Raw genomic sequence first — 286592 nt, 5'->3', positions numbered from 1 at the left:
AGAGTCTAGAGAGTCAAATGTGAATTCACAAGCACCAGGGGTCATTATCACATTCTCAGGTAAGTATCGAGCAGTTCACTTCACACAAACACAACAAATCTTTCAGGGTTCTGTCAATTTTGAACTACTCATTTTTTCTTAATATCTAGATTTTGATGCCTTTCAATAGTTATCAGAAGTATAAATAGTAACTTATTTATAGATAAATATTAGTTCTAAGTTTACTTTGAAATTTCAGTTTAATACTAAATTTCAATTATAAAATGGTAACCTTAGCTTTATTTAATGTGTTCATTTAATAAGTATTTAGAGTGATTTATGTCAAGCATTCCTTTCAATGCCTTAAGGTACATGGGGTAGAATGTCATGTAAAATTAAATTTTATTTTATTTATTTCTTATTAAAAATTATTGGGGTGTCACTGACTAACAAAATCACATAAGTGTCAAGTGTATCACTCAACAGTAAGTCAAATATATTGCATTGTGTATTCACCATCCAAAATTAGATTTCCTTCTGTCACCAAATATTTGACCTCTTTTACCCCATCTGCCTCTCCCTTCCCCTCTTCCCTCTGGTATCCACTAATCCATTATCCATGTCCATGAGTCTCTGTTGGTTAGTCATGTTTGTTGGTTGCTTTCAGTTTTATATCTCACATGTGAGTGACATCATGTGGTTTTCAACTTTTTGTCTGACTTATTTTGCTTAGCATGATTTTCTCAATATTCATTCATTTATCACAAATGGCAGTATTACATCTTTTCTACGGCTAATATTCCATTGTATACATGTACCGCATCTTCTTTATCCAATCATATATCATAAGATACTTCAGTTGCTTCCATTTCCTGGACTCTGTGAATAATGCTGCTATGAACCTTGGGGTACATATACCTTTGTGGATAAATCTTTTCAGGTGTTTTGGGTAAATACCCAGAAGCGAGATTCCTAGATCATATGGTAATTCAAGTCTTAGTTTTTTGAGGAACCTTCATACTGTTTTCCATAGTGGCTGTGCCAATTTGCATTCCCACCATCAGAGTATGAGGGTTCCTTTTCCCCAAAAAACCCTCTAATACTTATTACTTGTCCTGTTGACGATAGCCATTCTCACAGGTGTGGGTCAAATTGTTACTCTTTGCAAATGACATGATTTGCAAAGAACTCCACTAAGACACCATTAAAAACAAGCAAATATAATATAATTTCAGGATCCAACATCAGTGTTCAAAAATCCATATGTTCCTATACTCTAATAATGATTTTTCAGAAAAGAAATAAACACACACACACACACAAACACACACACACACACACACGTGTTTTTGCAATTGCTACAAAAAGAATGAAATACCTAGGAATAAACTTAAAGCTTGTGAAGAATCATACACTGAAAATTATAAGACCCTATATAAAGAAATTTAAGAAGATACAAAGAAATGGAAAGATATTCCATGTTCTTGGATTGGAAGAATCAACACAGTTAAAATGACCTTCATACTTAAAGCATATAAAGATTTATATCCTCAAAAAATCCCAATGGCTTTTTTTTAAAGACGAAGAGCAAAAAAAGAATCATCATATTTGTATGAAAGCACAAAAAGATCCAAAATAACCAAAGCAATCCTGAAGGAAAAAAACAAGACTAGAGGTATCACTCTACCTGACTTCAAATTATACCATACAGTTGAATTTTAAATAACACAATTATTTAAGACATGTGTTTGCTCTTTTTTTTCTAGCAGAATGTATAAAACAAGTATCATTTAATCTGTAGATAGAGAATTGTTAAGTACAAGAGGTATGAATGAACTTAAGGGAAGTGTAGATGAACTCAGTGAGAATTTTAATGAGATAAAAAAAAACGAAAAATTAAAATGGAAATTTTAAAAGGGAACCAGTCAGAAATAAAAAAAACACATTATCTAAGATGAAGAGTATATTAGAGGGAATCAACAGAGTAGATGAAGTGGAGGATTGAATCACTGATATAGAGGAACTGGAAGGTACTCAATCAGAATGGCAAGAAATCTAAAAATATAATAATAATTTGAGTGTATGAGACAAAGTTAAATGTAACAATAACAGTCTCATAGGAGTACCTGAAAGAAAAGAGGGAAAACAAGAAGTTAAATCATATTTGAAGAAATAATGATGGAAAACTTCCCTAACCTGGTGAGAGAAATAGACATATAACCCCAGGAAGATCAGACAGCAACAAAAAAGATGAATGCAAAGAGGCCCACAACGACACATCATAATTAAAATGCCTGAAGTTAAATAAAATTAATCTTAAAAAGTGACATCAGAAGCACGGCGGAGTGAGAGATGTCCTCAGATCTCTCCCCATGAAATAACAATAATTTGAACATCTAAAACTCAACAAAAAAAAACCCAAGCTACATACCAGTATATCTGAGTGAAAGATCTGCACATAAACGCTACCAGAGGTAAGAACTGCATGATTCTGGCGGTAGACCAGGAAAACAAAGCAGGTGCCTCTCGAATCCAGAGCTCTTTGCAGGAAAAGAGAGAGGGGAGAAGGTGTGGCAGTTTCCCTGAATAGTCCTGCTGAGAGAGCTGTGAATTCCATGCAGCGGCAGTGTCCAGGGACCAGGGCAGAAAGCAGAGAAGTGGGGATGACAGATGAGCAACAGCTGATCATTAAAAGCCACAGCTGTGAGACACAAGCCACAGCCCCCATTCTCCACCCAGAGTGATCCTCCCCTCATGTTCTCTAAGACCGAATACTGTGGAGACCAAGGGGAATGAGGAAATGCTACAAAACTGTCGCTAACACTAACAGGGACTGAGACTGAGGGTTGCACGCATGATTGAATATTTATAAGGGAAAAAAGGTATTATTAAGGCTTGATATAAAGCAGGTATCCACGAGTCTTAGATGTCATCTACTAGAAACCAAAAGAAAAACTCCTTCGTAGGAACAGGCTAAAGTAAGACCTTTATATAATAAATCTTTCTGGAAAAAAAAGAATACATTCCATTAACGCCTAGGTGAAGAAACAGTCCATTAACACCATGAACAACCAAGGTGACAAGACAGCTCAGAAAGAGAAAAATCTCTAGAAAATAAGCTTAAAGACATAGAAATATGTGACTTAACTGACAGAGAATTCAGGGTGGTACTTCTGAAAAAACTCAAAGAGATCCAAAATAATTCATATTAATGATTCCATGAATTAAAACACAACTAGATCAGCAGAATGAGTTTTTTGTTGTTGTTGTTGTTAGCAAGAATATTGAAACCCTGAAAAAGAACTAAATAAAACTTCTAGAGGTGACATCAGAAACATGGTGGAGTGAGAGACATCCCCAGATCTCTTCCCTTGAAACGTCAATAAGCTGACCATCTAAAACACAACAAAAAACACCCAAACAACACACCAGCACATCTGAGCATGGGATCTGCACACAAGAGCCACCACAGGTGGAGAAACAGTCCATTAAACACCATGAACAACTAAGGTGACAAGGCATCTCAGAAAGAAAGAGAAAAATCTCCAGAAAATAAGCTTACAGACATAAAATATGCTACTTAAATGACAGAGAATTCAGTATGGTACCTCAGAAAAAAACTCAATGAGATCCAAAACAAATCACATCAACAATTTCAGAAATTGAGAAAACAACTAGATGAGCAGAATGAGTTCTTTAGCAAGGACATTGAAACTCTCAAAAAGAACAGTATAGATCTTCTGTAGATAAAGAACACACTGAAAGAGTTGAAAAATGAAATAACAAGCTTGGGAAACAGAGTTGACCAAATGGAGGAAAAGATCGGTGATATCAAAGACAGAAATTTAGAAATAAATCAGAAGGAAGAAGAGAGAAACTGAGGAATGAAAAATAATGAAAGAGAAATACAAGAACTAGCTGAAACCAACAGGAGAGGAAACATAAGAATAATGGGCATCATTGAAGGCAAGGAAAAAAACAGGGACTAGAAAGCATTTTCAGACAATTAGTAGATGAGAATTTCCCAAGTCTAAGGAATGAGCTAGAGCTTACAATTAAAGACGTCAACAGAACACCCAATTGTCTCAACCCAAAAAAGCCTTCACCAAGATACATTGTATTAAAATTATCAAAAATCAATGACAAGAGAATTCTCAGTGCAGTCAGGGAAAAGAAGATGGTAACCTATTAAGGAAAACCCATTAGATTATCCTCAGACTTCTCAAGCAAGAAAGCAGTGGAATGAAATATTCAAACCATTAAATGCAAGGAACTACCAACCAAGAATGATGTATCCAGGTAAGATCTCCTTTAAATATGAGGAAGAAATAAAGACCTTTCCAGACATACACAAATTGAAGGAATTCTACACTGTAACGCCTGAACTACAAGAAACATTAAAAGAGGTCAGCTCACCTAAATCAAAATGACCAAAAAATTTTACATAATTAGGAGTAATGTGACTAACAGGTAGATAAAAGCAGAGGAGTGTAACCCTTACTAAGAACAGGGTATTATAAGCTTAAAAATAAGAAGAGATTTGCTATAGAAAGATAGTAATGAATGCTCAGCATACATAGGGACAAACTGAGGTAACGAGGATTGAAAAGGGGAGGATTCAAAGATTCAAATTTGTAAAGGGGAATGGAGATAAAGCACGTGTAGAAGAAAATGGATGACTGAATATATGTTACTATCCTTTACATATTCATAATGATAACCACACGCCAAAGATTCAGAACTGAAGTATATAAGATAAAACAAGAAGAACCAGAGACAAAACCCACTAAAGCCAAACAAAATAAAGAAAACAGAAACACAAGGACAAGGAAGCAATGGAAACACTGAGCAACCAGAAAGCAAAAGATAAAATGGCTATAAGAAGACTTCATATTTCAATACTCACCCTAAATGTAAAAGGACTGAACTCACCAATAAAAAGGCACAGAGTTGCAGATTGGATCAAAAAAACAAAACCCAGTCATATGCTGCCTCCAGGAGACACATCTCGGCTCCAAAGACAAATACAGAAAGGGTGGAAAATGATATTTCAAGCAAATGATATTCAGAGAAAAGCCTTGATAAACTTCAAAAAATTTAAAATTAAAAAAAAGGAATCGTGCTAAGTGAAATGAGTCAGAGAGAAAAAGTTGATAACCATGTGATATCATTTATATGTGAGATAAAACCTAAAAGCAACATACTACTGCATTCTAGTGGTTATCTGTGAGAAATTGTATTTTATCTTCATAATAGAATATTTAATTAAAATGTTTTCTTTTTTGATATTTAACCTGTTGCTTATGTTGATGTTATTATAATAAATTCAACTATCAATATCCATCATAATCATCTCCTAATTTTAAAAACTACTGTTTTTCTCCTTGTTTCAACTATGTTCATATTAAATAAAAAGGAAAATGAGCAAAAACTTAGATAGAAACTATAAGTTTTCTTTAGTAAAACATGTTATTTACAGATACTGAGGAATCTCAATCATGAAACAGTTTAAAGAGTAAAAAGTGGTTATTGGGATTCATACTTTGGCTTTGTAAAGGGGAAATGCAACATTTTTTTTCTGAGAAATTTTAATCAAGTTAATACAATTATAAAAGCACTAAAAATAAGAAATATTAAATTATTTTAATAAACAACTTACTCAGCCTATTCTGTGGAAGGCTAAATGTTCATATAGGAAAATCAATTAGACAATTATTGCAGTGTAAGATGGCAAGAAGTGGACATGTGATGGGCATTAGGAGATAAGATCAACAGGAACTGGTCACACTGGTGGGCACATGAGAGTAGGTTAGGATCCTTAGAACTGACCTGGCGCTCAGGGCCAGAATGTAGGTCTAGACAGTTTTAGTGAATTAGGCAGTGTCGAGGGTGGAGAAAGGGAAATTGTATGTCAGAAACTAGTTGGGAACCAGTGGTCTTTATTGAGGCACTTAGGTCTTGAAATTAACTAGAAGACAGTAGTACTTAGGAGTATACATTCTAACATTTGATCTGACCTGAAGTTTAAAGCTGGATTGAATTATACCAGTTGAATACATTGGACAAATATCTTGAACTAAGCCTCAGTTCATTTGGTAAAATTAGTATAATGGGAATACTTATCTCACCAAATTATTGTGAGGATTAAATGGAAATACTAAGTTCTAAGGATCCTAACCTACTCTCGTGTGCCCACCAGTGTGACCAGTTCCTGTTGATATTATCTCCTAATGCCCATCACATGTCCACTTCTTGTCATCTTGACACTAAAATAATTGTCTAATTGATTTTCCTATATGTACATTTAGCCTTCCACAGAATAGGCTAAGTTGTTTATTAAGCACAGTACTTGGCTAAGAGTAAAGTGGATGAAAGTTGATTATTAGTATTAGTGAACTATTTTTCTTCCTTTTCTTTTTTTTTTTCGTCTTTTTTTAAAATCATGCAATTGGGATAATACTGGTTAATACAATAATATAATTTTCAGGTGTACATTATAATGTGACATCTGTATACTCTCTTATGTGTTTACCACCCAAAGTCCAGTTTCCTTCAGCTACCATATATTTGACCCCTTTACCTCATCGAGCTCCCCCCTCCTCCCACCCTACTAGTAACCACTAGTCTATAGTCATGTCCATGAGTCTCTGTTTGTTTGTCCTGCTCATTAGTTGCTTTTAGGTTTAGATCCCACATATAAGTGATATCATGTAATTTTCAACTTTTTCGGTATGGCTTATTTCACTTAGCATGATTATCTTGATGTCTATCCATGTTGTCACAAATGGTAGTATTTTATCTCTTCTTATGGTTGAGTAATATTCCATTATATTTATGTACCACAGCTTCTTTAGCTAATCATCTATCATAGGACACTTCAGTTGTTTCCATGTCCTCACCACTGTGAATAATGCTGCTATGAACATCGGTGTGCAAATATCTTTTTGGATATGGGTTTTCAAGTCTTTGGGGTAAATATCCAGTAGAGGGATTGCTGGATCATATGGTAGGTCAATTCTTAGATTTTTGAGGAACCTCTATACTCTTTTCCACAGTGGCTGTACCAATTTGCAGACCCACCAGCAATGTATGAGGGTTCCTTTTTCTCCACATCCTCTCCAACATTTGTTATTATTTATCCTGTTGATTATAGAGATGGTATCTCATTGTGGTTTTGATTTGCATTTCCCTAATAGCTAGTGATGTTGAGCATCTAATCATATATTTTTTAGCCATTTGTATGTCTCCTAGAGAGAAGTGTCTTTTCAGGTCCTCTGACTATTTTTTGATTGGATCGTTTTTTTTGTTGTTGTTGCTGTTGAGTTGTATGAGTTCTTTGTATATATTTTGGACATTAGGCCCTGATTGGAGGCATTGCTTACAAATATATTTTCCCACTCAGATGGCTGTCTGTTTACCTTGTTGATGATTTATTTTTCTTTTAGTTTGATGCAGTCCCATTCATTTATTCGTGCTTTCACTTCCCTTGCTCTTGAAGTCAAATTCATAAAATCCTCTTTAAGTCCAAGGTCCTTGAGTTTAGTTCCTATGTTTTCTTCCATGAATTTTATTGTTTCAGGTTTTCTATTCGGGTGTTTAATCCATTTTGAGTTCATTTTGGTGTGTGGTGATAGACAACAGTCTAGTTTCATTCTTTTGCAGGTGGCTGTCCAGTTTTCCCAGCACCATTTATTAGAGAGGCTTTATTTTCTCCGCTGTATGTCTTTGGCATTTTTGTCGAAAATTCTTTGCCCACATAAATATGGGTTCATTTCTAGACTCTCAATTCTTTTCCACTGGTCTATGTGTCTGTTTCACTGCCAATAACATGCCGTTTTGATAACTGTCACTTTGTAGTCAGGCTGCACGATGCCTCCAGCCTTGTTCTTTTTTCTCAGGATGGCTTTAGCAATTCAGGGTCTTTTGTGCTTCCATACAAATCTGATGATTTTTTATTTCTTAAAAAAAAAAAGCCAATAGGATTTTGATGGAGATTGCATTAAATGCTTTAGGTAATAAACTCATTTTAACTATGTTGATTCTTTCAATCTACAAATACAGAATATCTTTCCATTTCTTTGTATCTTCTTCGATTTCTTTTAATAGGGTCTTGTAGTTTTCATTATATTGGTCCTTCACATGTTTCATTAAAATTATTCCTAGGTATTGTATTCTTTTTGTTGCAATTGCAAACGGAATTACTTTTTCTACTTCTTTTTCTGACGCTTCAATATTAGAGTATAGGAACGCTATGGATTTTTGAACGTTGATTTTATATCTAGTGACTTTACTGTATTTGCTTATTGTTTCTAGTAGTGTTCTTGTGGAGTCTTTAGGGTTTTCTATAGAGAGAATCATGTCATCCACAAACAGTGACAGTTTGCTTTCTTCGTTTCCTATTTGGATGTCTTTTATATCTTTCTCTTGTGATTGTACTCAATAGGACCTCTAATGTCGTACTGAATAACAGTGATAGTGGACAGCCTTGCCTTGAGGGAAGGTTTTTAATTTTTCACCATTCAGAGTAATGTTGGCTAAGGGTTTGTCATAGATGGCCTTTATTATGTTAAGGTACTTTCCTTTTATATCAATTATGTGAAGTGTTTTGATCATAAATGGATGTCGTATCTTGTTGAAGGCTTTTCCTGCATCTATTGATATGATCATATGATTCTTATTTTTTAGTTTTGTTTATACAGTGTATCACGTTAATCGATTTGTATATGTTGAACCATCCCTGTGTCCCTGGGATGAAGCCCACTTGATTGTGGTGTATAATCTTTTCAATATGTTGCTGTATTTGATTCGCTAGTATCTTATTTAGGATTTTTGCATCTGTATTCATGAGAGATATAAGTCGTAGTTTTCTTTTTTTGTGTTATCCTTACAAGGTTTTGGTATCAGTATAATATTGACCTCATAAAATGAATTGGGAAATATTGCTTCCTCTTCAATGATTTGAAAGAGTTTGAGAACAGGTATTATATCTTCTTTGAATGTTAGGTAGAACTGCCTGGTTAATTTTCGGTCCTGGACTTTTACTTTTGGTAGGTTTTTGATGATTGTTTCAATTTACATACTGCTGATCAGTCTATTTAGATTTTCCAGATCTTCTTGATTCAGTCTAGCTAGGAAGGTTGTATTTTTCTAAGTCCTGGTCCATTTCTTCTAGGTTATTCTAGGTTATTGAATTTATTATATTCTTTTCCATAGTATTCTTGCATGATCTGTTGTATTTCTGTGATGTCAGTCATAATTTCCCCTATTTCATCCCTGATTTGTTTATTTGTATTCTTTCTATTTTTTCTTTAGTGAGTCTAGCCAATTTTATTAACCTTCAAGGTCAATTTTATTAACCTTCTCAAAGAACCAGCTCCTTGTTGTATTGTTGTATTGTTGTTGTTGTTGTTTTCAATTTCATTTCTGCTCTAATTTTGACAAATTCTTTCCTTCTGCTGACTTTAAGCCTCATTTGTTCTTCCTTTTCTAGCTTTTAGGTGAAGTGGTAGGTTTTTTATTTGGACTCATTTTTGTTTTTGGAGATAGGCCTGTAATGAAAAACTTTCCTCTTATGACTGCTTTTTCCATGTCCCAAAAGTTTTGATATGTTGTACTATCATTATCATTTGTTTCCATGTATCTCTTGATTTTTCTTTTTATTTCTTCTCTGACCCAGTTATTCTTCAGTAGCATGCTGTTTAATCTCCATGCATTTGTGTTTCTTCCTGATTTCTTTCTGCAGTGGATCTCTAGTTTCAAAGCATTATGATCAGAAAATATGATTGGTATGATTTCAACCCTCTTATACTTGTTAATGCTATGTCTATGTCCCAGTATGTGGTCAATTCTTGACAACATTCCATCTGCACTAGAGAAGAAGGTATAAGCAGCTGTTTGGAGATGCAAGGCTCCGTAAATGTCAATTATGTACAGCTGGACTAAAGTGTCATTTAAGGATGTTATTTCCTTATTGATTTTCTGTTTGGATGATCTGTCCATATTCGACAGTGGGGTATTTAGGTTCCCATACTATGATAGTGTTTTCATCTGTTTCTCCCTTTAGTTCTGTTATTAACTGCTTTACATATTTCGGGGCTCCTTGATTGGGAGCATAGATATTAATAAGTGTTATGTCTTCTTGGTGCATGATTCCCTTTATCATTATGAAGTGTCCCTCAGTATCTTTCTTTACCTTTTTTATTTGGAAGTCTATTTCATCTCATATTAGCACTGCTACTTCTGCCTTTCTCTGAATGCCATTTGCTTGAAATATTATTTTCCACCCTTTCCCTTTGAGTCTGTATTTGTCTCTGGAGCTGAGATGAGTCTCCTGGAGGCAGCATATGATTGTGTTTTGTTTTTTGATCCATTCTGCAACTCTGTGCCTTTTTATTGGTGAGTTCAGTCCTTTTACATTTTGGTTGATTATTGAAATATGAGGTCTTCTTATAGCCATTTTATCTTTTGCTTTCTGGTAGCTTGGTGTTTCCATGATTCCCTTGTCCTTGTGTTTCTGTTTTCTTTATTTTGGTTGGCCTTTGTGAGTTTTGTCTCAGGTTTTTCTTGTTTTATGTTATATACTTCAGTTCTGAATCTTTGGTAATTGGTTACCATTACAAGTGTATAAGGATAGTTATATATATACACAGTCATCCATTTTCTTCTGCACGTGACTTATCTCCATTCCTGTTTGCGAATTCGGATTTTTGAATCCTCCCACTTTTCGGTCATGGTTATCTCAATTTGTTCCTGTATATGCTGAATGTTCATTCCTATCTTGCTATAGCAATTCTCTTCTTAATGTTTAAGCTCATAATGCCCTGCTCTTAGTAAGGGTTGCACTCCTCTGCTTCTATCTGCCTGATAGTCACTTTACTCATAATTGTTTGTTTGTTTGTTTTCTTTTCATTGTGTTTAGCTGACCCCTTTCAGTATTTCCTGTAGTGCGGGCCTTGTGGAGAATTCCCTTAATTTTTGTAAGTCTGGAAAGGTCTTAATTTCTCCTTTGTATCTAAAGGAGAGCTTAGCTAAATGCATTATTCTAGGCTGGTAGTTTCACTTAATTGTTTAAATATTTGGTTCCATTCCTTTCTGGCTTGTATGATCTGCACTGAGAAGTCCAAGGATAATCTAATGGGTTTTCCTTAATAGGTTATCATCTTCTTTTCCCTGGCTGCCCTGAGAATTTTGTCTTTGTTGTTGATTTTTGATAATTTTAATACAATGGGTGTTGGTGAAGGCCTTTTGGGATTGAGATAATTAGGTGTTCTATTGACTTCTCGAATTCCAAGCTCCAGCTCATTCCTTAGATTTGGGAAATTCTTGTCCACTATTTGTCTGAAAATGCTTTCAAATCCCTGGTCATCTTCCTCGCTTTCAAGAATGTCCATTATTCTATGTTTACTCTTCTGATGGTATCAGCTACTTCTTGTATTTCTCTGTTATTATTTTTCATTCTCCCTTCTTCCTTCTGATTTACGTCTAGATTTCTGTCTTCGATATCACTGATTCTTTCCTCTATTTGGTTGACTCTGTTACCCAAGCTTGCTAATTCATTTTTATCTTAAAAAAAGCTAGAAAAGGAAAAAGAAATGAAGACAAAAGTCAGCAAAAGGAAAGAAATAATCAAAATTAGAGCAGAATTAAATAAAATTGAAAACAAAAGAACAGAAAAAATAAATACAACAAGGAGCTGTTTCTTTGAGAAGTTTCATAAAATTGAAAACCCTGGGCTAGACTCACTAAAGGAAAAAAGAGAAAGGACACAAATGAACAAAATCAGGGATGAAAGAGAAGAAATTACAACCCATATCGCAGAAATACAAAGGATCACACTAGAATACTGTGAAATAAATATATGATTAAAGTGTAATCTGCTTTAATCATTCTACTGATTTTGATGTTAATCACACCTAAAAATTACCTTTACAGTATAATCAATTCTGGTGTTTGAGCAAACAATTGGTCACCACAGCCTAGTCCACTTGACACACAAATTTAACTATCACATGAGTACTGCTGTAAAATAAATGTATAAGGCAGTAGCTTGAAATAGCAGTGCTAACAATGAATATGAAAATAAGTAGATCGGTATTAGCCTCAGAATGTTCAAGGCTGTGTGTAGAATGTAGGTGTGTGCGGGAAGAAAAGGAAATTCCTCAAGGGTTCAGAATCAATAAGTTGATTGAATATTGATACCTCCTACTGAGATATGGGTCACTGGATAGGAGCAGTTTGAGGTGGGAGGAGATGACTACTTTAGTTTTAGACAATTTGTGCTGGAAATTCAATAGACAAAAATAATATTGTCTAAAACATTAAGTAGAGGACAGGGAAAGAGAAAGAAATGTGGTGGCCATCAATATTAGAAGTAAGTTTGCTTCACAGGAAACACAATCCAGTTTCCTCAAGCTTCCTTAGCAGGAATGAAGCTGACCATGAACAAGTCACTTGAAGCTGCCTGGGAAGTTTATTTGAGTAGACCTGGTGTTCTGAGGAGATCAGGAGCTCTGCTCATTCTTAGAAAGAAGTCATTGCTTGGATCCAACAGAAGAATTCACAGGTTAGTCAGGGTCATCTCGTCCTGTTCTTCAATGTGCTCCTTTATGATTAGACTGGAGCCAGAGATCAGGAGCACAGATCGGAATTAACCCCAGTGGATAATCTTCCTGCTAGAAGAGTGTTTCCAGTAATTTTACTCTGTGGTTTTATTTGGTCATTTCCACTCAGAATATACTGTCATAGCTCTAATTATCATGCTCATTTCAGGAAAAGCTGCTAATGAAAGCAGACACGGTCTTAAAGGTTTGGAGGTACTGTAACTTTAACCTATGATAAAGAACAATTTTTGAAAATAAAATAAAATTTTCAGCAGATTAAGTATTTTTTTATGTTAACTAATTTATGTTCCTAATGATAAATTGAATTTAGTTAATAACTCAATATGGACCTCTGATTTTCAATTTGGTATCAGAAAATCTATCTCTTATCTTCACAGAAAAGTTTCAAAGAGACTAATGGCATATTGATAAATACATTAAACCACAAACAGACACGCAATTTACTTTTATTGTTATTTTATGCCATGTTATTATATCGAATCATACAAAATATCAAGCTTCACTTAGAAAATATTCTACCAAGCTCTCTCTTCAGAGCCCCTTTAATCTCATTGTTCCTGAGGCTGTAGATGATGGGGTTCAGCATGGGAATCACCACATTGTAGAACACAGATGCCACCTTGTTCTGGTCACTTGAGAAGGTGGACTTAGGCATCATGTAAACGAATGTGATGGTCCCAAAATACAAAGTGACTGCTGTGAGGTGGGTGGTGCAAGTGGAGAAGGCCTTGTGGTACCCCTCGGCGGAGCTCATCTTCAGAATGGTGATGAGTATGTAGATGTAGGAGATAACTATGACAAACACTGTGACCACAATGATGGAGCCAGCAACAAAGGAGGGGGCAACTGCAGGGATACTGCTGCTAGCAGAACAGGAGATTTCAACTAAAGGAGCAAAGTCACAGAAGAAATGGTTGACTAGATTTGGTCCGCAGAAGAGTAAAAAGTAAAAGGAAATAGTAAAAGAGCAAGAATTGAGAAAACCAGCCACGTAAGCCACTATGAGGAACTGAACACAAACTTGTGTGGACATTTTGGTGGAATAAAGCAATGGGTTACAGATTGCCACAAAGCGATCATATGCCACGATAGCCAGCAAGAAGCACTCGACTGCCCCAAAGAGAGCAATTGAACCAAGCTGTAGGCCACATCCATGATAGGAGACTGGATTTTTCTCCACCAGGAAATTTATAAGCATATTGGGTGTTACAGAAGTTGAAAGGCATATGTCTGCAAAAGCCAAGTGGCTCAGAAAGAAATACATAGGATGATGGAGCTGAGAAGAGATTCTGATAAGAGCGATTGTGCTGACATTTCCAAATATGGTCACCAGATAGATACACAGGATGATCATAAAGAGTATGACACGAAGAATTGGGTTATCAGTTAACCCCAATAAAATGAACCTTGTAACCACAGTGTGGTTCCCATCTCGTACGGAATCCATGACATAATTTTTCTGCTACCGAAGGAACCTGTGATGAAATATTACACGAAAGAAGTTAAATATTTTCATAGTTTCATTGTCATTAATACACAGATATTATTATGAAAAAATTACTTAAGTTTGAATTTTTTTAACTTTAGAGCCCAGAGTTTATGTTTACATGTAATAAGTCTTCTACATTCAAAAATTATTTTTAGTCCAAACACTAGTGAATGTGCTTCAAATAATGTAGATCTTTGTCTCCTTGTATTATCTATTTATAAAATACACTTAAAATAGCTTGTAATATAAACATTAAAAACAAGACTTCTGAGAATAGCAAAAGGAATGGTCAGTATAACCAAAAGATAAACATGTATAAATGCAAGTATGTAATAGAGACTTGAGTAATATTTAACACTTGGAAAGCTGACTAAATGGCAGCCACAAGGTTAAGAAGTTTAGATATATAGTTCTATTTTAATATCCATGAAATAATTTTAAGGACATTTATTTGTAGATGAAGAAACTTATTTTGACAATATGTGAGTGTTCCCTAAGTTTATCTAGCAAGTTGTAGAAACTAGTCGTGAATCTCAGATAGTCTGAATTCAGGCCATTCCTTTAGTAACTATTCTATAAATAAAATAAAATAATACTCATAATGAAGTCAAGTAGTTTTGAAATGGGTAGATAACAAATTATTATTTCTACTGTCTAATAGCTAATGTATAAAAGAAGTGCCTAACTAAGCAGAAACTTTACACTTTCTATCAGTAAGAGGAGAACATTTTAAAAGAATTATCATATTTTTTGACAGGACAGAAGAAAAAGAATTTTAATATTAAGAGTATAAATGAAGTCAACAACTTTATATTTATTATGTACAATTAACATTTACACGTGAAATATTGTTTTATCACATAGTTGGAAGTGTCAATCTAATCATCATGCAAACATTATATATTTAACATCTAGGATATAATTAAATATATTTATTCAAATAAATCATTTTTGACATAATGCTTTATAATTAAAGCATTATGGAATGAAACAATTTTAGTTTCTACATAATATACAGCTTATAAAGTTACAGCCTAAAAAGTTCAGAAGTTTACCCAGATTCATCCAGCTCATAGCCAAGTTGAATCTCGTCTCCAAGTTTTCTGTATGTATATTAACAGTAAATCTGCAAAGCATCTCAAAGCTAGCGAATTTGTTAGCATTTTAGTTGAGTGCCAAGTTTAGATAGCCTGAAAGACCATTGAGTTTCTGGTGTAATTGGTGAATCAACAAGAAATCCTGTTATCTTGAATTATGGCAGATGATCCCACGAAACAGACTTGAAACAGGTTAATTCAGTGAAGGTTATTGGTTGGATTACATTTACCCTGTTTCTCTACCATAGCCTGTGAGTACAATACATTAGAGAATAAAAGTATTCTCAAATAGTAAATGGAAATCATTGCATTAAGTTTCTCACAAAAGCCAAAATCTTACCTCTTGAAATAAGAATTCATTCATCTTACAGCAATAAATTCAGTCATTGTTATATAGTAGCCATGTTTTTATTATTGTTTCCTTTGGGTATAAATGTCTGGAGATTCTAGAGATTCGAATGTGAATTCAAAAGCACCAGGGATCACGATCACATTCTCAGGTGAGCATTGAGCAGTTCGATTCATACAAACACAACTAATTTTTCAGGTTTCTTCCAATTTTGAACTAATAATTTTTTCTTAGTTTCTAGATTTGATGCACTTTTAAGTAATAGTTATTGGGAGTATAAAAAATCAATTATTGCATAGATAAATATTGGTTTTAAGTTTGACTTGATACTTCGGATTAATAATACTAGACTTCGACTATAAAATGCTAACCTTCATTCATTCAGCATGTGTGTATTTTACGTGTTTTATCATAATATATGTAAGATACTCCGTTAGGTGTCTTGCAGAACATGAGTGGGATGCCACGTAAAGTAAATTTTAAATAATACAATTATTTGAGACATGTGTATGTTCTTTCCTAACAAAAAGCATAAAATATGTATCTTAAAGATGTAGATAGAGAACTGTGAAGTAAAAAGAGGTCTGAATGACTTCCAGATCAGACTTAGTCTACACTCCTTGAATGATGACTATTGATTAGTGTCTTATTTGAGTGGGTGGATGATAGTGGACACAGCTATCTTCGGCCTGAAGACTCAAGCTCATTCTCTTGCTAATTCCTATTTTAGAGTATCTTAAGTCACCTTGCTGATGTGCCGCTTAATGGATATTCCACTAATAATAGTAATTAGTTTTCATCAGACTTTACTTTTAGCCAAGTACTGTGCTTAACCCTTGACTTATGTATTTCCATTTAACCCTCACAATGATTTGTGAGATAAGTATTCCCATGACACTAATTTTGTGAAATGAACTGAGGCTCAGTTCGAGATATTTGTCCAGTGTATTTATTTAGTATAGTTCAGTCCAGCTTTAAACTTTGGGTCAGACCAAATGCTAGAATGTACACTCCTAAGTACTATCATCTTCTAGTCAATTTCAAGACTTAAGTGCCTCAGTGAAGACTACTGACTACTGGTTCCCAACTAGTTTCTGACATACAATTTCTCTCTCCCCACCCTCAACACTCTGCCTAATTCCCTAAAACTGTCTGGATCTACATTCTGACGCTGAGTACCAGGTCAGTTCTAAGGACCCTAACCTACTCTCATGTGCCCACTGGCGACCAGTTCCTGTTGATCTTACCTCCTAATGCCCATCATGTGTCCACTTCTTGCTATCTTGACACTAAAATCATTGTCTGACTGATTTTCCTACATGCACATTTAGCCTTCCACAGAACAACCTAAGTTCTTTATTCAAATAATTTAATAGCATTCATTTTTAGTGTTATTATAATTATATTCACTTGTTTAAAATTTCTCAGAAAAGAAAACTATGGTGAACTTCCCCTTTACAAATCCAAAGTATGACTTCCCGCAGGTAACCAATCTTGACTCTATAAACTATTTCATGACTGAGATTCCTCAGTATCTGTAAATAAAACGCTTTACTAAAGAAAACTTACAATTTCTATCTATGTTCCCGCTCGCTCTCCTTTTTATTTAACTTGAGCATAATTGATACAAGGAGAAAACCAGTGGTTTCTTCAAGTATGAGAGGTTTATTATGGATATTGTTTGTTGAATTTATTATAATAATAAACACTCAACAGGTTAAATATCAAAAGAGAAAACGTTTAAATTAAATATTCTACTGGGAAGATAAATTTCTCACAGATAAGCACTAGAATGCAGTGGTATCTACTTTTGAAAGATATATACCAATAAACAAGCAGAATTTCATAGGCAACGTTATTATAAATAAGCTACTCTAGTTTATTCCAGCTCACTAGAGAATAAATATAAACCTTACCCTCAAAAACTCCATGTTTTCAGTTCTTTAATTAATGACCATATATACTTTTCCAACATTTTATTCATGTCTACTTAACAAGATGTAATGAACTAGCTCAGTACATTGTCATTCTATATTACCTAAAAAATCAATTTTTTAATCTGTCAAGTTTCCACCTATTAATATATGTCCTCGAGCATAATTTAATTTTAATTAAGACTGAATTAAGAACTTGGAGTTTAAAATATGTACTTCCACTTCATATACCATTATATATCCAGGATTTTTACATATTCATCTATTCACATTCTGTACATCTCTACCATTCACATTAATATACGCAGACACACACATAAATTCATATCTTTCATTTCTTCCATCTATTAAATTATATTTTGGTGTTCCATTTTGTTAAACTCTGAAACTTTATGTAATATATATTCCACATTTAATTATTTTACTTTAATTATAGAAAATATTTCATTACTCTTATTTTATTAGAATAAAGATATCTGTACATCTATTCTCTTCAATTCTCTCCCCAAAATTGGGTCCTTATTTCAATCACGTTACCTTAGCACTGTGTGGTGCAATAGAGTTGTTTTAAAAATCAAATATGCTGGTTAAAAATATTAAAATGAATAAACTTTTTCAGTATTATTACTATATAAATAAGTCATTGAACAACCAGGACTTTGAAATTTCTCCTTGATTTGCTTTCCTCCCTTTTCCTGTTCTGCTTTAATTTATCCATTACCACTTGTTTTTGATACATGTTTTTTCTTCTTAAAAAAGTCCCTCTAACAGTTCCTGTAATACTGGCTTGTTGGTGATGAACTACTTAAGCATTTTTCTTATCTTGGAATCTCTTTATGTGACCTTCGTCTCTAAATGACAGCTTTGCTGGATAAAGTATCCTTGGTTGTACGTCATGGGTTTTCATCATTTGACTATTTTGTGTCAAGCTCTCTGTCTAGCAAAGTTTCCTTTGAGAAATCAGCTGCCAGTCTTATGGGTGCTCCCTTGTAGTTAACTAACTGCTTTTCTCTTCTCTTCAAGAAACCTTTCTTCCTTCCTTCCTTCCTTCCTTCCTTCCTTCCTTCCTTCCTTCCTTCCTTCCTTCCTTCCTTCCTTCCTCCTCTATTTTTTTCTTTTTTTTTCTCTCTCTATATAATATATATTATATATATAATATATATATATTTCATTATAGTGACAATGGTTAATGAAATCCAGTAAGTTTTAAGTTTACAATTCAATGGTAAGGCATATATATATAAACACACACATATACACATATATGCCCCCCCCCACCGCACACACAAATATTGCATTGCTTGTTCATCACTCATAGTTAGATTTCTTTCTGTTACCACATAATTGACCCCTTTATCCCATCTACTTCTCTTCTCTCTCCTCCTCACTCCCCTCTGGTAACCACTAGTCTATTGTCCATGTCCATGAGTCTCTGCTTCTTCGTATCGTTTGTTGTTTTTAGGTTTATATATCACCTGTAAGTGATACCATGTGGTTTTCGACTTTTTCTGTGTGGCTTATTTCACTTAGTATGATTACCTCAAGATTCATCCATGTTGTCACAAATTGTAGTATTTCATCTATTCTTATGACTAACATTCCATTGTATTTATGCACCGCAGCTTCTTTAGCCAATCATCTATTGTAAGATATTTTAGTAGCTTCTATGTCTTGGCCACCATGAATAATGTTGCTATGAACATAGGTGTGCAAATATTTTTTCGGATATGGTTTTTCAAATCTTTGAGGTAAATACCCAGTAGGGGGATTGCTGGAGCATAAGGTAGATCAATTCTTAGTTTTTTGAGGAACCTCTATACCGTTTTCCTTAGTGGCTGTACCAATTTGCAGTTCCACCAGCAATGTATGAAGGTTCCTATTCCTCCACATCCTCTCCAGCATTTGTTATTACTTGTCCTGTTGATTATAGCTATTCTAACGAGTGTGAGATGGTATCTCATTGTGGTTTTAATTTGCATTTTTCCCTAAAAGCTAGTGATGTTGAGCATCTTTTCATATATTTGTTGGCCATTTGTATGTCCTCTAGGGAGAAGATCTTCTGCCCATTTTTTGATTGGATCATTTGGTTTTTGTTGTTGCTGTTGTTGTTATTGAGTCATATGAGTTCTTTGTATATTTTGGATATTAGGCCCTTATTGGAGGTGCTTCTTTGAAATATATTTTCCCATTCAGATGGTTGTCTCATTACCTTGCTGTTTCTTTTGCTGTGCAGAAAATTTTTAATTTGATGTATTCCTATTCATTTACTTTTGTTTTTACTCCTCCTGTCTTTGAGGTCAAATTGATAAAATCTTTTTTAAGTCCAAGGTCTATGAGTTTAGTTCCTATGTTTTATTCTATGTAATTTATTGTTTCAAATCTTATATTCAGGTCCTTAATCCATTTTGAGTTAATTTTGGTGTGTGGCAACAGACAACAGTCTAGTTTCATTTTTTTGCAGGTGGCTTTCGCAGCACCATTTATTGAAGAGGCTTTCCCATCCCCACCGTATGCTCTTGGCTCTTTTATTGAGAATTATTGGCCCATCTAAACATGAGTTTACTTCTGGACTCTTGATTCTCTTCCGCTGCTCTGTTTTTCTGCCAATACCGTGCCGTTTTGATTATTGTTGCTTTGTAGTATAATTTGAAGTTGGGCAGTGTTGCCTCCAACCTTGTTCTTTTTTCTCAGGATGTCCTTGGTGATTTGAGGTCTTTTGTGCTTCCATACAAAACCGATGATTTTTTGTTCCATTTCTTTAAAAAAAAAAACACTGATGGGATTTTGATGAGAATTGCAATAAATCTGCATAGCGTTTTAGGTAATAAGGTCATTTTAACTATGTTGATTCTTCCAAACCAGAAACATGACATATCTTCCCATTTCTTTGTATCTTCTTCGATGTCTTTTAATGGGGTCTTATAGTTTTCATTATATATGTCCTTCACATGGTTTGTTAGATTTATTCCTAGGTATTTTATTCTTTTTGTTGCAATTGCGAAAGGATTTATTTTTTCTACTTCTTCTCATTAAAGTATAGTAAAGCTATGAATTTTTGATCATTTCGTATCCAGAAACTCTACTGTATTTGCTTATTGTTTCTAGTAGAGTTCTTATGGAGTCTTTAGGGCTTCCTATATAGAGAATCATGTCACCTGCAAATAGTGACAGTTTCATTTCTTCATTTCCTATTTGTATGGCATTATGTCTTTCTCTTACCTGAATGCACTCACTAGGACATTTAATGTTACACTGCATAGCAATAGCGATAGTGGACAGCCTTGTCTTGTTACTGATCTGAGAGGAAAGGTTTTTAGTGTTTCACCGTTAACTGTAATGTTGGCTGAGGGTTTGTCACATGTGGCCTTCATTATGTTAAGGTACGTTACTTCTGTATCGATTTTGTTACGTGTTTTGATCACGAATTAATGCTGTATCTTGTCGAAGGCTTTTTCTGCATCTTTGATATGATCATATGAGTCTTAGTTTTTAATTTCTTTACATGGTGTAGTGTATTAACTGATTTGTGTTAACCTGTGCTCCTGGGATGAAGCCCACTTGATCATTGGTGAATAATCCTTTTACTATGTTGCTGTATTCAATTCACTAATATGTTATTTATAATTTTTGCATCTGTGTTCATGAGAGATATCGATCTACGGTCTTCTTTTTTTGTGTTTCTTTACCAGGTTTTGGTATCAGAGTAATACTGGCCTCATAAAATGACTTAAGAAGTATTGTCTCCTCTTCAATTTTTGGAAGAGTTTGAGGAGAATAGGTATTAAGTCTTTTTTGAATGTTTGGTAGAACTCCCTGGTGAAGTCATCTGGCCCTAGACTTATACTTTTTGGTACGTTTTTGATAATTGGTTCAATTTTCACACTACTAATCAGTCTATTTAGATTCTCCAGTTCTTCATAATTCAGTCTCGGAAGATTATATCTTTATAAATACTGGTCCATTTCTTCTAGGTTATTTAATTTGGTGTTAAATACTTTTTCATAGTATTTTTGTATGATCCTTTGTATTTCTTCAATGTGTCATAATTTCCTTTCATCCCTGATTGTGTTTGTGCCCTTTCTCCTTTTTTATTAGTGAGTCTAGATAGAGCTTTGTCAATTTTATTAATCTTCTCAAAGAACTAGCTATTTGCTGCATTTATTTTTTCTACTATTTGTTTCTAATTTCATTTATTTCTGCTCTAATTTTGATTATTTCTTTCCTTCTGCTAATTTTAGGCTTCATTTCTTCTTCCTCTTCTAGTTTTTTAGATAAACGGTTAAATTGTTTATTTGGGCTCGTTATTGTTTTTGGAGATAGGCCTGTAATGCTATGAACTTTTCTCCTGTAATTGCTTTTGCCATGTATGAAAAGTTCTGATATGTTGTAGTATCATTATCATCCGTTTCTATGTATCTCTTAATCTCCCTTTTTATTTCTTCTCTGACCCAGTTATTCTTCAGGAGCATGTTGTTTAATCTCCATGTATTTGTGGTTCTTCTTACTTTCTTTTTACAGTTGATTTCAGCCTCAAACCATTATGATCAGAGAATATGGTTGGTATGATTTCAACTCTTTTATATTTGTTGAGACTATCTCTGTGTCCCAGTATGTGGTCAATCCTTGAGAATATTCATGTGTACTAGTGAAGAACATATAAGCAGCTGTTTGGGGACAAAATGTTCTGTAAATGTCAATTACGTCCAATTGGTCTAAGGTGTCATTTAACGATGTTATTTCCTTATTGATTTTCTGTTTGGATGTTCTGTCCATATCTGACAGTGGGGTATTTAGGTCCCCTACTATGACAGTGTTTTGGTCTGTTTCTCCCTTTAGTCTGTTAGTAATGGTTTTATATATTTTGGGGCTCCCTGATTGGGAGCATAGATATTAATAAGTATTATGTACCTTGATGTAGGATAATCTTTATCATTAAGAAGTGTCCCTCGGTATCTTTACCTTTTTTATTTTGAAATCTATTTTGTTGGATACTAGTACCACTCCTTCCCCTTTCCTCTAAATGCCATTTGCTTGAAATATCATTTTCTACCCTTTTACTTTGAGTGTATATATGTCTTTGGAATTGAGATGTGTCTCCTGGAGGCAGAATATGGTTGGGTTTTGTTTTTTGATCCAATCTGTAACTCTGTGCCGTTTCATTGGTGAGTTTAGTCCATTTTCATTTAGGATGATTACCGAAATATGAATTCTTCTTATACCCATTTTATCTTTTGCTTTCTGGTAGCTCGGTGTTTCCATTGCTTCCTTGTTCTTGTGTTTTTTTTTACTATTATTATTATTATTATTATTATTATTTTGATTGGATTTTCCTTCTGGTCCTTATTTTATGGATATAATTCAGTTCTGAATCTTGGCGTGTGGTAACCATTACAAATATATAAAAGATAGTTTTACACACACATACACACACACACACACACACACACACACATTCTTCTGCATGTGCTGTATATCTACATTCCGGTTTAGAAATTTGGGTCTCTGACTTTTTTCAGTTATTGTTGTCTCAATTTGTCCCTATGTATGCTGAACATTCATTACTATCTTGCTATAGCAATTCTCTTCTTAATGTTTAAGCTTATAACGTCCTGTTCTTAATAAGGATTGCACTCCTCTGCTTCTATCTGCCTCCTTACTCATAGTTATGCCTATGTTTTTGTTTTTGTCATTTTATTTTAGGTGAGCTGACCCCTTTCAGTAGTTCCTGTAATGCAGGCCTCATAGTAGAAAATACTCTCAATTTTTCTATGTCTGTAAATATATTTATTTCTCCTTCATATCTAAAGGTGAGCTTTGCAGGATATATTATTCTGGGCTGGTAATTTATTTCATTTAATAGTTTGACTATTTGATTCCAATTCTTTCTGGATTCTAAGGTTTTCACTCAGAAGTTCGACGATACTCTAACGAATTTTCCTTTATAGGTTACCATCTTCTTTTCCCTGGGTGCCCTGAGAATTCTATCTTGGTCATTGATTTTTGATTATTTTAATATGATGTTTCTTGGTGAAGGCCTTTTTGGGTTGAGATAATTGGGTGTTCTGTTGACTTCCTGAATTCCAAGCTCCAGCTCATTCCTTAGATTTGGGATATTCTCATTTGTTATTTGTCTGTAAATGCTTTATGATCCGTGCTTCTATTCTTCCCCTTTGATAATGCCCATTACTATTATGTTTCTTTTCCTGATGGTATCAGCTAGTTCTTGTATTTCTCTTTCATTATTTTCCATTCTTTGGATTATCTCTTTCCCTCTGATTTATTTCTAGTTTTCTGTCTTTGATATCACTCATTATTTCCTCCATTTGGTTGACTCTATTTCCCAAAGTTGCTATTCCCTTCTTCATCTCATTTACTGTGTTCTTGATCTCCAGAAGATCTACTTGGTTCTTTTTAAGGATTTCCATCTCCTTGCACAAGAACTCATTCTGCTGAACTAGTTGTTTTTTTAAATTCCTGAAATTACTGATATGAATTAGTTTGGATCTCACTGAGTTTCTTCAGAAGTACCATCATCTTGAATTCTCTGTCATTTAAGCCACATATTTCTACATCTTTAAGTTTATTTTCTGAAGATTTTTCTCTTTCTTTCTGAGCTGCCTTATCACCTTGATTGTCCATGGTGTTCAATAAACTACTTCTCTGCCTGGGCATTAATGGATGTGTATTCTGCTTCTTTTCCAGAAAGATATTTAGCCTATTGCTGAAATGACATTTTTCTTTTAGTTTCCAGTAGGTGGCATCTCAGCCTCTTACATACCTTCTTTATATAAAGCCTTAATAATGATAAATATAACTATTCAATCACACATGTACCGTCAGTCTCAGTCCCTGTCAGTGTTAGCGACAGTTTTGGTAATGTTTGATCTGATTCCTCTGAGACTCTGCAGTGTTTGATCTTGGACAATATGGGGGTAGGAACCCCATGAGTTGGAGAACGGGCTACGTTTTGTGAATGTGGCTGGTAATGATCAGTTATTGCTTCTCTGCCATCCCTGCTTCTCTACCATCCGTACTTCTCTGCTTTCTGCCCTGGTCCCTGGGCACTGCCACTGCATGGAGCTCACAGCTTTCCCAGGGAGGGCTGTCCGGGAACCCGCAGCACTTCTCCCCTAACGTCCTCATGCAAGGAGCTCTGTGTGCAAGAGGCAGCTCTTTTGTTTCTCTGGGTCTACCATTTGACTTCCACAGTTGTTACCTGTGGTGACTATTAAGTGCAGATCATACACGTAATGTGTAGGTTTTTTGTAGGTGTTTTTTTTGTTGAGTTTTAGATATTCATCTTATTGTTATTTCATGGGGAGAGATCTGAGGACATCTCTCGCATGCTAGTGTGTAGGTTTTTTGTAGGTGTTTTTTGTTGAGTTTTAGATATTCAGCTTATTGTTATTTCATGGGGAGAGATCTGAGGACATCTCTCACTCCACTGAGCTCCTGACTTCAGTCCTTAAGATTCTTTGTATTTAATGTCTGGCATTTTAATTATGATGTGTCTTGCTGTGGGCATCTCTGGGTTCATATTTTTGGTTCTCTCTGATCTTCCTGGAGTTATCTGTCTATTTCGCTCATCAGGTTAGGGAAGTTTTCCATCATTATTTCTTCAAATATGTTTTAACTTCTTGTTCTCCCTCTTTTCTTTGGGGCACCCCTATGATACAATTGTTGTTTTACATTTAACTCTGTCCTATAAGCTCCTAACTTATTATCATATATTTGAATTTCTTGCCATTCTGATTGGTTGCCTTCCACTACTCCATCTTCTATATCAGTGATTCGATCCTCTGCTTCATCCACTCTATTGATTCCTTCTAATATATTTTTCATTTCAGATACTGTGTTCTTCGTTTCTCACTGGTTTCCTATTAAAATTTCTACTTTTATTTTTATGGTTTTTATCTCTTTGTTAAAGTTCTCACTGAATGCACTATACTTCCCTTAAGCACACCGAGGATCTTTATAACCAGTGTTTTGAGCTCAGCATCTGGTAGATTGCTTGACTCCACTATTCTTGGAGCTCTACTCTGTTTCTCATAATGGTTTCTGCTTCTTTGTCTTTTTCTATGTATTAAGCAAAACTCCTATGTCTCCCGGTCGTATAAGTGTGGCTTTGTGTAGTAGGTGTCCAGTAGCACACTTCTGAGAGGGTTTCAGCTGCAAGCCAAGATTATCCCCAGCCTGTGCCCCTTTGGGGCCACCTGATAAGGTTCAGCAAGCAAGCCACAGATTCTGTACTCACAGTTGCCTCAAGAGGCCATGCCAGAAACTAGAGCCAGTTACCACCAATCTGGGGCTTGGCTGTTCAGCAAGGAGCTCAGTACACGCAGAGGACATCACTGAATGTGGCTTCAGTAGGGCCGTGAGTTGAGAGGGGTAGAGTTTCAGGGAATCCGCTGGGTGGAATGACCTCTGTTATCCAGTTTGATGATGTGTCAGCGATGGCAGCCCTGTGTCCACACACTGGGAAGTGGGAGGGCTCAACAGAGGAACAATAAATACCACCAGCATTTCAGACCAAGAGAAAGCCTCTCCTCTGACCCCTGCTACAAATGAGTGTCCTCTTATAACTTTCTAGTGCCCCCTGGGCAGCTGACCTGGAGGTAAGAAAGAGTGTGCCTGTCATTGTGAAAGTCCGGTCACGGATATGTCTCCTTTAAAGGGAACGTCTAATGCTGCCATAGTCTGTGTCCCACTCGACCGCTTGCGACTGGGCAAACTCCTGTTGGTGCCCCTTCCAAATCTCCTACCATTGCAGGGTGAATTCTTATTTCTCTCCCTAGTTGTGGGGCTTCTGTTCATCCAGACCCCAGGCAACTCTGCTTGCTGTTGGCTCTGTTTTTGTCACAACTTTGGTGTGGTCACAAGAGGAGATGTACGAAGCCTCTATCATCTACACCATTTTGCCCAGTATTATCAAAATCTATTTGAAGAAATAATAATTGGAGACTTCCCAAACCTGGCAAAGTAAATAGATATACAAGTCCATGAAGAGCAGAGAGTCCCCCAATAAAAACAAACCCAGAGGGGCTCACACCTAAACACGTTGTAATTAAAATCCCAAGGTTAAAGACAAAGACAGAATCTTAAAAGCAGAAAGAGAAAAGCACTTAGTGATGCTCAAGGGAGCTCTCAGAAGACTGTGAGCTGATTTCTTAACAGAAACTTTGCAGGCCAGAAGGGACTAGCACAAAATATTCAAAGTGTTAAAGAGCGGGAACTATGGCTGAGATTACTCGACCTGGAAAAGCTATCATTTACAATTAAAGGAGAATTAAAGAGAATAAGCTAAGGGAGTTCATCAACACCAAATCAATATTATAAGAAATGTCAAATGTACTTAAGAAGAAAAAATAAATATATATAAGTAATAAAGTGGCCATAACTACAAATCTATCAATACTTACTTTAAAAGTAAATGGATTAAACGGTTCCATCAAAAAACAGCCTGGCTGACTGGATAAGAAAATAAGATCCATGCATATGCTACTGAAAAGAGATTCACTTCAGGTTGAAAGATACACACGGACTTAAAGTAAATGGGTGGAAACAGCATTTTCATGAAAACAGAAATGCAAAAAAAGATGGCGTAGCAGTCCTCATACCTGACAGAGTTTAAAACAAAGGTGTAAGAAGAGACAAAGAAGGACCCAGTAATCTCCCTTTTGGGTATTTATCCAAAGACACCTAAAACACTACTTCAAAAGGACGTGTGAATCCATATGTTCATTGCAGCATTATTTACAATAGCCAAGATATGGAGGTAAACTGGGTGCCCATCGATGGATGAATGGATGAAGAAGAGGTGGTACATATATTCGATGGACTACTATGCAGACATAAACAATGAAATCTTGCCATTTACAACAACATGGATGGACCTAGAGGGTGTTATGTTGAATGAAGAAAGCCGAACAGAAAAAGACAAATGCCATATGATTTCACTTACATGTGGAACCTAAAGAACAAAAGCAACAAATAAACCATGGAAAAAAAGCACCTCAACAAACTGATAGTTGCCAGATGAAAGGAGGTTTCAGCATCTGGATAAAAAACTGGAAGGGATTAAGAAGTAAAAACTACAACTACAAAATAGTCACTGCTATAGCAACAGTGGCTTGATTCCATTGGGACATGTGAGGAACCCAAAGATTGCCTTCCAGATTTTTCACCTGAAGGAGGAAAAATATTTATGCACTGAATTCCAGCCTCTGTTGACTCGGGGTTTCCCCAGGAGCTTTGACTACTCCCCACATCTTATATGAGCTTCGAGGTGAACTTATCAGGTCTCTAGTAATTTCCCAAAGGTTTTAGGCTTCAGAACTGGACTAGAACATTAAGTGGAGACATTAATGGTTATGTCTGCAAGCAGGAAAGTGACATTGTGATGGAAATCAGGAGATAAGAGCAACAAGAGCTGGTCATTGGTGGGCACGTGGTAGTAAGTTAGGATCCTGGGTACTGACCTGGTGCTCAGGACCACAATGTAGGTCTAGCCAATTTTAGGGAATTAAGCAGAGTGTAGAGGGTTGGGAGAAAAGACAGTAAATCAGGGACTAGTCAGGAACCAGTGGTGATCACTTAGGCTCTTAAGTCTTAAAGTTGACTAGAAGACAGTAGTAGTTAGTATACACATTCTAGCACTCAGTCTGAACTGAATTGTAAACCAGGATTGAATTATACTAGTTGATAACATTGAACAAGTAGAATAAGCCTCGGTCTACTTTCTGTAAAATTAGGATAATTGTAGTACTTTGCTCACCAAAGTATTGCAGCAATGAAATGAGAAAATATATGTAAATGCGTTAAGTACAGTACTCAGCAAAGAGGAAAGTCTGAATGCACGTTGGTTACTATTATTAGTGGAATATCTATCAAGGGGCCCATCAGAAAAGTAAGACAGGACTTTATAAAATTAGAATTAGTAAGAGGATTAGCCTGTGTCTTCAGGTTGAAAGTAGGTGTTTCCGCCATCATTTATCTAGTTAAATAAGCCACTAATTAGCATTTGAGGCCTGTAGACTAAGTCTGATCTGGAAGTCATTCAGACCTCTTATACTTCACAATTCTCTATCTACAAATTAAATGATATGAGTTTTATACTTTCTGCTAGAAAAAAAAAGAGCAAACACATGTCTTAAATAATTGTGTTATTTAAAATTCAACTATATGGTATAGTTTGAAGTCAGGGAGAGTGATACCTCTGGTCTTGATTTTCTCCTTCAGGATTGCTTTGGTTATTTGGGACCTCTTTGTGCTTTCATACAAATGTGATGATTTTTTTTGTTCTATGTCTTTAAAAAATGCCGTTGGGATTGTTCACAGATATCAATCTTTATATGCTTTAAGTAATAAGGTCATGTTAACTATGTTGATTCTTCCGACCCGAGAACACGTAATATCTTTCCATTTCTTTGTATCTTCTTCAATTTCTTTATATAAGGTCTTACAGTTTTCAGTGCATGGGTTCTTCACATGCTTGAAGTTTATTCCTAAGTATTTCATTCTTTTTGTAGCAATTGCAAAAATAAGTGATTTTTTTCATTTCCTTTCTGAAAAATCATGTATAGGAACATATGGATTTTTGAACGCTGATTTTGGAACCCGAAATTTTACTGTAGTTGTTTGTTTCTAATGTGGTTTTAGTGGAGTCGTTAGGGTTTTCTCTATAAAGCAATCACCTTATCTGCAAAGAGTAACAATTTGACCACACCTGTGAGAATGGCTGTCAACAACGGGACAAGTAATAAATGTTAGAGAGTTTGTGGGGGAAAAAGGAACCCTCATACACTGCTGGTGGGAATGCAAATTGGCACAGCCACTATGGAAAACAGTATGAAGGTTCCTCAAAAAACTAAGACTTGCGTTACCATATGATCTAGGAATTCCTCTTCTGGGTATTTACCCAAAACACCTGAAAGCAAAGGTATATACATGTACCCTGAGGTTCATAGCAGCATTATTCACGGTGTCCAGGATACGGAAACAATTGAAGGGTCCTATGATAGATGATTGGATAAAGAAGATGTGGTACATATATACAATGGAATATTAGCCATAAAAAAGGTGGAAGACTGCCATTTGTGACAAGATGGATGGATCTTGAGATAATCATGCAAAGCAAAATAAGTAAGACAAAAAGTTAAAAACCACATGATGTCACTCACATGTAGGATATAAAACTGAAAGCAACAAAGAAACATGACTAACCAACAGAGACTCATGGACATGGACAGTGGATTAGTATTTTCCAGGGGGAAGGCGAGAAGGGAGAGGTAGATGGGGTAAAAGAGGTCAATGTTTGGTGATAAAAGGAAATCTAACTCTGGATGGTGAATATACAATGCAATATATGATTTACTGTTGAATGATACACTTGAAACTTAAGTGATTTTGTTAATCAATGATACCCCAATAATTTTTAATAACAAATAAACAATTTAAAATTTAACTTTACATGACATTCCACCCCATGCACCCTAAGGCATTGAAAGGAATGTTTTCCATAAATCACGATAAACACTTGTAAAATGAACACACACTGAATAAAGCTAAAGTTACCATTTTATAGTTGAAATATAGTATTACTTATACTGAAACTTCAAAGCAAACTTAGAACTAATACTTATAAGTTATTATTTATATTACCAATAACTATTGAAAAGGCATCAAAATCTAGATATTAAGAAAAAATGAGTAGTTCAAAATTGACAGAACTCTGAAAAATTTGTTGTGTTTATGTGAAGTGAACTGCTCGATACTCACCTGAGAATGTGATAATGACCCCTGGTGCTTGTGAATTCACATTTGACTCTCTAGACTCTTCAGAGATTTATCCTCAAAAGTAAACAATAATGAAAGACAGCATGGAAACTATATAACAACAATGACTTTGAATTAATTGCTGTAAGATGAATGAATTCTTATTTTCAAGGGGTAAGATTTTGGCTTGTGTGAATAATCTGATGTAATGATTTCTTACCATTTCAAAATAATGTATTTCTTATAACTGTAGTGTACTCATAAGCATTGTGGAGAAATGACAAAAGAATCCAACAGTCAGATAGCAAGTAATCTCAGCAGAATTAATCTAAATTTCTACAGCCTATTTAGTAGGATAAATAGGCATAATTTAAAGCTTCAGGGTTCTTTATTTATCCACCCGTAAGGCCAGAAAATCACATAGTCTTTCAGACTATCCAATCTTGCCACTCAACCATAATGCTAATATATTCAATAGTGATGCTTTGGAGACTTATTTTGGACATATTATTTTGCATGCTAAGTTTGCGAGCAAACCAGATACTTTTAACAAAGTCAAGGAAATATAGCCAGAACACATGGAGATGAAGTTCAACCTGGTGATAAGCTGTGTGAAGTTCTGAACATTTACTCCTTGTATTTGATGTAGAAACTAAAATTATTTCATTCTATAACACTCCAATTATGAAATATTGTTACATTAGCACATGATTTGAATTGTTTGACTAAATATACTTTAATAATGTTCTAGGTATTAAACATAGAATGTTTTATAGTATTTAGGTTTACATATCAGACTACTTGATAAATACTATTTTAATTATAAATGTTAAATATACATAGTAAATTTACAATAGGTATCTATTCATGATCTCAGTTTGAAATTCCTATTTCTTCTTTATCCTCTTAAGAAAATCATATTTCTCCTTTAAAAAAATGATCTTGTTTACTGATAGAAATTATAAACTTTCTAATTAAGTAGGAGCTTCTTTTATACACTAGGTAAATTGTTATCCACCCATTTCTGAGAGACTGAACTTCATCAAGAGTATTATGTAATTACATTTATAGTGTAGTTACTTAAAAAAAAATGAAATGAATTCAAAGTTCCTGATATTCACAACTCGATTACATCACTTGCTATGTAAATTTAGGTAAATTACTTAACAATGTCAAATCAGTTTCTTCATCTAAAGTCCTCAATATTATTTCATGGATATTAATACAGAACAATATGCCTAAAATTCTTAATCTTGTGCTTACTATTTAGTAAAGTTTCAATAACTGTTAGCTATTACTCAACTATCTGTTATATAATACAAAATTTATACATTTATCTTTTCTATTATAGTGTCCATTCCAATTTGGTATTCTCATAAATCATATGATTTAATGTTTAGATTTAAATCCGCTTCAAGTACATTTTATAAGTTGATAATATAGAGAAAAATATCTTCATTATTTGAAGCATGTCCTCTAGTGTTTCTGCTAAAAACAATTTTAAAAATATATGACTCATTATCCATAAATATAAACACTGGGATCTAAAGTGGAAATTTTTTCTTAACTTAGCTTGAATAATTATTTTGTTTACAATAACTTCTATGTGTATTAATAAAAATGAAACCATCGAATTTACAGCTCCTGTAATGTAATGTTTCACCACAGGTTCTCTGGTAGCAGCTACCTCATGGATTTCCCGAGGGATGGGAACCACACAGCAGTAAAAAGTTTCACTTTGCTTGGCTTAACTGACAACCTAATCCTTCAAGTCATACTCTTTACGATCATCCTATGTATCTACCTGGTGACCATATCTGGCAATCTCAGCACAATCATTCTTATCAGAATCTCTTCTCAGCTCCATCATCCTATGTATTTCTTTCTGAGCCACTTGGCTTTTGTGGACATATGTCTTTCAACTTCTGTCACACCCAATATGCTTAAAAACTTTCTAGTGGAGAGAAATACAATCTCCTATCATGGATGTGCCATCCAGCTGGGTTCAGCTGCGTTCTTTGGGCCAGTTGAGTGTTTCTTGCTGGCTATCATGGCATATGATCGCTTTGTGGCAATCTGCAACCCACTGCTTTATTCCACCAAAATGTCCACACAAGTGTGTGTTCAGCTTCTCATAGTGGCTTATGTAGGTGGTTTTCTTAATGCTTCATCTTTTACTATGTCCTTCTATTTTTTAATCTTTTGTGGGCCAAATCAAGTCAATCATTTTTTCTGTGATTTTGCTCCTTTACTTGAACTCTCCTGTTCTGATAGCCGTATCCCTGCAGTTCTCCCCTCACTTACAGCTGGATCCCTCATTGTGGTCACAGCGTTTGTCATAGCCACCTCCTACATCTACATCCTCACCACCGTCCTGAAGATGCACTCCAACAAAGGTTACCACAAGGCCTTCTCCACCTGCAGTGCCCACCTCACAGCAGTCACTCTGTATTATGGGACTATCACACTCATTTACATGATGCCAAAGTCCAGCTACTCAACTGACCAGAACAAGGTAGTATCTGTGTTCTACATGGTGGTGATTCCCATGCTGAACCCCATCATCTACAGCCTCAGGAACAATGAGATTAAGGGGGCTCTGAAGAGAGTGCTTGGCAAAAAAGTATTTTCTTAGTGAAACCTATTATTTTGTAGAAATTAATATGATACTATACCATAAATATAATAATAAAAGAAAATTGCCTGTGGTCAAAATATATCAGTAATTAACCAGTGTGGAGCTTTTAAGCAGTGGTAGAGGGTTGATTTTCTGATATCGAATAGTAAATCAGAGGCCCATCATCAGTTCCCACTAATAAAATTAACATGAGTTTATAATTAGAAACACAAATTACTTAACATAAAAAATACTTAATCTGAGGAAAATTTACTTACAATTTTATTTTTTTTCATATGTTCTTCACTATCATGAGTTAAGGTTATTGTACCTGCAAACTTTAATACTGCAGCTACCTTCAACAGCAGCAACTTATCTTAAATTGAGCATCATAATTATAGTTATGACAATACATTCTGAGCGAAATCACCCCTAAGAACCAGACAGTAAAATTACTAAAGATATTCTTCTTTCAATAAGGTTTTCTGCTGGGATTGGGCTTTGTGAACCCATAAACTCTGACCTGTGTGCCTGACATCTCTGGCTCCAGTCTAGTTATAGAAGACTACATTAAACAACAGGATGAGATGCCCTTGACTAATCTGTGAATTCTTCTGTCAGGTCAAAACAATGACTTCTCTATGGGAATAAGCATGGTTCTCACATCCTCAGAGACTGAGCAAACAAGCTCTTGGAGTGACTGGTTCATGGTCAGGTTCATATTCTGTTAAGCAAGCTGGAGGGAACAAGATTGTGTCTGTTTCCCCTTTGAAGTTGAATTTATTTCTATACACTGACGACTACCACATTTATGTCTCTTTCTTTATCTTATATTTAGTGTTTTAGATAAAAGTATTTTTTGTCTTGAATTTCCAGCATAAGTTGTTTAAAATTAAACTAATTACCTCTTTCAACTCCCACCTTCCTTTCCTCCAATGTTTCAACTCCAGTAAAAGGCACCATTACTCAATTTATTGATTCAGAATCCTGACAGTAATTTCTTTCATCTCTTCCACATGTCAACATTAAATAACAAAGTTCTGTACATTCTGAGTCAGATATTTATTCTCTACTTGCCTTCGTTTTAATTGTCAGCCATTCTATTTCAAGCTACTACCTCATACATTTATATTGCAGTAATACTCATGTGATAGCAAATTTTTGAGTAAAGTTGGCTAGCTAGACTATGGTGACTGGCTGTTTGGTCAAACACCAGTGTAGATTTTTCTCTGTGGGTATTTTCCAGCTGTGATTAACATTTACATCTGTAGGTTGAGTAAAGGGGAGTACTCTCCACGATGTGAGTGGCCCTCATTAAATCCGTTGAAACCCTTAAGGAAAAACACTGAGGTCTCCTGGAAAAGATTCTGTATCCTGGCAGTCTTAGAGGTCAACATTGCAACACCAGCTCTTACTTCAATCTTCATTCTGCTGAACTGCCTTTGGACTTCGGAATTGCCAGCTCTCACAACTATCTAAGCCAATTCCTAAACTCAATCAATCAATCAATCAATCTCCCTCTCCCCCGCCCAGGCTCTACCCCTTCCTGCTCCCCTCCCCCGCTCTCCTATTCATTCTGTTTCACTAGAGAATCCTAATACAATGTTAATTTCTTTTTTTTCTTCCCTTTTGTACTCTATTCCTATCGTTATCCATACATCAACCAAAACCATAAATCTAAATAGGTCAGTTTCTTCGTTATTATCCCTCCGACTATCTTAGAAGAAAGAAGTCCTATCATGGCTTACAAAGTCATGAACCTGGGCCCTGTTTCTTTTTGCCTCTCACCATTCTTCCTTCAATCTTTAACATACAAACTCTAGGAATAAATCATTTGGTCTTCTCTTAAATCCTTAAATAGATTCTGGGAAATCATGGCAGAGTGAGAGACATCCTTAGAACTCTCCCCTAGACACAACAATAAACTGACCTACTAAAACTGAACAAAAACACCCAAAATGCACACCAGCACATCTGAGTGTGAGATCTGCACATAAGAGCTACTGCGGGTCAGAACCTCGGGTGTCAGGCGGTGGACTGGGACAAATGAAGAAGCTGCCTCTAGCAGCCTCCGGAGTACTTTGCAGGAGGAGGGAGAGGGGTGAAGGCGCGGCAACTTCCCTGAACAGCCCTGCTTGGATGTGCTGGGACTTTTCCACACAGCAGGAAGCAGGACTCAGCCATTGGGACAGAAAGCAGAGAAGCGGGACGGGTCAGCAGAGGAACAACAGTTGATTTTTAGTGCCCGGGTTGCAAAACCAAGGCTGAGCTGCAGCCCCCAACCTCCAATCCAGAGGGCCCCTACCCCCATATCCTCCGAGACCAATCACCACACAGCCCTAGGAGAATCTAAGCAAATGCTACCTAAACTGTTGCTAACACTGACAGGAACTGAATGTGAGAGTAACGAGTGTGATTAAAATCTACAACAAAATAAAAACCCATAGGCTTATATAAAAGAGGGATCCAAGGGACTTAGATGCCACCCACTGGAAATCAAAAGAAAAGTGCCTTCTTTGCATCAGGCTAAAGAGAGACCTTTATATAATAAAACTTCTTTCCAGAAAAACAACAGAATACATTTCCATTAATGCCCAGGCGGAGAAATAGTCTATTAAACACCATGAATAACCAAAGTAATAATGCATCTAAGAAAGAAAGAGAAAATTCTCCAGAAAATGGCCTTACAGACATAGAAATATGTGACTTGAGTGACAGAGAATTTAGGATGGTACTTCTGAAAAAACTCAGTGAGTTCCAAAACAAATCATATCAACAATTTCAGAAACTGAGAAAACAGTTAGATGAGCAGAGCAAGGATATTGAAACTCTTAAAAAGAACCAAATAGAACTTCTAGAAGTTAAAAAAAAAAACACTGCAAGAGTTGAAAAATGAAATAGCAAGCTTGGGAAATAGAGTCAATCAAATGAAGGGAAGAATCAGTCATATCAAAGACAGAAATCGAGAAATAAATCAGAAGGAAGAAGAGAGAAACTGAAGAATGAAAAATAATGAAAGAAAATACAAGAACTAGCTGATACCATTAGGATAGGAAACATAAAAATAATGGGCATTACCAAAAACGAGGAAAAGGAGCAGGGACTAGAAAGCATTTTCAGACAAACAGTGAAAGAGAATTTCCCAAATCTAAGGAATGAGCTGGTACTCAGAATTCAAGAAGTCAACAGAATACCCAAATATCTCAACCAAAAAAGGCTTTCACCAAGACACATGGTATTAAAGTTATCAAAAATCAGTGACAAAGGTAGAATTCTCAGGGCAGCCAGAAAGAAGAAAACGGTAATACATTAGATGATCATCAGACTTCTCAGAGCAGTTCACACAAGCCAGAAAGGAATAGAATCAAATTTTAAAACTATTAAGTGAAAGAAACTACCAGCCTAGAATAATGTATCCACCTAAGCTCTCCTTTAAATACGAAGGAGAAATTAAGACCTTTTCAGATGCGCAACAATTGAGGGAATTCTCCACTATGAGGCCTGCACTACAGGAAATTCTGAAATGGGTCAGCTCACTTAAAACAAAATAACAACAACGAAAAAATACATAATTAGGAGAAAAGTGACTATCAGGCAAATAGAGGCAGTGGAGTGCAACCATTACTAAAAACAAGGCATAATAAGCTTAAATAATAAGAAGACAATTGCTATAGCAAGATAGTAATGGACATGCAGCATACATAGGAACAAACTGAGATAACGATGACTGAAAAGGGGAGGCTTCACAGGTCCAAATTCACAAACGGGAGAGGAGATTAGGCACACACACAGAAGAAAATGGTTGACTATATATATATATATATAACTATTTTTTTTCACATTTATAATGGTAACCACATACCACAGGGTCAGAACTGAAGTATATAACATAAAATGAGAAGAATCAGAAGCAAAACCCACAAAGGCCAACCAAAATAAAGAAAACAGAAATACAAGGACAAGGAAGAAATGGAAACATCAAGCTACCAAAGCAAAAGATAAAATGGCTATAAGAAGACCTCATATTTCGATAATCAACCTAAATGTAAATGGACTGAACTCACCAATAAAAAGACTCGGAGTTGCAGAATGGATCAAAAACCAAAACCCAACCATATGCTGTCTCCAAGAGACACATCTCAGCTCCAAAGACAAATATAGACTCAAAGTCAAAGGGTGAAAAATGGTATTTCAAGCAAATGACATTCAGAGAGAAGCAGAAGTAGCAATACTAATATCAGACGAAACAGACTTCAAAAAAAAATGTAAAGAAAGGTATCTCTTCATTATGAAATGAGAGAGACTTCATAATGATAAAGAGAATCATGCACCAAGAAGCCATAACACTTATTAATATCTATGCACCTAATCCAGGAGCCCAGAAATATGTAAAGCAATTACTAACAGAACTAAAGGGAGGAACAGACCAAAACACTATAGTAGTAGGGGACCCTAATATCCCACTTTCGAATATGGACAGATCATCCAAACAGAAAATCAATAAGGAAATAACATCCTTAAATGACACTTAGTCCAACTGTACATAATTGACATTTACAGAGCCTTCTATCCCCAAACAGCTGCTTATACATTCTTCTCTAGTGCACGTGGAACATTGTCAAGAATCGATCATATACTGAGACATAGAGACGGCCTTGACAAATATAAGAGGGTTGGCATCATACCAACCATATTCTCTGATCATACTGCTTTGAAACTAGAGATCAACCGCAAAAAGAAATCAGGAAGAAACAAAATACATGGAGATTAAACAATATGCTACTAAGAATAACTGCGTCAGGGAAGAAATAAAAAGAGAGATCAAGAGATACATGGAAATGAATGATAATGATAGTACAACATATCAAAACTTTTAGACATGGCATGGTCTTAAGTGGAAAGTTCATATCATTACAGGTCTATATGCAAAAACAAGAATGAGCCCAAATAACTGAATGCTTCATCTTAAAGAACTAGAAAATGAAGAACAAATGAGGCCAAAGTCAGCAGAAGGAAAGAAATAATCAAAATCAGAGCATAAATAAATGAAATTGAAAACAAAAAAAATAGAAAAAATAAATACAACAAAGAGCTAGTTCTTTGAAAAGGTTAATAAAATTGACAACCCCCTGGCTAGACTTACTAAAGAGAAAATAGAAAGGATACAAATAAACAAAATCAGAGATGAAAGAGGGGAAATTACAACTGACATAGTAGAAATAAAATGGATCATGCAAGAACACTATCAAAAAGTATAGAACATCAAATGTAAAAACCTAGAAGAAATGGACCAGTACTTAGAAAAATACAACCTTCGTAGACTGAATCAAGAAGATCTGGAAAATCTTAATAGACCTATCAGCAGTATGGAAATTGAAACAGTCATCAAAAACCTACCAAAAAGTAAAAGTCCAGAACCAGATGGCTTCACTGATGAATTCTACTTAACATTCAAAGAAGATTTAATATCTATTCTCCTCAAACTCTTTCAAGAAATCAAGGAGTAAGCAGTACTTCCCAACTCATTTTATGAGGCCAATATTACTCTGATACCAAAACCTGGTAAAGATAACACACACACACAAAAGAAAACTACAGACCAATATCTCTCATGAACACAGATGCAAAAATCCTAAATAAGATACTGGTGAACCGAATAAACCAACAGACTGAAAAGATTATACCCCATAATCACGTGGGCTTCATCCCAGGGGCTCAGGCATGGTTTGACTTATGTAAATCAATTAATGTGATATACCACATTAACAAATTAAAAAATAAGAATCATATGATCATATCAATAGATGCAGAAAAAGCCTTCGACAAGATACAGCACCCATTTATGGTCAAAACACTTAATAAAATCGGTATAGAAGGAAAGAAGATTAATATAATAAAGGCCACCTACTACAAACACTCAGCCAACATTATGCTTAAAGGTGAAAAACTAAAACCCTTCCCTCTAAGGTCAAGGACAATCAAGCAAGAGAATGATATAAAAGGCATTCAAAGAGGAAACGAAGAAGTCAAACTGTCACTATTTGCAGATGACACGACTCTCTAGATAGAAAACCCTAAAGACTCCACAAGAGCACTGCTAGAAACAATAAGCAAATACAGTAAAGTCTCTGGATACAAAATCAATGTCCAAAAATCCACAGCATTCCTATGCTCTAATAATAAGGTATAAGAAAAAGAAGTGGAAAAATAATTCCTTTTGCAATTGCTACAAAAAGAATAAAATACCTAAGAATAAATTTTACAAAACATGTGAAGGACCTATATAATGAAAACTACAAGATTCTAAAAGAAATCAAAGAAGGTACAAAGAAATGGAAAGATATTCCATGTTCTTGGAGTAGAAGAATCAACATACTTAAAATGACCACATTACCTAAAGCATTATACAGATTTAATGCAATCCCCATTAAAATCCCATCGACATTTTTTTAAGAAATAGAACAAAAAAACTTCAGATTTGTATGGAAGCACAAAAGACCACGAACGGCCAAAGCTATCCTGAAAAAAAAAAAAAAAGAAGAATGAAACTAGAGGCGTCACTCTGCCTGACTTCAAAATATACTACAAAGCAACTATAATTAAAATGGCAAGCTACCGGCAGAAAAACAGACACGTGGACCAGTAGAACAGAACTGAGAGTCTAGAAATAATTTTCGAGAAAAAAAGCCAAAAATATACAGTGGAGAAAGGAAAGCCTCTTCAATAAATGGTGCTGGGAAAACTGGAATGTTACCTGCAAAAGAACAAAACTAGACTGTTGTCTATCACAATATGCCAAAATTAACTCAGAATGGATTAAGGACCTGAATATAAGACCTGAAACAATAAAATGCATAGAATACAACATAGGAACTAAACTCAAGGACCTTGGACTTAAAGAGGATTTTATGAGTTTGACCTCAAAGGCAAGGGAAGTAAAAGCAAAAATAAATGAATGGGACTACATCAAACCAAAAAGCTTCTACTCAGCAAAAGAAACTGTCAACAAGGTAAAGAGACAACTATCCAAATGGGAAAATATACTTTCAAAGCAATGCCTCCGTTAAAGGCCTAATGTCCAAAATATACGGAGAACTCATATGACTCAAAAACAACAAAAAACAAATGAGCCAATCGAAAAATGGGCTGAGGACCTGAAGAGACACTTCTCCCTAGAGGACATACAAAAATGGCCAACAAATATATGAAAAGATGCTCAACATCTCTAGCTATTAGAAAAATGCAAATCAAAACCACAATGAGATATCACCTCACACCTGTTAGAATAGCTACAATCAACAGGACAAGTAAGAACAAATGTTGGAGAGGATGCAGAAAAAAGGAACCCTCATACACTGCTGGTGGGACTGCAAATTGGTACAGCCACTATGGAAAACAGTATGGATGTTCCTCAAAAAACTAAGAATTGATCTACCATATGATCCGGCAATCCCTCTACTGGGTATTTATCCCAAAGACTTGAAAACCTATATCTGAAAAGATATTTGCACATCGATGTTCATCGCAGCACTATTCACAGTGATGGGAACATGGAAGCAACTGGTGTCCTATGACAGATGATTGGCTAAAGAAGTTGTGGTACATATATACAATGGAATATTCCTTAGCCTTAAGGAAAGATGAAATACTGCCATTTGCGACGACATGGATGGACCTCATGACAACCATGCTAAGCGAAATAAGCCAGACTAAAAAAGTAGAAAATCACAAGATATCACTTATTTGTGGGATATAAACCTAAAAGCAACAAATGAACAGGACAAACAAACAGAGACTCAGGGACATGAACAATGGACTAGTGGTTACCAAAAGGTAGAGAGTACGGGAGGAGAGGGGAGGTAGATGGGGTAGGGTGAAGTGGGTAAAGGGGATCAATAGGAAACTGGACTTTGGGTGGTAATCTCACAATAGAATATGCAGATGACAAATTATAATGTACATCTGAAAATTATATAATTGTATTAACCAATATTACCCCAATAAACTTAATTTAAAAAATCCTTAAATATGTCCATATTCTTTACCAAATCAGGACATTCTCAGATGCGGTAACTCTTCCTGAAATGCATATTTCTGCTCACCTGAGTAATGCCTACTTATGGGAAGTCTTATTGAGGCTACGGACAAAATTAAGTACAACTGTTATCCCTCTGTAGAATCCTGTGTATTTTCTTCAAAATACTCAGTGAACTTGCATGTAAAGTTTCTGTATTTAACCCACAATGACAGAAGCTTCAGATAGATAGCTACGATGTCTTTCCTTTTTCTCCATACATCTATTTTCACACAGTTCCCAGAACATAGTAAGCATAAATGCTTAGTTGAAATGAATAAAAGAAACAATAAATAAATAAATGAATGGATGGCTGAATGAAGCTTTTGCTCTGACATGAACCAGTGATTCTGCTGGCTTTGAATCTTGGTCACTATCTGTTGAATGCTAATTCAAATGATTGAATGTTTGTGCCAGATATTGCTACTATAGTGACAGGCCATTACACAAACTCATGCTCACCACAATTATGCCCTTGTGTTTACATTGATGATGTCAGATTGGCAACAAGAATCCCAGCCTAGTTATTAAAAGTCGTTTAATCTCCCTCTGCTGAATGTCTTATATATTTGTATGGCTGAAGAATTAGAAGATATGCAAGTCAAATGTTAGTAAGGTTAAGAATAGCAGTAGTTAAAATGAGTATTTCAATAGAAGATAATGATGTGAGGTTGATCACTACATTTCAGGTCATGCTCTCAGAGACTAATCCTATGAAGTTTTATTTATCATACAGAAAATGTAACTGGGGCATATAAAGATTAAGCAAAAGCTCAAGGTCACAGATATCCTCTTAATAGTTTGCCTTCTTTTAGGCATATATCCTGTCAAGGGACAGACTGAGGGGCACTTTGAGAATATATCCCCCTTATAGGAATTTGTCTTAAACTCACTTTTTTCTAGCCGACCCTTTCTGTTCAGAGTAAGCATGGAGACTTCTACATTGGATACATCAGGATAACTTGTATTAGGCCAACTCATGGCACAAAAGAAATAAAAAGATACTTAAATATCTCTAAATATTTGAAGTATAGACTTCTTGTTTCACTAAAGATGTACTAGCCCCATTTCTCAAGGGTCCTCTCTCCAATTATTAAAAAAAAAACTCCTGTATGTAACATGACAAACGATTATAGGAAGCTCTGAAGGAGGAAGACAAAGGCAGATGCCTAGGGACTGGGGAACGGAGAAACATAACAGTGAGCCCCTGGGTTTCCTTATTCCTTCCATATATCCAGGACAAGGTTCTCTGCACAAGCTTCTAACCCAGAACTGCCAAGAGACACAGACAAAGAGAGCTCTATGAAAAGCCTGCTACTCTTATCCAAGAACCATAGGAAAGGTGGCCTTACAGAACAGGAAACGTTTTGGCAATATCTTCCCCACTCCAGACTAATACGAGTGAAAAGATCACACCTGTCTCCCACCCCATGCTTAGGTGAGGCCAAGCAGGGAGCTGATCTCACTCCACCCTCCCTCCGACTCCCCTGCCAAGATAGTGTCAGTGGGGTATAGTGAAGAAATGAGCCTCCACTCTCATCTGGTAGCAATGAGACAATAAAAGAAGGGCTAATGGCACTCTCTTCCTCCCAGCTTCAAAACTACTTGTAGGTGAGCCAGTGGAAATCTGACTTTCCACCTCTACCCTGCAACAATAAAGCAGTGTGAACCAGCTCTCCACTTCCCCCTTCCCGAGTCGCAGTGTGGCCCAACAAAGAGCTGAGCTTAGGTGGAAATATGCAAGGAAGCATAAAAGTCAGTGTCACAATGTCACTGAGATGAAGACAACAGGGAAGTGGGAGAAAATGGGCTTCTATCCCACTCTTCTGCAAGGGGACACTGTGAGTCAGCACTTTGTTTTTGCCAGAGTTGTGCTCAATAGTGCTCGGTAGGAAGTTAAACATTTACACTCAGATGGTGATTGCAGTGATACCTCAACAGGAGAACTTCCTCATAAAAAAAATTAAATATGACGCAGAGTTTCATAATATAATATCCTAAATATCTATGCTACATTAAAAATCACTTGTCATACTACACAGAAAAATAATCACAATTTCAATGTGAAAAGACAATATATGCCAACACCAAGATGAATCAAATATTGAAATCATCTAACAAAAAATTTTAAAGTAGCCATCAACCAAACATTTTCTCAATCAGGAACTTTCTCAACAAAATTTAAAAAAGAAAGGAAAGTTGAAGAAAGAAGTTATAAAAATAATTAACTGAAAATGATAGAATTGAAAAAAATGCAAATACTGAAGTCAAAAAATAAAACAGCTTCCTATCTGGTCTCAATAATAGGGGAAAATGACAGAGGACAGAATTAATGAACTGGAAGGAATATTAACAGAAATACCTGCTCTAAACATAAAAAATATAGAGCAGGAAAAGAATATAGCTACATGGATCTGTAGGACAATCAAAACAAGTTTACATTTATATGTTAGGAATCCCACAACGAGAGGAGAAAGAAAGGGGGACTGAGTAAGTAATTAAAGAAAGTCAGGCTGAAAGCTTCCTAAATTTGGTAAAAGACACAACCACAGATTTGGGAAGCGGAGCAAAACCCTAAAGAGTATAAATCCAAAAAAATCCATACCAAACACATATAATTAAAGTTCTGAAAAGTAAAACTAAAGAAAAATCTTGAAAATATGCAGAGAGAAAGAACTCATGACGTATAGCAAAAGCAATATGAAAACAATTTCTCATCCGAAACCATGAAGGCCATAAGAGAATGACACAATATTTTTCAAGTACTAAAATCAAAGAATTGTCAAAAGGAAACCTATATTTGGCAAAACAGCCTGTGCGAATGAAGAATAAAAGCATTTCTGATGAAGACATGCTAAGAGAATTTGTTCCTAACAAATATATATTGTTGTCTCTATCCAGAAAGTATGTGATAAAAAGAAACCTTGGAAGTCCAGTATTTAAAAAGAACATGGAACAGAATGATGTAACAAGGCAATATATCAAAACATGTGAGATTCAGTAAAGCAATGCTGAGAAGGAAACTTACAGCGCTAAATGCTAACATTACTAATGGGGAAAGGTTCCGGAATATATAAAACCATCTTGAATGTGAAGGCTAAAGTAGGAGAAATCACTGTATATTATATCAAAGCTTATTGTATAGCAGCGGTCATCAGGACAGTGTGGTACTAGTGGAAGAATAAACATATACATAAATGAAGCTGACTAGAGAACCCAAAAGAGAACTACACAAGTACCTCTGACCTATTTTTTAAAAAAAGCAATCCAATGAAAAAATGAAGTCTTTCATCAAAGGGTTCTGGAGCAAATGGACAATTAATAGAGTGAGGAACCACCATAACTTTAAACCTCACATCTATCTAATAGGAAAATTTACTTAAAATTCATCATGGATTTAAATGTAAAAGGTAGAACAATAAATTATGAACCTTTAGGAAAAAATAAGAGAACTTAGTCGAAATTTAGGGCTAGTTTTTAGAACAGACACTAAAATTACAGCCCATAAACAGAAAGAATTATGCTACTACTATCATGAAAATACTATTCCAAAACATGTTTTGATTCATTACTGCATGCATATTTGTGTATACACATACATGCATGCATACACACAACACACCCATATGTTTAAAAATATTTTAAAATGGTCACATTTTGTACTAGAAAAAATGGTGATAACAGGATATCAGGTGATTAGTTAATACTTTAATTGCATTGTACCCAAAGTGATGATTTTTTTGGAAGTTCTCTACTTTATCCATTTTTATATTATTGACAATCTATAATTTTTTAGATGTTCAAAGTTTCCTTTATTTAGCACCTGGAAGATAATCCTGCATTGTCTAGTACCATCCTTAGGAGTATCTGCATTTCGTTGTTTCTTAGACTGTAAACTATGGGCTTAAGCAGAAGTGCCAGCACTGTACATGGCACAGCCATCGGCATATCTTTAAGGGAAGAGTCACGGTTGTGACTCTTCAAAAAACCAGAGCAAGCAAATCAATAGTCTATGCACCACTATACTGAGATAAGCAGAGCAAGCTGAGGAGGCCTTATACCCCACCCCTTTGCAGAGAGTATTCTTATAACCATGGATGAAATAAGAAATTGGGAAGACAGGAAATCATACTGAAGATAAAGTTGCCCACCAACAGAAAGGCAGAGATCACAAAAGACAAAAAACAAACAAACAAAAAACCATTAGATGATGGAAAGAATGATCACAAGCAAGGCAGACCACAGGGGAAATGTCACAGAAGAAGCGATAGCTGCTGTTGAAACCACAGAAAACAATTTGAATACAATGAGGACGATGCACAGAGAATCCAGGAACCCAGCTTTCCCAATGGTCCTCCTGAGCTAAAAGCAGGGTCTGTGAGTCATGAGCATGGTTTACTTCAGTGGCTTGTGAATGGCAGTGTACTGGTCATAGGACATGGCAGCCATGATGAAGCAGTTATCACCTGCTAAGCCAAAGAAGAAAAACATCTGTGTGGCTCACTCAAGAAGAAAAATGTTCTTGCTGTCTGATAGCAAGTCTGCTAACATTCAGTGGTACAAGCTTCTGAAAAGGACAGGCTAGAGAGGAAAAAGTACATAGGGTATAAAGGTTGTGATTGAGCTCGTTGCCTATCATTACAGACATATTTGCAATTGGCATGGTCACTTTACAAAAAGGAGACTGCAGTTCTGAGAAACAGGAAAAACCCCACAGAAGGAATGTGCTCACCGTGGTATGATTGCCCATCTGCCTGATGCCTGCAGGAACTTTCTTTCAATGGTGCACGGGTTCTCGAGATTAAGACTGATATGATTATAAAAAGATCCTTATGCTCTGATATCACCTAGACTTTAACCAAGGAACCTGGGTAAGTTTAAAGCAACTCATCGGAAAGCAAATGCACCTGACTGAAGTCAAGTTCAGGAGTCAGAGTAAGGAAAAGGATTGTAGTATGAGAATCTACATAAATGACATAGAGTGGGCATAAACATCTTCTTGGATTATACTCACAAGAGAACTCTTAACTCTTTCTTTCCCAGTGAGGATCTTCACATAAGCAGGAAAATATGAATAAAACTGCTTTGTTCTGACCCACTGGATTTTGCAATGCTACGTATTTCAAATACTTTTGGAAATCTAATGGTACTATGGTACTCAGAAGTGCTTAATGCACTATTGATTGAATGATTAAATAATTTAATCATTTAAAATGAATATTTTTAAAATTTTAGGAAGATCCGTGAAATTTTCCAAAAGAACTTTGACTTTTTCAGCTCAATTCTTCTTTTCTCAGTGCATCATCCTGAAGTGGCTCCAATGGTGATAATTGTCACAATGACTAGATCCCATAAATGAATTTATAGGTCGTACTTTCTTCTGGGTTCCCAGCAACCGGGCTTGAGATATACAATATCATTAGGTGTTAAAATATATCAATAATTTTTAAGTTCTTGAGAACTTCTTTTGATGTTCTTTTCCAGATGTGTAACATAAGAAGTTACTGTCTCATTTTAAAATGGCATGTTCTGGTCATAATTTCTAATCCATCATGGGTTTGTTTGTTTTTTTTTTCAAAACCTTCAGGACATTTTCTAGCAGTTACACTTGTTATGTGGTTTGCTTTGAAATCCAGAACTGATCAATCCACAGTCATCAGGTCAACTTGGGAAATCATATTTCTATTCTGATTATTCATTAAACCAATAATGTAGGAAGTGAGGGCAGAAAAGTGATATGAAGATACTGCATAGAATATTAATCTTATACGGTCACTGTGTTAAAGGTGAAATGACAAAAAATAGTAAGGAATCTGTGGTGAAAAACAAAAGAGTATGCTAGAGAAAAGAGGGAAACGCTGGCTGGAAATTATTCTGAAGGATGCAGAAAGATCAAGACATAAAAAGACAAAAAGAAAACAAACATATTGTTAGTCGAAGAGCTGCTGTTTTCTATTTGCATGACAGTCAGGTGCCAAGAACACAAGAGGAGTTAGGCCAGGTAATTAGCACCTAAGTAATATCTATAATGTTCCTGACATATGTTGGAGTTTGACGGAGCTCTCTCATACAATCTTTATGAGTTGCGTATTAGGAATTTTCATTCTGAATTCTTAAAAGGTGAGCTATAGAAGGTTAAGTAATATAGAAGTCATGAATTTATTCAATACATGTTGACTAAATGTGTATGATATGCCAGGGTTCTTCAAACACGGGAAATATAACATGGAAGCAGACACATAAAATCTCTGTGATGTGATAGTAAATGAGTACTTACGTTTGCGGAGTCAGGGGCACCCTCTCTGAAGAGGTAACATATTTAAATGGAGAACAGAACAGCAATCAGCAACCATTAAGCACATAAAGGTTGGGGTAGAGAGCATTCCAGGCACAATTCTGTGCTAACACAAAGACCCTCAGGTAGGAAAAGTCATTTACCCAAGGAATCCTCAACCAGCACCCATATGGCTTATCTTTGGGATCACTCCACACTCGTTCTTCTGAATATTTTCTAGTCTATCTACTTCTAAAGGAAACATTTTCCCCCCATTTTTATTGCTTCAGCTACCAAGGATGACTTGTCCAATTCCTGTCTTGAACAACAACGAATCTCCAATTTCCTCTGAAACATTTCCAGTGCCAGAATGTCCTCCAAGTATTAAATTCAAGATTTTCAGAACAGAACCGGCAATATAGTTCCCCACATCATATTTTCCTCCTATGTAACTTACCTGAGTTTATTACAGACATTAGAGAGCTACCATCAGACCCCAATTTTGACAGTTTATTAATACCTCACGAATTTAAGTAACTCAAAAGTGATTTTCCTTCTGTAGAACGTGAAAATTTTAGTTTTCTCTCTACAATAAATATTCTATATCTTATGACAACCAACTACTTGTAGATAGTAATAACCTGTTGGAAAAATACTGAAAATGTGGGTATATATAAACTGGAAATTAAGAATTTCCTATTCCACATAGAGATGGAACTCAGTCAATGATATAAGGAAATCTTAAAGAACTGAAAACAGAAAACAAGATGGCAAATTAAAGGCAAAAGCCAGGTGAATAAAGAGCTTGGGAGAAATAAACGGAAGGGCTAAAAATCGTTCTAGGGATCCTGTTCTCCAGTGCACATCAGAGTCATTGGGAAGAACGGCAATAATATCATATTGACATAATCTCCTGTCAGTACTCTACTAGAATAGTTACATTAATATAACTCAAAAGGGAAAACACCACAAAAGTCAAAAGTTTCCAACCAAAATTAACGAGAAAGATTGAGCAAACTATACATGCTCTGATATCCTAGAGATTTCTCTCCTTATACAGGCTTGCCCAGAGCTTGTGGCAGGTATGGATGGAGATGTACTGTCTTCATAAACCTCCCTTGGAAATTCTGGTATGCCACTTATGTAGATCAAGTGTGATCTGATTCTACAATGAATAGGGGCAGTGTCTAGAATGTGAAAATGATAGTCTCTTCCTCTTAGATTTTAAGCAACCACTACTGGCATTTTCAAATATTTGTCAATTCACTATTCATAAATTGAATTAAGTGAATATGTAGAAAACTTCTACACACACATTCACTCACATTGCTCGGTGACAAGACTCTTAAATTTATTTAGAAAGGGACCTATTGTCTTTAGTACATGTCTAAAGAAATGAAATGCTAAATAGAGCCAAACCAAAATAGATTCAGAGAAATAAGTAGATAAATAAGCGTGGAAACCATGGAGTGCTTCCAATAAAAATCACAACTTTTTTGCAATGCAATTAAAGTATTATGTAATTACTTGAAGTGCAGGCATTATCTAGTACTAACAGGATTCATTTAAAAATATTTTAAAATATGTGGGCATGTATGCATGCATTTATGTGTGTGTGTATATATGTATATATATACATATATATGTATGTATATATATGTATATATGTGCTTTGGAACACAGTATTTTTGTTGCAGTTGGACAAATCTTTGTTATGGATAACAGTTTTAGTGTCTATTCTCAGAACTTTTTGACTAGCCCTAGATCCTGAATATTTTCTTCTATTTTTTCCTAAGGTTTAATAGTTAATAGTTCTACATTTTATATTTAAGTCCAGGATTTATGTAATAAATTCTTGTATAAGGTGGGAAGTTTAGATTGAGGTGTGTCAGCCCCTGCATGGAAGTCCAATTGCTCCAGCACCATTTGTTGAAAGCCCTCCTTCTTTCTTTGGATTACTTTTGCACCTTTCTAAAGAATCAGTTGGGCATATCTGTGTAGGTCTCATACCTAATTGGTTTCTCCAGTCATGTCATAGATCCACGTGTCTTGTTCTTTCACCAGTACCACACTGTCCTGATGACTGCAACCATATACTAAGCCTTAGTATGAGGTACAGAGATTCCTCCCACTTTATTCTTCTCTTTGAAAATGATTTTACATATTCTAGGGCATGCTCTTTAATAATACAAGCATTTAGTGCTACACATTTCCCACTCAGCACTCCTTTACCTGAATTTCACATGATTTGATATATTCCCCTTTATTTTCATTCTGTTCTACATTCTTTTTAAATACTAGGGTTTCAAGTTTTCTCTTTATTATCTACTTTCTGAATAGAGACCTTCCTTTGGTCATTTGTTAGAAACTAATTCTCTTTCCTTTGTCTAAAATGTCTTTATGTCCTTTTCATTCCTGAAGGCTATTTTTCTCAGATGTAGAATTACAGTTGACAATTCTCTGATTTTAGTACTTGAAAAATATTGTGCCACTTCCTTCTGGTCTTATGGTTTCATATGAGAAACATGTTGTCTTTCATATTGTTTTATCCAATGAGTAATGTGCCCTTTCTCCCTGAATACATTCAAGATTTTCTTGTTCTGTTTTTAATTTTCAGAACTTTAATTACATGTGTCTAGGTATCTTTTTCTTGGGGCTTATCCTGTTTGAGGTTTGCTCAGCTTTCTGCATTGGAAGCTCCATATCTTCTCCAAATTTGCGAAGTTTTCAGTCTTAATTTCCTTAAATACTTATTCAGTCCCCCTTTTCTTCTTTTCTTCATCTGGGATTCCAAAAATGTAAATGTTATCTTGCTTTTTTTGTCTCGCAGATCCATGTAGCTCTATTCATTTTCTGAGGCATATTCTTTTGTTTAGAACAAGTATTTCCGTTCATTTATTCCAGTTTACTAACTCTATCCTTTGTCATTTTGCTCTATTATTGAGCCCATATAAAAAGCTGTTTTATTTTATACTTCAGTAATTGTATTTCTTAGTTCTATCGTTTTTACTTATTTTTTATAACTTCTATTGGCTGAAATTTCCTATGTTTTTCATTTGTGTCAAGAAAATTAATGATTGCTTGATGAAGCATTTGTTTGATGGCTGCCTTAAAATCCTCGTCAGATGATTTCAATAAGTGATTCCTCTTGGTGCCGACATGTATTTTCTTTTCTCAATGAAGGTGTAATTTTTCTGGTGCTTGGTATGACGAGTGATTTTTAATTGCATCATAGACATTAAGGATACTATAAGACTCTGGATCATATTCAATCTTTTTTAGAACAAAGTTCCCCTGTTGAGGTGTTGCTGCAACCACCATTGAGTGTGTATGTTCAGCTTCCTGATGGGCACTACTGACACAACTCTGGCAAAAATGGAGTGCTGACTCACACTGCCTACTTGCAGACGAGTGAGACAGAATTTCAGCTTCCCTCACTACCCTGTTGTTTCCTCCTCAGTGACAGAGTGACACTGACTCCCTGCTTCCAAGTAAGCTCAGCTCCTTATTGGGCCCCACTGCAACTAGGGAAGAGGGAAGTAGAGAGCTGGTTCACACTGCTTTATTGTTATAGGGTTAAGGTGGAAGCTCAGCTCCTTACAGGGTCCCCCCCCCCCACACACACACACTCTAACAAATGTAGCTTTGGAAAGAGCAGAGTCTCATTAGCTCCACTTCTCTCCCTCATTATCTCATTGCTACCAGATGACAGTGGAAGATCATTTCCCCACTGGATTCCACTGACACTACCGTGGCAGGGGAACTGGAAGGTGGACAGGGTGAAGATCAGCTCCCTGCTTGGCCTCACTAAAATCTGGGAGTGGAGGACTGGTGCAATCTCTCCATTGGTGTTAGTGTTGAGTGGGGAAGATATTGTCAAAGTGTTTCCTGTTCTATTAAGGCCACCTTTGGCCCAGTTTATTGACTTGGAAATCAGGCTTTTCTTAGAACTCTTCGTCTCTCTGACACTTACAGTTTGGAAGCTTGTGTAGAACACGGTCCTGAATATATGGAAACAATAAGAAACCCAGGGACTCACTGATACGTTCCTTCTCAGGTCACTCAGTTGCTAAAAGTCTGCCTTTCTCTTTCCCCTTCAAACTTTTTCTATTGTTGTTTGTGGTGTTACATCTAGGAGGTTTTTTTTTTTCTTCTTTTTTAATAATAAGAGGGAGGACCTTAAAAGAATGGAGCTACTTCATCTTCAATGGAGTAAGAGGTCTATGCTTCAAACATTTAGAGATACTTATTTACCCCCTTATTTATTTTGGGCCAGACTGTTCTCCTAATACAAGTTTTCCTGATGTATCCAATGTAGAAGCCTCTGTACTTACTCTGAAGAGTAAGAGTTGGCTAAAAAAAATATATGTCTGAGAGAAGTAAAGTCTTCTAGTGTTGGGAGCCGTTCTGTTAGGAGCTGGGGCAGCATTGCAAGATAAGGAAGTTGGCCTTGACCGGCCGGCCAGAGAGTCCGGGAACAGGGAGTCTCTGGTACAGGGAGGTGGGCTGCTAGAGGTTATGGTAACACGCTGACTTGAACAAAGAGTGTATTGTGGCCAAGCAGTGGTTATGTAAGTCCTCTGTATATGAGCTGAGAAAAAATAAAGCTCAGGGTCGAGTCTTTGAGCTCGTCCCTCTCGACCCCATCTTTTGTATATGTCTCTTTTTTTCTTATCCCGTCCGTCACTCAGAAGGCCCTGGCTCGAAGGTCGCCTGGCTCCGACTTCTAGGGTTGAAGTACAGTTAACACAAGCACAAGGGCATAACTGTCGTGAGCATGAGTTTGTGTAATGGCCTGTCACTACAGTAGCAACATCTGACACAAACATTCTATCTGTCACATGGTTGAGACACATCAATAGCTTCGCTTAACTTTTCCACATAATTACACGCTATCCCATTTAAATCTTATCACCAGCCTTTGAGATAGGAGTTATTAACCTCATTTTAAAGTTCATGAAATTGGGTCTCAAAGAGGTTAAACAATGTTCCTGACTTCATACACCTCAAACTGAACCCAGGTCTCCTGGTTACAAAGGTCACGCCAAGAGTTTGCAAAATATTTAAATGACGGACAATATTCCCCCAAGCATACATGAATAAACGATTTTTAGAAACATAATAAAATTATATAAAAAACAAAAAAAAATAAACCCATTTTTTATTATTAGAATCGACACACTTAAAATTACTCTCTCAAACTGCAATAAAAGTATATAAATATATATATGGTTATCCTTATAGTGTCATGCAATAATAAATGATTTGCATACAACCACCAGTCCATGGTCTACATTTTTACATGTAGTAGACTATACTTTGTTTCTGCTTACCTACTCAGATTACAACATGGCTCTCTCCCCACCACCTGAAGTCCTCAGCTGAAGGAATTGTTTTTTTTCTAGAGATGAAATTAGAGTGCTGGCTGCAATTACTCATGTCCCTCTGTCCACTGAATGTTCTATACCAACAGGCCTTTTTCAGCATCTCTGGACAAAGCTTCCACCAAAATCCTTAAAAATATACCTGTCACAATCACCTAACTTTCTAATTATGCTACCTTCCCTGACCAGCTCCTTAGATGCAGAGTTAATTACACTTTCTCCTATATTTCTGAAGCAGCTTTGAAATGCTTTCATTGTACTACTGATGAGACTGTGTGAAACCTGGGCTGAAGTTTGCTTTGTTGTATGTTTTGGGGAACAAGGACTCAATTTAGTTTGGTTAATGGGTTGAAAAATATCAGTGCTTAAATGAACTATGGGTTTACCCTCAACTTCTCATGGCTTATGAAGTAATGGCCACTGCCACTGTTCAAAAGGTCCAGTAAGTCAATGTAATGTTAAAGGATTGAACAGGATACAGATCAACTGTCAAACATCTTCCTGAAGATTTGGGGCCAGCTCCTTCTTATTCTCATGTTGCAACTCACTCTGCTTCTTGATAACAATGTAAGTACTTTTGAATAGGACTGTGAAGTGAGGAGGCTTATATATTGTAGGAAAATATTTTGATGTTTTAGGTTGAAAGATATATTCTTATATAAGGTCAGACAATCCTGGAAGGAGCATGGGACGTATTAACAGTAAAAGAAATTAAGGAGTTCAGCCCTGAGTAGAATTTGCAGAGCAATAATGGTTGTGAATAGCAAATTGAATCAGTTTGAAATGCTTCTCCTTAACAGAATTTGTCAAAAAGGGCTGAATGGATGATGGATCCCAATGGTAACACTCAGAGACATGTAAAGGAAGTTGGGGTAGATAATGCACTTACTATTGCCTGCTGCCTCAATGGAATACAGGTTCTTAAATTCCTCAACAGAATTTCTTGGATTGTTATTTTGAGGGGCAGGGAAAAGAAAGAGTTCCAAGACACTTGAATAGGGGATTATACTGTGTATACTGAATTCCAGAAAGAACTGCTTAATTCTTTTCTATAGCTATATAGTCGCTAAGTTAAAATAATATTTTCCTTATTATTCCTACTTTCAAATCTAATGCTCCTTTTCTTTTTTATAATTTTTATTTATCAGAAAATATTATATTCATTTTACATGTACGACGTGGTGATTAGACATTTATGTAACTTGCAAAGTGATCACCTCAATAAGTCTAGTACCCAATTGAAACCATAGTTATTACAGTATTATTGACTATATTCCTTATGCTATATTTACATCCCCATGACTGTTTTGTAACTATCAATCAGTACTTCTTAATCCCTTAACTTCTTCCAAATCCTTGAACCCCTATCCCATCTTGCAACCATCAAAATATTCTCTTTATCTGAGTTTGTTTCTCTTTTGTTTGTTTGCTAATTTTGTTCTTTAGATTCCACATGTAAATGGCATTTGTCATTCTCTGTTTGACTTATGCCACTCAGTGCAATACCCTCTAGGTCCAACCATGTTGTTGCAGCTGGCAAGATTTCATTCTATTTTATGTTTGAGCAATATTCCATTGTACATATGTACCACCTCTTATTCATCTTTTCATCCACTGATGGACACCCAGGTTGCCTTCATATCTCAGCTATTGTAAACAATGCTGCAATGAACATATAGATTCACAGGTCCCTTCAAAGTAGTTTTTTGAGTTTCTTCAAATTAATACCCAGAACTAGAATTACTGTGTTTTTCTTTGTCTCTAGTTATGTCTTTGTTTTAAAGTTTATTAAAACAAAGTATAAGTATTACTATCCTAGCTTTTTAGTGTTTCCATATTCATAAAATATCTTTTTCGACCCTTTACTTTCAGTTTGTATCTTTCAATCTGAAGTTAGTCTCTTGTAGGCAGCATATGTAAGAGTCTTGCTTTCTTATCCATTCAGCCATCCTATTTTTTGACTGCAGTATTTAATACATTTATATTTAAAGTAATTAGTGAGAGATATCTAGTTATTGCATTTTTTATTCATATTCTTGATCTTTTTTTTCCTTTTTTCCCTCTAACATTTCTTGTAATACTGGTTTGGTGTTGATGAATTCCTTTAGGTTTTTCTTGACTGGGAAGCTTTTTATCTGTTCTTCGATTCTAAATGACAGCTTTGCTGGGTAGAGAATTCTTGGCTGTAGATACTCTCTTTTCATTATTTTGAATATTTACTGCCAATGTAAGTAAAGTTCCTCTGGCCTGCAAAGTTTCTGTTGAGAAATCAGCTGGCCTGCAAAGTTTCTGTTGAGAAATCAGCTGACAGTCTTATTGGAAGCTCCTCTGAGCATAACTAACTGCTTTTCTCTTGCTGCTTTTAAGATTCTCTTTGTCTTTAACTCTTGGCATTTTCATTATGATATGTCTTGGCGTGTTCCTCTTTGGGTTCTCTTGTTTGGGACTCTGTGCACTCATGGACTTCTATGTCTTTTTCCTTCATCAGGTTAGGGAGGTTTTTCATCATTATTTCTTAAACAGGTTTTCAATTTCTTTCTCTATCTTCTCCTTCTGGTATCCCTATGATACAAATATTGGTATGCCTGATGTTGTCTCAAAGTTCCCTTAAACTTTCCTCATTCTTTGGATTCTTTTTTCTTATTGTTGTTCTGATTGGGTGCTTTCTATTACCTTCTCTTCTAAATCGCTGATGCAGTCCTCTGCTTCATCTAATATACTGTTGATTCCCTCTAATGTATTCTTCATTTCAGTTATTGTATTCTTCATTTCTGATTGGTTCATTTTATGTTTCCTATCTCCATTTTTACATTTTCTATTTTTCTGGTAAGGTTCTCATTGAGTTAATCTATTTCTCCCCTAAGTTCATTGAGCATACTTATAACCAGTATTTTGAACTCTGCATCTGATAGATTGTTTGTCTCCATTTTGTTCAGTTCTTTTGCTGGAGCTTTGTTCCTGTACTTTCATCTGGAATGTATTTCTTTGTCTCCCAATTAAGGCTGCCTCCCTGTGCTTGTTTCTATGCATTAGGTAGGGCTTCTTTGTCTCCCTGCCTAATTTTCAGGATACAAAATCAATAGCCAGAGACCTGTCACATTTCTCTGCACCAACAAGAAACTATCAGAAGGAGGAATTAAAATAATCCCATTTACAGCTGCATCAAAAAGTATAAAATACTTAGGAATAAATTAAAACAGTGAAATACTTGAACCCCGAATACTGTAAGACACTGATGACATTGAAGAGGATACAAATAAATGGAAGGATATATCATGCTCGTCAATTGGAAGGATTAATATTGTTCAAACATCCTTACCACCCAAAGCGATATACAGATTCAGTGCTATTCCTCCAAAATAGCAATGGCCTTCCTCTCAGAACTAGAAGAACTAATCCTAAAATTTACGTGGAACCACAAAAGGCCCTGAATAGCTAAGGAAACCTCAAGAAAGAAAGAAAGAATGAGGTATCATACTCCCTAATTTCAAACTACACGACAAAACTACAATCATCGAAATAGTACAGTAATGCCATAAAAACAGATATATATCTATATATAGATATCTCAATGTAATAAAATAGCCCAAATTGCCCAGAATATCTCAATGTAATAAAATAGCCCAGAAAGAAACCCACACTTATATGGTCTATCAATCTGACAAAGGAGAGAGGAATATACAATGTATACTGTAAAGAGACGGTAAAGACAGCCTCTTTGATAAGAGATGCTGGGAAAATGGGACAGACACATGCAAAAAAATGAATAAATAAACCAACTTCTTATAGTATGTACAAAAATAAATTCCAAGTGGATTACAGACTTAAATTTAAGACCTGAAACCACAAAACTCCTGGAATAAAACACAGGCTGTAAACTCATTAGCATTAGTCTTACCAACATCTTTCTGGATATGTCTCTATGGGCAAAGGCAACAAAAGAAACAAAAGAAACATGGGACTCCATCAAACTAAAAAGCTCTACCCAGCGAAGAGACCATCCACAAAATGAAAGACAACCTGCCAACTGGGAGAAGACAGTCACGAATTACACATCTATTATGGGGTTAACTCCCAAAGTATAGAAAGAACACATAGCACTTAAGAGCAGAGAAACAAACAAGTTTAAAAGGGGCAGAGGACCTGAACAGACATTTGTCCAAAGAGGACATACAGATGGCCGACAGACATATGAAAAGATGCTCAAGGTCACCAATGAGACCAATGCAAATTAAAACCACAATGAGATATCATCTCACACCTGTCAGAAGGCTATCATCTATAAATCAACAAACAGCAAGTGTTGGCTTGGATGCAGAGAAAAGGGAACCCTCATGTTTCGTTGCTGGAAATGTAAATTGCTGCAGCCACTCAGGAAAATAGGTTGGAGGCTCCTTAAACAACTGAAAATAGAACTATCTTATGATCAGGCAATTCTACTTCTAGGTATTTATCCAAAGACATCCAAAACACTAATGCAAAAAGATATATGCACCCTTATGTTCACTGCAGCACTATCTATAATAGCCAAGACATGGAAGCAACCACAGTGGAAGTGTTTAAACAACTGGATAAAGATGACATGGAACATATGTACAATGGAATACTATTTGGCCATAAAATAGAACAAAATTTCACCATTTGCAACAACATGAGTGGATCTGGAGAGTATTATGCTAAATGGAATAAGTCAGACTGAGAAAGACAAATACTACATATGAGCTCACTTATTCTATGTCGGATCTAAAGAACAAAATAAATGAACAAAACAAGAAACAGACTCATAGATAACAGAGAACCAACTGATGGTTGCCAGAGAAGAAGGGGGCTCGGGGAATCCAGGTGAAAAAGGTGAAGGGATTAAGAAATACAAAGTGCTAATTCCAAAGTAATCATGGAGACATAAAGTTGACCTTAGAGAATACAGTCCATAATACTGTAACAACTATGTATAGTGCCAGCTGGGTACCAGACACATCATGGGAATGATTGCATAAATTTTATAAATGTCTAATTACTATGTTGTACATATAAAACTAATAGAAAAGAACACTGAATGTCAACTGTCATTTTTAAAAATAAGTTGGGGAGGAAAAAGAAAACAAGGGGATTATAATTCTTAACAAAAGAAACAAGACACGCGGCCTACTGGAAACTCAAGTCAGATTAGAAGACATGCATGGATGGAAAGTAAAGGGATGGAAAAAGGTATTTCATGAAAAGGGAAACAAAACAGCAGGGGTAGCAATATTTACATCGACAAAATAGACATTCAAACAAAGGCATTAAGAGACAAAAAAAAAAAAAGACATTGCATAATGATAAAGGGATCACACCAAAAAGATATCACCCTTGTAAACACTGAAGCACCCAACGTAGGAGGACCTAAATACAGCTACTATTGACCGACATACAGGGAGAGAGCAACCATAATACACTCACAGCGGGGGACTTTAACACTCTATTGACATCAATGGACTGGTCTTCCAGACCGAAAAGCAACTAGAAAACAGCAGTATTCAATGACAAACTAGACCAGATAGACTTAATTGATATTTTAGAGCATTTCACCCCAAAGCAGCAGAATATATATTCTTATCAAACAAACATGAAACATTTTCCAGAAAAGACTATACGTGAGACCACAAAAAAAGTCAATAAATTTAAGAATACTGAAATCACATCAGGAGTCTTCTCCAATTACAGTGGTATGAAACTAGAAATCAATACAAAAAAGAAAACAAACACACACAAACAAATGGATGCCAAAGAAGATCAAGGAAGAAATCAAAAGATACCTTGAGACAAATGAAAACGCGATGACCCCAAATCTGCGGAACATACTGAAAGCAGTTCGAAGAGGGAAACTCATAGCGATACAGGCTTACCTCAGGAAACAACAAATGTCTCAAAAACAGTGGAACCTTATACTTAAAGGAAAAGAAAAAGAAGAACAAAGAAGAACAGAGATACAACGAATCATTAATGAATACTTAGAACAATTATAGGCCAACACATTCAACAATCTATAAGAAATGGATCAGGTAAAGGGCTTGTTATGTCTACAGTGTTGGATTTAGAGCCCTGGTAGCACTGAGTCTTATCCCCATTTCTAGTCAGTCTTCTATTCCACCTAGTCTTTGTCCAGACCTCTGAAAAAAGCTTCTGTCAGGATCCTCAGAAATACATATTTTGATAACACATGGACCTTCTATATATGCCACTTTCCCTGACCAGCTCCTTAAACAAAAAGTTAATTATTCTTTCTCCCATAATTCTACATGCTTCATTGTATGATCCTGTGTGATAAATTCCATGTAGTTTGTAGTTTCTTTTGATTGTTTTGTGTTATAGAGAACAGAGATTCAGTTTAGTTTGGATGATGGGTTGAATAAATCAATGATTAAATAAACATTGAGTTTGCTGTCACCTTCTCAGGGTTTATGGAATATTGGCACATGCCACTGTCTAAAAAGACCAATAATTCAATTTATTGCTGAAGAATGACTGAGCAAGAGCAGATCTGCCAGAAAACACCATTTAAGATTTGGGATCTACTTCTTCTTATTCTCATGTTGCAATCCACTCTATTTCTTGACAATGATGTCAGTGCCTTGAATAGAAGTGTTAAGTGAGGAGTTTATGTATTGCAGGAAAATATTTTTATGGTTTTAGGTTGAAGGACATATTCTTATATGGGGTCAGACAATCCTGGAAGGAGCATAGGACAAGAAGTAAAGGAGTAAAGGAATTCACCTCTGAGTAGTACTTGAGGATGGAAAATGATGGCTGTGAACAGGAAAATAAATCCCTTTGAAATGCCTCTGCCTACCAGAACTTGTCAGAAAAGCTGTAGGAATGATGGACCACAATGATAACCTTCAGAGATATGTAAAGTAGGTTGAGGTATCTAATGTACTCATTGTCTGCTGCCACAATGGAATGTTGGTACTTAAATACATCAGAAGTTTTTTGAATTGTTCTGTTGAGAAGTAAAACTAGGGGACCATGCTGTGTAAACTGAATTTCAGAAAGAATCATCTTGTTTTCTACAGCTAAATAGTCACATGTCCAAGTAATAATTTTCTTCCTTACTATTCCCTACTTCAGTTCTAATACTCCTTTTCATATGACTCAAAGGTTATTTTATTGGGAAGGACACTGATATCATCCAACTAACCCTAACCAAGTAGTAAGCTAATGGTTTTGAATGTGTGACATACTCTGGGAAACATAAGAACTCTTGCCTTCATTTTCACTAAACAAGAAAGAAGTAATTCCAAAGGACACCATGGCGTATAGACGCCCCTTTGGGAAGGCAGCCGGGCCTTAATGCATCACCGGGCTCTACAAGCATTTCTGTGCAAGAGAATCTTTTTCTCAAGGGGGCAGGCAGGAACGGCCCTGAGAGATTTGTTGCCTTCCTTTTCCTCCCACCAGACACGCAGATACTCACTCTCATCCACACAGCATGTATGTAACTCTGTTCCTTGACCGAGGAGAGCATTCAGGGGTTTACACTGCCAAGCGTTCAGTCCACAGCTACTCGTAACACTAAGTGGAAAACACATGCTTCATAAAACTCTCTTTGGAGTTCAGCCTCAACAGTTCTGCCTCTGAAGGTGAGTGCGATATTCATAGGTTTTGTTTAAATAACTGAAATTTTTATTTCTTCAATAAGAAATTAAAAATAAAAGAAACTGTCTCATCAACTTAACTCTTGACCTCTGTGGACACTGTGGCCTCAGCAAGGGATGCACTGCAGAATGCTTTTTAGAACACCCAAACCAGGCCGCCTAGGAGTCCTCAGGGCAGTGTGGATGGTCTGCAGCAGCCAAAGCCACTGCCAAAACTGTGAAAGGAAATTGGGAAGAAACCACCAGGTATTCAGGTTAGATGACGCTCACAGTCCTATGACCATCAAAAGTGCCCCATGTGTTTAGGGAAAAGATAGTTGAGAGTCAGAGTCCCTGACCCAGGTGGGAAGCATGAATAGATGCCAAATTGAAAAGCTCTAGAAAGAGCCCTGGATGGCTAGTGGAAAGGAAGGGAAAAACAAGAATCAGCTGTTTGCATTGGAATAGTACATACTATAAGTATGAAGGCATCAGATACTGTACTTCCTGTCTCATTCTGGATTTGTGGTGAATAACTCCTGCCATGTTTCGAAAGAAAAACTATATGTACTTCTCATTAAAAAATCAAATACTGAAAATCTACCAACACTTCATTCCTACCTAATGAAATAGTTACTTAGCAATGATGTATGACCAAACACCTTTTGAGCCCTTTATAGATATTTCTTTTAGTCTCACAACACAGGTGCATTACAGGAACAGTTATTCCCATTTTTCAAATGAAAAAATTGAGATCAGAGAGATTAAGTGTCATGCACAAGTTAAAAGAGCTGGCCAGTGGGAGGGACCTGCATTTTCTCTCTCCATCTCTATGACTCTGCAGTCAGCAGAGACTGAAGCTCACACAGCACGAACAATGATGCAGGGGTGGCCTCACTGAACTGTGCTTGAGACAGAAGAGAAGTGCACAAATGCTTCTCAGTGCTTGGCACTGTTCCTCAGACCAGTATAAGTTCAGAGGGTGTGACAAGGAGCATTGTGAGGGATCTGAAAAGTGTGCCACAGGTAGAATGGCCAAAAGAACTATTTTCAATTTTTAAAAAGAAAAGGCAGTGGAGGTGTGCTAGTTTTACTCTAATATTTCAAAGTGTTTCCATGGAAACACTTTGTACCATTAAATTTCTGGGGATTATTGATAAGATTGTAAAACAGATTTTTTAATGATAGAGGTAACAGCAATGGCAGTAAGCTGCCTGTCACTGTGTAATTTCAATGCATGTAATGAAGATCAGTCAAAGAAGAGATAGAACACATTTCTTAATGAGTTGCAGATTCTCAACTGTTGGTTCACTATATCTCATAATTCGTTTAGTCAAAAAACTAAGTCCCACCAATAGAAATATTAAATGCTTTTGTATTCAAAAGTAAGACATTTTAAAGATATTTGGTACTATTATTTATCATTAATGGTGTTTAGAAATTTAAGAACTTAAATAATACTGCATGCATAAAATTGTGTTTCTATGATAATTAGAACCAATAACACTAAGTAGAAAATCTGTTTCATGGTAACATGATTCTTAAAACCACAAACTTTGCAAGGAAGCACAGATATGGAGATACATTTAGAAAAGTAATCAGAGCTAGATTAGGAAACTTCAAGGATTTTGACATATTTCCATTCAGCATTTTAGTTCTGAAGAGTATGCAAGAAAATGGGTACTAGTTTATTAATAAATAGTAAATGAAAAGGTAAATTACAAAAAAAAGAATATATAATATGAAAAAATATATAAATACTTATTTATGTGCCAATATTAAAATAAATCAAAATGGATTGTGCATTGTTAAAGACTTGCAGGTGAGTCTTTCTTTAGTTGTTAGCTATGTGTAAAGAAAATAAAAGAAAATGCATGTGAAAGGGATTTATAAATTTGTAATATTTACCTGCAGAAATTTTATTTAGTTGAAGTTAATGGTAAGAAAATATTTGCATAAGTGAAATTTGAAGATTATCAAGCCCAATTTAAAAATTTTTATTTAAAAATATTGACAAAAATATTTTAAAATTATTTTCATACTTTGATTTTCTCATTATGAGAAATACAATTTTCTCCCCTAATGTTCATTGAATTTCATATGCTCTGAAATAATTGCATTGGACTGCAATAATTTCTCTGTGTCTTCTCTTGTTAATCATCAGTTCTGCTTTCTCAAGACTACTTCAAAACACAGGCACTTTTTGCCTTTGACACAATACGGAGTGGCAAAATGTGTAGTAGGTACTAAGCTCTTTAATAAAAATGCAGTCAAGAACTGAGCAAAATAGTGAGCAACATGGAGCACTTTGGTTTAGTATTTTTGCTACTGCAAATTAAGATTGTCATTATACCAAAAAAAAAAAAAAAAACTTACTTTAGAACACATACTTTTTTTGAATTATTACCCTAAAAAAAATGACACTATTTTTAAAATTTATCATATTTTATTGTGTTATCCTCCTGATCCTGATCCAATTTGTGGCACTGCTAGTTCTGAAAACAAAAAGTTATAAACAATTAAATGTCTAAAATTAGTAGATGACTAATTAAGGTCTAGTTGCTCAACATACTATCATGCTGATCTTAAAAAATTATGTTTGTAAGGAATTACAATGCAATAAAATTCTAATATTGAAATGTAAAGTAAAAAATAGCAGTATTAAAATTTATCTACATCACAAAATAGCTATATAAAAATATGATATAAAATATATTTTTTTAAAAAAGACAAACATTCCCTAAAATAAGTGTACCAATTTATAATGGTTGACTTGTGTGACAATAGAAACATTTAAAAGGAATGTTCCTCTGAATTTTCAAGTGCTTTTCACCAACAAGGTCATATAATTTTTATTTTTAAAAAGAAAAAATAAGCCATTACTTTACTTATACTATGATTACAGACTTCAATGCATCAATAATATTTCCAATGTCTTCTCTACAAGGCCGGGGTTCTCTGGAGAAGGAAACTAAAAGTTATATTCATCCCTTGTTCCCCACAGCCTATTCATTACACTAATTATGCATTCATTCATTCAACAAGTTTTTCTTCAGCATATTTTATTCCCAAGTGCTAGTTATTTGTGATACAGGATAAAACACACAGTTATTGAAGAGAATACACATTAATTGGGGAGAGTGAAATGCAAACAAGCAAACAACAGCAAAAACATAACCCAGTAAAAACAATGGTAATCCAAACATCTTAAAAGTATGGTATCTGCACAAAGGAAAGTTATGTGATTAACCCAAAAAGCCAGAAAGCTTTGGAAAGAAATGAATGTTGAAAAAGGAATAGAAGTCACATAGGGTAATAATGGTAGAAGATGAAACCATCTAAGCAGGGGGAAAAAAGGAACAAAAGCTAGATTAGAAGGCATTGAGGGGATGCTAGATAGTTTAGGACAGTTGGAACAGTCCAAAAGCGTTGGATGGAAATATCCTGAGACAAGCAAAGAGTCACGGGAGGGGATATATCTGAAAGTATACAGTGTGCTGTGATAAAGAAGTTAGGTTTCATTATGAAGGTTTAAGGAAGCAATGAAGGACTTAGAAGATTCCTTTGGTATCACTGCTTTTTACTTTGGCAAGGGGTCACTTTGGCAGATGTATTGTGAGTTATAAGAGACAAGAATGAAAGTAACAACGAAAAGAGAAAAATAAAATGAGGAAAACCGACCAGACCCTCAATTAAAGTAGGTATACCAGGAATGGAAGCGAGATGAAGTAATATAATTGGGAACTAAATTGTAGACAGAATCAATAGAATTATACTAGATATGGCACAATGAGAGGGAAAGGCTAGGATGGCTCCCACGTTTCAGACATGAGAGATTGGGTAGATGGTGGTGTCATTCCACAGATTCAGAATGTAGAAAGAGTGGTCCTAGAAAAGGATGAGTTTAGTATTCAGGAGGCTTAGTCTGAGATATCTGTGGGGTTTCCAAATGACGACTCCAAAATTAACTGAAACTATAGATCTGAACCATGGGGGAGAGATCAAAGTAAGAGCCAAGGTCGAAAAGGTATTTTAAAATTAAAATTAGATAAATGAAAGATATAACTGAGATCCCAGAGAGTAAGGCTGAAATGCTCCTTTTTGAAGAGAGAAGAGACAAAATATATACATATACACATATACATACATATATATGTATATGTGTGTATGTATATGTATGTATATGTATATGTGTGTATATCTGTGTATACACATCTATATGTATATGTGTGTGCGCGTGTATAATCCTGTGGAACACCATATTTATAGGCTGGGGAGAGGAAGAAATCACTCTAAATGTGTCTGAGGAATAACCAAAGAAAATTGGGAATATGTGGAACAAAAGTATAAAACAAATGATTATTGACATTTCCCTCAACAGGAATAATTCAGAGGAAATGGAGGTTGGAAACCACACCAGCGTGACACAGTTCATCATTTTGGGGTTAACAGAGGATCCTACACTTAGTGTCATCTTCTTTGTGATATTTCTAGGAATATATGTTGTCACCATAGTAGGCAACATCAGTATAATCACTGTAATAAGAAGCTGCTCCAGGCTGCACACCCCAATGTACTTCTTCCTCAGCCATTTGGCTTTTGTGGACATTGGGTGTTCCACGTCAATCACACCTTTAATGCTTATAGGATTCCTTAGCCATGAAACAGTCCTCCCTGTCACTGGCTGTGAAGCCCAGCTCTGTTTTGTAGTCATATTTGGAACAGCTGAGTGCTTCCTGCTGGCTGTCATGGCCTATGATCGTTATGTGGCCATCTGCTCACCACTGCTCTACTCCACCCACATGTCCCCCAGAATCTGCATTCTCTTAGTGGGGATGTCCTACTTGGGTGGATGTGCGAATGGCTGGACATTTACTGGCTGTTTATTGAGTCTGTCTTTCTGTGGACCAAATCAGGTAGAACACTTTTTCTGTGATTTCTCCCCTTTGTTGAAACTTTCCTGCTCAGATATCTCCATTATTGAAATCATCCCTTCCATCTCTTCTGGATCCATCATTGTGGTCACAGTGTTTGTCATATCACTCTCTTACATCTGCATCCTCGTCACAGTCCTCAAGATGCGCTCCACTGAAGGGAGGCACAAGGCCTTCTCCACCTGCACCTCCCACCTCACTGCAGTTACTCTCTACTATGGAACAATCACCTTCATTTATGTGATGCCCAAATCCAGCTACTCGACTGACCAGAACAGAGTGGTATCTGTGTTCTACACAGTGGTGATCCCCATGTTGAACCCTCTCATCTATAGTCTGAGGAACAGAGAGGTAAAGGAGGCCCTGAGAAAGGCAACTGTCAGAATACATTCTTAGGATCCATTCCTGTCCGATGAATTATAAAGTTTTTATTTACCTGTATTACATTTAGCTCTACCAAATATGTAGACTGTGTAACTGATTGCTTAGATTAAATTCATGCCTCCTCTAACTCTCACTTTTATTCACTAGTAAACCAAATATTGTTACTGTAATTGTTACTATTCTTACAAGTACTTTTTCTCATTTAATTAATCTAGCAAACAATAATTTCACTTACTATGACATATATTAACTGGGTTATTCCTTACCAAAACCCTATGAAGCAGTACTATTATTTTTATTTTACACACACAAAAAAATCATTTGGGGCACAGAGACATTAATTACATTGCTGCAATCCATGCAGCTAGCATACTGTGGCACCAGCATCTGAATCCAGAAAATCTCGGTTTAAAACCACTAAACTTCTTCACTTATTATTCACAGCAATCCCATGATTATAAATTTCTCTCAATTTATAGATTAGAGTTCTGTGTCTTAAGAAGATAATAGTTTATCTGGAGAAATGTTTACTCAAGTCCTCTGATTCTAGGAATCAAGTTATTTGATTCCATGCACTTAATGTGTACTGTAATGTCTAAATTGGTCTGATGATTTTGGCAGTGCCACTCACCTAGTGTTTCAGCAGAGCAATCAAGCCTAAGCTGTTACTTTGTATCAGTCCCTTGAACAAAGTCTACCCCCAGGAAAATCTGGGCTGTTGCTGAGACCTACACGGCAAGAGGGTTAATATACCTGAGAGCGGGCGACGGAAGGATGGAGAAAAACACCAAGACAGTATACACAAAATGAGGGGCTAGGTGGGACACCGCAGTTTGCTTAGATGCAGTGATCCCAAGTCAAGCTCACTGTGTTTATTATATACTTTTGAAAGTCAAGGAGGGAGTAGAAGTTTTCTTCTCAAGACTTGCGCTTGCTGGCAGCAATAATTTCCCCAGTCCTGTCTGTACCTCATTATCAATGGTAAACTAGAAGCAGCTGAATGTTAAGTGTTTAGCTTCTCTGTTCTTAGCAGACTGCTACACAGCCGAGCATGGCTTTGCCAATGCTTCGGCTACATGATCTACAACACAGCCAAACATAGCTTTGCCAATGTTTCAGCCACAGGATCCACAACACATTGTGAAACATGGCTTTGTCAATGCTTCGATCAGGTCTGGCTCAGATCTGGCTCTCTACAGGCTTTGAAGACATGTCAAACGGGCATGAGGATGGGAAAACTGTGCTGATTCCCATCTCTTAGGATATCAGGTCTGGGCACCACAATCACGTGATTTGATAGAAGTCTATCCATATTTAAACAAATATTTTAAAAAACACTCTCATTTGGCATAATGTAACTTTATTTGTAAGAATCAAAGAGGGTATCTTTTAATTCTTAGCATTGAAATTAATCTGTTAACAATCATAGTTCTATAGTCTGCATTTACGAGAAAACTAGAACCCATTAAAACAATCAAAATGTTGTCAGAGATTGCATTAAATATATTTCTTGTATAACAATCTACCCTCATTTGCTTCCATGAGACCAGAAAATGTGCAGAGATTTTCCGTAGTCAGGCATTCCCAGACCAAAGCACAACTCTTGCGAGCAGCCGAAAGCAAGACTTAGATCATAGAAGTCCACATCTCAGTACAATGGGATGAAAGAAGTGATGATTGGGAGATATAAGAGATGATAAAATGGAAAATATTTATAATATGCTGCTAAGTTAAAATGCAGAGTACCTATAATAGTGTAAACTTTAAGAAGAAAATACATAGCAAAGACTAAAACATAACAGATAAATTTGAAAATATGAAATGATTTAAGTTATGGGTAAAAAAGAACTGTTTTTCTACTTACAACCAAATATGTGCTAATCTCCCACCACCAACAACCAATTGGAAAACCAATATTTTCAAAATATGTGAACACCGGTTTGATGCCCAATTTTAAAAATTCAATTGTGACGCTAACTACTTGGAGGTAGTGTCAGACTTCACAGGTTTAAGGGCCCAGTGCCACAAGACTGCCCTTACCTCAGACACCAATTGTAAGTAATGGGTCCCCAGGGTACTCAAACTTCTGTCCAGCCAGCTACAAAGTTGGGGATTAGCCCACAACCCTCTCCCAGGTTTGATAATTTGCTGCAATGGCTCAAAAAACTCATGGAAACATTTACTTATATTTACCAGGTTATCAGAAAGGATACAAATCAGTAGCCAAATGCAGAAACATAACTGAAGATCTGGAAGGGTTCCCAGGGCAGGAGCTTCTGTCACCATGTTACTGGAGTCACCATCCATCTGGCATGTGGATGTGTTCACCGACCTGGAAGCTCTCCACACCATTGTTTAAGGATTTTTATGGAAGCTACCTGACCAGCATTAATCAATTTCCAACCCTATCTTTTACTTGCAGAACAGGGGTCAGGCAGAAAGTTACCAGCTTCTAATCATGGCTTGGTCTTTCTGGTGACCAGCCCTCATCCTGAAGCTATCAAGGAACCTAACAGTTGCTTCATTAAAACAAAAGATGCTCTTGTTACTCAGGAAATTCCAGGGTATTTAGGAGCTCTGTGCCAGAAATGGGGTGGGGTGGGGGGGACGAGAACAAACATTGGAACAAAAGATGCTCCTAGAGCCCCTATTACTCAGGAGATTATAAGAGTTTTTAGGATGGCCGAATGAAACTTTTGCTTTCACATGAACCAGTGACTGCTGGTTTTGAATCCTGGCCACTATCTGTTGAATGCTGCATGCTAATTCAAGTGATTAAATGTTTGTGTCAGATGTTGCTACAACTGTGACAGGCCATTGCACGAACTCAGGCTCACCACATTTATGCCCTTGTGTTCACACTAATAAACTCAAATGGGCGATTCGAATCTGAGCCTATTTATTAAATGTTTTGGAAATGTCCTGAGACGAATGTCTTTCTTATATGTCTGCATGGCTAGGAAGTTCGAAGATCAAGAAGTCAAATGTTACTCCTAGTAGTGGTATCAGTAGTAACAGTATTGCAATATGAGCTAAGAATATGACGTTGTTTACAACTGTTCTCAGAGATTTGTAAGTATTAACCCCATTAATCCTAATAACCTTATGAAGCTCCTCCCCACAATTTGTATGTTAAAGAGGATGTAACTAACATATGTAAAAATTAAGCAAAATATAAAAGTTACAAATATCTTCTTAATAATTTAACTCTCTTCCAGGCATATCCTCTGTTGAGGGAAATACAGAGGGGCTCTTTGAAAATACAAGTGACCCTTGAACAATACAGGTTTGAACTGTGAGAGTCCACTTATTGCCAGATTTTTTTTTTCAACAAATACAGTTAATGTATTTGCTCTTACTTATGACTTTCCTAACAAAATTTTCTTTTCTCTAGCTTATTTTATTGTCAGCATTTTGTAGACAATACACATACAAAATATGTGTTAACTGACAGTTTATATTACTTGTAAAATTTGGTATCAACAGTAGACTATTAGTATTTAATTTTTGAAGGAGCCAAGGTTAGACACGGATTTTCTATTGTATGGGAGTTCTGGGCCCTTAAACCTGACATTGTTTAAAGGTCAATTGTATTTCATTCATGGAGGACTTTACTCATCTTGGACATATTTCTTTCTATCCAACTATTTCTATTAAGAATAAGTGCAGAGGCCTCTACATTAGATATCTCAGGCTAACTTGTAATAGAACATTCTGGCACAAAATATATAGGGATATAAATTAATATCTTTAATTTTGTTAAAGATAGACTTCGGGTTCCATTGAAAATTATGTAGCACTGTTCTTCTAGGGACTTCCATTTTATTAAAAAACAAACAAACAAACAAACAAAACCTAACTGTAACACAACAAAAAAGCATATGAAGATTTTGAAGGAAGAAGATAAAGGCAGATGTGTAGAGACTTAGAAACCTGAGAACTAACATGGTGGTGATCCTTGGGTTCCTTATCACTTCCACAGATCCAGGGCAGGGTTCTACCCTAAGCCTCCAACCTAGAACCACCGGAGACACAGATACAAAGAGCTCTCAGAAAAGCCTGATTTCCTAGGCAAAGAAATAGGGGAAAGGTGACCTTAACAGAACAGAAAATGTTTCAGCAATACCATCTCTACTCCAGACTAACCCAATGGAAAATCTGCACCTTACCACTCTCAGGTTTTAGTGAGGCCAAGCAGGGAGCAGATCTCCACCCCACCCATCCTTCAGTTCCCCTGCTAGAGTAGTGTCAGTGGAGTATAGTGAAGAATTGAGCTCCACTGTCATTTGATAGCAATGAAACAATGAAGTAGGGCTAATAGTGTTCTGCTCACACTGACACCAATCCTACTCCTGAGTGAGCCAGTGGTGAGCTGAGCTTCCACCTCAGCCCTGCAGCAACAAAACGGTATGAACCAGCTCTCCACTTCCCCCTTCAGCAGGGCCCAACTAGGAGCTAAGCTTATTTGGAAGGCAGGAGTCACGTAAGTCAGTCTCACACTGTCACTGAAGAGAAGACAAGGAAGATGGTTGAATTGAATGTCCACCTCACTCATCTGCAAGGAGGCAGTGTGAGTCAGCACTCCATTTCTGCCAGAGTTGTGTCAGTAGTGTCCAGCAGAAAGCCAAACATACACACTCGCATGGTTATTGCAGTGACACAACAGGAAAACATTCTTCTAAAAAAGATTAATTATGTTCCAGATTCTCACACTACATAATCCTGAATGCCTATGATATAATAAAAAAACTACTTGTCATACTACACAGGAAAATAATCACGACTTCAATGAGAGAAGACTACATATACCACCACCAAAACAAATAAGGTGTTGAAATCATCTGACAATAACTTTAAAGCAGTCATAAAACAAATGCTTCATCAAGCAATCATTAATTTTCTTGAAAAAAATGAAAAAGAAATGGGAAATCTCAGCAAGCAGAAGCTATAAAAATAACCAAGTGAAAATTGGTAGAACTGAAAAAAAAATCAGCAAAATTAAAAACAAAACAACTTGCTGGATGGGCTTTCCCTTCTTCCCTACCCCTGCCCTCTGGTAACCACTAGTCCATTGTCCATGTCCATGAGTTTCTGTTTTTCTGTCCTGCTCATTTGTTGCTTTTAGGTTTATATCCCATATATAAATGACATCATGTGATTTTCAACTTTTTCTGCCTGGATTATTTTGCTTAGCATGATTATCTCGAAGTCCATCCATGTTGTCACAAATGGCAGTATTTCATCTCTTCTTATGGCTGGGTAATATTCCATTGTATATATGTACCACAGCTTCTTTAGCCAATCGTCTATCATAGGACACTTCAGTTGCTTCCATGTCCTGGCCACTGTGTATAATGCTGCTGTGACCATTGGTGTGTAAATATCTTTTCAGATATGGGTTTTCAAGTCTTTGAGGTAAATACTCAGCAGAGGGATTGCTGGATCATATGGTAGATCAATTCTTCGGTTTTTGAAGAACCTCCATACTGTTTTCCATAGTGGCTGTACCAATTTGCAGTCCCACCAGCAGTGTATGAGGGTTCCTTTTATTCTGCAACCTCTCAAACATTTGATATTGTTTGTCCTGTTGATTACAGCTATTCTAACAGGTATAGATGGTATCTCATTGTGGTTTTGATTTACATTTCCCTAGTAACTAGCAATGTTGAGCATCTTTTTATATATTTGTTGGCCATTTCTATGTCTTCTAGAGAGAAGTGTCTGTTAAGGTCCTCTGCTCATTTTTTTGACTGGATCATTTGTTTTTTTGTTCTTATTGAGTAGTATGGATTCTTTGCATATTTTGGATATTGGGCCCTCATCAGAGGTTTTGCTTCCAAATATATTTTCCCATTCGGATGGTTCTCTCTTTACGTTGTTGATGATTTCTTTTGCTGAGCAGAGACTTGTTAGTTTGATGTAGTCCCATTTATTTATTTTTTCTTTTACTTCCCTTGTTTTTAAGGTCAAATTCATAAAATCCTCTTTAAGTCCAAGGTCCTTGAGTTTAGTTCCTATGTCTTCTTCTATGCATTTTATTGTTTCAGGTCTTATATTCAAGTCCTTAATCCATTTTGAGTTAATTTTGGCACGTGGTAATAGACAACAGTCAAGTTTCATTCTTTTGCAGGTAATTTTTCAATTTTCCCAGCACCATTTATTGAAGGGGCTTTCCTTTCTCCACTGTATGTTTTTGGCTTTTGGTCAAAAATTATTTGCCCATATTAATATGGGTTTGTTTCTGGACTCTCGATTCTATTCCATTGGTCTGTATGTCTATTTTGCTGCCAATACCATGCGGTTTTGATTACTGTCAGTTTCTAGTATAATTTGAAGTCAGGCAGAGTGATGCCTCCAGCCTCATTTTTTTTTTCCTCAAGATGGCTTTGGCAATTCAGGGTCTTTTTGTTTCCTTACGAATCTGATGATTTCTTGTTTTATTTCTTTAAAGAATGCCTATGAGATTTTAATGGGGATTGCATTAAATCTGTATAATTCTTCAGGTAATATGGTCATTTTAACTATGTTGATTCTTCCAATCCAAGAACACAAAATATCTTTCCATTTCTTTGTATCTTTTTTGATTTCTCTTAATATGGTCTTATAGTTTTTATTATATAGATCATTCACTTGTTTCATTATATTTATTCCTAGGTATTTTATTCTTTTTGTTGCAATGGCAAAAGGAATTATTTTTTCTACTTCTTTTTATGACACTTCATTATTAGAATATAGAAAAGCTATGAATTTTTGAACATTAATTTTGTATCCAGAAACTTTACTGTATTTGCTTATTGTTTCTAGTAGTGCTCTTGTGGAGCCTTTAGGGTTTTCTATATAGAGAATCATGTAATCCACATATAGTGACAGTTTGACTTGTTTCCTGTTTGGATGCCTTTTATATCTTTCTCTTGTCTGACTGCATTCACTAGGACTTCCAATGTTATGTTGAATAACAATGATGATAATGGATAGCCTTGCCTTGTTCCTGATCTTAGAGGGAAAGTTTTTAATTTTTCACCATTAAGTATAATGTTGGCTGAGGTTTGTCATAGATGGCCTTTATTATGTTAAGGTACTTTCCTTCTATACCAATTTTGTTCAGTGTTTTGATCGTCAATGGATGTTGTATCTTGTCAAAGGCTTTTTCTGCATCTATTGATATGATCTTATGATTCTTATTTTTAATTTATATGGTGTATCACATTAATTGATTTGCATATGTTGAACCATCCCTGTGCCTCTGGGATGAAGCCTACTTGATGTGATGTACCTTCTCTTTAATATGTTGCTTTATTTGGTTCGATAATATCTTATTTGGGATTTTTGCATCTGCGTTCATGAGAGAGATTGGTCTGTAGTTTACTTCCTTGTGTTATCTTTATCAGGTTTTGGTTTCAGAGTAATATTGGTCTCATAAAATGTGTGACCCAGTGGTATTTAAGTGTGTATTATTTATTTTTCATGTATTTGGAATTTTTTCCATTACTTACTGTCATTTATTTCAAGTGTCATTCCACTGTGGATGAGTGAGTACTCCTGTATTTGTCTGTCAGGTTCAATAATGGCTGAGTGTTCTAGCCATTATTGAAATTGCAGTATTGAAATCTACTATAATTACGTTGCTGTCATTCTCCTTTCAAATTTATCAATATTTGTTTCACATGTTTAGGTGCTCTGATGTTAAGTGCATATATATTTACAATAGTTATATTTTTTTGTTGAATTGACCCTCCTTCTTTGTTTCTAGAGACAGCTTTTATTAAAGTTGAGGGTAGGAGCCTAGGATTTTTGGAGCTCACTCTTTATTGCTAAATTTAAAATATAAGCGCAGGAATTTAAAGTATGAGAAAAGAAAATACAAACAGTCCAAGTGGTCAGTTATCTATGGATCCTGAGGGTGGAAGACAGCCTGGCTCTTTATCTACTCAAGCCACTGGTAATGTGTTTATACACATAGCCATTTTTGAACTTGATACCTCCACAATCAAAGCTTAAGTCAGGCACTTGAGCTACAAAAAAGAAGGGCTTACACAACACACCAAAGTAAAACAATGACAAAAGTGGTAAGAAACATTTTCTTGAGAGATATAAAGAATGGCAGGTACATTCCATGCTTGCATCAGCCTGAGTGTCTTAATTCGAAATTTTATTTCCTAGAAATACCAACTGGCTTGCTGATAGTTCTGCTCTGCTGTAGTGGAATTTTCTACCACCACTTTGCTGTAGCTTTTCCTACCATTCCAAAGCTTGTCTGCAAAGACTCAAAGACAAACCTTTGCAGACAAACCTTTCAGTAGTAGGAAAAACTTATAGGAACTCTCAGTGGCTAAGCCTTCAGACTGCCTTCATTGTTATCTAGATTGAGTCTCCTGATGTCAAATATGTGAAACAAATTTTGTCTAGCTTAGATTAAGTGGGAATGAAACTTTTCCAAGACTCTAGCATCACTACTTCCAAAAATTATGGCAACCCTGTATAAGAGAAGCTAAATCTTCCAGAGAAAGTGACCTGGACTGTCAGTACTACCATAAATTGCATTTTCATTGAGTACATGATGTCAACTTATAAAATGATACCCTTTAAATACGTAACTTACTAGAAAAAAAAGTTTTAATCATAGACTCTCTAAAATGAATAAGAGAAAGGTGAAACTATATTCTCCAGGTATCCTAACTCTAAAATATACATATTTAATTTGAATCCAGCAGGTTTTCATGAAAATGATATATCTGGTGACTCTAGAAAATTACAAATTAAAATTGTCATTAAGAAACATACTGGCATTTTATATTTGAGATATTTCTTCACATAAAAGAACAAGGCTAATGGATACCAGAAACATCCATCACACATTTTCCCAAACTATCATTTTGCAATCTCTGGAATCACAATGGATTTCTTTCAACATGACCAATGTGTTCTAGCCATCAATTTTTTCAAGGCCTCTTTCACCTCTTTATTCCTAAGACTATAGATCAGGGGGTTCAACATGGGGATCACCACCGTGTAAAACACAGACACTACTTTAATATGGTCAGGTGAGTGGCTGGACTTAGGTATGACATAAACAAATGTGACTGTCCCATAAAACAAAGTGACTGCAGTAAGGTGGGAAGTGCAAGTAGAGAAGGCCTTGTGCCTTCCTTCAGTAGAGTTCATCTTCAAGACTGACTGTAGGATGTACAGATATGAAACAACTATGATAAACAGTGTGATTACAATGATTGACCCAGCTGAGATGGCAGGAGATAATTCAGCAACATAAATATGGGTACAAGAAAGCTTCACTAGTGGTGGGAGGTCACAGAAGAAATGGTTGATTTTATTATGTCCACAGAAAGTCAGGCTCAATACACAGCCAGTAAATGATGACGCATTCACACATCCACCCAGATAAGAAACAACCAGTAGGATGATGCAGACCCTGGGAGACATTTGTGTAGGGTAGAGAAGTGGGGAGCAGATGGCCACATAGCGATCATAGCCCATGGCAGCCAGCAGGAAGCACTCAGCTGTTCCAAACATAACATCAGAGCCAAGCTGGGCTATGCAGCCAGCAATAGGGATAGTAGTTCTCTCTTTCAGGAAGCTCACAATCATGATAGGTGTGACTGATGTGGAATACCCAATATCCACAAAAGCCAAATGACTCAGGAAAAGGTACATTGGAGTGTGAAGCTGAGGGCTTCTTTGGATTAACATGATTATGCTGATATTGCCCAACATGGTAGCAACGTAGATTCCCAGGAAAACCACAAAGAAGACAGAACAAAGCGTAGGATCTTCTGTTAACCCCAAAATAATGAATTCTGTCACCACAGTGTGGTTTCTAGTCTCCATCTTATTTGGAATGATACCTGTTGAAATAAAAACTGGCGGATATTAGAATAAATTAAATGATCTCATAATTAATATATTTACTTTACCATTCAACTTACTAAAAAATCAAAACATTGATCTCACTTTTATCTAATGCTCTCACATTTGCATCATTTGATCAGACTGCTGAATGAACACCTACAGCGATGATGTCTTAAGAACCTAATGAGAACCAGGATGTTCAAAGTGATGGACCTTATACACTGTTTACCAATATCCAGCTTGCTTCTATTTCTTGATCACACTGGAGACCACACTTGCCAGCTCTCTCACAGTGAGATGAGACTGTGAACAGTACATGCCAATGAACTGTATCTCTTCTGGATTAAATTGCCAGTGGGCAACTCTCTCTTCCTTTTCCACAGTGACATATTCTACATGATACGATTGTAAAAAAAAATAGTACTTCCATCAGCCTGGAATATGAGGAAATGTTGATAACAGAATATACTGGAAGTATACTGGAAGTGAGAAATCTGTTGTGTTAGACCACACTGTTTCCAGGATTCATTACAGATTGGCTGTAAATGGAAGCTGCAAATAGAGGTTAATCCTGAGAGCAACACGAGAAATAAATCCACTTTGGGTCATTAATTGTACTTTAGATACTATAGGTACTAACAAAAGGATACATTTCATAATTACACATGAATAACATATATATTAGAATATGCTGACAAAATGCCCACATGCTTATATTAGGCTAGCCAGGTGAGACTACGAAAATAATATATAAATTAAAGGAATATCAAAAAGTCATTTCACCTAACATAAAATTAAGGTTTAATCAAAAGAATGAAAATATTAAAATTAAAGAAATATCCTAAAACATTTTTCAATAAAATACTTGGATAAACTACTAATTTAAATATTTTTTTAAGTTCAGAATGCAGAAATGAGCTTTCATATAATAATGGAAATCTCCACCAACCAGAAATGATGTAAGAGTTGGTAATTAGAAAAATAAGCTGAAGCAGAACTGCAATTGTCTAGAGACATTTGCCAGTCTCTACAACTAAGAACCTTGTGCCTTAATAGCTGTGCAGGCACTGGGGATAAGCGTCTGGGATCATGCAGCTTATAGAGTTAAAAATGAGACTCTCATGCCCTCTTTAACTTATCTACTCACAATTCAAGAAACCCTTGCCTTCAACCTCAGTGGAATGAGTCTTAAAAATATCCTTTAATTAGCCAACAGAGAAATGAGAAGGAGAATTTTCTGTCTCTGCCTAGTTCCTAAGAGAAAGAAACGACAACATAAATCTCCTGTTCTAAGAAGTAATTATAATTGGTTTATCCTGATAGAGAATTGGGATTTGAATTTGAACTCCTTGTTCAGTGTAAAACTCTAAACTCTGAATTATCATAAAATAGTCGTGCATTGGCAATAATACAAAACAGACATTATATATTAAAGGTACATCTGTGACAGCATAAAGATGAATGCAAATTTGTTGTACTATACTCCTACTGAGGGAGGAGTTCAAGTACCAACCACTTGATTCTAAGCAGGATTTAGTAACTTGCTTGACAAGCAGAAATAATGTTCTGGGACTTCTGATGCTAGATCCTAACAAGCTGTGAGGCTTCCTTTTAGGATTCTGGGAATATTCATCATTGAAACCATACCTCTGGGGACTTAAGTCCATGCTGTGAGAAGCCTAACCCACATGGAATGACAATATATAGTTGTCAGCTACAGTTGACAGCTATAGCTGAACTCCCAGCAGATAGCTAACATTAACAACTGGCCCATGCAGCCCAAGTATGTGAATGAAGACCCCATCTAGGAAGTGGATTCTGCAGTCACAGCTGTAACTGATGATGTTACATGGGTCACTGTCAAACAGCTTAGATGAGCCTTTCCCAATTCCTGATCCATAAATTTATGAGAAAAAATAAAATGGTTCTTGTAGACCATATTTTGGTATAGGTTATCAGCAATAGATAACTAAACATTGGCTCAAAGAGCCAATGCCAATATTATCTGGAGAGACAGATCTTCGTGACAAGTCCCAAAAATTCCCACAATGATAAAGACACACCAGTGATTAATGCAAAATTCAAAATTACCACACCTAAGAAGAAATGAGCTACCATAAGTAAGAATTAGCATAAGTAAGGAATAGTTTATACCCTAGGATTTCAGATGATAGAATTACCTTAAAAAGTATAAAAATAATTGTTTAAAATGTTTAAATATAATATATTAAAAATCTGAAAAGGCTCAATATACTACATAAAAATTTTTTAAAAATAATAAAAGTACTAGAAATGAAAAATGCTGTCATTTAATTAAAACTCAAGGAATAGTTTAAATAGAACATTAGACACAACTTAAAAATCTGTAACCTAGAAATAGATATGAAGGTATTGTTGAAAATACAGAGACCAAAAAAGTACAAATAAATGAAGATTTGTTAATTTAGAAGATAGAATAAGGCCTCATTTTCACATTCAATGCAAGTTCCAGAAGAAAGAAAAAATAGAATGGAGAGAAGTAGTTTTTAAAATAATGGCTGAGAATTTTTGAAAATGATGAAAAATATAAATTCTCATATTTAGCAAGCACAAATAGTGACAAATAAAATAAATGAAAATAAATCGTCTTATAGTAAAAATGAAAAATAACAAAGAAAAACATTTAAATTAGCCAATGATAAATAATTACCTATGAAGGCATGACATTTAAAGTAATAGCGTGCAAGACCTCCAGGGAAGAGGAAAGCGTGGGGGAAAGAAGAAACATCCCAGAGGTTAGGGTAAAGGCCACAGCTTCAGAAAATGGAAGGTGCCATGAGGTAGGAGAGGAAATTAAAAACTTTTTTAAAATACAAGAATGAAGACAGGGAAAAAAATGGCATAGACGATAGAGGCTCTGTTCATCCCTCCGGTGACCAAATCAAAGTAGTGATGGAAACAAAGAGCAGCAGCAAGGAAAAATCATCTGGGATCTAGAGGTACAAGCCATACAACCTGGAGAAGTCCAAGAAAGCACCCTACAATAGCAGAAGGTAGGACGGGGTGGAGACCCGGGGCTGCCCATCCCAAGCGACTGAGTGAGATGGAGGCAGCAGCAGCAGACACCTCTTAAAGGGGCCACATCCGCGAGCAGATTTTAATGGTGATAGACCTGCTCACTCTGAGCACCACTGCCCATTTGGCTGCATGCAGGGGGCACCAGGGACTTATAGGGAGACATTGTTGTAGTGAAGGCCAAAGCGAGACTCGTTCTGTACAGAAGTGCCGGCAGTATCCGCTATTCCCTGTTGAGCTCTCCCCGCTTCCTGTATGCTGACACAGCGCCACCATAGCCGTGAGGTCATCAGATTGGACAACAGAGGTCGCTCTGCACAGAGGATTCCCTGAAACCCTGCCTTCCCCCACTCACAGCCCCACCGAAGCCACACCCAGGTGCATCCTCAGCTAGTTGGGTGCTCCTTGCTGAGACTCACACTGGAGGAGGCAGCTGGCCTTGGTTTCTGGTGTGGCCTTTTGAGGCAACCATAGGCACAGCATCTGTGGATTCTTTTCTGAATCTTAACAGGTGGCCCCAAAGGGATAGAGGCTTGGGCTAAGTTTGGCCTACAGCTGAATCCCTCTCAGGACTGTGCCACTGGACACCTACTGCACAAATCCACACTAATGAGATCGGAAGACTTAGAAACAAACACGGAAAGGCAGTCAAAATGACAAGACAAAGAAGCAGAAACCATATGAGAGAATAGGACAAGTAATCTAACAAATGCAGAGTTCAAAACACTGGTTATAAAGATGCTCAATGAACTTTTGGGAAGTGTAGATAAATTCAGTGAGAACTTCAACAGAGATAAAAAAAAAAACCATAAAAATAGAAACGTAAATTATAAAAGGGAACCAGTCTGAAGTGAAGAACACATCATCTGAGATGAGAAGTATATTAAATGAAATAAACAAAGGAATAAACAAAGTGAATAAACAAGAGGATCAAATGCCCTATGTAGAGGACAGGAAAGCCAATCACGACACTCAATTGGAATGGCAAGAAAAAAAGATGGCAAAAATATAAAAACAATTTAAAGAAAATATAGGAAACTATTAAGACTCCAAATATTCATCTGATTAGCGTAACTGAAGGAAATCAAGATGTTAAACAGCTGTTTGAAGAAATAATGTTAGAAAACTTCTCTAACCTGGTGAAGGAAATGGACATAAAACCCCAGGTAGCTCAGAGAATTCCAAAAATCAGGGATTCAAAGAGGCCTACACTAAGACACATCATAATTAAAATGCCAAAGGTTAAATGCAAAAAAAAAAAAAGAATATTAAAAGTAGCAAGAGAAAAACAGATAGTTACTTACAAGGGAAAATCCATAATACTGGCAGCTGATTTCTCAAAAGAAAAAGGGCTTGGCAAAAATATTTGACAGGATGAAGACCCAGGATCTATGCCCAAGAATAATTTATCCAGCAAAGCTATCATTTAGAGTTGAAGGACAGATAAAGAGCTTCCCAGACAAAAATAAGCTAAAGGAATTTATTGCCACCAAGCCAATATTACAGGAAATGTTGGAAGGACTTCTTTAAGAAGAAAAAAACACGTATCAAAAACAGAAATAAAGAATGGTAACAATTACATCCTTATCAATAAGTACCTTAAATGGAACAGAATTAAGTGCTCCAACCAAAAGATAGAGTAGCTGAAAGGATAAGAAAACAAGACACCTACATATGAAAAAGAAGAGGATGGAAAAGATATTGCTTTGATGTACCTAGAAGGTATTTACGTCAGACAGAGAAAGATAAACATTATATAATTTCACTTACATGCAGAATCTAAGGAATAAGAAGAACAAACTAATCAAAACCAGACTCACAAATATAGTGGACAATTTGGTGATGGACAGAGGGGCGGGGGTTTGGGGAACTGGGAGAATAGGGTGAAGGGCTAAAGAAGTACAAATTAGTAGCTGATGGATGGTCACGGGGATGGGAAGCACAGCACAGGGAATGCCGTTAGCATTAATACATTGGCTAGGTAGAGGGTCGGGGGAGGGAGGGTACAACCGAGGAGATCATTTTATGGACTATGTAGATGTCTAACCAATGTACTATATACTTGAAATTAAATTTAAAAAATACAATAAATAAAGTAATAAACTCTTCATCAGTAACATTAGAAGCTAGAAGACACTTAAGTAAGGACTTCAAAGTCTTAAGAGAAGATAATGACCAGAAAGATAAGTTGAAGCAGAACTGCAATTGTTTGAAGACATCTGTGAATCTGTAATTCAACTAAAGATAGCATAAGGAGAATAAATCAAAAAAATTTTCCATATTTACCATAAACAGAACATCATTAAAAGAATTTATGTCAGTAAAAAGGAAGGAAAATGAACCAGAATAAGGTTTTTAAACACAGTAGAATGTCATGTAAATATATTAGCAAATATATAAGTAAGTATAAACACTGAGTATATACAACAATGATCAAACAATGATTAATTTGGGTGTAAATAAACTAGACTTCTGGATTCCAGTACAGCATGAAGTCATCACTCCATTTTAACAAGTAAAAGGTTGAACAGACTGAAAATCAATAACTCCTCTTAATCCTTCAGAGAAATTATGTCACAAGGAAAACCATTACCCCCAAATTGGAGAGAGAGAGATGGGCAGATACAGAGAATCACAGCTGACTAGAGCAGAAATCTCCACAGAAACCAGTACTGGGGTAGGAAAACCAGAACTGGCTAGAAAGCTGAGCCTTTCACCTCTGCCAGTCCCTCAAAGGCCAAACTGTGAGTGGAGACCATGTGAGGAACCTAGATTTCTATCCCTACCCAACTATAACAAAGCAGCATCTCCAACCCCTGCCTTCCCCCACCAGAGAAGAGTATAGAAGACCAACTAAAATAAAGTTTAAGGAAGATCCAGAGTCTTACTTATAGTATAAAACCAAATAGTCAAAGATTCAATAAAAAAATCACTCATCATAACAAGAACCAGGAGAATAGAAACTTGAATGAGAAAAAACAATTGACAGGCACCAAAGCTGAGATGAGAGATGTTGGAATTATCTGAAGAGAATTTTTAAGCAGCTGCCATAAAAATGCTTCAACAAGCAATCATAAATATAACTGAAATATTTTTTCTTAAAAAAATAGAAACATTCAGCAAAGAAAAAGAATAAAGAAGCAACAGATGGAAATCTTACAACTGAAAAATGTATACCCAATCGAAAACTCAACAAATAGGCCCAACAGCAGAATGGAGGTGACAGAAAAGAATCAGTAACCTTCTAGATACAACAAAGAAAAATTAATTCAGCAGTGAAAGAAAACTGACTTAAAAAACACACACAAGAACTCAGAGAACTGTGGAACTATAACAAAAGATCTAATATTTGTGGCTTCAGAATCATGAAAAGAAAAGAAAAAAAAGTAGGGCTGAAAAAATATTTGAAGGAATAATGATTTAAAATTTCAAAATTGGGTAAAGGACTCAAACCTACCTAGTCAAGAAGTGTTTCCATTACCATATGTACACAGATTTCAAATTATAATCTTGTACACCTGAAAAATGTTATTTACCGATGTTAATAACATTTAATTAAAAAAAAAAAAGAAATTGTTTCAGCAAACACCAAACAGAATAAACCTAGGGTTATCCATACCAAGACACATTGTAATCATAATCAAATTTCTGAAAACTAAGAATAAAGAAAAAATTACCATATAATTGTATAGAGAAGAAAATCTAATATCAGAATGTATACTTGATTCACCTGGGAAAATATATAAAATATATAAAAGGCACAAATTATTGTTTCATTTAAAAATACTTATCAAGCATTTTCTATTTACCATACACTCTGCAAGGTACTTGGGAGTTTCTACTTAATAAGACAAGAATACTACCCTCGTGTGTCATACAATCTATTGTGGAGGGAAGACCATTCAAAAAGAAAGAAAAAAGAAAAGTAAATTAGCAAGAAAGCTTTAGACAATATGTGCTATGTAGAGAATTAAAATAAGGTGATTTGACAGTATCTTGGCTAATTTTAAATTGGTCTGAAGAAACCTCGCTGTGGGTGGGGCATTTAAAATAAAGCATAAATGACACAGACAAACCATCCTAAGAAAGAGGGGAACAGCATTACAATGTAAGCAGCCATTGCAAGGACTCTGGAGTGATAGCTTTGTACCTCTGAAGAACAGCAAGCCAGTGTGGACAGATACTGGTAACACATGATTAACTCAAGAACGAGGCAGAAGCCAGATCATTTATGGCTTTGTAAAACATGGTGAGAATTTAAGCAGTGCTCAAAGTGAAATGGGAAGTCTGTAAAGTTTTAAACAAACCTCACGATCTAATTTACATAAAAGGTAACTCTGGCTACTCTAAGGGGACTAAATTGCAATGGAGTAAGAGAATTAACAGTAAGACCTGTTAGAATGTTGCTATAGTCCAGATGCAATATGGTGCTGGTTTGGCAATAAAATAAAGACTGAAAATAGTGGAAAGATCAGAGAAATATCTGATGTGCTAGAGGGGAATCTGTAGCTGAGTCAAGAGAAATGTGATGACAATGCCAACATAAGATTTTTAAAAGGAGGAAGCATTTAAGATCTTGCTCCCTGGCATATGTCATCAGTTTGGCTCAAATAAACTCTTACAAAAATCTAAAAAAAAAAAAAATTATTTAAATAGAAGCAGCTCAAATAAACTGCAACTACCTATAGTTTTGAGGTCATCCCAACATCTCAGTAAACGGCAAGCCAGACCACTAAATATGCAAGTACCAAACAATGAAAAGAATCAGTAAGTACTATCAAATAAAAGAATACTATCGAATATCAAATAATATCTTGGAAGTACTACTATAAAATATCATATGCCTGCTACTTGAGAGAGAAGAAATATCATTGTGTTTTAAAGAAACTGAGTTGACTGTTGACTCTTGAATTGCCAAATGGAATACTTGCTTTTTAGATCTCAACATAAAAAAATTTTTTTACAGTATTTACATGTAAATAACTATCATAACCCTATTATTCATCATTACGATGATGAAAACCTTGTATTCTATGCAATGATCATTAAACCAATGTATTAAATCAGTTTTTCATGATGAATTAACTTGATACGATAATGTAAGAATCCCTGGTTTCATTAGTCCTAGCATTGTGTCAGAGGCTGAAAAGACAAACTGGAAATAAACCTTTTATTTTATATGAAAATATACATATGAAAGACTCAAATGATTTGAAACATGATATGAGTGCCAGCATGACATGGAAGGCATAACATACAGTGCTATAATAAAAATAAAATTTCAGAGCCAAAACCTCTGAGGGAAAAATTCCAGATCTGCCACTTGATAGCTAGGCAATCTTGGAAAAATTATATCGCCCCTGAGACTCAATTTCCTTATTTTTAAAAATGATATAATATTTCCCTCTCACAGTCACTGTGTTAAATGAGATATGTTAAAACACCAAAATGGATATCAATAAATGAATAATCCATAAATGAGAATATACTTCAAATAAGCAATTATTAGCTTCTACTGAAAATGCAAAGGACATTTAAAAATCAATAGCAAAGAATGAATGTTACTTGCTGGTCAAATATTATAATGAAGAGAGATTCCAGGAATCATCTCTGTGAAGCAGGGTTTACTTACACAGGTTTTAGAACCATTTGGAATATAAGACCTTAAGTACTTCAGGATTAGTTATGCACAGGTTTGCTGATATCCTACTGAAAATCCAATGGGAAGAAATCCAATGAGGTTAAGAAAATTAGGTGTGTTTACACATACCTACACCATTATGGTGCCTGAGATATTAAAGTCTCAGGGGCTTCATTTATTTTCTTCATTACTTGTGTATAGGTATTACAATGGCACAGATGTAATTAGGTTTGAAACTTGACTTGGACCAACGTAATTAATGTGTGATATTTCTGAGAAGCAGCCAGGACCAGGTACCTGGAACTATTTTCTTGAGCACTGTCCTGTGGTTCACATTTAGTCACACTTTAGGAAACTGCCAGAAAAGCCGCATTGTTTTTCTCTGTGTGAAAGTGACCCACAATTTAATTCAACCTTGGCATTTCCCACTTAACAAACCCCACCCCCAATGCCAGACTCTCAATAGACAGAGATGTAGTGATTGAAGACACATCTTTCTTGCCCCGCCCCACATTTATCTCTGCTCCACTCTCCCTTTCTACATAAGCCAAGGATCTCTTCCCTGTTCCTGATTTCCGTGTGCTTTTTCATAAGTGATGTTACTGTTGAACTGTTCTGAACTTGTTTTTACTCAAAAAGTTTTTTAGATAATTCCATGTATGTATTAATTTCCTTCATTCTTTGTAATACTACATAGTATTCCAAAGTATTTATTTAACTGTATCCCTGCTAATAATTCACTGTGCTTGTACACCACTTAGTTCTTTTGGATGTACCCTAAGAAGTACAATTACTGGGTCAAAAGGTTTGCATAATTTAAATTCTAATAGATACTGCCAAATTACACTGAAAGAAAACTAGCATCATTTTTAAAATGTTTGTTATAAAGCCTTAAAAAAAGGTTTCAATTTACTTCTCACCAGTAGTATCTGAGAGTATACATTCTCTCACTCTTTAACTGTTGATATTATCAAATCTGTTAATTTGCAATGAACAATGTGATCTAATATGATATAATCTTACTCAAGTTTTCTATTTACCAGGTTTTTTGCTGGTTTTTTTTGTTGCTGTTTTCCTATCATTTGATTTAGTTACATCGAATTAGTTTTCTTTGTACTGTTTTTTAATCTAATAATAGAGTTTATGCATCTTATTTCTATTCCTCCAATAGTTATAACTCTTCAAGTTTTAACACTTTGTTTACATTTTCTACCAATTTTGGAATTAATGTGTTTCTATAGCCTATTATCAAATTAGACAAGAATCTGAGCATGCTCTTACCTCACTCCTTTCCCTCTCTCACCATTTCCCAACTTGCTTGTTAAATCATTAGGAAATTTAGATACAAATTATTTTTTGATGCATAACTGTTTAAACTAAGAAATTACTTTTATCTGTTCCTTTGCTCACCCTTGTTTGTGTTTCATATGTTCCTTTAGGTTCTCTCTCTCTTCACTCACAAAGATATGGCTTGTGCATAGTAACATCTGAGTCCTTCTATGATATGAAAATGTCTATATTCCCTCCCACTTGAATCATATATTATTTAAGTATAGAATTAAATATACTTAATACTTTTCCATCTTACAACTTAAGAGTTGCTTCCTTATCTTCCTGCCTCCCATATTGATGATGAAAACTTTGATGTCATGTTTTATCTTCTGTACAAGTTGTTACTACTTATAGAAACTCAAGATATTCTCTATATTTCACCACACAATTTTGAAGATAGTGCTTTCTTGTCATTCTTTGTGCTTGGTATTTAAGAAGACACATCTCACTCTCACGCTCACTCGCTCTCTCTCTCTCGCTTCTCTCTCTCTCTCTCTCTCTCTCTCTCTCTCTCTCTCCCCTATCTCTGTTTAGCACTGAAATATTTTCTTCAATTATTTCATTAAATATTGCTTCTCTACTTGGACTCAACCATTCTGACTCTCTTCTGCTACTCCCACTAGACAGATGTTGAAATTTCTTGATCGATCTTCTATATCTCTTTTCCTTTAGTTTTTCATCTCTTTAACCTTTGGTGCTGGATCTTGGGCATATTCCTCAGTTTTGTTTTCCATCTCACTAATAATATCCTCCTTGTGTCCATTTTGATGTTCAACCCATCTGTTGAGGGCTCGTTTATTATTCCAACAATAAATTTTTATTTTCTACTATCTCATATTCCTCTGAGTATATTACTTACACTTATTCTAAAGTCCTTATTCTAGTTATTTTATTAACATCTCTTTTGTAGTTGGATCTTCTGATGATTACATTTGGTGTCTCTCTTTCATATTGCTTTTTTCTCAATGATTAGCTCTGCTATTGTTTGCTCAACTTTGTACCTCTATTAGCCTTTATATGAATGCCATAAACATGATCAGAGCCACCTAAGTGCCCTGAGATAAAGACAGGATGTACTATCAGGAAAGGACTCTCAGGGGCTGGATAACTGGAGCTGTCTGCCCTCCTTCTTCCTGGATGCTGTCAGACACCTGGAATGCTGCCTTGCCTCCTGGATAAAAATATTCCCTCACATCTCCTTACCAAGGGGAAACACTGAAATTGATTCCTGCTTGGAATAAACTGGAGTGGAATGGGTTAAAACGTCCAACTTTTTCAAGTGGGAAATCCCACACAATGACCCTGCTCAGTGTCTAGATTTCCCCTTTTCTGCTGTCTCCAAAGTTGTATCACAAAGTTTTATCACATAACTCGTTCAGAAGTTTCTCCTAGTACGTATCTTTCCTTTAATTGGATTTTATCTGCTTTTTATCTTTCTAGGAATATTAAGGATTTGTGGCCATTAAAAATACCCTCACCTTTTCTGGTTTTACAGCACTGCTACAAGTCTATTTGATATACATTTCCTATCATGAATTTGGAACAGGAACAGGCTGCCAGTTTAACCCAATTCCTTAATGAGAGTCACTGACTCTGTCTTTATAGACACTTGTTTATTCCCTGTTGTGACAGTAGAGGACACACTTGAAACTGAAGGTGAAGTGGAAAGTGGAGATTGTGAATTTAATTGTAAAATGATTAAGAGAAATCAGAGAATAACATGAGGGAAATCAAAAACAATGAGGGCACTATTAAAAATAAAGGGTAACAGAGGGAAACTGAAAAGGAAGGAGTACTTCTCCTTTCCTCACCTTAAAAGTCTCAGAATGGAAATGGGAGGATTTTAGGGAAGAGAAGAGGTATAGTTATGTCCAGGAATTTTAGAAATATTGGGGAGAGGTAGAGTGGGAAGGGTGTTCCCAGAAGTAGCAGACACAGGGGATGGAGAATACCTCAAAAATGAGCAGGTCAGGAACAAGAGAAGAAAAAGGAAATAGTATATGGAAGGACCTGAGGCAGAACTCTGCAAAGGAAAAAAAATTTCACACACTGGAATAAAATTAAACGGGAGATGTATTTGCAAATGAAAGAGACGTAACTAGCCCCAAAATTCTAGGTGAAAACTTTGTGTTGTGCTTCAACCTTTATAGGCTTTCTCCTCGACACTAGTTTTTATGAAGATCAAACTTCAGTGATATGATGGAGAAAGGGGTCAGGGAAGATGTAAGTTAGTAAGGAAGCCAGAAAAATAAAAAAGGAGTAGTTAAGACAATAAAAAAAAAATCTTTCGCAAAGGTAAGTCATAGAAGTCAATATATATTCCTTTCTGCAAGTAACTACAAACTATAATTTTTATCATCCCTAGAACTCTGGGAGGTTTGTGTAGTTGGCCTTATGGAAACTTAGTATCCCAGAATCTAGTACATTTTCCTTAAAGATAAAATATTTAACAGCAAGGAGATAACAGTTTATACTCCCAAGAGATAAGAGTAAGAGTACCAATCTTTAACTAGCAGCTTCATGTTGTTAATGAATATGTTGATATACTGATACTGTGTTGTGAGATGTGTTGAATGTGTTGATATAAGAATTTAAATGTCTTCTCTTAAATAAAGGAATAAGCATGATTGCATCACATTTCTATGTGGCAGCCAATAAAAATGCCCCACTCTCACATGATAATGGAAAACTCATAATTTTTTTTCATTTTAGAGTCAAATTTCTTTATTCTATATTTGAAACCTACAGTAAGTCAAAAGCTCAAAAGGCTGTGCTTTAAAAGGAGTCTCTATGCTTAACCTTATTTAGACTTGTCAATCCTGGCACATCTCAGGCCCATGCTAACTAAGTCTTCCTGCAATTTTTACATTAGTAGCACACACATCATCTAGACAGAATGTAGTGAATTTGGAGTCAGAAGGGCCATATTTGTAGCCAAATGGCTCTGGAAAGTGATTAATGAAATAATAGAAACTTCAAGATCTCTTGTCAAAGGAGGACTGAGATTTTCATTATAGTTTAGACTTTGATTACCTCTTAAGGCTGCTACCAATCCTCATATCAACAGCCAAAATTTTTCAGCTTTGGGATTAAAGTATTTATGGATAATGCTTCAACTTGGGTTTTGAGTGTCCTTTACATAAGGATGCAGTTTTAACTGTCTCTTAAGTTTGCAGTTCTCACAAATTTTAGGTTTAAAACTTCTTTTCTTATGTTTACGTTATTTTATGTGTTGTGTTTTTATAGATTTATTTTGTACAAAGGCAAAAGTTGCCACAACAAAGTTAAGGGCTTCTGGTTTGACATTTGCTTTTTTGGGCAGGTAATTTATAAAAACTGACATAAAAATCTCATATCCCTATGTGGTCATAGATAGCAATGGCCAATCCGCAGGTCTTTCTCATATATTGACCATGTGCCAGGACCCAGCCAGGGAAGAGGAACACTTGTACATAATCAGAGTCAGCTCCCCAGGCCACATCATTTACCAGCTATAGAAGTAAAGGAGATTTAGGTTTGCCTTCTATAAATACAAAAAAAATAGTGAGAATGCATTCACAAATGCCCCCAATGAACAGTATCCTAAACGACTGTCTAACGGGCATGACCTCCTGAGTGTGATACCAAATTATCTTTCCTCTCTTTCTCTAACACATGGTTATAATTATTCATTTACATTAGGAAAAAAAAATGTTTTAGCATATTCTGACAGGTAGTTTGCAAGCATGTAGGAAAATCTATCCTTGTAAACAAGGACAGCTTTGACATTCGATCCTGCTGTAGAAAGCAGTAACTTGTGCTAAGAAGCAAGTAATGTTTGCAAATGAAAACCTTAGACACAAACCACTTCGCTAGCCTGAAGCAATAGATTGATGTGGGTGTGATGGGACAGGTAATAGCACTCGCTCAAGACTATGCTTCCGTGGTTGACTCCCACATCTTTCAAAGATCTTTGCAAGAAACCACATTCAGAAACATCATATGAACATGGCTGAATGCCTCAAGTCTTGGTTAATGAATAATCTTCTTTTAAATTGGCTTATTGCTGGTCTCACAAAGCTTTCCATTTTGGTTCTCTTTGGTCTCTTTAGCATTTCAGGGGAAAATTGAGTCTCAAAATGCTTATGAGCAGGAATAACCTGATTTTACTACTTGGAATGATCTGTTTGGAACAAGGTAAATCTGCAAATCTCTCTCTTTCCAAAGGTAAGTTCCAAATAAACTCTATAATTACTTTTGCCTGAAGGAATAACCTTTGCTGGCAATGAGCATCATAACTTCACTCCATTTTCTTTGGGGAAAACAAGAGAAGCAAATGTATTTAGAGATCTAGTTGTTTTTCATGTAATTATTTTGGACTTTTCTCCTGAAATCAGCATGTGAAGCCAGGCAAAACATTTATAGAACGTAACTTGGACAAGTTGTGCTGATCTGGGGAAAACTAGGATTGTTTACTTATTTGGACACATGACACAATCCCATCCTCTTTCATGGAACAAATTCTGGAAATCAGCATAAATTTGGAAGCATCTGTACTATTTTGGAAAACTGGCTTGCTGGGAAATAGGAAGTATGTTCATTGTAGTGTATTATAAAAGGTCTTTTTTTTTCCTCCAGTAACATAAGTTGAGAACAGTTCCTGGCAGGATTCTCCATATTTTGTGCCAACCCTAAAAATCAGCATGTTTTCTGTGAGTTTTTTCTTTTTGAAAAAAAAAAAAAAGATAAGGTATTTTTGATTCATTCAGCTGAAATAGTTAGACAATAAGCTTATGCTCCAATGTCATGGCTGCACTGGGTTTAGAATCAAAAGGCTTAGTGTTCCTTCCGTGCTTTGCCATTAACTAGCTGTTCGCTTCTTTGATTCTTTGTTTTCTCATCTGTAAAGTGGGGGTAATAGTACTTGATTTGCAGGCATACAATGGGCGGTTAAATGAGAAGTGATTTGAAAGAACTTTATATATTTTAACGTATCAATCTAAATAATCATGTTCTCAACATTGCCTTTTCAAGAAAAACCATTTGTTCAACTTTTCCAAGTGTCCACTCTTATGCTAGGAATTGTGCTAAATCTTGTAAATACAGAGATGAATAGGACATCGTTGTTTTTTTTTTTTTTTAACTCAAGTAGCTCACAGTCCAATGAGGGAGACAAACAATTCATTATCATAATATAGCTATAAAACTATAAAAGAGGAAGTACAACATAATCCAGAGGAGAGACACTTAAAACACATTTTGAGGAAATCAAGTAAGACTTCTCAACTGAGGTGATCTCCAAGTTGAAAAATAAATATTAGATGGCTCAGTTAGGTAAAGAAGTAGGGTGATTATGAGGCAGAGCTTTCTAGACTTTCCTAAAAAACATGTACAAAAGAATGATCTACGGTGGGCACAGAAGAAGTACCATCCCTGAATTACAAGGCAGTTATAAACATCTTTAATCTAACTCATCCCTTCTCTGAGGATTAAAAAATAAATTCAAGATAAGTAAGTAAATGCAACTTTTTCAGGGAGGAAGTCTTTTCCCCAAAGACTAAAGAGTTATTTCTTCTATGACCTGACAACCCTTCTAACACTAGACTGGTGTGTGAATCAGGACACAGTCTTCATTATACTCTCCTTGAACAACCTGCCACATTCCACCCTAATAGAGAATTAAATTCAATATCTGACTGTGCCAGGCATTACAGACCCTGGTCTCAGACTCATTCCCCTGGGTGCAGCAGAGGAGAAGATGTACACACAATTACAGTCTAAGGCAAACTATGGCATCATCCACTCAGTGAATTAATTGAGGAACTGTGCTAGATGCTAGATAGTATAGATGTAGGTACTCCTAAGACTAAGTTCCTACTTTGAGGAGTCCACATTCTAGTTAGGCTGAAACACATAGAAGTAACCATAATACATGTAACACATTTCATAGATATACAGAGTGCTGTCGGGAGCCTCTAAGGGACCAAATCCCAAAAGGGGCTGCATTCTTGCTAACCCACTGGAGATCTAAATCTGAGACTCATAATCTTCTTATCAGAAAGGTAGATCTTTTCATGATATGCATGCTCAGGGTGACAAAAGCTGAACAATCCTTTGTAGTGCAAATCTCACAATTACCTTAAAGCCATTTTGTAATATTTATACATGATCCACGTCGACAGTTTTTTCTTGCTCAGGAGAGTTTCCTGTACCTGTCAGTCTTAGGAGCTATATACTCATTAAATTTTTGTCTTTTATTTTCTCAGCTCCCACTTGTGGGCAGAGTGTGGTGAAGGCACGGCCTTGGAACTACTTTCACATTTTCAGTCGCATTGTTGGGGGAAGCCAAGTGGAAAAGGGCTCCTACCCATGGCAGGTGAGTCTCAGAGAACATTCTCTGGTGGGTGAACTATGAGCTATCTCAGGTTTGGATCTCCTTGAATCACATGCTACTCATCAGTGCACTCCATTCTGCCTAACTCGTTACCAGAGATCTCACAAGTGTGTGTAAGGATACAGAGCCCTCATAACGTGTACAAGTTCAGCTCCAGAAAAGTTGTGTTCAGAATTGTTGTACACATTATTGGCTTGTTCCAAAAACTGGAACTGCCATCCCAAACTTTCAACCCCTGAGATAAAAATTCCACTTTGAGAATTTGAAAAACTTAAATTTACAACTTAAAAAATAACTCTTTGATTCAATAAATATACTTAAAATATACTTATCTCACTACAGTTAAAGATGACCAGGGAAGTCAAAGGTGTCATATCCATCTACTTTACGTCTGAGTCTGAGGTGTAAGACTTGTACCTATGCCATAGGACCTTTGGGGAATAGTCAAGAGTACTGCCTTCCTTCTTAGTAGCTAATGTCCTAGAATTCTGACAATCTAATTTCCTGGTCCTCCCATGCCATAAAAATGCCTTTGTGCTCCTGCCCTATCCAATGGTGTTTACATTTATTGTCTTTGAAAGTCTCCCAACATTCTTTAGCCAGGGAGCCATGTTGTATTCTTGCCACTTAATTTTGCAAGTAGAGTGACAGCTCTTCGTTTTTACTTTTCTTGACTCAATTATATTAACTTTTAGGTCAGCAGATATTTGGTAATGGTTGGTTGGTTGAGTTTGTGTTCAGTGGGTTGTTGAATTAATTACCTAGTTGTAGAAGTGACTCATCAGTTGCTTACTCGATCAACTGGTTGGCAAGTTGATTAAGAAGTCCACATTCAAAACATAGTCGGGTGAGACTCACTGACTTCCTTGCTCTTTATTCTATTAGCCTTTACCCTGTATTATTTTTTTCAATTGCTCATTGGATAATTTTTGGTCAAAAAGGGGAAAATTCTAATAAATTGCTTCTTTTCTAATTCCAACAATGGAATTAACAGTATTTATGTCTACCCTGTAAGTCATTTTACAGTATTTAATTAAGTATCATGAACAGGATAAACCGAACACAGAAAGTATACTGCAGAAGTAGATTAAAAAATAGACTTGAAGAATCTGTAGCAGTTGAACAGTTAAGAGTATTAGAAAATAGTGGGTCCAGATTATTTCTTGAAGAGGCTTGGAGAAATTGACACATGTGATGAAAGACTCCTTTGGACCTCACCTTGCCTTTCTCTCAAACCTGTTCGTCTGGATTCTGCTATTATCTTATGCTTCTTTCTCTTTCTCCTTATTCACAGATATGGTTCATATTGTTAGAGTAACAGTATGAGTTAACAGTAGTATAAAAATAAGTAAATAAACACCAACAATGTTTACTATCGATTCTACTGAAACCGTAGAGACAAACATCTGAAATTAACTACCTCCCCTGTGAACCAGGGTTGGGAATGTTCTGGTTCCAGTATGGCATTTTTTTTTTTTTTTGAGTTATAGTGTGATAGGTTTTACTCCTTCACAGTCTATAATCTCTGGCATTTACCTGGGTTTATTTTTCAGAATATGCTCAACGTCCAGGTTATGGGGGACCCCAGGTAATTAACTTGCTCCTATTTAAGGTCTTTGCACTTCAGGTGTCTCTGAAACGAAGGCAGAAGCATATTTGCGGTGGGACTATCATCTCTCCACAGTGGGTGATTACAGCTGCTCACTGCGTGGCAAACAGGTAGGGGAAGGCCTAGCCTATGAGTAAAGGTCAGACTGCCCTTCTTCTCCCTTGGAATCATCAGCAGTAACTCTTTAAAATGGGGACTGTGTGATGTATGCTTTAGTGGGAGAACATCTTTACTGCATAACACAAATAGGGCTCAGTGATATCAGTAGAGGGTACTCAATTTCATAGAAAACATGCATCCCTTGCAGGAGTAGAATAGTTTAAAATGAATTGAAGTTAATAAAGAATAAATCCAAGTGAGAAAAAAAAGTATCAGAAAGATGTATTTGTGAGAAAGTTCTCTCTCAGTTTTCTTAGATTTCAGTGAAAAATAATCATGCAGTTCATTATACATCTTAAGAAATGGATAAAAGAAAACAAAAGGAAGCCAGTAAAACAAAAAGAAGGCTTCCATATCTTCTTTTGTATTGACCCTGCCTCTATGAGCCTCAATATGATAATGTCCATCCTTAATCCACTTTCCTGTGTGCTCTAAATGTTCTATTGTTGCCAGTACTCTTGGTACTCTCTAGGCTACAGTATTTCAAATCTGTAAATATCTGTTGGATATTTACTTGGTGCTAGACATTAGTGGACACCAAAGATACAAAGATGAGTAAGACACAATTCCTGCTCTCAGAGAATTGACAGTCTAAAGAAGAGTCGACTGATAATTTCATTGCAATGTGGCAGGTGGTTAGGCTAGAGTTGCTATGTATTAGGTTAGGTACCTAATATAGCCAGGAGCCAGGGAAGAGCCAGGAAAGTATACAAAAGAAAATGATGCCATTTTAATTTTTTGTAAAATCATCACTTCCCAAAAGATGGCAAAGCCAAAGTTCTTAATCCATCTCAATTCATCACACCAAGTTCCTGTCAGATAACTTTGCTCAGAAAGACGGGAATAGAATGGTCTTTCCCATGCCACACCAAGTCTTTAAACAACAAACATAAAGGAGGTCAGGAGAAGATTCCCCACTTCCCATTGCTGTAATCAATCCCAAAGCCCACAGAGTGCATGCTCTCTGGGACACCGGAGTTATGGTGCTATTATGTCTTTCACAAGATACATTATTTATTAAATCTCTGATGTAGTCAGAATCACAAATGTAGTCAGAATCACAAATAATTCTCAAAGAATCTCACTGATAGTGAAGCCAGGCCAACCACCAAGGATAGCTGAATAAAGTCCACTATAGCTTTAGACCCCTAAATTACAATGTATATACATCTTTAGACATTTTACAAATAACACTGCAATTTATTATGTCATTGACTCCATGAGGCCACATTTTAGTACCAAACTGAGAACCTCTGCATTTTTACTATTTTTTCTCTGTTCAGCAGCATGCCCCTCTCCTTCTCTCCCTCCTTTTCTTTCTCTTTCTCTCTTTCTCTTTCTCTCTCTCTCTCTCTCTCTCACACACACACACACACCATTATCCACCCACGTCACTTTAAGAGTCTAGTTCAGCAACCATTACAACTGTATTCAGGCTCAAAGAAAGGAATCCATGTTATTGCTCTCTCTTAATAGAAACATTGCATCAACTTTGAATGTTACTGCTGGGAAACATGATTTGAGTCATATGGAGCCAGGAGAGCAAACCCTCACCGTTGAAAGCATCATCATACACCCACATTTCTCCAGAAAGAAACCAATGGACTATGACATTGCTCTTTTGAAGATGGCTGGCACCTTCCATTTTGGTAAACATTGCAGGCTCACTCTGAATGATCCCATGCTCTCCAAAATTTCTGTTCCATAGCATATTCCCTAGAGTATATGTTATGCCCAACATTTCTGGGTTGATTTGAAACAGGGATTTGGGGTGGAGGGTCCCCTACCTGAAACCCTTTTTGCTTGTACCTTCAGATTCAGGACTATGTAGAGTTAGGGAGGTGTTTCTTTGTCTTAACAAGTGACCCCTAGAAATGCCAGGCAGTGATATCACAACTCTAGGTCTTGGGGAAATTGCCTGGATGCCAATTGGTTGAGTGGCTTCTGGTATCCTCTCCTCCATGCCCTACCTGCTCTTTTTTCTTTTTTTTTTTCAGGCCAGTCTGTGGGGCCCATGTGTCTTCCAGAGCCAGGGGAACGATTCAAGGCTGGACTGATTTGTAAAACTGCAGGCTGGGGCCGCCTGACTGAAGGTAAGAACTTCTGTGCCTCTACCCTTAATCAGATGTTAGAACTTCCTGGTGGGAAATCAGAAAATAGGCTTTTCAATGTTTTTTTTTTTTAATTGTGTAAACATTTTTAAAATAGAGGATATCACACTGTATTCAGAATTTCAGGTCTTTCTAAAAGACACAAGCCTGAATAGAGCATCTTCGACTCAGAAAGGGTAAGAAGTACCTTGCTGGGGCTCTCATCTCTGTGTTTTCTAGATGGCATCCTCCCTCAAGTCTTGCAGGAAGTGAATTTGCCCATTTTGACTCGGAAGGAGTGTGTGGCAGCTCTGTTAACCCTAAAGAAACCCATTAGTGGACAGACCTTTCTCTGCACAGGCTTCCCAGACGGAGGGAGAGATGCATGTCAGGTAGGAGGGAGCAGCTGGGCTGACGGGTCCCAGGCAAGGCTCCCCTCAGTTTGTCATCATCATGTGAGGGGCTGAAAGAAGACTGTGGGTAAGGTTGGACTCTGGAAAGAAGGGTCAAGAGTGACAGGGGAGGTTGAGTCATAAAAAGGAACAGTTTAAATAACTTCTTTACATCAGGAAGTGTGAATTTAGAGGTCTTCCACTTTTTCCAAAAGACCAAATAACAGATAATACCAATAATGAACTCAGGGTCCTCCATCTCTGAAGAACAGCCGGCTCTTTCCTAATTAGAGCCTTCCAGTTTATGTAAAACAGGAACTTTACTTTTCCTCCATCCCTCCTGCTGACCAAGAACTGAGATCAATTTTACTACAGGGCAAGACTTCTCTGAGCCTGCAGGATGAGACAGAAGGAAGAAAGCCTGGTGTTTCATGAAAGCCTAGGATGAGGAAGGAAAAGGTGGAACTGATAGGCACCAATGATATTTGAGGATTGGATGCTTGCCTGTTCCTCTAGGTCCCAGAGCCTACATTGTTAGAAGAAATATCTTTGATCCTCACCTAGCATCTTTATGGGGGGGGAAAGTGACATTTTTGGGCACAGACACTGACCATGATGGTAACAGAAGCTTTTTCCACCAACAGGGAGATTCAGGAGGTTCCCTCATGTGCCAGAATAAGAAAGGGGCTTGGACTCTCGCTGGTGTGACTTCCTGGGGTTTGGGCTGTGGTCGAGGATGGAGAAACAATGTACAGAAAGATGATCAAGGATCTCCTGGGATCTTCACAGATCTTAGTAGAGTGCTTCCCTGGATCCACAAACACATCCAAACTGGTAATAAAGCTAGCATGTAAGATCAAGAAGCTAGAGTCAGAGAGACCACCAGCAGAGTTCAGGCAAATCAGAACCACTGAGTAGGCAGGCTCTACTTCTATTCTTGGAGTAGCACATAAGGATTGTGATATGTACTAAGTATAAAATAAGTAAAATACGGTGTGTGGTACAGCAGACAAATATTCAATGAAACATGAACGTATATATTCATCTTAGACTTTGTCAAATTCTTTAAACTATCTCAGCTGGTGATATGTTTTCACAACTTTCTTCTCAACTGTGCCAGCAAGATTCAGCAACCTATGGTATATATCAGTGGTTATCAACCAGGGGAAATTTTGCCTTCTAGGAGACAATGTCCGGAGACATTTTGGGTTGTCACAACTTGGGGATGGGAGTGACACTAATATCTAGTGGGTAAGAGCCATTAATGATACTAAGTCTCCTACAATGCACAAGACAGCCCCCACGACAAAGAATGATGCAGCCCAAAGTGTTAGTAATGCCTAAGAAGGCCTGGCATAGACCCAGGTGCCATAAGTCTGAAAAGGCCTGGGTTTACGTGTACCCTTATACTAACTAGACTGACCAATGAGTTAACTGACAGTTCATTTCTATCTTCAAATCAAACTTGTTTTCTTAACTGGTGACTTCCAACTCCAGTAGGGCTTCTACTCTTCCCCAAAAGAGTTAATTCAAATTAGTTCAGTAAGAACTTGAGTTTGTTTTTAAGTGTATGGACCAGTGGCAGGTATTTGAGCCCTCAGTTCAATTTGTAGCTATCCCAGCAATTCTTTTGTAGTTGTGGGTGAGTTACTTCCATCTTCAGCCTCCCTTCTCATGTAAACTGATGACCTCTTCTTGCTCTGTGTAACCTAATCATTGCCTGTTTTTTAATTTGCCTACATACTAACAGCACTGAAATCATCTCCTCAAAACACCAAGCCCACTTTCCTGCTGTGTCAATTCATCCTTGCTAGTCTTTCCACAGATCAGATTTTCACTGGTTGCATACTGACTTAAAAATCTCTGCACTTCTAAGCCAGGGAGATGCTAACTTCTTGAAATATTTAGGACACCACAAACCTTGACGCACATCTTTCTTTTTCTTTCCCAGGGAAGTGGAGAAAGAGCTTGAGAGGTAGGTATTTCTCCAGCCTGCTCACCCAGGAGCATGAATTAATATCTAGCATTTCTGAATATTGTTTCCCTTTATAATCAAAAGTCTTCCTCTGAAAGAGCTGTCCTCACTCACTAGGTATAAAACCACGACTCAGAGCAGCCATTTCCTTCCAGTCAGGGCAGTCCCTCACCCTGCTGGAGGCCTAGATTCCCTTCCATTTCACATCTTGTCAACCTAGAGCTCCATCTCAATTCAGCAAACATGTGCCAAATCCTTGCTCTGGATCAGAGATTCGAGGAAGGAGAGTGAGGTGGAGCTGATATGGTCAATATGCTACACACCTTACCCTAAAAGTATCCTTATCTACCCAGGGGACTCACCCCAGTGTTACACTGCAAGTCTGCAATGAATTCTCTGTGACTTTGGCAAGCTCTGTCCTACCTCTGGACTTCAGTTTCCTCATCTATAAAGAAAATAGTTTGAACCAGATGGCCTCTAAGGCATCTTAAGCTCAAATTTTCAGTGGTTCTGTGAGTCTGTGGAACTACCTACAAAAAAAAAAAAAAGTATAAAAAGAGTATCCCGAGAGCTCAGAGCAATGGACAGCTGCTTTTGGGGGGGAGGCATACAGGGGAGAGGCTTTGGAGCACAGATCTTGTAAGCTGAAACATAAAAGTCAAAGAATGAGTAGAATTTCATTAGGTAGAAATGATATACAGGTAAAGAAAAATTTTCCAGCTCAAGGAATCATCCTTACCAAAAGACAGATATCAAATGATGAAGATAGTTCAAGTCAAAAAATGAAGGCTTGACTTGGGGCAATGGCCAGAGAATGAAAAGTAGAGAATAGAAACAAGACAAATTAGGACTTAGTAGTCACTTAGACAAAGGATGGGGAGGGAGAGAGAGGAAGCAAGGAGGGTACCTAAGTTTTAAGCATGAAAGACTAAGGAAAGGACAGAAACAGAAGCACTTCTGCACACCCAAAAAAATTTCATTTGTAGCATGTTAAGTTTAAGGGGAGATATCTAGGAGGCAGTTGAATGAGACTGGTTAGAGGGCTCTGTAGAGAGATGAAAACTAAGGATTGAACCTGGGAACTACCTGTATTTATAGAATGGAATTATAGGGTCAGAGAAAGAAGAGCAAAAAAGAAGAAATCATAGAATCTTGAGGTTAAATTAAGCAAGATCTAAAAAGAACAAAAAAGAATAAGGCATCAAAAAAGAATAGAGCCAAGGAAAAGATTCTGTGAAAAAAGGAAGCATGTATAATGAAGAACAAGGAGGTTCCAGTGTCTGTACAGGTTCCAGAAAACTAGGGCTGTTGTGACTTGCAATCATTGTTAGTCTGATTCTTGTCTTTTCCTCCCAGCCTCTTGCAGCAAGCAAGATCCTGTGATCAGTGAGCCTGAGGGGGAGCTGCACTTCCCAGAAAGCACCTACCTATATTATGACAGCAAGCAGTGAGCAGCCCCCCTCTACCACCTTTCCTGACTCTCACCTCCAGTCTGGTTGTGCCCATTAACTGGACTGTGACAGCCACTTTCTGTCTAGAAATAATACTCTCTCAATGTATCTGCCTGCAGACTGTGTGTCTGGACCCTGATGGTATCAGAGGAAATGCATGTGTTACTTATTTTCTCCCAATTGGATGCAGAGTCTTGTCACCACAATTACCTGTCAATATATTCTTTAGATGACAGACTTATTGGTGAGTGGATCTGCACATTGTCAAATGGACCCTAGTGCTAGGAGATCCCAATGGGGCCTGGTTACAATATGCCTGGCACTGAGGCATCTGTATAGATGTTTCCTATCTCCAATTTTTGGTACTCAGAAACGACAGTGGAAAAAAACTGAATCTGAGCCTGTGTGATGTCTGTAAGGCCAAATGCATTTCATTTGCTATACTGGCTTCCAATGGAACCAGGCTTTTTACACTTACTTGCCAGATTGGAGCCCATGAAGAATACAATGCATACATACTACATCACCTCTCAGGGCCTCCCAGACAGCTTGCTGCTTTTCCAGGCATGAAAATGACCTTTACCTGACTCATCAAGCTAAGAAGGAAAATACCAATGGATACTCATGAGTAGGAGACAAAGGTTACCTATATAAGAAACAGAAATGGAAAAAAAGAGAGGTTCTGTAGTTCTTAACTGGAGGTGATTCTGCCCCCCAAGAGACACATGGCAATCAATGTCTTAGAAGCTTTTTTGGTTGTCACAGCTGGAGGGAGTGCTAGTGGTACCTAGTAGTTAAAGGCCAGGGATACTACAAAACATTCCACAATGTACAGGACAGCCTGAACACAAAGAACATTCCAGTTCAAAATGTCAGTAGTGCTAAGATTGAGAAACCTGGTTTAGACGATCCTGCATTATCACAACAAGCTTTGTTCTCCTTAAGTCCTTTAATGGGTGCTGTTTTCTACGTTCTGAACAAAGAATCTTCTTATGTTGCAGGGAAATTCTGTGGAGAAAGACTTGCTTCATCAGTTCTTATTGGCTCCAACTCTTTAAGGCTGAAGTTCATCTCTGATGCCACAGATTATGCCACTGGGTTTAATCTCACCTATAAAGCTCTTAAGCCAAACTACCTTCCTGGTAAAACCATTTACTTTTACCACACGCTATCCAGGCCTTCTGTAGAAGTTGAGGCCCCATAAGAATTAGGTGAGGGGCAGGGTACTCCCTCCCAAGGTCCACTTGGCTCTCCACAGTGCGGAGGAGCACAAGGCCAGCGAGATGCAGATTGCAGGCATTCCCTCTGCTCCTGCTTACTACACACAAGTGAACTGAGAGAGCATAATGAGTTCTGTAAAATCAGTGCACAAACCTCTTTGTTCTTGTTGCCTTTCCCTGAAGAGTCAATTCATGCATCATTTTTAAGCGAAAGGAGAAAAAACAAAAATTCCTCTTTTCTTGGCTGTTTGGATGTTTTCCCTTGTGTTTCAGATTCAGGTTGCAGTTCCTTAACTGTCCTTTTTGAAGAAGGCCTCATACAGAGTCTTCACTATCCTGAAGACTACAGTGACATGGCTGACTGTAACTGGGTTTTTCAAGCCCCCAAACATTACCTAATTAAGGTACTGACTTTGGTTACCCTTACTTTGCTATGGTACCTCCACCAAATAACTTAAACATAAGCACCATTAGAGCAGAGGTTTTTATCTGATTTATTCACTGCTGTATTAATATATACATATTGAGAGCCTTGTGTGCCAGGTACTTGGTATCAGGGATACATCAGTGAATAAACAGACCAGCCTATTTTGCCCCATAACTACCCATACTTACCACCAGATGGCAATATTAACTTTTTCTTGAAGTGCTGTCTTAATATTTGTACCTGATAACTGTTTCGTCAGTCTCTAATCCCTTCTAGAAATAAGCATTTCTCTTAATTAATTAAACTGCTAACAAAACATTTTGTAAGCAATGGCTAACAAAAGTCAATGATGATGAGGTCCAAATCATGGAGCCTCCTCATGCAGAGGGGACAGAGCAAGCACTGTGGAACCAATGCAGAACAGGTTCAGAGAAACTCTAGTGTGAAAGTCATACCGTGTACCGGAAGGGGTGGTGGGAGGCAGGTGAAGCTGAGATCAAAACACAGAGAGCTTTGACTATCACAATATGGAGTTTATCCAGCATTCTACTCGTAGTGCTTGTGACTATTTGTTTGCTTGTTCATTAAACACTACTGAGCCACCTGCAGAGAGATTAATAATTGAAAGCAAGAGAATATATGAAGGAGAGAAAGCAGAGTAGAAAAGAAGGGATGAAGAGAAAGGCAGACAAGATCTCAAAGTTCTCATATGTTTAAGAGGCAAAAAGAGATCTGAGACTTAGGAGGAGAATTGAATTGGTGGTGTTGACAGTCCGGGAGATGGAGCTTTTAATTTAAAACAATAAAAAATAAATGAAAAACTGTGGCCCATACTGTAGATTTACTACACAAAGTTAGAGTTTAAAGAGGAGGAAGATTGAGCATTCATTGTCCAATGCCCACCTCATCCCCCAATAAAAAGGTAGAATAACTGGAGTAGACAACTAAACCATAGAGGGAAGGTAGGGGTGGTGATGTCTGAAACAAAAGTTAAGTCATGTTAGAAGCAGAAACAACATCACACAGGTTTTATGAATGAGAGAGAAAAAGACACGGAGGAAATAAGCATAAATCTTTTTCTAAAAGTTTCTGAAATCCAGAGTTGAGGCAGAAATTTTGGGAGGACATAGAATTAAGGGAAGATTTGTTATTAGTGATGGAGGATAAAAGTTTAAGTATGAGCATTTTCTGGTAGGAAGATGAAGACAAATTTAGTTGAAAGTCTGAGCATACCAAAGCTGGAAGAAATAAAAATATATATATATATATATATATATATATATATATATATATATTTATATATATATATATTCAATAATGCATCAGTGGAATGATGTTCTCATATCCTGTCAGTGACAGCATCACCTTGCAGGCCTCACTCAAGATAGTAATTTGGAAATTATTATTACAAGTCATAACTACGTGCATACCATTGATTCTGAGAAAAAAGGGTCTATTTCCAGAAAGTATCTTAGTAAGAGTTTAAGAAGCATTTGAATGAACTCTGTTTCTGACATGGCTCTTTCCCCATGACTTTATTCACCATTAACAATCATTTGCCTCTACTTCCGTCCTATCCATGCAGTCCTGTGTCTTTGGCCGAGTACTCAGGCTTCACTGAATCCCCATCATATGTACAAGTAAAATCTGAACTCCTATGTCATCAGCTCTATTGCTCATGGCTCTTCTCTTCATACTCAATTGGTCAGTGCTATCACACTGCTCAAATATTGTTCTTTGTTGTTTCTTTGCTCCTCCTAAGAGGGAGCTAGGGAGCCCAAATATGTGCATATTTTCCCACCCTTACAACCTTGTATTTGGTAGAGGTTTCTAAGCAGGTTTGGGAGCCTATGATATGGCATCTTTTCCTAAGTAATTTAACCCACTCACGAACACCCCACTAACTTTCTCATCTAAGGTCACACTCCAGAACAAGCTGAACAATCCAAATTTCTCTGCTTAATCAAAATCAGGCAATTTGTTCCTATTATTCACCTGGGATGTAATGTTGAGTCTTCTCAGCTTTCCTTTCAGAATATGGAAATAGAAGAAAATGGAGACTGCACTTGTGACTATGTGACAGTACACAGGGATGTAGAAAGGAAGAAGGAAATAGGTTTGTGTTCCCCTGGGGATCGGCTTCCCTGGTTTGCATTTGGACCTAGTCCTTTTGGGGACTAAAAAGGATCTGGCTCAATGGTCCTTCACTCACCTGCACCACCTCATCCCTCCCTATGCTCTCACCGCCACTCCTCCTTCTCCTAAGTCAGGGGCTGGAAGAGTGTGAAGGAAAATTAAAGGACCATTTGAACAAAAATATGGAAGGCCCACACAAACTAGGGGTCAGAAAGGGAAAGTGCTGTTGAAATAAGCCCTGTGGCTAAACTCTATTCCCTAGTGGCATTCCCAGTAGGAGTGTTTGGGAGACAAACAATCGAAATGTTGATGGGGTTAAATACGTATTTTTAAAAAAGCAAACTGCCTTTCTATTTTGAAAATAAGGTGTGACATACACCATTAAAGTTTATTTCCTAACGGTTACCTAAAGGACAATTTTTTTTTTTCCTTTTATCCAATGGTACGTTATTTGCTGGCCCCCTGGCCACGTGTTGCCTGGGCTGGGCCGGAACCAGCTCGGTTGTGCGGCTTTGTTGTTCCTGAGCCTGTGCTGAGCTCCTCTGGCATAATGCTCATCAGCTTTCAGTCAGATGAAAATGTGACCTTCAAAGGCTTTCAAGCCAGAGTCTCCTTCATTCCTGAAACAGGTAAGAAGGAAGCACCAAGTCCTTGGGTCCCAATTCCCATCTTCATAACGTGGTAATCAAGTACAGCCTTTAGAGCTCAACATGGATCCAGTCAATTCTTACTAATTGTAGCAGTTCTATTTGTTAAGTTGCCACAAACACTGAATTAGTGAATACTTAACCACTGTTTCTGGAGGAGATAAAAGGTTCGGTTCCTTTGAGCCTCTGTTTTTATGTGTGTTTCTATGGAAAGTCACCTTGTTTAATATATATTGTTGCTACATTAACACTGATCTCACAGCCAATACCACTTTAACTTGTACCTGAACAAAGCTAATCTATCACACACATTTTCTCCATAGGGACATCACAGCCTCCTTGCACTTAGGAACGAACACTAGATGGCACTTTAGCACTATATTTAGGGTCATTTTAAACAGCAAAATCACCAAAAAACAAAGCAAAACTACAAAACCCCCCTCCTCCCCCCAAAAAGTGTGGCACTGAACAGACCACAGAAAGGGCACCTGTTTGTAGCATGAGAGCCAAAACAAGAAGGTAGAGTGTCACCTCATTAGATCTCAGCTAGGAACACATATATCAGGTAACAAATTTTTCATGAATGTCCGTGAGTGACCATGAAAGTATCATGAATACTGGTTTTAAGAGACAAATAAAAGTTTGCGAGTAGGTGAATCTGCAAATACAGAATCCACAAAGAATGAGGATCAATTATTTGTCTGAATTTTGGCCTATGCTCACTAGATGTGTGATTTAAGATTCATTTTCTTCCATCTTACAACGGATGAATAATAATAGACGCCTAGTAAGAATGAAGTGATGATTAAATCAGATAAGGTACGCTTGGCCACAAGCAAGGATGTAACATATAACAGGGGCTCTGCAATGCGAAATATCTTCACCAACCCCCAGTCTCTGGACACCTGGGCTACATAGCTCCTTTCCAAGCCCTCACACCCATGAGCACTTTGTCAAAACCCCACAAAGTCAATTATCAGCTTCTCAAGTAGGCAGTAAGCAGCTACTTATGGCAAAGCCAGGTTATAGTTAAAATACTCTACTTTTCAGTTAAAATACACATAGAGTTCAGCTGACTGAGAAGCTCCAGAATTCTAACAATAATTTTCTGAAAAGTCCCAAGCACTGAATGACTGTATTATGCTTATACCCAGATTTAAACATCTCCAGGTCAGAAGATGAGTCAGTGTTTCTGGATACATGGAATGTCCTACCTGAAGAACCCAATGCTTCTGGTAAGCTATGCTGGGGAATGTGACCAAGAGACATGCACAGAATGTATCATCCAGGGTTCAACCAGAGAACTCCAAAAAGATATATTATAGTCCTAACCTCCAGTACCACAGGATGACCTTATTTTGAGATTGAGTCTTTAGAGACATAATCAAGTTAAAATGTGGTCATTGGTGTGGGCCCTAATTCAATACGACTGGTGTCCTCATAAAAGGGGAAATGTGGAAGCAGAGAGAGACACGTACAAAGGGATAACATCATAGGAACGTGAAGGCAAAGACTGGGGTAATGCATCATCTACAAGACAAGGAACACCAAAGTTTGCCAGCAAACCACCAGAAGCTAGGGGAGAGGCATGGAACAAATTCTCCCTTACAGCCCTGAAGGAATCAACCCTGCCGACACCTTGATCTTGGACGTCTAGCCTCCAGAGCAGTGACACAATAAATTTCTGTTCTTCTAAAACACTCATTCTGTGATATTTTGTTATAGCAGGTCTAGTAAGCTAATACACAAGAAATTGGTTTACACTAACTACTGTGTGAGCTGACTAAGAGAGTAAATCTGTCAGAAAGGGAAGATCACGGGACACTGGAATTCCACAGGTATGAGCTAAAGCTATTCTCCACAAGTGGACTTCTCTCTTTTGGGGAAGCCTCAGCTCTGCTTTTACGGCTTTTCTAATTAATTAAGTCAGGCCCATCCAGTTTATACAGGATGTTCTTCCTTACCTAAAGTCAACTGAGCAGGGACTTCCATTACATCTGCAAAATCTCTTCACAGTAACACCTAGACTAATGATTGATTAAATAACTGGGAGCTGTAGCCTAGCCAAATTGACACAGCTCTATGGGCTGTGGTCATTGTTCCTTTTGCTCAAAGCAACACTGAAATACCTCCAATCACAAGAATCGGAATTCCCATATCTAGTGATTCACTTGGTGAAAATGGCTAAATAGTGTGACAAATTGTGGGAAAAAGTTAGTATACCACTATACTGTAATGCCAAGGAGCACTGAGACGTGCTGGGCTTTCTCTGTTCCCTGTTTTTGCTGACATACATGTGTGACGTCCTGATCCATGTGGAAAATGTGGTAAGGGAGCATGCAGATGATGGAGGGAGGAAAACTTTTATAGTTTGCCATTTTGATAGTTTGTCACTGTAAGAACCTAGCAGTACCGTTTGACCCAACCCTTTTCTATTCTTCTAGAATGGCTCCAGGGCCCCTGGTCTGTCTCCTGAAAGATTCTGGCACTATACTACCTTTAGAATAACCAGCTGGGGCTGAGGCTCTGGACTGATTCACTACCCGGGTATATCCATGAACATCAGCACCTTCATTAACTAGAATATGTTTTCTGAGTTGATGGAACTCCTTCACATAAAGGCAGGACTATCCCATCTCCCCGCAGAACTCAAAGGAAGCCTGAAGACTTCGTTTCTGAGGGATACTGCACAGAACTCATCTTTCATGTTAGTAAAGATGTACAGTATGTTGCAGATTGGGATCATGCTCGGTGTGGACAAATTTATTTGCAGGACAAGAGTGCTTCTTTTTCTCTGCTATTTTAATAATTTTAAAAATCTATATTAGAATCTGCTTGTTTATCATGAAATGGAAGCTAACACATATTAAGTGGCAACTGCTGTTTACATTCATTTTTTCATAAATTTTTCATAAATTTTTTTCATAAATTTTTCATAAATTTTTTTCATAAATTTTCTGTAGAAATAATACTGGCTAATACTCATCTATAACTTATGTGTTAGGCTCTATTCTAAACATTTAACATAAAAACTCATATAATCATCATACGACTCTATGAAATAAGCATCATCATTAGCATGATTATTGTCCCCTGGGAGAAACAAGGCATGGAACTGTTTAGAAATAGTCCCTTCGTTTCTTTTTTTGGACATTCCTGTTCTCCCCTTCCTGGAGGTTAGCCTTTCTCCTATCGCAGGTCTGAGGCTCCCACCCCCAGGCTGACAGCCACACCCCATCTGTGCAGGTAGAACCTTCCCTTAGAAACGGCATTTGTTGTCCCATTTACTACCCGCTGTCTCCATAGCCCAAGCTGAGAACTCACAATTACCACCTTCTGGAGGCTCTAACCCAGCCCCTGCCACAACAGATGCTGTTTGGAAAGAGCTGAAACAAGTGCTATAAATACTGGTGGGGAACTGGACTAGCATCGCTGGCATAGCTCTGCAGACATAGTTACTCAGGAAGGATTCCCCAGGGTGTAGGAGGGACGATGGGACTAGGACTCCACAGCTGTTCTTTTGACACTTCCCAAACACAGTTTCTGGCACATTCTGGTCGTGCCCAGTGTCTCAAGCCACTTGCCTTTACACAGTCTTACTCCATTAGGCCCATGTTAAGCCCCATATTGCGAGGAGCATGCAAGGTTTTCCATGCCACATTTTTGTTATACAAGTCAAGGCTGAAGACATTCCAGAAAGCAAGTGTTACCTTTGCTTTAATGCCCATCCTCAGTGCTCAGTAGGGAATTCTGATCAGGTAATATCAACATACTTTAGTTTAAAATCCTTAAAGAGGAAAACCAAGGAAACTTCAATTCAAGAAATATTCTTCATTGGTCATGGTATTGGGTGACTGGAGTGGGTAAGGTATTCCATCACTGTTCTCTCATAACGTTTACCCGAGTCAACCAGATTTCTCTGCTGACACTCTTTGTTCAAGATGACATTTCTGCACAATGCACAAAGGACAGGCCAAAGCCAGGGTGAAGGGGAAGGGATGAAGTGGGCAGGTCATTTACATGGCCAAGCAGCAGGCGGCTGCTGATGGCTGTTCACATGAGAAGAGACCTATAGTTAGAGTGAAGAGAACATCAGAACCAAAGGAGAGGGGCACCTCCTGGTTCCTCTGATCCCAATCACAGGAAATGTTTTCAGAATAAATTCAAGTATAAATAAAACAAGCCCTAAGACAAAAACAATAGTTCATTTAATGTATTCATTTCCCATTGCTTCTGTAACAAATTACCACAAATGTATTGCCTTTAAACAATGCAAATTTATTCTCTTACAGTTTTGGAAACCAGGAGTATAAAGTCAATTTCACTTGGCTAAAGTCAAGGTGTCAGCAGGGCTGGTTCCTTCCCAAGGCTAGAACAAAATGGTCTTTTGTTGAGGGAGTAAAATGAAAATAAATCATTTTCAAGGTTAAAAAGCTAAAGAAAAGTCCGCAACAGCTGGAAATTGCTTAGAGAAAATGCTTATTAAGCATGAACCTGGTCAGGGCATTGGTTCCCCAAGGGGCGGGCGTCTCAGTGAGGGAGGCTTGGTACCACTCAGAGAAGCTGTTCTGTGCAGGCGGAATCGCATATATGCTCAAATGGTGACGACGGATGTTCATTCACTCTTTTTTTTTCAGCAAACACTTGCTGAGGGCCTACTCTTTACCAGGCCCTATCACCAAGCTGGGTGTTTAGAGAGCAAGATGTGATCACACTCTATTTCAGGAGATTAGCCAAAATCCAGGCAGCACACAAGCATGTGAGGGACACATACAGTGTAGGAGTATTGAGGAAAGAGCACTCACCACCTCTCAAAATAACTGGGAGCCTACCTTTATCCTGCTCTAAGATTAATAAAGGAGGATGTGCCATCTGCCTTTCTTGTAACACAGAGAGACTATGAAGGAAAAATGAGAAAGGAGGTTGGAGGGTAGAAGAAAACTATTTAGTCACAGAAAATGGTGCAGTGACTCTGGATTCCATAACCAAAAATAAAGACTTTTAATTGAATCAAATGGAGAAAATGAAGTCCACTCATTCGTGCAATAAATATTTACTGAGCATCTATTAATTGCCAGGCACTGTTCAAGGCCTGGGATGAAGCAGGAGTTAAAACAGACAAAGCAAGTCCTGGCCTCATGGAGCTTACATTATAGTAGAGAAAGACAGTAAACAAGTAGGTAAGATATGTAGTATGCTATCCAGTGATATATCTTATGAAGATAAAAGCAAAGAAGTGGTATAGATTACTGGTGGGAAGGAATGTTCCTCTCTTTAGTATTTATGAAGCATCTACCATGTGCCAGACTGCGCTAAATGCTGCAGGGCAGAGATGAATTCACTCTTTCATTTGTTAAATATTTATGGGACATTACCTATGTGACAGCCACTGTGCTAAGCCCTGGGAAAACAAGGTCTCTGGAATAACAGAGACCTCAAATGTGAGAATCAGTCATTTAACAATTAAATATTTGGGAGGTATAACTGCAAACTGAAGTAAAATCTATGAATAGAATATAATGTGTACATCTACATAAATTGGGGGTTGGAGCAGGCATCTCTAAGAAAGTTATATATGAGCTGAGAAGCAATAACTGTATATAAGTGGAAAATATAAACACTTTTTATAAACTGTTATAATTAGAACAGCATAGTACTGCCACAGACATTGGGCAACTAGATCAATGTAAGAGAATAGGAAGGCCAAAACAAGACTCATTCATACATGAAAGCTGATATATGACAGGGGTGGCATTGCAGGTTAGTGGCCAGGTAAGAGCAATTCAGCAATTGTTACCGAGATAGCACATTATCCATAACGCGGAAAAAATTAAATTGGATCCCTGTTTCACATCATACATAGAAATCAGTTCCAGGTGGTTGAAAGACTTATATGTGAAAGGAAAAACTTTAAACTAGTCAGAGAAAATATAATATCTCTTTATGACCTTGTGTGGGAATAGACAAAGCACAGAAAGTACTAACCATAAAAGCAAAATATTGAAAATTAAAATATTTGACTACATTGCAACGGAGAGGAGGGAAAGGAGAAAAGTAAAATAAGTTGCAAACTTGGAGAAAACTTTTGTAACTCACACAACTAGCAAAATAGTCTATAATATATATGACTCCTAAAAATCAGTAAGGAAGGGCAACTCAATTAAAAAAATGGGCAAAAGTCATGAGCAGGCTATAAACATATGAAAGATATTCAACCTCCTTAGCAATTAGATAATGAAATTAGGTTCACAAGCCATCATTTTACACTTATTAGACTGTCAAGAATTAAGATATCTGACAATAATATCCTGGCATCTGCAGGTGTTAGATCTCCACTGTGCATGGGCCCGCGGTGGTGTGTGCTTGGGAGATGAGGGGTGAGGGGAGTGAGATGGAAATCTATTTCTTGGCTTCTGTCTCATTCAGGCCCAGAAGGCTGTAATTTACCTTTGCCACTGGCAATGGGGACCAGCAAGATTCTGAAATAAACTGTGAAGAACACGCATAACCATCTATGTCTGCACTTCTCCCTTCCACTGGTTCAGTGTTGGGTACATGTCATCTCTCTCTCCCAATAATAAATAAATGAGTGCTTTCAGTGAAGCTCTTCTTTAACTCGATTCCACTCATCCCCTTTCTTCCCTCCCTCCCCCTCCCCCCCGCCCACACACACACCGCCGCTAACACCTGGCCCTGTACCGGGCTCAGAGTAGAAGCTCATTAAGTATGTTAAATGAATATATTTACATGCTCTTTGAATTGGCCTAAATTCCCATTTTCTTTACCAGCATTCTTTCCTCCCACTCAAGACACCCTCCCTCCTCCCAGCCTCCCTCCAACTTAAACCAGCTGAGGACAAGGAGCTCTCTCCATCAAGGCAGCTCAGAGTGTGCAGCGAGAGGACTACAACGGAGATTAGTAAGGCATGTTTAACCAGGCACGAGGAAGCCCCTAACTCTCGGCGCCCCCCGCCCCCAGCAGTGAAAGCCCCTGGATTCTGTGTGGTCCTGGGACAGGGCCGGAGCAGAGCCAAAATCACGCGAGAAAGAACGTTCCGACGCGCACCCCTGAGGGGAGGCGGGGGGCGCGGTCACTCGGCAGGTGCCCGCCGCGCGCCGCCGCCGGTCTGGGCGCGTGTTTCCTGTCCCAGCGCCTCTCCGCGGCGCCGGCCCCTACCTGTCAGCGAGGCGTTGCCGTCGGTCCGGCGGAGCTGCAGGGCGGCGTCCCGCAGTCGGTGGGCCCGCGGCGTTGGGAGCCGCGCACCGGCCTTCCAGCCAGCCCCACTTCAACATGTTTGGCGGCGTCTCGTTCCGGGTGGGCTCTCAGGGCGGGACCGCCCGGTGGGAAGAGGCGGCAGACGCGGAGGCGGGCGGGAGCCAGGGAAAGTCCGACCGGGACCCTGGAGCCGGAACGGGGGACGGGGAGAGGGCAGCGACCGCCGCGGGCGGGTGGGCGGCGGAGGGAGCGAGCTGGGACGGGTCCCGGGACGACCTGCAGAGGGCGTGGTGCGTGCGGGGCGGGGCATCGGGGCGCCCGGCCGGAGAGTGGCGCTGGCGGACCTTCCCGAATTCCGTGTGGGCTGGGGTCGGGAGATGAGCTGGCGGGGTAGTGGGGCGGAGGTAGAGGCAGATTCGGCGACAGCCTGCGCTATGGACAGGTGCGTGTTCAGTCTCCTTCTCCAGCCTTAGAGGGTGTGTCCCGAGGCGCTAAGATAGTGGAGCACCCCCAAGTCAGAAGTACTCACCCCAACCTAACCCTTGCCTAATCTGGATGGGAAGAGGGCAGGGGGTGTGGAGGAGTGGAGGAGGTAAGACTTCTTCCTCCTAGCTCTCACCCAGGATCCCCTCGGGAGGACTCAACATCCATCTGCCCTTGGGGGGTGACACCTTCATCTTAAATGGTGTTAGAAGCAAGGCCATCAATTCCTCTGTCTCAAAGAAGGGACTCCCAGAGCTTGTGCACTTGGCTGTAGCCAGGATGGAGGCAAGTGGTCAGGAAGGTTATGGTGACGTTAGCACTCCGAGGCCATCTGCTTGGCCTGGTCCAGGAAGCCTGAAACATCCTGTCCTGTCTGACCTGCAAATGACCCCACCCCTATCTATGGGGTTCCCCATGGACTCAGCTTGCCTTCTGTTTTAATACATTTTGGCTAGGATCCATCCCTGCTCTTTATCATCACTGCCCTTGGGGTCACCGTGCTTCTGTTAACCCTGAAGAACATGAAGTCAAGGAGGAGACATCTTATTACCTTAAAGGACCCTGACACCAAGTACCCACTGCCCTTGATTGAGAAAGAGGTAATGGATCAGCCCATCCCTTCCATTGTCCGTAGGTGAGAGGAGGACAAGAGTGGTGTTTCTGTTTTGTTTTATAGCAAATCAGCCACAACACCCGGAGGTTCCGCTTTGGACTGCCGTCACCAGAACATATCTTAGGGCTTCCTGTAGGTGAGTAGGATTTGGTTTTATTATCAGACTGGGTAGTGTATAGAGGTCAGCTGATGTATAGAGGTTGCCATGATACTTTTCCTGAGACACATAATCTTAGAAAGGTATAGAGATGGCCTTGGGGACAGTCCATTCCCTTTATCACTGTTCAGTTTGGGCTTACACAAAAGTGATCTCTCAATGAGCATTGAAAAGAAGTGAGTCTTGAGTCAGAATCTCTAAGATATCATCTCAGGCTCCTTGCTGGGCAAACTTAGGCAAGTCTCTCAACCTCTCTGAACCATGGACTCTGAAATGGTATTTCCCAGGCCTGCCTGCCTCTTGGGTTGTTGTAAGGATAAAGTGACTGATGGATGTCAAAATTCTGAAACTGCAAAGTGCTGTCTGTGCATAGGAAGGATGGGAAGAATTGACGTTCCCCTATAGTCATGAGAAAAGCACAGAAAGTGTGGAGAGAAAGGAGAGAATTGGGCCCCTCCGCCCTACCACATGAATTCTCAGCAGAGGCCTCAGACCCACACAAGGAGGGACCCATCGTGAGTACCAGCCCCAGTGGTCCTGGAGTTGAGTTATCTGTTGCTAGTCTGTAACATCACCAGATGGTGGAGCCTTAGTGAGGTGCTAGGTCCACGGGCTGGGAGTCCAAAGCTTTTAACAAACTGCTAATGCTGCTTGCCTGCCTGGTGGAGATCACATCCCTGGCCTACTGGTCCTTTGTGCATGGGACAAAACCTTGATCTCACCTCTATCAAGTGTTGAAATTACGCATTATGCAGCTAGCCTGGCCCCTCAATCTCCTTGCTGCTTCCTCTGTTTTCACCCATGAAAGCTCAGTGCCTGCCTGCGGGGCCAGTCCTGTTGTCAAGAGGCTAAAAGAGTGAAAAACTTTGAAACAGAATTTCTTTGAATGTGTTATAACCCACTGTCTCCTCATCTGGTATAGGCAGTGCAAAGTTATTAACACCAGCCTGGGCTGCCCCATTTTCTCTGAGGTTGCTGCCAGGTCAGGCCCAAGTTGGCTGCATGTGAAGGAGCCTTTCTGAGGTATCCAGTTTCAGATTAGCACTCAGGAGGAAATGGCCTTCGGCCTTTATTCCTGGGGCTCCATGGTTCCCAGCCAGGCCATAGTCACCGCCATTGAGCCTGTTCATTCTTAACCCAAAGTGTTTGTGCCTTGGGCCTCCTCAAAGACTTCTGTTCCTGAAGCTGCTGGAAGGACTGGCCCCTCTTTTCCTCCTTCTCTTTCTCCTCTTCTCCTCCCCCTCTCTCTCTAGGTCGCCATACCCACTCCATCTTTTGTGCGTATACAGTTTCTACTCCCTCAGATACTCTGGCACAGAGCTTCCTCATGCCTCTTTCACTTAGCATCTCAACTGCAGCTCCTGCCCTCACAACTAATTGCCTTCGTCATTGAAGTCTCCATGTTAGATCCAGCAGAAATCTGAGTGGCCCAGCTGATCATTTGACACTGGGATGTAGTCATGATCCATACGTCTCTGGCCATAGCTGATCTATTCAGTTCTACACTGGAGGGGCAGAATTACATGGTTCAGAGGTTCACTGCTGCCTCTCAGCTGAACCATAGGACAGGAAGACACAATGCTCTATCTAGGACTCCCTAGGGTGTTCAAATCCTGGGGCCCTTCACACCTGTGTGCCAGGTAACAGGTTGCAGATTAGGGGGCTGTGGTTTATTCACTGACCCCAGTGATACATCCAGTTTAGGAAGAAATGACTTTGTGAAGGCAACATATTTTGCTTTAAAAGAGAAACATTACTTTCTGTAATTTTTAATACTTAGCCTACAACTTTAATTAGGTCCTCCTTCTCCACAAAGTACTGTGACACAGTAAGTGCACACTGACGGTAGGTTTCATGTACGTGGAGCTCACGACTACACTATGAGGAGTGATAAACATTCTGAATGTGGGCTCCTTTACCCCGTGGCCCACCTCCCATGCACCCTGCCACACTTATGCACCCACCTCCCTGAAACTCAGTTTTTCAGGGAAGTCCTGGGTCCTGATTATACTGGCTGTGTTGACTTGACATTTGATGCCTTTCCTGTAGGTAACTACGTCCGTCTCTTGGCCAAGATTGATGGTGTTCTGGTGATCAGAGCTTACACGCCTGTGTCCAGTGATGATGATCAAGGCTTTGTGGACTTAATTATAAAGGTAAATGAGGCCCCTCATGACCAGCTGCCTCACTTACACAAGCCCATTAAGGGTGGTGGTCTGGAGAAGGAACATGTGCCTTGGACAGGGCTTTCCAGAAGTGTCATTTAACAATGAAGCTTTTGACCTGGTGAAGTCTTCAGGGGTTGCTCAGAGCAACCATGAGTACAGAGGATTTTCTCTATGTGGTTTCCAGCAGCAAATTTTTGAGTTGTGTGTGGCTGTGGCCTCAGGTCTGAGGCTGTGAAAACCATACTGCATTATTTTTCAGATCTACTTCAAAAATGTACACCCTAATTATCCAGACGGAGGGAAGATGACTCAGTACTTGGAGAACATGAAAATTGGGGACACCATCCTTTTTCAAGGGCCAACCGGGCAACTGTTCTATCAGGGGGCAGGTACTGGGGGTTCACACTGGACCTCCAATCGGGAGGAAGAAGATTCCTGCAGTGGTTCCATTGTTCTAGAAAACTCAGGTTTGGGTTACATGGTTTTGTCCTTAAAGTCATCACACATCCATTCACACATCTACTTATGAGACTGTAAGTTTCATTAAGGTAGGGGAGGGATTTGGTGTTTCCTCCTCACCGTATCTCCATTACAATGCCTGATATATAAAAGCTACTTACCAATGCTGAAACATGGACTCTGCATTCACTCATTTACTCATGTATTCATCATTTACTCACTCACTGCTGTGGATGAGAGTGCTCTGTGAGGCTTCTCATTCAGCATAATCTCCCTCCTTCCTCAGAAGAAAAGATCCAGTGATTCCCCACCAAGGCCCAGGCTTTATTCCCACTTTGTGTCCCAGTGCACTGGGGCTCACCAAGGAAGCCACTCCAGCTTCTCCTCTGGCTTAAAATGGTGCAGCCACTTCCTTAGGTGGACTTGCCTCCTGGAAGTCCCAAAGGAAGCCAGTCATCTTTTATAGGCTCCCAGGCAAGAGCTCCATAAGTCAGAAATATCCTTTGTGTTTTCAGGGAGATTTTCAATCAAAGCATATATAACAAGTGAGCCTGAAGAAAAACTGGCCCATCACCTAGGAATGATTGCTGGGGGCACAGGTAAGAGGCTTCTGTTGGCCTCATCCATAGGTGAGCCCTGAGACCTTTCTGACTTCAGAATCATTTGATCTTAGAAGTGGTGATGTGAAAGATTCCTTCTCTGGCTATTTTAGATGGTAATATGGGGTCAACGACAGGCCTTGAAACTGACCCTGTGTGCCCTGCTCCCCTTCACCGACATGGTGGCTGCCTAAGGATCCCTGGGGAGCCCCTAAAGTTAGGCTAGGAATATGGAAGAGACTGAGGGCCAGTCTGGGCAGTCCCACACATGTGCCTCAAGGGCTTCTGGATTCAATTCAAGCCTGACTCCCCATCTTTTGAAAATTAATACCTGGAAGAAGAGAACAAATATATGAGGACATCTATAATTTGCCAGATACCATAGTAGGCACTTTTAAAACTCACATTTACTCATCATTAATTCTATTTTACAAATGAGGACCTTGAAGAGCTCAGACAAGATACCTGACTCACCCTAGTTAAGCAACTTATGAGGGAGCTAAGTGTGAAACCAAGTTCCAATTTCAAAGCTAATGCGCCTTCCATCTTGCCATATGAAAATGAGAAGGGGCTTTTGCTTTACTGTTGCATTAGAAGGGAAAATCAAAATGAAGGGTAGTTCCCCACTTTGACTTTGGGGAACAGAAGTGAGAAAAATAGAACTGGGGCCAAGGAAACTTTCAGCTGCTAAAGACTAAAGACCGTGTATCCAAGAGGCAGAGAAAGCTAGCCTGCTCGTTAAATGTGTTCTAGGGATCACACCCATGCTGCAGCTCATTCGCCACATCACCAAGAACCCCAGTGACAAGACCAGGATGTCCCTCATCTTTGCCAACCAGGTCAGTTCTGCCGAGTCAGCCCTGAGCTTGCTGGGGTAGGATGGATGGAATGTTTGCTGAGCAGGGGCTCTGTATTCACTCCTCCCCGAACTGAGCTCATGCTGCTTGGATCCCTGTACCTGTGGGAGGGCTCAATGGGCTCAACTAGGGCTGCTGGCAGTGGAGATGCAGAGTCCAGGCCTGGTTTTCCATTTTTTTTTTAAAACTCTTCTGTCTCCCCAACCAACGCTAAGCACTATGCTTTCCTCCCTTCCTAAATTCATAGTTCTGTTGATCTGAATGTAAAATCATAGCTGCCCTCAATGCAAATTTTAGAAAACACAGAAGCATATAAATATTTGACTTATTTTTATCTTTTTTCCTACATGCTATATATTTACAATGACATGTACATAGTTTTTTTTACTCAAAATTTTACCATACAAGCATTTTCTTATCATTAACTCTTTATAAATATTTTCATCATAGTCTATATCAAGTTGTACCATAATTTATTAAATCTTCTACATTCAGGTTGTTTTCAGTTATAAATGATAGTGATGAATAATTGTGCATAGACTTGATCACTTTTAGATCATTTTAAACAGAATCCCAGAAGTGGAATTATTAGGACAAGAACTGTGAAGAGTTTTAAGATCCAGATCTTCTGTGCATTATCTCTGGGCCTGTGACAAGTTTCTTTGGACTCTGGCTCCCTTTTTCCCCAGTGAAGCTCTAGCATTTGTTTTTTCACTCCTTTAGCTCTCCAGCGCTGTTATACATTACTGCCTTAGCCCCTTACATTCCCTGCACAAGATCCTGGGCTTGCACTGATTGTTCCAGTTGGGTTTGCCATGCCTGGCGCTCAGTGTAGATGTAGAAGGTGGGGCTAGAACCTCTTAGCGGAGTCATCTGCCTGTGCTGAGCTATGGTCTTCTAGCTGGAGGGCAGTCATGCAACTACTTCACCCACGAGAGGGTTTGTTGTGCAGGAGCAGCAACAGAACCTTCGTTTGCCCAGGGAGTCTGCGGGAAGCACTCAAACTGGTGACAGGTTGGGCAGGAATGTGCTAACCCATGTGCTCAGTCTGGGGAATAAGCAGAAAGTCCCCAGAGGGGCTTTGCTCATGCTGCTTTTCTAGACAGAGGAAGATATTTTGCTAAGAAAGGAGCTTGAAGAAGTTGCCAGCACTCACCCAGACCAGTTCAACGTGTGGTATACCCTGGACAGGCCTCCTGTTGGTATGATCCCCGTCGTCCCCACCATGAGTCAGCTCTAACCCTTGACCACCTCAGGGTCCAGTCCCTGGGTTGGTTTGTTCTTTGGGACTGGGCTTGGGGGCTGAGGCCTTGGGGTCTTATCTTCACGTGGGAAATGCAGGAATTTGAGGGAGAGAGGATTTTTGATCACTTGCTTGTAAAGGTTGTCAAGGGCACATGTCCGATATCTCAGCAGGACTCCACACATTGCACTGAACATCAGGAGGGATACTAAGGCACTGGGCCACCCTGAACACCGACCCTGCACTGCATTCCACATATCCCAGATCCATCACATTTCATCTTATACGGCCATTGACCCCCTCACCCCTCACCCCATCTGGACAGCAATCCTCACATATTAAGCCCCACGCAGCACCCAGCCACCACTGTGCACACCGCACTCCACAAAGCCACTACACTCTTCAAGCCAACGCCTCTCCCATACTGCACTGAGCTGTGCTTGGCTTGTCATACAGCTTACCACCCAGCAGAGGGCACTGCCTGATCAAGCTGGTCCACAAACCCCACAATGCTGCCCTATACAGCTCCAGCTAGCTGCCTTGATTCACACCACACTTTGATACATCCCACCTCACTGTTATGTTCTCCATCCTTGCCAGTGCTTATAGCCGGCAGACACCAGCCAGGAACCTCAGAGCCTGGCATCAGGGGTAAATACTAATGAAAGCTGCCTGGGTCCCCCATATCCTCTACTTTTCAGCTTTCTGCAGAGAACAGCAGTACAGACTTCTGAGTCTTTGGCGAGCAGACTTGCGTCCCTCTCCCTGGCTTTAGGGAGAGACAGCAAAAGGACTGGTGTCTTTCTGGGACCTCCATAGTTTTTTTTTCTGCTTAATCTCAGACTGGAAGTACAGCTCAGGCTTTATTAATGCCGACATGATCAAGGAGCACCTGCCTTCTCCTGCGGAGTCCACGTTCATCCTGGTGTGTGGCCCACGGCCCCTGATCCAGACAGCTGCTCACCCTAACCTGGAGAAACTGGGTTATACCAAAGACATGATTTTCACCTACTAACACTTCCCTTGTTCTTAGTAAATTTTCCTCATCCCTTACATCATAGCTTCACCATGTTAAACTAGGAAGTATTCAGAAATGCCTCATAATGTACCCTTGGGCATGCCGACACTCCTCTTTTGATGTGGGCCTAAGAAGAGTTCAAGGAATTGTAGACAAAGTGGCTTCTAAAGTCTCCTTCCTTGGGGAGGCTTGAAAGAACTCCATGTCCATATCTTTTCCCATAGTTTAATGAAATAAACTCCAGTACAAAGCAGATAGCCATGAAGTGTGGCTCTGTGGGGGACTTGCTAGGTACTTAGAAGGCCTTGGCTTGCCCTACATGTAAACTGGCTTGTGTGTGTCCACAGGTCAGAACTGGCAAAAGTGCCAGTGCAGAATTCCAGAAGAATCCAAGTGGGGTCACATCAACTCCCAACAATCTCTTTCAAAATGCCCCCCAGAGCATTGTTTTTAAGGTCAGACATACCAGAGGGCTCAGACACCCTCCATGAGTACTCTTTCTTCTTTTGTGGGAGACCCTTGAAGTAGGAATGGTGTTAAACACACGTCAGGGCAGTAGTGAATCTACGAGGTAGGTGCGCTCCAGGAATCCTAGACTCTCTGCACTTTGTACAACAGATAGAAGGAAGGATTGCCCTTTTGTTAGCATCCTCTAGATGTCAGGCCCTATTCCAGTGCAGTAGGGTAGTGGTGGTTACGGACAGAAGCTTCTGAACTTGCAACCAAAATTAGGCTCCAGAAGCTTTTCCTTAAATCCTTCATAGTGTTTAACCCAAAAACTACAAGTGACCACTCTTGTCCATGGCCAGGATGACAGGCTGCTGCTCTGTTATCTGTGGATGGTTGAACTGCTTCTGCACTTGAATTTGTATAATTCTCATAAAAAGCCAGAGATGGTGGGGATTTTGTTCTCCAAGGCATAGATGAGGAAACAGGCTCAGAGACAAAGTTATTGTGCCCAAGTTATTCAGCCAGTAGGTGGCAAAGCTGCCCTTCAAACCTAGGTTTGTTTAATTCCGAGTTGTTCGTTCCCTTTTCACAAAATTGGCATAGTTGCAGCATTGCTAAAACTTGGTGTTACTGGATTTCTTAATATGTATGTGGGTAAGGGAGGACGGGAGTGGGGTACGAGAGAGAGAGGGGAACACAGCTCTAGAGTACAGCTGTGTAGTGCCCAAAAGGTGGTCTCGCAGAGGGCTGGTGGGGGTGGCGTGTTGGGAGGCAGCTAGCCTTCATCCATCCATGTGTTCAGCACATCCCCAGTGAATCCCCTACTCAGAAAGATACTCTGCTGGGCACTGCACAATGAGTAAGATTCTACCCTCGGATAGTTCTCTTAAACACAAACATAACCATGGTTGTCTCCTACTTTAAACTTCTTAACATTTTCACTAGTCCCTACCTGGCCACCCTGTGTCTCTGGGATAAATTTCAGGGGCCTGGCTTATAAGGTCTTTTTCTGGCTCTAGATTTTTCCTTCTCTGGGCCTCCTACTCTGACCCCATTGTCTGGCTTTGTGGTTCTCAACTAGAGGGAATCTTACTCCCCAGGGAGAATTTGGCAAAGTCTGGAGACATTTTTGTCTGTCACAACTAGAGGAGGGGTACTATTGGCTGCTGCAGCACACAGGACAGCCCCATCACAGTGAACTATCCAGCGCTGAATGACAACAGTACAAAGTCAAGAAACTCTAGTCATACCAACTTTTAGCAGTTCCTAGAATGTGCTGGGATGTTTCAAGTTCATCTGCCTGGAGTGCCTTTCCCCTCTGGCGTACTTGGGATCCTAATTTATCTGTCACCTTTTCCTTGGAGCCTTTGTGTTTCCCGCCCCTAGCCTTCCCCTAGAAATGACAACTTGCTCTTTGGGGCTGTAGAAACTTCTAATGGGGCATCTATAACATTGAGCACACTCTTATTTAAAACAGATCTGTACACTAAATCACCAGCACCCTTAGACAAGGACCTTGGCATTCATGCCTATTTCTCTAGCCCTCCTTAGCCCAGCAGGGATGGCACTTAACCTGCAGGTATGAAAGAGTGAGTAGATGGGGAACTTTGCAGCATGGTCTCCTGAGCAATTTGGGGACAAGGATTGGGTCTTACTCCTATCTGTACAAGAGGCTTCCCATAGCTGGTGCTCGTGAGTTGGTGTTGAGGTTAGGTATGGTAAGGGACAAAGATGACACATTACTTCAAGGTGAGCTAGAAAGTGCTTGGGCTTAAGGAACACAGGAACCTCCAACCAAAACACCAGTGAAGGCTACCTGAAAGAGGCTTTATCTGTTTAGGGCCTCAATAGGCAGGAGTTGGGCTTGTGACAGGGAGAAGCATACATGCCATAGTGAAGGAAAGGCAGGAGCACAGGCTGGAGCACAGGTTCATGAAAGCCGAAGATTCAAAAGAGCCTTGGGTGCCAATGATTTTAAACTGTGGTAATTCTGGAACTGAGGAGTTCTTAGCAGAAAGGTAACAGGATTAAAACAGTGCTTTAAGAAAGTCACTCGGGAAGGGATAGAGAACATCTGGAGGGAACCAGCTGGAAAGGTAAGGGACCAAGAAGGAGACCACTTGTGGAAATCAGATGAGAAATGAGGCCTGAGCTAGAACCATCATAAGGAATAAGGAGGGGGCTGATCACTAAGTAGGAAGACTGGTCAGGAGGGGGCTGTATGGCAGGTGTACAGGTGCCTCTTCTGAGGTAGGTGATACCTGAGGTTTATAGGCTTCTCTGGAAGATACCAAGTTGTGGCAGAAAAGCTGATTTGAGGTGCCCAAGGGCCTCCCACTCAGGGGAGCTGTTTGATCAGGCAATTGTATCTGAGACTGTTCAGACTGTTGTGTTGTCAGCTAGGGTCAAGAGCACTTTCACCCAGCTCAGTCACTGTAGAACAGCAGTCCGCAACCTTTGTGGCATCAGGGACCAGTGCTCCCATGAGAATCTAATGCCTGATGATCTGAGGTGGAGCTGAGGCCGTGATACTAGCACTGGAGAGCAGCTGCAAACACAGAGGAAGTTTCGCTCACTAGCCCGCCGCTTAACTCTTGCTGTGCAGCCCGGTTCCCAACAGGCCCTGGATTGACAGGGGGTTGAGGACTTCTGCTGTTGAACATTCAGAACCTTTTTCAGGTAGAGCTTTTATGAAGTCACAGTCCTTCCCCTTTGGTGTAAGAGCCTCCTAGCTGTCACCAGAACAGCATGAGCCATTGAGTCTGTGCTGACATCTCATTGCCCTCCCCACAAAAGTGGTTTGCAGTGGTTTGCAGTCCATGTATAAAAGTAAAAAAAAGTATAAAAACTGTGGTGAAGAGCACAGCACAGTTAAAAACATTGGGGTACTGGGGCTACCTCCTGGACATCTGTCCACAGCCCTACTTCCCCCACATCAGCACCCACGTCTGAGATGCCCTGCCCGCCCCAATATGGGCTCTGCAGTGGCTGTGTGCCAGCTCCCCACTGAAGCAAAGCCTTGGAGCCCCTACACGTGCCTGTTTGGGCTCCTAGCCATGAAGAAGTCATCTCCAGTCCTCAGAGTTGGGAGGGGCCAGGTGAGAGTCATTCAGCAGCTGGTCCTGGCTCAGCATGGTCTGAAAGGACACAGCCAAAGGTGCAGTTGAACAAGGTTTTGGTCAAGGCCACCATGAGGCAGCTACATCAGCAGCAGCAGGCACCATCTGACGCCAGTGTCCTATAAATTCATGGTGTCCCAGGGACCCCACATATTAGGTCAGACTAGACAGCACTATCAAGATAATAAATTGTTCACACCTCAGAAGTCAAGTCACTATTTCAAGACCACCAGAAACCTACTAGAGGTGATAAGGGCAAGGCTGGGTGGATTCATTTCAGTGTGTAAGCTGAGGAAAAAAATTAAATAAAAATGACCTCCCATTTGTATTCAAGGACACAACCCCCCTCCCCAACCCACCTACCCCTACCTGTCATGCCCTTAGATATAGCCTTCTTAAAGTTTCTGATAGTTCAGCCAAGCAAAGGATAGTAATAGGGGCTTCAAAGGGATAGACACTACAGTTAGTGGGCTCAGCGATGGGACAGTTTGGGGACTAACGAGCCCTGGAAGGTATGGGGCCTCAAAAATATGAACCTTCCCTGTGGCTGGACTTTTACTACCAGTTCTAGTCTGCCTACAAGCGTTACAAGAAGGATACCTTTAGCCCTGCTTTACAGATAACTAGCTAGGGCTCAGAGAGAGAATGACTTGCCCAGGGTCCCAGAGCAGGGGCTTGAACCAGGTTGGCCTCACTCCAGGGCTACTCCTCTTCCTGGAGACCACACTGCCCTGCATGATAAGATTTGTCCTCATTGGGTGTGCCGGGATGTGCTCCCGTGCTTTGATATCCATGATGTCAGAGGCATGATAGGAAGTACATGTGTCTCATGGGCAGAGAAGGCAGAACAGTGTCCACCAGGCCAGAGGTGAGGCCTAGGTGTTGGGCTGCCTAGCCAGGTGACTCAGAGCTCTGAGCCTGGGAAAAGGACCTGGAATCTCGAGCATGCTTTAGCTGGTTTTGGCTCAAGGTCCATAACCCTTCCCAATGCCCCAAACATTTCAAGGCCCAGCATCAGGCCAGTGGAGAAAGCCTCTGGGCTGGCTCAGGCTCTGACCCCAGTGCCCAGCACCACCTTTGCTCTTCCCCAACAAAAGTACTTGATGACACAGGCTCTGGAGTAGGGACCTCACCAGACTCAGAGGCCTCCCAGCCCCTGTCCTACTATGGAGCGAGGGTCAGGGTCCTACCGTGAGGCGGTGAATGTCTTGGGAGAGGAGCCCTATCTGCGTCACAGTGCCTTCTGAAGGTGCCATCTGTAAAATGGGCAGCAGCCTGGTCAGCACACATAGACTCTGCTCATGACTCACAGAGATGGCATGCAAGTTTCATTCCTCCTCAGGCATGCCCCCCTGGGGGTGCAGACAAGCTGTAGGCCAGGCCCTAAGGAGTGACATATAGGCGGAGCACATGCTGCCTCTATCCCTGGGGAAAAGCAGAGCTTCCGGTATCCCACACTGCCATGCACATGCGCTCCTGAGTCCCCACCTTGGCACCAGCTTAAAGGGATCAGAGGGGCAGGGCACAGAAAAGGCCTGTGAGAAGCAGCCCTTCAGCACATGTTCAGTGCTCCGGCTATTTTCAGGAGCAGAGATGAAGGCCTTCAGGATGCTGAGTACACTGACAATTTCTGGCACCAACAGGTCACAGACACTAATGCCCACTATAGGTATAGGTGGGCATCCTCAGGGAGCTGCTGATGGAGCTTCCTCACTACCAGGATCTCCCTCCTCTCTCCCCCTTTCCCTGCTCCTCAGCTAATGCTGGCCTGCTCCTTCTTCCCTAAACTTATTTGGATATTGTAGATTTGGAAGCCTCCTCTGAGGGCACACCCTCATTACAGGTGGAAAAATTGGGGCCCATAAAGGGATAGAGGCCTTGCTTGAGACAGCACAGAGAATTAGTGACATAATTCCATGCAGAGTTTAAAAACAAGTGCGTGCAAAGATTCTCTCAATAGGACACAATAAGAAATAAGGGACAGAGCCTGCCCCGACTACAGCTCTGTAGTAGTACCCAGGTATCATCCTCGAGGAGCACCTGTCATGTAGTGGGTCCCAGGCACTGGGATCAAACACCAGTTGTGCCAGCTGGTGAACCTGTCTCTCTCTTGCTGGTCAGACTTCAGGTAAGGCCAGAGGCCATAGCCTGAGGTTACAGGTAGTTTAAGAAGCAAATCTGAGCATCGCCTCCATGCAAAACAGAATCAGAGCACCCTCAGTGGGATCATTAGCCCCTGCTCTGACTGTCAGACAGTCACAATGTGGCTGTTATGCTTTTGCAGATGAGGCTCAGGGGACCCAGTGAAACCAAAAGCTGCCCTGGGGCAAACTGGAATCTCCTGAGTAGGAACACAGATTGGCAAGGTGTGTCTCTCACTCAGTCCTTGGCCAGACAAAGCCCATCTGTAAGACCCATTATCAGTTAGTCAGCTTCTAAATCAGGAAGAGAGGTCTGCTGCAGCACTGCCAACACAGACGGACCAACCCCTACAACGGTTATGGGCCCAGCCAGGTCAACAACAGAGAAGCCAGCAAAACACATGAAGAATAGAAAGCTTTTCCAGCAAGGCCAGCTTCTTGTCTCCTCACCACCCAGTTCACTAGGTGGCTCACGCCACTGAAACAGAAATGAACTATGGGGTCTGCACAACAGATGGGACCCACAGTCAGGATGTGCGTGAGACACGAGGTTCCCCTTGGCTTCACAGAGGGCAGTGGAGCCTGAAGCCACGAGGCCACAGACCAACTCTGAAGGATATGGGATGGTGGTGGTGGTGGTGGTGGGGTCCTTCTTTGCTCCATTCCCCTGGTCCATAGCATTTGGCAGATCCTGAGTGTGCCCCCAGCCAAGGAGCCGGCTCAGTGTCATCAGCTCTCAAGCTGTGGAGTGAGCAGGACTCCATTTCCAGATGTGCTCAGCTCTCTTTCCCCAACAAGATTAAAGGTATGCTGTAGTGTTTGCTTTCTACATAAATATTGTTTTTATTACGAGAAAGAAGTGACCACCTCTGTAGTAAGGCACAGCACAGTTACACTGTCACTGCAGCAGAAACCTTGCTGCTGTCCCTTTGATCTCGGCCAACACCGTGGCCACAGGCTGAAGGCACTTGAGATTGGCCCTCAACTGAAGCACAGTGGAGGGGCCTGAGAGCTGAGCCTCTGGGACTGTCCATGGTCTCCGGACTTGTGTCCAAGCTCATGTGTTTCCACTGGTGCTGACGATGGACGTTAAGAATTACTAAAGATTTACAAGCATCTTTAAGTGTCATTCCTCCTGAATCCACCTTTGGCAACAGTCCCCAAAGCCTGATCCCTTAGCAAAGGTGCAAATCCATACCCTGGCCACCTTCAGGGTTCGAAGAGAGACTGGCCCAGGGTTACATGATTGCTGGATTGTTTCTGCAGGTCATGCACATGTGCAGGGAGTGAGATGCGGTTATATGGTGACACACATGGTGTTACTGTGAGTTCTTAGGGTGCACGGAGAGGACAGATGACAAGGGCATCAGCTAATCTGTCCCACCTGGTCCAGCCCATCCACTTCAGGGGCATTGAGGGGGCTGAGGCCCCGGTAGCCACTGTAGACCCTGTGACTGTCCCCAACACTGTCAGTGGGCTCCATTGGGCAAATGTAGTCCGTCGATTCATCGAACTTCTTTTTTCTTATGTTTCCAAAATGTGAAAATCCTAGTTTCCTTGGCTAAAACACAGCAAATGCAAGATTATGAGAAGATAATTAAGTTGATGTGCAGCTATGACTGACAATATATTAAAAAGCAGGCCCCTACAAAAAGAAAGAAGGCAAACTGCCTCCAGAAAAACTCTCTTAACAAAAGGAGCTCCTGTAAGCAATTTCTATGCTGGGAAAGACCAACAGATAAATAATCTTGAACAAGGAGAGCTGTTCCTCCTAGACTCCATTCCTAAAACTCACACCCTGCTGTTCCAATAGTGATGTTGTTATTTACCCAGGGAATGGGGTTCCTGGAGGACTTACCTCACCACACGGGGGAGCTCTCCCTTCCTTCCCCTTGCAGCACAGCTCCTAGGCCCTCACAAAGCCATATCGGACAGCCCTGAGTGGCCCTCCCTCCCTACTCCAGCTTTGCCCAGCAAGTTTCGTCTTGTTCCCCTCAGACACACTTCCTGTCCTGCTCCTTTGGGGAAGAAGGTCTGAAAAGGAAGTGGTCTGAGGCCGATGTGGCTCGGGCAGGTCAAAAGTGCTTTGTGAGATTCAGAGAGTTCTAGCGAATGACGCTGGTATTCGGACAACCTCAGGACTGCTGGGCAGCTGTGTGCTGGCCATTCTACAGCACAGGGCAACCGGGCCCAGCTGCCAAGAGGAACACTCCCTGTGTTGGCAGGACAGCTTTGACCAAGACTCCCCCCCGCCACTCCCTCCGCCCCCCCTCAAAGCACCGTGGGACAAAACTGGGCTTGACTTCAGGAAGCCTAGACTTAGGAACTTGTCTGCTTTGCAGAATTAGTCAAGGCAGCCTTAGAGTAGAGGATGAGCTCCTAGCTGCCTGAGAATAGATGCTTCCTATACACAGTGTCTGTAAAGAAAGGTACACTCTGTTCCTCGGACTCAAGACTGGCAGAGAACTGACAGTGAGACCAAACTCCTAAACAGAAGCCGAGAGAGCCTCTTCATCCAGGAGACACACAATGGTTTGGCTCCAGGTGTTGGGTCAGCTGCTATACAACATGAGGGCTAAAAGGGAGGCCTCTGTGAGCACCCTGGAAAGGGTCTGGAAACTCACCCGGACTTTGGCTGTGGTGGTCAGTGGTGTGTAAGCTGGTGAGGTCATTTTCTCTCGCTTTTCTTGTTCTGCCTCAGGACCAATCAGGGCATTGAATTTGGTGGTTAGGTGGCGTCTGAGGAGTGTCTTTTGTGGTGGGATATTGAGAAGCATAGCCAGGGTATCCCCAGTGAAGCGTGACTCCAGGATCTAAGAAGAAAGCAGACAAGCCACCCAGTGGCAACTATGGTGGCTCCAGGACACTAAGAAATGGGCCCCCACAGGCCTGGAGGTATCTCCAAAGCAGGCGCTGAAGCTCACCGACTTGCCCATGTCCTAATCCTCTCTACTTGACTCTGGGCAGACACCACCACATTTTCACAGACCAGCAGAGAACTGTGACCTCTCAGATAAGGCTGTCTCCCAGGGTCTACCCTGGACAACATCCAAGCCACCTCTTCCTCATTTCTCTGCTGGCTTTGTCAGCTGACAGATTTGAGTGATAATAAGGACTGTATTATACTAAGCAAGAAATTACATTTTGGTGGCCTCCCCTTCACTTCCCCAGCCTCATGTTCCTCGAGGAGAAGGTGGAGCTAGGGGCTGATTCTCAAGCAACCCCTTGCCCTAGGATCCCCTGGGTCCATGGCCAGGGAAGTCCTTCCAGAAGCCATCTTGTTTCTGTGAGATATATTAATTCTCAACCACAAACCAAATATTTGGAGTTTTTAACTTATACAGGGATTTCAGATGAAATATCATTCTTACTAGGATTTATGTCTAGCCCGTATGAAATCAGTTTCTGAATTACTCGGTTTGCACCCAGGCAGGTGGGCTGTCCAAAGAGCCACTTACAATGAGGCCTCCATGGACGCCACTCCCACGAAGGTTGGGCGCATACTCTGCCAGGTCCACGGATCGCAGCCACTCCATCACCCTGTGGTTGGACCACTGCACAACTTCTGAAGGAGAAAGGTTACTCTGTGAAGTGGAGAAGAATGAAGAAGTTAGGTCTGATAGGCCCTACTGTGATGCTCCGTAGAGCCAGTGCCTGGGAATGAGTCTACTCCAGATGCCTCACCAGAAGATGACCATCATGCCTATCTGACCCAGGCAGCCAGATCAGCTGCCTGAGAGCCTTCCCAGTTTCCAAGAAATAGAGTTCTTATGGGATCTTGCAGGATTTTCTACACTGATCTCTGATTCCAGAATCCTGTTACTCCCTAATTCTCTGGTTAACTTTCAGACCAATGGTTCCATTCATTCAGTGATTCAACAGAACTTTGAGGAGTAGCAATCAGGAGCTGAGTGTTTTATAGACAAAAGAAATATCTCCCTGTTGTAGCCAAATATTTTAGGAGAGTACATGTTAAGATCCTTGTGCCTAAATGCCCTCAAGTGGCATCTGAGTCTTCAAAATGCCCAGCACTGTGCCCAACACATAGAAGGCTTTCAAAACATATTTGTTGAGTAGGGAGAAAATAGGTGATGGAGGATGGAGGTTTTCAGTCTCTCAGGAAGCTGAGTTAAACTTACAGCAGAAATAAGAGAACAGGAGATGGGCTATGACTGACAACCCTTTAGCTTTGGGGCCCACCAAGAACTGTGAAGTTCATGGAATATTATCAAGGACTTCTCTGGTGTTTGCATTGCTGTGTTTACCTACACTATTTCCTCTCTAGCAAAACCTGCTCATGCATCCCCTGTGCACCTGGGACTGGAAGTCGGTTAATTTCATATCTGCACATAGGGAGATCTATTCTGCAATGTCTGGTTCCTTATGAGCTCCTCAGCTTTTCTCTTCTGTGTTCTTTGACACTCATCTCTCCGTTAGTCTTTCCCCTTCCTCTGCTGTGCACATTTCCTTATCTCCTTTAATCATTGTGATGGCTTTGAAAGACTCTGGCCCAAAGCATGTGTCTCCCCAAATAAAGATGGAAACTTGGAGGTCTGATGGCTGCTGTGGGACACAAAGTATAGATCATACAGTGTTTGGGGCACCATGGAGTAGTAGCAAAAGAAAGAATCCCAAGCACTGTAATCTGAAATGTAGCCACTTTGTGATAAAGTCTTTCTCGTTTTTTCACACCCAATCTTACAGGTGTCCTGGCTCAGGGCGACCTGGATAGGTACTGTCCTGCCCTCACCTCATCAGCTGGCCGCCGGTGCAGGCAGTGGGGGTTGAACTTGTTCACATGCAGCACATGAATGGCACATTTGATGCTGAGATGATGTAGCTGGCTGGTAACTTTTAAGAAGAGTAGGTCATTCTGGAAGAGGAATGTTTCGGGTGATGAACCATAATTTCCAAACTGACAAAAGACCCCTGACATTTCTTCCCAGACTGAACACAGACCAATCAACCACATCTCAGCAGTGCACACAGACACACCAACAGTTTTTTTAGCACAATGGTTCATACTTTTCTACTCGGAATCTTTTATGTAGCAAATGACACAATTTTAAGACCTTGGAAGTGGTGGAATGAAGTTTAAAATAGCCTCCATAGGAATACCTGAGCTGAGTGCTCACAGGAACAACCGAAATACTGAAAGGAAAAATCCTCACCACAGTTAGGTATTGCAGCATGCGCCCATCAACTCTGGATTCGTGAAACTGGTCTTTGTATTGTGGTAAGCCAATATCATCCAGCCAACCTACAGACACAGGGAGAAACATGTGTGTTAGGGTTCGTGAGAATGGGAGAGTGTGTATGCCAAAAGGGGGTGAGTTCCAGCTGTATTCCCCATAAGGTTTAGAAATCCATCCGCTTTTCACAAGGAGACAGCCATCTTTGAGGCACATATTTACAGGGAAGCTCTGTCTACTCTGAGGAGCTGTCAGAAACATGATACATATATGCCTGTCCTTACGTGTCACCCAAATGTGGTCTAGCTGTGCAGACTTCTCCTCCTGTTTCATGTTGATGGCTTTCACTGCTAAAACCAGCTTCTTCCTGTGAAGAGGGTGCTTAATTCCTAGTTCCTGAAATTGAAAGATGAAAATAAATGTGAAATTTTGGTGGGCAGTGTGGCCCTCAGAGGATGCCTTGTCTGAGCAGAGATATTCCGCTTGGGTGGAGGGTGGCAGTGGACCCTTGCACAGTGCCAAGGGATCAACTAGCGGCAACAGAGGGGGTCTTGGCCTCCTCTGTCTATCCTACTGTGTGTGTGGAGGGGTGGGGAGTAGAAGAGTCGGGGCCTCACTTCCCCAGGCATTGGGGAGAAGTGGGAATCTCCATGTCCGGGGCTCAGCCTTTACCTTTTCCATGTCCTGAGGGGTAGCTGTCAGTAAAGTGTGGCCAGAAGTCACCCACTGCCTGGCAAAGATCACATACTGAGCCAGACCGAAGTCCTCCAGCCACGCGCACACACGCTCTGTGCTCCACTGGGCGAAGGGGGCACTGGCGTCACTGGGAAGCAGGAAAACAGCATGTCCCTGTTAGTGGGAGGGCCTGAGGCTCCAATAATAGAGCTCACATGAAAGGGAACTATGTTTTAACAAACAACCCCCATCATGAGGTCTAGTTGAACAAAATTCCATTACAATGCACTCATTTGAGGTAGATCCTAGTTTCCTGTAATAATATCTGGCCTGAATTCCAAATCTGCAGCTGTTGAGAGTGTGGGGCAGTTACATGATCCTCGTGAGGCTCTGTTTACATGTGCCATCATCCATGCACATGTCCACATGTGTCACAAGCCCAGAGTTCTGCCCCATTAGGATGGAGATCCAAACTGAATCATGTTTTCAACAGGGTTCAACACCGATTTTAGGAAAACACTTAGAAAATTAGGAAAAAGGTGTCAGTTCTCTAACATTAAAAAAAAATCTCCAACTACAGCTAATATTATATTATTAATGAAACACTAGGGGCGTTCATATTAAAGGCAATAATGAGACAATACTTTTTAATCAGTACTAATTACACTGATCTGAGAGTTGCAGGCAATATAAGAAAAGATAAAATAAAAATAAGAAGTATAGCTATTAGAAAGGTGAAAATAAAAGAAAGCCATTCCTTTCAGATGATACAGCTGCCTGCCTAGAAAACCCAAGAGAACTTAGCAAGATGGCTAGTTATAAAATACACATGCACACGTAATATTTATGACATACACAAATCGACAATTTTCTATATACCACCAATGCAGAGATACTAACATTTTTTTGTTAAAATAATTGTTTATATCCCACTAATAGCAACCAAAATTATAAAATGCCTAGGAGTTGCCTTTCCGAGGAAACTGTGGGCCCTATAACTGTGTGTGGAGATAGATGGGAAGTGATAACTGTAACACTCAATGGAGCAACATTAAAAAAAAACATGAATTAATGAAGAGTTAGGTTATGTTCCTAGACAGGATGACTGGGTATTACAAAGCCATTGATTCTTAGAGACATCAATTTTTCATGTAAAGTATAAATATTAACAACACACTTAAAATCCCAATAGAGTCTTTTTTTGTGTGGGGGAGGGAAGGAGTTGACAATCAACTTTATATTCACTTTTAAAAATAAATGGGAATTTATGGAAAGTTAGAAGACTAGATATTTTAAAAGATTCCTTCCAGGAAAGTACCCCTAACATGCTGGTTAAATAAAATGTTTTGAATGCCTGGTTGAGTTGTTCTTAACAAGAGAGAATTCCTTAAAGGGCCAGAAGACTGACCTCTCGCCTTTTCTTTCCTCTGTGTGCCTTTAAGTATGAGTGATGTCGACTCGTGTCAAATGGGAAGGGTTAGCAAACTCTACACTAGGAGATCCTGTCTCTTACCTCTGGATGCTCTGGCACATCCAGCCCCCATTCTCACTCTGCCTTACACAGTTTTTGTAGATGGACTGGAGGGAGACTTACCTTTTCTGACCCTTGGGGTCCCTGGTCCTAGAGAGCCTTGGCCCTGCTGTCGCCCGGAGCCCACCTCGTCGAAACTCTGCCATCCCCGGTGCATCAGTGTTGAAATTTCCAGACTGAGTTCTTCGGATCCTGTATGGAAAGGCATCCATAAAGACTGTTAGGGGACAGTCTGAAAGTAGAGAATCAGTGTACCACCTCCTGTACAGGGCCATACAAGCCAGATCCAGGACTCTCAATGGCGCTGCTTCTCAGTGCTCCCCCAGAGGTCAAGGATCATGACCTGTGACGGACCCAAAACTCAATTCTAATCCTGCCTCTGGGATGTGGGACACTCCACATGGGAGTAAAAGTGAAGTAGGTGCCTGGTAGGAGGCCCCAATTTCTGCATTATTTCACAGACTGGGTCGATCATGCCAGTAAGTAGTCAGCTTTCTGTTTTCAAACATTTCTTAAGATACAAACTGACCCCTAAAAAGGAAGAAATCAGTCTCACTCATGTGTCTCTCCCAAAGCACATATGGCTGAACTGTGGAGAATGTGCTCAGGGTGTTTGGGATGGATGGATGCCTAGAATGAATGACATGTAAGGCAACTGGTTGTCTTTAATGGATACCTTTCATAGTTCTCCTTCTCTGGGCCCTAAAAAAAGAAATCACTCAAATTCTTCTTTCTAAACATGATCGCTCTGTTTTTATTGCTCTGTTCCAACATCTAACTAAACAGGGGTTTAAGCAGACCTTTGCCCAGTCGAGAAGAATACTAATTCCAAGCAATATCATTACAATCATCACTACCAACTTACTTTCCCCAAAATTTCTTGATGCCTTTGGGGCTCCGTTTGCCATCTGGTGTCAGGGGAGACTGGGAACCCGACTCGGCACCGGATGGTGTGGATGACAGGTCATTGGCCATAGTAGTGTCGTCCCAACCACTTTCTGTGTCTCCTGAGATTGAAAGAATGTAACGATGTGTGAATGCAAGAAAGGGATATGACCTAATTACCTTCTCCCCCAAGCCTGGGCCATTCTTCAGTAGGAGTTGGGAAGGGCCTACTCAGCTGTACATTCAGGGCAGAACTTTACACCAAGATCTAAAGGTAGGGAGCTCAAGCACACTCCAAGTTTTTTCTCTGAGGAATCAGTGAGCTTAAGGTTCCAAATCTGGGTGAGCTGTCTTTACATTCTAAGGGTTTGGGGTCCAACTATTTGTAGGTAACTCCAACAAGGAGCTTGCTCTCTTTTTCCCAAGGGATATTTGAGACTGCAGGCAGGAGGGGGACCTGGCTGAGTGTTCAGGAGAGGGTTTTAGGGTAGGGAAACAGGGCATCTCACTCTCCACCTCACCTGGAAAGGTACAGTACCTAATACGGGGGCACTGACACTCCGGCCACGATCTCCAGCCAACCAAGAAGCAGAGAAGCCACATGAAGAAGCAAGAGAGGCCCAAGTCCAGCCCACCAGAGTTACAGGGAAGCAAAGAAATAAACAAGAGAGTCATCGAGCAAGAGAGAAAAACTCAAACAGAAAGAAAAATAATCCCACAAGGAAGGAAGGGTTGAATAGTGACTCGGCTCAGTCCCTGGGGTCAGCATAGTGAGGAGGCCTCATGTGAGGGCACCAAATGTTCTTAGGGCCACTTCCTGGCAGGTGGGTATCCACAGTCAGAGAGAGTAGCAGAGGCTGAATATACTGGGTCCCACACAGCTTATGAGGGTGTCAAGGCTCACTTAGATCAGATTAGAATGTCTGAAGACACTGCAAGTTCACAGTCTGAGTGTTACCAGGATATAATCGTTCGAGGACCTATCAGGTTTCTACACACAAAGGCAGAACTGGTCAAGGGCAGAAGCCAACACATGGGCTGGCACAGAGAACAGCTGGAGATGAGGAGTCAGGGTTAGGGAGAGCTCTGCCAAGACCAGAATATTTCCTCCTGGGCCCCATTGATCTGCTGATGCTATTAAGGAAAGATGGCCTAATATGCATGAGAAGTAGCAAAGACTGCCACAGTTTCAGGTCCTAAGCACCAAAAGGATACCTGTGGACTGACATCCTTGCCCACTGGCCACTGACTCCATTTCTCTAAGGAAATGCTCTCCCTTGGAAGAGCGCATAATATCATCCTACTAGTAATAGGCTGCAGAGAGGAAGGCGGAGACAGGAAAGAGAAGATCAGGATGACAGAGAAGGAAGAGGAAGGGTCAGGAAGGGTGAAATAGGGTATCTAAGAGGGAGGGAAAAGAAGAATGATGAGAAGGACAGGAAAGGGTTCAAAAAAGGAGAAATAAAAGAAAGGAGAGAGGGGTAGAGTAATTGCAGCTAGAAAGAAAGGGTGGGTACACACCCTGGTTTTCTGGGGCTCTGAAGTGTTTACCCAAAGAAACAGTATACCCAGAGAAGGAGCCATTGTCTTTGGAAGTGGGACAACCCTGAGGTGTGACCTGACCCATCCACCCACCCCCACCATTCTCCAGTTGTGGGCTGTAGGGGTCGTTGCAGGGATCTTGTGCAAAGACTCTGCTCCAGACACCACCAGCTCAAGGGCCTGGACACTCACTTAGTCTCAGCAGGCCACTCCCTGTGGGGTCAGGCTGGGAGGCAGTGGGACTGGATTTGGCAGCCTCTCCATTGGGCATGGCTCCTGAAAGCTTCCCAGGTAACGTGGGATATTTGTGATCCACCAGAAAAGGGCTGTCCTATTGGAAGGGGGGTGGGGAGAGAGAGATGTTAAATTAGCCATCAGTCCCAGACTCAAACCCAGTTAAGAAATCTCTGGATGCAGGAATAACTCAATGTTCTCCAAAAGTCTTTTTTCACTTAGGCTGACTCAAAGACCCTTCAAAGGTCATTTAGTCCAGGCCAGGAAATAGGACTAGAGTTCTGAGAAAGAAACTTTTGCAAGGCCACACAGCGAGACAGAAATGGAGTCAAGCCCAAATCCAGGGCTGATGGCAACTGACTCTAAACGGGAAGTAGAAGCATCTTGCAAAGGGGGTCTAGCACTGAGGGGCTTAATGAATACACAGCTGTATATCACCCTATGAGCTCTTTGAATATATAAACCAGAAATCTAATAAAAGCTATTGCTTTACTTAAAATAATTAATATTGCACATATTATTATATATAATAGTTATTTTGAAAAATATCGGGTCAAGGCAAAGTGAGAAAGTATGTACACAGTAAGGGGAAATGACAACAGAAAACAGGCCAAAGGGCTACATGTCAACACAGAGTCCCCCAGGAACTTAGAATCATATAGTCTGAATGAGGTTCAACCTCAGTACAATGGGCCCTGGCCATAGAAAGTGTCCCAAAGAAACAGGTTGATTAAAAGAAGAAGACAAATTGGACTTATTTGGTTAAGAGGGATACAATGATCCCTAAATCTGCAAACCTGAGGGAATCGCAGTGGAATGCATTTGAGTGAGAATTTTAAAAGAAAAAAAATTGAAGTAACATTACCAAGGGAATCAACTATGGATCCCTTGGTTGGACCCAGGAAAAAAGTAATATGAAAGACACAACTGATTTCAAAATGGGCAAGTCAGAAAAGTAATGGGAGACTTAAGTACTGAAATATCTTTTGGAGTTTCATTTATTTAAGAGTCAAGTACCCAGTGAATTTTTGAATTCAGTTTGTTTATACATACATGTCCTAGAAATTATTTGAAATCCAATCATTCATTGAACATTGAATATTAATGCCCTGTAATAAGCTCTGAAAGGTGGAATATGAGAAAATTCGGCTAAATTCTAAAGGAATTCTGAAAGAACTGGCTGGTGAAGTAGATATAATCACAACTTTGAGAGATGGAGACCAAGTGATTTTTAAGTTCATGATGACCCAAAGGTAGAGACTGAATCTGGTCAGACATGCACTAAGAACAACAGTTTCCAAATGCTAGTCTGGCTAGCATGGACTGGCTACTTCCTTATCACCTGAGACACTTAATAAAAACAATATAAATTCCCAGGTTCTACTTGGTGTCATGAATCAGCCACTCTGAGAGTATACTCTGGAGTCTCTATTTTTAACAAGCACAGTAAGTGCTTGTTACTGATGCACAGTAAGACCCATGAACCACTGACAGTGGGGAAGGCAGCTTTCAAAAAGTTTAGAGAACTACGGGACATGACCCCAAGTTCCGTATTATATAGGAAATGTGGGAGTGAAGAAGGGCTCTCAAAAACAGACTTCTGGTTGTGTCATCACACATATTCTCCTAAGACAAGGCAGAGACAACCAAGGCCCTGGGAGCTCGTTGAAGAGCTGAGATGTAAAGAGAGCACAAATTTAACCCAAGGATGGGCCTCAAAGGTGGCCCAGACCAGTGAGAAAGATAACAAAAGGAACCGAGGGCAACAGAAACAGCTCTCAGCTCTGTTTCACTAAGAAATGCTGGAAAGGAAGGACTCAGCAGCTAGAGAAGGTTGTGTAAGGTTGGGCTGGGATGCAGAGGAAACAGAAATGCTTGGAATCGCTTCTGCTTCTCTGGTCTCTAAGAATAAATCTGGTTATGGGGAATGGAAATTCCAGCCAGGGAGCAGCATATAACTGATTACCTAGCATGGAGAGGCAGCACACCTGAGTGGGAAGTGCCAAAGCACTGAGTCAGACCCACTCAGGCTAAGTCCTTTCTCTTTAGCCTCCCAGAACCTCTGTTTTATCGCTTCTAAATAGAGAATAACAATTTCTGCCTCGGGTCTAGCACATAAACAGAGGCACAAAAAAGATCATGTGCCCAGGGCCTAGAGTGACAGCAATCACGACAAGAGCAGTTCCAAGGCACAGGTCAGACCCCATATAGAATATCACACTCAAGTGTGGTCCAGGGCACAGTTAGAGGATACACTGTGAAACTGGTGCCGATCCAAGGAGACCAAATAGCTAAAGGCTTGTGATCATGAGAAGAGGATGTTTAACTCAGAGACAGCCTGAGGGTCTTAAATACTAGAGCTGTCAGAAGCAGGGAAGAATGACATAATTATTCCATGGGCTCTAGAGGGAGAGCCAGGATCAGCAATGCACATTCTAGGGAAGCCCAGACAGAGAGTATCTTACAGTGTAATTAACTCTCAGTCATAGAAAAAAAGGGATAGTCACCCTTTTTTCTTGCAACTGTGGCTGAGTATATTCCTGTGTTTTTTAACTATAACATATCAGCACAGAAAGGATGAGAGTTGTCACATTCCTCTAACTGTGTGCTGAGATCACAACATCTCCCTTCCCAGCAGTCAGATCTACATTGCCTGGGTAAAGATGAATTTCTCTGAGCCTGAAAAATGAAGGAGATAATAATAAATCCTATCCCACAGATAATGGAGGTAAAAGTAAATGATACAGCTGGATACACATACAAATAAGAAAGTTTTGTCTTTTCTCTTACCCTCTTACCTCTTATAATTAACATATTTTAAGATCACAAAAGTTGTAACTTGCTAAATGAAAACACTTCAGCAAACAATGCAACTACAAATGTGTCATAAGGATATGCAGTTAACGTACCTTGGGTTCTCCCACTGGAGAGAGCTGGTTCCCATCGACACACTATGAAATGGCAATGAGGATATCAATAATGTGGAGAAAAAGAGACCTGTGTTAGTCACAAATAACAATTCAGGACCACCTTCTGGCTTAAATCTGCAAGGTTCATCCCTTCCTTCTCCATCTTTACTCTAGGTAATTACCATCCATGGCAGGAAACACTGGCCTCTGACTAACCCCGTGATCTCCTGGGCAGCTGCTGGCAATTTAACCAGGGGGAGCAAGAGGCACATGATTGGCGGAGTAAAGCCAGTGAACGGACCCTGGCTCCTGCTGGCCTGAGACTTTATTGTATTATCAGGGAGGCTAGTGCACTGATAGAGACCAAGGGATCTTATAATGTGGGGTTCAGTGAAGATGCTCTATCAGGGCAGGACCCCTTGGTTTCCAATGACCTCACTCAAGAGCCTGCAACCTTCCCTTCCAGCCCCGGGGGTCACCCACATGGTCAATGACTACCTGAATATAAGGGGCCACGAAGCCCTGCTCATATATTTCCAGACTCAAAAAACCCTCCTCTCTAACCTTCTCAGTTATTCCATAACTCACTCCTGGAGATACAAGGCCAGTATTCAAGATCTTCTCTGGCTTCATCTGCCTCATGACTTCAACCTTACCTCCTCCTCCTCTCCCCCATTTCCCCAAACCTGCCTGTGCCTAACTCGACATCTCTCACCAACAGCAGGAAGCATTTCCTGACTTACCCAGCCTCTGAGATGCCTTGGGCTACACCTGACTGGTTGTCTCAAATTATCCATGTAATTATTGCCTCCCAATCAACTTCATAAAAGCCTCCACAAGGTGGGGACTAGGACCTTGCCTGTGCGTCCCACCACTGTGCTGGGCTCAAAGAAGTAATCTTGTGGAGACTGATAAGCTGACCTTATCCACGGATTCACTTCTCAGGTCTTCTAGACTACAGGAGAGTTTTTTCTGAGCCCTGGAAAAACACAAAAGAAAGAGTTACTAGAGAAGGAAGCACATGGTATCATTCATGCAGAGAACATTCCAGATGTTTTGTTTAACCAACAGTCTGTCTTTGGCTTAGGGTCAAGTTCAGGTAAAAATCACCCTCTCATTATAATCATTACGTATGAAACTGGCCCATCTCAATGACAATATGTTGGTGAGGGCATGAGAGCATCGCTTAAATCCAAATCAAAAGTCTTTGGCATGCCTGTTCCATCAATTCTGTTGCATCGATGTGAGCTGTTTTCTGGTCACACACAAAAAACAATGTCTACAGAGAACAGGTGACAATACTGTCGTGTCTGTGAGTCTAAGAATAATCCAGGGAGGAGGGATTATTTTAGAGTAGAGATGAGCACATCAGCCAGCCCCAGCTCCAAAGCATTACCTGCTATGATCTTCCAACCCTCTGCACTGGCTGTGTGTGCACTGAGGAGGCTGCTCAGAAGAATGTACTCTCTTGGGGGCTATTTTGCAGAGAAGGACACTAATTGGATAGAGAAGAGGCAATGCCACTAGTGGTCACAAGGGGTTCCTTGTGACAAATCTCCTTGGCAGTGACATTCTCAGTTTATATGAATAAATCAGCATCTGTTTGTACATTAGTCTCTATGAGTCTGGTCAGTGTGAGTTATTCAGTGTTGGCTTCCTCCCGAGGGAACTCATAAACCAAATTTCTTATTCTGTAAAACTAAGGTCTGGCCAATTGCCCTCTCTGAGACTGTCATTTTTTCTCTTGGGCTAAAGGCTCAGGAAACAATGGCTCCCTGAAAAGTGGTTCTGAAAATGCACACTTTGGAGACTTAGCACCATTCTAGGGGAGCTTCCATCATGCTTGTGCCTGTTTTCTCCAGATGCCTTGGCTGAAAGACAGCCTGCTCTTGGCTGTGAAGTTCCATATCTCCATTACTTGGAAATGTGTTTTAAAGAGCTGACTTAGGGAACTAGAAATAGGCTCATTTTGGAGGGAGCCAGACAGTTGGCAGCCAAGTGACCCCACGGGCTAGCCCCTTATGTAAGTTCATTGCTATGTGAAGTTTCTCTAAAGCAATTGGAACAACTTCCCTGTAGGAGAAATGGCCCTCCCTAGAGAGTATGGCTTGTCACAGTGCAAGATTCACCCTGAGAGCAGAAAGGACATTCCAAATGACTGATGGAAATGACAGGCACATATCACAGGATGCTCTCGGCAATAAGGAGCTGCTGGAGATCATGGTGAGGTACAGCCACCACTCCTGAGGCTCCAAGCCATGGCCGGGTCTTTTCTCAGTGACAATGACCCAGACCCTCAGCCTGTGGAAAGGGAAGCCCCTGTTGCCAGGGGTGGGAGGCATGGCTCGTGACCATTCCATGGTTTTGGCCCCACTGTGGCCACAACTGAAGCCTGGATTGTTGCCCTGATGATGGCAGAGCAGGTGCACCCAGGACACGGAGGTCAAGTTTGACATACTAGGCAGTGCCTGCCATGTCAAGAACCCCAAGAGGGGCCTGAGAGCACAGCAGTTCCAGGGAAATGCTTACACCTCCTACCTGGATTCCAGTGATTTCTGCGGTAGTGGAGGTGGCCCCATCGTGGGAGAGCTACATCTTGGAGGCATCTGCATCAGAAACAGAAGAGTCACCGCAGAGGATAGTCACTGTTTGGAGACCACCTACCACCCTTTCCACTTCTTTAGGTGATTCCTCTTGGGGAGTTACATTTCTGTCTCTGGGTACAGCCGTGATGGCTACCTCAATTCTGATGCCTTGCTCTTTCAGGATGCCAAGGAAGTAGGTGTAATTGAACAACATGGGACAATCTGGGTCAAAGCTCTCATCTTATTAGGCGTCCTGAGACCTGAATCCCTGGGCTCTTTCTGCTCTTGCCCTTTCTGAGCTTGGTCCTTGAGTTTTTGCTTTCATTCACTGAGCCACTGCACACATTTTTAAAAACATTCCTTTGGGGCATAGGTTAGTCAGAGTCAATTTCTCTTATTTGCAATGAGCAACATTGCAATTGATACACTCGACAAATGAGAGCAATATGTACTGCCTGTCAGGCCCTGTGCTCGGTGTAGGGTGAGCACTCCCCACATGAGGGAGGTAGATAAGTTAATTAGGATAAAAGCTCAACAAAACATGCCCTTTCATTACCAATACCTATAACAACATTGGGAAGGAAGGGAGAGAGGGGCTCCCTTTCGCTGGTAGGGAGGTTAGGAAGACTTCAGAGGGAAGAACACTTGAGCTAAATCTTGAGAAGTGAGAATGGGCTCACCAAGTAAGCAAGAAAAGGAGGTGAATTACATGTGGCATGAACATGAGCTAATAGTGGTGTATAAACACACAGTGTCTCATGTCTTCAGTATTGCATGGACTGCAAAGACCATCTCTTTTCTCTAGAACACAGTATCATTTTGGTCTACTATAGGAAGAACCCTGGCATTATAGTATAGTTGTTAAAAGCCTGGGCTTTTTGGTCATATAAACCTGAGTTCAAGTCGAGGTTCTGCATTCTACTTGCTGTATGACCTAGAGCAGACTACTTAGCCTCTCAGCCTCAGCTTCACCACAATAAAGTAAGAATCCTGATAGGATGTCATGAGGAGTAAATGAGGTGAGCCACATACAGTGCTCACCACAGTGATAGCACAGAGGTTCTGAGTATGTATCAGTTACTGCTATTTTATTATTGCCAACGATCTGGAATGCTTTCTGTGCCTAGGTAACTGGGTCACTGGGTGACCCTTTTGATCCTCCCTTAATTAAAAAGGTTGAGCTGGACCACTAAGATCCTTTTCATTTTGACTGTACTGGAGTTTCTAAAACCTTTTAGATCCTAGGCTTAAGCTCCTTCTCTACCTGAGATCTGTATCTATGAATTTATTTGCTTATTTCTATCTAGACTAAATCCAGAGAGGCTAACAAAAAAGGACTAGATTTTTTTTAATGCCTAGAGCACAGAGTCTTCCAGGCCTGACCCTGCTTAGCTTCTGAGATCAGACAGAATTGGACATGTTCAGGGTGGCGTGGCCTAGAGGACTAGATTTTAAACAAGTAAAAGAGAAAGAAAATCTTAGTGCTGGTTATAGGGGCTATAGGGGACATCCATGACATAGGAATATATCACTTCAAAACTTGCAGTTATCTCTCTACATAAGCAAGATGCATCCATTCATTCAATAAATGTTTGTTGAATTCTACTGGGTACCAGATATTATTGAAGTCCCTGGAGAAACAGTGGTAAATAAAGCAAACAACATCTTTGGTCTGTGCTTACAGTCCAGAAAGGAAAGAAAAAGAAACAAGGAACTGGATTGAAAAAGAAAATTCCTACTCTTGAAAGTCCAGTATCCACTATGCTGTCCCAAGTGAAACTGGCCTGTTCCTGGGCCCCTTACTTCCCTTGGTGCCCTCCCCAAGGCCTCCAGGACCACTTAATTGATTTAAATTTTCACCTGTCAAGATTTATAACTGACAGATGCCTAATCAGATCCACCCCTGTGCTTAGGGTGAGTTCTTAGGGCCTACTGAAACCCCACAAAATGGATGGAAACACAGCACCTCTGGTTTAAATAATTCTTCAGGGCCTTTATTTGTGGTGTTCCAATTTCTGAAACTTCCCTCCAGGTCTTCCTCATTGATTGAGAGGCTTCTTTCTAAAGGCCCTAGAAGCAGTAATGCAGAAGAGATGATCATCATTGTGATTTATTCAGAAACTTGTAATTATACAACATAATTCTAACATTGTTTTTCCCTCATGAAGAAAAACTAAGAAATATATACAGGGGCATTAAGTATGATTCGAAACCATCTTCAGGGCATCTGAGCAAGGGCTATCATGAGGGTTGTCTTGAGGACAAAGGTCAAAGCTCACATAAGAAACAGAGAGAAGGTACCCTGTAGTCTTCTTTGACCCTCTCACTCCTTGACCACAGGGCTCAAGTTCAAGGCTTTATTTTCTTGGCGATCTGGATAGACCCTAGGTGTCCTGAACTGAGTGCCATTTAACAAAATTTCTGGAAATCCTAACAGCTGCCAATTTCCCATAATCCAGGACAGCCTAACCAGCTCTGTCCTCCAGCAGAGCATCTTCTCTGAATGAAGATGAATCTTCTGGCAAGAGTGCCCTGAGTTTAACAGTAGTTGGAATACCTTTGGGGGAGAATGGTGAAATCCCCAGAGGTAGCGCTTACCTTGAGTTGCCATCACAATCTCCTTCACCCTTCGGTACTGGTTTAACAGCCCCGTGAGCTCCTCTATCCGACGGTCCTGTCATAGTGTGGGAGCAGACTTACATGTAAATACCACCACTGGAACCTCAGGTGAGTTTGTTTGGGGCCCAGGCTATATTCCAGGCCCATTGAGAAAAGGTGCCATGTGAAACCTATGGAGCATTCTAAAGGGAAACACTGTGTCAAGGCCCCGTCCCAGAGCCTGGGTTCTCAGGGATCTGCCTCCAAGGCAGCTGCAGACACTCTTGTCTCTCCCTGAAGGCTGGGTCCAATCTCTAACCATAAAACAATTCCTGCTCGACATAGCCATTGAGGGGCTTAAACAGTTCCAGAAGCAGGAAGCTCACTGTCTCCCTAACCTCCTGAGAGAACCATTAAAATCTGTCTCTTGGTCCAAGTGATACCCTTTAGAGCTAAAAGAAAAGAAAAAAAAAGACTAAAATAAAGCTGTCTATTTATCCCAATATCCTTGCCTGTTCCTTAGGAGTCTGAGGTTCTTTATACAAAAGAGGACATTCCCAGAGGGATCATTTCCTTCAGCAAAGGCCCAGGGACTCAGGAGGCCACACAGATTCTGGAGTAAGACAAACTTGGGTGTGAACTCTGGTTCTACTATCTACTGTTACCTGATCTGGCGCAAAACTACTTAAGCACTTTGAGTCTGTTTCCTCATCTGTAAATTGCAGGGCTGTGATCCTCCAAGCTGATGTTTGTGTGAGGTGGGTACTCAATATTTATAGAGGTGGTTATTTTATGATTATGCAGGAATCAGAGGTGAAGAATAGAAAATGGCAGGGTAAACAACACTGCACACTGCCTAGTGTCTCTATGATGGGTCTATCACTGGATCGTGCATGTTGAAGAGTTTTGCTAGGAGTCTAAGGAGCAACTATGGTATTGGCAGTAACCACAGTGGTATTTTTTAACACACATCAGCATAAACAGGCATGGCTTTAGTCTGCATTTGGAGAATTCCATTTAGGCAAAGTTCCCAGACATCAAAGCCAAAAACAGGTGCTTGAGGTTTATTCTCTAGAAGGCAGAACCCATGCTCCTGACACATCCCTGAGTCAACGGCCTGATGGGCAGTGCCAAGTCCAAAATAACAGAGACCAGCAGGGATGTCAACACAGAGGAGGCAGGGCAGCCCAATGACCAACTGTCTTACCTTGTCTTCATTGGCAACCAGCAAAGTTTCCATCCCCACTTTCAGACGTTGAATTTCTTGGTCTATAAAAATTTAGGTGTAGAAAGAATTATTTATATAAATACGGGCAGCTATCCCCATATGCTAAGATGCTCAAGGCCAAACCTGAGGACTTTCCATGTGAATAAATTATAGATGGGCTTCTTTAATTCTTCAAAGAGCCCAGGATGATGTCTGGGATAGAGTCGGACTCATTAAATATTTCTTGGACTAATAAATGAATGAACCCATCATTTTATCTTCTCTTTATAGACACTTGTGGGAAAAAAAACAAAGAGCCATTTACTCAAGGATGACAAGGAGGAACCCAAAAACAACTAACATCTTATGAGAACACATTTACCATCTATAACTTGAGTAGGCATGTACCTAGGCTGCAACTAGTTATAGAGAAAAACATATGGATTATAGCAAAGAATTTAAAATGGGGGGGGGATGGGAGTCTACAGTTGAATGGAGACTGGAAAAGAAGAATTATGTAAAAAAGTACTTGGCTTAATTTGAAATGGTATAGCCAAGACTAATGACTGTTTAGATGCATCTATAAATATATTAAAACAACTCTATAGTTTAGAAAAACAATCTGATTTCAACATAAATCTACAGAATTTCCCTATGGGCTGAGGGATTTGTTTCAGTCTATGGTGGACAATTCATGGCCTTCTCTCACTTTGGACCTTCTTGACTTCTTCCCAAACTGGGTGGAAAGCCAGGTCAAAGGCCAATGCCTAAAGGAGCTAGAAGTCATTCTGCCAAATATATGAGGGTCTAGTAACTAGCACATAGTTAGATTTTCCAAGCAAGGACCTACACCCATCCCCTAACTTGGTATTGCAAAGAGAATAGGGATATCTATATAAAAAAGTACAAGGGACAAGGGGACAAAAGTGCAGGCACCCCATTTCCTTTCCAGATGCTTTCTACATTCAACAAGAATAGGAAGAACAGATCTATGGACTTTTTGTAAATAGCTATAAGGATTCATTTTCAGAGGAAAGGGCAGAGAATTTGTTCATTATCTTAGGCTCTTGGCATCTGACGATCAGCTGCAGCCTAGCCTGTGGGGGAGGGCAGTATGCTCCATATGAAGGCTGGCACACCCTGATGCTTTGGGCAAGACCTCACCTGAGCAGCAAATGGCCAAAGGACCAGCTCCAAGAGGTACCCGGTGATGGAATGAGGTAGGGCCTGGAAGGCTTGGACTATGAAGAAGCTAGGGGTCCTGGGGGAAAGCTGTCTAGTCTAGAAGTCATGGATAGGGAAGGTTTCTGTCCAGGTTTCACATCACAAATAGTCTAGGCTATCTTGGGGGACAGCCTCCACATTAGGCTTGGCAGGTAACTGACACACTCAGTGGCTTGGGAAGAGAAAGGCTGAGGAAGGGATGAGCATACTGGTGGCTAATTTTTTTTCTCTAGCCTAAGCCAGTTTCATGGCTACATGCCTTTCCCACTCCAGCCAGGGATCGGAGCTCACAAGCAAAGCAGTGCTGAGGCCAAGATGAGACTAGGTAATAGAGCTAATCCACTAGGCTGCAGGATCTCTCTCTGCATTACTCTGCAGCCAAAGGTAAGAGGAAAAGTTGGAAGATGCATAATCATTTGGTAAACAAAGTGAAGAGCTGTAAATACTAAAGATGTGTTAATAAGAAGATTTATCCTCTAGTTACAATCAGCAAGACTTGAACTCCTCAGGGACCATTCACCATTCTTTGGGCCAAACACTGTACTAGGCTCTGCAGACTTGGTCTTAAACAAGACAGACACAGCCTCTGCCCCAGAGTGAAGGTGACAGTCTATATGAAGAGAACCCCCAAAATACAACACTGCTAAATTATAATAGATGCTATGAAGAAAACAAAAAGAACACTGACTTAGAGAAAAACAGGATCGGGGGCATCTACATAAGATAGAGTGTCCAGGAAAAATCCTTCTTAGAGGTAACATTTAAGTTGAGATCTAAAGGATAAGAAATAACTATTTTGTTTCTGTAACCTTGGGGCAAGTATCCACTAAATGACCAAATGAGAGACTGCTAAAGTCTCTCTTTTGGCGATGACACAAAAACAAGTGAACGTCTAAAACTCCAGAGGTAGCTGCACAGAGCTTTAATGATCGGAGTGCATCTGAGAAAAGCCTTCTGAGTTGAGTCTTCTGGGCAGGGGAGGGAGTTCATGGCAATGATTCCATGATAGAGTTGTGCTTTCTAGGTCCACTCATGTGTACACAGGCATGTGTGCACATATACATGCACCTACATGCACGTTAGAACAGCTACTCACACAAGCATACACATATATACTCATTCAGACACACATGCCTGCTCATAGAAAAGGGTGCAGGACCCAGGGGTAACTGTATTCGGTCACAGTCAAACCAGCTACCTTTCTCTGCATGGTCACCATGGAGAGCTGCAGTCCGGGAGAGCTGGCTGTGCAACCGCTCAATTTCTGCATCTTTCAGGGCCACCTGCTCTTGCAGCTGGGCTACCTCGGCCTGGAATAAAACAGAGGACCCACATCAGCTTAGAGGGACTATCAAAGCATAATGAAGTGCCTTGAGTCAGAGCCTGGGGCCAATATGTCATAGGATGTGGTAGGAAATTAGAAGCGGAGGTGCCAGAGGTGGACGGTTTACCCTCCCCACAAGGTGGAACTTTGCCAAATAAACTCATTCTTCCTGGCCATTCTGGCTCAGCCCACCACTCTGGCAGTCCACCTGCTCTTCTGCATCCTCCTACCTGACTAGGCTCTTTCCCTCCCCTGTGCTCTGTGATCTAAACACCAGTGAGTTCAGAGGAGCTAGGATTGTGTATGATGGGAAGGTGCCCTTGGTCCAGAGATGAATACTCTCTTTCTAAAAGAGGTCTTCCTTCTCCCAAGATAGTCATGCAACATGTTTGCACACCATTGCAACAAGTGCACTCATCTTTCATTTTTCTACCCCACATAGGACATACAGTGGAAATCAAATGAGTACTGGTAGACAAAGAGTGAGCCAAGAGTCCCCTCCCTCAAACGCTATCCCACCCCTTGTGTACAGCCACTGCCTCTGTCCAACTTCTAGGCACCTGTGCATGCTCAACCACCCACACAAGCAATCTAGGTGTGCTGAGCAGATATACTTCTGCAAATAAAGCAGGTAAGTACATCCACACCCCACAAGGTAGCTGCATTGGTGATTTCATGTCTCTACTAAAGAGAGCAGAGTGGATTTCACACCTAATTGTAGGTGTGCTTGTCATGCCTTCCAACACTCATCAGAAAATCAGAACTGTGTAGCTCACACCCCAAGAGGCACATTGGCTTTAGAGCCAAACAAACTTGGATTCTCTCATTTCCTATTGGGTGATACTGGGCAAGATCCTTTCTGAGTCTTGGCTTATCTATAAAATGGGGGGAAATAGCATTACCTCATGGGGCTACAGTGAGGATTAAATAAGATAATGATTATGAACAACATAGCCTAATGCTTGGCAGATAGTAAGTGTTCAACAAATAAATAAATTGCTGCTCTCATCCTATTCTTTCCCTTATGAATAACTAGCTAGTTCTCTGAGATCAAAACAAATTAAGGGGTTGAGAACTGATCCCTGAGCCAGACAATGGAGCACACAACCAGTTCTACTCTGGCTACACCCCTCCCCATGTGGGAACACAATTGCTCCCTGCCTCCTTTCTTCAAGGTTAATCTTTGAACAACTCCAAGTAGCCCAATGAGCATCGGTCCTGTTGGTAGCTCGTCCTCCAAACGGGCTTTGTGCTCAGCTGCAGGACATGTTAACTAAGCACCCACCCTGCCCCTGCCCTTGTGCTTGATGCTTTTTTACATCAAACCTCCCACAGTCCCCACAGGAAACCATGGGACCCTGCATGTCCCTGGGGGAAAAAAGGAGTGATGCAGGATTCGATGGCCACATCACAGAGCCATTTAGGAACCAGGCAAGGATGTAATCCCCATCTGCTCCCAAGCCAGGGCCCCACCCACTGCAGTCTGTCTGCTTCTGTTTAAAACCTTCCCTAACATACTCCAAATGGGATAGAGATGATCATGTAAGGAAAAAAGGGCTGGCAGGAGGTGGAGTTTCCTTCCTCCAAAGTTCCCTGTAGAGCATTGCTCCTCTGCTCCTTTCCACCTACAGAGACAGTCAAGTCCAGCTGTGCTAAACTGCTTTGCTGAGACCCAAAGCCACACAATCAGCACTTTATAGCTCACTCAGAGCCACGTGTCCATGGGCTTACAATTAATGGTGACAGGGCTTCTGGAAAGCTTACCCCCTTGGGACTCTTACTCTAAGTGCCTCTCATTTCAGCAAGGGCCAGACTATTCTTGGAAGATGGTCTCTAAACCTTTCTTGAACCTCTCCACACCCATTTCTCCCTTTCTTTGCATACAGGTAAGAACTGGTCTCTGTTAGGAATCTGGGTACCTGATGCTTGTCTGTGGGCCCCACAGTAGACATCAATGATGTGGGCTTATTGAGGCAGAGCCTAGGACCTGGCACAATGAGGTCCCTTCTCTCTGAGGCCTGTCTCTGGGTAAGGTCATCTGTTTAAAACCTTACAAACCAAGTGGCTGGGCCTAACCTCCTATGTGTCAATTTCTACACAATGGGCCAGAAATGACAGAAGTCCTGTTATCTTTTGAGTGGTACCTATCCCCACAGCTGGGAAGTCAACAATAGCCCAGAGGCCCTCTACTTGACCACGAGGCCAGAATATGCTGTTGCTAGAGTTGGTATCAAGCAGAGGTGGGCAGGCACTCTGGTTCTCAGCAAGTGCTAGGCCTCATTAAACCCAGGGACCAACTCCCACTGCACTGGAAGATAAATCACCTTTAGGGACTCAGAAGCTTTATACGGAACAACAAAGAAATTTCAAAACCTGAAGTTTTTACTACAGGGAATCAGGATGACATAGGGAAAAGAGTATGAGCTTTAGAATAACATAGATCCAGATCTGAACCTTACCTGGCCACTCTGAGCCTCAATTTCCTTATCAGCAAAATAAGGATAATAAGTCAATAGACCCAACCAGGGTATTTTATGAATCAGATGAGAAAAAGTGTGCAAAGGGCTTGGTATATTCTGGCACATAGGAGGTGCCCACACCTGGTAGTAACCCTTGGTATCTCAAAGGTCTACATGCCAAGGCAAAGAGGTTAGGTAATTTAAAAATAAAATTACCTTAAAATGCTTGGTTTCACAAGAGAAGATGGTATGTACAACTTCAAAGTTTTCACCAAGATGGGATTCGCGAGTGAAACATTATGATAGAAGGTTCTGAGCTATTTGAGAAAAATACTGTCCCTACAATCTGAGACTGTGAAGCATAGTGCATACAAAGGTACAGTTAGATAAAGACAGAGCAGTAGATAAATAATGGGCTGCCTAGGGTTAGTGCTTACTAGCTATAAGATCTTAGGAAAGTTGATTAAGCACTCTGTGCCTCAGTTTTCCCATATGTGAAATGGTTAAGCAACTACTGTGCATTCATACAATAGAACATCATATAGATTATAGATGTCGAAATCATGTTCAGAGTTTCCTTTTAATAGCATGATATGAAGTTGTATATAAATTATCAACATGAAAGAGAGAATGAGAGAATGAGAGAGAGAGGAAGGGGGGGAGAGGGGGAGAGGGAGAGAGGGAGAGAGGGAAAGAGGGAGAGAGGGAGGGAAGGAGGGAGGGAGGGAGAGAGGGAGAGGGAGAGGGAGAGAGAGAGAGAGAGAGAGAATGAATGAGAATGAGAATGAGAATGAATGACACCGAGACCCTCACAAGAGAAGTGCCTGGAAGGAAATAATAATAGTGGTAGCTCCTGGGTGGTATGTGAATTATTTTTATTCCTATGATTTTTTTTTCTGATTTAAAAATTCTCCATAATGAATATTATTGATTTTATAGTCATGAAAAGTTAACTTACAGAAAAAAATAAAAGTACAAAAGAGTAAGAAAACTCTTAGTAAAAACGAAAATGCCTACAGGGGCCATGTGGTAACACCGGTAGGTGGCGCTGCAGACACCTTAGTAAAACGGCAGGTGCGCGCCCCGCCCAGAGGCAGGCCTGCCCAGGCTCGCTCAAGCAGGGGCTCTGCTCCGGGGTTGTGAGAGCTTCCTTCCCCACACTCCTAACTCTGTATTTTAATGCGTAATTTCTTAATATTTAAGTGACAACTAATTCAACATCTTTAGATACAATGTTCAGGCCAAAAAATTAATTGGTGGGCTGAATCCGACCCACTCATTTTAATTTCTTCATTTCAACTATTAGAGGAAATAAAAAAAGAAACCTAGGAGGGAGGGAAGAAAGCTATTTCACAAAAGAAATTAACCTTGGTATCCTTTAAATAGCAAACACCCCAGTTCTATAGAAACATCATTTGATTTTTTTAAAAAAAACTCAAAGTACACATCATTTGTTTAAGTATACATTCATTGCCAAAAATAGAGCATGCCCATTTTTGCTTATTAATTAATTTACTTAGTTATTTTCAGGATAATCCATTTATTTATTTTTTAATAATTAAAACAATTTTTCAATTACCATGGGCATAGAGTATTATATTAGTTTCAGGTGTACAACATGTGATTAGACATACATGATTCAAAGTGATCACCCCAATAAATGTAGTAAAGGATGCCTATATTTATTATTTATTTTTTTAAGTTAAAAAAATGACTATTTTTAAAAACTGATTATTAGAGAGATTACTAAACTTACAGTGGTGTAGCCAATATAATGTTGGCCTTAATCTGACCTTAGGACTCATCACTTTTTCACTTTCTCGTTCATTCACTCACTCACCTCCCTTCTTGGCCTAATGTCAGCTGGTGGTGCTACAGGACTCAGCAAGAGGAAGGAGACTGAGTAACTTCAGTATCTCATAATCTCACAGGCTTTCCCCATGAGAAGAGCCCTCCTGGATCAAAACTGTCTGCTGCTGCACAATCTGGCCCACTGTGTACACAGTAGGGTCGGATTGCATTTTTCCAGTGTAGGTTGCTGCAAACCTCAAGTTTGAACACAGAAACTCCCCACTGGGCATCAGTGCCTCCCCGTAAGCATCAGAACCGCTTTTTTACCTTAGTGGCCTTCAGCTTCCACTCATACTGATTCCTTTCATTTTCCAACTCTTCCACCTTGATTTTGAGGTGCCTGAGCTCTTGCAGTAACTCCTAGAGAGATGAGGGAGAAAGATAAAGTTCTGATGGTTGGCAAGCAGATCTGCAGCCCTGGTTAAGCTCGTGCACAAAGGATGCAAGGGGCGGGAACAACCACGTCATGCTCCACACTGTGGCTCAAATCTTTAAACATGATCTTTTTTCAGGAAAAGCTGTGTGGCCATTTAAAAACAAAGGCCAGGGAGTTCTTGACATAAGAAAAAGAAAACATTGTTTATTTTTTAGAACTTGTTTTACTTGCCCCTTTCTGACATCCACACCCTCCGCAGGGTGTACCCACATCATGGACTTGTTGTGTAGGAGGGAGGACAGGAAAGGCTTTGGAGTGAAGTAAACAGAGATGTGGAAATGAGGAAGCTTCTTACGAAGTTGTGGGAAGCAGGTTAACTGGGATCATCTCTTTGTGCTGAGGGTTGAGGAACCCAGAGAAAGGGTCACTGATCCTAAAAGCCTTCATAGAGGAAGTGACAGCCAGCAGGATAGAAATAAAACACTAAAAGAACAAATGCTAAGTACCAAATGTAGAGTCTAGCCTGAGTGTTCCAGTTCAGAGGAGGGGGCTGGTTTGAAGAAAGAAGGGAGGGAGAAGGCATCTAGGGAAAGGACAGAAGACGAGGTTGGGAAGATAAGGTGGGGCCCTATTGGATAGGCTTTTGGATGAGACTATGACGAGTTCTAATGCCACTCTTTGGACAGCAGGGAGTCAATGACGGTTGCTGAGTGCGGAAGTGATATATAAACAACTTGCTCATGGTGGATCTGGAATTTAAGCCTGTATCTTCTGACTCCAGGACCCCTACTTTCTAAACTACCGCTTCAGTAAAGATAATACCACGAAGCACCTTTGTCCCAAATGAAGGTTCCTTTAATACACAATTGGTCTTGCTGAATGGTTCCTATCAGAAAAAAATAGCATAAAAGTGATCAATCACTTCCATAGACTTACTTAACTCCAGACTCATCTAATAAACTTCCTACTTAACCTCTCCAGATGGATGGAGTACAGGCGTCTCACAACTGTCATGGCCCAAGCAGGACTCTTAATTCCCCCTCTTAGATATCCCTGTCTCATTAAATGGCAGCCCCATCCACCTAATCGCCTTTGCAAAGCCTGAGATCCATCCTTAGTATCTCCGTCACCCTTTCCCTCTACACATGTAATTCATCCCTCAGCCTTGTTAGCTCTACCTCCAAGGAAAATAACATAAATCTCATTCTCTCCAACTCTACACCACTACTCTGGTCTAGCACTTCATGTCGAAAGCCTGCCCAGTCTCTTCATTGGTTGCTCCTGTCGTTTTTCCTTCTTGAATCCACTGACCCCCATGACATTCAGGGGAATTAAAACACAAATCAGATCCCGGTACTCCCTGCTCCTTAAAGCTCATAAACTTTAACCCATGACCAACAAAGTCTGGCCTGATCCAGTGCCCTGTCTGCCTCTCGAATTACTCTCTCTCCCTGGTTATGCTCCAGTCACACTGAACATTTTTTAGTTCCTCTTTCTGACATGGGCCTTCACACATGCTGTTCCCTCTGTCTGGAACTGTTTACTGGGTTACTTCCTGCCCATCCTTCATGGCTCCCTGAAGCTTTGCTATCCCCCTGCTATAGTCTCTCATGGCATCTTGTATAACTGCTACATCAGTTGTAATTAAACATTTACAAGTATAATTGCTAATGGCTAGTTCTCCTATATTGTTAATTCCAAGAGTTTTGCTAACCTTTGGCACATAGTACATATGCATTGTTCCTTGATGAATAAACACGTGAAATTCAGGTCATCATTTAACTGGCCTGGAGCTCTTTGCATTCTGAGTCAATCCACCAGAAAGTTATGTTGTTTACACTTGAATTTTGTAGTGTATAATTTATTAAGATTTTCTTACAGTTGAGATGAGTATTTGTTGATGCCCATTAAAAAAAAAAAAAAGTCTTCCAAGCTAAGGTTATAGCATCCAGGATGTGCAGCATTAGATTTCTAGGCTTGCTGTGGCTTGCAGCTGATTCAGGAACATTCTCTGAAAACATTTCCGGCCTTACCTGAGGGGCAGCAGGCCTGCTGACAAGAGAACCTGAAATGTGGAGGTCACTTACTGCCTGAGGGGCTGTGACTATGGGGACACAGAGTATGATCTCCAGATTCTCATAACCTCTTTAGCACATCCCTTTTCTAAGCTATTTGTTGACCACCATCCGCTATAAACACCAGTGCAAATTTTGACTTCTTTCAGAAGTCTTTCTGGGGTAACTCACTCAACACAGGGCATGCCCCAGCACCCTCTCAGGGCTTCCCTATCCAAATCTATACTTACATCTTGACTCTCATTCCCTTCCCCCACCCCAATATCTTTCAATGTAGGAGGAAATCTTCCGCACTGAGTGCTTCCCCTAATGTCTAAGTCTGGATAGAGATTTCAGTATGTTCCATAGTTGAATATGGATCATAGTGACTTCCTACAGAGCAGACCTTCTGCAGTGCTCAGGGAGACTGCGACCTTGACCTTCCCTTGGGCTTCCAAGTCCTCTGACAGTGGACCTTAGAAGTACAGTCTCATCTCTGTACAAGCACCACGCCTCACCCAGGTCACACAGGACCTGGTCACACCAATGAGGGGTCAGGTCCAGAATCTAGGTCAGATACACCAGAGGGCCCAGAGGTCATAAAATCCCTCTAATGAGATTATGTGGGGAAATTTTTCTGAAAATTCTGATAATGACTTAATAATTACAGCAAATGGAAACTTGTGATCTGTTTTCTCACTGGGGATAAACCTCTTTAAAAATAAACTTGAAAGGATTCTTTCATGATGCTTTCTTCCCCCCCACCCCCTCCCCCAAAAAAAATCATGGGAGATGAAACTTCATTTAATCTCCCAGACCACAAGCAAGAATCAATGTCTGAATTGTACCTAGGCAGGGGAATCCTGAGGCTTTCTTTTGCACAAATGCCCCATCACCGAAGGCGCTGGACACACCTCATCCCCAGTCCTGAGGGAGATGAGTGCCACCACCTGTTGCAAGGTTGGCCTCACCTGCTCAGACTCTGCTCGGGGAGGATCACAGAGCTTGCTCCCACTAGGGGAGTGAGTGAGTCCCAAGCTCTGCCCAGAGAAAACAACAGATCCCTGTTAAGCCACCGCACTCTGTTCTGGTTAGGACAAAGCACAGCCCCTCCACCAGTGGAATGCCCCACACACGCATGCCCTGATATACTTAAGTATGGTTCCTACAGGGGACCCCTCCCAACGGGCACAGTCCTGGCTGCAGGCCTGGGGCTCAACCACACCGTCGCCAGCCGCCACCTCCTCAGGGTGGTCCCTACTGAGTAAATGCCGCTCTTGAATCTGCCTGTGGATGTCCATCTGCAGCCTACACATCTGCTCTTGCAGCTCACTGATCACATTCAGAACCGACTGTAGGAAGGAAGAGAAAGGAGAAAAGGCACTTAGCGTCAGTCAGCTCTCAGGCGCCAAAGTCCCTATGGGAGCAGCCCAGACGGAGGGAAGCGAGCAGAGGGTGAGCAACAGGTAGCAGCACCCAGCAATCACGGTCTCTGACCACCTGCTTTTTTCACAGGAACCAAAACACATGGCGTTTTCCCTGAGGCCTGCCCCATCCCCAGGCCTGTCTTGCAGTTTGAACAAACCCCCACAGCTTCTTTGTGCCATCCTGGGGGACTATCCTCGCATATTGACATCTGAGACACTGCCTGTAGCATCAGCAGAGACAGGAGCACATACAGACACATCCCCTCTATACATGTGCCCGTGCTGCACATGCGAACTGTCTCCAAAACACGTGCAGGTGACACACGGCACATGCCACACTCATGCATGCTAATGCGTCCCCAACTCTAAACTCTCCCTCACACCCTATGTACCAAACCTTACTTCTTCACTTCTCTCTTCAAACCTGACTCCTTTGTAACCTCAAGAACATTTTGGCCTTTTATGGCAACTTTGAAAAATACCTGCAAACCTTGGATTTCATACCTACTCAATTCTGAACCCCTATTACTAGCAGCTCTTCTGGGCTTTCCTTTATTGACTCCACATTTTACTGTCATTCTGCAAAGAGCCAAGGCCATAGTAGCCAATGGGGCTCGCAGGTGAGTGGGGAGAGACATAAAAAATAATAATCACAAACAGACTGTACGCACTATAGTCAAGAAAATCACTGGTCTTTCAGGGAGCAATAAGTGACTAATTCTGTCTGGGTCAAAAGGTAAGGATAGGATGAGTCTAAGTGACGTCAAATAGCATTCGAGACCCCTTCCCTGGGTGCAGGAGTAAATGAGATGAAGGATCATGGCCTAGGGTACAGATGATAGTGCCACTTGTGGCGATAAGGAACTCAGAAGTTGGGGAGGACTCTGAAAGTTGGAGAGGACTATCAATAGCCTACGTGGGTCATGGACAGGGATTTAAGGAGACAGTTGGCAATAGAATAGAATGGGGGGGGTAGCCAATTAAACTGTTGAGCCCCTCTCTGCCCACCTTTACTGATATTCTAAGCATTGGCATCAGGCATTTAGAGGTCTGCCCACTGTCACCATGGGAACTGCCCAGTCATGCTAAGAGATTACCCATTCAATAGTGACAGCATTGTCTAAAAGAAGAAAAGCTCCCAGTCTATCTTGTTCTTTTCCAATGTAGAAGAGAAACTGATGGTCTGGGTGGCAGTTTGGGACTGAAAGGGCACTGGGCTAAGTCCCCTACACCTGCCTGCTCTCCTCTCTGGTGATGCCATTTTGACTGGGAGAGCTGCAATGTAGTCACTGATGCCATAAGCAAGTCCCTGGCCTCCCAGCCACTCTCCCCTTGAGCTAACTCACCTGATTTAACCCATAGACAGCCCCAGGTTGTCTTCCCCCAGGGTCATCTGTCTAACAAGTTATTTCCCTATGGAGACCAGAGGATTGGGTTAAAAACTCAAGATGGCCTTGGGGGCCTGAGTAAGCACTCTGAACACCAGATCTTCACCCAGCTGCAATGTTGCTGGTCCCTGAACCCTGATGGAACACTGACCAATGGGCTGGACTATATTTGCCCTCTGAGGTCTGACCTGTGGTCCCAGTGCAAACACTGGGCTCTGACTTGGCCTTTGCTCCATGTGCCCCTGGGTTCTGAACACCATGTTGCCTTAGCTCAGATGCCTGACGAGGGTAGAGTATTCCTGCCTGACTGGCCTCAGCCACTAGGAGTCACAGTCTAGCTCTGTCTTTGCTGTCCATGGACTCAGCCATCACTGGGAAGTACTAAATAGGAAAAAGCCTGTCTACATTTAGTTTATTCATGTTTTTCTTTTGAGAAGTCTCAAAGTCTTTTGAAGCTTTCATCATTTAGCATGTAGGTCCCTAAGACTATTTATAAGGACCAAGAAGCTAAAGGAGAAGGAATTACAGAGAAGGGAAAGGAGATGGAATCAGCAGCCCTGGGTGGAGGGCTTAGCTAAGTATGAAGGGGAAGCAAGCTGGGGGTCCAGGTGGGTTTCTAGATGAAAACAGGAAGTCGAGGGAGATCCTCCCAATGGTGCTGATCTTCTCTGTAGAAGAGATGGCAAAGTTGCCTGCTAAAATAACACAGTGAAGCAAAAAATGATACACATTTAGAATAGCCACTATAAGGCATGAGAAGAGGAACGTTAGGAGTAGAGAAAAGCAATACCAAGAATGGGGAGGATGTAGCTGAGGCTTGAAATTAATTAGCATAGAGTTTTGTTTTGTTTTGTTTTGAATTTCTAACTCTCTCACCAAGAACCCTGTGGTAGGAGCTAGAATGGCTGGTTAATCAAGGATGAAGTCAAAAACAATTTCTCAAGGTAACATTCAGCCTGTTACTAGCATCTAAGCTATGACAAAAGACAGTATGATAGAGTGAAAAGTGCACAGGCTTTGTACTTGGACAGACCTGGGTTTAATGCCAGTCTCACTTTTTTCTGTGTGACTTAGGAAAGTTATAAAACTTTTCCAAACTTAGTTTTCAAATTTGTAGAATCAGGGTCTTACTGCCTCATAGGGTTGCTGGGAGGATTAAATCAAGTGAGACAGATAAAGCAACTGGCGTGGTGCCTGGCACCAGGGAGGATTTGATAAATATGAGTTCTCTCTTCCCATTGTTTTTCCTGGTGCTATGAAGTGGTTGATTCTTAAGAAATGAACAAGAGAAACTGGGAGAACAACAGAGAATACCTAGCAGTCATGGGACACAGTAAGGCCCATGGGGAACAGTTAAGGCTTATGTGACATCGATTGCTGACAACAAAAGCCCAGTGGCTCCATACCCTGCAGCATGCTCGCCTTGTTGGGCACCCTTCTCCAAATCTCAAGTCTCTTCTAGTCCACTGGCCCTGCCTATCTTTAGGCCTGCTCTTTTCTCCTATATAAGTTTCAAGAATTTCACTTCCCCCTCACTTCTCATGTTTCCTCCATCAACAAACCCCTCAAATGAGGAGTCTAGACCCTGACTTTCATCACCTCATTCCCTGGCCCCACTCTGCAGGCAAACAAGCTCTGTCTCCATCAGGCAAGGGGCACAGTTCTTCCTCAGTGCCCTCCTCCTGGGCAAATCCACAAGCGTGTTTTCTGTCCAAAGGCTGCTTGGCTCCCTCTTGAAGTGTTTCACACTGCATCTTCAGTAATTTTGCACTATTTAGGTTCTTCTGACCTCTTTTTCTCTTATTCTGCCAACTTACCTATCAGTCTAGTCTGTATATGTTTTTATAAATTCCACTGTCAACTGATCCATTTAGTTTTGCTTTGGATTACTGTCATCAAAACTTCAAGGTCTCTATGTCAGTCTCGAAATTATGGACTAAAAATACAAAACAAGCAGAAGGGCTAAGGGCAGATTATTGTTACCCTCACAAAAAAATCTAGAGACAGTCTTTATGTGCTATCCATTATCATTTCAGTACCAATATATCTACTTTTACATTCATCCTATGTTCCTCTACGTTATCCATAAGACTATCTCAAGCAATGATTTTGCAATGCCTTGCAGAAGCGAGGGTTTACCAGATCTACAAGACACATTCCCAGCCAAGCCGATGAGGTCAATCTGATGTAACTCTTAATGGACACAGATCCCGACCTCTAGCTTCTCACAAACCATCGTAGGGTTGACCCCAAACTTCATAAACTAAATTTTATAAAACCCATCTAACTTTCTTTGTCATTATGAAGGAGAAGAAAAATGAAAAAATGGTTTACTTCCAGGTTTTTAACAGATCACTTAATTTTCCTGATTTCTTAAAGTTCTCTTATAGCAAGCAGTTTGTGGACCACTATCCTAAGTTCTTTGCACTTATAAGAGGAGTCACTGGAATTGAGCCCATTCTATCTTTGATCTTACTGAGAATATAACGTTTAACATAAAGTCTTTCTACTGTCCTCAGTATCGTCCTTTTGTGTGGGGTTTGCCCTTCCTGATGCTGTTCATGGAGGTGCACTTTTATTTGTCCTTTCTATCTTTTGTACGAGGCTCTTCGAAAACTAATTTCTCCCAAAGTACTGCTATGCATTTTTTATTAGTATTATTTGAGAGATCGTTCAATCAGACTATATTTTTAAATAGTTTAATGTTCCAGAGTCATCGTCTATTTTATTTCTGAACTTTCAAAGTTATAATTTGCCAATGTCTACAGTGCATGTTTGTCTATGCCTAGTTTTCCCCTCCCTTGCTGACAAGAACTCTAACATAACAATGACCGCTGTCTCTTAGGGTACCCATCACTTTTACTTCATAAACTAGTTTTCTCCTTTGCTTCAACATTAGAGCTAGAGTGGCAGTTTTCCCAGTTTCTTTCTCTACCCTCTGGTGGAAGCTATAAACAAGTGCGTGCGTGCGTGCATGTGTGTATGTGTATGTGTGTGTGTGTGTGTGTGTGTGTGTGTGTATGCGTGTATGTGGCTGGGAGCGGGGAGAGGGTTAGGGAGAGGGACCAAAAGCCAACCTTTTAAATATTTGAGTGTTTAGTTGGAGATTTTTAGGAGGTATCCAACGTGCTGTTTCCTTCCACTACTGCCCCTTATCTGTTTCAATCAGTCTGGGATCTATATCAGGAGCACATCTGCTCAGTGTGACCTTATGGTATGCCCCAACCCTGCTGGGACACTCTCCTTTAATTCTCTCTATCTGTGGAGTGGTGTCATTTTCCAGGGTATCTAGCCTCAGGCTTAGTATTTTAACTTACTTTTATAATTCTTATAATTCTCCAGGGCCAGCCTATCTCTTCTCTTAACAGGTCTGTTTACCTCCCATAGGGCAGAGTCTTTTGTACCTGTGTTCCATTCTTGGGTCCCATGTCATGAAGTTCAAGTGACATGTATGAGGTTCTAATTGTCAATCTGGTTTTTTTTCTATGTGAAACTACTGGGCACCTCCTATAATCACAGTTTTCCCCAGCCCATCCTCCCTGTTAAACTTGTTCACAATTTTACTTAGTTCTTTCTCTCTCTCTTCCTTCGTGCTCAGTTTAATAGTGTCCTGGAACTCTTATACATCATAGGAGAGAATGTAATCTCTATATTCTATAGGGAAATTTGAAAATACCTGTCAAAATTTCAAGTGCATGTACCTTTTGACCTATCAAATCCACTCTAATAACCTCATACATATACAAGTATTATTTGTAATAGTAAATACTTGTAAACAACTTAAATGTTCATCAGAAGAACTGGTTAAATAAACGAGGGCATAGGCAGACAGAGGAACAATATGCAGACATAAATATGAACGAGGAAGTTTTTTTAATGTGGGGAAATGTTAATGTGTATATATATTTATAGATAGGCATAGACAGATATCCAAATAAATATGCTTGTCCATGCATAAAATAACTCTGAAAGGTTAAGAAACGAACTGATGACACTGACCCCTGACTGCTAGCTGAGGGACAGGCATGGAAGAAGACTTTTTTGTGTATATACCTTTTGAACTATTGAGTTTTGAAATGTTGGATAACATTTTTTATTCTAATAAAAATAAGTAAACAAAACAACATAAGATAAAAACAAGAATAATAATACTCTCCAAGTCAGGCCAGCTCTTCTCTGAGCAAATACGATCTTCCCAGCCCTTGCTCTGTACCCTGAATCCATGATTCTGGTTGCCCAGGTTAGAAACCATGACCCCTCGTTTCCAAGGTCCTAACCATGGGAAGAAAGAAGGGATGACACCAAGTCTGGTGCCACGGGACATTCCATTTTCTGCTAGAAAATCCTAAAGATTCTTTCTGGTTCTCTTCATGCTTATGCATATCCCTGATCTACCGGGCTGAACTCACTTCCCAGCACATTCTGGATCCCTGGCCCCCTCTACAGGCTGCTCTGGTACCCCTTGCAAAACTCTTTGGGTCCCACGAAGGGATCCAGGGGCAGGCCTCCCTGCATCCACAGTGCTAAGAGAAGCCAGCCTCCCTCCTCTAAGGAAGATCTCTCTGAGGGACACGGCTTTGACATGGTGGGACACCCAGGGGTTTTCCTTTGCCTCTAGATCTCTTTCTTTCATGTTCTTTCCTCATAATTTCAGTATTTACTTTCCATGTCAGTCACTTTTATGCAGTCCTGCTTTTCAGGAGTAAACCTAATTGATCCAAACTTAGGTTCCCTAAAATGACCCAGAACCATTGCAAAAGGCTGATAAGGAAAAGTAAAATAAATATAGGAAACCTAGTAATCACCCACACTTCATTTAAGCCACCACTAACTGACCCCAGAGCAAGGCTGGATGTTAGTATTCTCTCCATTTGATGAGAAACCTGCCCTTCACAGTCTTCAGGTTTTATAGACAACCGAATGTAATCATTTCTACAACTACAGGCAGCAGGATACTGACTTAGGGTGAGACAAGAAACAGACTGAAAGAGTAGTCGGCAATGCTCTGGTTAATAGTATGTTTTTTCTTCTTCTTCATTGAAACTAAAAAAAAAAAAAAAAAATAGATCTTGAAGATAAATCCTGAGCTCCATGGAGGAAGTTTATTACAGATCTGGCTACCTAAAAAAAAAAAAAAAAAAAAAAAAAAAATTTTCCTTCCTTTTCCAAACCACAAATAATCAGGCCTTAGGCTAAACACATTCACTGGAAAAAACAGCAGTGGTACAGGATGGAAAGCAGCATTCCTTTTACTCATGAAACTACAACCTCTGGTAACCTGAGCTAGCTAAATGTCTCCCTCAGAATAAACAGCTCCATGCACAGGCCAGCAGTGCAGCTTAAGCAGCATTCTTCATGTTTTTAAAAGCCTCTGGTGCTCGAGATAGTTACAAATAGTAGTGGAGGTTCTGGGCATACCAGCAAAGACTATGTTCAATTACAAGAATGAGAAACTGTTTCAGGTCATGTGGCTGTTCACTGACTATCACAGGACTGAACAGCCTAAAGAGTTCCTCCACGCAAAAACCTGATGTTTGCATTAGCAACTAGGGAGGGCTGTTATCTGATAGGACTGAGGCCAGCAGCTCAGGGTCTATGTTGCCTCAGAAATGAATAGCCTAATGGAAAACAAAAACCAAAACTCAGATTGAAAAACAGTTTTTCAAAAAGAAAGAAAGCAAGCAAACGGTAAAATCACTGCTTTAGCTATACTTGGCCCAGAAGTGAGAGCTCTCTATCCTTCCCATCTTCCCTAGAAAGGAACTGAGCTGCCCCAGTTTGGTACTAGCTCTGCATTTTGCCACAGATGGATTGACTCTCTCATATGTACATACACCTATGTGTGGGTACATGCTCCCTACAGTGGCCGGTTCAGAACCAAGCACATGACTCAAACTGGCCCAATGGGACACAATTCTGGGGCTTTTGCTGGAACCTTTAAGAAAGAGAATCTTTCGGCAGAGGTTGCCAGACTGGTAGGATCTGGAGCTGCTGATAGCCATCTTTGTCACCACATGGGGAGAGACTTCCTGAGAATAAGACTAAAACAGAACCAAGTGATACACTGAGACTAGTTTCTAACAACAACGTGAGGTCACAAGCTATTGGATTTTTAAACCCTGGTCTCTTCAAGTTGTGTGACCTAATGACCCTCTTACCTTTTTTTTAAAAAAAAATGTGGTTTTGAGTTGCTCTCTGCCACTTTAAGCCTTCTTACAGAATCTATTGAATTCTTCCCCCAAAGCCCTAATGTATGGTCGGTCACATGTGATCACACATCTTGAAACACTGGTAAAATTAACTCTAAACCTGGAGAAAATTGAATTGCTTCTCTGTGAACCTTTAAGAAGCTAAGTCTAGTCAACTAACACTTTAGACAGATAAGCTTTCAGTCTGTGTGACCTTTGCCATATATAAATAATGAATCTAAGGCTACATTTCCATTTTCAGCATGGTTAACAACATGATTAGTAAGTGATAGATAAAAGCTGGCTATTACTATGTGTCCAACTCTATGCTAAGGACTATATGTATATGAACTCATTCCTACTCAGAACAACCCAGGAAATAGAAAGTATGTATTACTATCTCCGTTTTATGAAGAAATAGAGGTTTGGGAGGTTAAATCACAAAGATTACAAAGCTACAGAGTAGCTGAGCTTGGATGACAGCCAGGAGATCTGATTCAGGAGCCTGTACTCTTAATCACTAGAAGATGCTATCCTCAGGTTAATGGCGAGAACTTCTTTTGGCAACTTACTTCTTATTAATGAGCATGTTCTCAAAAGCAATGCAAGTAATACGCCCCACAGACTACAAGTGTGTCAATGGCCAATGTTTACCTTGCAAACACAGAAATGTGTCAGGTTTCAATGCACAGTAATGTTAGCACTTAATAGAAAAAAAACAACATCCATCTTTAGATTTTAGAGATGCATAAATGGAAGAAGGAGATGAAGATAAGCCAACTACATATGAAATGCCAGAGACTATGATAGGGACTTTACTTTCATGATTTTATTTGGACTTCACAAAGTTATTCATTTTACAAATAAAGAAATTGAATTTCAAAGAGATTAGGTAGCTAACTTGTTGAGGTCTGTAAAGCTATTAAGCGGTTAGATCCGTAATTGAGTCAAGGTGTTTCTAAACCTAAAGCCTATCTTCCTTCCACACTCTCAAGTTGCCAGGTAGAAATATAGGGACCGGTAGGTAGAGGCACATGGAAGATAGTTATTTAATGTTAAAATAGGCCGTTCTCTCTTAAATAAAGGAGCTCAAAGCCTAAAATTCTCTAAATGTTTATCCAAAAAAAGAGTCTGGCATTCTCTAACCAATGGCATATGGAGCCTGGAAAAAAACAGAAGCAAAAACAAACCTAGGAAAACATCCTCTTAAGAGAAGGCCTTTGCATGGGCTCACTCATATGACCCATCGGGAGAAAAGAAACACAAAATCTCAGGATTCCATTTGGGTCACTGAAATGCATCTCAGACTCAGATATAGTGACTGTGGCTTACTGGGCAGCTGACTTCATCCCGAGACAGGGTTATTACCTTGGATTTCACAGAAGACTTCTTGTGTCCTACCACATCTTGTCTGATCCTTCCCACACTCCTGCTTTCCTTTTTATCCTTGTCAGCAGCTTTAGGGAGGATGAAGCTTCAGAGCCAAAATTGGGTGGTTTGGGCATTGCTAAAATTTGCAGCTACAGCAAAACTTGATAACTGGGTATTAACAGATCATTGTATCTCTAGTGCACAGATGTTTGTCACACCCAGCAGCTGCCAGGGTTGGGGTAGACCAGATCGTCTGAGTCCACATTAGGATAGCTTCCTCTGATCTGAGCTTAGGACACTGTGGGTCCTCCTGGAATGTGGTGTATCACACTCACCTCTGCTTTTCTCTGCTTCTCCTCCTGCTCTCTCTGCTCCTTCTCCATGCCAACCAGCTTGAGCTTCAGCTCAGACACTTCAGTCATCAGATCAAGCTTCTGAGTCTCAAGAGATGTGCGACTTAGCAGCTCCTACAAGCAGAAACATATCTTAAACTCATAAACCTCCAGGGCAACAAGGACAACTCAAGTTCTACAGCACAAAAGCCAATCTCTAAGTCGTGTGTTGGGCAACACAGAGTTGTGACTGCATAGAAGCCACAGGCCTATTAGGGATGGACCTGGGATGATAATAAGTCATTCAGGAATAGTACAGCCCCTGCCATAACCCACTATGCTCTGAGAGACAAGTGAGCAACATTTAAATAAAAATTTGCCCACAGACACCATTATTCATTATTTCCGAATAGAGAAAAATGAACACATACTCTTGAAGAACTAAATTTCTTCACTTCTATTTTAAGGCAAAGCAGCTGGCCCTTCTCCACTAATACAAACAAAAAACAAGCCTATGATAATATATTTTTCAAAACTGATTGTTTCCATATCACCTCCTTAATGTTCAGCACACCCTTCAACACATCTCATTGACAGACCTCACTGCAGTGAGCCCAAAAGGGAGCTTGAGTATATAGTAGAGGTTCAATGAATATATACTGAATGATTTTATTAGAATCTTATTACTTGAGATGATCTTTCCTGGGCCGTACCAAAATTACAACTTGGCTACTATGGGATATAAGTAAGAAGACTATTATTTCCTTATTGCGGAGACTTCTGATGGGAAGTTAGGAGGCTATTACTAGTCCTGCCATTCATAGAACAGTAGTAGACAACAAGTTGCCATTAATATACACTTAATATGCATAATTAAGGCAAAATACAAAAGGGATAGCCAAAACACTTGCCAAGAACTACTAGGAATTATGAAGAACCTCAAAAATCAGGAGCATTTCCCAAAGTCCAGAAGCAATGCATTTCTCCATTGGCAAAAAGCAATGTTCCATAAGGTTCAAAATCCTTGGCAGACATTGAACACATAGGTCCTTGAAGAAGAATGTAATATGGCAACTAGGAGATCAACAGGCCAAATGAGGAGAAGGAAAAGACACAGTATCCTGTCATGGTCTGAGCATTTCATAACATCTTGGGCAGCCCGACCAAGTACAAGAACGGTAATCTCAACACTATTCTAACCCAAACAGCTGTGATTTCACATATTCTGAACTGTCTTCAGATCATAAATCAAAACACACAGGACAGAGATTTTAATTTAGAATATGTGATTACCTATGGCAAAAGGCCCTCAGAACCCCAGAAAGCCAGGCTACAAACTGTCCGTCTGCTAATCTGAAGGGATGAGTATCTAGAAGCCATATTAGCAAAATGAGCTGAGGACTAGACTGAGAAGGCCCGTGCTTCCCAGGCCCCTAACCTTAAAGATGGCTTACAGGGCAGAGACAGTAGTACCGTCGTGCCAGAAATGTGGATTACTTGGTCATGAAGAGTTAGCCAGGTAAGTGTGTCCAATGAAGTTGGGGGACTTGGGAGACACGGATTCACTGAGTGTCTCCTCTTTGCCAGACACCGTTGGGTACTTTACATACATCCTTTCCATAAACTCTCCCAGGGATTTGGCAGTAAATATTATTATCCCAACTTTACAGATAAGGAAACTGGCCCAGATATTGACCTATCTTGGCCAAGGACACATGCCAATTGACAGCAGAGTTAGTTTTCAAACCAAGGTCTGCTCACTCCAAAACTTATTTCTATTTAATGTATCACATTGTTTCCCAAACAGAGGAAGAAGTCTGAGAATTTTAAGTAAAATAAAAAATACATGCTGAAAAAAAAGGCGATCAGCAAATATTCACTGAACCCAGGAAATACCCATTCAAGTGGACAAGATTTTGTTGAGTACATACTATCTACTAGGGACTGGTGTTAAGGCTATGCAGAACATCAAAGGCCCTAAAGGTTGCTCCCTGGGTGAAGACAATGGCATCTCTGAGTTGAGTATCTTAAGATGTAATCCTTCCCCACACTACTTGTTTACTCCTACCTCCTTCTTCCTCATCCCCATCTCCCTCTCTATCTCCACCACCTCATAATTTTTTTTATCTCTTTATCTTTTCATCAACTTGCTTATTTCAAAAATGATTTGAGGCACTTTGCAAAATAGACAATTCAAGTTAAAAAATAAATCATAAAAAATAAAGCAGGTAAGAAAAGAAGTTGAAGTCAGAGTTATAGCTCGTATAAAAGTTATACCCTAACGTTCTATATACAGCTAGAGATGGACTATAATGTGTATGTGAGCTTCCCAGCCACCAATGCAAAAATGAAAGGAACAATTCTACAAATTAAGATCCGTGAGATAACAATTGCTTTGGAGTGCTGAGAATAGAGAAAATATTCTTCCATGAGACTTTAACTGTTTATTCGACAAATATGTTTTTAACTATCTATAAGATGCCAAGGCCTAAGGATGACAGTTAAAAACACAGCCCCTGTTGAGTGCTTGAGTATCTTAAGATACTGCTCATGCTGTTTGTCTAATAACCGACATTCAAGTTACTGCTTTGCCGGGATTCCTCAAAATGTCTTTCTTGAAAGCTAAGAATCCACTCACTCTACTTCCATTATTGCCAAAATCCCTCTAGCTGTTTTAATTGCCAAGTTGTAACTGGCCACGCCAATGTTCCAGCTGACGAGGATAATAACCTAATTGGTTGCACTAAATTCCAATAGTCATGCCAGGGTTCCAACTGGTCACACTAACATTTCAAGTGGACATTTCAGTTGGACACACCACAGTTTTAATTAGAAACTTGAAGCTGCTTAATTTCACATACTCCACTGATAATTAAACTTTCACCTTGCAGCCTCCAATAGAGGTTATATACTGTAACCTCTTCATACATGTCTTAATTGGATATAACTACCCTACGTTCTCAACTATTCCTTCTACTTCCAGCATAAATTGAATCCTGACTTTTGCACAATACGACACATCCTCCCCCATCATCTCAAGTGGAGACCATTCTGTTCTAACAATCCGACTTACAGAACACCTTTCTCCCTGCTTCAAGACTGCTTCCAGATCACTATCTGTCCCTATTGATCTCTGTCTGCCCTCTGCTAAGGCAGCATCACTCAGTTATATCACATTTTCCCCAAATATCCAGAACCTACTATAGTCTCCCATTCTCCTTGTGGCTTTTGACTTTTAATCCACAGTTTCTTTACATACTTCAGGCACATTCCGTCTCCTCAGTAACTGCAACATCCTTGTTTATCTTCCTTTCAACATTCACTCTGGCTTCACATTTCTTGAACTCAACACTAGTAAGCTTTGCTTCCACTTTGTTTTAGGTTTTCAGCAATATGGCGACAACCTGGCCCTCATTTTTGTCCAGAATGCGTTTACTCTGCTCCTAAAATGTTCAATTCTGATGTTCTCTCCTCTGGCTACAGTCCTCTGACCTTTCAGCTGTCCCATTTCCTCAGTCGAATAATCTTTAATTTCTTCTTCAGTGGCTGCTAGTTACTTAATAACTCTCTATTTTCCTAGTTTATTGACTTCCTTTAAGCACTATTTGCCTCCTTATCTGCTCTATACCTTGAGATTAATCATTTCAGTCATACCATATCAGCACCAGAAAATCCCTCATCCAGCCCATCTCTGCCTATAAAGTTCATTTGCTTTACCAGAGCCCAAGCCATGCCAAACCTCAAAGTCTTTTGTCTATGTTTCTATTCCCCATGACCTGAGAATTGCTGGTAAAAGTCACTTAATGACATCGAGTGGTTTCCACACAAATTTAATTACAGCTCATCTTCCAATATTGCCTGGCAGAACTTGTATTCATTCCTTTCAGAGATTATTCCAAATCTTTTCCATTCTCCTCAATCGCTAAACCCCACCCTATCCCTCACTTCTCCTCAAATAACCTCTCTTCGTATTTACTGAAAAGATTTTTAAAAATTATCTGATCATTCATTGAACTTACATCCTTTCTATTTCAAAGTTTCCCAGAATTGTCTTTCATTCATATCTCTTAAATCTATGTCTTAGAGAAAGCCAGCCCACACCTTCTTTCCAAGTTTAGTCTGACAGAACTGCACATAGCCAACTTCTCTCTCAGGTTCTTTCCCTAGTCCAGGAAGTTTCCATAAAAAGCATATGTTAAAAAACACAGTGATTCCAGAGTTTGCTCCTGAATTCCCCCATCTGACCCACCTTCCTGATGCTGACCACTTCTCAGTCTCTAGACTCTTCATACCATTCTCACAAAGCTTGATGAAACTTGAGATTGCTTTACTGGTTAACCAGCAGCATCTCCTTTATTCTCTGACTTCTGGTCCTGTTTATCCCTCTAGATGGTATCTCAGAATGACGCCTACTCACGTGGTCCTAGGCTCTCCCTAACCTCTGTACTGCCTTTGAGGAAGTTCCCACCAAGTCAGTGCTACTCTAGGGTAGGACCATTAATCATTCACTCTGACAGGCATTTAATCTCTCCCTCACCATCAGCTTCCATTCCTCAGTCTATAAACACGATCAAATTTCTGACATTTGAAAGAACCTTCCCTCTTGACCTGGCTTTCCCCTCAAGCAACCGCCATCAACTCCTGAGTGTTCTCACCATGCATGTGCACGCTCTGTACGCATTATGTGTATGAACACTGTCTCTCTCTCTGTCCCTCCCTCTTCCCAAGCTCTAGAAAGAATAACCTGCCCCTGCTCCCTCTTTTTCCTCATCTTCCTGTCACTTCTCACTTCTCAACAAGACATCTGAATGTCTGCAACCCGACTTCTGGCTTCACCAAATAAGGTACAGGAACAGTTCTGGTTCTGAAGACCATTGTCCAAACTTTCAGATGCATCTGAGCTCTCAACTGACTCACGCTTGATCCACTCATCAATGTAAGCTACTCCTTGCTACCCCTTCCTCTCTTTTGGCTTTCCTGCCTTTTTTTTTTTTTTTTTTTTTTTCATTTCTATCTCCTTTGCTGGCTTTCTTTTATTCTGCCTCTTAAGAAAAACATTCTTTGGTCCCTAACTCTCATCTCCGAGACTGGAGACATTTATGGATCCAGCCTGTTTGTCTGGAGAACCGAGGCAAGGCTTAACTCCTGCTCAGACCTGCACAATAAGGTCCTGCTGCGAATCTCTTTGAATCATGCAGCCACCATAATGTGCGGGGAGGTGAAATGTGGGGAGGTAGGGGGCTGGAAATGAGAAGCAAAGGTTTCATAAGCAGCACTGGCTTCGGCTTTCTCAATTGTTTCCAGGTTGCTGCATAGATGAGAGAGAGCAAGGGACAGAGAGGGGGCGATATGGGAAACTGGTATTTTGTTTTTCTTACTATGAAGGACCATGAAACTAAGTAATGAAACTTTAGGAAAAAACCAATGGAACCAATGAATTATCACTCACCCCTCCCTCTCACTTCACCACTACGTGTAATATCTTCCAGAAGGACAAATACAACTCCTTTCATGGAGACAAAAAAATTTTTTAAAAGCCTACATCTCGGAGCAAATTGTTATTTCCTGTTTCCAAAACTCAGTTTCTGACTAGAGCTGATACAAAGAATTTGCCTTTAAACTTATTCTCCCCTTAAATTGCCACATCTTGAAGCAATTACCTGCATCTTTAAGTATGGAACATGACCCAGGGAGGTACTAACCAATGACAGAGGACTGGAGCCAGGCTGGTAATCTGAAACCAGAATGAAAAATTGGGCCAGGGAAAGACATGAAAGGAAAAATGTGTCCTTTGCCCTTTGAAGTAAGAGGCCCAGGCCTTGTCGGGAAGCCATGGTCATGAGTAACACTGTGCAGAGAGAGGAGCTCAGAGTCAGCCTGGGTTTGAGTTCAGACTTGGTCTCCATTAACAAAGTCATCTCTCTGAACCTCAGTCTCCTGATCTTTAAAAAAGAATAAAGCACCTACTTCACACTGGGGTCTGGAGGTCTGACATCAAATGAGATAAACTTGAGCAAAGGGCTTATTTCTGTCTCATAAATCTCCCAGGGGGAGTTTTAGAAAATAACTGGCAAATCCCTGTTTTCTTCACTCACGACTCTAGTGTCTCACCTCCTCAGACAGATATATTTCCACAGGATTATGTCCGCAGCTCTGTTAAATATTCTGTTTAAGATAGTAATACCTCCTTAAAGGTGCTTTTGGAAAATTTATCAGCCCTGTGTTGCTGATGCTTTGTTGAGTCCACATATCTGGGTACACTGTTCCCTCACTCACTCAAGGGCAGGAACCAGGCATGTGTCCCAGGCCCTCTATCCCCCTGCTCAGTGTTCTTGACTCACACTGGCCATCCGTACGACCGTTCGATTTTAATAAAACTGGAATAACAGTACTATGGCTCTACAAGGTGGGCAATGTCAAGTCTGTGCTGTCATCCTCATTCCCTATAAATAAGAGTTCAGGTTCACTGACTTTCTCAGATCAACAAATGGTGAATCTACAGAAAGTCATGTCTACTGACTCCAAATCCCCTAAATTTGTCACTCTCTACACCTCACCTAAAAGGCAGTCAAAACAGTGAGGTTGTGTGATGTCTGGACCTCTGGGCCAGGTAGGAGGACTGAAATAGAGCCTGGTGTCCTTGAACATTTTCTAAAAGCTGGTTATGTCCTCACGAGGAGGTCTGCATCCATCCCTTTGTCCTCTCCACTCAGCTTCCCTATTCTGTCTTGTTTGAGGGCATTGAACACTGTTTCTCCACTTGACGTTGATTATGTCATAAATGGCTAGTTTCTGGAAAGTGCTGCATTTGGCTGTTGGCTCTGTATAAAACCTCTTACCCAGCAAATAGCATCAGCTCCTTCCCTGAAATCATCATCCTCTGGAGATGGGTCAGTGATGGGGGTAGAGAAGCTCACTGAACCTTCAGGACACCAGAGGACCCACGGAGGCCACATCAGAAAAAGTCCCCTCGAATACATCAGCAGACCATGGAGAACCCTCCCTGAGACAGAGATTTCATGGCCATCATGGTCTGAGCCTGTCACAATGAAGAGGTACTGGCCTATACCTGTATTCTGGGGTTCTATTCGGATAGCCTAGTGTGCAGCCCTAAGAGATGCAGCTGGACAATGCCTTAACCTACTTAAGGAACAGAGGGCAAGGCCCAGCTCTGTGATCTCTGTACTCAGACCAGTGGCTCAGACTACCCCAGACCCACATAAACTGACCCAGGCTGAGTGGCCCCTTGAAGATCTATTTGTATAATACCTGGAAAATGCCTCTTCCTAATGGGGGAGGTTCCTTGGGAGATCTAGATGTGCTCAGCGAGTCTAGACCATATATGAGTAGGTGCTTCCCTCGGCAGTCCCAAGAGATGCTAGAGCTTCCCCCTTCCCAGCCCACATGAGTTTCAGACAAGTAATATATACCTCTAAATTTTATCTATGTGCTGCCCATGTGGATTGGCCCATGTGCTGATTCTGTTTAGTCTGGTGTGCCCATCTAACTCTAAGTTCTTCATGGTCTCTCTTCGTAGAGACTGGATGGGTTAATGCATAGAAGAAAACAGATGGGAACTGAGAGACTGGCACTTAGCAGGGGCCAAGCCAGGCCAGGCTGAGGGGTGTGTGTCTCACAAGTTGGGTAGGAAACTCCCTTTCTCCATCTTGGCCTCCTGGAGGGAGGGTGACTGGTCAGGAGGTCAGCTGTGAGAAGAGACAACCCAGTGGGGTTTTTGTAAGCACAAGGTTTGTGCTATGCTGGTGAGATTTGGGTTCCTTTAAGTCACAAGTGCTACTATAGCCAGAGTAAGGGACAAAGTCTAGAGCAGAGGTTACGGATTAGAGGTCTGAATCAGGCTTGACCTGAAGTTATGTAGCCGAGGTTCACACGGTTTTGTTTTGTTTGGTTTGGTTTGGTTTCATTTAAATTAGTTGCCAATGTTTTTAAAACAGAAACATCTTTAAATCTGGATTTCTGGCTTGTGAAAAATGGGACTACCTAGCAACAGTAGGCCTACATGGGCAGTCGGCTAGAGGCGAGTAGCACCTGCCTCATTTAGACAAAACACATTCAGCATGCAAGAGCAACATACCCAAGGGAAGTGGTGTGAGAGGCAGCCAGAAGGCTCCATACTGTGACAGTAAAAAAAAATGTTCAGAGCTCCTCAGGCCTTTGAGTAGGAGGCCAGCCTTGGCTCAGGGCAGGAATGGTCTCTGGGAGCTGGCAGAAAGAGGCAATTGTTTGCCTCCATTCTCTGCCTCAAGGCCGTGAGTCATTCTTGCTCCTACCACCAGAAGCCAAGAGCCTTGTGGTCCAGGATAACATGGTCAAACGAGGCAAGTCTCAGCCTGCTCCAGTTCAGAGGACACATACATACAAACGCCAAGCTCCAGATGACATCACATCAGCACTGTGGTACAAGAATTAAGCATCTTCTCAAACAGTATCAAGCAGATTTCAAGAAAGATGAACATGTGCAGCAGAACATTCAACTTGGGATTTGGAGCTGGGAATTAATTCAAAGATCTCAAGCTCAGGCACCATCAAGTCCAGAAGACACATGCGTGGGAGCTGAGGCTCATATGTGTCCTATGATGTGAACGCAGAATTTGCCAAGAAAGGAGTATTCCACACTCTTTTCATTTACCCTTAAAAGACTGAGAGAACACAATAAAAGTTCTGAGCATAAAAATACCTCAAGTTCAGGAAGATCTTTAAGCTCCAGAAGTGGCTAATAAGAGCTACCATACTCCAAAAGATACCAAGCCAAGATATCCACCTCTATGGTGCATGCAAACCACAGGCCTGCTGCCAAACCCATAGCATTCAAGAAAGAAAATCTAGAATAAACAAGACAAAAAAGGTAACTGAGGTTAAAACTTTTTCAAAAGTCTAAAATCCAGTCCATGGAATAATGCTTGGAAGGACAAGATGGACGCCCCCAGGTGGTGCTGGGAACCACTGTCAGACTGCTTGGCTTGAAGACCCTGACAAGGGAACAGAAGCTCTGCCAGAGAGAGGAGTATAGGGCAGTCCTGGAAGGGCAGCCAGGAGTGGTGGTCAGAGGGCTCAGGAACGACAATGTAGCCATTCTCAGACCTCCAATTACTGGTTACTTGCGGGCACTGCCTTCCAGAAACATTCACCATCTGACATTTTTCTGACAGACCCCCTTTCACATTCGAATTTTCTTTGTTTATGACTGGGGTTCTTATAGCACTCCATGTCTTCTTCTCTCATCCCCACTCCAAACCACACCTTGCGCCGCCCTGAAAATATAATCTAGTCGGTTGTCAGATGCACTCTTTGTGAAGATGCTTTTTCACCATTTGAGATTTTTCCCCTGAGGCTATTTCATTCCCCCAGTCTTCAAAAGAAAGATTCAAAAGTTTTTAAAAACAAATAAATAAAAAGACTCAATTTCTATCACTACTCAGATTTTCAGGTAGTATGATGAACAAGAGAAATGGCACACGATTTATAAAGAAAATTAAATGGAGCCAGTAATGTGGTATCTTATTAATCAGCAATGAAAAGATAACTAATAACAGCTTCTGAGCTGTTGGAACTAGTTTTTTTTAAAGCCATTTGCATAAGAAAACTGACTTTTTAAAAGTTTTTCAAACATACTCAAACAAAACTAAGAGATACCTGGGAACTAAGAGACTTAAGACCAAAGGTCATATTCAAAACCTGTGCTCACTACTATTTTATGGAGAAACAATTTTAATTTTATGTCGATCACAGCAATAAAAAAAAAAAAAGTAGAGCTTTAGGGGAAAGATTCCAAGGGACCATTTAATCAAACTCACTCATTTGAAGGGACTGACTTTTGTTCTTTAAATAATTAGTGAGTACCTTTTATGTGCCAGTATTATACCAGGAGCTGCAAAGCACACACACACACATAAACCTCAGCTACAGTTTTTTTTTTTCAAAATAACTGAAAACATTAAGAGTGATATAAATGAAAGAAACCTATTAACTAGATATATTAGATTTCATAAAGTAAAATTTCCAGTTAGCTTCTCAACAGATTCTGAAAAGACTTTTGATAAAAATTCAAGATCCTTCCTAAAAATTTCAGTTAATTATTTACAATAGGGTAAAACTTTTCAAGAGTAGAAGAGTCACATCAATTATATTTTCACTCTAAAAATTAACTGTGATAGTAAAGACAACTATACAGCAAAATTTAAAAATGGGAAAAAAAAAACTATGATGTGAAGCATTCAAAATCTGAGGACTAAATTTTATCTGTGATATGAATAGACCTTTGCAGATTACATGTACATATAACAAGGAAGACCAAAAAGAAACAGGAAGACACTTAAGAGATTTATTTAACTGGCAGGAGAACAGCTAATTATTTTTCATTTTGATATCAATTAAATTATATTAAAATATTATATATATAACAAGCTTTATCAAAGAAGACTACAGAGAGAGGGAAGAGTGAGTGGGAAAAGGGCACACAAAAAGCTAACTAACTCACTTTCTAAAACTCCAGATAATACCTGCAGTCAAGCTGTAGTTCATGAGATAATACAAGGGTGACATTGCCAGCAGAGATCTCCTTCACTGAACCAGTCCTGGAGAAAGTGCCGCCTGGGAATCTGTCTAACTAGCCCAACAGGTTATTCATCTCAGGCCAGCCCTATACCTCCCTTCCCCCTCTGCAACTCTCAGTGTTCAGGCTGCTTTCACCTGCTGTATAAACACCACACGCTGAGCAGCCAATCCAGGCAGAATGGGAATGTGAGAGCTGTAACCCTGATATAAAAAGGGGTTTTAAAACATGAGCCCCAGTAGAACCCTAGGGCCTTCAGCCCCACCCCCCCTTACCTGTTGAAGCATCTCTTCAGCAGCATTGAGTTTCACCTGGTGTCCTTCCAGACACACTTCTAAGTCCCGAATCTTCTCTCCTTGGGCTTCCACTTGGTCTGTGAGGACACTCACCTGTACCGGGAAATAAAGCAATGGTGAAAGAGCAGGAATGGCTCCCCGCTAGAAACCACACCACTGATCCTTACATAGAAAGAACGGCTTTTCTGTTCGGCAGGTGGCAGTTGGGGAAAGTGTCCCACATGAAGGAAACTCCAGTTGTTTTCTTACCTTCTAAGGGTGTCTTGGCCACCGCCTGAACAATGTACGTCACGTTTCCTGCTCTCAACAGACTCAAGAGAAAAATACCTACAGCCACAGTGCTGCCTCTGGGCTGGACTCTTGCTCTTACTCCTCTTCTAGAGCTCACTCAGGCAGCTCGGACCTCAAGGCATATCTCAGCCGGCTTGCCAGGGCTGACACCTCATGTGGAAGAGCAATCCAAGCTCCTGTGGAGACTAACCAATGACCTCACCTCTCTCATAAGGGTGTGAGGACTGCTCACCTATCAGATGAGTGTTCTGAAGCAATTAAGGAATGTGGGACGTAAAGGGCATGTATTAGCACTGACAAAACTTGGCTCCAGAAAGGTTTTTGTGCTTCACAGGCCAAAACATGACTCTAAGTCATAAATATACACAAGCCACATTGCACTTGGCAGAAAAAAAGTCGTCTTTCTGAAGAACACTGAGAATATTGGAATTAATTAATAAAAATCCACTTATAATAAGTCGCTTAAATTATACCATAAATATATAGTGAAAGGATTTTCATAGCCTTCTCTATTAGCAAACTGCCCCAGGATCCTTTTTTTCTTTTTCTTAATTAAAAAGGTGCCTCAGAGCAGGAAGGAAAGGAAAGCAAATGGGTGACCTCCTAAAAAAAAAGAAATCAATGCCTGGTAAATCGAAATCAGACTCTTGGTTTTTCACCAATGGTTGAGTCATTTCTATTTGCATATAGATTGTCCTAAATTATTTCTCAGTATGTAAAGGAATGATAGCTGGAACATGAAACAGTTAATATAAATTCACTTATGAGTGTTTAAATAAACTTTATGAATTATAAAGCTCCCCTTTACAGAGGCAATAATCTAAATTAATACGGCTACTCTAAGCTTTCCTTTTTTATTTTCCCAAGTGATTAAAAAATTATTGAAACATATTCTTGAAAGCACGGTGTGCTAGCATTTCAATTATAATTTGAAAACAGGTACCTGCTGTCAAGTAAGTCCAATTTAAACACAAACCTTTGTGATTTTTTGGTTTGTTTTTTAATCCTTCTTGTCCAATGCCTTCGGCAGCCTGGCCTTTTCAATTACTAACTCTACTTTCAAAAAGGAAGATTCCGGGGGGTGGCCTTTGCCCCTGGGTCCCAGAGTTTCTCTTTGAGAAGGATATGTTATGGTTAATCTTATTATGAAGATTAGCACACATAGTATATACACACGCGTAGGGCCTTGGGGCCATATGTTGGTGGTACCCAAGGGAATAATCTGTAGTCTCTAGCATTCGATAACTTGTAGCTCAGCTGCACAGAAGACTCAAGATACACATAGCTCCAGAGTACTTATAAACTTCAGCGCTCACTCTAAGCATTACGACTGGAGAAGTGTAGAAAATTGAGACAAGATATATAAAGATCCTAGAATTTGACCTTTATTCAAGAAAAACATGTATATTTTTAAGCTCATACTATATGCTAGGTATAATTTGGACACTGGAGGAAACAGAGAAGTGGAAAAAAGAAAAGAAAATCCTTGCCTTGAGAACTTACATTCTAATAAAGATATACAAGATTTTGGGTTTATTCATTTTAACTAATCCTGAGAACTAAGTATTTTGTTCTTTGTGATTTCCCTTGCTCTTCTATGAGTAAACCCAGGAAAGCATTCAAGACCAAGGGCCCTAATTAATTCAGTCTGGACGAACTGCCCTGTGAATTAAGCAAGAGGCCCTAGCTTGCTGACAGTAGTTCTAACAAGCTCCAAGGGGCCACTATGAAACAGCGGTGATCACATAAGAGCAACTCTAAAAGTCTATCTACAAGCTCCTGGTAGAATAGAAACAGCTAGGATCCACTTCTGACTTTTCTGATAAGCAGTTTCCCAATTGTGTTAGGATTACTTAAATAAGGATTATTCAAGAATTTGGAATTTTAAAAACCATGAACATCAAAGAGATTATCAAATAGAACTTCTTTATTAAACTGTAATCCTCTAAATAGGAATGTGTTATTTTAGCCATAAAGATTTCTGGTTCAAAAGTTTGCAGTATAATACTATTTGCTGCAAAATTCTAAATAGGACACTCACTAATCATGTCACTATGATGGCCTTTCACATTACACATTCCTGTGCTCTATCTAATCTGGCCCCAGCTACCTCTCTGAAGGTAGCTCCCACCAGGCTTCTTCGCGTCACCAGACCCTGCCACATAGCCCCTCCTGTTCATCCCACACATGCGGCATACTCCTATTTCAGGGTGTAGGCTGGACCCACCACCTCCCCTGCTTAGAATATGCTTCTCCAGGTAACCTGTGGCTCCCTCCTTAGCTTCCTTCGAGTCTCCTGTCAGGAAGGCCTTCCCTGACTACACAGTCTTTATCATGCTCTATTTTTCTCCATAGTATTAATCACTGCCTGAACTGGTTTATTGTCTACACACACACACACACACACACACACACACACACACACACAGAAGCTCAAGAACAGGGACTAACTTAGTCTGATATCTTCACTGCTGTATCCGCAGCACCTAAAACCAGTGTCTGCCAAGTTGTGAAAATTTAAAGATTTTTTTTAACGAACCAATCAATGAAGTGAAGGAAAAAAAGGACACAAAATTGTATAATTGTATAAGTCTGAACTTAATTATTTAAGATAGGGGTAGAACAGGAAAAAAAGGGGGGGACTGAAAGGAAAGGCCAAAAGGATAAACTCTTTTTGATTTTCCAAAGTTTCAAAAATAATCATTTATTACTCTTACATTCATAAAATGAAATGAAATGAAAAAAATAAAAATAAGGTGAAATAGAAAAATATATATATACTGTAGCCTCTTAACTCTAGGGCTCTAATCTAATACTCTTCTTGTCCACCACCCTTCCAGCTTTTTAAGGAAATTTGATTGGGCTATTCACCTTATTGTGCTCCAGACTGTGAAACACAGGCCAGCCCTTGATGCTTGATTCATGCATTTGAGAGCTGACACAGCAAAGAGCCTCTGCCACAACAGGCCTTGCATAAGAATGCTCAACTTTACGTTCTACCGAGGAATGCAAGTTTTTAGAACTGAAACTGTTCCCCTGACTATCTTTCTCCCATGAAAAGTTTTGGAGTTCCTCCCTTTGAAGCAGGAGTCAGCAAAGGCTTATTAGCCCATGTTACCAGCTCTAGGGGATTTGTTTTCCAAGTGTAAGTCTAGATCCAGCTCCAGGTGATTTGGGCCTGATCCCATTAACATGCACCCTTAAGCCCGTATCACTCATGGCTCGGTTTTAATAGTAACATGAAGACATAGCTTATCATCCTTGCAAGACACCTGGCCTCCTAAAAGACAAAGCTCCATTAATCAGCCCGGCCATAGAGCGTGTATAAAGGTGGGTGTTCAGTAGTCCATGATGAATAAATGAATACATTCACAGCCTCCCAAAGCCAAGTCCAGAGTTAAACTGCCCCTAGTTACGTTCTGCGTTACTTCAGGAAAAGTATTTCTAAAAATATACACTTTGAGAGAAGGATAAATCCAAAAGGGAAAACCCCTTGTGCTTCTCTCCCACTTAGGGTGGTTGGAGGTAACAGATAAGCTGGTTTCCACCAAAAAGGACCCACCTGTAATATGAGGGACTCCTTATCTCCTTCTAGACGTGTCAGGCGTTCCTGATATGTTTCGTTACTAGTGGCACCGTGGTGATTTACCTGAGACTAAAGGGAAGAAAAAAAATGTACTTAAAAGATTGGAAAAACATCTTACCAACTTCTAAATCAAGTATGCAATTTGTACAAACAGTTTCACTGAATATATGTGTAAAACCACCCAAACAGGAAACCACAGGATTTCAAAATTACTACAAGGAGAACCTGACCAGATGCCAATGATAGGCATGCTTTGAAAGCTGGCAAAACCAGCCCCTGGATGACCTCATTCAAGAAGGCCTCAATGGAGCTCCAGGCCCAGTGGTGCTTGACTTGACTGGACACGTTGGGTCTGGTTTAGCTGGATGCACTGCCTGCCAGAGGCACCAATAGCAATAAGGTTCTACTCTTTGAGACTGGGTAGCTGGTATCATTCACAAAGGAACTATGTGGGAACAATTCCTGCAAAGATCTTGGTATCTCTTAACTCTCGTGCCAGGGTTCTCAAAAGCCAGGGCACAACTTGCAGCATGGAAGCCTGTCTGGAACCTCATTGTGAGCACAGAGGATGGGAGATGTCAACTGCAAAGCCATTCATCTACTCACACATCCCTTCCAGGAGTGGACATTCCCACCACTCTATAAGGGCTCTGGCAGCCAGACTAGCACAATGTGTTTCTGAAGTGTTAGAGCTGAGATAAGCAAGCTAACATGAAACATCTTGAGAAGAACCCAAATAACCCAAAGGGATCTCAAAAAGCCAAGCAGAGGGAAAACACAGGAAACAGAAAGTAGCCAGGAACCATGGACAGAGAGAAAAAGGAGATTTGAAAGAACAGACAAGAGATAGAATCATATAAAACACCCTGAGCTAGAGATAGGTGCTATAGTCACTTTCGGGGTGTGTCTGATCTGGTTGTAGGCAGAGAAGAGAGAGGTAGCTGCTATTGGAACTGAGTTGGCCAGATACCACCAAACGCTCCCTTCCTATATGCTGAATAGAAGGCCGAAACCAGAGGCCCACCAGAGGTCATCCAGGGGCTCGACAGTCTAAAAAGTAGATCTTATTGCTAAGTGGGGAAGTGACAATCATAATAATCTGGGCTGCTCCAGAGGAATCAATGCTCCAATATTTATGACGCAGGTACCTTCTACCCCAGAAGAAAGTCATGATTGTGCAAAAGAAAAGGTCGGAGAGGAACCCAGGCATAGGGAACTGAAAGTGGCTCTCTTCTCCAGAGCCCATTTTCCCACATTCCAACCTTCAGAGTGGGCTTTCCAGCCCTCCTCCATTAAGAAAGGGCACCTCCTTTTTCCCCCTGTCCCACCCCTTCTCCAATACACTGCCTAAGTGAGGGCAGGTGGCAGAGCCAGGCCCGGCACTAGAACAGAAACAAGAACCATACTGCATTCGAGCCTGGAGCCTCAGTTAGGAGAGAAGCACTGGCTGGCTACTTGCTGAAGATACAGTTGGAGGGCGAGCCCAGGGGCCATTTCCCAGGCCAGCTGTACCAGGCACAAGCTAGATGGGACACAACACCCCTGCCATGCCATTGCCTTTTACTCCAGCCTCTTTGTAGTCTGCCTCTTGTTCATTGTTATGGAAGCTCTTTCACACCATAGACAAAGGGCCTTAACAATCACAAATAGCTTCTTTGTATTGATAGCAGTCTACTGTAGTTATTTTAATTAATATTCTAGTCCTCAGATGGTCAAATCCTCCGACTAGTGCCCAAGGATATAATTATAACCTACATTTTCTCAGAATTCGACAAGAAAAGAGGAAAATAATCCGTAACAGCAGGTTAAATGTTTTCCTGTCAAAGAGCTCACAGGATGGAGATTTTCAGGGGATAGCAAGAATAGAAAAGGCCTAGGCACCCAAGTGAAACTCTGTACACCCAACCCCAGTGTCAAAGTCAGTGTGTACATGGGGCCAGCACAGGCTGATGCCACTTCTCCAGCAGTAGGTAAAGGAGAGAAGAACACAGGAAAGATTCTTTCTAATGTAGGGAAGAGGCAAGAGAACTAACGTGTGAAATCAAGCGATATTCAGAGACTGCAATTTGCTGATCAGCCCTACAGCCAGAACAAGAGAAAACTGGCAGAACAAAGGATGATTTCTGCTAGGATTGCTAACAAACCATTTACACACACCGGAAAATAGTCTTTTAAGTCATGCCCTACACAAAATAAACACAAGCATTTATTCCCTAAGGCTAAAGTCATGGGGAATCTATGGATCAAAGGCTGGAAATTGCCAGCAGGCCTTTCATGCTAGTATTCTTACCCTTCTCACTACATACTCTCATCCTTTCACACTGTATGTCCATACCATCAAAAGAAAACGAGTCAACAAAGTCTTTAAATTATAATTCGTTGAAACTAAGAATGATAAATAAACTGAATTTCGTCATGTGTATTTTCTTGGTCCCTCTCAGTCTTCTCTCTGTTCCTCTCACTGTCTGTGTCCTTCTGAGTTTCTCTCAGGCTCTCTCTCTGCTTTTGAGAGGAGACCATGCTCTGTCTGTGGAGCGTTACCCCTTCTCTAATAACTCTGGCACGCGTTTAAATTCCTTCTTGCGCTCAGCTAAGAACTCTCTCTCTGGGTGCAGGGCTTGAGCTCTCGTCCCTCGGGGGGAATCTGCCCCGTCCTGTACCACTTCCACAAGACCCCAGCAAGTCAACGTTCCAACTGTGCGTCAGTCCAATGGCGTGCAGTGGGTTCCTCACTGTAATAAGATGCCTACCCATATAATTACCCACAAAGACAGTTATTTTTATTACTCGGAAAAAAAAAAAAAACACAGAAGCATAAGAAGGTTAGTTGATGCTGTACATTCAGTTAATACACAAAATGCCTGGCATAAAGTCTATAACACAGCTAGAAGTAGATCAAAAATCTAAATCTACCTAACAGTCAATGGAAAAAAAGGAAACACAGTGAATTTTTAAAAATCCACAGATCTGTATGGTAAAGTTAAAGTGACTGCCTAGGAGAAGCGCAACTATTCCTGAGGAAGGGAGAAACTTCTCTTGTTTTCACAGATTATGTTTAATGGGATAAACAACATCCATGATGATAATCTTATAGTACACTGAGCCCAGTAGAACTCACTGCTTTCTTGTGATATCTTCTAAACAGGTTAATGGATACTATGAGCCATAGGCCAAAGCAATTCTGTGGAGATGAACACAATGTGGTCCAAGCACAATGCTGTAAATATATAGCTAGCATTTAGGTAGGGCTCACCACCTCCCAGGCACTGTTTAGAGCACTTTACACACATTAACTCCTTTAATCCTTTCCACAATCCCATGAGATGGGTACTATTTTTATTCCCATTATACAGATGAAGGAACTGAGGCACAAAATGCATGAACAAGGCACAATGGATAATTTGCTCAAGTTACTATATACTAAATTGGCAAGTTTTCCATTGTTATAACTTAATTGAGAAGCAAGTCAAGCACAAAAAATTTTCTTTTTATATTGGGGTTGAATGAGAATTGGCTTAAAATAAGGTTTAAAAATTGTCTGTACGGCCATACCACCCTGAACACGCCTAATCTCATCTGATCTCAGAAGCTAAGCAGGGTCAGGCCTGGATAGTACTTGAATGAGAGACTACCTAGGAAGACCAGGTGCTACAAGTGTAAACAAATAAAAAATAAATAAATTCTATCTAAACCTAAATGTCCATTAATAGAGAAGTGGCTAAATTAGCTATGGTTTATCCATATTATGGAAAATTTGCAGCATTTTAAAACATGAGCTAGTATTTTGGATCATCATAAAAATTTCATAAATATTAGAGTGAAAAATAGCACTATCCATAGATTCACACAATGTGATACTAGAAAACGATATTATACAAGTGTTTGGAAGGTTACATAACAACCTTAACAGTGCTCTCTTCTGGGGAGGTGTCCGGAATATGAAAAGTTAGGGAGGGAAGGTTTGGTCAAGATGGGCTTTTATCTTAATCAAAATATTTGAGCTTCTTAAAAAACATGTTTATGTTCTTGAATAATTAAAATATATTGTAATATCTAAAAGCACTGTTTGACCACTTAGAATAGTGGTTCTGGAACTTTTTCCTCCCATCGTAGACTTGAGGGGCACATCCTCCCCTCAAGTCATAATGGCCCAGATAACAGTGATGCTCACAGCAGAAAGGTCTCTCCCTCATCCCAAATTACTGCTCTAAAGTAACAGGGCATCTTCCTCTCATACTGTCTACCAAAATCACTGCAGTTCTCTAGCAAGTTTGAAAGGTATTAAATAGCAGTGAAACAGAGATAACGTCCCAGACGTCAGTCTGCCACATCATCGTCCTTGGTTCTTCATGGAATATGGAGCCATATGTTTACACACTCTGAATAAGATTGACATCTCAACAAAACTGCTGTGGCTTACTTAGCATAGCACAGACCAGAATAAAATGTCACCTCCACTTAGAAAAAAACCTGGAAAGAATCTTAGAACAGGGGCAAGATTATTATTTTAGAATCATCTTGTTGAATGTAAACATTCATCAGCCAAAAGTGAAGATTTGAATTTAGGTGAATAAATGTATACTCCCTGTTCCAGTAATTGGGCAACAGTTTCAATTACTTCCTGATGTCATTCTTGCATTACAAAATGGAATGTATCATCAGGGCATAAAAGCCCACATGACTATGAAAGTATCATTCCAATTATTCAGAAATGTGTTTTAAAAGACAGAGTTAGGACACAGCTCTGTTTTGGCCTAGTTTAAAAAGAATTTGCAGTGGAATTGCAATAGAATGCTTGGATCAATACTGAGACCAGACATCTATGACCCTGAGTGATTCCAGGTTTGGGAGTCTCTGAAAAGTCTTGTCCATATTCTCTATTTAGTAAATCAGTGATAAAGTGGTTGCCCTGCTTTCCATGCATGAAGTCAGATTGAGAGAACCATGCTGTAATTCCACTGAGGAGAGAAAATCCAATGGAATTCTGAAGGAGGCTACATGCTAAATTTTTATTTCTCTCCACTCTGAGATGGCAAGTGAATTTAAAGGAGAGCTTCTACCCTGTTCTACCCTATTGAGGATGCTCATTCCTTTGACGAATATAAAACAGAAAGAGATAGTTTTTACTCAACCAATGATGTTAGCCCCTAGGCAGACCTGGCCAATGGACAACTAATGTGTTAAGCTGTGTTCTACATCTATTCGATCCAATTTTCTCCTCTTCTTTTTTGATGGTTATTTCTACAAATATGACAGAGGAAAATTAATTTTCTCATCAAAACTTCCATGGTCATAGCTTCAGATTCTATAATCCAGTTGCCTAAAGGTATTGAGGGCCTGAGATACCTGTGTCCTCTTTGGACCTTGATTGAAAAATGCCGCAGTGAAACATATTTACCCTGTTGTATCACAGAACTGAATTAGGACAATGAGTTCTTACATGCATATTTTCAATAACTTAGAGATGTAGTCAACATTAGTGAAGCCACACACCACCCTTCCCCTATCAAAGCCTGGCTCTCAAGAGGCTGGTTTAAATCTTGGGTACAAAGAATCTATCCTCTAAAACCCATATTTGTTGGAGGAAATATAAAACACAGCCCAGAATTGTCAGACCAAGGTCTTCCCCAGGCCTTAAGAATGATGTTGTTGAGTGTCTGCAGAAACAGAGGCAACATGGCACCCTCTTATAGATTATGGATCTACTTCCAGAAGACCCAAAATGCCATCACTGCCAGGTCTAGGCAGGCCTAATGTACACAACTCCAGCACTCAACAGCCTAAGGTGGGGCTATTTTCTAAGCCATCCCTGAGCATAAGGGATAGGTTTCAGGTTGCTGTGGTACCCACACCTGGTGTTTTATGGTTGGGAGTCAGGGAGTTGATTGTCAGAGTTAATCGGTGATTAGGACAGCAATGAGAGGATGGAAAAAGGACTGTGTAGTCACCAGGAAGGATAGATGAGCAGCTAGATTCTAGCATGGACAGAGTCTACACATAAAGGGCAGTTTGGGCTACACAAGGACACTAGACTAATCTAAAATGAGTCCTGCCCCCGCCCCTCCCACAAGTCACTGAATAGAAAGTTTAATCTTGATAAGTTCCTCGTGTACTGAGAGCTGAATGCTAGCAGACCCAAGAAATAAAGTAGGTTTCCACATCTTGGGAGGCACTGCATTTAATTTTAATTTTTTTATTTTAATTTTTTTCCAATTACAGTTGCGATTCAATATTGTATTAGTTTCAGGTATATAGCATAGTAGTCAGGCATTTATATAACTCATGAAGTGATCCCCCCAAGAGGTCTAGTACCCACCTGGCACCATACATAGTTTTTACAATATTATTGACTATATATATGTATAGAGTACCATGCTATACTCTACATCTCCATGACTATTTTGTACTGCCAATTTGTACCTCTTAATCTCTTCACTTTTCAACCAGTCCCCCAACATACATCAGTTTATTCTCTGTATCTATGAGTTTGTTTCTGTTTTGTTAGCCCACTTATTTTGTTTTTTTTTTTTTTAGATTATATATATAAGAGAAATCATTAACTATTCTAAATGCCCATCAATACATGACTGGATGAAGAAGATGTGGTACATATGTAGAATGGAATATTACTCTTCCATAGAAAAAGAATAGAATCTTACCATTTGTGACAACATGGATAGACCTAGAGGGTATTATGCTAAGTGAAATAAGCAGATGGAGGACACTGCATTTTAATTAGGGATGCGATTATCAGAAGATATCTAGGCCCAGAAAAAGAACCTTATCATTAATTGCAGAGAACCTCAGAGTAGTTAATTTCTCCTTTACATTTCTTGCTAAGAAAAATGAGTGGAGGCCAATAAAGACAGAATTTTTCTGAATCCTGCTTTAATGAAATCTATTATCTTCCCAGAATAGGCTGGATCATTACCTTTACTGTAACCACATGGCAAAAGTGAAAGTTGTCATCTTCTTAAGAGGTAATTCTCAACTCCCAATCACCTGATCCAAGCTTGGCTGGTTGAACTCCTTCTGAATTTTTAAATGTGGGAATAGAAAATGGTGGTGGTGGTGCTAGAAGGTTCTATAGTTGTCAGTAACCATGTCTCCTACCATGTGGAGGAAACTGGTTTGCTGAGTCAGCTATGAAGCCAACATGCACAGAAACACAAATAAAAGCCACGAAGAGAGAGAGAATGGTGACATTCTCATCCCTGGTCCATGCTGTCTAGAGGCAGAGATAAATTCCTGCTCTCCCTATTAGTCCCCTCTTGGCTTGTACTGGTTCAAACCAAGTTTTTGTTACTTACGCCCAAAAGTCCAGGCTAATGCATTTATTTCAAAGGGTGATTATCGATCAACTGAAATTTACTCCTTTGGAAATAGACTTACAAGAAAGAATTCCTATTTGCATACAGTTCTAAATTTAAAAAAAATCTGCCTATTGTTGCTTGATTTGCTTAAACTGGCAATTTTTAAGATGGGGTTATTAGTTCTGAGCCAACTGCAATTAAAACCATGATTATCGACAAGGGCAAATGGGGATCTACTTTGTGGCACAGAGTGTGTCTGTGTGGGATGTACTAGGATAAAAAAAAAAAAAAGGCACCTCGTCTCCTTTGTGTGTGGAATGAATGGCTTTCTATCTGCCACCTGTTGGCCTCTGTTTTTATTTCCCATATAGAACAAGACAGGGAAATGCCAGGGTAAGGACAGGGAATGATGCAATAGGCCCATGGGCATCAACTGGAGGTGGGGGGGATGAGAAAAAATTCGTTAAGACAAGAAGTAGGAAGATAAATTAGGGCTAAAAGATATAAAGGTGAGAGGAAAAATAAGTAAATGAAGGGTAAGAAAAACATCAAACACCTGACAACCATTTAAGACCTCACATTGAAAGAATGACATGTCCTACACAGTTGTATACATGTCAGATCTGGGAGCCAGGAGGCTGAGAGGCAGGTTTCCTGTTCTCATCCTTTGCCCAGGTGGATTTCAAGGCAGTGCCTCCCTGGGGATGTTGTTGGGGGACTTCCATACATTTTCAGAATTCCTACTGCACCCTATTCCACAAGGCACAGCCTTCTCTGCAGAGCAAAGGCAACAAGGAATGGCTCTAACCATGCAGTCACTGGTAGGTCACCTCATCTCAGGCTGCCCACTCTTTAAACAGAGAAACTTATACCTCACAGAATGACACAGAGGGTCAGTCAGGTCATTATGCATGAAAACATGTGGAAATAAAAGTGAAGAACGCTCTGTATAGCAGGATGGTCTACTATTTCCTCTGTGTAATATAAACAGTTTCTGAATGATTCGGGAAATACGGAAATCATTTAAATGGCTTTGCTTAAGCCAAAAGACCAAAGCAGAGTTAGAAGTTTATCTCTTGTGCTGACAGTTTTAATTAATTCTTTTTGTGCAAAAGAACAAAAAAAGACAACATTTCTGATCAGGACACCTACCAAGTATATGTAAAGATCTGTACAAACAACCCAAGAGCAATATAACCAAAACACTTTCAGGCTGGAAAGAACAAAATGCTGCCCAAGTGGCAACACAGAACCCACTGTTAGCTAAGAGCACTGGAATTGTGCCTCTGGTGCAAAGGGCTGAGGACGTGTTCACTTTTCCATTGTCCCTGAAATGATGTCCATGTTTTGAGTCATAGCTACATGGCCACAGTTTTTCCCTCTCCTAAAAGCATTTTACTACATACTGTAAGCACTACCTGGTATATACATGTTTACAATGAACGCACTAAGAATTCCAATAATTGGATATGCCTAACCATAAAAGTTGAATTTTTATGTCTGTTCCAATCCAGAAGTCAGGTCAAACAAGAGCTTTCCAGCCAAGTCACCCCCAGCAGCCTCCTCAGAGCCATCACCCTCTGACCTGAGCGACTGGGCAGATTCCATGATGCTTTCTCACTCTTGGCCTGGCCCCTCCACTGTAGCTTTGCTAAGAGGGGGCCATGTTAGGTCTCCACCGATCCAATGGGATCAGTGCCCGCTGCTGTGGCTGTGGGCTGTGCAGAACCCACAGGAGCATGACTCCTTCACGGCCTGGCTAGCCTCTGCCAGTGGAGCAAGCATGCCCTCCACATATGTTCTGGTACACTCCTGGGGATGCTGGGTGAGGGCAACCCTGCAGCATTCTCTGGCTAGCAAGTCCCAGGAGACGTGCTGTCAGCACTGCACTTCGCTGAATAAGGGGGAAAAGCTGGTTCCAGAACGGTCAAGTGGGGCAGACAAGAGGTCACATGAGCATGGGAAAATCTTAAGGCAGTCAGCTCCTAGTGTGACAGCTCTAGCTATCACTGTCCTGTGTCACTATTCAGAGTCACGGCTGCTTCTCAGAGCTCCTGCCTTGGGTTCTTCAAAATACATCTGCCCTCTTTTATCTGGTATCAAAGTCTATCTACAGTCTTTATCAGATGAAGAGTCACCTTTAGTGCTTCTAACAAGCTATAGATTCCAGTTCTGTCATGATTCCAGTCACAGTCTATATGCTGTCCCAACTAATCAGATCATATGAAACTACATGATCGCTCTTTGACTGAAAATACACTGAGATTTTGAACATAACACACTGGGTAAGCCTTGATCCTGGGTAAGTAAGTCTTGGGATGATTCTCCCTTCTTTAACCACTAAATACATAGATGACCTGTGTTTTTAGCTGAATAAAACAACGACAACATAACATGTACTATTTCTAGGCTGCCTGGTCAAAGGGATCTTATCAAACCCAGGAAACCAATTTTGAGTGAACCATAACTGCTGGGCACAGGGGAGATGTCAAATTCACTACACTTATATTTCAAGTTCAAAAGCACCACTTACGTAGAAAGCTTTTCTTGAAACTTGAAAAATATAGACCTTAAAATAAAGGAACCGAAAAAAAGAAAAAAGAAAATAAGTAGATCACAGCGACTACAGTCAATTCCCTTTAAACGGCTTAGGTTACCCAACACCAAGGGGACCAAGAAGTAAGACTCTAAGCAGGTGCTTGTAAATAGCAAAGCCTCCCCCTAGATTCTTTGGTAAGGAGTTTAAGGGTTTTCTGTCAGTTGTTATAAAACCAACTGTTCCCCGAACCAGTTCTACTTTTTCTAGGTAGGGAATAGTCAGGTCAATCCACTATTGTACAAAATTAAAGAAGTTTCTGCCAAATGTTGTGTGAGTAGAATGCAAACAGATCCTTAGCTACCAAGAGTCCAAAAAGAGAGATCCTATCCTGACCTTGACCTTCTTACGCCCTCTACCTCTTGGTTTCAATTTTATATAAGGGGAGGCTAAGTGTTGCTGGTAGAGTTGTCACTACCAAATGATCTAAACGCCCACCTTTAGGGAAGAGCAAAGCAAAGTTCATAATGCAAATTAAGTAGTTTGGTAGATTGAGATTCATATAAAGCACCACGCTTGGTGCTAAACAAATATTTCTATCCCTGCCATCAAAAAGCTCTGCACTTTTATAGTGAGATGCGGCAAGTACTTTCATAGAGTTGTATGTAAGCTAGTACCAGTGGCATAGGGGAGGGACCAACTGATTACATCTTCAAAGGAGAGGAGACGCTTTATAGTGGAGTCACTACTTGAATGATTAAGTCTTAAAAGCTATAAAGTAATTTTCCCAAGAGAACGGGAGAACAGAATCTTTGAAAAGAGTCTTCCTCATACAGATAGGCTATCCATGAAGCTAAACAACACTACCCTTCACACTTTCTGGTTTCCAGAACACAGATAACAAAGGATACCTTGAAGACAGTATATTAGCTCTCATGTGTGATGCACATGAAGGTTCCTAATTGATCATCCTAAGGAAACTTGGAGTGAGAGAAATGCATTTGATTTACCAAGATCTTTTTCCAAAGTTATAGCCTTGGATAAGCTTCGTTCCTGCTAAATTCTCTTGATGAGGTGGCTGGATGCATAAAGGACCTACAGCACTGGGCTGCAGGAGTAGTGGTATTTGTAAGTGTTCTGATATCTTGTGAAGGGATGCTATTAAAGCCAGGAAGAGGGTAACAACATCATCTTGCCAACTCCAATAGTCTCATTATTATCAAAAATGCTTCCGGAGGCAGAGAAGCAGTATCAGGTGCTAGGGTTGGGGTGGAGGGGTTGCTGCAACTGTTTTAGCTCACCTGGAGGCATTAGAAGTAAACTTCCCAGTGTCTCTTGGAGTGCCTGGACCTTCTCATTTGATTTTTTCATGCCAACAATCAAATTGGCATGAAAGAAAAGTCCATAGGTAGAAAATATGGGATTGGATGAGGGCCGCAGTGAGGAGCTGGTCCTTTGGTCACAAGAATGCCATTAACCCTACAAGGTTCTCAGATGGAAATGAATTCAGGGGAATAGATATGGGAAAGATTGCTTGGGAACTACAAGTAAAAACAGACTATCAAAGGTATTTGAAAAATGTCTCTAGGGACAAAACCAGGGCACAGTGGGTTTGGGAGTGACCAGGAAGGAGTAGAGTTAGTGAGTTTTTAGCCTGCTCTTTCAAGATGCCTGATGGCAGCGATAGCATCAGGAATAGTCAATAATATTGTAATAACTATGTATAGTGTCAGGTGCGTAGTAGACTAATTGGAGGGGGATCACTTCGTAAACTAGATAAATGTCTAATCACTATGCTGTACACCTAAAACTAATAGAAAATATTTAATGTAAACTATAGTTGAAAAATAAAAATAAAATAAAAAGATTCCTGATGGTGAAAGGAAGGTAAGTTACAAGTTAGCCTGGAGAGGCAAGTACAGAGTTAGATTGTTTTTATTTGTTTTTCCCTAAGAATTGAAAAGCATTTCCTTGCCAAGGCAAGGAGCAAGTAGGCAAGGAGAAGTTGTGAGAAGAAACAATCAGAGGAACAAGAGAAGGTGGAACAGGATTGGGTCAGGAGGACAGGATACTGGGATAGCCTTGGCCAAGAGAAGAGACTCTTGGCCCATGAAACAGAAGGAGGTTGAAAAATGATGGCTGGGAACATAGTTACATTTTATGACGGTGGAAAAGGAAGATGATTCGTCTAAGTGTGGCTATTTATTTCTATTTTTCAATTAGAGTTGACATTCAATATTATTTTATATTAGTTTCAGGTATACAGCAAAGTGGTTAGACATTTATATAATTTACAAAGCGATCCCCCCAACTAGTCTAGTACCCACCTGGCGCTGTACATGGTTTTTACAGTATAATGGACTATATTCCCTATGCCATACTTCACATCCCTGTGACTATTTTGTAACTACCAATTTGTACTTCTTAATCCCTTCACCTTTTTTTTCCAATTAAGCAGGTGGTGACATCAGTTGAGAGGGGAGTATAGGGTTGGGGACAAAAGGAAAGGTGTGAAAGAGCTGCCACGAGGATGGGAGACAAACATAGGAGAGGGAAGAAAGCAGGAATGAGTCAAGGGATCCCCAAGTGCTGCTGCCGGCTCACAGATTTCCCCAGGGCTGCGTGCCACTGGATTATCTATAAGCTGCTAAGCCAGTGACTCTGCAGTGTGATGCCACTTTGTTAAATCCTGCTGGGAAAGAGGCCTGGGAGCCTCTCCAAGGAGGTGGCAAAGAGGAGTCACAGGTGATAGGAGGGGTCAGAGATGGCAGAATTTTAGCTCCCAAATTATACTAGGGAATATGATGGGTAGGCGTGTTGGGTATATTAACTAAAAACGAGATGCACCTACAGGAAATTGCAGACAGTTAGAACTCTTGACGAACCATACCACACTGTCATCCTTCTCTTGGTCTTCAAAAACCTTTCTGCCCAGAATCAAGGCTGGACGCACAACTCTGGGATAACCAGTTACAGATGAGGTCATCATCACCATAACTAATACTTATAGAATACCTTCTAAGCCTTTACATATATTGGATTATGTATCCATATTTTACAGTCAAGGAAATTGAATCCCTGGGAGGTTAAATCTACTGTCCAAGGTCACACAGAGCTGAGATATATGAACCCAAGGAGGTGGATCCAGGACTCATGCGCTTAGCCAACAGCAGCAGCAGCTTTCACAGAAGCTGCTTGTCTGCTTCTCCAATTTCCCCAGCAGTCTGACTTGAGTACAAGGCAAGCCAGTGTCTAGGATGCCTGTGTCTATTGTCTTTGCAGCTCTTCAGGCCCAACTGGATCAATGACTTGAGCATCAGATGACACAGAATAAAGCTTCACATTAGCCGCTTGAGCCCATTCCACATTCTACTGCAGAACCTAAGCCAATTGCATAGAAGATCTATGGTGATTCCATTTTCTTTGTGACTTTGGGTTGGAATCTGGCTTGAACACTGAGAACGCCAGAAGCCAGCAACAGTGTGAAGATGCTGACAGTGCTGGAATTTCTTTTGTTCCTGGGAACAGACCCTGCTTGGAGCTACTTTTAGAGGCTCTTTCATGACTATGTGGGTTGGAGCCAGTAGTCTCAAAGCAGGGCAGGTGTGAACTGTTTGTGAGTCAGGCAGGAACCAAACAGCTGAAAGGCAGATACCTTTCTGGATACCTGTGACAGATTACCTTATCCCTGGGTTCTGTTGGAGAAGAAAATGGAGGACTAGCCCTGGTCAGCTTTCTCTCAGCAGCCAAAGCCAGTAGTCACCGGGACCTCTGGTTACCCACGGTGGACCAGGTTGCAGCTGCCTCTTCTGGATCCCTAGAATGCTCTGGTTTGAGACCTTCATCTGAAATGTGAAAGGGGGCCTAGAACTGAAGGAATGAATGGCATAAGATGCAGGCTAGGAGAGAACCAAACTGCTCCTACCTGTTCCTCTTTCATTCTTCCCACCTGGTCATGGCCATGAGCAGTTAACTTTTATTGAATGTTTCCTATGTTCATGGCCCACTGCTTAGCACTTTACATACTTTATCTTACCTGAGCCTCACAGAACCTGTGTGTGGCAGGCACTGTCTTATTTTGTAAATGGAGAAATCCAGGCTTTTGAGGTAATCTAACTCAGATCACATAGCTGCTAAGTGTGGCAAAACCAAGATCCCATGCCAGGCCTTACTTCAAACCGCATGTTCTTAACTGTAATAGTACTCAGGATCCCCACCTCCCTGAGGCCGAGGACAATGTTTCTTTTCCTAGCAAATTCTAACCCTTCAGGTTCTGTGCCTCTCTGACCACAGGCATCTCCCTCATTGCCCCCAAATTCAAAGACCATTTTGCTCTGTGGCACTGCCCTGTCGGACTGGACAGCTCACACCTCATCCAGGCACCTCTTCTTCTAGAACCACCCCCTCTGCATGGGAAAATGAAGGAACCGTGTTTCCACCTTCAAAAACCTGAGCTAAGAAAAAAAAAACTGCTCTCCAAGCCACCTCAGCTTGAGAACGCACACTGGATGGGTGAGCCAGGCAGGCAGGAAGTACTAAACACCTGCGCTGGAGGAGTTCGCTACAGGGATGGGATCAGACAGGGACCCATGGAACAGGAGGTCCTGAATGGACTCAGATGAAGTGGGTGGGAATTAAAAGGAGAGCAGTGGGTACAAGCTCAGAAAAGGGTGGGAGTATACTTGGGAGCCCGTCGGAGTAAATATAAATGATGAAACTGAAAAGATAAGTTGAGGCTGAGTTGCAAAATGTCTCAAAAGCCAAGCAGGCTAAAGAGCCTGGGCATTCTCTTGCAGACTAAGGGCAAGTCCCGGGGACTTATGATCAGAGTCACAGGATGAAAAGGGAGTTTTTTTAAAAGAGGATTTTTAAAAACAAGAATCGGGAAATAGGGTTTAGGGTAGAGAATAGGAAAGATACGATACTCTGACTATACTACCTATATGTCATATTCGATACTTTCTGCTTTTCTTTTTTGAATGCTCCTTAAAATTCTAAAAGTAGAAGAAAACTATTTGTTTTGTTATGAGTCATCCTGGGGCGTCTGAAATCTCCCTGCTTAAAGCTTTCTTCAGCAGACTTCCACCTGTCCACAGGAGCCAGGTCTCAGCCTGGGTCTCGGGACAGGAGGAGCCGTCTTACATCGTATCATGTGCAGAACTCATTCCTCCACAGGCAGAGCTTCTGTACATCAGCCCTAGCGGCTGGGACACAGTGCCAACCATACTAGGCACATCACAGCTGGAAGGCCTTCTAGTTAAAAACACTTCATTTCTGATACAGGAAAATAAAGACTAAGTGATGGGAAGTGTACTCCCCAGCCAGTTTCACCCAGTATCTCCTCACTGAGACTTTTTAAATGCTTAAGATGATGGATGCAAACCTTTGCCAAAATGTCTGATCACTTCGGCATGCTCTGTGGTGGCTGCAATGTCCCCATTCCAAAGCTGAGAAGGGCTGAGCACAGACAGAATTTCTGCTGGGATCTAACACCAATAATTTTCTACATATTTGGCAGTAGAGATGAGGAAAGAGAAGTCAACTGGGAGACAGATCAAGATTCAAGATCAGGCTGCACCAACAGCTATAGCACTAATAACCACAAGAGTCTCAGCCCCTCTAGGGGCTTGGTTAAATGAAGCGTTTGTACTAATTGATCTTGACAAGCCCTGAGCTCCCTAATTTTGTTTAGCTGCTTCACTTCTCACAGCACCACTTACCATACACCAGATCACAGCTAATTTTCTTAAAATACAAATTAGATCCCCCATGTATCTCATGTCTCTTCCCTAATACAAATTCCCTATTATAGAGCCATGTCCCCTACAACCCTCACTGTGGCCTTGGCTGTCCTGTGTGATCTGGCATCTGCCACACTGGCTTTCTCTCAGGCTTGAAATCCGTCCGACTCCCTTTTGCTTTCAGACCTTCGCACATACCATTGCTTTTGCCTGGAATGTTCTTCACCCTGTTTTTCACCTGACTCACTCCTACTTCTCTTCCAGGTTTCAACAAAGTGTTACTTTCTCAAAGAGGGCCCCCCGACAGCTCCTGCTCAATCTTCAACAGCCCTTGTGGGCCTTCTGTTCCTCCTCACTGCACTTATCAATTTGTAATTTGGGATCTATTTACCAGGACTGCTTAACCCCCATCTCCTGCACTAGATGGAAGATCCACAAAAGCAGGAACTGCTTCTTCCACTTTGCTCACCACTGGACACCCAGGACCTGAAACTCACTATTTGCTGAATGTGTAATGTGGAGGGTGCGTGAAAAAGCCAATAGGTACAGTGTTTGGGTGTTGGGGTCAGGCCTTCTGAGCTGGATATTTCCTGTCCCTCCTGTTCCTCCTTAGTTACAATGTCATATCTCTTATCTGTCAGCTGCTTTTGCTCTTCCTGCCTCTGAAAAAACGTTCAGCCTCAGAGTGAAAATAAGTGGGATACCCATCTTTTTATGAGTCACAAATGGGGAAAGAGCCTGAGTTCTGGGAGTATGGATGTTACTCCAGCCCCCAACATTCATTCATTCCTGGCTCACACCACACACTCACACTCATCCCCTCAAGAAAGGCCATCAACAACTTGCAACCCAAACCCTCAACTTCAGAGCACTCAGAAGAGAACTCCCAAGAGAGAGCCTGCCTCCAGAAACGCAGAAGCTCTTTCAGCTGACAGCACACTCCTCTCCACGCTGGATAACACTGGAGCTGAGAATAAGCTCAACAACTTCCCGATTCAGTGCATTTCAAAGGCGGCAGCTTCCAACCTGCGTCCTCAAACGGAAAAATCGAAAAACGTGGACACCTTTTCCTGGGCGCGGTGTTGAGAGCTTCCAACAGTTTAAGTGCCAAAGTGAAAACAACTAAGTTTCCTCACTCCATTCTGGCCTTTTCATACAGAGGCTCATTCACCAGAATGTCAGGAGAAACAAAGACAGCTGGCTATTTCTCCCCTACTGTCTATAATTAGATTCTCATGGAGAACTTGGACAAATACCTCCCCCACAACGCACACACCCCACACCCAAAGGGTCGCTCCCCTTGCTCGTCTCCACGGAGACCCAGACAAAGCAGCCAGTCACTTACCCTCTTCAGCCACGCAAAATGCTTGTAAACATCAATGTCCCCATCCATGCTGGGCACCCATGTCAGCAGTTAGATTCCTTGGTTGAAAAGCCCTTTTTTCTGGCTGGAAACCAAGTTCTCTCCTCTTCCTTGCCTCTGCCCCCTCCCCCTCAGGGACATCAAACTGTGTTCAAGTTTCCCCACTTCCCTGGCCCGTGTCCTCCAGCCTTTCCCTAAACAGTTTCAGATACACAAGACTCAGCCCAGACCGTGCTGCTCCAGAATCCTCCCCCACCGCCCCCACAGACGCACACGGGCACCCGCGTGCTGGGATACTGAGCACGCGGAGCAATGGAACCTATCGCAAAGGTAGGGGAAAAAAGACAGACTTGGACAAGAGTTGTACACGTACGTACACACACACACACACACGCACACACACACACGAACATTCCTTTGGTGATAATACCAGAGCCTGCCAAAGGGAAACAGTCCCGAAGAAAATTCCTCGTCTGGCTTTTCCTCTCGGGAGTGGCTGGAACTCATTACTGAGAGACCCCGATTTCCTGTCTCTGCTCCACTCTGCATTTACCCACAGGCTCCCAGCTGCTCTTGGTTTATTTGGGACTGGGGAGAAGACTAAAAATAAGTGCTGCTCTTGGAGGAGCTGCCCGTTCCCACACACAACCTGGCCCCCACCCCGAAGCCCACGCCTACCCCTTTTCCTGGCTATGCCCTGAGGATAGCCTGTTGTTTCCAAAAAAGAACACGTTCAGAACCAGCTCCGGTCCGGGTGCCTGGCCCTGCTGGGTGTTTGCTGTCGGTGGCCCTATCCACCAGAGACCTACAGCTGCAACCTCAGAGCCTTCTGCCACTTGGGGGAGTCTAGCTCCTGGCCGAGGCCAGACACCAGCCAGCACTGGGCTCCCTGGGACTGCATTCTGCACCAGGATGAGCTACAGCTTCAGTCAAGTCCCAGGCCTGCCTGGCTGGTGGTCTCCCACCCAAACTAGCTGCCTCACAAGCCGGGGTGGGAGGAAGGGTCAGGCTGCTTCATGTGTGAGTTCATGAGACAGGGAGAGCTCCAGGTAGGAGTTTTGGGAAGGCAGTTGCTGGCAGACAGGGAGCTGTGTCTGTTTTCCTATTGGCAAGTCACATGCTGGCTTTCCAGGAGGGCCTCTCCAGCACTCCCCAGATGCCGCCCCCACCTCTGCACAATCCCATCTCCTTTGAGAGCTCCCCTGAAACAGATTTTCTCCCTTGCCCAGCCCTTGACATGCAACCTTTGGCTACGAATGGTTATGAAAGCATTCTTTGATGTGGGTGCAGTGGGAACTGTGGTTACATGCAAGGGCTCTGAGCTCTGCTGCATAAATGACTTGCAGGCGCACATCTTGTGACTGAGGGGTCCCTCTGGTGCCCTGGGGGTTCACCCCCAACTCCTAGTGTGAAGAGAAGGCTTTGCTGGGTGTCAGCACACCCTTCAACACAGCATCAACATTCACCAAGGCCCAGAAGCAGGGCCCGAAAGACAAAGCAGAAAGATATGCTGCAGCCCAGACTCGGCAAGCTGGGCCAGCCCACAGATCTCAGAGGTGGCAGGAGCAGAGAGCTCTGGCCAGCAGCTGACAGGGGAGGAGTAAATTCCTGGAGACACACCCAGATCAGAGGCCAGAAAGGAAAAGCAAGCTCAGCTGCCCAAGTATTGAGCTCTAGACCTTTCTTCTGGCCTCTGGCCCAGTTCCAGGGCATGGCCGGGCCTCACCTGGGCCTCAGAACTGTGACAGTATGTGTTAATGAAGAACATCTCTAAGGCTGCAGGGGTAGGTAGGCCTTATTTTTTCTGTCTAAAAGCCTAAGGAAGTCGAATGAAGAATTTATTTGGACAACACACATTTGTCCAGTATCCAAGGCAAATGAAACTGACTTCCTGCCCTGGGCAAATAAGGAATTATCAAATGGCATGTGGTTAAGGTGTTTCTGGGGCTCCAGGGTAGAAGAGGCCAGGATGCTAATCCAGGGGCTGGATGGAGAGGCCCCTGCCCACCTTGAAGGAAGGCTTGGTGCCCTTCATAGTTTCTGGGGTGATTGGAAGAAAGAGGTGACCATGTGGCCACGTGGCCGCTTTTTGGCACTGTGAACTCCTACCTGCTCATGGGGAGCTGGTGTGAATAGCAGTCCCTCTTCTTACTCCCTCAGCATCCACACTTCTCTCCACTTCACCACCTGCCGTTCACTGAGCCACAGCTGACAGTTTATATATCTGTCCTTGCACCAGACTCGAGGACATGTGTCTGAGCCCTGAGTCAAAGCTCTAACTTCCATGCCTAGCACACACAATTCTTGGTATATGGTAAGAAATGACACATGAAAGAATGAGGCTCAAATGATAAGACTGGCAACATAAGACTAAAATTCCATTTGGAGAATATGAATCTTGAATGTCTGTTTCCCTAGAGTAAAGATACTCAACTCAAAGAGGAGAGGACAGGGCCAGTTTCACCTATTAGCTCAACATATGTTTGATGAATTGAAGGGGGGAGGGAGAGGGAAGGAGAGGAGAAAGGGAGGGAGGAATCTAGACAAGTCGCAGCTAAATTCTTGACATATTTTTATGGTATCCTCAAGTAGCAAGTCTTATCTCAGCGCCCCCCCCCGCCCTTTTTTAAACACCAAAGGACATTTATTTATATTGTAATTCAACCCAAAATTCCACAAAATAACATTGCAAATGACCTAGGAGGAGGGCATGTGTGTGTGGCTGGTGAATTGAATGAGATGCAATGGATGAAGGAGTAACAGGCACCTTTGTACCACTAATCCTCCAGGTCACAGCTGCCCTGGGCATGGCCCCACTGTGGTGCCCACGAGGTTAGCCCTGGTTCCATCCCCTCACTCAGAAGAATATCCTGCTAGGGGCACCTCACAGTGGTCCACGGAGGGGCTTTGGGGAAAATATAGACCCCTGAATATGTTCATAAAATGTACACAAATCACTATTCTCTGAAGAGAAAGTTTTCATCATTTTATCAAAATGATCTATGACTCCTAAAAGATGTGGAAGCCTGGGTTTTACCTGGTCTAAGCAGTTACTCTGGAAGGTTTAGGCTGCCCTTGGTGGGGGATGGTTGGGGGTGCACATAAAGGAGCAATTCCTGCTTCCCTTACATCTGCTTCCGCAAGGGAGAGTCTCAGGGACGCCCTGAACCCATCACTGAAGAGAGAAGTCCTCAGGAACCACACAAGGTACATAAATACGGATTATTACAGTGACTCTGCCAGCCCTCAGGGACTTCCCAAAGCAACTCACTCACCGGCAACCTCACTCAACTCATTATTACCTGGAACATGAGGCAGCCAACTGAGGGCAAAGGGCGGGAGACTGGGAGACTGAACATTTGGGGAGTAAAAACACAGCTAAGAGGGCAAAGTGGTCAGGTTTGGACAAGAGAAACCATGCAGCTTGCCCTCCTCCTCATCCCAGGCTCTAGAAAGGTGCCCTGTGACAGTCAGGACGGGCTGGAACTTCTGGTACTGAAGTGAGAATGACTGAGGGTAGGGCTCCCTTGCTCCTCCTAACAGGAGTCAGCAGCATCTACTCTGAAAGAACTGTGGACTGAGAGGGATCTCACGGGTCGTATGCCATTCTGCTGACCTATCACCTGCATCCTGAGCTCCAGCTCAGCCCTGAGCCTTGGCCTCTGGGCCACAGTGCTCAGTGCCAGGATCCCCCTGGGAAAGTCAAATACAGGCTTGTGTTCTTCAAAAGGTGCACTACACAGTGGGCCTGCCACTGGGGAGGAGAGGGAAGAGGCCAGCCTGAGGACACCGTTCCTTTGGGCTGGCAAGCAGTGAAACAGCAGCCTGGCCCCCATAGCCCAAATCCCCACAGTGCACAAGCATGAGAGCCCCCCTTAAAAATGGGGAGAGGGGAGGTGAACCAGTGTAAACATATATGTGCCTTAAAGTGTACGGCTGAAACTTACTGGATTTCATTAATCAATGTCACCATTAAATGAATGAATGAATAAATAAATAAATGGGTCGGGCAAGAGTCGGCAGACGTTTCCTGTAAAAGGCCATATGGCAAATGTTTTAGGCTTTCTGGGCCATATGATCTCTGTCATATTCGACTGCTATTTGCAGGACAAAAGCAGCCATAGCCAACACGTAAATCAATGAGCATGGCTGTCCCAGTAACATTTTATTCATGGACACTGAAACTATAACTTTATATCATCTTAATATTGCACTATATTCTTCTTGGGATTTCTCTCAGTCACCAAAAAATGTAAAAATTATTCTTAGCTCATGAGACATAAGAACTAGGCAGCAAGCCAAATGTGGGCCATAGACTGCGGACCCCTGGGGCAGGACGATGCTTCCCCATCTATAATGAACTGCCTGGGCTGAAGGGGGTTCTTGTAAAAATGCAGATTCTGAGCCATTAGGTTGGGAATGGGGCTGAAAACTGTGCATCACTAACAAGCTTCCAGGTCATGCTCACACTGCAGATTTCAGGACAGGATTCAAGCAGTAAGAGGTTAGGAAACCCCTTTCAGAAGTTCCTTGAATTGCAGGGTACTAAGTTTGCCTGGAAGCAGGAATTCTCCAGAGCCTGCCTGCCTACCAGCAGGTGCCTGAGAGGGCAGAAGTCTCCAGGGGGTGTGGCTGTGGCAGGCCTTCTTCATGGGTGGCTGCATGTCTACATGCTCAGACCTCAAGTTATGCTAACCCGGCAACATCACCTACCATGTCCCCAGGGCCTGAAGCAGGAAATTGCGTGGGGAAGATTTATTTGCTCTTTCACCAGTGTTTGCACATTCTTGGTCATTTATAAACATTGGTTCTTAGGGGCTGAAATAGTCTCCTCAAATCAGGCCTGAAAAAAGCCTGATCTCTAGAATTTAGAGATTAGGGTACAATTTGTTTATGTGTGGTGGGGGCGGGGAGAGGGGGTGTCAAAATCTGAGAAAAATAAAACTGCTAAATTTGCAGTGGCTGAAGACCTCAATATGGGATGCTATGCCAGGAAAAGTGTATTCAAAATTCCCCATAACACTGGAGGCTTCCTTGCAGCAGAGCTTGGCAGCCATGGGGTCAGGAAATGCCTCCTGAAAGGAGGGAGCCATCTTAATACTGCCCCAGCGAAAGGCACTGAAATTAGGAAGTCTAGACAGGCCTTCTTACCATTAACAATGTAAGGTCAGATCTATGCCCCTAGGACCAGCCTTCAGCTCCCCCATCTCTTCTCCGGGTCCACAAACAGTGGGGGCCTCCCAGTCCTGTTCTTCATCCCCTGGGTTTGAAGGAAAATGGGAAAGAACTCTTTGCCAGTTGACCCAGGTGCACTGTCTAGCAGCTTCACTAATAAGGTACTTATGTCATCTTTTTAATTGAAAGCGGGGGGGGGGGGTCGCTATTTTTCTCTTGTAAAGCCCACACTTTATTCTTTGGGACTTAGACTTTCCAGAAGTTGTCCCTGACTCCCACCTAGTGGCTCCTTCCAGTACTGCATATGCACAAAGAACTCCACCCACAGGCACACCAGTCCTGCCCAGGACAGGAGTTTCTTGGGAGTCAAGCACAGGAAAGAAACTGCTGACACCTATGACCTTCTGAGCTCTCACTCAAGTTCACACCTGTCATAGGTGTAGGGCAGGAAACACAGGCTGGAAATTGGCTCAGAGTCTCAGCAGTTTTTATTTTTGAAAAATGGGCACCAAATTTCTCCTCTTTTTAAGATTTAGAGAAAAGGGGTTTTTTTTTTTTTCCTACAAAACTCTTGTTTAAATTTTCAAAATGAAGACATTCAATAAGCATATATCCTGGCCCGTATTTTGTCCCAGACCTGGGTGGAGAATGAAGATAGAGGTGAATGAGAAATTCAAGCTCAGTTTATAATTCAAAAAACAGCTTTTTCTCCCCACCGTTTTTGCAATTCTTCTGGCTTTTCAATATGGTAAACAGATTTGCTTCTTTTGCCAGAATAAAAGATTGCAAGCTGAATCTGGCAGGACTTCCTGGGCTTTGTTTGAGGAGCTGGGAGCTGAAGAAGCCACCATCTGCGACGAGGTACTTGAGCTGAGTGAGGAAGGGGGTGGCCATGTGCCCTCCTGGGCCTGGGTCTCTTTCTTTGTTTCTTGAGACTAGTTAAGAAGGTAACTGAGGTGGTAACAGAAAGAAAACTAACTATGAGTGGTGAACACACAATGTAATGTATATATGCCTTACCCTTTAATTGTACACCTGAAACTTACTGGATTTCATTAACCATTGTCGCCATAATAAAACTAATGGAGAAGGAGGGGGAGGGGGAGGGGGAGGGGGAGGAGGAGGGGGAGGAGGAGGAGGTGGTGGAGGTGGTGGAGCTGGTGGTGGTGGTGGAGGTGGTGGTGGTGGTGGAGGTGGTGGAGGTGGTGGTGGTAGTAACTGAGGATACCTGAACTGACCAGGAGGATGTCAGGAGGTGAGCACATATCCCAGATGGGGCCTCACTCCCCCAGCCCAGCCAGGCCTAGCAGAGGCTGCCCATTGGGGACATCCTATTTCACTGGTCTTGAGATGTCGGCCTCCACTGACCCCTGACACTGGGCAGCTACACCTAGAGAGGCTACCTAACCTGCCTCCACTTTGGAAACCAAAACGTCTAGACTGTGGAAGGCAAAGGCTGGTGACTACAGGAGGCCACTCAATATAGCCTCTCGACGAACTGCAGAACTAAAATATTTGGCCAGCTCTCACAGACTGTCAAACCAGCTGTCATTTCCAGTAGGAAAACTGAGTCCCAGGGGAGGAAAGATGAGGCTTGCCCAAAGCCAGATACAAGTGAGTGGCTGAGTACTGACTGACCTTTTGATGCATTCCTACTACCCATACTGCCTCAGTCTGGTTCAGTTCCCTTCCACCTGCTCAAGCACACTAACCAGGACACCTGCAACTTTGCAAGGGAAAACCTGGGTTCCTGCTAGGGTTAAGCCTGCTCCGTGAACCCTGCTTCCAAAGAGGAGCCCAGAGTACAGTCCCTCTGGAGGTTCTCTACTAACCTCTCTCCCTTGCTCTAGAGCCTAGGCTCTGCCCTAATTTGCCCTCACTCAGATGCTAGGTTTGCCTGTCTTTCCTTGGACTTAATCTTGAGCTCCTGAAGCCTCAGGTCTTCACCAAGAATCCTCCCAGACCACATGCAATGCCATTAGACAGCAGGACAGACTGGTACCTGGTAGGAGATCAAGAGCATATATCCCAGACTGTTAGAGGGTTCCCAGAGCTGTTCCATCTGGAGACTGTTGGCTCTGGTATCTCTTGAGCATTGCGCAAGGACCTGCGTCACCACTGTGCACCAGGCTTAGTCCACTTCCCTTCACCACCTGGCTGTCTCCAGCCCTGTAGGGCCCACTGGACACTGGCTGACTGGCTCCTGTATGGTCTCAACCACTCAGTGTGGCCCTAAATCTACCTAAGCAGACTCTACCCAGCCCAGCCAAGTAGATATTGAGGGACAGTGACGCCCCTTCCAGGCTAAAACTACAGCCAGATTCCTGGAAGTGGCCACAGTAGCAATAGCCCCTTCCTGCCTGTGGTAATTATCAAGGCCACTAATGAGCACTGCTCTCCTCTCCTACCTTCAGGACCATCTGGCAGGGTTTAGGGGCTCTCGATCAGGAATGGCCATGCTCTCCCTAAGGGGATCACCCCCCACATCACCACAGGTCTAGAAGGTAGCAGTGGGAGGGGAAGGAGGCTGCTCCTTTCTGGAACTCAGCTTCGCTCTCATCAGAGCAGAGGTGCCTCAGCCTTCCACCTGGGCTTCAGCTTCCTGCTCTATGCCCTCTATGACTGTGAGCTTGGCCCTGTCCATCCGTCAAACATGAAAGAAGACATTTTCAATTCCTGAGGGTGCACTGTTCTGGGGCACAGCACAGGACAGCCCCACTGATGCTTCTCTGCAGGCCAGGCCCCAGCTTGCCTTGGGCTGCGGGAAACCCCGCCCCTACACAACAGCCTAATCTGAAGTTCCCTGGTGCTCCACCAACTTTCCAGGGATAGGCCCAGAATTCAGACGAAGACACTGCTCTCAGATAAGAGAATACAGGCTCTGTGTTCCTTTCTTCATTGAAGCCCCACAAGGTGTCCCCAGCTCAGAAAGCCCCACACATACCCATCAAGGCCAAGAAGCCTACCTTTCCTCATTTGACTGTCAAGGAAGGGAAAACCCTGTGGTAGGCTCCAGAATCCTGGAAACCCACTCGCAGTCCAGAGACGCTGACTCCTGCTCTACCAGGTCTGCTCTACTTAGTCTTTAGGATGAATCTGACCTATTTGTAATTATCCTCTCAGAGAGTCCTTGCTGTTGCTGTCTTTCTGTGTCCAGGAATGCCAGCACCCAGCAGGGGAGGAACCGGCCCCACCATAACGAAGCACAGCTACCCACAGTCTCTCTGATGCACTAGGACCAGGAGCTCCCTCTCCACATAAAACATATACTTAGGGGTCCAGGACTAGCCTATCTGCAGTTTATTCCATTCTAACCACCGACCACTTCCCTATATCCACCTCTTCTACAGTCTTTTTTTTTTTTTTTTTTTTTTAAGGCAAGGCAACCCTTGGTTGACCTTGCAGATTGCAAGGACCTTGTCAGTTTACAATCCCTTATTTTTTAGGCCAACAGCACCTGGTCTTCCTAGGTGGTCTCCCATCCAAGCACTAACCGCTTAGCTTCCAAGATCAGACGGGATTGGGTTTGTTCAGGGTGGCATGGCCATAGACTGCAGCCTGTTTTCTTGTGCCTGAAGACCTACAGTTTCTGATGAACAACAACAGTAGAAACCACATTTCCTACCATGTGAGCTGTTCCCTCTTGCCACAGCTGATTAGCCTTTGGGTAGACAACTGACCCAAGGACAGCTAATCCATAGCTGTCGTAAATTAAGTCTTTCATCTCTATTTCTTTTGCATTTGCCATTTCTTCATATGCCTGGAAGACTTAGCTCAAAAACTCATGAACTAAGCCAGTCAGATTCTCTCCTTTAAGAATTTGAGTTCTCTATCTCTCTTTTTCTGTCGCTGACGTGTACATGCGCACATGCGCACACATGCACACACACACACAGAGAAAACAAAAATAATTTCACAATTAACAAAAATAAAATCAAAACTTGAGGATGTGTGGCAGTTGCTGTGCACTGTCTTCCTAAGGGCTGTTCATTTCCTCCACTTCCGCACGGTCGGTTCCTTCCTGACAGAGGCCACCTACTGCTCTGGTGAATGAAAGTCCCAATACTTGTTTCCCAGCCTCCCTTGAAGCTGACCATTGGGACCATATAGAAGTATGCAGAAGGGTTTCAGAGAAAGACTGTCCTTCCTAATTACAGGTGAAGGGGAAAATGACATGTTTGTGTCTGTGTGAGGTCATATTGCTGGAGCTACGGTAGCCATCCTGTCTTTAGGGGACACATCTGAAGAAAAATCAACCTCCTGAGAATGGTGGAGTAGAAAGGTGGGAGGAGCGAGAGGCCTTGCAGCCATACCAGAGCTACTGATTTAACCCTGCACCGCATCCTCGGACATCTTGTTAGTGACATACATACTTCCTTATTGTTTATGCCACTCTACTGGAGGAAAATCCCAACTGACAGAGATGTCAACAAGGCAGAGTGGGACCACGTTAGGCCAACATACGACAAAGCAGTAGCTGAGGTATATGACAAAGCCAGTTGTATACAGAGGAGAAGAGTGTAGAGATGCAAAAAGTGCACGAATGAGAAGGCAGGCACAGGAGGACTGCCTGCCTGATCCCTCGAGCAGCCTTACTAGTTCCAATTTTAAACCATGTGTAATTTAATTTTAAAATAATTCAAGAGAGTCTCTGTGGTTTGAAGCAGTGCTTCTTAAACTTTAATGTGGATGTGAATCACATGGAGATGGTTCTGTGAGTATAGGGTGGGGATGGGGGGTGAGGGAGAGTTCCATATTCTGCACTTTTTTCCTACAGGCTACCAGGGAAGGCCAAAGCTGCTGGTCCATAGACCACAATTTGAGTAGTAAGGGCTTCTAACTAAAAGTATCAATCTAAAAAGTACCAGTGGGTTGGTTCACTGCTTTAAATCCTACTTCCGCACTGATAAGACCTACTATGGAATGGGAGTGTGCTCAGATGTGACTTCAGGTCTCAAGACCTAAAATACAGACAGGCTGTCGCTGTCCAGAATCAAAACCTTAACATCCAGCCCTCGCATCTTGGAATGTTTATTTGAACTTCTGACCCCCTGAAAAGTACACCATTCATAGGCTGATGGCTATAATTACTCCAAAAGATTTATGAATGCAACAATTTTTAGGAAAATCTCTCCAAAGGAATGCATTTCTCCAACCATTGGAAGTAAACACAAAACAGATCTGCAAATCTAAACACAAGCTGTATTTGCAATGCACCTTGCAAAAAACAAACAACCATGTCGACTGCCTTTGGATCAAAAATATTTTTTAAAAAATTTTTAAATAAGTTATAAAAGTTAGATCTCTATTTCATACTGCATAATAAAAGGTATTACAGATGAAATAGTTAACGAAAAAATACAAATCAAACCACTAACCTACTGAAGGAAGACACAGGTGAATATTATTTGATATGAGATTAGGAAAGGTCTTTGTAGAGATAAAAAAAAAAAAAAAAAAAAAAAAAAACCCAAACAAGACTGATAAGAGTTCTTTACATTCCTTTTAAATTCTGTCTCAAAAAGCACCATAAGCCATAAACAACATTTAACAACATTGTGAGGAGAATAAAGCAAAGAGCTAATAAAGGTCATTTAAACATACAAAAAAGCATTAAAATCCTAATAGAAAAGAGCATAGAATATGAATAGACCACGGTTGGGTAGGCACACTCAGGGACCTGTGATCACTGAAGTGTGTGGAAAGAAAATATTAAAACTATTTTTTAAACCGTCCTTTAAAAATCTTTATTTTGGGAAATGTTTTATAATTAATATATATTTGTACAATACTGCATAGGCAAATGTGTATATATGGAGAATGAAATTTTTTTCAGATAGAGGTATGAGATCAAAAGTTTAAAGATCATACAGAAGATTAAATACTAAACTAATGGGGGGAAAAACTTAGTCTTCCTATTAAAGAAATTTAAAAAACAATAAAAACATTTCCCTATGACATTAGTAAAGCTGTCTTTTTAAAAATCGTAATGATTATTATTTATCGAGATGCACAAAAGCCCTGTTAATGAAATATAAATGGGTAAAATCTTTCTGAAAGGTGGTTGAGAAAAATGTGTCAAAGCCTTAAAGGTATATTAATACCTTTGGATTAGAGTTGCCAGATTTATAAACTACATGGGACATGCTTATTAAAAATTATTGATTGCTTGTCTAAAATTCAAACTTAACTGAGCATCCTGTATTATGACCCTACTTTAACTCTATACACTACTTATCAGACTCTATCTTAAGGAACGATCTAGAGACAAAGACAAATATTTTTAGACAAAGACATGCTCTAGTAGTGCCATATACTAGCAAAAGATTAAAAATATTCTAAATGTCAATATTAGAGAAATAGTCACACAGTTAAGGCATATCTGAACAAGATGAAAGCACATACACAGTCACTGTAAACTACACAGGAAAGAATATAAACACCAGTTATTTTTTGTACTCTGGGCAGACTAGGCTTTTCTCAGGGAAGCCACTTAAGTGAATCTCTTGGTTATATGTGGTAAGGTCCCAAGTGGAGCAAAATCGCACTGCACCCTAATGCAGGCTTCAGGGACAGTGGAGAAGGCTCTGTCTGGGAGTTACCAGAGGGACCCAGGCACAAGGTGACAGGCCAGCGCAAGGACAGAGAGAGTCAACAGGTGCCTCCGGAACAGAAAGTAGGTTAGGATGTAACCTATAACAAATGACATCTCCGGACAAGGTGTCTGTCTCAACATCCTTGGTCTATAGTTCCCAACATAAAGCCCTCCCTCCCCATTTAGTGGTCCGGTTCCTGCCTTCCTAATCCTATGGATGCTTTTGAATTTTGGCTTGGGTTTGTAGGACTCTAGCTTTAAAACATCGGGTCCAACCTTTTTGACACCAGGGACCGGCGCTGCTATGAGAATCTAATTCCCGATTATCTGAGGTGGAGCTGCGGCAGTGATACTAGTGTTGGGGAATGACTGCAAATATAGATGATGTTTCGCTTGCTTGCTGCTCACTTCCCGTTGTGCATCCCAGTTCCTAACAAGCCACAGACAGGTACCAGTCCACGGCCCGGGGGTTGGAGACCTCTGCTTTAAAAGACTGCACCCCAGCTTTCATCCTCAGACTCAGCTTAGGTAATCACATGCTTCTTCCAGCTTCCCAGGTTCCTCCCTCCAGTCCTCAAATGGCTGCACTGCAGGTCACTTCCTCAGTGGGCCAGCTTCTCTCTTGACCCATTCCCAGATGTTACTAGTTTCTTAATGTTGACCATCTGGTTTCCACAGGGAGGGAGATGGGTAACCAAAGCCACATATTTACATCTTTGGTTACTCATCTGCTTCCCTTAGAGACTAGGAGGTATGATGGTTTAATCTAGAAAGAGCAGGAGGAGGTTAAGGAAACCCTCATTCTACAAAGGATAGGAAACACTTCTAGGGCAAGGAGGTCTGAAGAATAGGGGCACAGGTAAAGGAATGAAGGAGATGACAAGATTCTGGTCTGTTGTAAGGAATGAGGAGCGGAGGATGCAGCTGGGGGTGGACACCCCAGCTAGGGAGTTAGGGATTACAACTCAGTGAGTAGTACATATAACCTGGGGAGAAAGCCTTCCATATCTGATCATCTCTAGCCCAGGAATTCCCTTCCCAGGAGAGGGCTGGAGCACATAGGCAGGCCGACTGTACAGCTTAAGCTGTGTGACTGGGTACTACCTTCTTCCTGGGGAGGACCACCTTGTGGGGGTTGACCAAAGCTGGACTGGAAGCAAGACTGGAAAGTGCACAGATGAAGTAAGTAATAGCCCCAGGCAGTGGGGGCCCTTCAGGGGCTCCAGGATTATGTTTCCCAGTGGTTCCCCAAACAGGCCAAGGGCCTACTCACCAAGCTCTCCTCAAACCAGTCCTTTATGTAGAAAGCTGTGGGGCCTGGGATCTGGTTCAGGAGGGCTGCCCTTTCCTGAGGATGCTCCAGCATCTCCAGGGCCAGCCTCAGGTCCTCGATGAGATGGATCACTGGAAAGGGGTTTGTGTATGAGGCAGGGGAGGCTGGTCCAGGCTCACAGGTCCCATCACTAATTTCTGCACTTATTTTCGTGCCTAGAACAAAAGAGAAGTGGGAACCTTGGTAAGAAAGCTGGGATACCATGGACCGGGAACTGGTAAAGAGCAAAGGTAGTGAAAGGAGAGGGAGACGGGATGGATAAGAAGCCTAGGAGGACACTTCTATCTCAGCAGAATTACTCACAAAGCAACCTTCACAGAGATCATCTTTAATCGTGGGCTGGACATGATAGGAAGAGACCTGTCAGAGGTGAATGACTGTGCCCATAGGGACTGACATATGGAAGCTCACACTGTTAGACAACTGGGGGAACACAGCTAGCCCTGACCAGTGACCATAGATATGCTAGCTAAAACAATGAGATACCGTTCTTCAGCTTTTAGATTAATAGCCTTTTTTTCTTCTAAGTCAATGTGGTAGCTTGTCTGCACAGATGGCCACCAAAAATTCCTCCCATCCTTGCCATCCTGAGGTGGTTCCTGACTGTAAGCTGGCTTGGTGAACAGGAACCTTTCTGGATCTTCCCAACTGGGAGAGGTCTATATTCTCTGACATACTCATACTTTTAACCTGTATAAATTACTCTGTATATCCACATCTCACCTTCCCATTATGGGCTGTGAAGTCTCTGAGTGCAGAATCCCTGTCATAGTTAGCTGAGTTCCTAGCACCATGCCCCTGCCCAGTAGATGTCGAAGGGGAATCTGACTGAACGTCTGCACATGTGCTTGGACCAATAGCTAAGAGGAGGAGTACTCGAACTTCCTTGGAGGTCTGAAATATTGGCTCAGATCTTTTTAATTTGATATGTCCAAAACAGGACAGTTTTTGCCTTTCTAAGCCCCACCATTAAAAAACAAAACAAAACAAAACAAAAACAATCTTCTTTGCCCAAGTACAGTGATATATTTTTCAAAGCAAAACGGGTAACACAATCTAACGAAAAATTTCCGTGCTTCTTCCAGCAGCAGTAAGAAACACTTTAGAAAATACAGCTTAATGGTGGAATTTCTAGGGCATTTGGATTGTTTATAAGGCAAATGGGATAAAATATTTGAAATGTGGCTTCTGCTGGAAAATGTGGACTGTAAGGCCACCACATCCACGGTTTTACTGCAGGCCTGATGTCTATTTCCAGGTCCCTTTACTTCTAAGTGCCAACTTCCTACTTACCATGGCAGCCTCTGGAATGCGAAATCCACACAGAAGGAAACAATTACCATCTGATTGCCTGTTTGCTTTCTGAAAGTGCAGGATAGAGGGAATCATGGATCACAATCCACAAACAAGTCTGTGGCTCTGGGGAGCTAGGAAACTGCCCAATTACCCACACGCTGATGTGTGCTCAGCACTCTGGCTCCTGCAGATCCAATTTAGAGCTGACTGGGAAGGGCCCCAGCCAGACTCCAGTCAGGAAAATGGACAGAACAGACCAAGACCTCCATTCTCCACACAATTGATGAGTAATCCTTCATCGTGGACACATTTCAATATACACATGCAAATACAAACACTTTAAAAATGTAGGATGAGTCAGGCCAAAAGTAAATGAGTAGACTGAGATTTTCATTAACTATATCACTCTGTGGCCTTGGACAACATAAAATGGAAAGACAAGCACATGCGTACCTGCAATTATAATAATTATAAATGCATTAAACTCACCTATTTAAACTCAAATATCTGAAGAGCAGGATAAATTAAATCCAGTTCTTTGAGGTTATCAAGAGAGACATATAACAATTAAGACACTGAATGACTGAAATACAAAGTGCTCAAAAAGATAAAACTAAATACTCCATACAATGAAGTATTTTGATCACACTGTGAAAAACAACCACACACACAAAGTCACCAGATAAAATGATAAAAATAAATTTAAAAATCATCTGAATAGTCCTATAAAATATTAAACCATAATTAAATTTTTTTCCAGAGGAAAAAAAGCTTTTATAAGTTCTATGAAACCTTCGAGAAATTAATAATTCTAATCTATTTCATTCAGTATAGAAAACAAGGGAATGCTATCAGCTCACTCAACAAAGAGAACCTAACAGTACAACTTGTAGATCAGAGTGTGAATAGTGACCGTGGACTTGTGCAACTTAGCATCCTGAATACCACAAAGAAAAAATTATAGACTTTCTCACTAATAAGCTTAGATTACCAATTTCTAAACACAATTTTACAGAATCAAGTCCCATTGTAACCATCTCCCTTGGGAAATGACAGATCAAGCAGATCCAAAAAGAAAATTAAAAGTAAAGGAGTGACGTATTAGAACAAGAACAACAAAGAACATATAAAAAAACTTTGTCCCAGACAACTAGAGCTGGCACATGGTGCTCAAGCACACATTAAGCATTTTACCAAAACTGACTGCAGACAAGGCCATATAGGAAGTCTCAACAAAAATCAGGAACTATTATCAGGGATACTTATTCCCATTTTCATATTTCCATGGGAAGGGAGGGTGGTTTCAACTACAGGCACATTTGTGGCCTCTCCCTTGCTTCCCCTAACTCAATTTTTCCTCTGAAGGAGGAATGCCTCCTCTGATGAGAGAGCTAAAAGAAGGAATTCTCTCCAAAGCTGCCTGTCACTGGATGTAAGCATTATTCTTAGAGAGGCTTTCTGAGACCAGCTCTGCCCCAGCTAAGTGGAAGTCTGTATTTTGGAATTAAGTTAAATTTGGGGTATAAGCGCGCGCGTGCGTGTGTGGGTGTATGTAGGATGAGTGGTATTCAAAATCCTAATTGCAGCTTCAGCTCGAGCTAACTTTCCTAGTCAGTAAAACTAATGATAAACAATGATCTATTCCTTAATTGGTTTAAAATGAAGGAGAATAAAGATGTTTTGTTTATTGATCCTTATGTTAGACAGAGTAATGACACCCCCACCAAAGATATCCATATCCTAAACCCTGGAAGCTATGTATGTACGTGTAACTTGTATGGTAAAAGAGACTTTACAGATGTGATTAAGAGTCATGGGATGGGGAGATTACCCTGGTTTATTAATCACATGAGCTCTTAAATCAGAAGAGGGAGACAGATAATTAGGTCAGAGAGATGTGATGTGAGGACTCAACTGGCCTCTGCTGGCTTTGAAGGTAGAGGAAGGGGCTCATAAGCCAAGGAAGGTAACAGTATTATACCAGCAATAGAGCAGAGAGAGGCAGGCTAGTTGCATAGAGAAAACTCTCCAAGAACACCCAAAGATACAAAAACATACATACATACTTTTAAGCAACTGGACTGAAAGAAACCTTCAAAGTTCAGAACCTTAGGGCTAAGAGCATTTGAGCTGGTGTTTGCCCTGTAGGCCACTGCCACTTCTCTGATATTCTAATACCTGGATTTGAATGGGCCACTTGAGGACAGGAGACAATGCTTAGGGCCTAAGCAAAGGGAGAGATTGGATGGAAGATCTCTGCATAAAGCTAGGATGCAAAAACGCAATATCCTCAGTAAATCAACTAGAAAAAAGAGGATGATGGCTGTTGAACAGAGCTTGCCACTGTTGGCCATTTCAATCTCTTTATACAAAGGGTAGTCTTTGACATCTGAGCCCACTACACACCTCAACTTCCACTTTGACTCTTCAGGTCGATGCCATAGCAGAACACTCTCAACCTGAATCCTGAACAGGAATCAGACAGCTTTGTTACTGATGACTACTACATGCTGATGTACCTCAGAGAGAGCATGGACAAAACCGATTATCGGTTCTGAGCATGGACCCACCATTATGGGCCAAGGTGACTAATCTGTCTTGATCAGAACTTACTCTGCCCCTAATCTTTAAATCTTAAACAAAACAAAAACCCAGACACTAATCAGATTTGGCACAAAGGCCTGGATAGAGCAAACTCTTTTTTAGCTGTCCTTAAAGAGATTCCTTTTTACTACTTCTCATCGATGGATACAGCTTGCAGATAATTGCATGAGTAACCTCCTGCCACAGTGAGGAGGAATAAGTGCCCTCTGTCCTCACCATGGGGTTCTCTGGTCCTAGTACAGAAGTGGCCTCAAAGAAGAGCCACTGCACCTGTTAGCCCACAAATTAAGCCTCTGCAAAATTAACATATCTGGCAGTTGCCCAGGGCCATCCAGAAGGATATAATTAAGCAATACATAGTTCACTTTCACTTGTCAACAGTGTGATTCAATTATAGTGTTATTTGCAGGTGAATCACAGGGACTAACTAGGGAATGAAATCAAAAGTTAACATGTACTAGAAGCTACAACAGTGGTCTTTTGTACTAGAAACAAATCATTTGACAAGGGTCCTAGAGTCTTCAATAGTCACCTTTTCCCAATTTCCTGGCATAAAATTCCAGGGTTCCAATCAAATAGTCATACCCGGGATAAACCCATTCGGGTTTCAAGAATTAAACTTTATAAAAAGTTTCATTTAATAGTCATATTTCTGCTCACATGGCACTTCTCTATCTCACACTGATAGAGCCACTGAGCACTCTGAGATGAGGGTCACCAGACTATGGCTCAGAAGGGGCTTGTTTGACACCTCTACATCGGGATGTCCTCTCAGAGTATTCCTGCCCTGGTTGTTTATGGGAGTGATACTCTCCTGCAGTGTTTGTACCGATTGGAGAAGAGGGACACTTTTTTTTTTTTTTGACATTAAATTAAATGTTTAATTATATAAACACTAGGAAACATGCCCTAAATGTACTCTTTTTTGGTAAGAGTATTGGAGAGTGAATGGTAGCCATCATACTATAGAATAATTAATAAAGGGAAATTCCTTATTATGCAGTGTTATGATTATGAATAATCATTATTGAAGGAATTGTGTTTGTTTTCATAGGAATCCAGTTGTTTTCACATGATTTGGGGTATGCAGAAAGCCTATAAAATTTTCTTCCATTGAAATAAGTGGTAATTGTGCTTTCATAAAGTGAGGGAATACAGTCCTTGGGTACACACTTGAATACTTTAACAGATGCAAAAGCAATTGTATTTTGGTAATGTTGACACTACTTGATATTGTTTGACTTCAAATTAATAAGAAAATGGAATTAAAGAAAGGATGACTTAAATGTTTACACAAAAATATCATTTCTACAGAATCTGTGGTATCACAATGTGGTGACACAGTTTAAAACTTTCCTTTAGCTACGCCACCCTTTAAGCAAATGAACCTTTTCTGCAAAGTCTAATGTGTAAGAGAGATGAGAGCAAAGTCACTCTGGCTAAGGGATTGGAAGCAACAATAGAAATGGACCCTGCTCCCAACTAACTCTTTTCTCCTATAGATAGCCCCACAGAGTCTCTGAGGCTCTACCCTACACCATCATAAAACCAACACAGAAATGAAAGAAGCCCAGAAGAGACTCAGATGGCCCTGGACTCATTTCTTAGTTTTGCAATTTACCAGTACTATGACCTTGGGTGGCAAAAATAATAATGTCAATACTAATATCAACAGAATAGGCATAACTTATACCAAATGAGTACTTGGTGCCTTATTTGCATTAATTTAATTGTTCCAATAATAGGAGATAGGTACTAATTTTACTACTGGTTTACATATAAGGAAACTGAGGCTCAGAGAAATTAAGCTATTTTCCTAAAGAACCCACAGCCAGCAATAAGTGGTCAAGCTAGGATTCAATCCTCAACATTCTAACTCCATAGTCCACAGTAACCACCATTAAAATGCCTAAGCCCTTTGGTCCAGTTCCTCCCAATAATGTTGAAGATGAGGAAAAGTGTCCAGCACAAAGGCATTCAATAATTATCATTCTTTTCATCACAAATGGCATAGAACATATGTCCTCCAGACTCTCACTATCTGATGTCTGTTATCAAATGTCTGTGTGAGCCAATTAATACTTAAAAGATGGTTCACAGGACATGTCAACCACTGAGTTTTCAAAATAATTCGTGAGTTGTTATTTCAAAAGAATCAGCCAAAGGCACAAGTAGAGAAAATAATAAAGTTTAGTATGCAGCCAAATCGAGGATATGGACAGAAATGACCAACTGCCTCCTAACCAATGAAAAAGAGAGCCTGTTCACAAAAGTAAATAAAATATACATGTGACAAATGTTTATGAAACACATATTAGGTTCTGCAGACCAAGCACTGGAGATCAAGCAGCAAAGCCTCTGTCCTCATGGAACTTATATTCTGGTACAGGAGGCAGACAATACGTAGAGACAAAAATAAATGAATTGGGTCAGGTGGTGAAAAGTTCTATAAAGAAATATAAACAGTATGAGGACAGGGTGTGATGTGGGGGGTTGCAGTATTAGAGAGGGTCAGGGGAAATCTCTCTGATGTGGCGACATTTCACCAGAGACCCGACCTTAGTGTACCTGGAGGATAGCATTCCAGCAGAAGGGACGGCAGACGCAAAGGCCCTGGGTCATCCAGAGCACATGGCCAAAGTGAGATGAGACGGAGGGAAAGTGGATAGGAGATACAGCCATAAAGGGAGCCTAAGGCCAAATCACGCGGGACAGTGCTGGCTATGACGAGAGATTCAGATTTTATCCTGCGATGGGAAGCCATTGAAGAGTTTTGGGGAGAGGAGTGATATGATTTGATTTACATGTAAAGGACTGCTCTGTGGAAGATGGTCTATAAGAGGGCAAGAACAGAACAGATATCCTCAGATGAAGATGTATTAACTTACAAACGCTGGCTGAGTCTAATGAGGCAAGCACAGGCCTTATTCAGTGAAAACCTCAAAACTCCAGCAAGTCAAATAAGGGCCTGAATAAATGAGAACTCTACTGTGTTCCTAGAAGACTTCACATAAGAATATTTTGTCCTTCATTAATTTATCAAGATCTAACATTTTATAGAGCTTACTACATGCCAGGCACTGTTCTAAGCACCTTACATGTGTAAGCACAGCAACCCTCTAAAGTGGGTGCTATTCTTATTCCCATTTTAAATATGATGAAACTGAGGCACAGATCATCCAAGTAACTTGAAGGATTTGTACAGCTGGAATTTGAACAAGCAGTCTGGCTACAAGTGCTCCCCCTGACTAATCTACAAAGAATGCCTTGGAATGTCTTAGACTGCCTCTCTATCAAACTCTCAAACCCGTTCCTGACACAGTGGCCCGCCACAACCTAAACGGGCCCTTAAGGGTTAAGGAAGCCCTTCCAGAAAGAACCAGGCAGTGGAAGGAGGAAGCAGCTCATTGTGCTGGAAGAGCAGAAGGATGGGTCTCCCAGGTTCTATATCACAGGCAGGACCACTCCCTCCACGCCCATCCCAGAGCCTTGGCTACAGACCTTGCACCAAGGTAAGGCCCTGAGGATCCAGCCATGTAATTCTCTCAGAGATAGGGGATTCTGCCACAGGCTTTGACATTTTAGGAATGCCTGTGTGGACAAATTATGGGGAAGAAAAAGGAACTGACCCCTCACGAGGCTGCCTGCTTTAGGAGATGTCTTATTCATCCCTCACAGCCATCCAAGAGCTCTGTGCTCTGCCAGGAGCTTTCTGAGTCTCTTCCTTGCTCCCTGGCTGAGGGCTCAGCAGTGATGACCCGAGCCAGTCTGACAGTCTGACCCTGTGGCTATGATCTCAATGCACACAAGCCCCTAGGAGCTTCCAGATGAGATTTTCCAAAAAGATTGCTAGGAAATCCATGCTCTTGACTGTTTCCCCTCAATATGATTTCAGAGGCCCTAACCTAGAATAGGACATTCCAATTTATGGAGCCTCTGGAAAGTGGGACATTAGTCACAGCCTCTCAAGGGCTCTTCTGTTCCTTGAGAAATTAAATGCCTGACGGAAGACAGCTATAATATGTTGCAGGGCCACCAGTCCCATGAAGAAGCGTCCACACACAGACAACTGCTCCCATCCCAGGTGCAAACAGCCAGAGAAGCCTGTGAGTCAGATGTATCTCTGCAGGATGGCAGGAAAATCAAACACCTGAAAAGAGGCAGTGTCAGGTACCTGTGCATGTCCTGGGCTCTTGCCACATTCAGCCCAAAACTTCTCCAGCTATAGCTCCACACAAGGCGCAAAGCCCCAAAGTAGCACACCCGATCAGCAAACGGGGCCACTGACCTGTATGACGTAAGGCTAGAATGAAAACCTGGGCTCTTTAGGAAAGATTTTCCATGACAGGTTTGTTCCAACCAACTTAGGCTCGGGTGCCACAGTCAAGGAGTTAATCAGCCCAAACAGCCTATTGGCACACTCTTCCAAACCAGTTTTGCTAGATCTCTTCTTGAGAATAACTGGCTAATGCAAATATGAAGCCAAACAGTTGTGATGCATAAAAAGCAATATGGCATAAAGAAATTCTTTACGTGATGAGGTAAAACAATACAAAACTGCCTCCTGACCCCCAAACACATTGGAGACCAGCGAGGGAAGTGAGCTGACACCTGCATTTAGGTGGCGAAGTCTGCTCGACTTCGAGTTTCAGCTTGACTGTAATAAGTCATAATGCACTCTGAAGAATTTATAATAAAGTCAATCTCATTGCACCCAGATCGCCTTGCAGCCAAGATCCAAACTGTGAAGCCGTTAGATGCATCCTAACATATGGTGCATCCACCCTGTCTCAACAGAGACTGAAACTCACCAGATATCAGTGTTCTAGAAGTTTGTACTCTTAGAAAAGAGGTGGCATAGACAATAAAATAAAATAAATCTAACAAGGGGCTTCTCTCTGTGCCAAAAAGAGAAGTGAGAGAAAACAGTTTCTCAGGTGTGGGGGACGAGCCAGCAGACAGTAGGGTTCCCTGCCCGTACCTGCAATGATCCCGTCCATCTGCTCCAGGGCAGCTTCCAGCGCATGACTGGCATCAGAGGCCATGACTCCTTCTCCCTGCTTAGTCTCCTCCTTCTCTTACTGAAAATTCAAATACAGAACAAAAGAAAAATTACAGAGAGTTCCACATTAGGCTCACAGGACCGCAAAGCCCTTTCATCCTGTCATTGTACAGCACCCTCTCAGAATCCTCGTAGCTGACCCGCGGTTTCTGCCATCTCTACGGCCTCTCCTTCCTGGCACGACAGCTCTTTTCCCATGAATCTTTAGCACATAATCCTATTCACTTCTGTAATGAAAAGCCACCAGAGTAACCTGTAGCAGCAAAACAACAACCGCCACTGTTCACCATCATTACAGTCCCAGGCTCCAGAAGCTCCAACCACCACTGGGGAGGAGAAGGCCCCCTACGTGTGGGTCACAGCAAGCGTTTAGCTGTTTTATCTGCATTTGTCCGACACTTGCAATGCTTTCCTTGGGCAATTGTGATCCAGGCTGAGAGGACTTAACTGCCACCTTCGCTTTACGAATGGCCCAATGTGCCCCACCTAGGAAGGCTGCAGGCTCACTGTCTTGGGGAGAATACTGTCCCAGGACAGGAGCACTGTCTCTTACAGTTCTAGTTCTACACTACCCAGCAGCATTCAAGGTGTAGAATCCCATTTTCCCGGGGCTGGACAACTTCAAGGATATACGGTCTAGCCCCCCACCCAATGCTGAATCTCTTCTGTATTGAGAGAGAAAGAGATGGCAATCAGTTCCATCTCCAGACTAACCTGCCTCTAAGAAAATTCTTTCAGCTGAACTGTCTTCCTGTAGCTTCTTCTCATTGTTCTTGCTTCCCACTCCTTCCCTGGGTGGCAGTATTTGTAATCCTAAGAAGAGATTTAGCGCATGCCTATAAACTAGAGGCAGGAGTTGTTTGCTCATTCAGCAAAACCATGTGTGTGCCCAATGGGCACAAGCGCTGTGGAGAACAGAGATATGGCTCCCATACTAAGAATGGCGCAGGTAAGGAAACAGAAGGCTGAGGGTCTCTGCTCATTTTCCCTGGGACACTGGATCTTTGGAATGAAGAGAAGAAAGTGAGTAGCCACGGAAAGGTGGCTTTGGGGATGGTGTGGGAAAGAATGTTAGGACCACACAGAACCACACTGAACTATACCAGGTAGGAGCAGTTAAATAGCCAGGGTTCAAACTCAACTTTGCCATTTACTGTATGATCTCTGACCTCAGTGTCCTCATCTGTAAAATGGGAATAACGACAGCAACTAACTCACAGGCTCATTGTCACAATTAAATGAGGAATTACTCTTTCCTAGAAAATGCTTAGTACATTCCTTTGCACCCTGTATGAGCTCAATATGTGTTAGCAGTCTTTAAAGTGAGGAAATAACCTCAGAATGTATTCGTCCAGGATAGCGCAGAGGATGATAGACTTTAAACTTCAGGAGGGAGAACCCAAATAACACTAAGAGGTTGGTTCCTTTGGAGCAGGTAGGGATGGCAAAGAAAGATAAACAATCATGCATGTGGGGGGATGGGGTAGACCATAATTCATAGGTGCAAAGGACAAGGAAAGGTCAGAAACAGGCACTGCAGGATCTGCTCCCGGGAATGAGGATGGGAGCTTGCAGAAGAGGTGGAGCTTCCAGAGGAAGCTGAGCCTCCCAGCTACAACAACGAACAGAGCTGGTTCACAGGAGAAGAGCAGCCTAGATGGCTACAGAGCAAACACAGTGTGCAAACCTCAGGGTCTGAACGGAAGCTAGTTTGGGTGGGGACAAAAAGACAAGACGGCAGGAAAAGGGACACGGCAGAAGCAGGGCAATATTCAGCACATTCACACCTGTTCAGCCACCCACGATAGCAAAAGTTTGAAATTTTTTCCTCTGAGGACTTCCCACTGCATCCAGGAAAAAACCCAACTCCTGTAGAATGAGACGCGGTGTGATCTGGCTGAGCCAGTCCCACACGAACCTCCCTATCACTCCTCGTGCTGCTGCGGCAGCACTGGTCTCCCATCTGCCCCCAACACTCTAAGACCTTGTCCTCCTCTGAAAGATTACACCTACTGTCCCCTCTATGCTGAGCTCACTTTCTCAGCAATCTGGACTGCTGATTTAGTCTCATCCTTCAGGTCTCAGCTGCAAAGTATCTTGAGAGACCTTCCTTGCAGGCCTCCATCTAAATAGCCCTTTCAAAGTATAGCAATAACAAAGCGTCTTGTCCATATATTTATTGCTTTGCTAACTGACCTTGCAAACCCTCCACATGAAGGCTTTGTGCATCCCATGTGTGCAGTGCCTACCAGAGTTCTTGGTATAAGGAAGTTTGAGTAAATACTTATGAGTAAGTGGATTGGATCGATGTAGCCAACATTCCTGGAATCTTGCTGTGCTGGGCCTTGGGGGGATATTGATAAACCAGACTTAGTCCCTGTCTCCATGGGCCACATGGTCTACTGGAGAAGACAGAAGTATGAACAGATAATTATGATGCAGTGTGAGGCATGCTTAAAGAGGCAGGAATGCAGTTTCCCTGGGTCTTGAAGAATGAGTAGGAGCTTTCTCAGAAGGGGGAGAATGCTATTCCAGGCAGAGAAGCATGTAAGGGCAGGATGTAGTTGGCAAATGTCAATATGATTGACAAGATTATACAGGAGCATCTAGTTGCTCCAAATGAGTCAAAGCCTTCCATGGCATTCACATAAGGATGACAAGGGCAATTAATTAGAGGAGCTTGGGAGTCACACCCACTACTTCAAGGATCTTGATACCAGTGCTCAACAAATCAAGTGACCTCAGATGTAAACACAACAGAGATTTTAAGAAAAATCTCATATTTCAGTAGATTGGCCCCATGTAGGGTCTTACTACCAGGGTGAAAATTGGGGGGGGGGGGGCAGTTAGAAGGTGCCAAGCCCAGAGAACCCAGGCGATGTCCCCTTGCTACACATGGGGCATAAAAGACAAACCGTGGGCCCTCTGCCCCATGATGACTTTGTACCTGGCAAAGAGCAAGCAGGGTGGACCCGTGGGAGCTGGTGTGAAGCAAACATGAGTCAATGGTGTATCATATTTGCAACCCAGGAGCCTGGGGCCGGTAAGGTTGGGAGCACTCAGGAGCGGGGGAACCTGCTTTGGGAAACTGAAGAGCTGCTTTAGACCTGCTGGGTCTGAGGTGATGGCAGCACAGCTGAGTGAGAACAGGCCCTGCCAGCCTCTGTCACGGGGCGGCTGTGAGGTGCTAGTGGGGTACAGAAGAGATCTTCGAAGGGAAAAACGTGCGATGGGAGTGATGCCTCTGGCCCCGATCTATGAACATAGGCACTCGAATTGGAACGGGGAAGGCGCAAGGTCACCAACCATCCTTATTCTGGCAGTTATGGCCATTTTTTGCCCTCACAACTGTCGAGGTTAGAGTTCCCTGTCAGTAAAGCATGACGGCACAATCCCTGCCTTCCAGGAACTTGGAGTCTCAGAGGCACACGTCACCTGTGGCATTCAGAGTGTCTGGTGTCTTCTGTGTCTGTTCACCCCCACAGGACACAGTACCTCCCTCGGGAGCCTGGGTTCATCAGGGATGTGGGGCTTACGTGCAGAAAGCTCCAGAATGTATGTGCCAGGAGGCCTCCCGGAGAGAAGCGAGGTGAAGAGGCCAGAGAGTGCATCCATCCGGAAGAAGCAATAACCCAAAGGGACTGGGAAAGAGAGCCCATCCTGGGTGCACTGCAAAGGGACAAGCGAAACTAGGGCCATCTCCAAGTAGGGGGTGAGAGTGGAACTGAAATCGTGTTGCCTGCCAGTGAGAGGGGAGCTACAGCAGCCACGCAGGCCTGACACGGAGCGGACAGCAGAGGGAGACACTGTGTTCTGCCGACTCTAAGGAGGGGCGCCCCGCCAGGCCAAGAAGGAGAGGAGCAGGCAGGAGAGAGTGTTGTTGACATGCTCAATACAGTAACAGTTGTTACACTGGCTGAAAGCATTTTCATTCTCTGGACACTTGGGCTATTAACAGAGCCCTGAATTTGACCCTGATGAGCAGACGGGCTTCTTATACCAAGAAACTGGCTCATCCTTTGCTGTAAAGATAAGGCAGGGAATGTTGTTTAGGAAAAGTATGGTCCATTCATCCTTCCCTTCACCTACACGCCTCTCTAGATGCTGTCACCTGTGATGATGTCTAAGGCTGGGGCTTCTCCCAGTACAGACCTTATCCCTCCTCTTTGTTGCCAGCCAAGGAGAAAATGACCCCCATAGCTGTAAGACCAACCAATGAGGAAGGAACAGCCATGTTTAAAATGACAGTATCTGGTAATAGATGTTCACAGCTACTTGAACTGTATCACACAAAGGCTGGATCTGTATGTGTTCTGAAATCTAGAAAGTAAGCCACAATTAGCTGCCCATCATCCAGTGCATTCTGAGCCAAGCAGGGATTTAGATACTTTATTAACAACTTTCGAACTCAGCAAAGGAAAATTAGAAGTAGGCAGGAACCACTGATTAAGATAAGTCTGTGCAAGTAAACCTGAACATATCGTATCCCACCCATACTTCCACTCCGTTTTATAAATTACCTTTCTCTCAGTAAAGTGGTTAGAGTTGTGAGTGTTTTGGGCAGGTTCACACCATCCTGGATGGAGGAAGGAATCAGGAACAGATCTAGACTCCCCCAGGGTCTCCTGTGCCAGCGCTGACTCCTCAGCAGCTGCAGCCAGATGAGGGCCAGTGTCCCTGAGTAGAAGGCAAGGCCTAAGGAAGGAACTCTCAGCCAAGAACTCACCACCAAACATCTCATGCCTCTCCCTAAGTGGTCAACAAGAGGTAAAGTCACCATATCACAAGAAAGCAAAGACTTCTCCTTATAATTTGCAGGTTACCAATAAACCACAGCTGCTCTTAAATGGTTATTTTAAGAAATAAATACTTCTTGCTGTATACCCATAAACTTGGGAAACAACCTCTTAAAGGATACAGGAAACATATCTCTTTGGCATAGTAGAGCAAAAAGCCATTTACAGCATTAAAAAAGGAGGAAGAGGAGGACGGGGGTGGCGGGAAGGGGATGGGGGAAGAGAAGGGGAGGAGTAGAAGACAAGAAGGACTACAGAGGAAGACATACAAAGGAAATTGATGGCAGTGCCTAAATTCTCAGTCACGACCCATATCAACCAATAACAACTTTCTTTTCAAAGGACAAGGAAGGAAGAACACAGGTTTTATAGCCAGACAGTCTTGAGTTAAAACCTGGGTTCTGCTGCTAACGGCTGTAGGTCTTTAGACAAGTTATTTTAACCTCTCTGAGCCTCCATTGTCTCATCTATAAAAGTAGTATAAACCAATCTCATTGTTGTGAGGGAAAGTAAACAAGACAGACCTCAGGTAAATACAGCAGATTGAAGCCAAACATCTAATTTAGCTACCCACTGAAACGACAGCCGAGGAATTTATTTCGAAAGACATAAACCCACAAGGATAAGGAGAACGTGAAGGAGACAAGGCGGCAGCTGTGAAGCAAGCACGAAAAGGCAGCCGGTCCTTCTGGACGGAACCGAGACCCCGAGACCGGGCTGGCACGATGGAGGGGTGGGAAAGTGCTTGTGAGCAGTGGGGGCGGAATCGGAGAGAGAGCTGACTCATCTTCTAGAGTGGGAACTCACAAGTCACTAGATAAGGACAAAAAGAGAAAGTAGTTGACCAAGTATTTCTTGCAATATGGATAAAAAAATACTAAAAGAATTTTAAGCGGCAGCATCTTAGGAAGAACAATAGGAGGTGGGTAGGTGAGGAAATGTGTTTTAACAAATCATATACAACTATTTGACTTAAATTGTGGAGCTATGATAAAAATAAAAATAAAATTTAAAAATATATGCCTGGCACAGAGTACAGATTCAATTAGTATGTGCTACTTTCTTGGGCAGATTTCTGTTAATTACTTGCTAAGAGTTTATCTAACATTATTTCATATACTATTACTCTCCATACACCACTTAGGAATTATTCTCCCCCTTTTAAAGATGAGCAAACAGATTAGGCAATTTGCCTGAGGTTGCACACCATTCTTTCTCCCATTCTTCCACTTTGTCTCTAAGACAGGAACCCAGTGGAGGGTTGTGAGCACAGGAGGATTTAACTTAGCTTTTACAAGAAACACTTTGGATGGAAACAACCTAAGTCCCATCAATGGACGAATGAATAAAGGGATGGTGTGTGTGTGTATACAAAATGGAATACTATTCAGCAATAAAAAGGAAATCTTGCCATTTGCAACAACATGGATGGGCCTTAAGGGTGTTATTCTGAGTGAAATAAGTCAGACAGAGAAAGACAAATACCACATTATGTGGAATCTGAAACAAACAAACAAAATAAACTCATAGATACAGAGAACAGACTGTAGGTTACAGAGGAGAAGGGGGCTGGAAGAAGGGCAAAATGGGTAAAGGGGATCAATTAGAAGGCGATGGATGGGAACCATACTTACAGTGGTGTTCACTATGTAGTATATACAAATATTAAATTATAATGTACACCTGAAATATGTGTAATGTTGTATGCCAATTTTACAGCATAAAAAAATAAATAAGTAAAAATAAAAGGAACGCTTTGGCTGCTGCTTAAAACATGGACTGAGTGCAAGGGTTGAGGGTGTCGCAGTGAACACAGGAAATCCAGGCAAGAGATGAAGGTTGCTTGAACCAGCACGACAGTGGTAAGTGTTCTAACCCTTGATATATGTCGAGGGCAAAGCTGGTAAGCTGTGCTGACAGATTGGATGTAGGCATGAGACGAGTCAGACATGATGACAAGATTTTTGCCCTGAGCTTTTGGGGAGTGGAGGTGGGTGAAATTAGGAGATTGTTTTGGCAATATTGTTTGGATGCCTAAGAACACCTAGGAAGTAGGCATTTAGAAATCCAAGTCTGATGTTCAGAGAGAGGTCTGGGCTGCAGGTAACAATTTGGGAGCCATCTGCATAAAGATGGTATTTAAAACAACTGTTCGAAGTAACTTAAGTAGTATAGACAAAAGAATAATAATGAGAATAAGAATAAGAATAAAAGGAAGCGGGCCCAGTCTTTTTAGGACACTCCAATGTGCCGCCTTCAGGGAGGAGAACCGACAAAGGAGACTGAGGAGGAGCAGCCAAGAGAACTGAGAAAGTGGAGCCCTAGAAACTCAATGAGGGGTTCAGGATGGAGTATGCAATCAGTGAGCCAGATGGCTGCTGAATCAGACCAGAGACCATTCTCTCTCCAAACTCCCGCTGGTGGTGATCTCATCTGCCCCCACAGCCTCACCTGTGCCTGTATTACCTCATCCTAGCTGACTGCAATGGCCTGCTAACTGGCTGCCCTGCCTCCAAGCAGCCTCTCTGTTTAACCTAACTCAGTATTCCTCAGACTTTGCTGTTTATCAGAATCACTTGGAACGCAAATCAAGCACAGAGGCCCAGCATCATCTAAGTAGCAGAAGGCTTAATCTTTGTATTCTGACCCAGCTCCTCAGGTGGAAACTGAAACTGACCAAACTGATCAGAACTGCTGATGAAATGCAAACATAGGTCCCAACCACACACTCTTCTGCTTAGAAAGTCTCTAGAATATAATCCATACCTTTCACCATATGGACTCAAACTACTCAGTTGTAACTAACTTCTGTCATACCCCTCGGCAAACCTCTGCCCCATTCCAACCAAAGGTCTTATTGTGGACAGATTCTAATTGTTAGTTAATTGACTGTACCAGTTGTTTCCTGCTTTATAAACATGCCAGCAGCTTTGCCAGCTCAATCTCCATCTTCTCTTCAAGCCAGTTTTCCCAGGAAACCATGTTTAATCTTGCCCATCGAAATGTGATCTCCTCCTGTCTTTAATCTCACAGAAAGGAATGAAAAAGCAGCTGGGCATAGCCATTTCACCTATAAGCCTTCCATGTGCCTGGGCTCCTGAGGGCATCTCCCATTCTGTAGGCCCTGAGGAAACATTTACAAATTTACTGGTAAGACAAAACTATTCATTATCAGTGGGAAAGAAAAGCCTGGAAGACACTGAAGGCTGGGAGGAGGAAGTGGCAGCAGGTGGTCTGATGTCCCTCTCCATGTCCTCAAGCTCAGTGGACCCAGCCAATTGGTCTTCCCCAACAGAAGATGCTCCCCATACCTCAGTGACGTCACTGCAGTCGCCAAGCCAGAAACCTGAGAGTCATCCCTGGCTTTCCCTTCTCTCACCCACAGCCAGTGAGTCACCATATCTGGTAAAGCCTCCTTCCTCGTCCACCTCATCTTCACCTGCCTTGCTTCGGGCCACATCATCTCCCATCAGAATGACTGCAATGGCTTTCTGATCTGTTTTCCTGCCTGCAGCCTCACCCCACATACATCCCTTACCTTCCACACTCCAACCAGCAGGACAGGTCTATTTCACAAATCTCATCAAGGCATCCCAGCTCTTGCACAACTAACTCTTCACCAGCTTCCTATCACCCGGAAAGGAAGTTAGGGACCCATGAGATACTCAGGACCATGTGCTCTACAGTTAGACATGCATTTGGATGCCTGTTCTTCCCATCAGGGGCTATGCCCTTGGACAAGTTCAACATCACTGAACTTCATTTTTCCTATTTATAAAATGTGGGTGAAAATACACACATTATGCGATTGTGGGGATTCGATGAGATAGTGTATGTAGAAGTCCTTCGCACATGACTGGGCAGGAGTTCGCAACCACAGTAGTGATAATTCTTTAAGCCATACCTGCCTCCCCACTCCTGAGAACCAACCATTAGACACACCAGCCAAGCTATTTTCACCCCACCTGCCTTTACTCTGAGGCTTCCTCACTATGCGATGATTTACCCCATGGCCTGCTCATTCCCCCTCGTCTTTCAAGGCCCAATTCCAGCATCATGATTCCAGGGATCCTCTTCCAGCCCCGACATGGAAGTGACTGTTCCTGACTCAGTTTCCCTCTCCACTCCCACAACGGACTTCCCTCACATCACCCAGAACTCTCTAAAGCATGACCACTTATATGTGCGACTCCTTTGTCTCAGCGGTAAGCTCCCTGTGGGCAGGACCATGTCTCTGAGCCCAGAGCTCAGCCCAAGACCTGGTGCTGAGCAGGTTACATATGGATGAATGGAACCACACATCTGCCTGAGGCAGCTGGAGGCTAACTAGGGTAACGAAATTCCTCTCCATCTATGGTTCTGTGAAACGAGTTCTCTGCTTCCAAAACACTGCAAGGCAGGTACAGGATAGACATTCAAAAACTGAGAAAATAGAGGGAATAAAGAGCTCACTGGTCTAAACTGGAAGCTGAGAAGCTCCCAGGGTGGCAGACCTGGTCTGCCCACGGCCACAGGCTATACCCAGAGCCATGAGGCCTAACTGAGGTCCTGTCCAGTCCTGAGGTTTTTGTCCTCACAGGGAAGAACCTGATGGTGCAGAAAAGAAGCACACCTGAACACAGAGCAATGGCAGGGCCCACAGGCACCTACTTTGTATCAGGACCAAAAGACAAGGCCATAGACATTAACTTTCACAGAGATAGAGGAGCCAGATAGAAAGAGGCATCTAGTCACTACAAAGGGGAGTCAGCAGGGCGGAGGGACCAGGTTGCTGAGAAAGCTGCTGTCAGAATTGCTGAATGCCTTTAGTGAATATCCGAGCCTAATGAAAGTGAAGAGGTGGAGTCTTAATTTCTTTTGTTAGTGAATAGAAGCTGAGTAGCCCAAGAAAAACTAACTGCACAGGAGGAAAGAATGCCAATGGAGGTGAACAAGCCCGCTTAACTTGTCCCCATCTAATCACGGTATCAGTGACTCCTAATAACGAATGCTTGTTTAAAGCTTTCGGCTTCAAAAATATTTTTCCTTCACATACAAGGCCTCTCATTCCTGCCTTAACATCCTAGATCAGGGTGTTCTGAATTGTCAGCCAGTTAAGCTGAGACAAGTGGGAGCCAAAATCAGTCAGAATTAAAGAAAGGCCCTTAGCCTAGGTGCAGGTGGCAGCAGGGGACAAATGCAATATTTCTTGCTTAGCATCTTTCTTCCGCTGTACCAGGATAGTGAGTCGTATGCACTGAGCATTCCCAGCCACTCTCTGTTGGGCAAGGTCCAAAAGATCCCTAAGAACATTGGTGTGGGAGCCCAGTTCTACCGAACCCACTGGAAGGAGGCCTTTTGCTTCCTGGCCCTTCCATTAAAACCCAGCCCAGCTCCTGTCACATGTCATTGATCTTCCACCAGCCTCCTCTGGCACAACCAAACCCAGACGCTTCCACTTAAGCACTTACCCAAAACGCTCAGGCCCTTCTCACCGAACCACAGCAAGATCCCAAACAGCTTTTCCATGTAATAACAGCAGGGGACTTGGTCACGGAGCTGAACCCGCCTCTCTGAAGAAGCCCCCTCTCTGAAGAATGCCAGGAATAGTGCCAAGCACTGACAGGTCACTTCCAGGCACCATCTGGCCAGACTTCTACCCAGCTTAGCTGTCCCCTTGACTCAGGAGTAGGAGAGATATCCTGCCTCCTACTTGAAACGGCAAGCTTCTTAAGAAAAACACCACCCCAAAACCATGAGCATGTGACACCGCAAGCCCAGCCCACAAGGAGGAGGGTGGATGGGGTCTGGCCAGAAAATGGGTGTCATGGCTCACACCCAAATAAACTATCACATCTGACCTGGGCCTAAGGAACCCTGAAGAGCTGATGTTAATTTCCCTCAGTGTCTTTGCATAATGTTTTTAAACACTTGCTTCACCTGCTGACTGTTCTCACCTCCCATTTCTGTTCTTACATTCTGCCCCCAAGTTGGTCCTTTTCCCTAATTCAGGGATTTATTGTAGTAAAGAGGCCACAACAATCTCAGTGACCCAGGCCATGGGCCTTAACCCAGGCCTGCCAAAGAATGTTTGGACAGATCTCAAAAGACAAGAGATGCACATATTTCAGCAAGGAGAGGGATTGGGGATGAGGCAAGGATGCAAGAACCTATGCCTTCAGGAAGAGTAAGACAGGGTGCCAGGCAGTGTCCAGGCACAGAGTGTCACAAAGCTCCCCACCCCCGTCAGTTTGCCCCTTAACACTGTGCTTAAGACAAATACATCGGTCACCTATGTCCCGCTTGCTCTCCCACAACACTACCTGGCCCTGCAGACTTGCCCAAAGCACTGAAGAACTGTGCAACAGGGAAGCTGGTTTCCATGTTCAAACCAAACAGAGCTCAAAACACCTGGGGCCCAGAGACTTACTGCTGCCCGCTGCCTGGCATATCTCACCTTTGAGCGGATCCTGCCTGCTGCCAACCCCCTTCGACTCTGTTACAAGATAGTATTTTACTTGAAAAAGGATACACAGAAAACAATTGTCATAAAAATTCATGATCTACAGCCATGCCACCCTGGACAAGCCCAATCCCGTCTGATCTCGGAAGCTAAGCAGGGTCAGGCCTGGTTAGTACTTGGATGGGAGACCACCTAGGAAGACCAGGTGCTATAGGTATAAAAAATAAGGGATTGTAAGCTGACAAGGGCCTTGCAATCTGTGAGGTCAACCAAGGGCTGCCTAAATAAATAAACAAATAAAAATGATTCACAAATATCAATCTATTATTTAGGCTTATCCATTTAACAAATGTTATTTGCCCCCTATTATCTGTAACACTCTGTGCTAGTAGATGCTATGAGTAAAAAAAATGAAAGCTAAAACTAAGTTATTTATCTACCAAGGGCCAAGAATCTTTCATCTCTGAATCATGTCAATTTGAACGTGAAGGTTGCATGTAGAATCGGACCTCTATTTGGGATCCATGAGCTAAAGCCAACAAACTTTGGCATTTGCCAATTTAGACTTCAGAAATTCATGGATTAATGATCTAATTTTAAAGCATTCATGGTATTCCTTTGTGAGAAGAAAAACATCATTTCCCTGAAATTCCTATCATTTCTAAAATTAAGTTCAGATGGTAATTAATTGCTAATGTCATTTCTACAATATCACTAGCTCAATGGGCAAGTAACATGTAAAACAGCACACAGAAGTTTCAAAGACAAGCTGAGTTTTGAAAATTGACCATTTGCTCTTCATTTTATGGATAATAAGGCTCACCTCATTATCCATTCATTCAAGATGATAAACATTCAAGGGGAAGATAGCAGGGGCCAGGCACCACAGAGGCCCTTGGGTTCCCCAGGGAGAAAGACACATGCATGGTAACAACCCAGTACGATGTGCATACCGGGGAGAGGGGAGCTCAGCAGCAAAAGGAAGTGACTGCAGTTTGGGCAATCCTAAGAGGCTTCACGGAGCAAAGGTGATTTTCTCCGGATGGGCAGCAGGCAGAAATGCATTGCAAGAGGAGTAAGAGCATATCCCGAGGTATGAGAAATGTGTGTGTGTACGTGCATGTGCGTGCATGCGTATAGTTCTGTATGGCCAGAGAACTAGGAAAGAATGTCAGCAAATGAGGCCGGGACTAGCTTGTTAAGGGTCCTTTGCCTCCTCTCAACCCTAGAACTTGGCCTTTATTCATCAGGCAATGGAAACCACTGAGAGGAGTTACTTGGAAGCTGCCATTCATCTCCAGCAATAATGTAGAAGGATGCCAGGACCCGAGGGAAGTATCCTCAGAGAAGCTCATGAGGCTCTCAGAAGTCCCCCTACCTCAGTATAACCAGGTGAATGGCAGCTTGTGCCCTCCATCTGCTTACCTCAGGAACCCTGCCACACCCTCCCACACTTCTCTCAGTTTTCCCTTTCACTACCCCCTCACTCTGGACAGGGAGGATGGAGTCTCTCCACTTCAGGCCTTGCCAGCTCAGTGAAAGTCAGCAGTCAGCTTGCGATCATCACCTGAAACTCTGCCTACCTCTCTCCAGTCACCTCCCCAGCTCACACTGAACCTAGTCCCCAGCTTGCTCCACCTCTCTGGTCACAACTTGCTCTGACTCTCCCCCTAACTGGGAAGGCAAGCTCAGGTGTCTTCTTCCTTCTACTCCAGGATGCTGAACACTGCATATAGCTCCAGACACTCTTACATCTAGACCTTTAAGCTCATGTTTTCTTCCTGTGAGACTCTCCTCAGCAAACTACTGGGCATCTTTCCTCTGAGAGAAATGGAATCCCCCAATTCCCTTTCTACCCCAAACTTCCCCTCTGCCTCTGATCCCCTAATGTCTCATCACTGAGGTCCAACCTCTCAATTATTGCTTCTCTAGACTGAATCTGCATCTCTTCCCGTCTCCTGCACCTTCCTCTCAATTCACAAATACTAAAGCCTCAGTTATCCTAAAACTTTTCCTTTGGCCCTACATCCCTAGCTACCATTTCATGTTTCTCCTCTATTTTGTTGCCAAAGTACTCACCTCCCATTATCTCCGACACCTTGTGCAATGAGATTTCCATCTACAGGCACTGATGCTGCTCTCTTATCTACTGAGCTACTTCAATTCTTATTCTTTGAGTCAGTCTAGGGTGTGGTTAAAGTACAAGGTGGAGGGTCAGCCTGCCTAGGTTAGAACCCTGTTTCTGACATCTCTTGCTATGTGTCCTAGAACAAGACACTTACCTTCTGTGCCTCAGCTATCTTAAGATGAGAAGAATAAAAGTACCTACCCCAAAGGTGGTTGTGAAGGTTAAATGAGTTAATACGGGGACAGCACTGAGACCAGCGATCAGTCAGTGTGGGCTGAGGCTGCTTTCCTAGGCATCTCATCAGTGCTAAAACCCTTGAGATAGTCTTCTCCTTGGGCGCTTGAGATAAAGCACTCTCTGGGTTCTTCCAGATCCTCTTTCTTTATTAAATGCCTTATCTCAGCTTCTACTCCATGCCCCAGGGTAGATTCTGTGCTTCGTCTCTTTTTTCATTCTATAGTCTCTCCCTGGACAATCCATATTTCATCACCATGTTCATGACTCAAAACTAGACTGCTTTTGTGAGCTCTAGACCAAAATATCCAAATACTCATCAGCTTACTGGCTATTTCCTAGCAGCCTCTGAGATTCAACATTCTCAGAAACTCTCAGCATGGTCCTGGCCTCACTTGGTAGACTTCTTGAATTGTATACCACGCATCCCTTGTGATCTCTCCCTGATCCTTCCCTGATCTTCAAACTGTGGACGCATCCCTGTGGATGGTTCCCTGCAAGGACACTATTCTCCATCTCACCCTTTCCATTCCAGCTGCCCAGCCTGTCCTTGGGTATTCAGAACCTAAGCCCTGAGAGCCTCCTCTCATCTGAGCAATACCTGCCACCCACAGCAGTCCAAACTCATGATCTGGCATCCAAGGCATCTCTTAGTCCTGCACTCATGATGGTAATAATCATAGCTGCCACTTATTAAGCACTTGCTCTGCACTGAGAGTTTATATGTACCTTGTACCTGAACACGCATAACTGTTATCATCCAAATTTTACAGACAAGAAAACTGAAGCTTAGAGGAGTTAAGTGACTTGGTCAAATCATACATCCAGGAGGCAGTAGAGATGAGATTTGAGCCCAAGCTGTCTGACTCCAAGGTTATGTTTTTAACCACAATGCAGCACTTCCTTACCGAGCCTGGCTACCTACAACCAGACTCTTCTGTGTTCCTGACACCCCAGCCACAGGAACATAATCTCACTCTGCTGTGCCCCCTCAAGCTAAAGGTCCCTCCTCCAGTTTCTGTGGATCAAGGCCTAGATTTTTTCAAGGCTTAGACAATTTTCTTTCCTTTATGATATCTCCACCACCACCTGCCCAAGAGGATTTCTACTAAGACCCACAACATGTGCTTCATTTAATTTGTTGCATGGTACAACGGGGATATCCAATGGGAGGACACTGACATTATCTCTTTCCAGGACCTCCTCAACTGGGGACAGCTAAGTATCCCATTGGCGAGAATGAGAGAAGGAACTGAACATGTGCAGCCCAGCCCCATTCTTGTCTCTCTCTCCAGAGCCTCCTTGCCAGAGGGAAATGGCCTGCCTCAGGAGGAGGTCCCTGATGGAGGTGGGTATGCTAACTCAGCAAAGGGATGCACTGGGAACCCTACTGACCACATTCTCTAATCACCTTTATTAGCCTTAGGACAGATATGTTGGTCTCTACCTGTCTCTGAGTTTTATTTTTCAATCGGTGCCAAATACAAAGGGCATTAAAGTGTATAATTACTACATTCCCCACGAATCTGTGTCACTCTCAGTGAAGGATATAATGACAGTTATCACAGAAAAACTGGTCAGTGTTTTTCTCTGTGTGGCACACTGATGACCAATAAGCAATCACTAGGGGTCGAGTACTGATTACTAGCAAGGAGGCCCCAGAGCATCCTGGGTAATAGCCCTACCATCCACACAGTACCCTCTGTCTGGGAGCCTGGCTCCCCAGCAACCTGCACATGACCCTGTAATTCACTTTCCCAGGTAGGGTAATGTCAGGAAGGCAATCTGGGGAGACAGGAGTTTCTGTTGTGGCCAGTGGACAAATCCTGCCAAAGTGAATTAGCACATTGGTGTCTGGTTTATAGGCAAGTTTTGTCAGTTTGCTCAGCACGAAATCAGGTTCCCAGGCCATAAACACCCTTCAGTGAATGGATAAGGATGTCTGACCCTGCGAACCACCTTCCCACTCAGTCCTTATGCCAAGTCTCTGTCCTGTTCACATTCTACCTACCCCGCGGCACACAGAAACTTACCCTTGCTGACAGGAATCTGCTGTCAGTGTGTGTCCTCAGTTCCTTCAAAGAAAGAACCTACACCCTCCAAAGAAAACTACCCTAATCCACCTTTCTATAGCAGAGAACATATGCGCGCACACACGCATGCGTGCGCTCACACACACCCCTCTCTCCAGGGAGGAACAAATGGACATTAAGCCATTTCACTGTCTCAACCTGAAGACAGATTTAGATAAATGCTTCAAATACAATCTCAACTTAAATACTTACAAAAAGTTTCATCTTAAAAACCACTACCAAGCTGAGTGATGGGTAAGGCGATTCATTACACCAGGGGTCTTCAAACCCCAGGCCATAGACCAGTACTGGTCCGTGGCCTGTTAGAAACTAGGCTGCACAGCAGGAAGTGAATAGCAGGCTAGCAAGTGAGTCTTCATCTGTACTTGCAGCTGCTCCCCAGCACTAGCATCGCCGCCTCAGCTCCACCTCAGATCATCAGGCATTAGATTCTTATAGGAGCACTGGTCCCTGGTGCCAGGAAGGTTGGGGACCACTGCATTATACCATTCCTTTTATTTTTGTGCATGCTTGAATAATTTTATATGCAAAATTTAAAAAAAAAAACAACAAACACCACTTAGGGAGCTGGGCTTTTTCAGAGAGAAGCACAGGATCCCACCATATCTTGCTAGAGATGAGTAGAACTGAGATTTGAACCTAAATCCCTGATGTCTCATATGGTGTTCTTTCTAAAGTTCCATTCAGACTCCTGGAAAGTCCTAACATCTAACCAAATTCTCATCTCACCATCATTCGAACCCTCATCGTCTCTTACCTGGATGCCAACACTGCCTCCTCTTGGCTTCATATTTCTAGCTGACTCTTCTTCAATCCATCTTTCCCAGTAGATACAGTATTTATTCATAAAGCTCAGACATTTTCACCTGCTCCCAAACTTTTCATGGTTCCCCACTGTTTCAGGAGCAAAGCTGCATTCTATAGGTTGGCCATCAAACTTCTCCAATAAGATCCACCCTCCCAGCTGCACTTCTCACCATGACCAAGTGCAGCCATGTCCTACTCTTAACTTCGGAGATTCCTATGTTGTCTTTATTTTCTATGTTTGAGATGCTTTCTCCATTTATACTTTTAGGTACCACCTATTCGAAGGCTTTATCCAAATGCGCCAATCCCAGGAAGCCTTTCCTAACACCATTACTCCCAGTGCCTGAAGGTGCTAGATGCCTCCACTTTGCTCCTGCCATACTTGGTACCCGCCTTTATCATCTCACTTACCGCCCTATTTATGCAATTCCTCACTGTCTGTCTCCCCTTTAAATTAAAAGATGCTTGAGAGCAATGAGTATGGCTATTCACCTTTCTATCCTCACAGCCCAGCAATGAACCTGACATAGGTGGACACTCGGAAAATGTTGGCTGACACAAAATGTTAAGGTATGTCATCAGCTTTCTGAAATAAGGGTAGAGAGTTGTCCACAGCAGCCTCTCCCATCTCACTTCCTCCATACCTGAGGCCCCTCTCTTTGTAGCTTGATATTCAGAGGCGAAGGCAGCTCAACCATAAAGGAAAGTTGGTCATGCCTGGGCCTGGCATGAACAAGAGACATAATAGATGAATGTAATTACACTCCCAAAGGACCAAAGAGAGAAGAGAATGTAACTTCCTTAACAGATGATAAAACCAGGCATTTATCATTCTATTATTTTAAAATGCTAAGCAACAAGGGGAGGAAAAAAACAGACCTGAATTGGCAAGTTTTCTCTATCATCTAGAGTGTGCAGGGGCTTTCTGCATAACCTGAGCCTGCAGCCAGCTGCCTCCTACAAGCTCCCAGCTGCCTGGGGAGGAGCACAGGCCCCAGAATTTGGCAGGCTCTAGGCAAATACTAATTGAATTAATCAAAATGTATTCTGTAATTTGAATCTTCATTTCAACATTTGTTAAACACTTTAATTTTGATCAAGCAATAATTTTCCTTTTGCACTAAAAAAAAAGTTTAAACGAGTAGAAGACCAAAGAATTTCCTTAAAGACAGGCTGTGTGCACTGGGAACGACAGCCTGGCTTCCGCCTCAGTTAAAGGAGAAGAGGGCTTCCTCTGCAGGCCTGGGCTAGATGCTGTCAGCAGGGCTAGATGTTGTCAGCAGCCCTGTCTTCACTGGAGGGCTGAGGGCCACATGGGAGCCAGATGAAGACCCCGCACAGAACCAACTGCTGCCAGAGAGCCAGACCACAAGGGAATAGTTCAGCATGGTCTTTCCTGGGCTGAGCCTTTGAACAAGGCCAATCAAGCTTCCTGTACTGGCTGGGCTGGGTCCCCCTTCTTCTCCTGGTCCCTCGGCAGGCTTAGCAGTGAGTGCCTCTCATCCCTCACCATGACACTGAGCCTTGCCCAATGAGGATTTTGGAAATATCCTGTTATGGGATAAATTATGTTCCTGTTCCCCAAATTCATAGGTTGAAGGCCTAACCCTCAATACCTCTGAATATGGCTATATTAAGAAATAAAATCTTTAAAGAGGTAATTAAGTTTAAATGATGTCATTATGACTGGAATCCTAGTAAGGACACAGATGGGTACAGAAGGAAGATCATGTGAAGACACAAGGAGTAGATGGCCATCCATAAGCCAAGGAGAGGGGCCTCAGAAAAAAACAACCCTGCCAACAGCTTAATCTTGGCTTTCTAGCCTCCAGAACTGAGAGAAAAATTTCTGCTGTTTAATCCACCATCTGTGGTACTTTGCTATGGCAGCCCCAGCAAACTAACACATGCCCATCTGATCTTAGACACACGGCTGGGCAAGACTATCGGAAAAAGGCAGAACTCTTCTCCAGAGACAGGGCTCTGCTCTCAGCCACTGGTGTCCCTTCCCTCTCAGCCTAAGGGAGACTTGGCTTCTTATCCTCGAACCCTAAACAACACCCAGGAAGGACAGTCTCTAGAAAGCATTTATTTTCTTTGTATTTCAGCTCTGAGGCAATCTCACCTGGGGACCAAGACCATTTAGAGGGGCCAGACTTTGGCAAGGGACTAGGAGGAGACCCCAAGACCCCTAAGCCTGACCAATTCTACCAAGCTGCATTCAAGGAGCCAAGAGCCCTGGGCCCAGCCCCCTTTGCTTTAGCCAAGTCAACCACCTCAGGGTATGCTGTGAGGGGGTGGGGGTGGGGGCAGGGGCAGGGGCAGGGCTGGGCACCTAACCTCAGTTCATCAGTCATGAGACACTTACTACTGGGATCACTTCCCGCCCCTAAGAGCACTTAGGCCAGAGAGTGGTTCAGGGACTTTCCCGGGAAAAGTGATCCAGGAATCCCCCATTCCTACATAGACCCTGCTGCTCAAAGACTACACTAGGTCTCCCCTCCCTGGGGGCCAAAGAGGTCTTACTCCTGGGAGTCTGTCAGCCTGACCCCAGGGGAGTGAGAGCATTTGCAAAATCTCCTGGAGTCTTGCTCTCCTTTCTCACCTCTTCATGTCTATAAAGCTGGGTCATTATCTTCTAGAAAATACCACAATAGTTCCTCAGACTCATAGTGAAAGTGGAGAAGTCTGTGATTCAAAAGGGCCACAGAAGAGAGAAGAGGAAGGCAGGACCAACGCCCAGCCCAGTCCAGGCCTTCTTCTCCCTGAAGGAGAGGAGCAGGAGGCAGTAGAAAGAGTCCAAGTTTTGAAGTTAGACCAACCTGGGTTTAAATCCTGGTTCTGATACTTAGAGCTGGGTTCGTTTTTGACTCTGGGTAATATATATTAACCCCTCAGGTTACTATGTTATGGAGATAAGAATACCTGCCTCATCACTGGGCTGGAAAGGGGGTCAGGAGAGAGGATGGAGTAAATAACACGCTCAGTGCCTGGTACATATGCTACACCTGGCCTCTCTGCACTATTCCAGAACATGGATTTAGCCAAGACTCCTTATGAGATCAGAGGGGAAAAAAATATGTGACTTTGAGAAATTGCCAAATCTCTTGGAGCTGGCCCCCTCTCTTGGAGGCAGACCCTGGGGGAACAAACACAGTGCACAAGCCCCAGTTTTCTGTCTCTCTCTAGTGGTGTCTGAGAGGAAGGCCGGGCCATCAGGCTCTTACAGCTCCTTGGCGCTTTCCTTAGTTATTCCACAAGGCTCACCAGGCGCCCGGCTGAGGGAAGGCACCTGACAGAGAAATCATAGCTGGGGAGATGGATTTGGGAGACCCCAAATATGGAGGTTGTAGCTGAAGCTGGGTTCTAGGGGCTGGGGAGGGCAAGGGCCAGATATTGACCACAGTTATGAAAGGCTTCATCAGCCTGGGAGTAGGAGGTCTCTGGCCCTTGTATTGGAAGAGTCCAATAAACTCAGAGGTGTGCTTGAGAGACAATGACCAAGCTGTAGTAGTGTCCCAGAGAGGCCCCACGATTGCTCCCAGTGGACATCACACTCTTATAAAATGCCTAGAGCCAAACAGGCAAGCACTCCTGGAGTCACTCAAAAAGGTTTCCACACACGGTATGTAACAGTGATGCAACGAGATGCATGTCTAATGTAGCCTGCAGGATCCTCCCCATGAATTTACTAGTTTATTTAAAATTCTCTTTCAAATATAAGTAATCGTGACAATTGAGGGCTGGATTTGAGACATTGGAGTAGCTGTTAAGTTTTCAAAGTGCTCGTGATTAGTAGGAAGGACATGGAGGCAGCACTTTGTCCCACCTGAAATCCCCTGTTAACACGAGAGATCCTGAGTCACTGCAGCCCAGATACTACCCTATCTAGTCCCCCAACCCTTAACTTCCCTAGGGTTCTTCTTGAGCTTTGTCTCTGGACTGAGGGAAACTTTCCCATTAGGAAGCCTACAGGACCCCAGGTCCACCCTGAGGAAAGAAGCTGGGTGTGACCGCCAAGGGCTAGCTCTGGGTTCTGAGCTCTAGGAGGGAGGCCAGGCTGGACAGAGGACGAGCCCAGGGCAGACCTATTCAGCAATAAGGACTGGCTGACTCTCAGGACACAGATTAAAAAAATAAGAAGAAGAAAAAAAAATAACCCACTTCAGCAGGCAGCCACTTCCAGCACCCACCTGCTTGGCGACTGAACATGTTACTGCGGAAACAATGCTCTCCTTTCACGCAGGTATCCCAGCGCCCACTCCACACTTCTGCACGGGCGGGCTCCCAGCAAACGCTTATGGGCCCCTGCTCTCCACCCCCACTGCCCCACCCTTCCCACCCACTCCAGAGCACCAGCTTCCTTACTATCCCTCTACAGCTGACACCTGGAGTCCCCAGCAGGTGAAGTGCATTGTAAGTAACTTGTTACTAATGATAAAGTGGCTAAAGTCAAGGATCTTTCTGTATAAACTAGAGAAGACTCTGGATTTTCGTGCTCCATTCTAATATACTTTCTTGAATAGGAGAGAAAATAGATGAATTCGGCCAGGAAATCAGCAATTGCCTGTAGTGGTTAGGGAGTAACAGTTTCTATGACACTATGGACAACAATCCAACTCCCTATTATGGTCGAGATTTACTTCCTAAATACTTACACATATTTATTTGGGCCAGGTGTGCATCTTAACAGTCTGGCCATGGTCACCAAATGCTTCTCAGAGGTTAATATCTGACACGTGCACTCTGACCATCTTCCTGCCTCAGCACGAAGAACTGATGTTAACAGTAAACTTCAGACTGAATAATCTGGACTCTGAGCACGGTGACAAGAGAGGGTGAAAAGAACATGGGTTTGGGGATAGGGTAGACTTTGCAAAAATCTTACTTCAGCCAGTCACCAAATAAGGAACTGTGGGAAAGTCACTTATCCTGAGTCGGTTTCCTCCTTAGTTAAAGCCCTGAAAGGCTCTTGTGAGATATAAGTGAGCACAGATGAATCTGTGCTTGACGCCCGCTGCACGGTGGGTGCTTAACAGATAACTCCAATCCCTGGTTCCCTATTTAACCTCACTTATTCCTCAGTTCCGGCCAAACCAAACCACTGGCTGTTTTCCACATACACCCCATAATTTACCATCCCCGGGCCTTTCTTTGCACATTGCTATGCCCCCTGCTAGACATGCCCTTCACCCTCACAGAAAGGGGTGTCTCTGGTCCCTGTCTTTTCTTCCAGACACAGCAAGCCAGGTGCCCCGACCTGTCCTTTCTCTGAATGTTCACTGTGTTTTTTCTGTGGTTATTACTGCATCTTTTCACTAAGGGGTATATTCCTTAAATTCCATCCATGTATGGGGACATGTTCTAGTCATCTCTTGTTCCCACCATCACAGTTCTCATCACAGAGAATGGTCAAAAATCATTTGGTGACTGAAATAATAAATGAGGTCACAAGTCTATTGACTCTAGAGTATTTAATATGCTCTACTGCTGCTCCTAAAAGGATGAGCACCTCCCTAGACCCAGTGGGCCAATTCTGACTTTGGGGTTTCCATAACCTCCCTTCTTACCACTTTACCAGGTTCCCTTCTCTGCCACCCAGGCCAGGATAGCGTGCCCCTCAGCCATCCACGTTGCTTAACCACAGCTCTCTCCATTCTCCCTCAACACACCCCACCCAAAACCTCAGCCTATTTGAATAAGGCCTTGCTGCCCACAGCCCTTCCCCACCTCCCTCTTGGGGCTGGAAGCTTGCTCTGTGGCCCAGGCTACAGACAGTCAGAATTCCCAGTGTCATGGATGCTGGGAGCTCGGTGCCTTAGATCACATGCCGCTGGTTCTCCAGGTACCAGGACGCTTTGTTCTCAAAATCTTCAAGGGGTGGCCCATGAGTCTGTAAGAGCCTTGATGCCCCAGTCACGTGGTTGGGCCAAGGGAGGCATTAGTGGAGAACACACACAGTACAATCACGTCTTCGGGATCATGGCCTCAGTTTCAGCCCACGAAGGCATTTATTTCCTCAGAGCTTTTCCTCCTTCCCAGCTCCAGGTACTGAGTGGGCCTTCGGCCTGCGACTTGGGACAGAGAAGCTTCTGCATAGCTTTATGGCTGCCTTTCCACAGCCTCTCATCCTCATTCCACCCTACATTTGCTGTAAGCCATCTCTGGTCAGAAGTCACCAATTATCCCCCTAAATCCTGCAGCACTTTTAGTTAAACCTATAACCTTTTAGTTAACCCTGCCTCCTGTTATTTCACAGACTTCTCTCTAGTCAACACCACTTGGACAATACCCTTTTCAGGTCATCTTTAATTCATGCTCTAAGACAGTTGCTTAACCCCAAAGGTGAGCTTAGCTTCAGTTATATGGAATTTCTTATATCATGTCAAACCAAAATCTACCTCCTCTTAATTCTCTCTATTGTCACTATCCCGGACCTTTAACTCTGCCCTCTGAGCAACAAAGAACATGGCAGCTCCCTCACCTACCTGAAAATTGCAATCACGGCCTGGTGTCTTCCTGTCTGTCCTCAGGTCTTTCCAAAGCTTACAGGGCAGGGACTCCAGCTGTGCAGCATGTAGGGTCTCTCCTCTACCTGCTCCCAAAGTGCGCTGCCCAGGTTACCACCTCTAGGAGTGGCCAGCTTCGGCCAGTTCAGGTAAAAGTGGGATGATCCAACAGTAAGATCTAAACCCAGGACTTATAGTAATGCCACCAGGCTAAGCCAATTTATGTGGGCTTGTCGCATGGTGAGGTAGGACACACACACTGATTGATTTTGGTATATGTGCTGCTGAAGCGAGCACAACACACAGATTGATTTTGGAACCTAAAGGCAGGACTTTGCACTAACCCCTGCCACGTCTCGGCAAGCTGCTTTGGGCTCTATGCTTTCTGTTTGCTGCCCTCGTCCTGCTCCCCACCCTGCCACACACTTCTGTCTCCTGGACCACCTGCTGGCCTCCGCCATGGCTTGCTTTCCTTTCTGTGTCACACCTGGAGACACAGGGAATGCTACTTTCCCCTGAAATTTCAGAATTGGCTTATATCTGGATGATATAAATCACTCATCTTGACAAAGCATTTTTCCCAGGCTTCCTGAGAAGAGGATGATAATGATAATGATATCATTTATTGACTACTTATGATGTGCCAAGCACTGTAGCCAACATTGTCTGTGCATGATCTCATTTAATCTTCACAATAACCAAACGAAATAGGCCTGTTTCCATTTGATGAATGAGGAACTTAAGGCTCAGAGAGGTAGAGACTTGCTCAAAGTAGCAACAGCAAATCTGTATAGAGCTGGATTTAAATGGATGACTGTCTGATTCAAAATCCACATTCTAGAGCTACCAGAGTCCTCGGCGATTAGGGAGGCCAAATCCTCAAGGCAAAGGAAACCTGCCACCTGCTATGCTAAAATGGGGGCAGTGGGGTGGGTGGTAGGAGTCAGTTTCCTCATCTCCAGAAGCAGAACAATAATCCCAGCCTGAGACACTGTGCAGCTCCAACAAGCCAGCACAGCAAAAACTGAGATGCACACCCAGGGTAGTTGCTGTTACCAGATGAGCAGCCTTGCACCGAGGAACCAGTGTCCTCACTGGTTGCAGGAAGAGCTTATATAACATTTTCATAACATCTAGTCAAGGTCAGGTGTCGGAGCTAAGAACTATTCCTTTGCTTTAGCAAAATGCTGAATTAGAAGAACCCTTCCAACCCAAATTCAAGTTCTAACTTTTCCCCTTCCACTATTGCAATCCACTCTCCCCAGTTCCCTCTCCCTTTACCTGTCCTGGTTCCTTATTGACTTTGGAGTTTGGTACCACACGTCCCAGTGTGCCTGGGACAGTCCTGTCCTCCCAGGAGCACATCCATATGTTCACCTCCTTCACTCTCAATAGATTAAATCTAATATTCTGGAATATTACGGTGATACTCACCTTATTGTGGCGGTCTGGAAGTGAACCCACAGTGTTGCTTTAAAAAAAAAAAATCACTTTACTTCTGCGGCACCTGTTTCTCTCTCATAAAATGGGAAAAACATGACCCACCTCATGAGACAAGCCCTTTGTCAAACCCACCAAAGCCCAAGTTCCACTTTGTCCTTCTCTCTGGAGGTAGCTTTCTGTGGGACCTTGTCGACACCTGTTATCTCCATGAAGCGGTCCAACACGGAGCTAGGAGCTAGCTATTCATCGGAAAATCTCTTTGATTCAGGGGAAACCAGGCCTTGTGCTGGAGTAAGGAAACTTGCCCCTGAAGAGAGAGGAGTTGCCATGTATGCATGCAGGGAACCAAAGTAACCAATCTTTGGTCTTCCTAGCCTGAGCTGTGGCTCTGCCCTTCTCTGTTCCCTTAATCCCTACAACAAGCCTCTTGATCCCCATACCTCTTTCTCTATGTCTGTGTGTGTGTGTCTGTCTGTCTGTCTGTCTGTCTGTCTCTCTCTCTCTCTCTCTCTCTCTCTCTCTCTCACACACACACACACACACACACACACACACACACAGATTGTCAACCCAGCAGGGCTTTCTGGGCTTTTCTGTTATAAGCAGATAGAAGTTTGCTAAGACTTCTTAGGACACCGCAGTGTAGTCACAGGAGTGGACCTCCGGGTCAGAGAGGCCCAGCTACATCTGCCTGGTACATTCCATCCATGCCTACAAATCACTGTGGATTTATGTCCGCATCCAGAGTCAGAGCAAAGGTTCTGACTATGCCACTAAAACACACTCCCAGTGCCTGCTGGTCACTGGGAGTGTGTTTTAGTGGCATAGTCAGAACCTTTGCTCTGACTCTGGATGCGGACATAAACACACTCCCAGTGACCAGCAGGCACTGGGATTCCTTAAGCGGTACAGCAACCCTGAGATTTGATCACCTTCTTCCCAATGCTTGTTCTCAACTGGGAGGAAACAGATACAGACATGCCTCAGAGATACTGTGGGTTCAGTTCCAGACCACCACAATAAGGTGTCACAGTAAAGCTAATTGCAACCTTTTTGCTGGTGGAGGGTCTGCCTTCAAAAACACAATAAAGTGCAATAAAGTGAAACACAATAAAACAAAGTAAGCCCCAATACCAAAGCAGAGCCACCGAGGAATGTCATAGCAGGCCAGGGCAGAGGCCATGATTCAATCTATTCCTCATCACTTCACCTGAGTTAACAATCTCTTCCTGGAGATTTGTTAGCAGGCCCTCCACAGCTCATCTCTGCATAAGTCGTTTCTGAGACATGAACGACCCAAGTCTCAAGTCTGCAGTTTATGGTTGTCCTCTATACTTTACCATGGGTGAGCAGGCTCAGGTATACATTCTGGTATCAGTGTGGAAAAAAAAAAAAGAGAGAGAGAGAGAAGAGAAAGAGAGGCTGGAGTGGGGTAGGGGGAGGGATACGGTGGAGAGAAAATGTTAAGAAGGAAGGGATGGAGGAGGGAAGAAAGACTCAAAACAAGACAAGGTAGGAACTTGCCAGACCCAGCTACCCAGCTCAAAAGAGCCAAGAGCCTTGACAAGTTTTCCTCTTCCTCAAAATCAAATCCCAGCATTCGTTGTATCTCTGTTTTTATTTGGCAATTACCATAGGCCAGGCAATAATCTAAATGCTTTACATGCATTAACCCAGCTCTGCCTTACAAACAGAGGTGACCTCTGTGCCACGGCAAAGGCAGGCCTCACCCTGGGGGGCTGGAGGCAGAGGAATCTGGCTGGGCCGAGAGGTGTGGAGGGGAGGGATAATGAAGGGAAAAAATCCAGCCTCAGGGCCACTAAGGCTCTAGGCAGCTGTGTAAATTCTAGATAAGGTCCTCTTTCCTCATCCTACAGCTTTGGCCCTCCCCCAACCATTTGGATCCCTGACACTGGCCCCTGCTCAGAGGAGGTCCTCAGGGTGGTTGCCCTCCACCACTCCACTTCAACACTACACAGGCAACTTCTCATGACTGGCTGAATGTGTCCTTAAACTTTGTCCAGACCAAAAAAGAGGTGTTTTAGTTTTTAATGCATCTTTCCATGGAACCGATATTGATTGGTGGTTGCAAGTCCCAGAAAAACCATTTAATACACGTGTATTCACACTGAGCACTATCAAGTATGACTGTGGATACCATAAAAGCTCTCCACACTTCCCATCAGCCCACAGACAGCTAGGCCACAGGACAGAAAGGACTCACAAGCCTTCACACCCCACTGTCATTGGCTGCCAACAGACACTTCCCCTCTGAGTTTGTGACCTATAAGACTCCAGCCTTAGCCATTCTGCTGGCTGAATTCACCCCAAACTTGGTCTCTTTCCCATTTTTCATTGCCTACTGGAATCTCCACCTGGACCTCCTGGTGGCTCCTCTCAGGCCAAACCTACTGTTCTCCAAAGGACAAAATTCCAAGCCAAAGGCCCAGGAGGTCTGGTTTCTATGACCAGCAGTTGGGTGCCCCTGGGTAGCTTTCTTTGGGCTTCACCATTCTCAAGCATAAAAATGTAAGGGACAGGCAAGAAACTATCCAAGGCTCCCTCCTGATTCCAAAAGGAATCACCCACCCTCACTTCCCTTCCCCCTTCCAAGAAGCTCTCCATGCTCTCATGCTGCTAACAATTGCCTTATTCTTCTCCCAGCAAACGAGCACAAAATGTCAGTGTCTAATTTGACTCTTTTCTTTCTCCCTCAAATCCAATCAGTTACCAAATCCTGCAGGATTTCTTGTCAAGCTCACTCACCTGTTTCCTCTCTCCATCCCTATTGCCATTGCCTTAATTTAGGTCCTAACTTACCTCCGTGGGTTAGTCCAACAGCATATTCTCAAAAGAAGTTCCTCTCCCTCCCTCCAACTTGCCCTTCCTAGCCCTGAAGCTTTCTTAAAGCACAGCTTTCACCATGTCATTTTTCATACTCAAAGACTTTTCATGGAATAAAATTTAAAGTCTTCAGTTTTGACTTTCAAGGACTTCCACAGTCTTTCCCAGGCCTAAGACTCCAGCCTCACCCTCCCCACCCCACCCTACCCTATGACTCTAGCTATGTGGGCCACTCCTAATAGGGCTTGTCCCAGTCTTTCAGGTTCTGCTCTTGTTCCTTCTCTTGTCTCCTGCGCAAAATACCCTGCCCATTTCCCCCTTTACTGAGGCAAACATCGCAGAAACAGCTAGCTTGTCTCTTGCCTGCCACAAACTCTTCCTGAATATCTGCCACATGTAGGCCACACACAAGGGCTGATGCAGCCCTAGGGCAGCTCAGAATTTGCAGACCGTGTGGACAGAGACATGCAAATAATGTGCCTAAGTACCACAGCAGAATTCTGTATTCAGTGTTATACATATATATTAGAGAGAAGAGTAAATATGTCTTAGGGTAGTGGGAGGTGCTTCAAGAGTTTGATTTGCATCCCGAGGTATTAATAGTTCATTCACCTCACAGAGCAGACAAAAGGGCTTTCCAAGAAGAGGAAATAGTATATGCAAAGGCAGAGAGGCACAAAGGATAGAAATTGTTGAGCTACTCAGTTTGGGGAACAGTGGAGATGCAGCTGGCAAGCTAAACTGCCACCCTCGGCAGAGCCTTGAATGCCATACAAAGATGTTATAATTTATCCTTTTAGTGAGGCAATCCTATCCCATCTGCGTCTAGACTTTCCATCTACAGATATATTACAGAGGTCAAGACTACTATACAATGTGGAACATGGTGATTAAAAGCACTGTGCACAATAAATGCTCAGTTCTCAATGTGTATACTGTGTATGTGACAGAGAGAAGCACATGAAAATAAGAATTACCAAGGAGCGCCAAAGTAAGAATTACCTAGAAGCACTGAAAAGAAATTATAAATTTCCTGAAGACAGGCCCCTGAAACTCAAAAGGCCTTGAGGTGATCTGGGTCTAAAGCTGAACAGACGCTCTAGAATAGCTCCCAGATTATTTACCTGGTGCATGAGCATTAAGAATGGAACTCCTGAAGATCCTCAAGGACAACAAGACCTGGCTTTCAGAGTCTTTGAAGGATAAACCCTACCTTTCTGAGACTACCTGTGGATTCTGTGAAATCTGACATTGGGGGCCATCAAAGTGGAACTATTCTAAGGAAGGAGGGAATGAGGAAGCAGGAAAAACAGTGACTCGGGAAAACACAAAGCTGCCAAGAATTTCAGCCTAGTCGTGCCCACACCAAGTGTGACAGTATCACATCTTTTCCCCGCAAATGTCACCTCTTGAATGGGGGTGCAGTCTGGGAACTTAATAAATGCTTAAATGCCTCATAAGTTGTGTTCATATTAGCTCTTCCTTCTTGTGTTTTGTAATAGAGGATCCACCATAGGATTTTAAGCAGGGAGCATCATGAACAGATTTGTATTTCAGGGGAAAAAAAAAATTCCAATGGCCAGGTAAAAATAACAACTTCAAATCTTGCCCCAAAAGTTTAAAGCACATGCCATTCCTTATCCAAAGCTGAATTCTCTCAGAATCGCAACTCTCTGCTCACTTACCTTATGCAGTCAATCTAGAGATGGATAACGACTGCCCATTCCCTGGCTCCTGTCCTATAGATTCTCTCTCTCTAGTTTCTCCAGCCTTAATGTCCCACTCTCTCAGTCCCATTGTACGGTCTCAACACTTCTATCCTGATAGATTTTCCAGTGTCTAACTGGGCTCTCTACCTAGAGTCTTTTCTCTAAGGTCACTGCTTTCCACAGCAAGCCCAGAACCCACTACAGCAGTTCCCACCAGCTTTCATTAGAATCACCTGGGGGAACTTGGCAAAAACATCCCAACCCTATTAAATCTGAATAGTTTAAAAACTCCCAGGCAAAAAATAAAAAAAAACAAAAACAAAAAACAAAAAACCTCCCCAGGCGATTCTGAGGCAGAGCCAGGTTTGCAAACTACTGCTCCAAAACCTTGCTATAGATAGTGAAGGGATCCCACTGATCAGGTACATGGTAGAAATACAGAATGTGAGGCCCCACCCCTGACCTAGGGATCAGAATCTGCATTTGAACAAGATCCTCAGGTGATTCTTAAGTTTGTTAAAGGTTTAGAAGCACTGCTCCAAAGTATTACCTGAACTATTCATCCCTCAATATTTACTGGATTTTCTCCACATCAGGCTAGGGTTTGGGAAGTTGGGAGGGTCAAGGGCAAAGGTCCCTAGCTTTAAGCTCACAGAAACATTAATTGGTCCCCTGCTTGAAACCCATTATTGGCTCCCATGCTTTCAGGCAAAGTCCAGACTTCTGCACCTGGCCTTCATGGCCCGCTGAGGTCATGTTTTTCATCCCTGTCACCAACTATACTGCTACCACTCACCATAGGAGCCCACCTGAACGACCTGCCACTTCTCAGGGCAAGCTGGTGCTCTCCTGCTACACAGTTCTCACAGCCCGGGTCACACACTCCCCACCTCCAACTGGAGAAACTCAGGAGAAATGCTTTGAGGTCCATCACACACATGTCACTACCATCTTGAAATTACCTCAAATTTTCCCTATTCAGATAAAAGACAGGAATTCCCACAACTCTTTGCTCTTACCTCCTTCCTGGCATTGACTTCATTCTTAGTTTTAAAGTCAGCACACCTGCTATAGCCACCCCAGTAAAGAAGAGACCGTGAAACTTGTCTCCCTAGTAATAATAAGCTAATAATTGGCACTTCATCAAATCTCAAAATAATTACAACAGCAACAATAATGTGTTAAATAAAATCATGGATGAATGCAGTAAGTGAAAAATTCACCATCTCCCTCATCATCCACTTTAAAGTCATTCAAATATGAATTTAAGCAGAATACAAATGGGCTGCCTCTCAAGCCCAAAGAGAAATACATAAACTTAAATAACATTTTGTTTCCATATACAAATAATCATCAAATACTAAACATGCTAAAGATGAATTATGTTTACAGGCAACTACTATGATTGGGCTTTTAACTACTTTTCTGTAGTTGGGCATCTAACTTCACAAAATGCAACATAAAATTTGGAAACACTTCAGATTTGTATTATAATCAATTAAGGAACTGGGAGAGGAAGGAAAGAAATGAAGACAGAAAGCCGACCAAAAAGGGAAAGGGAGATGGATCTATACCAAATATCCGGCTGCTCTAAATGTAAAAATATAATACTCTGGATTTATTTATTTATTAAAGATTAAACACTGGCTAGGATGCCTGTTTTGAGCCTACGCAAACTTTGGAAGTTTTGGTATTTAGATATACAATCTAATTTTCAAGTGAGGAAAAGCTGTGGGGTCTGGAGTCAGGATGTCTTGAGGGAGGGGAAGAGCCCACTTTTGAAAAGAACCTGCAGTCTACTGGGACGCAGGGGCTTGAGAGCTTCAAAAGCATGTTGCGTTTTTGCAATTACAGTATAGAGTTGGTCTCATCCCAGGCACTGCATCTGGACACACGCTCTGCTGAACACAGATTGACTTGGACAAACAGACCGCAAATTTCCCAACCACTTTGGGCTCTAGATTACGCCGCTGCTTCAGCTGACTGAACAGAGCTCTGACGTACCACCAGGAACTGAGGTGACCCACCACCCAACTCATGCCCAGGGACATCCTGGCACCTGTATGGCGCAGACTGTCCGTAGGTCCCGGGCCGAACTGGATGGAGATTCGGAGCAAATCCTTTAAAGTTTATACCCTTCTCCCCGTCCCTAGCCAGAGACGGGGGTTATGGTCCGCGTCCTCGCGCGTGGGACGCGCTCTGGGGCCCGTACTGACAGTGATCCCACGCCCCGGCTGGTTCTAGGACCTGGGGGCTCTGTCTCCCAGGCAATGTCCCTGCGGGGGCTCCCACTCGGACCGCGCAGCGGGCCTGAGGGCGTGGGGAGAGCCCACTGACCTGGGTGCGGGGCTCCTCTCGAGGCGGCTCAGGTGTGCGGGCCGCTCCCGTGTCCCTCCCACCTCCGACCATGAGAGCTGAGAGCCGTGTTGCAGGCCACTGACCCACCGACCAACTGACCGACCTACCAGCGGACGGACCCGCAGCGGCCGGGTCTGGAGCCCACGTGACGGGGGCGGGGACCCACGGGAGGCTCGTCCCGGAGCGCCCGCTTCCCCCTCCTTTCTTCCCCTGGGACCTCCCCTCTGCCACTCTCCCTCCCTCTCCGGCACCTTAGCGGCCCACAGACACCGGTCCGCCACAGATTCCGGGTCTTCGGGGACCCGCCTCATCGACCCCGCCCCTTCGAACCTGCCTTCGCCCCCACCGGCCTCCCCCCGCCCCCTCCTCCTGGGCCGCTCTCCTAGACTCCAAGTCCCGCCTCTCTCCAAAGACCACACCCCTCCCTGGAGCCCCGCCCCGCTCCTGTCTCCTCCCTCTCCCGCACCCTTCCAGCCCCGGCGAGGCTGCCCAGGGGTTTCCAACTCCCAGCCCCCTGGGCTTCTCCGGGTTTTCAGCACCATTCCCTGGCCGGAAGGAATGAATACGAGGAAGCTGAAAGGTAATTTGTGTCGCGAATTGCAAAGAGAGAAAAGCTGTAGAAAAATCAATTAGAGGCACAGCCAGCACAGGAACTTTTTGGGCGTCTGGACTTCCTGGACCAGTGCGATTCGTCTAAATTGAGATTAGCCTGACGGAAGCCTTATTCCCTTTTTCTGAGCACCCTCTTATCCACACTCCCCCAGTTTGGAAGGCTCTGAGGCACCTAAGGGTCCGGCTGCGCTCGAACTCCGGGACCTGGGATAGAGGTCCCTCTAGCGGTCAGCGCCAACTAAAGGCACTGGTGCCGTTTTGGGAACTACTGTGGGCTAGAAGCAGTTCTCTGTGCCCAGCACCAGGGCGGGGTTCCACAGACCCAAGAGAACTTTGGCGATGTCTGACCACAGGAATGGATTCTAGAATCTGGGCAGAACTAGGCCCTGAACACCTAGTCCTCGCCTTCCCACAGTGTATGGCTTGAATCCGCTTCTGTTGTACTAGGTTGTTGATCTACCTGGGCCTCCCAAGACTGGTTACTCAGTTCAGCTGATTAAAATCCCTGTGGGCCTCAAATGGCATCGACACCAGCTCTGGCAGAGACACTACAGCCCTGGCCTCAGTTTTTATCTACATCTCTACAGGCTGGAGTGTTAACGAACTCCACAATACACATCTTTTTTTCAAATTACACTGGTGCCTGAAATTACCAGGGTGTCCAAAAGACTTACATGTGAACAGAACTTAAGCCACCCTGGCAAATATGAGACCCTGGTCACTGCAGGAACCTGGCCAGAAGCAGACTAAGGGCAAAGCCAGCAGAGGAAGGCTGGGGCCCACAAGAGTTATGTTACAACAGGACACCCTCCAGTTTTCTTTCACTTCCTTAAAATAGCAGCAGAGAGGCTTTTGTAGAGGAGGCTGCCACAGTTCACACAAGTTCATGGGCGTTTCCAAATCCCACATGTCATTGCCCCAGTGGATCCACTGCTCTTACCCCAGCCCCCAGAAAATGCTAGTCTGTTTTCAGAACTATACAATTACCTTTTAAAAATTACTTTAAAAAATGGTGTAAGTCACTGACTCTCAAGCTTATTTGCACTGTGGAACCACTTTGGAGGAGGGGCCTAAAAAGATGTGTCTGGGTACCACCTTAAAGGTTCTGATTTAATGGTTCGGAGGTGTGACCTGGCATTAGGATTTTTAAAAACTCCTCAGATGCAGTAAAGTTTAAGAACCACTAGTATAGGTCATAGGGACTTCAGTGCTGACTAAAATCCAACAAAAACCCCAGGGCTGGTTCACCTAGAAGACCAAAATGTTCATGAACCTATTTGCTGTCCAGCCTTGACTCCCAGGAAACAAAGTGGCACATTATTAACAGGGTCTTCCTGGAGAAAATGTCTTGACCTAAAAGACTGGTTCTGGCTGCAGGAATTTAAGGTGGCAAGGTAGGCTGTTAGTGAAAAGTGCACCCTGGAAAATTCAATTCAAAGCATATCCACAAATGAAAGTAAGCCTCTTTTCTGTCTCCAAAGGAACTCTGTACCTCGGACTCACATAATTCCCCTTGCTGATAACTCCACTCTACCCTCCCCTGTGAAGCAGTTCACATTCCTTATCCCTGTGAAATAGGTAACCTTCTTTTACCCACAGGGTAGGTAATGTCCCCAAACCCAATAGAATGGGTAATATCACGTTTATTCCTATCTGCTTCATTCCACAACTGATTTGGGCTTTCTGTGTCACTCTATTAGAATGGTGAGTAATCACATTGTGCCCATGGAGTAATTCCATTCTGCTCAAATGATATGTGTGTTGGGGAGGGGAGGGGGAGTTGGAACAAATTTCTCTTCACTGCTTATGGTCCCAGCCTGAGCTTGGCAGAGTCTGGAAAACAGCTGCAAGCATACAAAGCTAACCCTCTCATGTGACCAACCTGAAAAGACAGAGGCCTCAGCACATGACACAGACTGGCACCACAGCCTGCACTTGTGACCCAAACTAGGCTGAATTAGACACTTGCGTGGGAAAGATTGTGGAGAAGCCCCTCTGGCCAGGCACAGCTGCCCTCTGTCCCCCGTGCCACATGGCATGCCTGCTGTGGCAGGGAGCCACTTGGCCACTATCTGGCTTCCATCCAGATTACAGAGTATTTACCAAGGGCCTTAATGTGTTGGGGATTGTCCACAGCAAACCCAAGAACAGGCAGCATGCCCTGAAACTGTTATTCTGGGGGTATGTAGGCAAATATAACCTGAGGAGGTTTGTTTGCTTAGTGTAGTTTTATTGTATTTCAAGCAAAAAGAGAGACTTAAGGGAAGAAGGGAAGACAAGATGAGGCTAGAGTTAGATCCTCGCCCTCAGGCCGGTTTTCTGGAGGAAGTAGATTTTAAAAGCCATATAGGAAGATCTTGTGAGAACATGAAAAGTGGCTAAAGAGGCAGACCATTATTTTGAGGATGAAATGATTAATGTATTGCTTATAAAACATTGGATGAACAAACATACATATTTGATGCTTTTGGGAGCAATGAAAAAACTATGGATTTGCAATATTTTCTAGCTCTGTCTTGCATTTTTCAGCTCTGTTACTTTGAATGGCTCACTTAAGCTCTCCTTATCTCTAAAATGGCAGCTATAAAGACTTCTTCTGCATACAAGGCTGAAATGAGAATTAAATGATGTACACAGGTGCAACCAGGTTGTAACTGGAAAGTGGTATTCAAATGTTAATGTTTACCTTATTGTTATATCTGCCTAACTTGGTGGAGAGCCAGAGCTAGGGGAGATCAAGATTAAACACCAATAAAAAATAGTACTTTAGTTGGGTAGTAAAAATGGAAGACTATCAAAAGGCATCTGTGAAAAGAGGAAAGAGCTTGAGCAAAAGCGAGAGCAGAGAAAGCCAGGAATATTAGGGGGTAGGGATGGGGTATAATTAAAGTAAATGCTGGGTTAAAAAAAAAAAAAGGCTGAAAGTAAGCTGGACCAGAATGTGGAAGCCCTTGAGTGCCAAGAGGTTTGGATGGGTAATGTAAGTTGTTGAAATTTTCTGAATGACAGACTCTCACCTAACCTCTTAGAAGATCTCTAAGGCTGTAACATCTGGGAGGATGTACATGCACTCCAACTTCTAGACCCTATCCCTGTGTGTGATTACATGGATGCAATATTGCAAAGAGCCTGTGGCCTCCATGTCCTAGAGAGCAGTTTCCAAGGCCAGGGTTCTCTCCTTCCCAATTGTAATGCATTACTTCATAGGCTGCTTTCGCTTTGTCTGGAGTTTGTAAATGATCTGGTTTCCATCATTCCAGGCATAGAGCTGCTTATCTCTGGTGTTGTAATGGATCATGGAGTGACTTCTTGGCCGCCTGGGGAAGAACAAGCTGGGCAGATCCTCCTCACCGATAGTGCCCCGTGGGTCATAGACACAGGTGATGCGATGGGGGCCGTGGCCACCAGAACTATAGACAACATACAGAACCCCACACAAGAGGAATGCAGCTTCAGCATCCTGGCTTTTGCATGGAGTGTCCCATGAGTGTTCCACTCCCAGTGTGTCAGGCTCAATTTTTGTGAGAACCAAATGACCATAGATGCCTGGCCCTGCGTGGATGGCCCAGAGCCCATGCTCATCCACAGCCAGGTCAATATAAGTTGATGGGGAGTGCTGGTAAACCAGTGCTCGGCCTGCCCCTCCTGGGAGCAGCATTCGATCTTCCACAGTCCTCTTTTGCAGACTGTATTTGATTATCTCATTGAGAGTCCCTTGGTTATGAAAAAATAGGAAACCTTTGTAGATCACTTGGCCTGTTCCCTGCCAGGAATGTGTTAAGATTAGCTTCCGAGGGCCTGGCTTGGTGCTATCTTCCATGAATGCTCGCATGTTTGCAAATTCCCAAACAGTGTTGTTTCTGGATCCAATTAAGAAATAAACCCTTGGAGAGTTGCTGACGGCATCTTTCATCCAAGAGCCATCAGTGTCCATAGTCTTCTTCACTATTTTCAGAGACTTTATGCCCATTAGCATGTTGTCACAGCCTGGCCAAACAGGAGAAAAAGGGGAGGTTACTTTATAAACATGAGATGTCTGCTATTCTCACAAATTGCTTTCTTTTTCCTTCAGAGTCTAGAATAAAGTTACACACACATCAATGACAGTTTATGATATGATTCAATGAATCCAAGAATTAAACAAATAAATGGGTCTATGTCAAGGGAGTTACTGTCCAGTTATAAAAGTGGGCATTTTATTCAAGACAGGAAATAAAACAGCTATTGGCTGTATCAGAGACCCTCTTCACTCTCTAGAGCTCTTGGGGTTAACACGGTGAGAACAACTTAGGGGTGAAGCTGCCTAATTCAATTCCATTTGCCAAGATTTTATTGGATATCTACTGTGTTCTTAAGTTTACAATGTTCTCAGAACAGTGCTAAGTATTGAGGGTAAAAACTATACTTCTGACATTGCCATGAAAAAAAAACATGCCTGAGTTAGGATAAGGACACTTGGAGCAAAACCAAATCACTCCAGTCAAAATCAGCCTAGATAACAAACCTTATCTAACCACAGATCCATGAGAATAAATGATGGTTGTTTTAAGTCAGTTTTGGAGTTGTCTGGTCCAGAATATTTTTGAAGCAACAGATTTCTACTCTATAATAGTCACTCTTTTGATAATCTAAATATATATATATATTCTCTCTCTCTCTCTCTCTCTCTCTCTCTCTCTCTCTCTCTATATATATATATATATATATATATATATATATATATATACACACACGCGCGCGCGCGTGTGTGTGTGTGTACATTATACCTCAAAGAGATCATCTGGTGAAGGATTCTGGCCCTTAACACACGAGAACATTGCAAGAGCCCTACTCATCCATTCATTTATTTATTTATGAATGCCTGCATGCAGACACTGGATACCAACAAATGGCAAGAGACTGAGCTATGAGCTGGGGGTGTAACGTCCTGAGGTGCAGTGATAAATTAGGAGTGGTTCTTGCTTAAGAGATACATGAATAACTAGACCATAAAGCTTAAAGTGAAATTTTTACAAAAGGATACAGAATAGAGATATCCTTTGAGGCAGAGACTAATCTGCATTTGAATTGGCCCTTGAAGGATGACATTCTAAGAGAGATGGAAAGAACATTCCTGACAGTTAACAAAACCATATTTGGGAAAGTTCTCCAAGATTAGTGTTAATAAGGTAATATACAGTTTAAGTCAATACAAGCTAAGTACTTGATATTGGCTCAAATCATATACATAAAACAAAGTAGTAGATTGAAACCATCTCTGTGCCTGGAGCCTTGAGGATGAGGTTAAGGAATGTGAATTTTATTCTATAGTCAGAGAGCTACTGAAATTTTTGAACAAGAGGGAGACATGGTCAAGGCTATTCAACAAGTTTAATTAAGCTGGCAGTCATATGTATGATGAACACATGGGAGAGAGAACAAAATCAGGGAAACCAATTAGGACAGTATTTCTATAATATGAACAGGATGATAAGGGTCTAAAGGAGGTGGAGGAAGGGGAAACGAAAAGAGGGGGTTACCTTTTCCCATCTCCTCACTGCTATTTCAGAATATTCTTCCACTTTCATGCAAAATCCCTTCCTTCTTTTATATTTCACATTATCAAATTCCTAGTATAAATCACTGACTATTCTCTAGGACACTACCCCATATGCATCAAGAGCCTGAGCACTTCCGCCTCTTCAACTCCATAATACCTTTCTTTCAGACCACTTTAGCAACCCCCTCCCATGGCCATACTCTGGATCCTCCCATCCCCCAGACCTATTCCATCCGTAATAGAAATCTAAAACTCTAATATTCTATCCTCTTCAATAACATCTAATCCTTCCATTTCTCACTCCATTGCTCTCGCCTCCTCTGCTCCCTCATGCCCTCCAATCCCTTGACCTCTTTTTGCTCTCAGGCCATCAGCCCTCTCTTGGCCTCAGTGGCTTTCCTATCCATCCTAGACCACTGTAATAGCTCTGTCGCCAGCACCCTCACCCACCAATTCCTAGTTATTCTACAATATCCACTCTACAAAAATCCCTTGTTGGTCCTGGATCAGTTCCAACATCTATCTCTGCTTTGGAGAGTTGTGTGTTGGTGAAGAACATCTCAAAGTGGTACATATTGGTGCCACTACACATTAGGGATCTGTAGTCTCAGCTGAGCACTAAATACCATATTGCTTTCCATAGTTAGTACCCCCATCTTCCACATAGCAGCTATCTTAAATCTGCACCCCCCAACTACACCATAATTTCAGCAGATTAATCCTTTGAAAAACAAATACCCTTAGACATGAACTCCCTTCACTCCCTTTCCCTTACTTAGAAACTTTTCTTCAGTTGTTCCTACCCTTTTGACCCTTCCACGCATCTTAGACAAAGCCATGTCATTCTTCCTGTCCAAGACTAATTCATTCACTTGTGCTCCGGGCTCATCTTTTCCTAGCTTCTTCTAGACTTCTTTGATGAATTATCACCTTTCTGTTATCTTGACTTTTTCCTTCATTGCTAGTTCTTTAGCTTGCAAACATCTTGCTTGTATTAAAAAAAATTCTCCCTCAGTTAGGCACCCTTTTCTACTTACTTCACTATTTCTGTCATTTTATATAGCTAGAGTCTCTTACAGAATAGTTTATACTCTATCTACTTCCTCGCCTCCCATTCTTTCTCTTCACCATAATTTCACAGAAATTGCCCTTCATAATGTTACAGTTTATGGCACTTCCTACCTGCAAAATCAGAACTTTTATGTCCATATCTTACTTGATCTTTCTGTAGCATGATATTATTGATCAGTTCTTCCTTCCTGAAGATTTCTCCCTCCTTGATCTTTGTGTTACCACCGTCTCCGTGTGTGTCTCCTACTTGTTTCTTCTGTGACTGCTTATGGCAGAGACAATGTCTGTCTGGATTCATCAAATGCCAGTTTGTTCTCTCTTCCCTAGTTACACATTTGCAGCCCCCTTTGTATTTAGGTTGCACCACTGACCTGTGTTCTATCTAAGGGGATGTGGACAGAAGTGGTGTAATCCATTTCCACCTTAAATATGATGCCTTCCACATGCCCCTAGAGTCCTGGAATTTTGGATCAAGATGAGATTAGTTCTACTGGCTAATTCAGGAAAAGTGGGTCATCAGTTCTAACTATGAACTTGTTGTTGGGACTGCCCTGGTAGGCAGTCTGTTGTGAGGTGAACAGTGTCATGGAGGCAGGGAATGGTGGCCTTACTAGAAAGCACAAGGAACTCTGTGGGTTTCCCTCAAATCCTGATGAGGCCTGTATCAAGAGTAGGAGAAGATGGTCCTAATAAGAACATGGAACTCTATAGGCCTCCCTCATTGACTGCTGGAGAGTAAGGTGGTGGAACAATAGTTCAGTGTTTAACAGTCTCTTGAGGAGAAATGGGCACTCTGAGGGCCTCCCTTAAGTCCTTCCAAAGGTTTTGGCATAGGAAGCTGGATGTGCCAGAGGGCTGTCATGTTCTTCTTAATAAATGCTTAGGTTCTCTATGCCAACTGGAGGTCATCTAGAGTCAGAGGACAAGAAACAGGGTGAAGGAAGAGAAATTAGACACAAGGAAGAAAGGTACTCAGCCAGAGAAGTCCCAAAGGTTGTGAGATAAGTAAGCAGTTTAGCAAACTATTTGCTACTGCCAGCTGTTTGGGTGGAAATTCTACCACAGTTCCTTAATTAATCACCTAATATTAGAATACCTTCTCTTCCCTCCTCAAGCTTCCATTATTCCCTCCATATGAATATCTTACTTCTTATTTCACTGAGAAAATAGGAGCAATCTGAGAACTACATTATGTCCTGCCTAGATTACTGCAGTAGTCTGCATGGTGGCCACACTTCTGTCCTTGGCTCCTATGCTCTATTCCCCCACAGCAGCCAAAGGGATCTATTTAAAATGTAAGTCAGATCATGTCACATGTCTGCTCAAAACTCACAAATACTTCCCATCTTGTACAGAGTAAAGCTCAAGTGTTTGCCTTCGAGACCTTATGTGACCCATCCCTTCACTGCCTCTCTGGCCCTGTCTCCCACAACTCTCCCATCTAGTTCCTTTTGTTCAACCGCACTGGCCTTCTTGCTGTTCCTCACATTGGGCCAAACATACTCGTGCCTCAGGAATTTGACACTTTTTGTTCCCTCTGCTTGCAACCCAACTATCTTCTCCAAGATATCTATATGGCTTCTTCTCTTGCTTTCTTCAGGTCTGTACTCAAATACTCCCTTTTATGACCACCTGATAAAGAATGGTACCCTCTTCTCCAGCTCTCCATAACCCTCTTACCCAAGTTTATTTTTCTTTAGAGCACTTACCTTCTATCTGTCTTATCATAATTCACCTGTTAATATTTATTGCTTCCCTTCCTTCAACAGAATATAAACCTTGTGAGGGCATGAGCCTTATCTTATTATCTGTTTCATTCAGTGCTGTATTTCTTGTCCCTAGGATAGCAACTGTCACATAGGCCAGGATTTGCTAAATGAATGAATGAATGAATGAATGAATGAGTTTTCCAACCACCAAATCTACCATCTATTGTACCTGAACCCATATTCTCTGCTTTTCCTCCTGCTGTCTACTTTTTCAGTAGCTCTAATCCCCTCTCGCCTACTCAAGGACTTGGCACCTGAAATTATCTCCCTCTTCTGCCTCAGTAGTTTCTCCCTCCCTGCTGGATCATTCCCCTTAGTAAATAAACAGAACTTTCTAGTGTGACCCCATTTCTCTGTTTTACCTTGTAATAAAACTCCTTGACAGGAGTTTCCACTCCTCCAATTATCCCCTAAGCTACTCTAACAGCTTCAGTTCTCCACTGGTCTAAACTCTCCTGCCCACTCCACTGACTTAGTTCCTATGAACATCACTGACAACCTCCATGTTGCCACATCTAAAGATCAATTCTCAGTCTTCAATCTACTCAAATGCTCAGCAAATTTTGAGTACTTGACCTCTGCCTCCCCTTGAAACTCTTTCTTCTCTTGATTCTGGAGTACCCCTCCTTTGTACTTCCATCTTTCTGAATTTTTTTTTGGGCGGGGGGAGCATCCTTTGCTGATTCCTTCTCATCTTCCACCTTTAAGTACTCTGCTCTCACATCTCTTCTTTTCTCTTTCTACAATAACTTTCCAAGTCATCTCATTATATCTCATGGCTCTGAATACCATGTAAATTCTAAATAATGATGAATTCCAAATTTGTATCTGGAACTACATCCTATCTGGGTGTCTACTTAATCCCAAACTCATTTGCTTGACTGCCTATTTCTACTTGGATGTCTTCAAACTTAAACTGTCCAAAGCAGAACTTTTGCTTTTATTCCCCAAACTCTCTTTCTCCCTACTCTTCCCATTTTAGGCAAAAACTATCAACCAAGCTTCTTTCTTAGAAGTCATTCTTGATTCCTTTACCTCCATTTCTCCACCACCAGCAAAATTTATCTTTAAGTTATGATACTATACTTAAATTAAAATGCTTAGCTACATTTCTCTCACCTTCTTCCCACCTACTCTTCCCTTACATGCCTTGAATTCTCCCCTCTTGCCTAGCCCATTGCAATAATCCCTAATTTTACTCTTGCTCACCTACTGTAACTTCTCCACAAAGCAGTAGGAGTGATCTGCTTAAAAATATGAATTATGTGACTGACCAGCTAAACTCTTTCTCCTATCACTCTAGGAATAAAATCCTAACCCTTCACCCTGTCCTAAAGGACCTACATAATATGGTTGCTGCTTGTCTCTGGGACTTTATCCTTTATTCTCCTCCCCATTGTTCACTGTCTTGTGAGCATATTGGCTTTCTTGCTATTCTGGGAGCATGTCAAGTTTGTTTCTGCCTCAGGGCTCTTGCACTCGTGCTTTTTTTCTGCCTGAAGTGTTCTTTTTTTTAAATTTTCCCACCGTCTGCTCCTACTCATTCTTCAAATCACGGTTTCAATATCATCTTCTTAAGAGGCCTCCTGAGACTCCTGCATCTAAATTTAAAATGATCTCCTGTAGCCTATAGCATCTTATTTCCTTGAGATCACTTATCACATTCTGTAATTATGTTATCTGTTTTATTTATTAGCTTATTGTACTTTCCCCCACTACACTGTAAGCTCCACAAAAGTAGGGCCTTTGTCTTCATGTTGACTGTTATACACTACTGCCTAGCACAGTTCTTTCTGGCTTCAATAAATACCCATTGAATTAATGAGGAAAATAGCTTCATTCAAACAGATGTTTTTTAAGAGTCTAAATAGCGCTGCATATCCGGAGTTCTGATCACAGTCCTGTCTTAAGTAAATAATTCGTAAAGTACTCTAAAGCTTTTAAGATACTTTCAAATCCATTATTTCATTTAAAAATCTTACACAAGGTTCTCATTAAGGGAACATATGGTAGGAGCAGGGGTGGGGAGCGGCCTTAGCTGGGAAGAACCGAGTCTCAGGAAGCTCAGTCCTTTCAGTGGTCATGTCAACACTGGCTGTTCCCAGAAGCCCAGAGAACTTGCCTGCCCTCCACTGTGGTCAGGGCCAGACTTTGGGATGAGCTGTAAAGGTCTCTCAGCCATCAGTTGCCACCATGTGCCCCTGCTGACACGCTTTGCCAGCCTGAGGGATTACTTCCCTGTAGCCTCCGGGTCAACTTTGTCCAGGTTGGCCTGTATTACAGGAAGCTAAACTCTTGGGGAAGGCAGAGAATCCTGGGCCAGTTGGGAACCTATACACCTCAGGACCAGCTAAGGACAGATCAATGCCCTTCCAGGCTGAGCTTTGGGGGCTACTGGCTATGGCATGGAAGAGAGAGGAGTGGGCTGCCCTGATCTCTGCCAGGGCCCAGTAAACCTTTTTTTCAGTTTCACAAGTATAGTCTGTCTCATGTGAATGCTCTGCTCTTCCCACATTCTCTGGTGATCACAGAGGATGAATGAATGAGGGTTTAAACCTGTAAGTGATCACAGATATCTTTAATATGGAAGAGGAGGGCTATCAGAGAAGCTCAGAAACGGTTCCCTATGGAAGAACAAGACTTGAGAGGTTAATGCATGTCTACAAATATATATAATACGCTTGGTACTGTGATAGGTACTTTATTTCATTAACTTATCCAGTTCTCACAATAAGCCTTAGTAGTAGATAGTTTAATCTCCATTTCCCAAGTGGAAAAAAAAAAATTAAGGCTTGATTAAGTTACTGGGATCTGCCACATAGCCATAGGTCCTCTGAGCTCAGTCTGAGCCAGGATACCTCCAGCCAGCCCTGGGGACATGGTGGATGGGTGTGTGTATGTGTGGTGGTAAGTGGTGGGAAGTGGGTGAGTCTGGGTGTACCTAAAGAGGGATGGGCAAGGGCCCTGGACTCCCTGAGACATAATTATAGGGTGATATATTTGCCTTGATGAAAAGCCGCCAGCCTGGCTATCCTTCTGGGAGGAAACTCAGCATGCTTGCAGCCCAGCTGTGGAGAGACGCTATGTCTAAGAACAAGGCATGTTCAATCTCTCACCCATAGGAAAATGTTCATTTAAAATACAGCGAAATATCAAATGTCCACTGTAATTGAAAAAAAAATTTAAATAGAGCAGATACTAACACAAACATTCTTCTTTCTCCTCTATCTCCTTTCTCATGCAGAGTCCTTGGAGAAATAACAAAACAAGAGAGTGTTGATAGATGGTTTCGATGAGGGAAACAGTTCTGGGGGGAATAAAACAAAGCAGAATTTTCCCATGTGTTCCCTTCTGCTAATCCTATCCCTTCTTTAACAGAGGGAACCTGGGGCTGAGACTCAGACCTGAGTGATCTGAACTTGGTCTCTGGTTCTCTGTGTCTCCTTGAAAGTCCCTTTGTCAATCCAGCCTTAGCTTTCACAGCTGTAAAATGAGGGTTTTAGGCTAGATGCTCTCTATAGTTTTTTCACGGTATGTACTTTTTAGTTTTTATAAATTCTTCTTCTTTTGAAATCTGGGGAGAATACACTTCCAGTGTTTGAGTAAAATGGTAAGTTAAGACTCCCTGCTGTTCTTCTCCTGAGAAGAGATAATTAACAGGAGGAAAAGGAAAGAGGAAATAAATTTAAAACCTTTGAGTCCAGCCAAGATGCAAATTATTTAACAGAGACAATGTCATGCATGGTTCCACCTGCAAACCAGAGAATGAAAGAAAAAAAAGAAAAAAAAAAAAAACCTGTGATTTTCCCCTCAGGCAAAATTGCAAACAAGCAATTAGGATAGATTTTGGTCCAAGGCCTCATAGTGAATTCACATACAAAGATCCCTTATTTGAATTTTTAAAATATATATTTTCCCCCTTATTTAATAGCAACACTCTCTAGACCTGGTGAGACTTGTCCCCTCTAGGGGAGTGACTCTATAGGAGTTATATTTTTAAAACATCAGTCTGAATGTTAGCAAAGAATGAATGGGGTGGGGAGGAATGGAGGGAGTGGGGGACAAGGGGGTGGGGGAAGAGATAGGAGAGAGGGATACAGAGAGATAGGTAGAGAGTCTGTAATTATAATCTAGATAAGAGATATCTAAATAGTGAAGGGCATGAAAAGAGAAACTAGGTTTTAGCAATAACCAGACTCAAGGATGGGGTGACAGAATGCATGAGATAGTGATAGAGAAGGGAGGGCAGGTTTGCTTGGGAAGAACAGTGATGAATTTATTAAAAAGAAGAGAATTCCTGCAAAACCATGAATGTTTTGACTGCTTCATGAAATTCTCTGTTGTAAAACTTGACTTTTTCAACCACCTGAACTGTATTCATGTTAATAAACTTTTGTCTATGCCTATCAAGTGACAGGTATAATGTTAGACAGAGATGACAAAAATGACAACTCTCAGACAAGTAGTCCATTATAAAGCTTCAAGCTATTATAATAAAATTGTCAACATGGACTCAACTTATTCTATAAATCGGGACCATTTCATGCTTTTTGACCATAGGATAAGTTTCGTACATCTCAGCATGGCACTTAAAGTCCTTTATTTGACATTCTCTTTTGTCACTTCCTCACCACACTGGACTGGTCACTAGTCACCATATTTGCCATGGCTTCGCACAAGTTTTAGACTTTGCCCATACTTTTCCTTAGCTCACCTTCTCTAAATTGGTATCCTTTGTCTTTCAAAACAAAATTCTGACTCCTTCAGAGCAGTTGGTTGCTCCTTCTGTGTCTAAAGCATCCTGTGCAGCCCTCTTCCAGGGCAGTTAGCATCCTGAATTGGAATTGCTTATTCACTTTGTTTCCTCTCAAGCACTTTAGACAGGGACTGTGTCTTATTTGTCTTTTTATCTACAGTGCTTGGGATATAATACATAGCTCCTTCTATACAATCTCTTGCTGCTTACCATTCAGGAATCAGTTTGGTTCAGATAATGCAGTATTAGTTAGTGTCTAAACTTGCTATTCCAACTCATGTTAGAAATCAAATCAATTCAAATAGCAAGAGGTATATGTGAACATTAGCAGGTGCTATTTCAGTGTCTGTGTGCCTGGGTAGATGAATGGCAGAGAGGTAGGAAGACCGGCTTGTATGAAATGGTACTCAGCGAGCCATAGGAGGATTCAACTTTGGAGGGCTGTGAATCCAGGGCTTAAACAGGGCCTAGATTATAATAAATTCACCAAAACCAACTATATGTTGGTTTTATACAGAACTATACAGAACTCTTTAGTAAATCCATATCAGGGAGTTTTCTAGGTTTCCAGCACCCAGTACGGAGCCCTGACAGCTTGTCTTTATTGGTGATTAGCAATAAATGGTGAGGAAGAAAACAGATGATGCATAGCTGGTTGCTTGTATGGCTGTGCACTGCTCTACGACATTGAGCCGAGAACTTCAGGGCAGTGCATGAAGCTGAAAGATGTGTGAGCATGAGTCTAGCCTGCATCCACTGTGGGGTCCCTATGGCTGGAGTCCAACACAGCCAATCTCCTTCAGATGCCTCCTTTCAAAAAAGGCCAGCTCTCCATAACCCCTTTACCTTAGCTGATTTTCCTCCATAGTATTCTATCTTCTATCTGACATGTTATAAATTTATCTGTTAACACATAGTTATTGTTTGATTCCCCTCAATAGAATGTAAACCCCATGAGGGCAGGGCTTTGCTAGATTTACTGCTATCCTACAACAGCATCTGGCACATATTATAATTTCTGTATTCTAATTATGAATAAGGTAAATACCGATAGATATAATCCACACCAACAAAAGTCTTTGGGGTCCTGAATAATTTTTTAAAATGTAAAGGGCTCCTGAAACTAAACGTTTGAAAATGCTATCCTAGAGGGTGTAGGCTGGCCAACACTCATGGGAAGCGAAGCGTGGGAGTGGGCAAGTCCTTGGCAGGGTTCTGGTCAGGCAGGTCCATTTCGTATCAATTATCCAACTGTGGCAAAATTTGGGCATTCCAAGGATATAATTATCAACTTCTTGTTTTTATTTATTTTTCATTTAAAAATTGAGCTGGTTTTTTTGTTTGTTTGGGGCTTTTTGCATAGTGGTTTTTTTTTTTCTGTAATATTTTATAACTAAAAAGGAAGGAAATGTTCTCAATTTCTGTGTGTGGTACTGCCATTCTCCCATTTGCCTGGTTAGAAAACAAAGTCATTTGGAAATTAATTGCACCATGGACTCTTCCCGTGAGATAAACCTCACTTATCCTATTCTGCCATCCTTTCTCAAAGTCTGGAGCCTGCTCTCCTGAACCTGAACTTTGTACCAGCCCTCTCACTGGTTCTTCAGTCTCATCTCAAAGCCATCAATCTCACTAATGCCTGATTCACTGCTTTCATATAGAAATTTGCATATTTAAAAACCTATTTTGATTACTGCCTGTCTTCAGGAGAGTCAAGACCAAAAGCCTTGTTAGATACTATTAGAGGTTCTAGTGGAAAGTTGGGCTCAAGAGCCAGACTTGGAACTTACTTTGCCCAAAAGAATTTGGTAAAAGTGACCAGACCTTCATGTGCTTGTGCCCCCTTTCTCAAATGTCTGTCCTCATCATTAGAACAAGCCTAGATTTGCCTTCTGAAAGATCAGACCACATGGAGGAGATCGAAGCTATCTCAGCTGAGGCCATCCCCTAGGCAACGCGCCACTAGGGAAACCAGCTGAGAGCACCCAACCCTGGCCCAGACCAACGGAACTGCCAGCTGCCCTGTAGACTCCTTAGAAATAATCAATGATTATTGTTTTAAGCACTCAGTTTCAGAGTGGTTTGTTAAACAGCATTACTGTAGCAACAGATAACTGACACAGGGTGAGGGTGAGGGGATGGTGAGCAGAAATGAAGGCTGAGATGAATCTAGTGTGTCTCAGGGTGGTGTGTGCTCTGGATATAGCAGAAATGTGGGAGAAAGATGGGGCTCCATGAAACACTCTGAGCCACGGTTTCTTTATCTGAAAGGAAGTCATAATGGTATCTACCTAGCAGCATTATTGCCATGGGTGGGCTTGGACAAGATAACAGATAAAAGGGCTTAATGCAATCTCTGGCAAATAGTTGCCTCCACTTTATAATAAACTACTCCTCGATTTCAGAAAATATTGACTTCTACTCTGTTCCAGGCACTGCAATAGACTTAAGAAACACAGCATGCACAATGCAGGGACACCTGAAATATGCTTTATGTTTTCAGAATAGCAGATTAAACACAGCATAGAACATCAGGTAGATGGAGACAGGCAGTAGTGGCACAAGACAAAGTTGAGAAATAGTCAAAGTTGCTGGCTTGTTATCTACTTTTACAATAAAAGTAAATACAATAAATATAGTACACATAGTGTTCATAGTTTCTATTCAATCAGCAGGTGTTAGTTTCATAGAAAATAACAAAAATTACTTTTAAAAAGCTAGGTTGGGGTCAGGTTGTAAGGGATTCCTTTATGTTATTTTATGGGGTTTCTTTAGCCTGTAGATTTCAGCTGCCATCAAAAATTGATAAAGCAAAGATACATCCTAGCGAGATGACCCCAGTGTAGGAGGAAACCCTGGAACAGCAAGAAACAGGCAGCTGGAAGATCAGTTAGGAGACTGACTCTTGCAGTCATCAAGACCAGAGATGATGAGAGAGCTGTTGCAGATGAAAAGAATAAACTTGAGAGATATTCAGAAGGAAGAATCTAGTAGATATGGTGACTGGCCAGACAAGGGCCAAAGAGATGCCCCTGAGATTTCTAGCACAGAAATGTATGTAACCCTTCTGCTAAGTGAAAGAATAGCGAGGAAAACAACGAGTGTTGTAGTTTAAGAATTAATGAAGAAAACTCAGGGAATTAAAAACTAAGAAAGTAGAGGAAGAAAACTGACCTTTCTAGGCCAGGTTTAAAAGAATCATTTAAATGAAACTGTCTCTGGGTAGGAATCATCATCAAACAGCAACCAAGAGGACTGACGTGGTTTTCATGTGTGTCTCACAGCAAGATCGGAAGCAGTTGGGCCTGGTAGGTGCAGCCATCAAGTTTCAGAACAGAGGGTGCCTACCTTGAGTGCCTCTGTGACAGGCCTGGGGATGACCTCCCTGCCTCCAGTCTCTCGCTCCTGTGCCCACTCGACCTCCTTTACTGCAGTCCGTTTTATGTATTGTGGCCAGAATGACCTTTCTAAAACCTCCTTCTGAGCCCTGACACTCCCATGCTTCCCACTAACCAGCAGGACAGTACGACGAGAGAGATGGATGGCAGGAAGTCAGCCTGTTGTGGTTTGAATCCCAGCTCTGGCACCAATTAGCTATGAGACGTCAGATAATTGCTTATCCTCTCAGTACACTGATTTCCTCATGTATAAATGGAGGATAATTATAATGTCTATCTCATAGGGCTGTTGTGAGAATTAGATGATATAATCCAATAAGGTATATAAATTCTTAAAGATTACATGGAACATTAGAAACAAACACTCAATAAACATTAGCCGTTATTATTCATATTATTTTTACTCCTCATAGCTCGAATGTGTGAACTGGCTTAGCACAGAGGAGCTTAGCTCTTGTCTGGTTTTTTTTTTTTTTTTCATCTCTTCTCCAAGACTTCCCCCTTCACCTGAGCTCTACTGGTCACTAAGCCCGATTCGGCCTTTGAGCCTCCACGTGCTGTTCCATTTGCTTACTTGAAGTGCTCTTTATTCACCATTTGATTGGTTCTTTTCCATTATTAAAACTCAGATTGAGGGTTACTTTCCAGATTCCGCAGTCCCCCCATCTTCATGGTAACCCTGACCTTCCTTAATTGCTTAATATCTTCCCCTTGTCCTTCTGTCACACCCTCCATCAGAACAGTCGCCCTCCACCTGTTATCCTGGGTCTGTTTAGATGTCTTCCCTGCTTGACTGTAAGCTTTTTGAGGGCAAGGATGTTATCTTATTCAGTGTTCCAGCAGTACTGCCTGGCATGATGCCACCATATACCTGGAATTCAGTCAGACATTTGTTGATTGAATGAACAAATGAGTGAGTTATAGAGAGGATAAATGGATATTCACTCCCCCTGGAGCCAAACGCCATAAGCTAGAACAACTTTGGGACCTTCTGTTAGTATCCATAGTGATGGGACTAGAGGTACCCTTGTACACCCCAGGCCTTCCAGGTGGATAAACAAAAGAAGTGCTGTGTACATGGGCCTTTCTGGACCCAGCACAGTGACCTATTGTACTCTCTAGGAGACAGCACAGGGTAAGCTACACATATACCTCCAGCATTGATGGCCCGTGAATGCAGCAACTTCTGGGTGGAGAATGTGTAAGAGTGTGTGTGAATGTCCACACACATATGCACATGCACATACAAGCACTCTCATACTCTCCTGTGCTCCTACTTGTGTATATATTCTCAATCCCCTCCTTTGTGGTAAATGTATTGGTTACAAATATATTTAATGTTTTGTTCCACTTATCACAAACTAACGGACTCTGGGAGTTGGTTCGCAGATATGTTTAATTTGGCTTTCAGTAGGTTTTTTGCTTATTTGTTTTGTTTTATATTTTGTTTTGTTTTTAATGGCTTTGAATATGAGGCATATACATTTATTACCTGAGTGGATCCTATAGGCATTAAATTTGCAGCACAGACTTTCTTCTTCCAAATCTGATCTAACAAAAGATGTAAGTTATTTAATTCAGCAGGGAGAGGGTTACTTGAAGTAATTTGCATGCACCCTTGTAATAAAAGGAGCTGTACTAAATAAAACAGGAAATAAAATAAAATCTGCCGTAATGTCTTGTTTTGACTGCTTTGAGAATTTTTCTTCACAAGCTATTTAAAAGTTAAAAAGAGGTTAATACTCTTATCCACACAAGAATGTAGGCTGGGGAATGGAACTTTTAGTGAGATAAGTTCCCAATCTGGGTATCTGAGGCAATGGTGTTTTGCCATAAATTGTCAAGTACAATACAAAATATCTTTATATGCATAAGAATTAAAGAATCAAAACCAAGGAATGATTTTTTAAATATAAAATTGTATTCAAATAACTTTCACTCATTGCATTCTACTGTGTGTGTGTGTGTGTGTGTGTGGTGTGTGTGTGTGTGTAGGCACACGCATGTGCATGTGAAAGAGGGAGGAGAGAGAAAGAGAGGGGGTATGAATGTATGTTAGAATTAAGATTCTAAGAATTTTATGTAACCCCCAAAATCCCTGGGATTGTGGGCCTCATGTGAACATCTTTGGGGATCTTCTCTAATTCAAGGTTGAAGATAGGAACAACTCTATAGGGAATGGCTTAATTACAGAGCAATGCTATCTTATTAATTATCCCCAGTATCTGGCCCTTATGAGTTGACCAAGAAACATTCCTAGAATAAATAAAAATCATTTAGACTGATGTTAGAATTTTCTGGACATCTCTTGAGATTCAAGGTTGAATTTTTCAAGAAAGTTGCATTATTCCCTTCTTGCGGGTTTTCTAAAGAAACTTTCAAAGACAGAGTGCATGTATGAATGAAACCCTGTGATGTGACCTCCCTATCCCACAGTCCCAGGGTGTTTGCCCATACAAGAATGCTGACTTGAGTCTAAAGATTTTAGTGGAAGTTCTACAGCTGGCTCAGTCTCTGCAGACCAAGGTTAGAAGATAGAAAGATGGGAGCCTCGTGGGAACAGGGTGGATATGGGTAATTAGTAGCACCAGCTGGGCCTAGCAGAATAGGGCATCTTGGTTGGCAGAATTTTAAGATGGCCTCCAAGATTCCTACCCCCTGGTAGTCACACCCTACATAATCCCCTCCCTTTGACTGAGGGCAGGACCTGACAATAGGATAGAATAATACTCCTTGACTAGATTACATTATAAGATAAAGCTGAAGGGATTTTGCAGCTATAATTAAGGTCCTAAATCAGTCGACTCTGAGTTAATCAAAATAAAAATTATCATAAGTGGGCCTGCCTTAAATTAGATAAAAATTATTAAAAGAGGGACTGTGCACTTCCTGAAGAGAGGCACTCTCATGGTCTTGAAGCAGCAACAGCCGCTTTGTGAGCTGCCTTTGGAGAGAGGTGGCTTCTAGAAGCTGAGGACCTAGGTCCTACAACCACTAGAAAGTGAATTCTGCCCACAACATTGGTAAGCTTGAAAGAAAACCCTGAGCTTCAGGTGAGAATGTAGCCCAACCAACACCTTGACCTTGAACATTGGGTCCAGCTAAGTTGTGCCTGGGTTCCTGAACCACAGAGACTCCAATATAATAAACGTGTACTGTTTTAAGCTGCTAAATCGGTGCTAATTTGTAACATAGCAGTAGAATACTAAGATAGATATAGTTGCTAATAGAAATGGCAAAAAAGTGGGAGATGGGCACAGTGTGTAAAATTCAAAACAGTGCAGGGCAGGGAAACAAACTGGCATCCCAAAGTCTCTCTCTGGGCAGAGGATCTCTGAAAATAACAGGCCAAGGAGCACTAATCATATGCTTGTGATCGTTTACAGGTTTGTCTTTCCCCATCTAAGCTCTGAGGATCCTGCCATCAGTATCTCTGCTATAGATAATTTTTGCAGCCTCCTCTATGGGAGGCTCTTACCAGTGCAGGAATTAAGATGTCAATATGTTCATGGTCTCATTGAGGAATCAAATACACACAGATGTGTGTGGTTGGAAGTGTCAGTGCTCCCTTGGGGGATGGAATGAAATGGGCCGATCTGCCTAGAGGTGGAGCGAGGTCTTCGCGGAGAATCCAGAGCATTTTTGAGTCATAATAGATGGGTAGAAAAAAACCATATTTGTATTTTTAAATGCAACTGCATACGGGTAAGTTATGGGAGTAGAGGAAGCTGGAGATGAGCTTGGGCCACTTTGTGAAGGCCTTCCCCCATGTCAAAGGCTAAGAGATTCAAATGAATTTTTTGTTGTTGCTGATAACTGATGGTGAATGACATAAACAAACAAACAAACAAATAAATAAAATTCTACCCAGAGTTGTATGATCCATTTTGTGTTGTGGGGAGGTCTGCATGATAGCAGTTGAATTGTAGGAGGTAAAACCAGAGGTAAAGAAGCCATAGGAAAGCTAGTGCAGGATGTAGCATGTTCTACTCACTCCTCCACCCCTACTGTGTAGCACAGGGCCCATCCAACAGTCGGGGGCAAAATGCGGTTGTTAATCACAAACCAACAAATCACCAAATAAGAGTCCCACAGGCAACTGGCATGAAAGGAGCAATCTCTGGAAAGTTAAAAGAGAAGTTTTCACTCACCATGGAGCTGGGAGTATGAATATTTCAGGCCTAGGGTGTCAGGGATAAGGCAGAGGATGAGGGTTGAACAAGCAGCAAGTCCAGACTCAGGACCTCTGTTGAGCTTGAGCTAGAGTGGAAAGGGGGAACCTCAAGGCCTGAGGGGCTTAGGGTGTTCAGGGACCAGGAGGAGCTCAGGGATCCAATCCAGTACAACTGTTCAGGCTTGGGGTCCTGCCTGAACCCCGGCATGAAAGTTCAGGCACATTCTAGCTTGGGCCACCTTAGCACTCAACTCTCCCCATCAGCTTTTTAGGCAGCCTCCATTCATCCTCTGCTGGCTCATCCTTGCCCTTTCATCCTTCCCTCACCCCATGCTTAGCCCCAGTTGCTTCTTCTGAAGACGATTCATCTCAAGACAGTGTCAGGGCCAAAAAGGATCACTCACTTGACCAACTCAATCAGTTGCTTCCTATTAAAATAAGGCGCCCTCCTCTCTGCCTTCTGACACAGAGATAAGATATTCTCTTTGCTTTCAAAGCCTAATAGCCCCTATATGCTGACAATCCCTCCATCCATTCACGCATTTGTTCACTTAGTTTTTCACTGACAAATACTTGATGAACATAAACACTACTCTAGGTACTGGGACACAGCACTGAATATGAAATGCAGGATCTAGGCTCTCATAAAGATGACATTCTAAATGCAGAGGCAAAAAACAAGTAGTGAGCAAATAAGTAAACTAGAAGGTTTAAGAGTAATGATTGCTCCCTCCACCCACTCCGCCCCCCAAAATGTAGAGTAATAGGAGCTCTAAAACTCCTCTTCAGTTTCCTATCTCAATATATTTCAGACCAACCATCCCATGGCATAAGCCAAAACCCCAGGAAGCATCCTAGATGTGTCCTTCTGGCTCACTTTTCACTTTTAATGATCAGTCACCAAGCCATGTGGATTCCAACTCTTAGCGGCTCTCAAATTCATCTGCTCTTCTCCATCTCATCTACACTTCATGCAGACTCCACCACTTGTTGCCCAAATTACTGCAGTATCCCCCTGACTGGGTCTCCTTCTCTAGTCTTTCCCTCTCCCTTCATGTCGTGGCCCTGCTTAAAATTGTTCAGTGGTTCTCTATAGTTTCCCAAGTTAAGTCCAACCCTCGTAACTTAGCATGCAAGGTTTTTCGTTATCTAGGTCCTGCTGAACTCTTCAATCTTGCTCTCCTATACTCACTCACCTGCCCCATAGAGGTCTACTCAGCCCTATCCACAGATCTCTACATGTCAAAGTGTTATACACCCTCATGCCTTTGACATGTTATGCCACTTTTTTTTTTTTCACCTTATAGCGCCTGTATTTATATAGAGTGACTGGAAGAATAGTCCTAACAACAATGGCACGGATCATGATAGCAGCATTCAGAATGGAGTGCAGGGCTCTCTGGCCCATAGTCTCAGTGTCTTCTGTGAATGGGGCCTAGATTAGCTGCCCATCATTCTGGGTGTGTGCTCTGCACATTCTTCTCTGATTTCTTTGTTCAAAACTCAGATCATTTAAGAGGACCTATGGAGTTCTTATAAGAATTACATTGAAAAGATATTTGGAACCCTTAACAGAACGATGGCACTCAGCTTATGTCTTATGTCCCTGATAGAGTTTTTCATATTTGGAGCAGATATGATTAGTCTATAAACAAAGTTTCCCTGTTTGTAGTAAAACCATCTCAGAATACAGACTCTGAGCCAGTCTCCCTCACTGTTTTAATAAAGTGAACTCATGCATAGGACATTTTCCTTCTCTTGTGTTTTTTGTTGCTTGATACTTGTTATTATATTTGAGCTCCTAAACATTTTTCTTAATGATCCGATGAATCACAAGATAGGAGACAAACCCCCTGGATATCACCATCCCAACAGCATGCAGTCTCCAGCCCTGAGGGTGGGCTGCTGACTGGCATATGTGCAGCCTCTCCCTATTCTCAGGCACTGTCACTCTCCCTGGAAGGATCTGGGACCATTTACCTCTGCCAAACCAATGTCTATTGGAAGATGCCCTTCTTGGACTGACCTCTGATATTATAGCCCTGACCTTCTATGGGGCCTTTAGGAACTCCCTGTGAAAGGAAAAACTGTTTTCTGAGAATGGTTATTTCTTTGGACACCTGTTCCCTGCTGAGATTTCCCTCCCAGCATGAGCACACATCCAGCTCTTACTCTGATTCTTGGGCAGACTCGTCCTGCACCAAGTCTCTGAGTGACAGTCCCTAGAAGAGTATAAAAGACAAAACTCTCTTACTTGCATTCAGCAGAGTCTGGATCTTTTTTTCTTCTTCGGCATCTTGGACTAGCTTTTCTGCCAGCATCTTGTCTTCTGATTCTACGCACATGTCAGCTTCTCGCAGGTACTCTAGATAGTCAATCTCCCGTTGGGCACGTTCGACTCTCAGGGCCAAGTTGTCCACTGCACTCTTATATTCACTTGTGTGGGTCTGACATCTTCCCAGCATAGCAGATATGTTTTTTGAGAACTCACGGAAGTCTTGAACGTATGCCCTCGTTGCTTGGGTACATTTTTGCAGTCCTTGCTTTGGTCAGAAAACAAATTGTCAAATTACTGATAGTTACTGAAATTACAATTTTTTATAGTAATAAAATAGCTATCATCCATAAAAATATTTTAAAAGTAAAAATAATCAAAAAGGGGGGAAGTAAAAATCACCCGCAATACCTTAACTCAAAATACAATTAGTGATACTTAGAATGTATCATTTTTTAAGTGTTTGCATGCATTTAGTCATAGATATATAATATGTATATATATTAAAATGTTGAGTAACTATGTACTAAACGTAGTGATTGAACCTAATTCTGGCACTTTTTAAGGAGGTGAGCCTGGGGAGGAAGGGTCTGAGGAGATAGCAAGTAAAGAAGCAGCAAGAGGCCCCTGGCTTGAGAACATTTCATTCACCACATTTAGGCCTCAGCCTGTTAGCTGACAACATTAGACAATATGTTTGGCCGCTCTGTGGAATTATTTTGCCCTGACTGTAACTAGATGACCAAATAACTTGGACTTTAAGATTTTTCAGGAAAATATTGAAAATAAATATTGGAGATAAGAGTGTCTTTGAAAGAAGATAAATATTTTTATCAAAATTTAACTTGTACGAAAGCAAGGTAATTAAGAATGAAATAGTCAATGTCAACACCAGGGTTGTGTCAAAGGCTAGGGCAGAGGGTTATATTTGTCCGTGGGAGCCAGTTTGTTCTGGAAAAGTTTTGAGTTTTGCAAATTTTAATGAAACTGTAGCTGTAACATATGGAGAAGAGGGCCCAAACACTTTTCCTCTGTTTAACATTGTTGAAATCTGCTCATTTCTAAATCCAAATCCAGTTTGGCAAAAGTTAAGACTGCTTCTTGGTACAATAATATTGTGACTTTTTGTAATGACCTAATGGTTTCTCAGAAAAAGACAAAAAGAAAAGCTAAAATTGGCCATCATCCTGATAGAGTAAAAATGAAGAAAAGTGACCAAATTTTTAAGTTTTTGTATTTTAAAAATTGAACTCTGAATAACATTTTGGACATTTGCCAGCATGTCAGGCAACGTTCTAAATATGGATCAATTTACTAAATCTTCAGAATAGCTTTAGGAGGTAAATTCAATTTTCGCCCCCATTTTAGAGATGAGAAAAACTGCACCGAGGGAAGCCCTGCTCAAAGTCCGGGAATAGTGTAGTCTGGACTCTGGTGCTCAAAACCACTGGACTATAAAAATTTTTAAATGTAACTTAAGCAATATTTATCATTTATTACTGGAGTAAATGCATCTCGGTAGATAGGAAAGCATAGGTAACATAAGGTGACTTCCCGGAGGCATGTTCCAGTATCAGGTGCACAGATGCCACCTACCTCCAAGACTTGAAAGCGCTGGTAGATGTAGTGCACCATGCCTGGGTCCTGAGCACACTGTGGTGGGGGCGGAAAAGCTGCAAGGAACAGAACCAGGAAAGCAGAAGCTTGCCGAGGGGCCAGCATTGTTCTACAAACCCTCCGGGGGTGAAATCTCCTAGGTCGTGCCTCTCAAAGAAGACACAAGAGTCCAGGTGGTGATCTCCTGCTTTCTAGTCGCTGCTGTGAAAATCCTCTAAAAACAGCACGAGAGCGAAGTCCTCTTGTTGTTCCACCAGATGTGTGGCCTCGCTTTCCAAGCCCAGCTGTGATCAAGCCCAGCTGTGGGCGAGCCGGTCCCTGGAGGCCTTGCCGGGTAGATATACATGGGGTAGAGAACTTCCTGGGTCCCACATCTGTTGATATCACCCCAGATGCACAATGACCTTCCCCCAGGCTAGTGGCTGCACCCTGCTTCTAGGCCTGGGTGAGTATGCATGGCAGTGGGGGGAAGGGGGAAAGAGAGGGCTTCTCCCCTCTCCCCAACTCTTTCCTTTTTACTTTTGCTTTCCTCCTCCTGCAATCCAATCACAGGCCTGACACAACACACACCACCCCCAACTTCTCTGAGTTGAAATCTCAGCTTCGGTTCTGGCAAAAATTCCCAGGATCCTCTTCCCAGTAGTCCTTTTGGGAGACCCCACCCCTCCTCCAGATTCTCTCTGCATTCCTGCAGCTCTTAAAGGCACAGCAAGGGAAGAAAAAAAAAAAAAAAAAAGTTCTGATATGCCCAAGGCTGATTGATTGTCCCTTAGGGAGAGAGGTACAATGCGCTGCAGGCCTGGCTACTCAGGCTGATAGCTGAAAAATCTGAGGATCAGGTTCCAAAGAGTTTTATTAAGATACACAACAACAATTATTGATGCAGTTATATTTCCAAACCTAACTCATCAGGAAATGGAACTTCTGTAAGGAAGCCCTTGACTTTTCTCAGTCCCTAGTGGCAGAATTCCCTTTACCTGTAGCTGCAGGCCAGCAGTACATAGGACTCAACTCCTGTTGCCCCGACGTGTCTGGGGTGGGCTCCCGAGAGCTTGGCAGGCTTTCCCTCTATGCCCACCAGTGATTCAGGTCCCACATCGATCTCACTTCAGCCACTAACTTCATAGGGTCAAGCTTGGTCTCTCTGCTCTCACTGCCCACACCTGGTCTTAGTTGGCCAGCTTCATTCTGGGGATCCCAGAGGCAACAAAGCCCACAGCTCACATCCCTAATCTATTATAATTGATGAGTCGTGGGTGTACCCAGAGTGGAAACCCTCACATTCTTGTGACCAAAGTTTTCATAAAGAAAAATTAAACTCACCTTGGAGGTAGTCACAGCTTTGACTGACACACAGTAGCCAACTCTGGCCATCATTTATTCAGAGCAAGCTTTACTCAACAGAAAGAAAAAGACAGCTTGCTTAGACTTAACCATTAGCTTGGCTCTTTTGCCTTTCTTACATTTAACCTCTGGCCTTGACCACTGCTTACAAGCTCACAAGTGAGGATAGTGACCAAGCACAGCAAATCTCCCTTTTCTCCTCTGCAAATGCCTCGTCCTTCTACTCTGAGAGAGGGAACATAAGCCCTTTGACAGCCACTACCAAGAATCTAGGTCTCTAGTCCTTGATCTATAAGCCCAGCCCTTGCTGCGGAAAAAATCAGACCAGTGAGAAACCAAGCACTACTCAGAGAATTGGAGAACTCATATTTATTATGGTGGTGGTCCCAGAAGAAGATCTGGGTCCTGAGCTCAGGAGCAACCTTTCTTTTATAGGGCTTATCTGCATTGTTACAGTTGGCATGGGCTGATTGGTTAATTTGTCGTCAGGTGGTTAGAGACTGCGGGAGTTGCTGTGGGGGTTACAGGCAGTCACAGAGGGTGAGATTTTCAGACAGGAACCCAGGCAATATATCTACTATCTAGACAGAAGAAGCAAAATGGAGGATGAGTCTTTAGATAATTTTGAGGTCACCCTGCCCTTCAGCCTATGCAATAAGCATATCTACAGAAGCAGAACAAAGAGCTGATTATAAGGTTAGCCTTTTGAATGGAAAATTCTTCTTCACCCTGAATTGACTTTTCCCCTGAATGACCAGTCAGAACTGGACATATTAATTCCCAACCAATCAGCGCCCTGAGGCAGATCTCACCCAACTTCTGAAGTCCTCTTAGAATTCATCCCTGGTTGTCCTTTTCTTGCTGTGCCTCCATATTACCTGACCCTCCTGATCCCTAGAGCCTTCTCTGCTCCCAGTATCCTCCACTTTACTGAGAAATACTGGCCAACTCTGGGAATGTCTGTGAGGAAGAGACTCTGTCTTGTTGAGAAGACAGAGCCCAATTCAACAGAATCCCATGTGGGATACTAGAACTCATCATTTATATCTGAACGAGACGTCTCCTCTTTTTTCTTCTCTTTTCCCTCAGCTTTCTCTGTTTATCTTTTATTCACCAGTCTGGTCCCTACCCCCACTCCAATAGCTCTTTGCCTTAACGTCATCCTCCAGCGTTCCAACCTTTTACAAGTAATTACATTGTTTCCTGCCTGAGTGATTGGAGCAGCCTCTAATTCCCTATCTATGTCTCTTTAGATAAAGCCTTGGCTGATTTTATGCCAGAAGGAAAGCTCTTTACAATGTGGCCTCAGCCATCCACTCTTGCTTCAGCTCTAACCATCCCCCACATTCTACTTCCACAAGAGCCACATCCAATTGTTCCCAAAGTCCCTATGACATTTAACTTTGTGATATCTTTGCTTACATAGGTACCACAATCTAGAATATTCCTCTCTTTTGTAGTTGATGAATTCTTACTTATCTTTTGAGTTTTCCTATCACCTCCTCATCCCAATCCTAGCCATAACAACCCCTTCTTTCATCTATTTTTACAACATGTTGAAGTCTGAATCTTAGAAATTTGAGGGAAAGGCTCATCTGGACATTGGTGCTGTAGCAGAGAGACATGGGCTGACTGCCTCTGGGGCAGCAATGTGCAAGGTCAAGAAGAAGTGTAGACCTGTTATAAGCTGAATTGTGTCCCCCTGCAAAATTCAAATTTTGAAGGCCTTCTTTCCTCTAGTTCCTCAGAATGTTTCTATTTGGGGATAAGGCCTTTATAAAGGTGATTAAGTAAAATGAGACCATTAAAATGGGCCCTAATTGTATCTGACCGGCATCATCATAAAAAGAAGAAATTTGGACATGCAGAGAGATGCGAGCCGTGTAGGTATCTAGGCCATATGAGGACACAGAAAGAAGGTAGCTCTCTGCAAGCCAAGCGGAGAATCTTCAGAAGAAACCACAGCTGCCGACACCTTGATCTTGCACCTTTAGCCTCCAGAACTATGAGAAATAAGTTTCTCTTGTTTAAGCCGTGCAGTCTGTGGTATTTTGTTATGGCAGTTTCAGCAAACTGGCATGAGCATTTATTGAGTTGCATATGCAGGCAACATGGGGACAAAATGGAGACAAACTCCGATGGGCATCTGCAGGATGTTCTCGGCAAAAAGTTAATTGATAAGGGTATTTCTTGGGTGATGCACCAATGATTTCCAAGTCTAGGCCTAAGGCTTTGAGTGCCAAATCCAGCTTCCATCTGCCCACTGGAACTTGCACTTGGATTTAGAATAAAAATTTCAAATTTGGGCTGTTTCTTTCTACTCAAAATTAAACTTCTGTATTCTTTCTCAGAAAATAGCACCAGTTTCTACCTACTTGTAACTGTAGACACATGGGCATTATCCTAGACTCTTCCTCATTCTTTTTTTTTTTTTTAATGGTGACAATGGTTAATGAAATCTGCTGTTTCAGCTGAACATTTTAACAGTAAGGCATATATATATATTTACATTGTGTGCTCACCTCCCATAGTCCTCTTCATTCTTATTCTATGTTTAATTAATCAATTAATCAGTCACCAAAATCTATTAATTTTACCACCTAAATATATATATTAAATATGCTCCCTTCCCTTTTATTCTTTCACCCTATGATTGCTTCCTTACTTAGGGCTTCTTTATTTCCTACTTTTCATTCATTTATTTAACAAATATTTTAGAATACTTGTTGTGTCCTAAGTCTTGGACTAGCACTGGGGACACAGTGACAGGCAGGACAGACATATTCCTTGCCCTCACCAAGGATACAGTGCAGTGCGGGAGACAGTCACGTGGATGCATAATTAATGCATTGAAATCATTTAATTATGTAGCGATCGAGGTGGCACTGAACGCTGTGACAGCATGGAAGTGGAGCATCTGAGCTTGGTTAATTGGGGAAGCTGAGACTTGGAGGGTGAAGAGGAGTTAGTTCCATATAGTGGATAGCAGGAAGGAGATGTGGGAAAGGCTCTAGGCAGAAGTAATAGTATGAACAAAGACATATAAATCAGAGAGAGCTTAGTGGACCTGAGGAACTGATCAGAGTTCTTTATGGACTTTCAACAACTGAGGGATGGGGCTGGAAGAGTATCATAGGTCAGGCTCCCCAGGAAACAGACTCTGAGACCAGTTTGCACACAAGACATCTGGGTGTGTACGCTCTGGGAGTCAATGAAGCGTGAGTGGGCAAAGAGAGAAGTTAAACCACAATGGATTTGCGACCCAGCCCTTGACTGATCTTGCAAAGAGCTCTGGAACTAGGAAGGCCCTTCACATGTGTCCTGAATTGAGGCAAGGGGACCACCCCGTGGCACCCCTCTACTAGGCAGTCATTGGTGAAGGCAGTCCCTGAGGAGGGAAGGCATGTAACCTTGAATAAGGCACAATCCTCTCAAGTGGCTGGTAGTGGCACTTCTCTGCCTGAAGCCAAGAGCCTGGCCTTGTCTCCCCGCAGCCCCTTGGATGGACAGCCACGTGCCCAGCATTCCCTTGATGGAACAGTCATAGTCTCACTCGACAATTTGAAGTAAACATGTGCACCAGAGTCCCCAGAACTCTCAAAACCAGTTATGGTGATCATTCTGGTTTGGCTTTTGAAACCCACCTGGGCAGTTTGCTGTGAACTGATCCTCTCTGGAGGCTGACTGTCTGGTCCTGCCACCAGTCAAATGTTGGACCTGTCAGGTGTGTTGGTTGGGTTCAGGAAGCCAATTCAGAGTTACATTTCTGCTGAAAGCTTCTGAAGTCTTGCCAATGTTTGCTTAGCTTAGGGAGGGCTTGGGAATGGAGAGTGGATGAACTTCACGGAGGGGACTGAATGATGAGAGCCACTGATGGGGATGGGATGTGATCAGTGAATTCCGGTGGTATGAATGGTTTGGCTGCAACTAGAGAAGACCTACTGACCAGGAAATGATCTCATGTTGCCTGACGGTCGCCTGCACAGAGCTCCTTGCTAAGTAGGCCCCAGGGCCAGGGCTGGTCAGTGTGTATGGGAAAGCTGAGTCTTACACAGGCTCCGTGGCTTCCCCAGCACAGGACTTACCTACCCTTGGTCTCTCTGCTGCTCCGGTTCTTAAGCAAGTGAGGACTCCAGGGACCTATGATAATTTAGCCCACTGGAAACCGAGTCCCAGCGCTTAAAGCCAAGGGGGTAAGCCCTGTCTCGAGAGAATATCTGCTTGGGTGGTCTCAGTTCAGTGTTCCAAGTCCAAATATTGAGTCAATTTTGTGCAAATATTTGCTTGAGTCCTTAGCCAGCCATTAGCCACTAGAGGGCAGAGACTTTTCAGGTGTCATTTGATAAGGTTGTAGGCTTTTTCCTTTTGATATTTGAATGGGAGTGTATTCCATCTACAAAAAGTGTCCACAAACTTCTTTCTTCTCTCCCTCTCCCCCTAATAAATCAGATAGACTAAATGGCTACAATGGACAGAACGGTTTTATTTTTAAACACATCCTTGCAGTCAATAAAGTGCCACATCCTAGAAATCCATATTTCAAACCCATGCACACATGGGCCTGGTGGGTGGCCTGTACTGGCTTGGGTGAGCTACACTGTTTGCAGAAGGAAGGTACTTGCTCTTGGTACCCTAAATGCCCCTGTTTTGATGTTATTAGAGTACAGGGCTGAGCAGTATGAGCTGTGGACAAATCCATGAGCTTCCTAGGATAAAGTTTTCTATCACAGCCCGAGGCTGGGGATTATAGGCTGTTGCTTGAAGAAGTAGGTCAGGGAAGGAGGCCAGCCAGCGTCCCCCTCTCTCCTGCCCCTGACCATGAGCCAATCACACAGACTGTCATTACCTCTTTTCTTCATTTAACACCTACTTCTTCACCAAGAAGCCCTTGCAGAGAGCTCTCTTTGCCACTGCCCTCTTTCCTCCCTCCGGCTTACTTGCAGGACCACGATGAGCTCTTGGAGGTATACTGAGAGAACCTGTACTGGCATTTAATTCAAAATGGGAATTTTTCTGCTTAGAGTGCCAGTCCATGATGCACACTAGACAGCACTGATTTTTAAAAGGGCTTTCAGGAAATTCACAAAATCAAATACCGTTAAGATCATATATAATCAACAGTTAAAAATGAAAATCCACTGAAAGAGGAACTGAGAAACAGGAGGAGGGATGGGGAGAGATCCAGTGTCCTCTGGGAATCATAACCCTCCTCCAGAATTAGTCTGCATGTGGGTTATCTTGGCAATAGGAGTCTAGGACTACACAGGCCCCGCCCCGGCTATGCAGCTTTCTCGCGCGACAGGCACTAGCACTTTATTAGACTCAGCGACACACAGACAGCAGAGGTGGAAGAGTACAGAACACACTGGGCCAACCTTCCTCATGTGAGAAGAAGTTGGGATCCGCCGGGGTAGCCTCAGCTTCAGAGGCAGGAGCAGAGCTCTGGGGCCCAGCCCCAGTCCTTGGTTTTGTCCATTACATCATGCTGTTTCTCAGTCTTTGTTCAGTGTTCTATAGGCTAGTCATCCAGTTGCAAATATGTATGTGAATAGCAACCTTTCCCCAGGAATGGCAGCCCTGACAAACCCTATATGTGATGCTGTACTCTATGACATGAACCTTTCTTGAACCCCTGTATCATTGCCCGAGAGTGGTGGCATCACCCCTAGTGACAGCTTTCCTGGATGCAAACTGGGTTAAAGAGATGAGTTTCATGTAGAGTCTTGCATTAAATGAGAAGGGAGGGCTGCCATGACTGAGGGCCATAGGTATCTAAGGAGATAGGAACCTTCTGTGAGAACTAGGCTACTTGTGCTAGGTGGGCAGGTGCTCTCATGAAGACTTATCCTATGTTGGTATTCCCATGAGGCAATTCCTGTGAGACTCAGAGAGCTCTTGACTCAAAGAGATGCACGAGGTCAAGTACGCCAGCTCTGAATGGGGCCACGCTCTCAATCATTTTCCTCTGCCTAGAAGGGACATGAAGCCCTGCACCAACCTCTTCTGAGCTGTTTCTGCATAGTAATCACATTCGTGCCTGGGTGCGTGCATGTGTACAGTGACTCAGGGATTCCAAGCACCACGAAGTGAAGATCAGTGAGAGGCTGGGGCAAGGCTGAGTTCCAGGCAGGGGCTTCCTGTGGCCACACTTCTGTCATGTGCTTGAGTCCTTTGGGGATTGCCAAAATCCTCTTAAGTCCAGAAGAGTGGGAGCCAAGTACCGCCACAGGAACACTGCTAATCTCCCTCAGCGTGTTTGTGATCTGGTTGTACCAGGGACTGATGAGGGTCTGGGCAGGGACCCCTGAGGGCTGGGAGAATAGTAGGAAGGTGAGGCCTGGAGGTCAGAGGGCTGGTCAGCAGCAGAGCAGATCCTCAGTCCTACCACAGGCAGGGCTGTCTCTAACTAGCCTTCTGCTTGGAGATAACTGGTTTGAATTCCTTCTGCATCATCTAGGGCCATTTGGTCTCTATCACTGCTTCCGTCTACCAGAAAAAGATGTTTCATGATTAGAACCCAAAGCAATGAGATCATGCACTAGAATAGTTTCTAATGGTGGGTAAAAGTTTAATTTTCCTATTCAGTCCTTAACCCCTGGATAATTACAGCTGTAAGCCCTGAAATCTACCTTTCCCAAACTAGTGATTTTATCTAGTCCTCTGGAATCAAAGAAGGTCATGACTTAGTTCTTCTTTTATATAAATGCCTTCCACCACAGGACCTGCCCTTCCAACGGGCACATCAGAAGAAGTGAGGACCATGCTTGGGTTTCCTGAGTATGCTCTTCTCTTGCAAACCAGAAAGGGCCCATTGACGGGTCGTGGGCCCCACTGAGGCTTCACACGTAGAAATAGTCCTTTAAGAAAGCACCTCCCACAACTATTTTTATTTTTACATGGGTTGGGAAAATTGACATAACGGAGCCCATTTAGCCAAATGTCAATATTTGGTCTACCAGATGTAATAAGCACTTAAATACTTTACTAAACTTTCTTGTTTCTTGGTTTTATGGAACTCTTTAAAATCCCTTGGACTTCCTTTGGGTCCATTGTTTATGTCTTTTGAAATCCCATCTTTATGTACTTTAAAAATTCAAGATCAATCTACTTTAAAACATAGAAATAATGAAGAACACTGCATGTGGGTTGCCTTTAGATAACGTTTCCCCCTCCTGCACGCACACACAGTGGTCGTCCTTGTTACTATTCTGTTTGGTGACAGAGATTCATTCTCCCCTGCATTGATTTTTTTTTTTTTGGGGGGGAGGACCACCTTTCAGAGTGGGGAGCACCCAAACTAAGTGGTAGTTGCTGCCAAAATGGCCTTCTCTTTCCCCAGAAGCCCCAGAGGGTTTGTCACAGCTGCTAGGTGGACTGCTTCGAGCACCGAGTCTGGCTGGGCCAGAGAGGTGCTGGGAAAGGGCCAGCAGATGTTAATGGCACTGGTCAGGGTTGGGATCCACCACAGCAGTTCCGCCAGGAAGCTTCCTATGGATTTCAAGTTTGGAAAACACTAGAAGGCAAAGTTTAAATGTCTTCTTGTTAGTTTTACTCAAACAAATGCAATTCTTTCAAAACTTATCAATGCTGTTTGAGATACTGAGACACTTGACTTTGCAGAGAGCAAAGTAACACCAATACATATTTTAGAAAAATATTTACTTTGGTCAAAGTACTTTTGAGTTCTAGTTTGGAAAATAGCATATAGCTGCACTTCTTCCATTTTATATGGTAGCTCAGACACCCAGTTTCTCTCCAAGGCCTTGGCCCAGGACTGCCTGGGTCTTATTCTCAATAAAACCTTTATGTATTCACACTTTTCATCCAGAAAGCACGGTTTAAAAATATTGACCATATGTTGGGCCGTAATGCAGATTTTCCATTTGTCTGAAAAGGTTCGTGAGCCTTGCCGGATCCAGCAGGCCCAGTGAGCCCTCAGCAAAGTTACAGTCTGACTTTGTAGACACACAGGCAGGGATAATGCAATTGGTTTTCCTATAAGAAATGTACAGTTCATGGTAATGTTTTTTGTTTTTTTATTGAGCTCTTATCTAGTACACCTTTAAAGTAAGGGTCATTTGAAAGCTTTATTTTAGGCTTAAAATTTTAATTTAGTTCCAAAATTCCTCGAGGAAAAATATGTATTAAAATCATTACTTTTTCGGGATGAAGGTAAAATTCGTTTCTGGAAGGTTTATCTATGAGTTTACACAGTCCATAAGCTTATTTTTAAAGCCTTGAATACAAGTATCTTCAAGTATTTGAAGAAATTATTTTATATTATCTGAAACCTTGAGTTTGATGAATTAGAGAAATTGCCTTTGATAAATTCAAATCTGGATACTTTCCCATGAAAAAGAATTTTATCTAAATTGTGAAAATGTCGCTATCTTAGAGATGTTCACTTCATAGGAAATACCATGAATATTACTATGTGAAATGCTGGTTTGAAAATAGCTTTAATGCAAAGAATATTTACTGCAATAATAACTATAATGAATTTAGTACTGAGCCAAGAAGATATTAACTTTTTTTTCTTACTTTACTGTTTGGAATCACAAGTTGTATTAAAATAAACAAACAAACAAACAAATAAATAAAATGGATAAAGATGATACCATGCATTGGAAACTATAAGATGCATGTTGTTTATAATCAATAACCTACATGTACCTTTAACTGTCAGGCAATGCCTACGCAGCCTTCACAGAGAAATCTATCTTACTATAAAGTTTGGGGAAGAGGTAGCAATGACTTAAGGAGACAGCCTCTGTGACCCAGGTTCCTTTGGCCTATTCTTCTCTTATCTACCAGGAGGAGGTACATCAGCTGGCCTGTAGATGAGCTGGAGGACCCTGATACCACTGAGTCTTAGCCAGGTAATTGGACTTCAGGGCTGGCTCCCAATCCTCTGAGGCATTAGGGGCCATCTTCAATCTTGGTTCTTAGTCCTGCCCAGGCCTAGAGCTCCTGGACATAGTAAGAAGATACCAGGGAGTGAAGAGACAGAGATGATTATTCTGCTGGTTTAATTTTGCAGCCCACACGCCCAAGGAGCCAAGTGACAAGTAAACATTTTGAATAGAAGAAGAAGAAGTAGTCCTTGGAGAGGGTTGTTCTAATTTCCTGGGAGACTGAGCAAAGGGAGCCTTAAATCTGACATCAACACTGAAGGCAGGTCCATGCAATTGCACAGAGCTTCTGTTTGCCTCACATCTGGGTTTAGAAACGAGGACCAGGGCTCACTTCCTGTAGCTCCTGGAATATTGGCCAAAGCTCTCTTTTCCTGTTTTCCTTGGAGTTGTCCTACAGGTTTTCCATGGGATACTTTCTCAGTTGGTGAGGCAATTTTTCTTCCTAAATATTTTCTTTTCCTTCACTTTACTATTTCACTTCTTTCCTGAAAGTCAGCCTATTTCATATGAAGTTGGATAAAGAATGTGCTACATAGCAAAAGGCCCCACTCACTGGGTCTCTTCTCCAGAGAGGGCATCTTAGAAGCACATTAGAATTCTGTCTTAGAAGATAAGGTGTCAAGCAGCACTTTTACAGCGGGCATCATGAGGTGTGTGGCTAGGGAAGAAACCACAAGTGACTGTTAAGAGATATTGAGAGGGTATCACCTCTCTTTGGCTGGAAGAGAGAACTAGAGGGAGAAGACTCAGAAGGCCCATCAGTGAGAAAACCTGAGTTTCAGGGAGGTCTCACTGGCCACCCTTAGCCTCTGGTTTTGCTCTGCATCAACAACCAGCTCGGGAATCCTGCATGTAAGAGATATTCTGCAGGGCTCTAAAATTGGACAGTAAAAGCAACAGGTGAGGCCAATTTCTCTGGCTTGAGTGTGTGGGTGGCAATTCAAGGGCACCTCCAGGCTGGATACTCCCAATAGCCCTCAGTGGCCATGAGCAGTTGAATGGCCTGCAGGATTCTCAGGATCCACATACAGATTGCAGACATTGTTTTTGGCCATATGCACACTCATGTTTTATGTCCTTTTCTCAGTATGAAAGTTCTAGCAAGGTGGCTAAGTTAGATGGAGGCCAGAGCAGAAGGAAGGTAAGTGGACTGGTCTCTAACTATTCCGTACCGTAAGACTGCTGAGAAGGAGGAGCAACAGAAGACAGCACCATGGCAACACTAGTGATGTAGGGACCTCATGAGAGGGGACAACTGGTGGAGTTAACCTCATTTGAGTTAGATTTCATAAAAGCCCTCTCTCTTAATTAGCTGCAATAATTCTTTCTGAAGTCTTCAGAAAAGGGACAACCTCTATTTAGCATACCTAGCGTTTTCATCTCTAAGTATATTTCAAAGCATGGGAGTGTCTTGAGTGCACCTTAACTTTGGCTCAGAGGTGGTGGTGGCGGTGGGGGTGGGGGAGGGAAGCATCCAACTAATGTTTTTGAGCAGTCATTAGAAAAACAGCGATCATGTTTTTCCTCCAGGGTTTCTTGTGACGTTGTAAGCTCTGTATCACTCATAACTAGTTGCCTTTCTTTAACTCATGTTTTATTTAAGTGTCAATGGAGAGCCTTCTTCCCTCCTCTGGCTCTTATTACTTGCCCCCTCACTCTACTCTTGTGCATGTTAAATATTCCATGTGCTTTTAAAGCAACAGCTAGCTAGGAAGCCCTCTGATTCAGTGACACCCTCCCCAATTCCCATCCCATTATCTCCAAAGTGGCCCCAATGAACCATGCCTTCCTTGTATTTCATTCTTGTGTAATACCTTTCCCTTGAATCTAGGTTGACCCTATGGTTTTCTCTTGACCAATAGTGTGTGGTGGAAATGACTCTGTTACTTCAGAGGGTACTTAGAAAACCCTTGCAGCATCTACTGGGATCTCTTGCAATGTTAGCTCTGGGGGAAGGCAATCACTATATAAGAAGTCTAACTACCTTGAGAGCTCCATGTTGTGAGGAAGCACTGGTAAGCACGGAAAGGCACTATATGGAGAGAGATGCCCAACCAGTCTCCAGATGTTTATCCCAGTGGAGAAGCCAGAATGTGCATTTAAAAACCCATCATGAATATCCCACCTGGTGAGGCACTTAGAGGATACAAAATTCAGCTGCCACTCGGCAGCAACCGTGAGACTTCAAGAGACAGCAACCCACATAAACAGGAGAGATAATAACTT

General features: G+C 41.6%; 8 protein-coding genes and 2 pseudogenes across 19 annotated transcripts; 6 read left to right on the top strand and 4 right to left on the bottom strand.

The window, feature by feature from the left end:
- Positions 1-11747: 11747 nt before the first annotated feature.
- On the bottom strand, positions 11748-18490 carry LOC107507089 (olfactory receptor 478-like). Its single transcript, XM_016138086.2, has one exon. It carries the CDS (start codon positions 14044-14046, stop codon positions 13099-13101), a length of 948 nt encoding a protein of 315 aa, XP_015993572.2. The 5' UTR covers positions 14047-18490; the 3' UTR covers positions 11748-13098.
- A 13405-nt stretch (positions 18491-31895) lies between these two features.
- Positions 31896-32877, top strand: LOC107507835 (olfactory receptor 502-like). Its single transcript, XM_016139162.2, has one exon. It carries the CDS (start codon positions 31897-31899, stop codon positions 32875-32877), a length of 981 nt encoding a protein of 326 aa, XP_015994648.2. The 5' UTR covers position 31896.
- A 31661-nt stretch (positions 32878-64538) lies between these two features.
- LOC107499145 (olfactory receptor 491) lies at positions 64539-65537 on the top strand. Its single transcript, XM_016123052.2, has one exon. It carries the CDS (start codon positions 64539-64541, stop codon positions 65535-65537), a length of 999 nt encoding a protein of 332 aa, XP_015978538.2.
- Positions 65538-72729: 7192 nt separating this feature from the next.
- Positions 72730-76148, bottom strand: LOC107499147 (olfactory receptor 481-like). The gene has a single exon (XM_016123057.2). The coding sequence runs from the start codon at positions 75366-75368 to the stop codon at positions 74430-74432; it is 939 nt and encodes a 312-aa protein (XP_015978543.2). The 5' UTR covers positions 75369-76148; the 3' UTR covers positions 72730-74429.
- Positions 76149-89534: 13386 nt separating this feature from the next.
- On the top strand, positions 89535-106371 carry OVCH2 (ovochymase 2). The gene is made up of 16 exons (XM_016123050.2): positions 89535-89622; positions 91662-91771; positions 93417-93508; positions 95034-95206; positions 95555-95650; positions 95888-96039; positions 96684-96873; positions 97991-98014; positions 99371-99461; positions 99585-99709; positions 100467-100607; positions 100959-101089; positions 103135-103228; positions 103746-103877; positions 105050-105130; positions 106340-106371. Exons 1-16 carry the CDS (start codon positions 89535-89537, stop codon positions 106369-106371), a joined length of 1752 nt encoding a protein of 583 aa, XP_015978536.2.
- Positions 106372-111068: 4697 nt separating this feature from the next.
- LOC107499139 (NADH-cytochrome b5 reductase 2) lies at positions 111069-118733 on the top strand. 2 transcript variants are annotated; one of them, XM_016123044.2, is made up of 9 exons: positions 111069-111209; positions 112049-112192; positions 112270-112342; positions 114413-114519; positions 114791-114920; positions 115506-115589; positions 116343-116428; positions 117549-117648; positions 118532-118733. In XM_016123044.2, exons 1-9 carry the CDS (start codon positions 111186-111188, stop codon positions 118702-118704), a joined length of 921 nt encoding a protein of 306 aa, XP_015978530.1. In that variant the 5' UTR covers positions 111069-111185; the 3' UTR covers positions 118705-118733. The 2 variants fall into 2 exon arrangements, with proteins under 2 accessions (XP_015978530.1, XP_015978531.1); XM_016123045.2 differs by lacking the exon at positions 111069-111209 and adding an exon at positions 111487-111552.
- On the bottom strand, positions 116834-249024 carry PPFIBP2 (PPFIA binding protein 2). Of its 11 annotated transcripts, XM_016123033.2 has the most exons (27): positions 248876-248992; positions 218248-218346; positions 217453-217552; positions 208512-208726; positions 178492-178584; positions 174618-174731; positions 163773-163904; positions 150901-150993; positions 146198-146309; positions 143776-143837; positions 142569-142644; positions 141937-142040; positions 139924-139991; positions 138307-138364; positions 137386-137427; positions 134435-134573; positions 132681-132822; positions 131879-132007; positions 130282-130432; positions 129894-130005; positions 129589-129677; positions 129168-129290; positions 127876-128001; positions 127042-127230; positions 125802-125978; positions 123467-123532; positions 116834-122294 (listed from the first exon to the last, which is right to left on the bottom strand). In XM_016123033.2, the coding sequence occupies exons 3-27, from the start codon at positions 217514-217516 to the stop codon at positions 122223-122225; spliced, it is 2748 nt and encodes a 915-aa protein (XP_015978519.2). In that variant the 5' UTR covers positions 217517-217552; positions 218248-218346; positions 248876-248992; the 3' UTR covers positions 116834-122222. The 11 variants fall into 11 exon arrangements, with proteins under 11 accessions (XP_015978519.2, XP_015978520.2, XP_015978518.2 ...); XM_016123034.2 differs by lacking the exons at positions 218248-218346; positions 248876-248992 and adding an exon at positions 249004-249024; XM_016123032.2 differs by lacking the exon at positions 218248-218346.
- Positions 182054-182170, top strand: LOC118603041 (annotated as a pseudogene).
- LOC118603204 lies at positions 228870-228988 on the top strand (annotated as a pseudogene).
- A 326-nt stretch (positions 249025-249350) lies between the features above and the next one.
- OLFML1 (olfactomedin like 1) lies at positions 249351-274744 on the bottom strand. Its single transcript, XM_016123051.2, has 3 exons — positions 274087-274744; positions 272470-272758; positions 249351-253495 (listed from the first exon to the last, which is right to left on the bottom strand). The coding sequence occupies exons 1-3, from the start codon at positions 274210-274212 to the stop codon at positions 252705-252707; spliced, it is 1206 nt and encodes a 401-aa protein (XP_015978537.2). The 5' UTR covers positions 274213-274744; the 3' UTR covers positions 249351-252704.
- Between the last annotated feature and the right edge of the window lie 11848 nt (positions 274745-286592).

The sequence above is a fragment of the Rousettus aegyptiacus genome, unplaced genomic scaffold (assembly GCF_014176215.1).
Source record: "Rousettus aegyptiacus isolate mRouAeg1 unplaced genomic scaffold, mRouAeg1.p scaffold_m13_p_5, whole genome shotgun sequence".
Lineage (NCBI taxonomy): Eukaryota > Metazoa > Chordata > Mammalia > Chiroptera > Pteropodidae > Rousettus > Rousettus aegyptiacus.
Note: the sequence above shows the minus strand (reverse complement) of the source record. Positions and strands in the feature narration are given on the sequence as shown.

Coding starts and splice junctions, on each gene's coding strand:
- LOC107507089 (XM_016138086.2), bottom strand. CDS start 14,046: ATGGATTCCGTACGAGATGGGAACCACACTGTGGTTACAAGGTTCATT.
- LOC107507835 (XM_016139162.2), top strand. CDS start 31,897: ATGTTTCACCACAGGTTCTCTGGTAGCAGCTACCTCATGGATTTCCCG.
- LOC107499145 (XM_016123052.2), top strand. CDS start 64,539: ATGTGGAACAAAAGTATAAAACAAATGATTATTGACATTTCCCTCAAC.
- LOC107499147 (XM_016123057.2), bottom strand. CDS start 75,368: ATGGAGACTAGAAACCACACTGTGGTGACAGAATTCATTATTTTGGGG.
- OVCH2 (XM_016123050.2), top strand. CDS start 89,535: ATGCTTATGAGCAGGAATAACCTGATTTTACTACTTGGAATGATCTGT. Junction 89,623..91,661: donor AAATCTCTCTCTTTCCAAAG/GTAAGTTCCAAA, acceptor TTATTTTCTCAG/CTCCCACTTGTGGGCAGAGT. Junction 95,651..95,887: donor CTGGGGCCGCCTGACTGAAG/GTAAGAACTTCT, acceptor TGTGTTTTCTAG/ATGGCATCCTCCCTCAAGTC.
- LOC107499139 (XM_016123044.2), top strand. CDS start 111,186: ATGTTTGGCGGCGTCTCGTTCCGG. Junction 114,520..114,790: donor TTGTGGACTTAATTATAAAG/GTAAATGAGGCC, acceptor ATTATTTTTCAG/ATCTACTTCAAAAATGTACA. Junction 115,590..116,342: donor AATGATTGCTGGGGGCACAG/GTAAGAGGCTTC, acceptor AATGTGTTCTAG/GGATCACACCCATGCTGCAG.
- PPFIBP2 (XM_016123034.2), bottom strand. CDS start 217,516: ATGGCCTCTGATGCCAGTCATGCGCTGGAAGCTGCCCTGGAGCAGATG. Junction 142,041..142,568: donor GATTGTGATGGCAACTCAAG/GTAAGCGCTACC, acceptor TACTGCTTCTAG/GGCCTTTAGAAAGAAGCCTC. Junction 127,231..127,875: donor GCGTCCATGGAGGCCTCATT/GTAAGTGGCTCT, acceptor CTTTCTTCTTAG/ATCCTGGAGTCACGCTTCAC.
- OLFML1 (XM_016123051.2), bottom strand. CDS start 274,212: ATGCTGGCCCCTCGGCAAGCTTCTGCTTTCCTGGTTCTGTTCCTTGCA. Junction 272,759..274,086: donor AGCGCTTTCAAGTCTTGGAG/GTAGGTGGCATC, acceptor TTCTGACCAAAG/CAAGGACTGCAAAAATGTAC. Junction 253,496..272,469: donor CCAGACTCTGCTGAATGCAA/GTAAGAGAGTTT, acceptor CTGTTTGGCCAG/GCTGTGACAACATGCTAATG.